The 263,354-nt window shown below is 53.2% G+C and overlaps 5 protein-coding genes across 8 annotated transcripts; 1 reads left to right on the forward strand and 4 right to left on the reverse strand.

Moving 5' to 3' along the window:
* Nucleotides 1–7,441: 7,441 nt before the first annotated feature.
* LOC127587517 (C2 calcium-dependent domain-containing protein 4C-like) lies at nt 7,442–12,523 on the reverse strand. Of its 2 annotated transcripts, none has more exons than XM_052045909.1 (2): nt 12,435–12,523; nt 7,442–8,545 (listed from the first exon to the last, which is right to left on the reverse strand). In XM_052045909.1, the coding sequence occupies exon 2, from the start codon at nt 8,489–8,491 to the stop codon at nt 7,538–7,540; it is 954 nt and encodes a 317-aa protein (XP_051901869.1). In that variant the 5' UTR covers nt 8,492–8,545; nt 12,435–12,523; the 3' UTR covers nt 7,442–7,537. The 2 variants fall into 2 exon arrangements, with proteins under 2 accessions (XP_051901869.1, XP_051901868.1); XM_052045908.1 differs by lacking the exon at nt 12,435–12,523 and adding an exon at nt 10,770–11,149.
* Nucleotides 12,524–30,282: 17,759 nt separating this feature from the next.
* On the reverse strand, nt 30,283–51,450 carry LOC127587526 (AN1-type zinc finger protein 6-like). 3 transcript variants are annotated; one of them, XM_052045923.1, is made up of 6 exons: nt 51,121–51,450; nt 41,802–41,964; nt 36,994–37,120; nt 35,199–35,260; nt 33,288–33,404; nt 30,283–31,244 (listed from the first exon to the last, which is right to left on the reverse strand). In XM_052045923.1, the coding sequence occupies exons 2-6, from the start codon at nt 41,950–41,952 to the stop codon at nt 31,096–31,098; spliced, it is 606 nt and encodes a 201-aa protein (XP_051901883.1). In that variant the 5' UTR covers nt 41,953–41,964; nt 51,121–51,450; the 3' UTR covers nt 30,283–31,095. The 3 variants fall into 3 exon arrangements, with proteins under 3 accessions (XP_051901883.1, XP_051901885.1, XP_051901884.1); XM_052045925.1 differs by having other exon boundaries at nt 41,802–41,903; nt 51,121–51,446; XM_052045924.1 differs by lacking the exon at nt 51,121–51,450 and adding an exon at nt 50,350–50,411.
* Nucleotides 51,451–73,750: 22,300 nt separating this feature from the next.
* setdb1b (SET domain bifurcated histone lysine methyltransferase 1b) lies at nt 73,751–182,541 on the forward strand. The gene is made up of 22 exons (XM_052045939.1): nt 73,751–75,068; nt 92,344–92,561; nt 100,554–100,726; nt 104,094–104,176; nt 106,804–106,927; nt 108,300–108,566; nt 110,772–110,973; nt 121,006–121,078; nt 121,986–122,177; nt 127,586–127,712; nt 131,696–131,831; nt 135,854–136,015; nt 141,156–141,770; nt 144,176–144,292; nt 147,530–147,699; nt 154,038–154,738; nt 162,816–162,850; nt 166,584–166,719; nt 174,816–175,002; nt 178,896–179,101; nt 180,941–181,029; nt 181,522–182,541. Exons 2-22 carry the CDS (start codon nt 92,359–92,361, stop codon nt 181,637–181,639), a joined length of 4,116 nt encoding a protein of 1,371 aa, XP_051901899.1. The 5' UTR covers nt 73,751–75,068; nt 92,344–92,358; the 3' UTR covers nt 181,640–182,541.
* A 3,533-nt stretch (nt 182,542–186,074) lies between these two features.
* On the reverse strand, nt 186,075–229,822 carry LOC127587513 (ceramide synthase 2-like). Its single transcript, XM_052045904.1, has 11 exons — nt 229,669–229,822; nt 208,126–208,299; nt 206,728–206,845; nt 204,855–204,973; nt 200,444–200,501; nt 197,560–197,610; nt 196,866–196,958; nt 195,302–195,430; nt 193,691–193,797; nt 192,433–192,586; nt 186,075–187,502 (listed from the first exon to the last, which is right to left on the reverse strand). Exons 2-11 carry the CDS (start codon nt 208,296–208,298, stop codon nt 187,377–187,379), a joined length of 1,128 nt encoding a protein of 375 aa, XP_051901864.1. The 5' UTR covers nt 208,299; nt 229,669–229,822; the 3' UTR covers nt 186,075–187,376.
* An 18,438-nt stretch (nt 229,823–248,260) lies between these two features.
* LOC127587506 (interleukin-6 receptor subunit alpha-like) lies at nt 248,261–263,131 on the reverse strand. The gene is made up of 9 exons (XM_052045893.1): nt 262,696–263,131; nt 260,684–260,804; nt 258,795–258,970; nt 257,748–257,908; nt 253,595–253,736; nt 252,106–252,143; nt 251,049–251,109; nt 250,515–250,617; nt 248,261–249,477 (listed from the first exon to the last, which is right to left on the reverse strand). Exons 1-9 carry the CDS (start codon nt 262,916–262,918, stop codon nt 249,225–249,227), a joined length of 1,278 nt encoding a protein of 425 aa, XP_051901853.1. The 5' UTR covers nt 262,919–263,131; the 3' UTR covers nt 248,261–249,224.
* Nucleotides 263,132–263,354: the final 223 nt, after the last annotated feature.

The following is a 263,354-nucleotide window of genomic DNA, read 5'->3' on the forward strand; positions in this document are numbered from 1 at the left end:
GGTCACAACAAGGTAGATCGTGAGGTCAGAGTCCATCTCATTGTATAAGGGAACCGTTCAATAGTCTTATCACAGTGGGATAGAAGATGTCCTTAAGTCTGGTGGTAGGTGCCCTCAGGCTCCTGTATCTTCTGCCTGATGGGGGGGGGGGGAGGAGAAGAGAGAAAGTCCAGGGTGGGTGGGGGTCTTTGATTATGCTGACTGCTTTACCGAGGCAGCGGGAAGTGTAGACAGAGTCCGCAGAGGGGAGGCTGGTGTCCGTGATGCGCTGGGCTGTGTCCACAACTCTCTGCGGTTTCTTGCGGTCCCGGGCAGAGCAGTTGCCGTCCCAAGCCGGGATACACCCAGATAGGATGCTTTCAACGGTGCATCTGTAAAAATCGGTGAGGGTCAACAGGGACACTACGCACTCTTTGTGAACGGAGGAAGCAGTGTTAATCATGCTTACAGCCGGGAAAGATTCCCAACAGCAGCGACTTCTCCCGGGATCTCTCACTCACCCATTCACGCCCCGATACATGGAAGGGAAGAGGGAATCGGACTTTGCAATGGGAGGTGTCGATACAAAGGGTGGTTCTGGATCCCACCTCATCCCCAGACCGTCCCGCAGGCGAGTGTCAGGACAGGGAGGTGTCTGTGGGAACGTTGGACCCCAGCGGGAGTCCGGGAATTGCCTGTGGATTGAACCGCCAGTAATTTCAACAAACACAACGCGTAACTGAACAGGTGACACTGTGGGGGGGGGGGTTACACCCGGCGGGAGGGGTTCACTGTGCGTGAAAGGTGTTTGACGGAGAGACTAAAGACCGCCATCCCCCCTCCTCTCTCCCCCTCCTCTCTCCCCCTCCTCTCTCCCCCTTTCCATGTCATCCCTTCCTCCCCCTTCCCAATCGCTTTGCTATCGCTCTGCACCCCCAACTCGACCCCCTCCCCGCCCCCACCCTTCCCCCTCCCCGCCCCCACCCTGCCCCCTCCCCGCCCCCACCCTTCCCCCCTCCCCGCCTCCCCCCGCCCCCACCCTGCACCCTCCCCGCCCCCACCCTTCCCCCCTCCCCCTCCCCGCCCCCACCCTCCCCGCCTCCACCCTCCCCCCGCCCCCACCCTGCCCCCTCCCCACCCTCCCCGCCCCCACCCTTCCCCCCTCCCCCCCGCCTCCACCCTCCCCCCGCCCCCTCCCTGCCCCCACCCTCCCCCCGCCCCCACCCTTCCCACCTGCCCCCTCCCCACCCCCACCCTCCCCGCCTCCACCCTTCCCCCCTGCCATCTTCACGCCACCCACACCCAATGACACCCCCTCCCACCTCACCCCTTCTCCCTCCTCCCCATTCTCCCATCCTTTCTCACCTCCCCCCTCAGCTCCCCCTCCCCTCGCCCCTCAGCTCCCCCTCCCCTCGCCCCTCAGCTCCCCCTCACCTTCCCCCCTCACTTCCCCCCTCAGCTCCCCCTCACCTCCCCCCTCACCTCACCCTCCCCCTCACCTCCTCCCCCTCCCTCTTCCCCCTTCCCCCCTCCTCCCCCTCCCTCTTCCCCCTCACCTCCTCCCCCTCCCTCTTCCCCCTTCCCCCCTCCCCCCCTCCCTCTTCCCCTTCCCCCCTCCCTCTTCCCCCTTCCCCCCTCCTCCCCCTCCCTCGTCCCCCTTCCCCCCTCCCTCTTCCCCTCCCCCCTCTTCCCCCTTCCCCCCTCCCCCTCCCCTCTCTCCCCCCTCCCTCCTCCCCCTCACCTCCTCCCCCTCCCTCTTCCCCCTTCCTCCCCTCCCTCTTCCCCCTTCCTCCCCCTCCCTCTTCCCCCCTCCCCCCCCTCTTCCCCCTTCCCCCCTCCTCCCCCTCCCTCTTCCCCCTTCCCCTCCTCCCTCTTCCCCTCCTCCCTCTTCCCCCTTCCCCTCCTCCCTCTTCCCCCTTCCCTCTTCCCCCTTCCCCCCTCCCCCTCCTCTCCCCCTCCCTCCTCCCCACCCCCCTCCCTCTTCCCCCTTCCTCCCTCTTCCCCCTTCCTCCCCCTCCCTCTTCCCCCTTCCTCCCCCTCCCTCTTCCCCCCTCCTCCCCCTCCCTCTTCCCCCGTCCCCCCTCCCTCTTCCCCCTTCCCCCCTCCCTCTTCTTCTTCCCCTCCCTCTTCCCCCCTCCCCCCTCTTCCCCCTCCCCTCCCTCTTCCCCCTTCCCCCCTCCCTTCTCTCCCCCCCTCCCTCCTCCCCGTCTCTCCTCACTTCTGGAACAGCCAGATGTTGACCCCACCGTGTTTCCAAGCAACTGGGATGTCTCCCAGCAACCGGCAGGAAGCCGGCGCTCTTTGCAATCTGGCAGTGAACATCCTGGGCGGACGGGGAACCTCTCAGCAAACCCTCTGAGTCATTGCTCCCATTGTCCGGCTGAGGGAACAGAACCGCTCGTAAACACCTCCCCGGCTCCTGGCTCCCTGCCCACGTCAGGGACACTGTCGCTCCAGCAGCGACCAGCTGTCCCCGTCCTGACGCCTCGTTCCATGGCATTGGCACACGGGAGGACGATTGCGGGAAAGGTTCTCAAAACAATGTCAAAAACATTGGACAAAAGCAGGGATTTCTGCAAACAGTCTGCAAGCCGGGCAGCGTTTGTGGGGAAGGGACCCTTTCTGGGTTGATGAACCTTCATCAGGAGTGGGGAATTGTTGTCGCATTAGGGGTGGTAACAGGAGCCCATCTGTGAAGGGTTTCCGACCTTATAAATCCATGGGTGGGAAGTGTAGACAGAGTCCACGGAGGGGAGGCTGGTTTCTGTGATGTGCTGGGCTGTGTCCGCAACCCTCTGGGGTTTCTTGCGGTCCCGGGCAGAGCAGTTGCCGTACCAAGCCGTGATAGGATGCTTTCTGTGGTCGATTGGTAAAAATTGGTGGGGGTCAAAGGGGACATACCGAATTTCTTTAGCCTCCTGAGGAAGTAGAGGAGCTGGTGAGCTTTCTTGGCCGTGGCGTCTACATGGTTGGACCAGGACAGGCCGTTGGTGATGGTCACTCCCAGGAAATGCTGAAGGATGTGATTGGTAGATCAGGGTGAACCAGTAGATGTGGTATACAGTAGATTCTGGTCCCTAACGGGAGGTTGGTCAACATGGAATTGGGGGCAATGTACTGACATGGATTGAGAACCTACCATAAGAATTAGGCCATTTGGCCCATTGAGTCTGCGCCACCATTCAATCATGGCTGATTTTTTTTCAACCCCATTCCCCTCCCTTCTCCCCGTGACCCTTAACCCCCTAACCAATCAAGAACCTGTCAATCTCGGTCTTAAATACACCGAATGACACGGCCTCCACCACCCTCCGTGGCAACGAATTCCACATATTCGCCACCCTCTGGCTGAAGAAATTCCTCCTCATCTCAGTCCTAAAAGGACGTCCCTTTATTCTGAGGCTGTGCCCTCGGATCCCGGACTCTCCCACTGATGCAAACGTCCTCTCCACGTCCGCTCTATCCAGGCCTTTCAGTATCCAGTAGGTGTCAATGAGATCCCCCCCCCCCCTCATCCTTCTGAACTTCATCAAGAACAGGCTCAGAGACATCAAACACTCAGGGGGGATGTGCAAATCTTTAGTGACTTCTCAAACTCCTAATGACGTAGAGCTGCTGGCGTGCCTTCTTCATGATTGCATCTGTATGTTGGGCCTGGGATAGACCCTCCGAGATGTTGACGCCCAGGAACTTGAAGCTGCTCACTCTTCCCAAAGCTGACCTCTCAATGAGGACTGGTGTGCGTTCTCCAGACTTCCCCTTCCCGAAGTCCGCAATCAGTTCCTTGGTCTTGGAATCCAATGTGGAAAAGTGCGAGGTCACCCGAGGAACAGAAAAAGCAGAGGGTTTGTGAAGTGGCGCGAGATCGGGTAGTGTTGACGTTCAAAGGGAGCAAGTCACTGAAGACAACCATACAGGGGCAGCAGGTGATTTGGAGAGCAAATGGTGTGTCGGCCGTTATTACGAGAGGGTTTGAGTACGGGAGTGAAGATGTCTCACTGTCCTGGTGAGACCGTACCGGGAGTGTAGTCCCCTGACCCAGGAAAGGATGTCCTTGTCACAGAGGGAGGGCGGTGGAGATTCACCAGACGGGACGGGGGGAGGGGGGGGGGGGTGCATCCAGAGACGGCTGATTTGAGGAGGGATCCGGGCAATTGGGGTTTGGAAGAACGAGAGGGAATCTCGTTGAAACTCGACAGGCTGGTTGCAGGGACGTTTCCCTGGGCTGGGGAATCTAGGACCGGGGGTCACCATCTCAGAATGAGGGGGGGTTGGTCGTTCGGGACGGAGGTGGGGAGGGGGGTCCCTTCACCCGGAGGCTGGGTAATCGTTGGAAAACTCTCCCACGGAGGCTCCGTCACTGAGAGGGACCCGTCTCTGCGCTGTATCGACGGGGTTCCTTGAGCAAGCAAGAGAGGATCTAGTTCTGTGAGTGGCTAAAATGATTCACAGCTGATGCGTCAGGACAGGGGACGAAAGCCTTCCTTTGATGTCTTCTTCACAAGATGTGACACATAAGATAGGATTTCTTTATTAGTCACGGGTACATCGAAACACAGTGAAGTGCATCTTTTGCGTAGAGTGCTCTGGGGGGCAGCCCGCAATTGTCGCCACGCTTCCGGCGCCAACATAGCACGCCCGCAACTTCCTAACCCGCACATCTTTGGAACGTGGGAGGAAACCGGAGCACCCGGAGGAAACCCACGCAGACACGGGGAGAACATACAAACTCCTTACAGGCAGCGGCCGGAATTGAACCCGGGTCGCTGGCGCTGTAATAGCGTCACACTAACCGCTACACTGCCGTGCCTGCCCATCGGGACCCGCGTCGGCGGAGATCTTCCCCGGCGACGCTTCCTGACCTTCCGGTGCTCGGAACGTCAGGACCGATCAGACCATTCCCCCTCCCTCCACGCACACCCCCATCCCCTACTGGGGTTGGGAATCCTCCATCACCCCAACCCCCTAATCTGGGCGCTGCTTGTTTCTTGCTCTCCTGGGTTCATCACCCAGTGGCTCCCTCCCTACTGAAGGAGCCCTGAATATTTCATCAAGATAGATGTGGCAAGGCACTGGGTGCTTCCACAAATGCCCACCTCAGTCGCAGGACCAAGTCCTTTTACGGACACCGTCTCCCCTCTCCTTTTCTCACTTTGCTTCTCTTTATCTCCCCCCCACTCTCTCTCTCTCTCACTCTCCCCAGTCTGTTTCCCCCTCTCTCTCTCTCTGTCTAAGTACAGCACAGGAACAAGCCCTTCAGCCCACAATGTTGTGCCAATGTTATTGGGCAGGCACGGTAGTGTAGCAGTTAGCGTAACGCTATTACAGCGCCAGCGACCCGGGTTCAATTCCGGCCGCTGTCTGTGAGGAGTTTGTACGTTCTCCCCGTGTCTGCGTGGGTTTCCTCCAGGTGCTCCGGTTTCCTCCCACATTCCAAACACGTATGGGTTAGGAAGTTGCGGGCGTGCTATGTTGGCGCCGGAAGCATGGCGACAATTGCGGGCTGCCCCCCAGAGCACTCTACGCAAAAGATGCACTTCACTGTGGGTTTCGATGTACATGTGACTAATAAAGAAATCTTAAAGTTGTCCAAATTAATCTCTCTCCCCTGAACATTGACCATCTCCCTCCATTCTCTGCACATTCATGTGTCTGTCTCTTAAACCCCTCTATCGTATCTGCCTCCACCCCCACCCCTGGCAGCACATTCCAGGCACCCACCGCTCTCTGTGTAAAAAACCTGCCCCACACATCTCCTTTGAACTTTCCCCCCTCTCACCTTAAATGCACACCCTCTGGTATTAGACATTTCAATCCTGGGGAGAAAAGATACCAGCTGTCTACTCTATCTGTGCCTCTCATAATCTTATAAACCTCTATCAGGTTTCCCCTCAGCCTCCGCCATTCCAGAGAAAACAACCCAAGTCTGTCCAACCTCCCTGAAAGTGGCCACACAAATTGATAGCGTGGTAAAGAATGTATGATAGAGAAATGGCTATGTGGGAGGGAAGGGTTGGATTAGATCTCAGAGCAGGATAAAATGTCGGCACAACATCGTGGGCCGAAGGGCCTGTACTGTGCTGTAATGTTCTGTGTTCTCTCCTTATAGCACACGCCCTCTAATCCAGGCAGCGTCCTGGTGAACCTCTCCTGCACCCTCTCCAAAGCCCCCACACCCTCCCTGTAACGGGGGCGACCAGAGTTTTAGAAAGCTGCAACATAACTTCCTGACTCTTGAGCCCAGCGCCTCGACTGATAAAGGCAAGCGTGCCGTACGCCCTCCTCACCGCCCCGTCGACCTGTGCGGCCACTTTCAGGGGGCTGCGGGCTTGGACCCCAGGATCCCCCTGTACATCAACGTTGTTGAGGGTCCTGCCATTAACTGGGTCCTGTCCCTTTATGTTGGATCTTCCAAACACCTCAAACGTCTTCTCTCCATTTTCTCCCTCTTTCTTTGACTATCATCTCTCTCTCTCTCTCCGTCTTGCTTTCCTCGTTTCTTCTCTTCCTAAATCTGTCTCTCCTTATCCCCCACTGAATCTCAATCACCCTCTATGCCTCTTTCCTTCTACATCTCTCCCTCTCTCTAGTCTTCTGTTGTGTGCATAGTTCTATCTCTCCCCCCTCACTTTCTCTCTTTCCAGGAGTCTCTCTCTCTCTCTCTCTCTCTCCCTCCACCATCTCTCAATCACACTACGTGACTGTGTTTGGCTCTCTCCTTGCTCTCCTCAAGGAAACAGGCCCCTCAGCGCACACAGTCCGTGCTAGCCATTAACACTGATCCCCATTTTATTATCCCCACCAACTCACCCCATCCCCAGATTCTACCCTTCTCCTACACACGAGGGGGACAACTTACAGATTAACCCACCGAACCCGCACGTTGTTGGGATGTGGGAGGGGGAATCGGAGCACCCCGGGGGAAACCCACGCAGTCACAGAGAGAGCGTGCAAACTCCACGCACACACAGCGCCAGAGGTCGGGATCGAACCTGGGTCTCCGGGGCCATGAGGCAGCAGCTCTACCCGCTGCGCCACTGGGTCAACCCCCCAGCTCTGGGGAGAGGAAGACGTCTCAGAAAGTCTCAACAGAACCACAAGACAAGAACCACAACAACAGACCAACAGGACAGACGCAGTGCAGGTGGAGAGTTCGTGTCCTTGCAGGATGAGGAGCTGTAGTCTCCTTCACCTTCTGCCCGGAGTGGCTACAGTTGTTGGGCTTCAAGATGGAAGTCAACCACTTCAGATAACCCGCCAGTCCTGTTCGTGACAGAACTGGCCAGCTCTGACGAAGTGCGGAAACCATCTTCTTGCCCCGTCTCCGCTCCCCCCTCCCCACCCTCCCTCCCTCACCTACTGGACTGCCTGGGACACCTCCCCCATCCTGTTTCCGAACCTACCCTAAGCCCCTGGGGCCATTCGGCCCATGGCTCACGTGCCGGTGAAGCAGCCACAAGAGTCAGACAGGCTGGAATTTTATTGCGAGACAAGATAAATATTCGCAGGAAATCACAGGCAGTGCAGATGCCGGAATTCGGCCCCTCCTCCCTCGCTGCTAGCCCCTGCTCAGGGCGTGGGCCGCAGGGAGGACGGAGAACAGTTCCAGGCAGCACTGCCCCATCACGCAGTCCCTCCTGACCCCCGAGGCCCGGTTCAGGACTTTGAACCTCAAGGCCCGGCGGCTCAGCTCATCCTGGGACAGTCCCTCGAAGAAGAAGTCCTCGTTGAAGACGGGTTCCCGGCTCCTCCTGACGATGGCACTCCGCTGTTTCTGGGCCTTGCCGGGCAGGAGGCAGAGAGACACGCAGCAGCCCACATCCCGGGCCTGGAAGGACGCCGGGTACAGGTCCTGGCCCGTCAACAGCCTGAGGCGAAGCCTCCCGTCCTCCGGCCTGTACTCGGCCTCCACCCTTAGCGTCCCGCCCCTGTCCAGGGCCAGCGCGGTCTCCTTGGCCGGGACGCTGAGGGGAGGCTCCGATGGACGGAACCCCCGCTGCCCGCAGGCCCGGGGGGGCAATGGGGAGCTGAAAGGCGAGGAGTCGGCCGAGGAGGCGGTGTCGCTGTCCAAGGCCCAAGGCCCATGAAGGCCCGGGTGGGCCCAAGGGCCCGGATTAACCCCCTGCGGGCCCAAGTAGGCCCCAGGCCAGGCCTCGGGGCTGTGGAAGAGGGACTCTTTCCTGCGGGTGTGGGGGCTCTTGGGCAGGTAGATGATCTCGGACGGGTTGGCGTGCAGCGGGACCAGTCCAGGCCCTGACATCGGGACCTCCTGCCCCTCCATCTCCCCCGGGCCGGGGCCTGCGCTCTCCACCTGGATGTGGTGACGGCGAGCGGCCTGGAGGGCCCCGGGCCTCCGCCCGGGGGACGCGGCCCTGCGGGGAGGGATGCAGAACTCAGGAATGTTGTCGGGTGTCAGCACGTTGAGGTGGGAGTCGGCGCTCCGGCCCCTGGATCCGGCCGACCTGCCAGGGCCGAGGATCTGCAGGAACCACATGCGGACGTCCCGGGACATGGTGAGGGTCTGGGTGTCCGGATCCTGGATCAGTCACCCTCCTCCTGGGGAGGCCTGCAAAACACCGGCGAGGAGACTGCCTCAGGTCCTGCTTCACAATGGGGCTCCCTCCTCCAAACCCCACACCCTCCCCCTAATCCCCCACCGCTCCCCTTCCCCCAACAAACCCCACACCCCTACTCCCCAAACCGCCACCCCTCCCTCCCCCTCCAAACCCCATAACCCCTACTCCCCAAACCCCCCCACCGCACCCCTTCCCCCAAACCCCACACCCCTCCCCTTCTCCCCAAACCCCCCACCCCTCCCTCCAAACCCCTACCCCCAAAACCCCCACCACACCCCTTCCCCCCAAACCCCACACCCCTCCCCTACTCCCCAAACCCCCCACCCCTCCCTCCGCCTCCAAACCCCATAACCCCTACTCACCAAACCTCCCCACCGCACCCCTTCCCCCCAAACCCCACACCCCTCCCCACCAAACCCCCCACCCCTCCCCCTCCAAACCCCACACCCCTCCCCTACTCCCCAAACCCCCCTCCCCCCTCCAAACCCCATAACCCCTACTCACCAAACCCCCCCACCGCACCCCTTCCCCCAAACCCCACACCCCTCCCCCCAAACCCCCCACCCCTCCCTCCCCCTCCAAACCCCACACCCCTCCCCTACTCCCCAAACCCCCCACCCCTCCCCCCTCCAAACACCATAACCCCTACTCACCAAACCCCCCCACTGCACCCCTTCCCCCAAACCCCACACCCCTCCCCCCAAACCCCCCACCCCTCCCTCCCCCTCCAAACCCCACACCCCTCCCTCCCCTCCAAACCCCATACCCCTCCCCTACTCCCCAAACCCCCCACCCGTCCCTCCCCCTCCAAACCCCATACCCCCTACTCCCCCAAACCTCCACCGCACCCCTTCCCCCCAAGCCCCACACCCCTCCCTCCCCCTCCAAAACCCCCCACCGTCCCTCCCCCTCCAAACCCCCAGCTGTCCCTCCCCTTCCCTCCCCCTCCAAACCCGCAACCCTCCCTCCCCCTCCCAACCCCACACCCCTCCCCCCAACCCCTACACCCTCCCTCCCCCACCCAACCCCACACCCCTCCTACCCCTGCAAACCCTCACCACTCCCTCCAAATTCCACACACCCTCCGTCCTCCTCCAAACCCCCACCTCCCCTCCCTCTAAACCCCCCACACCTCTCCCCCTCCAAACCCTCACTCCCCAAAGCCTCAGCCCTCAGCTTCTCCCCTTCCGAACTCACCACCCATCCCTCCCCCTGCTCGCCCTCCAAACACCTCCAGTCCTCCTCCCCTCCTCCAAATCTCACACCCCCTCCCCCTCTTACCTCTCCTCCCCTCCTCCCCCTCCCTCAATCCTCTCTGCCCATTCCCCCCCCTCCTTTCCTGCCTCGGTCCCTCCTCTCCCCTCGCTCCCACCGGTCTCCCCTCCTTCCTCTTCCCCACTCTCCCTCCCCCCTCTCCCTCCTCCCCCTCTCCCACTCCCTCCTCCTCTCCCCCCTCCCTCCCTCCTCCTCTCCCCCTTCCCTCCTCTCCCACTCCCCCTCTCTCCTCCTCTCCCCTTCCTCTCCCTCCTCTCCCCCTCCCTCCCCTCCCCCTCCCTCTCCCCCCTCCCTCTCCCTCCTCTCCCCCTTCCTTCTCCCTCCCCCTCCTCTCCCCCCTCCCTCTCCCTCCCCCTCTCCCTCCCCCTCCCTCCCTCCTCTCTCTCCCTCCCCCTCCTCTCCCCCCTCTCCCTCCCCCACCGCTCCTCTCCCCCTCCCTCCCTCCTCTCCCCCTCTCCCCTTCCTCCCCCTCCTCTCCCCTTCCCTCCTCTCCCACTCCCCCTCTCTCCTCCTCTCCCCTCCCTCTCCCTCCCCCTCTCCCTCCCCCTCCCTCCCTCCTCTCTCTCCCTCCCCCTCCTCTCCCCCTCCCTCTTCCTCCCCCTCTCCCTCCCTCCCCCTCCTCTCCCCCCTCTCCCTCCCTCCCCCTCCTCTCCCCCCTCTCCCTCCCTCCCCCTCCTCTCCCCCTCTCCCTCCCTCCCTCTCCCTCCTCTCCCCCTCCCTCCCTCTCCCCTCCACCCTCCTTTTCCCTCCCCCTCCTCTCCCCCCTCCCTCTCCCTCCCCCTCCTCTCCCCACTCCCCCCTCCCTCCCCCTCCTCTCCCCCTCCTCTCCCCACTCCCCCCTCCCTCCCCCTCCTCTCCCCTCCCTCCTCTCCCCCCCTCTCCCCCCCTCTCCCCCGTCTCCCCCGTCTCCCCCCCCCCCCACCGGTGCCCGGTAATTACCGAGTTAGACTCCCCCTGACCAGCGGTCGGTGTGAAGACCCGGTCCCGGTCCGTGCCCCTCCGCCGGCGGCTCCCTCCCAGCACCGGCCGCTGCGCTCGATACCCCGCCCGGCGCCGGAGCTTTGTACCGAGGGGGGAGAGAGCTGGGCGGGACTGTCCGGCCCCCAACACTCACACCCTCCACCCCTGGCCCAGCAGCGTCTGACGGGGGGGGGGGGGGGGAGAAGGGGCGAGGACGAAGCGGGACACTGGGCAGAGAGACTGGGGGGAGAGGGAAAGGAGAGAGAGAGAGAAGCAGGAAGAGATAAAGAGAGTGCAGAGAAAGAGAGAGAGAGGCAGAGAAAGAGAGAGAGAGAAAGAGAGAGAGGCAGAGAAAGAGAGAGAAAGAGAGAGAGGCAGAGAAAGAGAGAGAGAGAAAGAGAGAGAGGCAGAGAAAGAGAGAGAGAGAAAGAGAGAGAGAGACAGAGAAAGAGAGAGAGGCAGAGAAGAGAGGCAGAGAAAGAGAGAGAGAGAGAAAGAGAGAGAGAGGCAGAGAAAGAGAGAGAGAGAAAGAGAGAGGCAGAGAAAGACAGAGGCAGAGAAAGAGAGAGAGAGAAAGAGAGAAAGGCAGAGAAAGAGAGAGAGAGGCAGAGAAAGAGAGAGAGAGACAGAGGCAGAGAAAGAGAGAGAGGCAGAGAAAGAGAGAGAGAGAGAGGCAGAGAAAGAGAGAGAGAAAGAGAGAGAGGCAGAGAAAGAGAGAGAGAGAGAAAGAGAGAGAGAGGCAGAGAAAGAGAGAGAGGCAGAGAAAGAGAGAGAGAGAGAGAGAGAGACAGACGGGGGTACAGAAATCTTGGATCAATTTGGACAGTCCCTCCTGCGAATTAGGTGTGTTCTGTGAAGCCCCGTGTAAGATGTCGAGTTGTTTGAGACTTGTGTGTTGGAGGCAGTTCCTCTCACACTCCTATACACTGTGCTCTCTAGTCCTTGTTCACTGGGCACTCTCCTGTGTTATTAACTGCTCACTTAATCCTCAAGGGCAGCTCCTTTGGGACTATTCCTTTAACAATTTTCATTTGCCGGGGGGAGCAGAAGTTGTGTTAGCCCCTCAATCTCTGCTTTGCCTTTCAATAAAATCAGAGCCTTGATCAGGCTCACCAATTTTTACAGAGGCACCATAGAAAGCATCCTACCCGGGTGCGTCACGGCTCAGGACGGCGACTGCTCTGCCCGGGACCGCAAGAAACCGCAGAGAGTTATGGACACAGCCCAGCGCGTCACGGACACCAGCCTCCCCTCCGCGGACTCTGTCGACACTTCCCGCTGCCTCGGGAAAGCAGCCGACATAATCAAAGACCCCCTCCCACCCCGGACATTCTCTCTTTTCCCCTCCTCCCGTCGGGCAGAAGATACAAGAGCCTGGAAGCACGTACCACCAGGCTCAAGGACGGCTTCTATCCCGCTGTTGAACGATAAGATGGACTCTTGACCTCACGATCTACCTCGTCGTAGCCCTTGCACCTTATTGTCTGCCTGCACTGCACTTTCTCTGTAACTGTGACACTTTATTCTGCATTCTGTTCTCCTTCTGTGCTCCCTCGATGTACTGATGTACGGAATGATCTGTCTGGATGGCTCGCAGACAAAAGCTTCTCGGTACGTGTGACAATAGTAAACCAATCCCAATACCTGCCGATCTTCTTGCCAAATCCCTTGACTCTTCTGTAACTCAAAGCCGCATGAATGATTCTTTTAACAGTGAATTGCGATGGTTTATCCCCTAACGCTGTGCACTGCCCCTTTAAGATTCGTGCTGTGGGGACTGTGCCTTCAACAGCTGATCCGGTGACGATATCCTGTGTGTCGGTTCTCTGCTCGGCTCCCAAACGATTCCCAGGACCCTACTTCCCGCTGGACCCCACCCTCTGCCTCGTGGTCACACCGCGCAGTCCGTGACAACACTTGCCTGACTCGGGAACTGTGGTGGGTCAGGAGAGAGGGGACTCCCCCACCACTCCCCCCACAGTACTGACACAGCCCACCCCTCACTGTGTCCGATTCCGGGAAACTCCGGCACCTCACACACCCACACCCTCACCCCTCACCTCACCCAATGCCCCCTCACCCTTCATCTCCAACCCCTCACCAACCCCCCACCTCCAACCCCTCACCCCCAAGCCCCCTCACCTGTTCTTCACACCGCCCCCACCACCCAGTGTCCCGGGTCACTCTTTATTTCCCACCCGTGACCTCTTGACGCCATTTCCCCCCCCCCGCCAAAACCACCCACAGGACCCCCCTCCCACTACACCCTGCTGAGACCCCTCATCACTTTATACCTCCCCCCGCCTTCTCTGAGGAAGACAGTACCGACCTCTCCAATCTCTCCTCGTCAACTGCCGTTCCCACTGCAGGAACCCCTCCCACAAACCTTCTCCTGGGCCCTCTCTAAGGCTTTCACATCCTTCCCATAATGAAGCGACCACCACACTCCAGTTGAAGACCCGCCAGTGTTTTGGAAAGGGGTGAGCATCCATGGTGTACACCCCTGTTGATGGAGGCCCGTCTCCAACCCGACGATGTGAACGACAGGGTTGAGAGCTTCAAGTTCCTGGGAGTGAACATCACCAACAGCCTTTCCTGGTCCAACCGTGTGGACGCCACGGCCAAGAAAGCTCACCAGCGCCTCTACTTCCTCAGGAGGCTAAAGAAATTCAGTATGTCCCCTTTGACACTCAGCAACTTTTATCATTGCACCATAGAAAGCATCCTATCCGGATGCATCGCGGCTTGGTACGGCAACTGCTCTGCCCGGGACCGCAAGAAACCGCAGAGATTTGTGGACATAGCCCAGTGCGTCACGGACACCAGCCTCCCCTCCTTGGACTCTTGTCTTTACCTCTCACTGTCTTGGTGAAGCAGCCGGCAGAATCAAAGACCCCACCCACCCGGGTCATTCTCTCTTCCCTCCTCTTCCATCGGGTAGAAGATACAGGAGCCTGACGGCACGTACCACCAGGCTTAAGGACAGCTTCTACCCCACTGTGATAAGACTATTGAACAGTTCCCTTATACGATGAGATGGACTCTGACCTCACGATCTACCTTGTTGTGACCTTGCACCTTATTGCACTGCACTTTCTCTGTAGCTGTGACACTTTACTCTGTACTGTTATTGTTTTTACCTGTACTACCTCAATGCATTCTGTACTAACTCAATATAACTGCACTGTGTAATGAACTGACCTGTACGATCGGTGTGCAAGACAAGTTTTTCACTGGACCTCGGTACAAGTGACAATAATAAACCAATACCAATACCAGATGACCCACGCCCCCAGGTTCCTCTCCCTCTCCCACCGGCCCACCCGGGATCTATGTTCACCTTTCCCATCCCTCTCCCCCCTCCCCGGACACACCCCCACCCCATCCGGCTCCATCCGTCCAACATCTGCTCCCTCGCCTGCGCTCCCCAGCCCCTACCCCGCCCCTCCCTCTCCGCGCCCCCCCCTTCTTTACAAGCGTCCATCTCCCCTTCCGCACACTCCGGGTCTCAACTGGAACGTGGGACGCGGACGCGGAGTTCCTCAGGCGGTTTGTTTGCTGCTCCGGATTCCAGCGCCCTGGGTCTCTCGTGTCCGTGGGACTGTGCGCGCCCTGATCGTGCGCGCGCTCTCTTAGCCTGTCCTCCAGCAGATTCTGTGTTGACGCAGAGGAGATTTACCAGGATGCTGCCTGGATTAGGGAATATGCATTATATGAGGAGAGACTTAGGGCTTTACTCATTGGAGAGGAGGAGGATGAGGGGAGACATGATAGAGGTGTACAAAATATCAAGAGGAATAGATAGAGTGGACAGCCAGCACCTCTTTCCCAGGGCACCAATGCTCAATACAAGAGGGCATAGCTTTAAGGTAATGGGTGGGAAGTTCAAGGGAGATATCAGAGGGAGGTTTTTCACCCGGAGAGTGGTTGGGGCATGGAATGCGCTGCCTGGGGCTGTGGTGGAGGCTGATACGTTGGTCAAGTTCAAGAGATTGTTAGATAAGCATATGGAGAAATTTAAGATAGAGGGATATGTGGGAGGAAGGGGTTAGATAGTCTTAGGTGTGGTTTAAAGGTCGGCACAACATGGTGGGCCGAAGGGCCTGTATTGTGCTGTATTGTTCTATGGTAAACCGTCTATCTGCCCGTATCTCCCAGTCCCATGCCTCGATGCACTTGTTTCCACGAGCACCAGAACTTGTGCTTTGGGAAAATGAGATCCTCGGTGATAAAACAACTTAAGCCTCCTGCAGCGGTCACAAGGTCACAAGACAAGGGAGCAGAGGTAGGCCGTTCGGCCCATCGTGTCTGCTCCATGAGCTAAACTATTCTCCCATCTAGCCCCAATTCCCGGCCTTTTCCCCATATCCCTTGATACCCTGACTAATTAGATACCTATCAATCTCCTCCTTAAACACCCCCAATGATCGGGCCTCCACAACTGTACGTGGCAACGAATTCCATAAATCCATGACCCCCTGGCTAAAGAAATTTCCTCTCATCTCTGTTCTAAACCGGTACCCTCTAATTCTAAGACTGTGCCCTCTAGTCCTGGACTCACCCACCAAGGGAAACAGCTGAGCCACATCTACTCTGTCCAGTCCTTTCAACATTCGAAATGTTTCTAGGAGGTCCCCTCTCATTCTTCTGTACTCCGGTGAGTACAGTCCAAGAGCCCACAAACGCAGTCTTCAGAACACCGTATTGGATAGCAGTGGGGTGTGTCCTTACAAATCTGGCTGGACTTTATAAATTGTTAAATTGGTTTATTATTGTCACATGTCCAGTAAAAGTCTTGCATACTGTTCGTACAGATCAATTCATTGTACGGTGCGTTGACAAAACAATAACAGAATGCAGAATAAAGTGTTACAGTGACAGAGAAAGTGCAGTGCAGGCAGACAATAAGGTGCAAGGGCCACGACAGGGTAGATTGTGAGGTCAAGAGTCCATCTTATCGTTCAATAGTCTTATAACAGCGGGATAGAAGCCGTCCTTGAGCCTGGTGGTACGTGCTTTCAGGCTCTTGTATCTCCTGCCCGATGGGAGGGGGGAGAAGAGAGAATTCTTACAGTACTTTGTCATTACTTTGCCTCCATAAAACAGAAAAAATGATGACAGTGTATCTAAGGGAAGGAAAACCATCACACTAGAAGTTAAAATGGATATAACTGTTTCTCGCTTGCAACACAAGTACGTCCAGGCTTACGTTTCCAATATAATCCACTCACATCCACGTTGAACACGATAAACCTCCTCCCTTCCTACCTGACCCTGGACAGTGCCCGGTCTTTAGTTATGTAAATTAACCCTTGTTTCAATTCTGTTAAACAGCCCTCTGCTTGCAAAATATTCTTCGCTTCATTACCCGGCTTTTTCTACACGTCTTTGAACCGGCTCTTTGCTCTTTCTTTGAATAATCATCAGGCTAATGGGTGTTCGGCATGGATTTTGATCTGCAAATTACCGGCAGTTTTTCCAGCTCAATTATTGAAACACTTCGCTGCTTTGTAATGAGGGTCGGCTGCGTCGTGGTCTCTCCTGTAACCTGCTCGAGAACACGGACTTTCTCCTTTACCACTGAACAACCGAAACCCAATGTTTTGCCAAGTTCTGCTGGTGCTTTTCCTTTCCTGATTGGGAATTGTCACATGTACCGAGACACAGTGTTTGCGAGCCATCCAGAAAGATAATTCCGTACGTAAGTACATCGAGGGAGTATAAGAGGAAAACAGAATGCGGAATATAGTGTTACAGTTACAGAGAAAGTGCAGTGCAGGCAGACAATAAGGTGCAAGGGCCACGATGAGGTAGATTGATCAGATAAGATTTCTTCATTAGTCACAGTGAAGTGCATCTTTTTGCGTCGAGTGCTCTGGGGGCAGCCCGCAAGTGTTGCCATGCTTCCGGTGCCAACATAGCACGCCCACAACTTCCTAACCTGTACGTCTTTGGAACGTGGGAGGAAACCGGAGCGCCCGGAGGAAACCCACGCAGACACGGGGAGAATGCGCAAACTCCTTACAGACGGCGGCCGAAGTTGAACCCGGGTTGCTATCGCTGTAATAGCGTTATGCTAACCGCTACACTACCGTGCCTACGATAAAGATTGAGACATCTTTATTGTGTGAGAGGTCCGTTCAAGAGTCTGATAACAGTGGGATAGAAGCTGTCCTTGAGCCTGGTGGTACGTGCCCTCAGGCTTTTGTATCTTCTGCCCAATGGGAGTGGGGAGAAGAGAGAATGTCTGGGGTGGGTGGGGTCTTTGATTATGTCGGCTGCTTTCCCGAGGCAGCGGGAAGTGTAGACAGAGTCCGTGGAGGGGAGGCTGGTTTCCGTGATGCGCTGGGCTGTGTCCACAACTCTCTGCGGTTTCTTGTGGTCCCGGGCAGAGCAGTTGCCGTCCCAAGCCGGGATGCACCCGGATAGGATGCTTTCTGTGGTGCATCTGTAAAAATTGGTGAGGGTCATCAAACAACCAAAACCCAACGCTTTACCAATTTTTGATGGCACTTGTCCCTTAACCGAGAGAGATTGACCCCGTTGAGTCAGAGTCACACAGCACGGAAACAGGCCCAACTGGTCCGTGCCGACCAAGGTTCCCATCCAAGCCAGTCCTATTTGCCGGTGTTTGGCCCCTAACTCTCTAAACCTTTCCCATCCGTGTACCTGTCCAAGTGTCTTTTAAATGCTGTTAATGTACGATAAAGACGGACTCTTGACCTCTCAATCTACCTCGTCGTGGCCCTTGCACCTTATTGTCTGCCTGCACTGCACTTTCTCTGTAACTGTAACACTTTATTCTGCATTCTGTTATTGTTTTCCCTTGTACTACCTCAATGTACCGTTGCAATGAAATGATCTGTATGGATGGCATGCAAAACAAAGTTTTTCACTGGACCTCGGTACATGTGACAATAATAAACCAATTTATCAATTGTCCACCTCTACCACTTCCTCTGGCAGCTCGTTCCATACACGGACCACCCTCTGGGTGAAGAAGTTGCCCTTCAGGTCCCCTTTAAATCTCTCCCCTCTCACCTTAAACCTTTAGTTTTAGACTTCCCTCCCCTGGGGGAAAAGACGGTGACCGTCCACCTAACCTACACCCCTCATGACTTTATAAACCTCCACGAGGTCACCCCTCAGCCCCCTTCGCTCCAGGGAAAACAGTCCCGGCCCATCCAGCCTCTCCTTATAATTCCAGCCCTCCAGTCCCGGGAACGTCCCCGTGAATCTTTCCTGCCCCCTCTCCAGCTCAGTGACGTCCTTCCTATAGCTGCGCGACCAGAACTGCACGGAGTACTCCAAGTGCGGTCTCACTGACGTCCTGCAGAGAGGAGAGTATCGACAAGTTACCACAGCAGGCTGATTGGGCAGGTGTGTGGCGGATGAAGTTTAAGTAAGGTTTCGGTATTCCTATGTAATCCAGTCGCATCCACATGGAGCTGTTGTTAATTTTGGGAGGTCAAACCAGGACTTCCACAGTGAACAATCGGGCACTGGGGAGTGTTGTAGAACAGGGAGACCGGGGGGGGGGGGGGGGGTGGTAACAGGTACATGGTTCCCTGAAAGTGGAGACACCAGTAGACAGGGTGGTGAGACATTTGGCACGCTGGCCTTCATCGGTCACAGCATTGAGTACAAGACACAGGAGATGCTGAAATCCGGAGCAATGCACACAAAATGCCAGAGGAACTCAGCAGGCCGAAACGTCGACTGTTGATTTCCCTCCACAGATGCTGCCTGACCCGCTGAGTTCCTCCAGCACTTTGTGTGTGTTGCATTGAGTACAAGAGTTGGGACGTCCCGTTACAGCTGTACAAGACGTCGGTGTGGCCACACTCGGGAGTACTGCGTGCAGTTCTGGTCGCCCAGGACATCATTGAGCTGGAGAGGGGGCAGGAAAGATTCATGGGGACGTTACTGGGGACTGGAGGGCTCGAATTATAAGGAGAGGCTGGACAGGCCGGGACTGTTTTCCCTGGAGCGACGGAGACTGAGGGGTGACCTTATGGAGGTTTATAAAGTCACGACGGGCACAGATAAGGTGGACGATCGCAGTCTGTTTTCCCCAGGGTTGGGGAATCGAGAACTAGCGGTCGCAGGTTTAAGGTGAGAGGGGAGAGATTTAAAGGGGACCTGAGGGGCACCTTTCTCACCCAGAGGGTGGTCCGTATGTGGAACGAGCTGCCAGAGGGAGTGGGTGAGGCAGGTACATTAACAACACTTGGACAGGTGCACGGATGGGAGGGAGACAGGCCAAACGCGGGCAAATGGGACTACCTTGGGTGGGCACCTTGGTCGGCACGGACCGGTTGGGCCGGAGGGCCTGTTTCTGTGCCGTGAGTCATTGGGAGGAACTGTTCTGAATGGGGTCCTCCAGAACAGGGGCAGCATCTGTGGGGAGAGGGTGGGGGTGGGGTGGAATTAGAGTCGCAGAGTCACACAGCAGGGAAACTTCTCTCCCTCGCACCCCTTCCCCTCATCATCATCTCCACCTCCTCGGGAACAGGCCCTTTGGCCCAACCGGTCCGTGCCGACCCAGATTCCCATCTAAGCCGGTCCCACGTGCCCACGTTTGGCCCGTATCCCTCTAAACCTCTCTCATCCGTGTACCTGTCCGAGTGTCTTTTAGATGTTAACGTACCTGCCTCACCCACTCCCTCTGGCAGCTCGTCCCACACACGGACCACCCTCTGGGTGAAGAAGTTGCCCCTCAGGTTCCTATTAAATGTCTCCCCCTCTCACTTTAAACCTGTGCCCTTTAGTTCGAGGAACTGTCAACATTTCGGGTGGAGACCCTGCCTCGGGACTGAGAGTGGGGAGGGGAGGGGGAAGGGGCGAGACAGGGGCCCGAGGTGATTGGTGGACTGGGAAGGGGTGAAAGGTTGTGCTGGGTAGGGGAGGGGTGCAGTTAAGAGACGGGGCGGGCGGGTGGTCGATGGAGGCAGAAACAAAGTGGGGGGGGGTAGATGGAGCGATGTGGGAGGGGAGGGTTGAGGATGGAGGCGGCTGCTGGGGAAAGGAACATAAAGGCCCCCCCCCCCCAAATGCTGGACTCTGGTAAGTACAGGAGGTGAGAGTGGGGACCATCGGGGGAAAGGTGTTTGGCACGTGGCACCAGGACCAGACAGGGGAGGGGGGATCCAGTGGGTGTGCATTGGGTTCATGGCACCAGGAGGGGGACGGGGACAAATATGGGTGAAGGGGGGCTGGAGGTGGTCACAGAGATGGGGAGGGGTGTAGGAGCCAGAGAGGGTCACAGAGACAGGGAGGGTATGGGGGCTGGAGGGGGTCGTAGAGATAGGGAGGGGTGTGGGACTAGAGGGGGTCACAGAGATGTGGAGGGGTGTAGGGGCCGGAGGGGGTCAGAGGCGGGGAGGGGTGTAGGGGCCGGAGGGGGTCACAGAGACGTGGAGGGGTGTAGGGGCCGGAGGGGGTCACAGAGGCGGGGAGGGGTGTAGGTTCCACGTCAGGACGCTCCTGTAACCTACACCCCGGACACGGATGGTGAGACACGGCCTGGTTACACGATCTCCCTGAAACCTGATCCCTCCCGGCTCCTGCGCACTCGAGGGGACCCTCCTCCCTGTGCCCAGGCAACAACAGCTCAATGCCCATCACCTGCACCCACCGGGGCGAGGGGGCAGGTCAGTGCCAGGGACCAGCGGGGAGGGTAGGAGAGGGCACAGGACAGAGAGCCAGGACTGTGAAGCCCGGATCTCCCCTGGGAGTACACACTGACCTTGAAGCGTGATTGAGCCGGGCTCAGAAGGTTCCAGCAGTGGTTTTGACGCTTGCATTTGGATCCGGTGACTCCAGCGAGGTGAGCGAGGGGTTAAACAGACCCTGCCACTGCGCAGCCCGTACGTGGGAGCGCGGAGCAGTTGGTGCGCCGGGTCCGGTCTGGTGCTGGGACTTCTTGTGTTGCTTCATGTCCTTCGACGCCCCCTCCCCTCCCCCCGTCGCTGTGACCCCCTCCCTCCCCTACACACCTCCCCATCTCTGTGACCCCTCCCTCCTCTACACCCCTCCCCATCTTCGTGACCCCCTCCCCAGCTCCTACACCCCTCCCCGTCTCTGTGACCCCCTCCCTCCCCTACACCCCTCCCCGTCTCTGAGACCCCCTCCCTCCCCTACACCCTTCCCCATCTCTGTGACCCCTCCCTCCTCTACACCCCTCCCCATCTTCGTGACCCCCTCCCCAGCTCCTACACCCCTCCCCGTGACCCCCTCCCTCCCCTACACCCCTCCCCGTCTCTGTGACCCCCTCCCCTACACTCCTCCCCATCTCTGACCCCCTCCCTCCCCTACACCCTTCCCCATCTCTGTGACCCCTCCCTCCTCTACACCCCTCCCCATCTTCGTGACCCCCTCCCCAGCTCCTACACCCCTCCCCGTGACCCCCTCCCTCCCCTACACCCCTCCCCGTCTCTGTGACCCCCTCCCCTACACCCCTCCCCATCTCTGACCCCCTCCCTCCCCTACACCCCTCCCCGTCTCTGACCCCCTCCCTCCCCTACACCCCTCCCCGTCTCTGATCCTCTCCCTCCCCTACACCCCTCTGACCCCCTCTACACCCTCCCCGTCTCTGTGACCCCCTCCCTCCCCTACACCCCTCTTTCTGACCCCCTCCCTCCCCTACATCCCTCCCCGTCTCTGTGACCCCCTCTGGCCCCTACACCCCTCCCCGTCTTCATGACCCCCTCCGGCCCCGGCACCCCTCTGCGTCTCTGTGACCCCCTTCACGCTGACATGGAGATGGATCGCTCCGGTCTCCAGTGCAGCCAAGCGTCAATGAAGTGTGTGCTTGTGTGTGTGTGTGTGTGTGTGTGTGTGTGTGTGTGTGTGTGTGTGTGTGTGTAGGTTTAAGGTGAGAGGGGGAAGATGTAAAGGGGACCTGAGGGGCAACTTCTTCACCCAGAGGGTGGTCCGTATGTGGAACGAGCTGCCAGAGGGAGTGGGTGAGGCAGGTACATTAACAACATTTAAAAGACATTTGGACAGGTGCACGGATGGGAAAGGTTTAGAGGGATACAGGCCAAATGCGGGCAAATGGGACTGGCTAGGATGGACGCGTTGGGCCGAAGGGCCTGTTTCTGTTGGCTGACCTGGTGTCCTTTCTCCCGCAGGTGGTGCCGGGGAGGGGGGAACAGAAGGAGAGGTGGGGGATGCGCGTGGTGCAGGGCCTCCTGAGCGGCTACATCGACCTGGACGAGGGATTGGCCCTCGCCTTCATCGTCCTGCTCTGTCTGCTGCTCCTGGCCATGATCGTACGCTGCGCCCGGATGGTTGTCGACCCCTACAGCGCCGTCCCCACCTCCACCTGGCAGGAGGAGCAGATCAGCAACTGACCGGTCGCTGGGGGTGGGGGTGGAGGGGGCCGATTCCCAAGCCTCCGGCCCGTACCTCTCCCCTCCCTCTCCCCCCCGCGTCTGACAGGGGCGGGAGCAGCGGGCGGGAGCATCTCCCGGCGGCTTACAACGTGCCCGCTGGCCGCCTGTAAACTCCTCTCCCTCGCACCCCTTCCCCTCACCATCGGCTCCACCTCCTCGGGAACAGGCCCCCTCGGATTCCTGTCCAAGTCAGTCCCATTCGCCCGCATTTGGTCCATATCCCGCGGAACCTTTCCCTATCCGTGGACCCGTCCGAGTGTTGTTAATGTACCTGTCTCAACCACTTCCTCGTTCCCTATACGGACCACCCTCTGGGTGAAGAAATTGCCCCTCATGTCCCCTTTAAATCTCTTTCCCCTCTTGCCTTAAACTTGCGCCCTCTAGTTTTAGGCTCCCCTCCCCTGGGGGAAAAGACTGCGACCGTCCACCTTATCCACGCCCCTCACGATTTTATAAACCTCCATAAGGTCAGCCTCCTTTGCTCCAGGGTAAACAGTCCTGGCCTGTCCAGTCTCTCCTTATAACTCGAGCCCTCCAGTCCCAGGAACATAGAACATTGTGGCCATTCGGCCCACAATGTTGTGCCGACATTTTATCCTGCTCTAAGATCTATCTAACCCTTCCCTCCCACATAGCCCCCCATTTCTCTATCATTCATGTGTCTAAGAGTCTCTTAAACATCCCTAATGTATCTGCCCCCACAACCTCTGCCGGCAGTGTGTTCCACACACCCACCACTCTCTGTGTAAAAAACTTACCCCCTGACACCCCCCTTATACCTTCCTCCAATCACCTTCAAATTATGCCCCCTCGTGTTAGCCACTGTTGCCCTGGGAAAAAGTCTCTGACTGTCCACTCGATCTATGCCTCTTGTACACCTCTATCAAGTCACCTTCTCGCCAAAGAGAAAAGCCCGAGCTCGCTCAACCTATCCTCATAAGACGTGCTCTCCAATCCAGGCAGCATCCTGGTAAATCTCCTCTGCACCCTCTCTAAAGCTCCCACATCCTTCCTATAATGAGGCGACCAGAACTGAACACAATACTCCAAGTGCGGTCTGACCAGAGTTCTATAGAGCTGCAACATCACCTCACGGCTCTTGAACTCAGTACCCCGACTAATGAACATCCCCGTGAAACCCCGTCCACCTCCTCTCGCTGGGTTGTGGGGTCAGAACCGCACGCAGTACTCCAAGTGCTGTCTCGCCAAAGCCAACTGTAACGTGACGTCCCAACTCCTGTCTGCGATGCCTGGGTCCCAAGCTCCGGAATATATATCTTCCGGACACTTCCCTGGCTCCCTGCGCCCCTGTCCGACAAAGAAGCCCACCTTCCCGCCCCCCCAGCCCCTGACTCCCGGTAACCTTTCACTCCCCCACCTCGCTGATCGAGAATTGACCTCCCTCTGCCTCAAAAACGTCCGAAGACTCTGCCTCAAAAACGTCCAAAGATTCTGCCTCAGAAACGTCCGAAGATTCTGCTTCAGAAACGTCCGAAGATTCTGCCTCAGAAACGTCTGAAGACTCTGCCTCAGAAACGTCCGAAGATTCTGCCTCCACCTCCCTTTGAGGGAGAGAGTTCCTCATGAGAATAAACGTCGCCTCCTCTCCCTCTTAAAGGAACCACACCCCATTATTTTCAAACAGATGCTCCCTCAGGAAGGAACACCCACCCCCTCAGAATCTTCTACGTCCCCTCTTACTCTTTGAAAACACGTATTAAAGTTCTGTATTTTTAAGTAAAATGTGTACGTCAACCAGATGCGCGTCAAGATTTAATTGGATGGTGACTTTTTGGTGATGTATTCATTTTCTCGGGATCCTTGTAAGACCAGCATTTACCGCGTGTCCCTCAGTGCCCCTCTCCACCAGCCCCCCCCGAACCGCTGCGGTCCGTGTGGAGGGAGGGGAGGCGCTCCTGCGTTGCTGTCGGGGGAGGGAGTTCCGGGATTTAGACCCGGCGACGGTGAAGGAACGGCCGATATATTCCCAATTCCTGGCACTTGCCAGCGTCTGGTCTGGGCCTTGCTTGGCAGATCTGAGATTTCTAAGAAGCTGGCATTTCCAAAGCAAAATGTCCGGTAACTGGAATGTGGATGTTAAAAGGAGAACTTTAATTAATTTATAACTTTAAAAATTCTTTTCCTTTATTTTCAATGCTTTTAATTTTGCCTTTCAGTTCATAATTTAAAAATTAAATAGCTTAATTTTTAATGAATGTCAGAAACATTCAACATTTCTCCACTTCTTTGACAGTTGGCTAAGCTTGTGGCTTTTTCTTTGGGGGTTTAGTGGGAGGGCTTGTGTGCACCCCCCCCTAATTATCTCTTTCCGACACCGACACGAAGGGGTGTATCAGCGCTCTCCAATCACCCCTTGAGAAAGTGGGAGGGGCTCCCTACATTTATACAGAGATTGGATGTGGGAAATGCTCCCTCATCGCCGCCCCTCCCTCAGCGCTCCCTCCTGAGCATCCCCCCCCATGGCGCTCCCTCCTCACCGCCCCTCCCGCGGCGCTCTGTCCTCACCGCCCCTCCTACAGCGCGATGCTCCCTCCTCGTCCCTTCCACGGTGCTCCTGCCTGACCGCCCCTCCCGCGGTTCTCCCTCCTCACCGCCCCTCCTACAGCGCGATGCTCCCTCCTCAGCGCCCTTCCCGAGCGGCACTCCCTCCTCGCTGCCCCTCCCTCACTGCTCCCTCCTCGCCGCCCCCTCCCACTGCACTCTCTCCGGGAGCCCAGCCTGAATTATAGCCGTCTGATAGTTTCCGCAGTGGGACTCGAACTCCCGAGCTACGGCCTCGAGGCCCGAGCACTGACCCCGCTGAGCCACCAGCCAACGCCGGCCGGAGAGCGAGGGTCAGCGATGTGCTGGCTGCTCGTTCTGTGGGACACCGGGTGTCAGTCCTGGGGTGTCGGCTTTGACTTGGAGCCCGTCCACTGCAGTACTGCAGCCCGCCACCAGAGGACCTCACCGCCCCCACTGTGAAGCTGGTCTGCAGGATGGCGCAACACTGACATCTGGTGCCTGCCCCTCGTCACTGCGCAGGGTCCTCCAACCAGTCAACCCCGGACCATTTGTCCCATCTAGCCCATGCTAGCCCCACCCCCCACCCAGCAATCCCTTCTCCTTCCTCAGAGCCCCCGCAGAACTAATCTCCCTCATGAAACGCGATCGCAGGTGCTGTAAACCTGAGATAAAGACAGAAAGTGCTGGAAATACTCAGTGGGTCAGGCAGCGCCCGTGGAGAAAGGAGAGGTGAATGTTTCCGACAAAGGATCTGGGATCTGGAGAGTTAACTGTGTTAACTGCCTCCCTATTGGTTGCCCACAGTGAGAGGATTCCTCCTGGCATTTCCGTTTTAGTTTGAGCCCAGAGCTTGCAACCTGTTCCGACATAAAGATTTAGGAAAGGGCGCTTTGGTTATTAAAGCGATCTTATTAACGGGAACTGACCCCGCACACAGCTCCAGAGACTCGGGTTCAATCCCGACCTCCGGCGCTGTGTGTGTGTGTGTGTGTGTGTGTGTGTGTGTGGAGTTTGCACGCTCTCCCTGTGACCGCGTGGGCTCCCCCCCCCCCCAAGGGCTCCGGTTCCCTCCCGCGTCCCGACGACGTGCGGGGGTCGGTGGGTTAATCGGCCGCTGTGAACCGCCTCCTTAGGGCGATGGTGAGGTGTAGAACCTCGGGGGTGGGGGTGCGTTTGATGGGAATCTGGGGACAATGAAATGGGGGGTCGGTGTAAAATGGTCGGCACGGACTGAGTGGGACTGTTTCCATGGTGGATGACTCCATGACTCTTGTTTATTTATGATAAAATACACTGGGTGTCTTAGACAGAAACTGCTCCCAGACTGAAATGCCTCAAACACCGAACCCTTGGAGTACATCCCTCCCACACCCTATTCCACATCCCGCTCACACACTGACCTGTCTGTCCACGGCCTCCTCTACGGCCACGTTGACGCCAGGCGCAGGTTGGAGGAACAAGACCTCAAATTCCGCCCTGGGAGTCTCCAACCTGACAGCCTCAGCATCGATTCCTCTAACTTCTGGTAACCCTACCCCTTCTTTTTCATCCGTTCGTGCCCCCCCCCCCGACAACTCCTTTGTCTTCCCTTATTCCCGTGGCTCCCTTCCCCTGCCTTGATGACCTGCCCACCTCCTCTCCTCCCCTCCCCCATCCTTTATTCTATGGTCGGTTTGTCCCCTTTGACTCTCACCAACTTTTACCGATGCACCACAGAAAGCATCCTATCCGGATGCATCATGGCTTGGTACGGCAACTGCTCTGCCCAGGACCGCAAGAAACCGCAGAGAGTTGTGGACGCAGCCCAGCGTGTCATAGAAACCAGCCTCCCCTCCGTGGACTCTGTCTTTACCTCTCGCTGTCTTGGTGAAGCAGCCAGCATAATCAAAGACCCCACCCACCCGGGTCATTCTCTCTTCTCCCCTCTCCCATCAGGCAGAAGATACCGGAGCCTGATGGCACGTACCACCACGCTCAAGGACAGCTTCTACCCCACTGTGATAAGACTATTGAATGGTTCCCTTATACAATGAGATGGACTCTGACCTCACGATCTACCTTGTTGTGACCTTGTACCTTATTGCGCTGCACTTTCTCTGTAGCTGTGACACTTTACTCTGTACTGTTATTGTTTTTACCTGTACTACCTCAATGCACCCTGTACTAACTCAGTGTAACTGCACTGTGTAATGAATTGACCTGTACGATCAGTTTGCAGGACAAGTTTTTCACTGGACCTCGGTACAAGTGACAATAATAAACCAAAACCAGTATCAATACTGGATTCCTCCTCCTTCAACCCTTTTCCTCTTCTACCTATCACCTCTCAGCTTATTACATATTCTCCCCCTCCCTCCCCCCCACCTCACCGGACTCACCTATCCCCTGCCTGAGTGTGCTCCTCCCCCTCCCTTCCAGCCTTCTTATTCTGCCCTCTTCCTTTCCGGTCCTGATGAAGGGTCTCGGTCCGAAACGCCGGCTGTTTATTTCCCTCCACGGATGCTGCCCGACCTGCTCCAGATTCCAGCGTCCGCTGGATGTGTCACACCCTGGATCTCCCTCCTAATGTAAAGCCAGTGAAATCCTCCTGGTGGGACCTCCCCTGGGGCGGTCCCTCCAGATCGAACCTGCTCGGCCATCGAGAGGACACAGGGCAAAGATCCTCGAGCAAACTGCCCCCGGTAATAGCTCACTGCCGTTCCGCACCGGGTGCCCGCCGAGGTCAGGAGCATGGGTATTGGTATTGGTTTATTATTGTCACTTGTACCGAGGTCCAGCAAAAAACTTGTCTTACAAACCAATCATACAGGTCAATTCATTACACAGTGCAGTTACATTGAGTTAGTACAGAGTGCACTGAGGTAGTACAGGTAAAAACAATAACAGTACAGAGTAAAGTGTCACAGCTACAGAGAAAGTGCAGTGCAATAAGGTGCAAGGTCACAACAAGGTAGATCGTGAGGTCAGAGTCCATCTCATCGTATAAGGGAACCGTTCAATCGTCTTATCACCATGGGGTAGAAGCTGTCCTTGATCCTGGTTGTACGTGCCCTCAGGCTCCTGTATCTTCTACCTGATGGGAGAGGGGAGAAGAGAGAATGTCCCGGGTGGGTGGGGTCTTTGATTATGCTGGCTGCTTCGCCAAGGCAGCGAGAGGTAAAGACAGAGTCCAAGGAGGGGAGGCTGGTTTTCGTGACACACTGGGCTGTGTCCACAACTCTGTGCAGTTTCTTGTGGTCCTGGGCAGAGCAGTTGCCATACCAAACCGTGATACATCCAGATAGGATGCTTTCAACGGTGCATCAATAAAAGTTGGAGAGAGTCAAAGGAGACAAACCGAATTGCTTTAGCCTCCTGAGGAAGTAGAGGTGAGCTTTCTTGGCCATGGCGTCTACGTGATTTGACCAGGACAGGCTGTTGGTGATGTTCACTCCCAGGAACTTGAGGCTCTCAACCCTCTTGACCTCATCACTTTTGATGTAGACGGGTGCATGTACACTGCCCCCTTTCCTGAAGTCAGTGATCAGCTCTGTTGTTTTGTTGACATCGAGGGAAAGGTTGTTGTTATGACACCATGCCACTAAGCTCTCTACCTCCTTCCTGTACTCTGAAGGGCTGAACTTTGAGGAGCAGCCCCCTTCAGATACTCGGGACAGGGGGCTGCAACGAGGAACAAGGCCGCAGGAGAGGCAGGTGGCTGGGGAGCCCGTGGTCCGTGGTGTCTGGAGGTCAGACGGGGGCGAGGAAGTGAGGGGTGTGCATTGACGCCCCCCCCAGAACGAGGGACAGGAGCAGGATTTGACCATCTGGTCTGTCGAGCCTGCTCCGTCATTGAATAAGATCACGGCTGATCTGGCAGTGGACTCAGCTCCTCCTACCTGCCTTTTCCCCATAACCCTTAATTCCCCTTCTAGGCAAAAATCTAACTGTCTTAAATATATTTTGTGAGGTAGCCTCCACTGTTTCCCTGGGCAGAGAATGCCACGGATTCACTACTGTCTGGGAAAAGCAGTTTCTCCTCATCTCCGTCCTAAATCTATTCCCCCGAATTCTGTATCACTGCTCATGTCTAATAACTTTCATTCGGAGAGAGACAGATAGAGAGAGACAGAGTCAACAGTTTCAGGCTAACGACCTATCGTCGGAACTGGGAGGGACAGGAATTAGATTTCAGAGGGTGTGGGATGGGACAATCTCCGTGGGTTTGAGGCCAACGCTGAGTTGATTCAGATGTTTACGGAGCTGTCCGGGAGAATTGGTGAGAGAGAGGTAAAAACTGTGAAATGCAGGTCAGAGGCAATGCTGAAAACCGAACGCAGAGTTATGTTGGAAATACCTACCAGGTCAGGCAGCGTCAGCGGGAGGGAGAAAACCCGAGTTAACATCCCTAACCTAAAGGAGAACCTGCCAGCTCGGACACGAACAGGAATGACAGGTTATCTGAAACCGTTGGGACTCCACGTAAAGTCCTGGAGGCCAGAAAGCGAGACGGAATGTGCGTTGGCATTCCCCAAGCTTAACAAAGGGTGGCACTCGGGGGGGAAACGGCAGCGAGCGCAGCGGCTGAGAAGCACACAGCAAGATCCCACAGGCAATAATGTGTTGATGATGCAGACCAACTATTAGCCCAGCCCCAGGGAGAACACCGCACCCCTACCCACTGGATCTTCCACAAGCGTTCCCGTGATTAACGGCACATCCAGAAAACAGCACTCTCTCTCACAGGATTTGAACGGGCAACCTCCTGCCAGGAATTGGTTTATTACTGAGGTGCAGTGAAAAGCTTTTGGTTCTGCGTACTCTCCGGACACATCATTCCATCCCCACCCCGGCGGACACTCCTGGAACACTTCCCAATGTTAAGGGGCACCTTGGACACACAGAGGCGGCTCCGGAATGAGTTGCTCAGGACTGATTGAAAGTGTCCCGACCAGTTGCATCATGGTCTGGGACGGCAATTCGAACGCGCAGGAATGTAAGAAGCTGCAGGGAGTCGTGGACTCAGCCCAATACATCACGGGCACATCCCTCCCCACCGTTGGGAGTATCTACAGGAGACGCTGCCTCAAGAAGGTAACGTCCGTCGTCAAAGATCCCCCATCTGGGCCGTGCCGTCTTCTCACAGCTCCCATCGGGCAGGAGGTACAGAAGCCTGAAGTCCCCATACCACCAGGTTCAGGAAAAGCGACTTCCCTTCAACCATTCGGTTCTTGAACCGACCGGCACAACCCGAATCACTGCCTCAGTACAGCAACACTGGGACCACTTTGCACTACAAATGGACTTTTGTTTTGGTCTAATCGTGTTCTTTCTTGTAAAAAAAAATTGTGTATAATGTGTGCTTAATTTATGTTTTTCTTGTGAACGTTGTGTATCTGATGCTCTGAGCCTGTGACGCTGCTGCAAGGAAGTTTTTCATTGCACCCGTGCACACACGGACTTGTGCAGATGATGATAAACCCGACTCTGACCTTCATCCCACTCCCTAGCCCCAGCAACCCCGTCACTCAGAGACACCACCACCCCCCACCACCCCCAGAAACAAAACTCCTCTCAAAAGGAAAAAATAAATCGATCGCAGCTTTATTTTGCTTTACTATCGCTGTGCCAAAGTCTCTCTGCGAAGTAGCATCGCTATAGCGACGGAACCCCAGCAGAAAACCAGTTCAACAAAACACGAGAGGTGTGGTTTGGTTATATATAGATATATATATATTTCTTTTTAAAAAAAAATCCTATTTTGGGTGACTACGATTCCAGGCTGCATTGGGGCGGGTGCCAGTTCGTTCCCTCCCCACTCCCTCACTTGGGACAGGGGCAGGGCGACGGGTTCCGGGAGTCAGATCTGCCATTGGCGGTCAGCGAGGTGCCCGGCGTGGTGAACGATGGTGGGGAGGGGTGTGCGGGGGGGTGTGTGTGTGTGTGTGGGGGGGGGGGGGTGGGCGTTGCTTCGGGAGGGCAGAGGGGAGGGGCTGGAGGGGGTCCAGAAGGGTGTGAACGAGGGGTGAGAGAGACGGAGGGACTGGAGGGGAGGGGAGCGAGGGATGGGGGGGGGGGAAAGAGGGAGTCGCAGAGAACAAGCTCCTGCTGTCCTGGAGTGAGTTCCCACACTCACTGCGGGAAACAGAGGGAACGGTTCCTCACCCCCTCCTCCCTCCCGTTGATCCAAATCAGACCCCGATTCCAACCCCTCCCGACTGAGACTGCGGGAAGTGGGGCTCGCCACCCCCCCCCCCCACACAGCGCCGCCCCCACCCCCAAAGCATAGAAAGATTCCATCCATAAACTAGGAAAAAACATCTGAATCAAACAAAAAGGAAACCAGGAGATGTGATGGGGTTGGTTGGACATGCAGACCCAGGGTTTATTCCGAGGCCTTTTTAGATCTTCTGCAGCTTCTCGCCGACCACCATGGGATTTTCCTTCCGGATCTTTTCTGCTGCATCTGCTTTGTAGTCGAAGTGACAGTCGTGCATGTCAGAGTACCGGTGGACAGAGCAGTACAGGTTCCCACACCGGCACTCGAAGCCTGCAATCCGAGCGCGAAGGTGAGACTGGGGCCGGCTGTCATACCTTCTCCTCGCAACTACCCCCCCCCCCCCACCCCCCGATCCCATCCCCCACTCCCCCAACACCCCCCACCCTGATCCCACCCCCCCCAACACGGCCCAGCCCGATCCCACCCCACCAATCCCATCCCCACCCCCCCAACACACCACACCCCTGCCCCCTCCACCCCCCGATCCCATCCCCAACTCCCCCAACCCCGATCCCACCCCACCGATGCCATCCCCACCCCCATCCCATCCCCACCCCCCCAACACACCCCGATCCCACCCCCCCCATTCCATCCCCACCCCAACATGGCCCACCCCGATCCCATCCCACCCCCTTGGCCCACCCCGATCCCATCCCCACCCCCCATCAAACACGGCCAATCCTGATCCCACCCTCCTGATCCCATCCCCACCCCTCCAACACAGCCCATCCTGATCCCACCCTACCCCCCCAACACGGCCCCCCACCAATCCCACCCCGACCACCCCAACACGGCCCCCACCCCCGATCCCCAGCTGTCACTCCCACACGTCCCATCCCAACCAAACCCAACCTGCCTCGGCCCACCCCTAACCTCTCCCCAACACCCCACCCCCTCCCACACCCATCCTATAAACCCAACTCCTAACCCACCCCCAACACCCCACAACACACCCAACCCCTCCCAAATCGAGGACCAGCCAAGTCACCGCCACCCGTCCTTCCTCAATCCCTCCCTTCCTAGACCCAACGTGTCTCACCCCACCTCTACTCCCTCCCAACCCGTCCTCAACACATCCCAAACACCCCACCCTATTCCACCCCACCACCCCCTCCCAAGCCATCCCTCCCCAATCAAGGACCAAGGTCACCCCAAACCAACACTGCCCAAACCCAACCCATCCCATCCCACCCCTAACCCCTCCCCAATCAGGGAAAGTCACTCCCACCCGTCCTTCCCCAACCCATCCCACCACTAAACCCTCCGCAAAATCTCACCCTCCAAAACAGCTACCCCCACTGCCCCAACACAACCTACCCCAACCTAGACAGGGTAGAGAGTCAGGGTCTTTCTCCCTAGAAATGGCACATACTAGAGGGCGTGCATTTACGGTGAGAGGGGGAAGTTCAAAGGAGATGTGCGGGGCAGGTTTTTTCTTTACACACAGAGAGCGGTGGGTGCCTGGAATGTGCTGCCAGGGGTGGGGGTGGAGGCAGATGGTCTGACGATGGACAGACAGACATGTGAGCATGCAGGGAATGGAGGAAAATGGACCACGTGCAGGCAGAAGGGATTTAGTTTAATTTGGCATCGTGGTCAGCACAGACATAGTGGGCCGAAGGGCCTGTTCCCGTGCTGTGCTTTGCTCAATCCCACCTGTAACCCATCCTAACCTCTCCCCAGACATTCCCACCCCAACTCCTCCCCATCACATCCCAAACACCCTCCCCAACCCACCCCATCCCAGACCCAACCTAACCCTTCCCCATCACATCCCAAACACCCTCCCCAACCCACACCCAACCTAACCCCCACCTCATCCCATCCCAAACACGCTCCCCTCCCCCAACCCCTCCCGAATCAAGGTTCATCCAAGTCAATCCCACCATCCCAAACCCAACCCCTCCCTAATCAAGGATCATCCAAATCAATCCCACCCCTCCCCAACACATTCCAAACGCCCTTGATTTGGGACAGGTTGGGGACGGAAGGATCATCCAAGTCAATCCCATCCAATTCCAGACCCAACCCTTCCCCATCCCAAACACCCTCCCCAACCCACCTAATCCTAAACCCAACCTAACCCCTCCCCAACCCACCCAATCCCAACCTAACCCCTCCCCATCGCATCCCAAACACCCTCCCCAACCCACCCCATCCCAGACCCAACCTAACCCCTCCCCATCGCATCCCAATCGACACTCCCTCTCCTCCCCAGAGTTGGGGGGGGGGGTCGGGATGGGATCAGAGCTCAGCCCGGATCAGCGAGGACCCCCCCCACCAGGCCAGGCGGTCATTGCTCCCCCCGCTCACCCGTTAGTCCGACTTTCTTCTTGCAAAGGAAGCAACGATTCCGCTTCTTGTTCTTTTCCGGAGACTTTTCCGGGTCTTCCTGGGACCCCCGCGGATCGTCGGCCGCCGACGAGGAGGCTGCAACGGGAGGTGGGGAGACGGCCTCAGCGGGGGCCAATGGGAGGTGGGGAGACGGCCCCCGGTGGTGGGAGGGCCAATGGGAGGCAGCCTCGGTGGGAGGGCCAATGGGAGGTCTGATAGTGCTGGACACTCCTCCCTGCCACAGGGGGCGCTGCTGCCAGCATTTAGCAGCCGCCGATTCTGCCGCCGGCCTCTGGGGTCGCGGGTTCGAATCCAGCCACCGCCTCTCGGCAGGATTGGAGGGAGGGGACCGGGAAATGTTGCCCTTACCCCATCAGGGACTGGGTGGGACTCCATTTGCCCCCCCAACCCTCCCTCAATCCAAGACCAGGACGGCGACCCCCATCCAGGTGTGTGGCCGTGGGAAGGGGTGGAGGTGCTCCATCTCCACACGGGATGGGGCACCTGCTGGAGACACGGGCTTCGATCAGACTCCCCACCTCCCCAATCCCACTCCCCACCCCACCTCCCCCCATCCTACCCCTATCTCCCCACCCCAGTGTGCCCAACCCCAGACCACTGGGCCGATGGAACCCCTCTACCCACCCGACCCCACACCCGGAGACAGGCCATTCAGCCCATCTACGCCACACATTCTGCTTCCCCTTGAACCCAAACTTGCCCCCAACGCCACCATCTGGGACCAGCTGTGGACCACCCAGATTGGATGAGGTGGTGTCGTGTGACCCTCTTTTCCAGCATCTAAAAGCCTCTGCTTCTCCCCCCAACCATCCGATCGCACCCTCTCCTGTCCCACTCAACATCGACCAATCCCCAAGCCTCTCACATCCAACTGCTCCGTCCCACTCAATGTCAACCAATCCCCAAGCCTCTCACATCCAACTGCTCCGTCCCACTCAATGTCAACCAATCCCCAAGCCTCTCACATCCAACTGCTCCGTCCCACTCAATGTCAACCAATCCCCAAGCCTCTCACATCCAACTGCTCCGTCCCACTCAATGTCAACCAATCCCCAAGCCTCTCACATCCAACTGCTCCGTCCCACTCAATGTCAACCAATCCCCAAGCCTCTCACATCCAACTGCTCCGTCCCACTCAATGTCGACCAATCCCCAAGCCTCTCACATCCAACTGCTCCGTCCCACTCAATGTCGACCAATCCCCAAGCCTCTCACATCCAACTGCTCCGTCCCACTCAATGTCGACCAATCCCCAAGCCTCTCACATCCAACTGCTCTGTCCTAATAAGCATCAACCAATCCCCAAGCTTCTCACATCCAACTGCTCCGTCCCCATCAGCGTCGACCAATCCCCAAGCCGCTCAGTGCACCTGATCTGCTCCCTCATTATCGTACAATTTACATACAAACTAAATGGGAGGAGACCATTCAGCCCCTCTGACCTGTTCCACCGTTCAATAAGATCATGGCTGCTCTGATTATAACTACATTCCCGCCGACCCCCGGTAACCTTCCACCCCCTCACTTATTGCGAACCGATCTCCTCCCGTTTCCACCTCCCTTTGAGGAACAGAGTTCCAAGACTCGTCTCCATCTTAATGGGACAACCCCTTGTTTTTAAACGTTGACCCCCACCCCCAAGTTTGAGATCCATGCCAAAAATCAACCAATCACCAAGCCACTCACTCACCTGTCCCAACTCTCACTCGACGTCAACCAATCGCCAAGGCTCTCTGTCACCTGCCTTGACCTTCGCTCAATGTCAACCAATCAGCAAACCTCGCCTGCCCTACAACCCTCCAGCCAATGTCAATTAGTCCCCCTAGCCTGTCTCCCCCCCCCCATCTGCCACCCCAACACCTCCCTTACCCTCAAACTTCTGTTCCATCGCCGTCTCTTTTGTTTCCGAAGTGGCCATCGGCAATGTTGGGCTGAGGAGGGAAGCAGGAACACAAGGGGTTAACTCCGCCCGGGAGGGAGAACGTCCAGCCGAGTCAGGGAGAACGCCCCAGGCACACCCCTGGTAGCCCACAGATGCGAAGACCCCCAAGAGCAACCCTGTGCTACAGCCGCCCATTTGGTTTGGTTGCCAAGGATACAATGAGTAGAGTTTAATCGGGGCAAATGTGAGGTGGTACGTTTTGGGAGACCAAATGTAAAGGGTCAGTACACAGTTAATGGCAGGACCCTTAACAACATTGACGTACAGAGGGATCTTGGGGTCCAAGTCCACAGCTCCCTGAAAGTGGCCACACAGGTCGACGGGGCGGTAAAGAAGGCGTACGACACGCTTGCCTTTGTCAGTCGAGGCGCTGAGTTCAAGAGTCGGGAAGTCACGTTGCAGCTTTCTAAAACTCTGGTTCAGCCGCATCTGGAGTATTGCATTCAGTTCTGGTCGCCCCCGTTACAGGAAGGGTGTGGGGGCTTTGGAAAGGGTGCAGGGGAGGTTCGCCAGGACGCTGCCTGGATTAGAGGGCATGAGCCATAAGGAGAGGTTGGACAAACTTGTGTTGTTTTCTGTGGAACGGCAGAGGCTGAGGGGAGACCTCATAGAAGTTTATAAGATCATGAGAGGCATAGACAGAGTAGACAGCCGGTATCTTTTTCCCCAGGGTCAAAATATCTAATACTAGAGGGTGTGCATTTAAGATGAGAGGGGGAAAAGTTTAAGGGAGATGTGCAGGGCAAAGTTTTTTTTTACACAGAGAGCGGTGGGTGCCTGGAATGTGCTGCCAGGGGTGGGGGTGGAGGCAGATACGATAGAGGGGTTTAAGAGGCTGTTAGATAGGCCCATGGATGTGCAGGGAATGGAGGGAGATGGGCATTGTGTAGAGTAGACGTGGAGAGGACGTTCCCATCAGTGGGAGAGTCTGGGATCCAAGGGCACAGGCTCAGAACAAAGGGACGTCCCTTTAGAACTGGGATGAGGAGGAATTTCTCCAGCCAGAGGGTGGTGAATCTGTGGAATCCGTTGCCACAGAGGGCGGTGGAGGCCAAGTCATTGGGTGTGTTTAAGGCCAAGATTGATGGGTTCTCGATTGGTGAGGGGGTTATGGGGAGAAGACGGGAGAATGGGGTTGAGAAAGAAATCAGCCACGATCAAATGGCGGGGTAGGCTCGATGGGCTGAATGGCCTCATTCTGCTCCTGTATCTTGTGGGTCTGGAGAAGGGCGACGGAGGTGTTCGACTGAAGATGGGGTGAAGTTCCTCGAATCTGTGTTGTAACAATGCGGAAGGAGTCAGAGTGGGCGGGAGGCAGGAGTGTGAGCCACAGAATTAAGGGGGTGGGGCGGAGCGGGAGATTCACGGGGGTGGGGGGGGGGGTCACCCGATCTGCATTTGGTTCATCCCACGTAGAGCAGGCCGCTTTTGCGAGCTCTGGACGCTGCCCCACTTCTAGCGTTACTCCTCCCCCCCCCCCCCCCCCCCCACACGGGACGGTTGCCGGGAGGAAGGTTCTCGGGACCGGTGGGAGTGGGACTTCGACCGCTCTCCTCGGAGCCCGGGGTCCGAGGCGGGAGGGGGAGATCGGGTCATGGGGAAAAGGAGAGGCCAATAGTCCTTGTTCCCGGGGGACCTGGGGAGAAAACCGTTCCCCACCCTCTCCAATGCCACCGCACCCCCCCCCCCCCAACCCCACCACCGCCTTTCCTCAACACCCACCTGATGCTGTCCGTGGCCGCTGATCCTAGTGGAGAGGTGGAAGAGACAGCTGTAGGCAGGGAACCTTGCTGGGACACTTCTGTACTGTGTGCTGGGTCTGGGTCTGAAGGTGGGTTACTTGCTGTGCCTGTTGATAGCAGGATGTGAAGGGTTAAAAGAAGCCCCAATCCCACCTCCGCGCAAACCATTTCCCCGCGCCGACAAACACAGGCCGGTGGGGCTCGCGTTTGGATCTCCGCCTGTTTTCTATGTCAACAGTCACGCTGCAGTGGCACCCTCTGGCCACCCTAGCGGCGCTGTGGAGCAGGCTGCGCCCCCCCCCCCCCCCCCCAATGGATTCATCGCACCTGTGTTTATCTTTCTTCAGTGGGAAAAAAAAGGGAGGGGGGAATAAATGGATAAATACTCGGGAGGTGGGAAAGAGATCTGCGGATTTGAGGAGGTGGGGAGCGGCAGCGGTCGCAAAGTTCCCTCGAAGACCCAGCACAGGCTCGTAGGGAACGTCTTGTACCACAACCCTCACGTCGCCCACCCCCTCCCCTTCCCCTTCTCCCCCCGCTCAATTTTCCAACAAGATTCCTCGCGCCGCCCAACTGATTACCATTCAGGTGGCGGTTTTGGGAGCCGGTCGGCCCCACCATTTGACGATCGCAACCTCAACTCCCTTGCAGCCACCAGTCCCTCTCCCCCCTCACCCACCCATTCCGACAACCTTTCACTCCTCACTGCTCTCCCTCTGCCTCAAAGACTCTGCCTCCACCGGCCTTTGAGGAAGAGTCCCAAAGACTCCAGTAATAATTAGAACCATAGAAAACTACAGCACAGAAAACAGGCCATTCGGCCCTTCTGCTAGTCCCATTTACTTGCCCCCAGCCCATACCCCTCCAGACCTCTCCTGTCCATGTATCTATCCAATTTACTCTTAAAAGTTAAGAGCGAGCCCGCATTTACCACATCAGATGGCAGCCCGATCCACACTCCCACCACTCTCTGAGTGAAGAAGTTCCTCCTAAACCCTTCCCCTTTCACCCTAAAGCCACGTCCTCTCGCAATCTAGGTGGAAAGAGCCTACTCGCATTTTGTAATTGTGCCCTGTTACCTCTCTAATGGGTCACCCCCCTTATTTTTAAAGCGACCCCCTCCTGGTTCTACATTGTCCCACAGGAGGGAAGCACCTTCTCCCACAGGAGGGAAGCACCTTCTCCACACCGACTCTTCAGGATCTTTGATGTCTTGATCCAGTCCCCCCCCCTCACTCCTCTGAACTCTAGCAGGTACAAGCTTTCCTCATGGGACAATCCATCCCATTCAAGGGCTTTATTGCAGTTCATGTCATTAGCCGCATGACACCCACACCCGCCCCCCACCCCCAATCCAAAATCCCCAACCCGCAAAAACTTCCCCCGCACATCCGGTGCCCACCTGCCCCTCTCTCTAGCCCGGAGTCCAGGCACAGCAAGAGGTCATTAATTCAACTCCTCTCCGGATGGGGAGGGGCTGCGATACGGGGCAGGTATAACCATGGTTCAGTGCAGCTCAATATGGGTGCAGGGAGGGTTATATCACCACAGGGAGGGCAACGGTTTGCTCTGATGGCAGTCACCAGAACGCTGCCTGGATTAGAGGGCATGAGCTACAAGGAGAGGTCAGATAAACTTGGGTTGTTTTCCCTGGAGCAGCGGAGGCTGAGGGGAGACCTGATAGAGGTTTATATGAGAGGCACAGATAGAGTAGACAGCCGGTATCTTTATCGCCCAGGGTCGAAATGTCTAATACTAGAGGACATGCATTTAAGATGAGAGGGGCAAAGTTCAAAGGAGATGTGCAGGGCAAGTTTTTTTTTAAAACACAGAGAGTGGTGGGTGCCTGGAATGTGCTGCCACAGATACGAGTGGAGGCAGATACGATCGAGGCGTTAAGGAGGCTCTTAGATGTGCGGAGAATGGAGGGAGATGGGCATCTGTAGGCAGATGTCCATCTGCCTGTAGGCGGAAGGGATTGGTTTAGTTAGGTGTTTAATTGGCTAGGCACAGCATTGTGGGCCGAAGGGCCTGTTCCTGTGCTGTAATTGCTTGAGGTTCTAGCACCAGATCTCACAGGGGGAGATGAGGGGGGGTTTCTAACTGCACTCCCCACAGTAAAGACCAAGCAATTGATTCTTTAAGAGCGTGAGGTTATCACACGAGGAAGATCTGAAGTGGGAGCAGAAGCCTTCGAGCCTGTTGACCCACTCAATAAGGTCCTGGCTGATCCAATCTCGGCCTCCGTTCTCCCCTCCTCTCCTGGTCTCCGTAACCTCCAGATCCCCTGCAGATCAGAAACCTCTCCCCGTCTCGGGAATGTTCAATCACTCCGTGCTCCCGGTCCCTTGGCGTTGGAGAAATCCAAAATACCCCGACCATCCGCTGAGAGAACAGAGCCATCCTCATCTCCAGCATGGGAACAGGCCCTTTGGCCCAACTGGTCCGTGCTGGCCAAAATTCCCATCTAAGCTCGTCCCATTTGCCCGCGTTTGCCCCATATCCCTCTAAACCTTGTGCCTCCTAAGTGTTGTTAATGTACCTACCTCACCCACTTCCTCTGGCAGCTCGTTCCACATACGGACCACCCTCTGGGTGAAGAAGTTGCCTCTCAGGTTCCAATTAAGTCTCTCGGAGTTCAGCTATGAGGTCCCTCTGCTCTACAACATTCCCCTCTCACCTTAAACCTGTGCCCTCTAGTTCTTGATTCCCCAACCCTGGGAAAAAGTGAGTGCAATCGCCCTGTGCCCCTCATGATTTTATATACCTCTACACGATCACCTCCCCACCCCCAAGTCTCCTACATCCCACAGAATAAAGTCCCAGCCTGCCCGACCTCTCCCTAAAACAGCCCTTCGAGTCCCGGCAACATCCTTGTAATCTCCCTCTGCACTCTTTCCAGTTTAATAGCATCTTTCCTACAGCAGGGTGACCAAAACTGAACGCAATATCCCAAATGTGGCCTCCCCAGCGTCCTATACAACTGCACCACAACCTCCCCAACTTCTGTACTCAGTGCCCTGACCGATGAAGGCCAGCGTGCCAAACGCCTTCTTCACCACCCTGTCTACCTGTGACTCCACTTTCAGGGAACCATGTAGCTGAACTCCGAGGTCCCTCTGCTCTACAACATTCCCCAGGGCCCTGCCGTTCACTCTGAAAGTCCTACCTTGATTTGACTTTCCAAAGTGTAACACTTTGCACTTATCCGAATTAAACTCCATTTGCCATTCCTTGGCCCACTGACCCAGCTGATCAAGATAGAAACACAGAAAACCTACAGCGCAATTCAGGCCCTTTGGCCCACAGAGCTGTGCCGAACATGTCCCTACCTTAGAAATTACTAGGCTTACCCATAGCTCTCTATTTTTCTCAGCTCCATGTACCTGTCCAACAGTCTCTTAAAAGACCCTATCGTATCCGCCTCCACCACCGTTGTCAGCAGCCCGTTCCACACACTCACCACTCTCTGAGTAAAAAACTTACCCCTGACATCTCCTCTGTACCTACTCCCCAGCACCTTAAACCGGTGTCCTCTTGTGGCCACCATTTCAGCCCCGGGGAAAAGCCTCTGACTATCCACACGATCAATACCTCTCATCATCTTATACACCTCTATCAGGTCCCCCCTCATCCTCCGTCGCTCCAAGGAGAAAAGGCCGAGTTCCCTCAACCTGCTTTAATAAGGCATGCTCCGCATTCCAGGCAGCATCCTTGTAAATCTCCTCTGCACCCACTCTATGGCTTCCACATCCTTCCTGTAGTGAGGCGACCAGAACTGAGCACAGTGCTCCAAGTGGGGTCTGAGTAAGATCCCCCTGTAAATCCTGATAAGTCTTCCCTGTCTACACCACCTATTTGTAGTGTCATTTGCAAACTTGCTAACCATGCCTTGTACGTCCCTGTCCAAATTATTGATATAGATGACAAATAGCACTGGGCCCAGCACCGAGCCCTGGAGAACACCACTAGTCACGGGTCTCCAGTCCGAGAAACAACCTTCTACCATCACCCTCTGCTTCCTGCCACCAAGCCAATTGTGTGTCCAGATAGCCAGCTCTCCCTGGATCCCATGTGATCTCACCTTCCAGAGCAGCCCACCACGCGGAACCTTATCAAAGGCCTTATAGACCACGTCTACTGCCCTGACTTCTTGGTCACATCCTCAATTCCCCCTCAGAATCTTAGGGTTTCAATATGTCCGCCTCGCGTTTTATAACCCAATCTGCTCAACTCTACATCAACCCAGCAATCCTCTTGAATTTTACAGTCTGAAGTCTCTTCCAGGCCCAGCCTGTCCGACCTTCCCTCATGGGACAACCTGCCCGTTCCGGGCATCGATCCAGTGACCCTTCTCTTTCCTCAAGCAAGGAGACGGATACTGTACACAGGACACATTATCTACGCCCCTCATGATTTTATAAACCTCTATAAGTTTCACCCCTCAGCCTCCTTTGCTCCGGGGTCAACGGTCCCGGCCTGTCCTTATAACTCAAGCCCTCTAGTCCCGGTAACAACCTGGTGAAATTTTGTTTATCACCAACTCCAGCTTAATTACACCCTTCCTATAGCTGGGGGACCCGAACTGCACACAGTACTCCAAGTGTGGTCTCACCAACGTCTTGTAACGTGACGTCCCAACTCCTGTAGTCAGTGTGCCAAGCGCCTTCTTCACTGCCCTATGTCTTTCAGGGAACCATGGACCTGTACCCCCCTGGGGTCCTTCTGTTCTGCAACACTCCCCAGGGCCCTACCACCTACTGGAGAAAGGGAGGGAAAACTCCATACCCGATGGACTGATTCGATCACTGTTGTTCTGTTTCTGCAGGAACTCTTTGTAGCAGACGGAGCACATCCCACTGGTCCGGGGGTTTCCGTAGAAACCGCAGCCTGTCGGACATAACATAGGCACTTGGGTCTGATTAGTTTCTTGAGCCATTGCTCAATGGTCCTGGAGAGAGAGAGAGAGAGAGAGAGAGAAGGGCAGGGGGAATGAGACAGAGGCATCGGGTGCAGACGGTAGGACTGGGCTCTTGCGTCACCTCCACAAGCAACCGGGGAGCCAACCGTCCTGCCTTGCAGGACGTGCCGAATTCCATCGCAGGCGGTGGTCTTGAAGCATCGAGCCCCATTGTACAGTGGGAAAGGCGGTCTCGCCAACAACCCCGCCACCAACCCCACCCCACCCCCCCCCACGCGATGCACAGCAAGATTCCGCGTGATAACGAGCGGCTCGGTGGCTCGGCACTCCCTCCCTCACCGGACACTTGCCTCGGTTCTTCCCCACAAGGCAATTGGTTTATTACCAAGATACGGTGAAAAACGTTTGCCTGCCGGCCATCCAGACAGATCATTCCGTACATCAGTACATTGAGGGAGTACAAAAGGAGAACAGAACGCAGAATAAAGTGTCACAGTTACAGAGAAAGTGCAATGCAGGCAGACAATAAGGTGCAAGGGCCACGATGAGGAAGATTCGGAGATCAAGAGGCTGTCTTTTAGCGTGCGAGAGGTCCGTTCAAGAGTCTTATAACAGCGGGATAGAAGCTGTCCTTGAGCCTGGTGGTACGTGCTTTCAGGCTCTTGTATCTTCTGCCCGATGGGAGCGGGGAGAAGAGAGAATGTCCGGGGTGGGTGGGGTCTTTGATTATGTCGGCTGCTTTCCCCGAGGCAGCGGGAAGTGTAGACGGAGGGGAGGCTGGTTTGCGTGATGTGCTGGGCTGTGTCCGTAACTCTCTGCGGTTCCGGGCTGGGGCTGCAACGGTTACCGGGGGTGGGAGCGCTCAGCTTCTCCCCTCGCGACGGACTGAATGGGGCGCACGCGAATCCCAGCCCCTTTCACCCCCCCCCCCCGCCAAGAATCTGATCATTGCCCGCATCGAAGCCCAACTGTTCAACTAGTTTCTTGGGGTTGCAGCTTCACTGGTAACGCCATGCATCTATCGCCTATCCCCCTTGGGGGAGGGAGTTCCGGGATTCGGACCCGGCAACGGTGAAGGAACGGCCAATGTGTTTCCGAGTGGGGACGGCAGAGGGGGGAACCTGCGGGTGGTGGTGTCCCCCCCCCCCCCGCTTAATCTGGGATACGGACAATAATGACTCCGTATCATTGCCCACAAAAGCTAAATCCTTGCGTAATAAAAATCTAATACCCTTCAGGAGAGGAAATCTGGGCCTCTACATGACTCCACTGTCTGATACCAGAGGGCATGCATTTAAGGTGAGAGGAGGAAAGTTCAAAGGAGATGTGCAGGGCAAGTTTTTTTTACACGGAGAGCGGCGGGTGCCTGGAATGTGCTGCCAGTGGTGGGGGTGGAGGCAGATACGATAGAGGGGTTTAAGAGGCTCTTAGATAGACACGTAGATGTGCGGGGAGTGGAGGGAGACGGACACTGTGCAGGCAGAAGGGATTAGTTTAGTGAGGCGTTTAATTATGTTTAGTTAGTTCAGCACAACACTGTGGGCCGAAGGGCCTGTTTCTGTGCTGTACTGTTCCATGTTCCAGACCTGTCATGCTGTTGGCAAGTACATAAATCGCGGTGTGTTTTGTAGATGGTACACAATGTAGCCACTGTGCGCTGGTGATGGAGGGAGGGAGTGTTTGGCGGGGGGGGGGGGGGTTTGGAAGGGCTGCCGATTGAGCAGGCTGCTTTGTCATCGCGATACAGCAAACAGGCCCTTCGGCCCATCAAGTCCGTGCCGACCACCCATTTGCACCCATCCCCATTTTAATAATTCCCTCCCCCCCCACACACCCGGGGGGGGGGGGATTTACAACAGCCGATTAACCCACTGACCCCCGCACGTCGTTGGGATGTGGGAGGGAAACCGGACCCCCCGTGGTCACAGGGAAAGCGTGCAAACTCCACGCACACACGCAGTGACATGAAGGATGTGAGAATGCTGGGACGGGAACAGAGATTTTTCTCCCCCTGTACCTCTGCCCTCTATGTTTAGAGGCACTTGCTTTGGGGAAAACCTTTTCACTGTTGACCCCATCTATGTCCCTAATAATTTTATGCAGCTCAATCAGATCCCTTCTTAACCAAGAATACAAAGTTAATGGCAGGACTCTTAGCACCGTGGAGGAACAGAGGGATCTTGGGGTCCATGTCCATAGATCCCTCAAGGTTGCCGCGCAGGTCGATAGGGTTGTTAAGAAGGCGTATGGAGTGCTGGCCTTCATTAGTCCGGGTATTGAGTTCAAGAGCCGCGAGGTGATGTCGCAGCTCTATAGAACTCTGGTCAGACCACACTTGGAGTATTGTGTTCAGTTCTGGTCGCCTCATTATAGGATGTGGAAGCTTCAGAGAGGGTGCAGAGGAGATTTACCAGGATGCTGCCTGGATTGGAGAGCATGTCTTATGAGGACAGGTTGAGCAAGCTAGGGCTTTTCTCTTTGGAGAGGAGGAGGCGAGGTGACTTGATAGAGGTGTACAAGAGGCATAGATCTGAGTGGACAGTCAGAGACTTTTTCCCAGGGCGACAATGGCTAACAAGAGGGGGCATAATTTTAAGGTGATTGGAGGAAGGTATAAGGAGGATGTCAGGGGGTAAGTTTTTTGTTTACACAGAGAGTGGTGGGTGCGTGGAACGCACTGTCAGCCCAGGTTGGTGGGGGCAGATACATTAGGGATGCTTAAGAGACTCTTAGACACATGAATGATAGAGAAATGGGGGGCTATGTGGGAGGGAAGGGTTAGATAGATCCTAGAGCAGGATAAAATGTCGGCACAACATTGTGGGCCAAAGGGCCTGTACTGTGCTGTAGTGTTCTATGTTCTAATGTTAACCCCCTCCGCCCCAGGGAGAACAGACCCGGCCTCTCCTGTCCCAGGCACCGTCCCGGGGAACCTCCCCTGCAGTACAGTCACAGCGGGATGACCAAAACTGCACACAATTCCACCGCTCCACAAAGGTGCGTTGAGGATGGGAACGCCACCGCGCAGGAGCGCACAAGGCTACAGCGAGCAGTGGGACTTGAAATGTAGAAAACCTACAGCACAATGCAGGCCCTTCAGCCCATAAAGCTGTGCCGAACATGTCCCTACCCCAGAAACTACTAGGCTTACCCACAGCCCTCTATTTTTCTCAGCTCCGTGTACCTATCCAACAGTCTCTTAAAAGACCCTATCGTATCCGCCTCCACCACCGTTGCCGTCAGCCCATTCCACACACTCACCACTCTCTGAGTAAAAAACTTACCCCTGACATCTCCTCTGTACCTACTCCCCAGCACCTTAAACCTGTGTCCTCTTGTGGCAACCATTTCAGCCCTGGGAAAAATCCTCTGACTACCCACACGATCAATGCCTCTCATCATCTTATACACCTCTATCAGGTCTCCCCTCATCCTCCGTTGCCGCAAGCAGAAAAGGCCGAGTTCACTCAACCTGTTTTCATAAGGCATGCTCCCCAATCCAGGCAGCATCCTTGTAAATCTCCTCTGCACCCTTTCTAATGGCTTCCACATCCTTCCTGTAGTGAGGCGACCAGAACTGAGCACAATACTCCGTGGGGTCTGACCAGGGACCTATGTAGCTGCAACAATACCTCTCGGCTCCTAAATTCTTTTGTAGCCGAATAGTCATTTGACACGGCCAACAAGAGCCTTAAGAAGCCTGGAGACATTCACACCTCCTGGGATGGTACACAGTGGTGAGGGAGGGACGGTGGGGTTGGGGGTGTGGGGAGGGGAGGGAAGGCTGGAGCCTGTTCCAATCAGAGCACTGTACAGATTTCCCCAGTCGATCAGCTGGCAGCGGTAGCCAATACCTACAAGGTCACAGCCAGAGGTAGATACGCTCCAGGGCGCAAGTTGGGAGGAAGACGGGGCCCTCGACTTGGGCAGCCCACGACGGGCGCATTCGGGCAACCAATCACCCGCAGCTCCCATGGCAGGCAGGGATATGATAGGAGGGAGAAAACATTTCCCGAGGGAAGATATTCTCAGTCGTAAGGTGCAACCAGGAATGGAGCCCCAGAGGGAAGCGGTTTCAGAGGGGCGCGAATTTGGTTCCGTGTGGATGAACGTTCTCTGAGCGGGAGAACTCTCCGGGTCGGATAGAGCCCGTGATGGGATTCCCATCCTTCCTCTTCGTGGACACCCCCTCCCCATCTCTGTAATTCAGCCCCTGGGGGAGGGACGGCGGGAAGAATCTGTTGGGGAAATCAGGAATGTCGGGAATTCCAGGGGGACGTAGCAAGAAGGGGATCGCAGTTGGGAGGTGGTGCTGGGTGGGGAGGGTCTGTGATCCGTATAATAATTCAGATGTTTTAGTGGGAAAGTTGGGGGGGGGGGGGGGGAAGAGGAGCTCCGTCTGCTTCCCCCATTGAGAAGGGGCCAAATTAGGCAGGAAGCCAAGGGGGAAAAAAAAATTTATTCATGGATGCTGGGAGTTGTTGGGAAGATATCCCAATGGTGTTCTGGGAGAGGGATTCCAGAAGGGGAAAGGAGAGAGGGGATAATGGAGTGTGTAGAGTGTTCATGATCAAAAGGGGGTGGGGAAGGAAAAACATTCGGTGATCCGGCTGGGATCGGGAGAGGTTGGCGAGAGACGGGGGAGGGCAAATGACTCGGGGCTTCCGGAGTGGGAATCGGCTGGGATCCTCCTATCACCCCATCTCCCATCACACCCCAGCGCTCTGTGGTGTCGGTGGGGATGGGGGGGGGTGTTTGGGGGTCTCAGGGGTAAAAGGTCAGCCGTCGCCCCAGACAGGTGCGCCCACGCCAGCCCTTCCGAGACGAGCCCACGTCGAGAGGCGGACTTTCCGCCCGTCAGCACCGTACTAACCCTTCTGCCCCCCGTGGGCAACGGCTCCTGCGTCACCGACAAACCTCGTTCACACTGGCGCCCGACGGCGAGGCGGCCCGTCCCAGGCAGTAGAGCCAACGCTTTTCGGGCATCGCAAGCTGAGCTCCGATTTGTTGGTTCGGTGGGGGGGTTGGGGGGGGGAGGCTACAGGTGGAGGGGCGGGGCACTAGGACCCAGGGGAGGTCCGAGAGCTCTTGCGTGCCTCTACGCTGGGCGGCCAACCAAGAGGGAATCGTATTGCAAAGAGCTTCCGGGACGTGCATTCATTGGTGCACAGAGGGTGGGGGGCGGGGTGGGGAGTGTGTGCAGAGGGAGGAGGGGGGTAGGGGATGGTCTCACACCCCACCCCCTAGTGACAAGTGGTGATCAGCCACTGACTTCACAAAACCAGGGTGGGGCTGGTCACAATCCAAGGGGGTGGGCGTTTGGGGAGGGATGGGGGAGAAAGAGAGACCCCTCACCTTGCATCCTGACACTTAATAAGGTTTTTAATTAGTTTAGTTAATCAGTTCAGTAATAAACAATGTTTAATAATTAAACTAGAAATATAGTTGCAGAACAGATTTCCCAGGACGTTGCCTGGACTTGGGGGCCTGAGTTACTAGGAGAGGTTGTGTAGACCAGGACTTTACTCCCTGGAATATGGAAGATTGAGGGGTGACCTGATAGAGGTGTATAAGATCATGAGGGGCATAGATGGTGAAAAAAAAGTCTTTTTCTCAGGGAAGGGGTGCTAAAAACAAGAGGGCATAGGTTTAAAATTGAAAGGGGACATCAGGTGGTTGATTTAAGGGGGACCAGGGGCACAGAGGGTGGTGCGTATTTGGAATGAGCTGCTACAAACAGTGGTTGAGGCGGGCACATTAGCAACGTTTAAAAGCCCTCTAGATAAGTCCATGGATAGGAGAGGTTTAGGCTGTGGGCCAAACGCGGGCAGATGGGACCAGCTCGCTGGGAAACCTGAGAGTTTAAGAGCCGCGAGGTAATGATGCAGCTCTACAAAACTCTGGTTAGACCACACTTGGAGTACTGTGTCCAGTTCTGGTGGCCTCATTATAGGAAGGATGTGGAGGCATTGGAAAGGGTGCAGAGGAGATTTACCAGGATGCTGCCTGGTTTAGAGAGTATGCATTACGAGGAGAGACTGAGGGAGCTCGGGCTTTACTCTTTGGAGAGGAGGAGGATGAGACGAGACATGATAGAGGTGTACAAAATATTAATAGAGTGGACAGCCAGCGCCTCTTTCCCAGGGCACCAATGCTCAATACAAGAGGGCATGGCTTTAAAGTAATGGGTGGGAAGTTCAAGGGAGATATCAGAGGGAGGTTTTTTACCCAGAGAGTGGTTGAGGCATGGAATGCGCTGCCTGGGGCAGTGGTAGAGGCAGGTACATTGGTCAAATTCAAGAGATTGCTAGAATTTAAAATAGGGGGATATGTGGGGGTGGGGGGGGGAAGGGGTTAGATAGTCTTAGGCGAGGTTTAAAGGTCAGCACAACATCGTGGGCTGAAGGGCCTATATTGTGCTGTACTGTTCTATGATTCTATGAACACAGTCGGCATGGACCAGTTGGGCCGAAGGGCCTTATCCAATTACTCCATAACCTCCAGCACCCGTGGGTGGGGAAGGGGTTACCAGCTTCCGATGAGACATTAGATCCAGGCCCCCACAAAGGATCCCACGGCTCTGCTTTTGGATTTCTCTTACCCACACCCCCCGCCCCACCAAGAGAAACCTTCACCCAAAGCAGGAGGTGGTTTTGTTGGATTCCCCCACTCTGCCACCCCCCCATTCCTCGAGCTTCCGGTGGGATCTTGCTGTGCAAGCCTCCGCAGCACAACGGCAGCCACGTTTTGGAGGGGAGGGTACTGGTGGTGGGGGGTTGCTCTGTTGGCTGTGGTCGTGGATGGAAGGAGGGGTGGGGGTAAAAAATGCCACCCACCCACCATCCGAGCTGGGGGCTGTGTTGATTGGGTGTGACTTGACCAGGGAGGGAGGAATGGCGGGGTGGGGGGGAGAGGGAGGGAGGGGGGGGACGCAGGGAGGGTGGAGGGAGGGAGGGAGCGAGGGAGGGGGGGACGGAGGGAGGGAGGGAGCGAGGGAGGGGGGGAGCGAGGGAGGGGGGGAGCGAGGGAGGGGGGGAGCGAGGGAGGGGGGGGACGGAGGGAGGGGGGGACGGAGGGAGGGGGGGGAGCGAGGGAGGGGGGGACGGAGGGAGGGAGGGAGCGAGGGAGGGGGGGACGGAGGGAGGGAGCGAGGGAGGGGGGGGACGGACGGAGGGAGCGAGGGAGGGGGGGGGACGGACGGAGGGAGCGAGGGAGGGGGGGACGGACGGAGGGAGCGAGGGAGGGGGGGGACGGACGGAGGGAGCGAGGGAGGGGGGGACGGACGGAGGGAGCGAGGGAGGGGGGGACGGACGGAGGGAGCGAGGGAGAGGGGGGGACGGAGGGAGCGAGGGGGAAGGAACGGAGGGAGGGAGGGTGAGAGAGGGGGGAACGGAGGGAGGGAGGGTGAGAGAGGGGGGAACGGAGGGAGGGAGGGTGAGAGAGGGGGGGACGGAGGGAGGGAGGGTGAGAGAGGGGGGAACGGAGGGAGGGAGGGTGAGAGAGGGGGGAACGGAGGGAGGGAGGGTGAGAGAGGGGGGAACGGAGAGAGGGAGGGTGAGAGAGGGGGGAACGGAGAGAGGGAGGGTGAGAGAGGGGGGAACGGAGGGAAGGAGGGAGAGAGAGAGAGGGGGAACGGAGGGAGGGAGGGTGAGAGAGAGAGGGGGGAACGGAGGGAGGGAGGGTGAGAGAGAGAGGGGGGAACGGAGGGAGGGAGGGTGAGAGAGGGGGGGGAACGGAGGGAGGGAGGGTGAGAGAGAGAGGGGGGAACGGAGGGAGGGAGGGTGAGAGAGAGAGGGGGGAACGGAGGGAGGGAGGGTGAGAGAGTGAGGGGGGAACGGAGGGAGGGAGGGTGAGAGAGAGAGGGGGGAACGGAGGGAGGGAGGGTGAGAGAGGGGGGAACGGAGGGAGGGAGGGTGAGAGAGGGGGAACGGAGGGAGGGAGGGTGAGAGAGGGGGGAACGGAGGGAGGGAGGGTGAGAGGGGGGAACGGAGGGAGGGAGGGTGAGAGAGAGAGGGGGGAACGGAGGGAACCGGGGAGGGAGGGAAGGGAGAGAGAGGGAGGAGGGCAAGTGGGGGAGGGGAGAACAAAGAGGGGGGGGTTAGGTGGGGGCGGCAGCGTCAGGGTCCCCAATAACAGCCCCCTCCCTCCCTGCAGGGCGAGCGGGGGAGGGGGAGCGGCCAGACCCAGGGACAACCAAACCCTGTCCCTCTTTAAACGTTCTCTTCCGGTTGAACCAGGAGCAAGTGAACACCCGAGGCAGCGCTGGCACACAAGTGCGGCCTTAAAATAGACCCAGGGTGCCAGTGGCAGGCCCGGGAGAAGCCGGGCGTTTGTCCAGCCCGGCCCGGCCCCCACCGAGCGCTGCGACCCAGCTCTGTCCCACCACTGACACCGATGAATACAGCCCTCCATTACCGTGCAGGGGACGGGGTAAAACATTCTGACTCAGCACATCACCAAAGCAGGAAGCCTGTTTATAAAAAAAACTCTGTGCTTCAGAAAGACCAGTGTGAAAGAAGAGGGGAGGGGAGGGGAGGGGAGGGGGGGGGGTGCTGGATGTAGAAAAGGATTCCCATCCCCTTAATTTGGGAGAGAGAGGAGGGGAGGGGGTTGGAATTGACAGCCAGGAACCTGACGCGAAACTGACACGTAATTAAATCTCTAAATAAAACCAGGCAAACGCACCTTATTCCACCCCCCCCCCCCCCCGACCTCCCTCCCTCCCCCGTTAAACAAAGTCCTCGCCTGGCGAAAATCCACGTGTTTGCAACAAAAAAAACTTTCCACCATTCATTTAAAATAATCATTCTTTTTTTAAAAAAAACAGAAGCGTCTCCGAGCGGCCAGAAGGCGAGACGACCTTGTGTTTTATGATTTTAAAAAATATATATCGATTAAATTTAGATTTGGGACTTTTTGTTACAAAAGGAGTGTTGTTTAGAAGCAGGATTTTGGATACACTTGGTGGTAACAAAAGTAACGCGTTTTGTATCAAACAGCGAAATGGATACAGTGTCCCTCAAATCCAGGGCATTTCCTGGCAGTTTCTGCCCGGCTTGGGAGCTCCTCTATATCCCACACTCAGCCTGGGCCGCTAGCTTGAAGCAGATAGAATGTGTCTGTGTGTGTGAGAGAGAGAGAGGAGGGGAGATAGAGAGGGGTATGTTAGACAGCAAATCACCTTACCTTTCTCCTTTGAGCTCGGAAGAGGTCCTGGTATTCACAAAGGTCTTCTCCCAACAACACAAGACAAAAAGAGAGAGGGGGGGGGGTGGTGAGGGGGGGTGGCAGAGAAAAGAAATGAAAGACAGAGAGGGAGAGAGGGAGAGAGGGGGGAGGGAGGGAGGGAAGCCTCGATCCGCCGGTAGTGCACAAACCAACGCCTGCCTTGGGTCGTTCACGGCAGCGCCTCTCCGCTTATTGCCGACTGAAGCCTCCCTGTTTTTCTCGGTGAAAAGGATTGAAGTGTCGGTACTGAGGGCTGCGAGTCCAGCGCCGCCCGGAGACCCAGCCAGTCACTGCAGGGAGGGAGGGAGAGCCCGCACCGGGCGAGCGGGGGCAGGGGACCGCCTCCAGGGGCGGGGGAAGGGGGCTCCCAAAGCGGCATCCTCATCTCACCACCACACACCTTCGCCCACTATCCCCAACCCCTCCTTGCTCCAACACCCCTCGACCCATCACCACACCCCCTCGCCCCCCCTCACCCCAACATCCCCACCCCCTGCCCCACCACCATCACCCCTCCCCCACCATTACCCCCACCCCCACCACCTCCCCCTCACCCCAACATCCCCACCCCCTGCCCCACCACCATCACCCCTCCCCCACCATTACCCCCACCCCCACCACCTCCCCCTCACCCCAACATCCCCACCCCCTGCCCCACCACCATCACCCCTCCCCCACCATTACCCCCCTCACCCCACCACCCTCGCCCACCACCCCCTCTCGCCCCACCATCCCCACCCATCGACCCACCACCCGCGTGGGAGGGGTGGCAAGGAGGAAGCACTGTGGGAGGGGCGATGAGGAGGGAGCGCCGCGTTGTGGGAGGGGCGGTGAGGAGGGAGCACCGTGGGAGGGGTGGTGCAAGAACTGGTTCTGACAATGGGCTCTAACCATGAAATGATCACCCTGTTTCTCTCTCCACGGACGCTGCCTGACCTGCTGAGTGTTCCGGGCATTTTCTGGTTTTATTTCAGGTTTCCAGGATCTGCAGTACATTTTGGTTTTGCACCTTCAATATATTCATCCAGCTGGTAGAATCACACAGCGCAGGAACAGGCCGTTCGGCCCACCCAGTCCGTGCCAAACCATCAACCACCCATTTACACCCATCCCCACTTTATCCTCCCCACATTTCCCACCAACTCCCCCCGGATTCTACCCCTCACCCACACACCAGGGGGGCAATTTACTGTGGCCGATTAAACTGAGCTGCACGTCTTTGGGATGTAATTGGTTTATTCTTGCCACGGGTACTGAGACACAGTGAGAAGCTTTTGTCTGCGAGCCATCCAGACCGATCATTCCGTACGTAAGTACATCGAGGGAGCACAGAAGGAAAACAATGCAGAATAAAGTGTTACAGTTACAGAGAAAGTGCAGTGCAGGCAGACAATAAGGTGCAAGGCCACGACGAGGTAGATCGTGAGGTCAAGAGTCCATCTTATCGTTCAATAGTCATAACAGCGGGGTAGAAGCCGTCCTTGAGCCTGGTGGTACGTGCTTTCAGGCTTTTGTATCTTCTGCCCGACGGCAGTGGGGAGAAGAGAGAATGTCCGGGGTGGGTGGGGGTCTTTGATTATGCCGGCTGCTTTCCCCAAGGCAGTGGGAAGTGTAGACGGAGTCTGCGGATGGGAGGCTGGTTTCCGGTTTCCTTGACGGACTGGGCCGCATCCACAACTCTCTGCAATCGAGTTAACCTGCCGACCCAGGGCGTTGTTGGGATGTGGGAGGGAAACCGGGGAACACCTGGGGGGGGGGGGGGGGTGATGGGGGGTGGGGGTGGGGGGGATCCCACGCGGAGTATGTGCAGACTCCACACACACACACACACACACACCCCTCACACAGACACACACACATGTACACACAGTGCCGGAGATTGGGATCGAACCTGGGTCTCTCTCTGTTGTAGAGAATTGCAAAGATCCACCTCCTCCCCTCTGTCTGAAATGGGGAGCCCCTTATACTGAAACTATGCCCCTTGGTCCTGGAGACACTGGGAGCTTTCCGCACATCAGGAGATAACACCCAGCAGAATCTCTGCAGCTCAGTCACCCGCAAATTATTTGCTGTAACTTCAGTTCCTGTTACTGACCTGCAGTGGGTTGTAGGGTGGACAGAGGGGAGAGAGGCAGAGACACACGAGGGACTGCAGACTCTGGAACCTGGAGCAACAGACTGCTGAAGAAAATCATCGGGATCTGTGGGGGAGTCTACATTTCGGGTGGAGACCCTTCCTCTGGGATTGAAAGATAGAGGGGACGGTCAGTATAAAGAGGCGAGGGGTGGGAACTGATGGGTGGATCCGGGTGAGGAGGGGCGAGAGGAGGGGGGAGGGGTGGGGTAAGAGATGGTAAGTAGAGGGGGAGGGGCGGGCAGGGGGTACTTACCTCTGCCACAGTTGGAGGTGTACCCCCTGCCCCTGTCCCCTCCTCCCTGCACCACCACCCAGCCCCTTCCAGGCGAGGCGGACATTCACCCGCACCTCCTCCAACCCTCGCCGGCCGCATCCGGTGCCCTCGGCGTGGCCTCCCCTCCCCTCCCCGCGGCGGGACCGGAACGCAGGCCGGGAGACAGCTCCGCCGAGCACCTTCCCTCTGTCTGTCCGAGGCCGTCCGGAGCTCCCCGTCGTGACTCCCCTCCCCGTTCCCCCACCCGAGCTGTCTGTCCTCGGCCTCCTCCACTGCCAGGGTGAGGCCACACACAGAGGAACAGCCCCTCGTATTCCCCTCCCCCACTTTTCTCTCTCCTGTCTGACCCAGTCCTTTCTACACCCACCCCAGACCCCCCATCACCTTGTTCTTACCCCCCCCTCCATCCCAGTCCATCTGCCCCTCACCCACACACTACCCCCCTCCCCCCCCCCCCCCCCACTGTTCCCATGTGTCCTCCCCACCTCCCCCCATATTTGGGTCCATGCTCCACCTTCCTCTCCCGTCAGACCCCACCGTCTACAGCCCTCGGTCACCTCCACCTCCTGGCCTCTGTCGCTCTCTCACCCCTCCTCACCCGGATCCACCCCTCACCTCCCAGCCTCTGTTGCTATCTCACCCTCCCCCTCCTCCATCTAAGATAAGATAAGGTATCTTTATTAGTCACACGTACGTCAAAATACACAGTGAAATGCGTCTCGTTGTCTTGACGAAGCAGCCAGCATAATCAAAGACCCCACCCACCCGGGACATTCTCTCTTCCCTCCTCTTCCATCGGGAAGAAGATACAGGAGGCTGACGGCACGTACCACCAGGCTCAAGGACAGCTTCTACCCCACTGTGATAAGACTATTGAACGGTTCCCTTATACGATGAGATGGACTCTGACCTCACGATCTACCTTGTTGTGACCTTGTACCTTATTGCACTGCACTTTCTCTGTAGCTGTGACACTTTAATCTGTACTGTTACTGTTTTTACCTGTACTACCTCAATGCACTCTGTACTAACCCAATGTAACTGCACTGTGTAATGAATTGACCTGTATGATCGGTATGCAAGACAAGTTTTTCACTGTACCTCGGTACAAGTGACAATATTAAACCAATACCAATCCTTTGCATAGAGTGTTCTGGGGGCAGCCCGCAAGTGTCACCACGCTTCCGGCGCCAACATAGCACGCCCGCAACTTCCTAACCTGTACATCGTTGGAATGTGGGAGGAAACCGGAGCACCTGGAGGAAACCCACGCAGACATGGGGAGAACGTACAAACTCCTTACAGACAGCGGCGGGAATTGAACCCAGGTCGCTGGCGCTGTAAGGTGTTACACTAACCGCTACATTACCATGCCTGCCTCTCGCCCCTCCTCACCCGGATCCAGCCCTCACCTCCCACACCGCTTTATACTGACTATCTCCCCTCTACTCTCTCCAGTCCTGATGAAGGGTCTCGACCCGAAACGTCGACTGTCCATCTCCCTCCACAGATGCTGCCTGACCCGCTGAGTTCCTCCAGCGGCTTGTATTTTCAACAGAACAGGCGGGAAAATGGATCTGAGGCCAAGATCAGGACTGCTCAGCTGCGGACTTGCAGATGGCCTCCCTCCCCCCCCGCTCCCATTAACCTTGAAGCTCTTCCCGAGACATATCCCTTTTTACATTTAATTTACTCTTTTTTCCAGATTTGGCTGTCTCTGGCAAGGCCGCCCCATCCCGAACCGCCCCCACAACCCCCCCCCCCCCGAGAGGGCAGGGGGAGGGGGGAGCTGAGCTGCCATCTTGAGCCACCACAGTCAGTGTGGGGGAGGCGCTGTTGCAGGGGTAGGGAGTCCCCGGGATTTAGGCGGTGGGGGGGGGGGGGTGGGCGGTGGTGTATTGTGGAGGGTCGTGGCTGTCACGTGACAGCACTGCCCACTACCTGGTCGGAAGACACACCACTGCCGATCAAGGTTTGGCCCCGCACCCCCCATCAGCGCACAGCTGACCATTGGCCCCTTGAAGTACCTTTGTATTTGGCCTTGGGCCATTGGCCTTTGTGATCGATTAGTCCTTGCTGGCACCGAGCCATTGGCCCCCTGTAAATTACCTGGGCTGGACCCCCCCTGCCAGCCCTCCAGCACTATAAAGGGCGCCACGTGTGCTCGGCTCGCTCTCTTTGCCGTCTTCGAGGGATCACCCTGCTTCACTCCAGGCCGAGGACCGTGGAACGGCGCTGGAGAGATCGTTGGTGAGGTGTGCACTGTTAAAGGGTTGGGAGCATTTTAGTAGCATGGAGCCATGCCTGCACTGAGTCAAGGGGTGGCGGGTATCGTATATCGTATTGTTTATCCCTGACTGTCTGTACCTAGTTCGTTGTGTGTGTGTGTGTGTATATTTTATCCCCGGTGTGATTTTCCCACGCTCACTATAAACTGCGGTGTGTGTGTGTTATTCTCGTTACCATCTTCCCCGCTCGTCTTTTGTAAATAAAATCATTTACTGCCGGACTGTGTTCAGAGTCCTTGCTTTTGAGACCCATCCAATCTGTTTTCTCACTCACAACGGTGGGGGGGGGGGGAACCTGTGGGTGGTGGTGTTCCCCTCGGGCGGGGCAAGGCGGCGGATTTGCGAGGTGGTGTTGGAGTCGCCCAGGGCGAGGGACCGCGGTCCAATCAGTGGAGGCAATCCCGGGCCCGCTGCCTTGGGAAAGCGTGCCCTTCCCAAGGAAGTTCCCAGGAACGAGGGACTTCAGTCCTATTCGATGCAGAGGCATTTGAAGTGAGGAGCCTTTTGATGGAATGAATCAGGAGATACTGACTCGGGTGACAAGAGGTGAAATTGGGCAGGGGAGAGAGTGGAGGAAAATGTTTCTCTGTCACGTGTCACTGGGATCTGGGACACAATCCCGGAATGGAAGGTGGGAGAGGATTTAATGAGATCGCTAGCAAATCTGAGTGCAGCACACTTAGTCCCCTTATAGAGTCATAAAGTTACATGGCAAGGAAACAGGCCCTTCTGTTATCCCGATTTTAAGTTCCCACTCCTGCCTGCTGCAAAGTTACACAGTGCCACCAGGTTGATCCAGTAAAACTGTGTTTTACTGAAGTCTTGTCAACATCTGTTGAGAGTCGTTACCTGAGGTCTCCACAATACAAGGGAGCAGACAGTAATTTATACAGACATTGTCACGCACACTTAATGAATGCCACAAGTTTCGGCCAGACCCCAGAGATCCAAAGACAGACATTGTACTTATTGTTCAGTATAATTGATTTACAATCAAGAGATTCAAAGACAGGTATCACCCTCATTGCTTGGGGCAAACTTCCCACTTACCATTTAATACACAACCATCATCCTTATTGTCTATTATAAATGGCTTGCAACCAAGTTCCGGACACAGTAATTACCACCTAGTCCTGAGTCAGTGGCTTGCTTGCGAGGTATTTTTTCCTCAGTTATATGTACAGTCATAACCCTTTACTTCCTCACTTCGGCCCAACTTGTCCATACTGACCAAGGTGCTTTCCTGAGCCAGTCCCATTTGCCTGCGTTTGGCCCCTATCCTTCTAAACCTTTCCTATCGATGTACCTGTCCAAGTGTCCTTTAAACATTATAAATGTACCTGCCTCGACCACTTCCTCTGGCAGCTCATTCCTTGTACCCACCACCCTCTGTGTGGAAAGAATTGCCCCTCAGATCTTTTAAACTTTTCCCCCTCACCATAAATCTACTCTAGTTTTGGACTCCCTTCCCCTGGGGGAAAGACTGCGACCGTCCACCTTATCCATGCCCCTCATGATTCTATAAACCTCCAATAAGGTCACCCCTCTGTCTCCTTCGCTCCAAGGGAAAAACAGTCCCGGCCTGTCCAGACTCTCCTTAGAACTTCAGCCCTCCAGTCCTGGTAACATCCTCGTGAAAGATGTTATCTAAGATATTAATGTAGATTGCAAATAGAGCAAAATTCTTATGATCCAGTACAATCAGGACTTGGGTGGTACTGTTCTGGGGAATTCCCAAACTGTTGGGTGTTATTCATATTAGTTCCCCAACACCCTTTTAATTGTAAATTGGTTTGTTATTGTCGCATGTACCGAGGTACAGTGAAAAACTTCATTGTGTGTGCCATCCATACAGATCATTTCATCCCATCAGTACATTGAGGTAGTACAGGGAAAAGCAATAACAGAATGCAGAATAAAGTGTTACAGTTACAGAGAAAGTGCAGTGCAAGCAGACAATAAGGTGCAAGGGCCACGACGAGGTAGATTGTGAGGTCAAGAGTCCATCTTATTGTACAAGAGGTCCGTTCAATAGTCTTATAACAGCGGGATAGAAGCTGTCCTTGAGCCTGGTGGTACGTGCTTTCAGGCTTTTGTATCTTCTGCCCGACGGGAGGGAAGGAGAAGGGAGAATACCCGGGGTGGGTGGGGGTCTTTGATTATGTTCGCTACTTTCCCAAGGCTGCGGGAAGTGTAGACAGAGTCCAGGGAGGGGAGGCTGGTTTCCGTGATGCGCTGAGCTGTGTCCACAACTCTCTGCAGTTTCATGCGGTCTTGGGCCTTTTGTTTCCGAAATGATGTTATACTATATTATAATAGATTCTCCAGTGAGCTCCCTGAGCTTTGGGGAAGGGTGAGGTGTCCCTGAGGTGTCAGGGGGAAGCACAGGCCCTGGTCAGTCATGGGATGGAGGCTCAGGATCTGGGGCCCCCGGTGTGTCACAGGGGAGCGCAGGGACCAGCGAGTTTTGGGGGAGTGTGGGAGACATGATCTGATGATCCAGATGCCAAAACATCGGGATTTCTGAATGGATGGATAGTAGATTATCGGAGACTGACTGAAGCAGTCGTCCCAGAATGGCTCCCCGTCTCAGACAACCAGTTCCATCTTACCAACCTGAAGATAACCCCTTTATCCTGACTCTTTGTTTTCTCTGAAGCGGCGGAGGCTGAGGGGAGACCTGATAGAAGTTTATAAAATTATGAGAGGCATAGATACAGTTAGAATCTTTTTCCCAGGATCGAAATATCTAATACCAGAGGGCGTGCATTTTAAGGTGAGAGGGGAAAGTTTACAGGAGATGTGTGGGGCAAGTTTTTTTACACAAAGAGTGGTGGGTGCCTGGAATGTGCTGCCAGGGGTGGGGGTGGAGGCAGATATGATAGTGGGGTTTAATAGGCTCTTAGATAGACACATGAATATGCAGGGAATGGAGGGAGATAGACCATGTGCAGGCAGAAGGGATTAGTTTAATTAGTTTGGCACAGACATTGTGGGCCAAACGGCCTGTTCCTGTGCTGTGTGTTGTTACCTGGTTCACTGGAAAATTTATCATCACAAAGCACAACATCTTAAAAAAAAAGTGAATTTAAAAATGTGTTGAGATATTATCATCAAAGATCCCCACTACGCCACCTTCTCACTGCTCCCATCGGGCAGGAGGTACAGAAGCCTGAAGTCCCCACACCACCGGGTTCAGGAACAGCTACTTCCCTTCAACCATTCGGTTCTTGAACCAACCGGCACAACCCTAATCACTGCCTCAGTACAGCAACACTGGGACCACTTTACGTTACAATGGACAATTTTGTTCTGATTGTGTTCTTTCTTGTATAACTGATGTTTCCCTTGTGAATGTTGCGTCTCTGATACTCTGAGCCTGTGATGCTGCTGCAAGTAAGTTTCTCATTGCACCCGTGTACAGATGACAATAAACTTAACTTTGACTTTATTTTTTAAAAAACTTTGATAGCTCAAATGATCTTAAACTACTGGCCTGCTGTCGTGGTGGAAACAGAGTCAATCTTGGCTTTCAAAAGGGAATTGGATAGACTTGAAAACAGTCCTAGCCTATATGGTAGTGTAGCAGTTAGTGTAACACTATTACAGCGCCAGCGACCCAGGTTCAATTCCAGCCGCTGTCTGTAAGGAGTTTGTATGTTCTCCCCGAGCCTGCATGGGTTTCCTCTGGGTGCTCTGGTTTCCTCCCACATGCCAAAGACGTACGGGTTAGGAAGTTGCGGGCATGCTATGTTGGCACCAGAAGCATGGCGACACTTGTGGGCTGCTCCCAGAACACTCTACGCAAAAGGTGTATTTCACTGTGTGTTTTGATGTACATGTGACTAATAAAGATATCTTGTCTTGTCTTATCCAGCCTCTCCTTATAACTCAAGCCCTCCAGTCCCAGCAACATCCCTGTGAACCTTTAACTCAATCGCTTCCTTCCTGTAGCTGGGTGACCAAAACCGCACATGGTACTCCAAGTGCGGTCTCACCAACGTCTTGTACAGCAGTAACACGACATCCGTACTCTTGCACTCAGTGCCCTGTTCTGACGAGGGCGAGCGTGCCAAACACCTTCCTCACCGCTCTTGTCGGTGGAAATAGGAGCAGGATAGGTCACTCGGGCCCTCTAGCCTGCCCTGCTATCTGATATGATCATGGCTGATCTACCGCAGGCCCTCATCTCCTCTTCGGTGCCAGTTCCCCAACGACCTCAATCCCCTGATCTTTCAGATATTTATCTGCATCCTCTTTAAATGCCCCCAATGATTCAGTCTCCACAACCAAGTGGAGGAGAAAATTCCAGAGATTCACCGTTCACTGGGAGAAGTTCCCACATGCCTCAGTGTTAAATGACCGCCCCCACTAATCTTGTAGCGATGTCCCCTCATTCAGGACCCTCCCATCTGTGGAAAAATCTTCACATCTCCCCCATCGTGTCCCCTCAGTATTTTGTACGTTTCAAACAGATCACCCCTCGTTCTTCAAAACCCTAAAGAATATAGCCGTGATTTATTGAAAGGCCTGGACAGAGCGGACATGGAGAGGATGTTTCCATCTGTGGGAGAGTCTAGGACCAGAGGGCACAGCCTCAGAATAAAGGGACGTGCCTTCAGGACAGAGATGAGGAGGAATTTCTTCAGCCAGAGAGCGGTGAATCTGTGGAATCCGTTGCCACAGAGGGCTGTGGAGGCCAAGTCATTGGGTGTATTTAAGGCTGAGATGGATAGGTTCTTGATTGGGGCGTGACAAAGGTTACGGGGAGAAGGCAGGAGAATGGGGTTGAGAGGGAAAAATCAATCAGCCATTATCAAATGGCAGAGCACTTGATGGGCCGAATGGCCTAATTCTGCTCCTGTGTCTTAATGTCTATTTCTTTATGTTTGGGGTAGGACAGGAATTCACCGAGTGAATCTTTTTTGGATGCTTTCAATGCCAGTAGGTCTTTTCTGAAATAAGGGGCAAAACTGCATCCAGTACTCAGCGTGCGGCTTCACCAACACCCCGTACTATTGAAACAATACTTCCCTGTTTCTAACCTCCAACCCTTTGAAATATGCCACTGCCTTCCCAGCAGAGAACTGCAACTTTCTAAAACTCTGGTCAGGCCACACTGGAGGATCGCACTCAATTCTGGTTGCCCCGTTTACAGGGAGGGTGTGGAGGCTTTGGAGAGGGTGCAGAAGAGGTTCACCAGGATGCTGCCTGCTTCTACCCCACTGTGATAGACTATTGAACGGTTCCCTTATACGATGAGATGGACTCTGGCCTCACAAGCTACCTTGTTGTGACCTTGCACCTTATTGCACTGCACTGCCTCTGTAGCTGTGACACTTACTCTGTACTGTTATTGTTTTTACCTGTACTACCTCAATGCACTCTGTACTAACTCAATGTATCTGCACTGTGTAATGAATTGACCTGTACGATCGGTATGCAAGACAAGTTTTTCACTGTACCTTGGTACAAGTGACAATAATAAACCAATACCAATATGCTATAAGGAGAGGTTGGACAAACTTGGGTGGTTTTCTCTGGAGCATTGGAGGCTGAGGGGAGACCTGATAGAGGTTTATAAGATTATGAGAAGCACAGATAGAGTAGACAGCCAGTATCTCTCCCCCCCCCCCCCCCCCGCCCCCGCCCCCCCAGGGTTGAAATGTCTGACACCGGAGGGCATGCATTTAAGGAGAGTGGATAAATTCAAAGGAGATGTGCGGGGTAAGTTTTTTTACACAGAGAGTGGTGGGTGCCTGGAATGTGCACCCAGGGGTGGGGGTGGAGGCAGGTATGATGGAGGGGTTTAAGGGGCTGTTAGATAGGCACATGAATATGCAGAGAATGGAGGGAGATAGATGTTGTGTGGGCAGAAAGAATTGGTTTAATTAGTTCAGCACATCGTGTGCCGAAGGGCCTGTTCCTGTTCTGTACTGTTCTAGGTTCTACTTTGCAGAGCTACTGGGAAAAAGGGGATTGGGACAGTTGGGATCTCCTTGCAAAGAGCTAGCACAGACCCATTGGACCAAATGGCCTGCTTCTGCAGTCCTGGATGATGGGAAGGACGGGGGGGTGGGGAGGGGGGAAGGGAAAGGTGTTGCATCACCTGTGGAGGTCCCAAGGGAAGGGCAGTAGGGTAAGGAACCTGCGGGGACACTGGATGAGAGATGGTGGAGGGGGTGGTGATTCATTCCAACTGGAGGACAGCAGGCAAGGTGGGGAGGTCAAGGTGAACCCTATCACGGTTGAGGTAGGCAGGGGGGTCGGGTCAGACGTTATGGAAAGACCTGCCTTTAACAGGAGCGGCGGGGGACCGTGAGACATAACAACGAGAGCAGATGAGGCCATTTGTCAAAGATACACAGCTGCGCAGGTTGACTCTGTGGTTAAGAAGGCACACGGTGTATTGTCCTTCATCTATCGTGGAATTGAATTTAGGAGCCGAGAGGTAATGCTGCAGCTATATAGGGCCCCGGTCAGACCCCACGGAGCACTGCGCTCAGTTCTGGTCGCCTCACTACAGGGAGGATGTGGAAGCCATAGAGAGGTGCAGAGGAGATTTACAAGGATGCTGCCTGGTTGGGGAGCATGCCTTATGGAAGCAGGTTGAGGGAACTCGGCTTGGAGCGACGGAGGATGAGGGGGGACCTGATAGAGGTGTATAAGATGATGAGAGGCATTGATCGTGTGGATAGTCAGAGGCTTTTCCCCAGGGCCTGAAATGTTTGCCACAAGAGGACACAGGTTTAAGGTGCTGGGGAGGAGGTTACAGAGATGTCAGGGGTAAGTTTTTTACTCAGAGAGTGGTGAGTGCGTGGAACGGGCTGCCGGCAACGGTGGTGGAGGCGGATATGATAGGTCCTTTAAGAGACTTTTGGATAGGTACATGGAGCTTAGAAAAATAGAGGGCTATGGGTAAGCCTAGTAATTTCTAAGGTAGGGACATGTTCAGCCACAGCTTTGTAGGCCGAAGGGCCTGTATGTGCTGTAGGTTTTTCTATGTTTCTATGATACAGCTCGCCTCCTACCTCGCACCATTTTCTGCTCTTTCCCCATATCCCTCGATTCCCCCACAAGAAAATCAGAGCAGCAGTAAGCCCTCAGCCCCTCAAACCTGCCCTACCATTCAATATGGGGGGCAGGGGACAAGAGAACTCGGCGAGTAGGATTAAGGAAAACCCCAAGGCGTTCAACTCGTATGCGAAGAACAGGAGGATGACTAGAGGGAGGGTAGGACCGATCAGGGACGGAGGAGGAAAAATGTGCCTGGAGTCGGACGAGGGAGGGGAGGTCCTTAATGAATACTTTGCTTCAGTGTTCACCTGTGAGAGAGACTTCGACATCGGTGATAAAGCTAGAACATGTCGATGTTAAAAAGGAGGACGTGCTGGAACTTTTGAAAAAACATTAGGATAGATGAGTCCTTGGGGCTGGTCGGGATATATCCCAGGATTTATCCCAGGGTTTTACGGGATTTCTGAGCCCTTGGCGAAGATCTTTGCATCCTCACTGGCCACAGGAGTAGTACCAGATGATTGAAGGGTGGAAAATGTTGTTCATTTGTTCAAGAAAGGGAGCAGGGATAACCCCAGGAATTATAGACCAGTAAGTCTTACTTCAGTGGCGGGCAAATTATTGGAAGAGATTCTTTGGGACAGGATTTATGAGTATTTGGAGAAGCATAGTCTGATTAGGGATGGTCAGCATGGCTTTGTGAGGGGCAGGTTGTGCCTCACAAACTTGATTGAATTCCTTTGAGGTGACCAAAACACATAGATGAGGGTAGAGCAGTGGATGTGGTGTATATGGACTTCAGTAAGGTGTTTGATAAGGTTCCCCATGATAGGCTCATTCAGAAGGTTGGGAGGCAGGGATCCAGGGAAACTTGGCTGTGTGGATTCGGAATTGGCTTGCCCATAGAAGGCAGAGGGTGGTTGTAGATGGAGTGTATTCTGCCTGGAGGTCAGTGACCAGTGATGTTCCGCAGGGATCTTGTTCTGGGAACCCTGCTCTTCGTGATTTTTATAAATGACTTGGATGAGGAAATGGAAGAGTGGGTTAGTAAGTTTGCAGATGACACAAAGGTTGGTGGTGTTGTGGATAGTGTAGAAGGTTGTCGAGGGTTACAACAGGACATTGATAGAATGCAAAGCTGGGCTGAGAAGTGGCAGATGGAGTTCAATCCGGAAAAGTGTGAAGTGATTTACTTTGGAAGATTGAATTTGAAGGCAGAGTACAGGGTTAATGGCAGGATTTCTTAGCAGTGTGGAGGAACAGAGGGATCTTGGGGTCCAAGTCCATAGATCCCTCAAAGTTGCCGCATAAGTTGATAGGGTTGTTAAGAAGGCGTATGGTATGTTGGCCTTCATTAGTTGGGGATTGAGTTCAAGAGCCGCGAGGTAATGTTGCGATCTATAAAACCCTGGTTAGACCACACTTAGAATATTGTGTTTAGCTCTGGTCGCCTCACTATAGGAAGGATGTGGAAGCTTTAGAGAGGGTGCAGAGGAGATTTACCAGGATACTGCTGGATTGGAGAGCATGTCTTATGAGGATAGGTTGAGTGAGCTGGGGCTTTTCTCTTTGGAGCAAAGGAGGATGAGAGGGTGACTTGATAGAGGTGTACAGAGGCATAGATCGAGTGGACAGCTAGAGACCTTTCCTCAGGGCGGAAATGGCTAACGTAAAGGGGGCATAATTTTAAGGTGATTGGAGGAAGGTACAAGAGAGATATCAGAGGTAATTTTTTTTTATACAGAGAATGGTGGGTGTGTGAATGCACTTCCAGGGGTGCTGGTAGAGGCAGTACATTAGGGACATTTAAGAGACTCTTAGATAGACACATGGATAGAAAAATGGAGGGGTATGTGGGAGGGAAGGGTTAGATTGATCTTAGAGTAGATTAAAATGTCGGCACAACATCCTGGTCTGAAGGGCCTGTACTGTGCTGCAATGTTCTAGGTCCTAATATGATGGACAGCTGATCTACACTGGCCTCAAACTCCTCTTCTGCGCCAGTTCCCCATCTCCCTCAATTCCTCGATCTTGCAAAATATTTATCTATCTCCACCTTAAATACATCTAATGATCCTCTCTCCATCACTCTCGGCAGGGAGTCCCAGAGATTCACCTAGCCTCCGAAGTGAAGAAATTTCAATGCACCTCACCTTTTATCTCCCAACTACAAGTGGTCCCTGGGCTATGGCAGGGTTCCGTTCCCAAGGGACTGTCCTCAAATTAGAAAAATATCCTCCCCTCAACCTCTACCCTATAGTTTTAGACACTTCTGCCATTTCCTATCTGTCCTACCTCATAATTCCATCCACATCTATCAGGTCCCCCCTCAGCCCCAGGGAGAACAGACCCAGCCTCTCCTCGTAACTGAAGACGCTCCGTCCCAGGCACCATCCGGGGAACCTCCTCTGCACCCTCTCCAGTGCAGTCACCTCCTCCTGTAGTGTGGTGACCAGAACTGCACAGTGCTCCAGCTGTGATCTGACGATGGTTTATAAAGTTGGACCAGATCCTCCCGGCTCTTGTATTCACTGCCCCGGCTAATGAAGGCCAGCAGGACTCTTTGACCTCACAATCTACCTCGTTATGACCTTGAACCTTACTGTCTGCCTGCAATGCACTTTCTCTGTAGCTGTGACACTTTACTCTGAATTCTGCATTATTTTAACGTGTACTATCTCAGTGCACTGTGTAATGAAATGATCTGTATGAACGGTATGCAAGACAAGTTTTTCGCTGTACCATGATACATGTGACAAGCACAGCAGTGTAGCGGTTACTGTAACGCTTTACAGCGCCAGCGACTCGGGTTCAATTCTGGCCACTGTAAGGAGTTTGTACGTTCTCCCCGTGTGTCTGCGTGCGTTTCCTCCGGGTGCTCCGGTTTCCTCCCACATTCCAAAGACGTACGGGTTAGGAAGTTGCGGGCGTGCTATGTTGGCGCCAGAAGAGTGGCGACACTTGCGGGCTGCCCCCCAGAACACTCGACGCAAAAAGATGCATTTCACTGTGTGTTTCGATGTACACATGACTAATAAAGAGATCTTATCAATAATAAACCAATTCCAATCCCATATGCCTTCTTCACCACCTTATTTACCTTCAGAGATCCACGGACTTGTAAACTGAGGTCCCTCTGCTGCTCAATATTCCCTATGGCACTACATTCATTGCATAGGTCTACACTTATTAAACTTCCCAAAGTGCATCACATCGTACTTGTCAGGATTAAACTCCGTTTGGAATTGTTATCACCAACCTGGGGAAAAGCCACGGGTGCCGATATTTTGTTCCCCACGTGAGGGAGAGGGGTTCAGTGGAAGGAAGGGAATGTGTTCAGGCAAAATTTGACACTGGAGGGGGCGAGGGACCAGTTGTCCGTGGTGGAAGGGAACGGGTGGGGCTGGGAAAGCTGTTAGTTCAGGAAGGGGGTGGGGAAGGGGTGGCGGAGCACACGTCCGTCTGCATCAATGGTGCTGAGATCGAGAGGACTGAGAGCCTGTGGTGGTCCAACTATTGCAGATGCTACGGCCAAGGTAGCTCACCAGCGCCTCTATTTTCTCAGAGGGCTAAGGAAATGTTGGCACGTCCCCGTTGACCCTCACCATTTGTATTGATGCACCACAGAAAGCATCCTACCCGGATGTATCACGGCTTGGTACGGCAATTGCTCTGTCTGGGACTGTAAGAAACTTCAGAGAGTTGTGGACACAAGCCTAGTACGTCATGGAACCAGCGTCACCTCCGTGGACTCTGTCTACACTTCTCGCTGCCTCGGTAAAGCAGACAGCAAGACCCCCCTTCCCACCCTGGACATTCTCTCTTCTCCCCCCTCCCGTCAGGCAGAAGATACAAAAGCTTGAACCACCAGGGTCAGGGACAGTTTCTATCCTGCTATTATCAGACTCTTGAACGGACTTCTTCTATGATAAAGATGTCTCAATTCCACCTCGTCGTGGCCCTTGCACCTTATTGTCTGCCTGCACTGCACTTTCTCTGTAACTGTGACACTATATTCTGCATTCTGTTATATGCTTTTCCTTTCTACTATCTCAATGCACTGATGTTTTGAAATGATCTGTATGGATAGCATGCAAAATTACGTTTTTTTACTGTATCTTGGTACATGTGACAATAATAATTTAATTCTAATTTCAATTAAAATAGCACCTCACATGGGAGATTTCACATATATAAGTTGGAAGAACACTGAAGTACATGGAGAGGTTCCAAGGGATATGGGCCAAATGGGACTAGCTTGGTGGGCACTATGGACGAGATGGGCCAAAGGGCCTGTTTCTGTGCTGTGTGACTCCAACCTGGAAGAGGCCATTCAGCCCCTTCAGCCTGCTACCCCATTCATCAAGATCACGGCTGATTTTCTACCCGTGCATTTTCTTGCACTGTCCTCACATACCTTGACCCCCCCCCTCCCCAATATTTGGAAACAATATCAATCTCATTCACCTCACCTCAATCGGCCGACCCCTTATTCTGAGGACTGTGACCCCAGGGTTGTAGGGGGAATATCCTCCCCTCATTAAGCCTGTTGAGACATAGAACATAGAAACCCTGCAGCACACTTTAGCTCTTCGGCCCACAAAGCTGTGCCGAATATGTCCCTACCTCAGAAATTACTAGGCTTACCCATAGCCCTCTATTTCTCTAAGCTTCATGTACCTATCCAAAAGTCTCTTAAAAGACCTTATCGATTCCGCCTCCACCACCGTTGCCGGCAGGCCCATTCCATGCACTCGCCACTCTCTGAGTAAAAAACTTACCCCTGACATCTCTGTACCTACTCCCCAGCACCTTAAAACCTGGGTCCTCTCGTGGCCACCATTTCAGCCCTGGGAAAAAGCCTCTGACTATCCACACGATCAATGCTTCTCATCATCTTATGCACCTCTATCAGGTCCCCCCTCATCCTCCGTCACTCCAAGTAGAAAAGGCCGAGTTCCCTCAACCTGCTTTCATAAGGCATGCTCCCAAATCCTGGCAGCATCCTTGTAAATCTCCTCTGCACCCACTCTATGCTTCCACATCCTTCCTGTCGTGAAGCGACCAGAACTCAGCACAGTGCTCCAAGTGGGGTCTGACAGGGTCCTTCCATTCTTCTGATCTCTGGAGAATACAGTTCCAGTCTAGTCAACCTGTCCTAATTCCCGCTACCCCTGAACCAAGTTTGTGTTCCACACTGTGCTCCATCTTGGTTGGCACATCTTTCCACAGGTAAGGAGACCAAAAACTGTACGTGACTCCCGTCACCGCGCCCTGTGAAGGAAGTCCTGGAGAAGGCACACAAGACAATTCCCAGAAGAGTTTCTGGAATGAAAAACCGGGGCAGGACTTGCACAGTAAAATGGTAGGGCTTTAAAATGCACAGTAAATGTTGTCTTCAGGATGGGGATGGAAGGCGAACAGGCGCCAGTCTACATTGGGGGGAAATCAGCGATGGAGAGGGTCAGCAGCTTTAAATCCCTGGGCGTTTAACATCTCGGACGACCTGTCCTGGGCCCAGCGCACAGATGCAATCACAAGGAAGGCGTGCCAACGTCTTTATTTCCTTAGGAGGCTAAGGAAGTTCTGCTTATCACCGAACACTCTAACAAACTTCTTCAGATGTACTGTTGAAAGTATCCTGACTGGTTGCATCAGGGTCTGGGACGGCAATTCAAATGCACAGGAACGTAAGAAGCTGCAGAGAGTAGTGGACTCTGCCCAACACATCACGGGCACATCCCTCCCCACCATCGGGAGTATCTACAGGAGGCGCTCCCTCAAGAAGGCAACGTCCGTCGTCAAAGATCCCCCCACCATCTGGGCCGTGTTGTCTTCTCGCAGCTCCCAATGGGCAGGAGGTACAGAAGCCTGAAGTCCCCACACCACCAGGTTCAGGAACAGCTACTTCCCTTCAACCATTCGGTTCTTGAACCAACCGGCACAACCCTAATCACTGCCTCAGTACAGCAACAACTGGGAGCACTTTGATCACTTTGCACTACAATGAACTTTGTATTTTTGTTCTAATTGTGTTCTTTCTTGTAAAAATTGTGTATAATTTATGTTTTTTCTTGTGAATGCTGCTGAATCTGATGCTCTGTGCCTGTGATGCTGCTGCAAGTAAGTTTTTCATTGCACCTGTGCACACATGGACTTGTGCAGATGACAGTAACTTGACTTTGGTAGGGCCCTGGGGGAGTGTTGTAGAACAGAGAGACCCAGGGGTGCAGGTACATGGTTCCCTGAAAGCGGCAACCATTTTGGTACGCTGGCCTTCATCGGTCAGGACACGGAGTACAGGAGTCAGGACGTCATGTTACAGCTGTACAAGACCTTGGTAAGCCACATTTAGAGTACTATGTACAGTTTTGGTTGTCTTGCTATAGAAAAGATGTCATTAAACTGGAAGGAGTGCAAAAAAGATTCAGAAGGATGTTACCAGGACTGGAGGGCTGAGTCACAGGGAGAGACTGGATAGGCCGGGACTGTTTTCCCTGGAGCGAAGGAGGCTGAGGGGTGACCTGATAGAGGTTTATGTTCTCATCTCAGATGGCAACGAGGTGTACAGGAGTGAGATGGATCGGCTGGTTGAGTGGTGTCGCACCGACAACCTCGCGCTCAGCATCAGCGAGAACAAGGAACTGATTGCCGACTTCAGGAAGGGGAAGTCGGGGAGAACACACACACCAGTCCTCACTGAGGGGTCAACGGTGGAAAGGGCGAGCAGCTTCAAGTTCCTGGGCGCCAACATCTCGGAGGATCTACCCTGGGCCCAACACATTGATGCAATCACGAGGAAGGCATGCCAGCGGCTCTACTTCATTAGGAGTTTGAGGAGATTTGGTATATCACTAAAGTCTGTTGCAAATTTCTACAGATGTACGGCAGAGAGCATTCTGCCTGGTTGCATCACCGCCTGGTACGGAAGCTCCAATGCACAGGATCGCAAGAGGCCGCAGAGGGTTGTAGACTCAGTCAGCTCCATCACGGGCACAACCCTCCCCGCCATCGAGGACATCTTCAAGAGGCGGTTCCTTAAGAAGGCAGTGTCTGTCACTGAGGACCCTCACCACCCGGGACGTGCCCTCTTCTCATTACTACCACCGGGGAGGAGGTACGGGAGCCTGAAGACCCACACTCAACGATTCAGGAACAGCTTTCTTCCCCTCTGTCATCAGATATCTGAACGGTCCATGAACCCCATGATCACTACCTCATTATTCCTAATTTTTTGCACTATTTATTTTGTAATTTATAGTAATTTTATGTCTTTGCACTGTACTGCTGCTGCAAAACAACACATTTCATGTCATTTAAGTCAGTGATAATAAATCTGATTCTGACGTGAGGGGCGTACATAAGGCGGACGGGCACAGTCTTTTCCCCAGGGTCGGGGAGTCTAAATCGAGAGGGTATAGGTTTAAGGTGAGGGGGAGGGATTTAAAAGGGACCTGAGAGACAACTTTATCACACAGAGGGTGGTGTGTGTATGGAACGAGCTGCCAGCGGAAGTGGTAGATACAATTACGACATTTGGATAGGTACATGGATATGAAGGGTTTAGAGGGACATGGGCCAAATGCAGGTAACCGGGACTATCTCAGGTTAGGCAGTGTGGTCGGCGTGGACGAGTTTAGCCGAAGGGCCTGTTTCCGTGCTGTATATGTCTATGACTCTGTCATGGTATTCAGCACCAAGGTTTGCGATGAGTGGCTGGGGTTGTTCTCCTTGGAACAGAGAAGGTGGAGAGGGGATTTCACCGAGCTGCGCGGAGCCATGACGGGTAGATGCTGCCATTATTGGACCGTTCAGTGGCGATGATTTAAAATTTGAAATTTAAACAAAATGATGTTGGAAAAACTCAGCAAGTCAGGCTGCCTCTGCGGAAAGAGGAACAGTAGTGCACTGAGTAGTGGACTCAGCCCAGTACATCACGGGCACATCCCTCCCCACCATCGGGAGTATCTACAAGAAGGCAACGTCTGTGATCAAAGATCCCCCACCATCCGGGCCATGCCATCTTCTTGCAGCTCCCATCAGGCAGGAGGTACAGAAGCCTGAAGTCCCACACCACCAGGTTGAGGAACATTCGGTTCTTGAACCAACCTGCAGAAGCCTAATCACTACAGTTTAGCAACACTATGACCACTTTGCATGAAAATGAACTTTTGTTTTGTTCTAATTGTGTCCCTTATAAAAATTGTTTACAACTTACATTTATGTTTTTTCTTGTGTATGTTCATTCTCTAATGCTCTGTGCCTGTGACGCTGCTGCAAGTAAGTTTTTCATTGCACCCGTGCACACACGGACTTGTGCATCTGACAATAAACTCGACTTCAATTTTACGTTTCAGGTCTGGGACTGGTAATGAGAACTACTGAAGAGAGAGATAGGTTACTCAGATAGCAGAGACAGTGGGAGAGGAAAGGTGAGAACAAAAGAAATATCTCTGATAAGGCAAGACCAGATAATGTAATGTGGCAATTAAAATCAGATTAAGCTTCTTTCTCTGTGTAATGCATTGCTAATATTGCATTGTCTGTCCTACTGGGACCTGCCCAGCACAATAGACTATATAATAAAAAGCAAAAGGAGCGGGCAGGCAATTGTTCTCACACAAACAGAAAGTAAGAGTTGTCTTTGACATTCAGTCTTGGAAGGGCAGTCCTGTTTCAATTCAGAGTGCAACTGTTGGAATTCTTTGAGGAGGTAACAAGCAGGTCGGACAAAGGAGATTCAGTGGACGTTATCTGCTTGGGTTTTCAGAAGGCCTTTGGCAAGGTGCCGCACACGAGGCTGCTAAACAAGATAAGAGCCCACTGTGTTAAAGGCAAAGTACTAGCATGGATAGATTGGCTCAACAAACAATCTGCTGATAGACGGCAGCGGGTCGAGAGCAGCATCGGTGGGAGGACAGGAATTGCCGATGTTTTGGGTTGAAACCCTGCACCCTTTCCTGCCACAGAGGCAGCTCCACCCACTGAGTTCTTGTTTGTTGAGCCAATCTCCTATCCATGCTAGTACCTTGCCTTTAAACACATCATTTGCATCTGCAGTCTCTTGTGTCTCCATAGAAGATTGGCAGACTGGCAGAAGGCAGCGAATTGGGATCACAGGACAAAGGAGCAGAAGTAGGCCATTCAGCCCATCAAGTCTGCTCCACCATTTCACCGTGAGCTAAACTATTCTCCCATCTAGCCCCAACTCCCGGCTTTTCCCCAAATCCCTTGATACTCTGACTAATTAGATACCTATCAATCTCCTCCCAAAACACCCCCAATGATCGGGCCTCCACCGCTGTATGTGGCAACAAATTCCATAAATCCACGACCCTCTGGCTAAAGAAATTTCTCTGCATCTCTGTTGTAAATGGGTACCCTCTAATCTAAGACTGTGCCCTCCTTGTCCTGGACTCACCCACCAAGGAAAACAACTTAGCCACATCTACTCTGTCCAGTCCTTTCAACATATGAAATGTTGAATGGTGTCCTTTTCAGGATGGCTGCCTAGTGGAGATCTGTTGGGAACAGTGCTGGGACTGCAACCCTTCACTTCATACGTTAATGATCTGGATGAAGGAACTGACGGCATTGTGGCCAAGTTCGCAGATGATGCCAAGATAGGTGAAGGGACGGGTCGCGTTGCGGAGGCAGGGAGTCTGCAGAAGGACTTCGACAGGTCGGGAGAGTGGGCAAAGAAGTGGAAGATGGAATACAGCGTAGGAAGTGTGGGGTTCACGCACTTTGGTAGAAGGAATAAAGGCGTAGACTTGTTTCTAAACGGGGAGGAGAATTCAGAAATTGGAAGTGCAAAGGGATTTGGGTCCTAGTGCAGCATTCCCTTCAGGTTAACTTGCAGGTTGAGTCGGTAGTAAGGAAGGCAGATGCAATGTTAGCATTCATTTCCAGAGGACCAGAATATAAAAGCAAGGATGTACCGCTGAGCAGCATCTGTGGAGAAAAGCAGGTGGTCAACGTTTTGGGTCAGGACCCTTCTTCAGGACTGAAGATAGGAAAAGGGGAAGCCCGATATATAGGGGGAGCGGTGATAGGTGGACAAAAGAGGGGAGGTGGGGTGGGCACAGGGTGGGTGATAGGTAGATGCAGGTAAGAGATGCTGATGGGCTGGTGAGGAGGGAGGAGGGGAGAGCAGATCCACTGGGGGATGGGTCAAAGGTAAGGAGAGAGAGGGGAAAAGGCTGGGAAAGGAGAGATGAGAAGCACGGTGTGGGGGGGGTTGTTGTGGGGGTTACTTAAAGTGGAAGAATTCAATGTCATGCCATCAGGCTGCAAGGTCCCAAGACGGAAAATGAGGTGCTGCTCCTCAGTTTGCGCTTGGAATTCTCCCGGCAGTGGAGGAGGCCGAGGATTGACGTATCAGTGATGGAGTGGGAGGGGAAGTTGAGGTGATTGGCGACGGGGGGAGGTGCAAATTGCGGTTATGGATGGAGCGCAGGTGTTCTACGAAACCCCCCCTGCTCCCCCGCATCTGCCTGTCACTATCTCTTACCTGCATCTACCCATCGCCACCCTGTGCCCCACCCCGCCTCCCCTCTTTTGTCCACCTATCAATGCTCTGTTTCTCCCCTCTATATATTGGTCTTCCCCTTATCCTATCTTCAGTCCCGAAGAAGGGTCCTGACCTGAAACGTTGACTGTCTGCTTTTCTCCACGGATGCTGCCTGGCCTGCTGAGTTCCTCCAGCATCTTGCTGTTTTTTTCATCTAGATTCCAGCATCTGCAGTCCTTTGTTTCTCTGATGTACTGCTGAGGCTTTATAAGGCGTTGGTCAGACTGCATTTGGAACATTGTGTCTAAGGAAAGATCCGTTGGCCCTGGAGAGGGTCCAGAGAAGGTTCACAAGAATGATCCCAGGAATGAAAGGCTTAACATATGAAAGCGTTTGATGTCTCTTTGGCCTGTACTCAAGAGTTCAGAAGGATGAGGGGGGCGGATCTTATTGAAACCTACTGGATACTGAAAGGCCTGGATAGAGTCGACGTGGAGTTGATTCCATTAGTAGGAAAGTCTGGGATCCGAGGGCACAATCTCAGAATAAAGGGCAGTCTCTTTAGAACTGAGATGAGAAGGAATTTCTTCAGCCGGAGGGCGGTAAATCTGTGGAATTTGTTGCCGCAGAGGGCAGTGGGAGGCCAAGTCGTTGGGTGCAGTTAAGGCAGAGATTGATAGGTTCTTGATGGTTAGGGGGGTTAAGGGTTACTGGCAAAGGGCAGGAGAATGGGGTTGAAAAAATAAGCAGTCATGATTGAATGGCGGAGGAGACTCAATGGGCCGAATGGCCTAGTTCTGCTCCTAATGGTCTTATGGTTGTGGAAACAGAACCATTCAGGATGGTCACAGAGGAATTGGAGAGAGGGGTACTGGATCTGCTGGGATTATTCTATGAGCTAGTACAGACTCGATGGGCTGAACACACTCTCTCTCTCTGAGCTGCTCAATGTTCTCCAATTCCAGGATCTGCCTTCAGAGGAGATCTCCTGGCCAAAGAACTGGCCTCAGGAATGAAGGTGAGATGACCCCATGCCAAAACCCTAAATTTACCCCATTACAGGTGATCAACCATGTGGGTAGAGGCCGCTCCTGTGCAATGATTGGCGGAGACCACCATCAATCAAAAAAGAGGCAGTACCAATGGGCAGCTCCACATCCCATTGGTAGCAGCGGCTGTCCATCAGCTGGGCGGACGGCGGTAAATCAGAGGGGAGGGATGACGTTCCTCGCAGCTCATTGGTTAGTCCGTATGTCGGTCAGCCAAAACCGCGACGCTCCCTCCCACAACGCTGCGCATCGCCGTCGAGCGCAGGACGCCGGCCCATTGGCGGAAAGCAAAGTCAATCAGTAGAGCGCTCTCAATTGATTGGCTGGCACAGACGTCTGTCAGAAAATCCTCCGTGCAATTGGTCCTTGCGGTGGAGGCGGCCCGCGCGGTGGGCTCTGAGGTAAAAACCGCCGTCTTCACCGCCGGGGGGGGAGGGGGAGCGAGTTGTTCTTTTAATATATAAAAAGAAAAGGAAAATGGTCCTGGTTCTCACCGTGAATGGAAGTTGGGCCTCGTCGTGTGGCGCCGGTCCGTAGCCGGGGGAGGCGGTAGACAATAGCCGGCGCGGGAATACACCGCCGGGGCCTTGCGATCGGCGGGCGGCTGAAGCCTGGCTCGAGTGACGAGGTGGGTGGCCCCGTTCAACATGGGGAGCCGTGGGGAGGAATAAAACCCCCAGCTCCCCCCCTCCCCCGGCGACCGACAGACCGACCGGCCGCCGCCGCCGCCTCGCCCCGGTTTACGCTTCGCCCGACCGCGCGTTTTTTCAAAATTCCCCACAGCATCACCGTGCCGCCGAGCACGCTGGGAGCTGTAGTCCAGCGCCGCTGCCCTGGTAACACTGCAGCGGGAATTCTGGGAGCTGTAGTCCCAGCGCCGCTGCCCTGGTAACACTGCAGCGGGAATTCTGGGAGCTGTAGTCCCAGCGCCGCTTGCCCTGGTAACACTGCAGCGGGAATTCCTGGGAGCTGTAGTCCCAGCGCCGCTGCCCTGGTAACGCTGCAGCGGGAATTCTGGGAGCTGTAGTTTTACTAGGGTGGAAATGGAGGCGAAGGGAGAAATTCTGGGAGTTGTAGTCCAATGATGCTGCAAGGGGTGTGCCGCACTGTTGCAGCCCCATGCTGCGGCTGCGAGGGGTGTGCCCCATGCTGCGGCTGCGAGGGGTGTGCCCCATGCTGCGGCTGCGAGGGGTGTGCCGCAGTGTTTGCAGCCCCGCGCTTTTCACTGTACCTCAGTACAAGTGACATTAATAAACTGATATTTTAAATGCATGCCCTTGAGTATTAGCCATTTCAACCCTGGAAATGTTACCAGCTGTCTACCCTATAATCTTATAAACTTCTATCAGGTCTCCCCTTGACCTCTAATGCTCCAGGTAAAATAACCCATGTCTGTCCAACCTCTCCTTATAGCACATACCCTCTGAACAAGGTAGCATCCTGGTAAACCTCGTCTGCACCTTCTCCAAAGCTTCCACATCCTTCCTGTAAATGTAGCTTAAAAAACATGCTGCAGTCTGATGCAGGGTTTTGACCCGAAACATCGACATTTCCTTTCTCTCCACAGATGCTGCTCGACCCGCTGAGTTCCTCCAGCGGATTGTCTGTTGCTCCAGATTCCAGCATCTGCAGTCTCTGTGTCTCTAAAACAATCTGTAAATGCTGGATATCTGAAATAAAAAGTGTTTGGAAAAAACCCAGCAGTTCAGGCAGCACCTGCGGATGAAAGAAGCAGAGTTATTATTTCAGATCAAGACTGGGGGCCATGGAAACGTTAGCTCTCTTTTATTCTCTCGATGTTTCGGGTTGAGACACTGCATCTTGGACTATCCTTTCACCTCCACAGATACTGCTTGATCCACTGAGTTCCTCCAGCAGTTTGCTTGTTTCCATCTGCAACCTCTTTGTCACCATCTTTTTTTTTTTGCTCTCTCTGCATGGAGGTTGTCTATTTGGTAAATTTCATAAATTGCAGAAACAAAGGACTGCAGATGCTAGAATCTAGATGAGAAAAACAAGATGGTGCAGGAGGAACTCAGCAGTTCTGTGTTTGGACTTCTGGCAGTGGAGGAGGCTGAGGGCTGACGTTATCAGTGATGGAGGGGGAGTTGAAGTGACTGGCAACAGGGAGATGTAGATCGCGGTTATGGATGGAGCGCAGGTGTTCTGCGAAACAGTCACCTTGTCTGCTTTGGTCTCGCCAATGTAGAGGAGGCCACACTTGCCCCACTTACTGCCACTAATTAGACTGCTGAGTTCCTCCAGCATCTTGTTGAAATTTCATAAATTGGTTTATTATTGTCATGTGTACCGAGGTACAGTGGAAAACTTTGTTTTGCATGCCATTCCATACAGGTCACTTCATCACATCAGTACATCGAGGTAGTACAAGGGAAAAGCAATAACAGAATGCAGAATAAACTGTCACAGTTACAGAGAAAGTGCAGTGCAGGCAGACAATAAGGTGCAAGGGCCACGACGAGGTAGATTGTGAGGTCAGAGTCCATCATATCGAACTAGGGGACTGTTCAATAGTTTATAATTAAAAATTATAATTAAAAAAAATCTATCAGGTCTCCCCTCAGCCTCCACCGCTCCAGAGAAAACAATCCTAGTTTGTACAACCTTTCCTACCATGAAACCTGTCCAAATGTCTTTTAAAATTGTACCCGCCTCTACAGCTTCTTCCACACAGAAGGTGGTGGATATGTGGAATAAGTTGCCCCACGGGTCCCTTTAAATCTCTCCCCTCACCTTAAACCCACGCCCTCTAGTTTTAGCCTCCCCTCCTCTGGGGGAAAAAGACTGCGACCGTCCACCTTATCCATGCCCCTCATGATTTTATAAACCTCTATAAGGTCACCCTCAACCTCCTACACTCCAAGGAGAAAAGTCCCAGCCCATCCAACCTCTGCTTATAACTCAAACCCTCACCTGCAACTATCTCTCAACTCCAACCCTCCTCCTTTGCTGTACTTGGCACAACCTCATGACCTCTTTCACCCATCCTCAGTCCACCAATCACCTCGGGGGGGGGGGCCTGTTTCACCACTGCCCCCCTCCTCTCTACACTGGCCATCTCCCCTCTCCACTCTCAGTCCTGATGCAGGTCTTTGACCTGAAACGCCAACAATTCCTTTCCCCCTCCTCCCCACCACCCCTCCCCCCACCCCGCCACACAGATGTTGCTCGACCTGCTGAGTTCCTCCAGCAGATTGTTTGTTGCTCCCACGGTGCTGTCGGGAGGAAGTTCCAGGATTTAGACCCAATGATGGTGAAGAAACGGCTGATATGTTTCCAAGTTGGGATGGTGGAGGGGAACTTGCAGGTGGTAGTGTTCCCCTGCACCCGCTGCCCTTGATGGTAGAGGTGACTGGTTTGGGAGGTGCTGTCAGAGTAGCCGCAGTGCGTTCTCTAGACGGTGCACACTGCAACCACTGTGCACTGGTGGTGGAGGGAGGGAGGGAGAAGGGGGTAGGTGGGGTGCTGATCGAGCGGGCTGCTTTGTCCTGGGTGGTGTTGAGCTCTCTGAGATTTGTTGGAGCCGCCCTCACTTAGGCCAGTGGAGAGTCTTCTGTCACACTCCTGACCTGTGCCTTGTAGATGGGGGGGAAGGTAATGTGGCGGATGTGGAGTGCATGGACTAACTCCACCCAGGGAAGTGGGGAGTGTCCCGTCACACTCCTGACCTGTGCCCTGTAGATGGGGGGGAAGGTAATGTGGCGGATGTGGAGTGCATGGACTAACTCCACCCAGGGAAGTGGGGAGTGTTCTATCACACTCCTGACCTGTAGATGGGGGAAAGGTGATGTGGAGTGCATGGACTAACTCTACCCAGGCAAGTGGGGAGTGTCCTGTCACACTCCTGACCTGTGCCTTGTGGATGGGGGAAAGACCTTTGGGTGTCAGGAGGTGAGTCACTCACTGCAAGCTCCCCAGCCTCTGACCTGTTCTTGTAGCCAGGGGTATTCTGTGGCTGGTCCGGTTAAGTTTCTGGTCAATAGTGACACCCCCACCCACACCCCCCCATACTTGAGAGAGTTGGCGCTGGTAATTCTCTTGAATGTCAGGGATAAATGGTTACACTCTCTCTTGTTGGAGATGATTAATGCAGAAAATAGAAGCTCATAGATCAGATAGAAGATTGGCTTGCTGTGGAAAACAGAACGTAGGCATAACTGCGCTTTTTACCAGTTGGCAAGTGGTGTGCCTTAGGGATTGGTGCTGGGGCTTCAACTTTCACAATTTACCTGAATGACTTGGATGAAGGTATGGTTTTTAAATTTGCTAATGCTGCAAAGATAGAAAAAAGGTAACGGTACATACTGTACAAGTTAAGTGATGGGGATTGATATGAAATGTGGACATTAGTTTGGGGAAAATGTGGCAGGAAGAATAAAAAGAAAACGTATATAAATGGTGAGAGTTTACACAGCTCAGAATAAGAGGGATTTGGATGGTTTTCAAAAGGCTATAATGCAAGTACAGTAATTGGGATAGCTGGCAATGTTGTTATCTATTGCCAAAGGCATTGAATAAATAGGGCATTGGTGAGGTCACATTTTGGAATACCGTGCACAGTATTGGTCTCTTTATTTTAAGGGAAGATGTAAATGAGTTGGAAGCAGTTCAGAGAAAGCCAGAGAGTCACGGAGTATTACAGCACAGAAACAGGCCCTTTGACCCAGCTCGTCCATGCCGATCAGTTGTCACGCTGAGCTAGTCCCATTTCCCGCGTATGGTCCATATCCCTCTAAACCTTTCCTATCCATGTACCTGTCTGAATGTCTTTTAAATGTTGTTATTGTACCTGCTTCTACCATTTCCTCTGACCACTCATTCCATACACCCACCACCCTCTGTTGGGCATAACGTTGCCCCTCAGATCCCTTTTTAAATCTTTCCCCTCTCACCTTAAACGGATGTCCTAAAAGATTTCCCTACCCTGGGAAACCTTTGACCTTATCTACACCATTCATGATTTTATAAACCTCTATAAGGTCACCCCTCAGCCTCCTGTGCTCCAGGGAAAACAGTCCCAGCCTATCCAGTCTCTGCTTGTAACTCAAGCCCTCCAGTCCCAGCAACGTCCTTGTCAATTTTTTTTTGCACCCTTTCCAGTTTAATGACATCCTTCCAGAACTGCACACAGTACTCCAAATCTGGCCTTGTCACTTGGCAGGGCTGCAGAGCTTTGATCTGATATGTTGGTTGAAGGATCACTTGTCTCTGCCCATTGCATGCTGCTTTGACTCCGTAGCACTGCATGTAGTCCTGCATTGCAGTCTTGGGTCAACAGGCCTTTGACTCTGAAGCAAGGCAAGGAACCGAAAAGACATTTAGCATATAGACGATCATTTTTCATCGGCTTGAGCAAAGGTTTACTAGTGTAAGCTTAACCAAAGCTAAAATTCTTCCTGTTGTCGGGGCCAGATACACACTGTACTCTTGCTTTTGAAATTCAAGGTCAAAGTTGTGTTATTAAAGCGCCCATTTTAATGCTGGAAATCTGAAATAAAAAAAATAGTTGGAAACACTCAGCAGGTCGGGCAGCATCTGTGGGAAGAGAAAGAGTGCTGGTGTCCAAGCTGGTTCTGACGAGGGTTCTCTGACTGGAAGCACTAACTGTTCCCCGTTCCACAAATGCTACACAGTGGTGCAGCTAGTAGGGCCACTGTCTCCATACCAGCGAACCAGGTTCAATGCTGATCCAAGGCGCTGTCTGTGTGGAGATTGCACATTCTCCCTGTGACTTTATGGGTTTCCCCCCTGGGTGTTCCGAGTCCTCCCATATTTCAACGACGTGTGGGTCAAGTGGTTAATTGGCTGCTGCATATTGCCCCCGTCCCCAATGTGTGGGTGAAGGGTAGAATCTGGAGGGAATTGATGGAAAAGTGGGGAGAATTTTAAAAAAAAAAAGGATTAATGTACAATCCCTGAAAATGGGCAGTTGAGTGGTGAGTGTGAACTCGATGGGCTGATGGGCCTGTTTCCATGCGGTATCTCTCTTTGACTCATTTTAGAAAGTCAAATTAGTGTAGGACTTTCACAGTGAACGGTAGGGCCCTGAGGAGCATTGAAGAACAGAGGGACCTTGCAGTACAACTTCATGGTTCCCTGAAGGAGGAGTCCCAGGTAGAAAGGGCGGTGAAGAAGGTGCTTGGCCTGCTGGCCTTCGTTGGTGGGCATTGAGTAGAGAGGTTGGGGAGATCACGGTGCGGTTGTACAGGACACTGGTGAGGCTGCACTTGGAGTATTGTGCTCAGTTTTGGTCACCCTGCTATAGGAGAGACATTATTAAACTGGAAACGGTGCAGAAAAGATTTACAGGATGTTACCAGGACTGAGTTATAGGGAGAGCTTGGGCAGGTGAGGACTTTATTCCTTGGAGCGTAGGAGACTGAGGGGCGATATGACAGAGGTGTATAAAACCGTGAGGGGCATAGACAGGGTGAATGCGCACAATTTTTTCCCCAGGGTTGGGGAATCAAGAACTAGAGGGCACAGGTTTAAGGTGGGAGGGGAAAGAGATTTAATAGGAATCTGAGGGGCAACTTTTGTTTTACACGAAGGATGGTGTCTATGTGGCGTGAGCTGCCAGAGGAAGTGGGTGAGGCAGGTACAACAACATTTAAAAGGTACTTGGACAGGTACGGGTTGGAAAGGTTTAGAGTGATATGGGACAAACGGGACTGGCTTGGATGGGAATCTTGATCAGCATGGACCAGTTGGGCCGAAGAGCCTGTCTCCGTGCCGTGTGACTCTGAGATGTGCCTGATTTGCTGAATGTTTCTACAGTCTTTAACATGTGTGACGTGATGAATCCAGACCCCCAATGGCTGCCGTGTTGCCTTGTCACCGATTATCTCGAGGGCACACCTGCACATTTTGAGAAAAGTTTACAGCCTTGCACGAGGCTCTGACCAGCTGTTGGAAACGTGCCTGTAACTGTTCTGCCTGGTTTGAAGTGTGACACAGCCAGTGTGTGTGGATGAGCTGGAAAATGTGCACAGGTCAGGAAGGCAGATATGCGCTGTTGTTATGTGTTGTGCGAGTGTTTAAGATAGCTCTGACCGTGGTTCTCAAAAGAGTGCTTTGTGGTTGGATGTGGTCCTGCTTCCTTGAGTACTCGAAGTGCAGTCTGGCCTTGTAGATTGTCGCAACTTGTAAGAAATATCAAGAGAATTTAAATTGCCCAAGGCACAGAAGGTCATGAGCCGAGTGTTCGTAAATGGGATTAGTGTAGCCAGTTGGTCAATGTGGACTTGTGACCCTGACAATAGGAAGCCAGTAAGTGGAAAATAAAACAAGAAACTGCAGATGCTGGAAGTCTGAAATAGAAAAATGTTGGACAAACTCAACAGATCAGGCAGCGTCCATGGAAAGTAATTAATTACACTGCTGTAGCAGCTCATTCTGATCTCATCTGCCGAATGACTTCACCCCCATTGGTTCCACCCATTCCCCTCCCCCCACCTTTGCTGCTACCAGGACCAACTTGTTTCTCAGGTCTGACAAAGGTCTTCTGTTTCTCTTCTCCACAGATGCTGCATGACTTGTTGAGCGTTTCCAGCAGTTTTCTTTCTGTTTTATTTTAATCTATAAGACATTGATGAGGGTGCATTTGCAATATTGTGTTTAGTTTTGGTTACCCTGCCACAGGAAAGATGCCATTAAGCTGGAAAGAGTGCAGAGGGGGATTTACAAGGATGTTGCCAGGACTCGAGGGCCTGAGTTATAGAGAGAGGTTGAGCAGGTTGGGACTTTATTCACTGAAGCATAGGAGGCTGAGGGGTGATAGTAGTGTAGAAAATTATGAGGGGCATCGATAGGGTGAATGCACATACTCTTTTTCCTGGGGTTGGGGAATCAAGAACTAGAGGGCATAGGTTTAAGGTGAGAGGGGAGAGATTTAGTACAAGATTTCTTTATTAGTCACATGTACATCGAAACACACAGTGAAATGCATCTTTTGCATAGAGTGTTCTGGGGGCAGCCCGCAAGTGTCGCCACACTTCCGGCACCAACATAGCATACCCACAACTACCTAACCCGTACGTCTTTGGAATATGGGAGGAAACCGGAGTACCCGGAGGAAACCCACGCAGACATGGGGAGAACTTTCAAACTTCTTACAGACAGCGGCCGGAATGAACCCGGATTGCTGGCACTGTAATAGCGTCACGCTAACCGCTACACTACTGCATCTGCCCTATAAGGAGTGGTTGGACAAACTTGGGTTGTTTTCTCTGGAGCGGCAGAGGCTGAGGGGAGACCTGATAGAGGTTTATAAATTTATGAGGTGTAGATAGTCCTTTTTCTCAGGGTACAAATGCTGGGTAGGAACCCGAGGGGCAACTTTTTCACCCCAGGGGGTTGTCCGTATATGGAATGAGCTGCCAGAGGAGGTGGTTGAAGCAGGTACAGTAACAAAGGTACATGGATAGGAAAGGTTTAGAGGGATATGGGCCACATGTGGGCAAATGGGACTAGCTTAGGTGGAAATCTTGGTTGACATGGACCTGAAGGGCCTGTTTCCTTGCTCTCTGACTCTGTATCGTATTGGCACAGTTCTTCTTATCTTTCTCGTACGTCTGGCATGCTGGGTATGTCCCACCACCTTGCCATTATCAACACATTACACAGACCAAGAAATTGAATGTGCTGGTGACTGGCCCTGTCACAGACACTCCCTTTGTTCTACACATCCCTCCCCACCTTCTCTCCTACTGAAAACTAACTGGCTTCCTCTCTTTCCCAGCTCTGACGAAGGGTCATAGATCTGAAACGTTGACTGCTTTTCTCTCTCCACAGTTGCTGCCTGACCTGCAGAGTATTTCCAGCAACTTTCTGTTTTAATACCCAAGGAAGCCTAAACGAAAGTTTCATATCCATGTTGCAGCTGTATAAAACTTTGGTTAGGCTGCACTTCGTGTGCAGTTCTAGTTGCCCCATTACAGGGAGGATGTGGAGGCTTTGGAGAGGGTCCAGAAGAGGTTCACCAGGATGCTGCCTGGATTAGAGGGCACGAGCTATAAGGAGAGGTTGGACAAACTTTGATTGTTTTCTCTGGAGTGTCGGCAGCTGAGGGGAGACCTGATAGAGAAGTTTATAAAATTATGAGGTGTAGATAGTCCTTTTTCTCAGGGTACAAATAAGATAAGATCTTTATTAGTCACATGTACATTGAAACATAGAGTGCAATGCATCTTTTGCGTGGAGTGTTCTGGGGGCAGCCCGCAAGTGTCGCCACGCTTCCGGCGCCAACGTAGCACCCACAACTTCGTAACCCGTACGCCTTTGGAATGTGGAGGAAACCAGAGCACCCGGAGGAAACCCACGCCGACACGGGGAGAAGGTACAAACTCCTTACGGACAGTGGCAGGAATTGAACTCGGGTCACTGGTGCTGTAATAGCATTACACTAACTGCTGCACGACCGTGCCCACCCTACCAGAGGGTATAGCTTTAAGGTGGGGGCTGGGGGGGGGGGGGGAGAAGAAAGGGGATGTATAGGCAAGTCTTTTGCACAGTGGTATGTACCTGGTTTGCACTGTCAGGGTTGGTGGTGGAAGCAGATATGATAGTGGCTTTCAAGCTTTTAGACAGGCACATGAACATGCAGGAAATGGAGGGAGATGGATTATGTGCAGGCAGAAGGGATTAGTTTATTTTGGCATCCTGCTCAGCACAGACATCGTGGGCTGAAGGGCCTATTCCTGTGCTGTGCTGTACTTTGCCCCATGAAGCCATCGGGCTCAATTAGCCAGAGCCAGCACTTCCTCTAATGGAAAGGGAGAAGTAGTTGAGTAGATTATTTACTATTTAAAATAGGCCCATTGCAGTGAGTCATGGCTCCAGGTCACGCCAAAAGACACTCTGCCCGCTGGCAAAGGAAGTTCAGGTTTCCCATGCTGTAATTACAACCTCTAGCCACTGTGGGACCCTTCTCTCTCCCTCACTCTCAACACACAATCTGCTGGAGGAACTCAGCGGGTCGAGCAGCACCCGTGGGGGAGAAAGGGATTGTCGAGCCGAAACGTCGACAATTCCTTTTACCACCCCCCACCCCCCCCCCCACCCCCCCCCACACCACCACCACCACCACCACCACCACCACAGATGCTGCTCGACCCGCTGAGCTTCTCCAACAGATTGTGATGCTCCAGATTCCAGCACCTGCAGTCCCCTGTGTCTCCCTCGTGTTCCTGTTCTAAGTGTGGGTTTCAGAGGTGACATTGGTAAAAGTTGGCACTATCTCCTCAAATCTCAGAAGTATCTATCAGTGCAACCTTGCATTGCTGAAATAATCAGTGAATATAAGAGGAAACAAAGGACCGCAGATGCTGGAATCTAGCTGAAAAACACTCTGATGCTGGAGGAACTCAGCAGGCCAGGCAGCATCTGTGGAGAAAAGCAGGCGGTCAATGTTTCTAGTCAGGACCCTTCTTCAGGGTAAGAGATGGGGATAGGAAGGGCCTTGCCTGCATCTACCTATCACCAGCTTGTGCCCACCCCGCTTCCCCTCTTGTCCACCTATCACTGCTCTGCTTTTCCCTCCTATATATCGGGCTTCCCCTTTTCTCTATCTTCAGTCCTGAAGAAGGGTCCTGACTCAAAACGTTGACCGCCTGCTTTTCTCCACGGATGCTGCCTGGCCTGCTGAGTTCCTCCAGCATCAGAGTGTTTTTAATCAGTGAATGTATTTGGGAGTTCAGATACATAATTCCCTGAAAGTGGCGTCACATACAGGGTTGTAAAGAAGGCTTTTGGCATCCTGGCATTCATAAATGAAAGTATTGAGTATAGGAGTTGGGATGTTATGGTGAGGTTGTATAAGACATTGGTGCGGCCAGATTTGGAGTATTGTGCGCAGTTCTGGTCGCCTAACTATAGGAAGGATATCAGTGAGATTGAAAGAGTACAGAGGAGATTTACTAGAATGTTGCCGGGTCTTCAGGAGTTGAGTTACAGGGAAGGATTGAACAGGTTAGGACTTTATTCCTTGGAACAGAGGTTTACAAAATTATGAGGGGTGTAGACAGAGTAAATCTTTCCACCTAGATTAGGAGTGATCAGTACGAGAGGACATGGCTTTAGGGTGAAAGGGGAAAGGTTTAGGAGGAATATTAGGGGGAACTTCTTCACTCAGAGTGGTGGGAGTGTGGAACAGGCTGCCATCTGACGTAAATGCGGGCTCACTCTTAAGTTTTAAGAATAAGTTGGATAGGTACATGGACGGGAGAGATCTGGAGGGTCATGGACGGTGCAGGTCAATGGGACTCGCGGAATAAAGTTTCGGCACAGACTATAAGGGCTGAATGGCCTGTTTTCTGTGCTGTAGTGTTCTATGGTTCTACCGTTTAGTTGCAAAGCCAATTCTTCTAATTGGAAAATCAAAAATAAAACTGCAGATGTTGGCAATCTAAAATAAAACACTAGAAATATTCAGCCTCCGATGAAGGGTCTTCTCCTTGAAACATTGACTCTGTTTCTCTACCTGCAGATACAGCCTGACCTGCTGAGTATTTATAAGATTTCTTTATAAGTCACATGTACATTGAAACGCACAGTGAAATGCATCTTCGCGTAGAATGTTCTGGGGGCAGCTTCCGGCGCCAACGTAGCACGCCCACAACTTCCTAACCTGTACGTCTTTGGAATGTGGGAGGAAACCGGAGCACCCGGAGGAAACCCACGCAGACACGGGGAGAATGTACAACCTCCTTACAGACAGCGGCCGGAATTGAACCTGGGTCGCTGGCGGTGTAATAGTGTCGCGCTAACCGCTGCACTACTGTGCCTGCCCTTCTTTCCTTCTTTCCAGCTCTTTCTGCTTTTATTTTCCTTTTTTTTCCCTCTCATTCGCTCTTTTCATTCCCATTCTGACTTTAATTTAAACCGAAGATTTACTGTGGCGAGATTTTTTTTTTGCTGGGTTGTTAATCTATCTAGCTCAAGATTTTGTTACTATGGAGAATGTTCCACAGCCTCTGTGCCTGTGTTTTATTTTTAAACAATAAACTGCTAATATGGGCGGGCACAGCCAACAGAACTGCTGCGTTGCAGCGCCATTGACCTGGGTTTGTACCTGACTCCAGCACTGTCTGTGTGGATTTTGCATGTTCTAGAGTCATACACCACAGAAACTGATCCTTTGGCCCAACATGTTCACGCTGACCTTTTTGCCCACTGAACTAACCCTGTTTGCCTGCACTAGGTCCGTAGCCTTCTATGGCTTGCACGTGTAAGTACAAGTCCAAATATCTCAAGTATAGTGATTGTATCTCCCTGCACCACCTCCCCTGGCAATGTAGTCTAGGCGTGTGTGTGTGTGTGTGCATCCCTTCAAATCTGCTTCTCCTTACCCCACTTACTTCCTCTTAAATTTGTGCATTACCATGTGAAGGCTTGGGATTGCTCTGGTTTTCTCCCACATCCCAAAGATGTGCAGATTGGAAGGTTCATTGGCTGTGTAGATTGTTCCCAGTGTGTACATGAGTGGTAGGCAGGCACGGTAGTGTAGCAGTTAGCGTAATGCTTTACAGCACCAGCGACCCGGGTTCAAATCCAGCGAGTTTGTACATTCTCCCCATGTCCGTGTGGGTTTCCTCCGGGTGCTCTGGTTTCCTCGCACATTCCAAAAGATGTACGGGTTAGGAAGTTGTGGGCATGCTATGTTGGTGCTGGAAGCGTGGCGACGCTTGTGGGCTGCCTCCAGAACACTACACAAAAAGATGTATTTCACTGTGTGTTTTGATGTACATGTGACTAATAAAGAAATCTTAGAATGTGAGTGGGATTTGCAGAGACTGTGGGGATGTTATAAAATGGGATTAATGTAGAATCAGTGTAAATGAGTGGTTAATGGTTGGCACAGACTCAGTGAGCCAACAGGCCTGTAGATTTCAATGAAATTTTCATCCTGTTGTTGTGCTTTAGAAAGGCTTTGGTAACACAATGAAAGCAGCCTTTTCCAAATCGCCGGACGCAACTCAGATCAAGCCGCAAGTGCAAAGTATAACAGTGAACGGAGCTGTGTTGTGTGAGAGGTCGGTTGATAGATATCTGGCCAAGTAGGATTTTACCAGACCAAAAACTCTTCTCTTTTTTTAATCCCTTCTTTCCTTCTCCCCCATCCCTCAGGAAAGCCTGACTTTGTATGTGGCTTATCCTGGTATGGGATCAGGGGACAGTCAGTACCTGTGAAGCTGCAGCCCTTCCAGATGACCTGTTGGGGCCAGCAGCCGATTGCGATCCTCGCATGGATGTATAAATTGGAGGCAGCAGGAGTCCACTCGGCCCCTCGAGCCTGCTCTGCCATTTTGTAAGGTCATTTGGCTGGTCTCAGCCTCTCTTTCCCACCTGCCCCTGCTGTTCCCCTGCAGCAACACAAAATGCTGGAAGAACTCAGCAGGGTCAGGCAGCATCCAAGGAGGGAAATGGACTGTCAAAGCTTCGTACCTGAAACGTTGACTGTCCATTTCTCTCCACGGATGCTGCCTGACCTGCTGAGTTTCTCCAGCAATTTTTTTTCATGCTCCGGATTCCATCATCTGCAGTCTCTTGTGTTTCCATCCTGTTTACTATTGGTATTGGTTTATTATTGTCACTTGTACCGAGGTACAGTGAAAAACCTGTCTTGCACACCGATCGTACAGGTCAATTCATTGCACAGTGCAGTTACATTGAGTTAGTACAGAGTGCATTGAGGTAGTACAGGTTGGTCACCTCCTCACTAATCAATGATCGTTCGACCTTTAGAGTTTTAAAATATTCCAGGATTCTGCTTCCACCTGCCCTGTGAGGAAAAGCATTCCAAAGACTCGGAAGGGCTGTGAGAGGGAAATAAGCAGTTGCTGCCTCTTTGCTGTAAATGGGAGATCTCTTATTATTGACCAGTTCAAGATTCTCCCACAAGAGGAAGCATCCTCTCCACATCTCGCTCTTCTAAATTCCAACAATTACAAGCCTGGCCTTGTAATACAATGGATTTCAATACAGAGAAATGTGGGTGATGCATTTTGGAAAGTCAAACCAGAAATAGGACTTGTACTATGAATGGTGGGGCACTAGGGAGTGTAATGGAACAGAGGGACCCAGGAGTGCAAGTGCAGAGTTCGTTGAAAGCAGCGTCACAGGTGGACAGGATGGTGAAAAAGGCGTTTAGCATGCTGGCCTCCATCAGTCAGGGCACTGTGTATAGGAGTTGGGACATTATGTTGCAGTTGTATAAGTCATTGGTGAGGCCGCACTTGGAGTGCTGTGTACAGTTTTGGTCGCCCTGTCATAGGAAAGATGTGGTTAAACTGGAAAGAGTGCAAAGAAGATTTACAATGATGTTGCCAGGACTCGAGAGCCTGAGGTATAGGGAGAGGCTGGCCAGGCGAGGTCTTTGGAGAATGAGGGGTGACCTTGTAGAGGTGTTTAAAATTATGAGGTATGGATAAGATGAATGGTAAGTCTTTTCCCCAGGGTAAGGGAGCCCTAAACTAGGGGGCATAGATATAGGGCAAAAGGGGAAAGATTTAAAAGGGACTGAGGGGGCAACTTTTTCACACAGAGGGTGGTGAGTATATGGACCGAGCTGCCAGAGGAAGTGAGTGAGGCAGGTACAACATTATCATTTAAGCAAGGAAGCCAAACAAGGAAATTGGGACTAGCTAGGTGGACAAAGTGGTCGGCATGGACTCGTCAGGCCGAAGGGCCTGTATCCGAGCTGTATTGCTCTGTGACTTTCTTTTTGTCTGCCTCCATCTCTCATCCACCTGCCTGTCTCCCAACTCCACCCCTCCCTGGGTCAATCTACCTTTCACAATACAGCAACCAGAACGGCACGCTGTATTCCAGGTGTGGTGTGACCAGCATCCTATACAGCTGTAACATGACGTCCCAACTCTTGCACTCAGTGCCCTGTCCAATGAAAGCAATACCCTTTATCCTTCACCCCTCCTCGGTCCACTGATCACCCACTGGCCCCTGTCTCACCACTCACCCTCTCCTCTTCATACTGGCTGTCTATCCTCTCCACTCATAATCACGATGCAGGGTTTTGACTGAAACCTAAGCCCTCTAATTTTAGACTCCCTGCCAGGGGGAAATAAAACCATTCACTTTATCCATGCCCCTCATGATTTTCTAAACCTCTATAAGGTCACCCCTCAGCCTCCTTTGCTCCAGGGAAAACAGTCCCAGCCTGTTCAGTCTCTCATAGAACATAGAACAGTACAGCACAATAAGGCCCTTCAGCCCACAATGTTGTGCCGACCTTTAAACCTTGCTTAAGACTATCTAACCCCTTCTTCCCACATATCCTTCTATTTTAAATTCCTCCATATGCTTATCTAGCAATCTCTTGAATTTGACCAATGTACCTGCCTCCACCACCGCCCCAGGCAGCGCATTCCATGCCCCAACCACTCTCTGGGTAAAAAAAATCTTCCTTGAACTTCCCACCCATTACTTTAAAGCCATGCCCTCTTGTATTGAGCATTGGTGCCCTGGGAAAGAGGCGCTGGCTGTCCACTCTATCTATTCCTCTTAATATTTTGTACACCTCTATCATGTCTCCCCTCATCCTCCTTCTCTCCAAAGAGTAAAGCCCTAGCTCTCTTCATAATGCATGTGAGGAGTCTCTCCTCATAATGCATACTCTCCAATTTAGGCAGCATCCTGGTAAGACTCCTCTGCACCTTTTCCAACTCGAGTCCTCCTCATAACTCAAGCCCTCCAGTCCTGGAAACAATCTCGTGAATCTTCTCAGTGCCCTCTCCAGCTTAATCACATCCTTCCTGCAGTAAGGCGACCAGAACAGCACACAATATTCCAGGTGTGGTCTCCTATACAGCTGTAACATGACGTCCCAACTCCTGTACCCGATGCCCCAGCCAATGAAGACAAGCATGCCAATCTGCCTTCCTCACCATTTAAGATAGGAGCAGGAGTGGGTCACTTGGCCCACAAGCCTGCCCCACCATTCTATATGATCACGGCTGATCTGTCCCAGGTCTCGTCTCCTCTTTTGTGCCAGGTCCTCATAGCCATCAGTCCCCCGATCTTTTATCCACCTCCTCTTTAAATCCCTCCAGTGATCCAGGGCAGAGAATTGGAGAGATTCACCACCCTCTTGTGGAAAGGTAACTAAACCATTCCTGCATTCAGCACCATACCAGGCTCTCCATAGTTGGGCTAGTACCTGCTGTGTCTAATAGAGTCATAGAGAAGTGCACGGAAACTGGTCCTTCTGCCCACCGAGTCTGTGCCGACCTCTTTTTGCACTAATCCTACCCTAACCCATTTTATTCTCAGAACTGCCCTCAGATTCTGTCCCTTGGGGCAATTCCCACTTCCTTGGGGAAAGCAGCCAACATAATCAAGGATCCCTCCCAGCCCAGTCATTTTCCTGTCTCCCCCCCCCCCCCCCCCCCCCCCCCCCCCCCCCCCCACCCTCCATCAGGCAAAAGATGCAAAAGCTTGAGAGTACGTACCACCAGGCTCAAGGACAGCTTCTATCCCGCTGTTAGAAGACTCTTGAACTGCTCTCTCATACGCTTAAAAGATAAACTCTCAATCTCCCAATCTACCTCGTCGTGGTCCTTGCACTTTATTGTCTGCCTGCACTGCACTTTCTCTGTAACTGTAACACTATTCTGCATCCTTTTGTACTCCCTCGATGTACATATGTATGGAATGATATGTCTGGATGGCACGCAAACAAAATTTGTTGCCACATACAGCTGTGGAGGCCCGATCATTGGGGGTGTTTAAGGAGGAGATTGATAGGTATCTAATTAGTCAAGGTATCAAGGGATATGGGGAAAAGGCTGGGAATTGGGGCTAGATGGGAGAATAGTTTAGTTCATGGTGAGGTAGCGGAGCAGACTTGATGGGCCAAATGGCCTACTTCTGCTCCTTTGTCTTGTGATCTTGTGAAAAGTTTTACACTGTATCTTGATACACTTGAGAAGCCAATTCCAATTTACAGTGGCCAATTAACCTACCGACCCACATGGCTTTGGGACGAGGGTGGAAACGAGTGCATTCTGAGGATACCTTCGCAGTCATGGGTGAGTGCCAACTCCACACACCGACAGCGCTGGAGGTTGGGATCAAACTGGAGTCTCTGGAGCTGTGAGGCAGCGGTCTGCCAGTGATGACTCTGCAGTGGGTTTCCAACCCAGGCAGTTGAGGGGTTCGGGCAAGGGAAGGGTGTTGTAAGACAAGTTCGTAAGGACTCTGGACACAGTCTTTGGAGTTAAAAATAGCTTATTTACAAAGACGAACACGGGACAGGATGAACGGGAACAGATGTGATGATCGCGAATGTGGGGGGATCACGACAAGGGTCACACACACACACACACACACACACACACACACACACACACACACACACACACACACACACACACACACACACACACACACACACACACACACACACCAAACTGGTTACAAATGATCAAGGAAGAAACAATACGATGCCTGACCCCTCGATTCAGTGCAAGCATCAGCTCTACGCTACCGGGAATCTGGTTAGGATGCTCCTAACCCCTATGGAAGTGCACACTCTTACCAATGGTCTCTACAGCGTTATTTCACGATTCCGGAGCAGCCGAGAGAGAGAGAGAGCCACACACATGTGGCATTCTTTATAGTGCTGGAGGGCTGGGTCGAGCCAGCCCAGGTAATTCAAATGAGCCAATGGCTCAGGGTCAGGTACAAGGGTGTTTACAAAGGCCAATGGTCAAGTGTGTGTGCGCTAATGGATGGGTGGAGCCAGACCTTGATTGACAGTGGTGTGGCTTTCGACCATGTGGTCAATGGTGTCACGTGACAGCCGTGACCCTTCACAATACAAAGGGCAGCCCAGATCTCACCACATCATGCACTTGTGCTTGCAGAAGGAGCAGGCGGCGATGGCGTCCACGGACACCATGGACCTTGCAGTGGAGGACCTGGGCATCTCGATGGAGGAGATCCGGGAGTGGATCGACAAGGAGCTGGAGAAGGTGGACTTCCTCAAGCAGCGCAAGGCCGCCCTCCTGGAGCTAGAGAGCTGGGTGGAGAAGAAGGAAGCCGAGGTGGCCCGTGTGGATGGGCTGTTCGAGGATGCGTCCAGGTAACGCACCCTCGCCCGAGTTCATTATCCTCGCTGATACTTAGTCATTGGGTGGGTCCTATGGCCCACCTCGTTCGTGCTGACCGCGATGCCTATTTGCCCTCATTGTACCCATATCCCTCTACTTTCCCATCCAAGTACCTGTCCAAATGCCTTTCTGAACGTCATATCTGCCTCTACCACTTCCTTTGGCAGCTCATTCCGTTTACCCACCACCCTCTGTGTGCCCCTCAGATCTCGAAATTTCTCCCCTCCCACCTTAAACCCATGCCCTCCATCGCCCTAGGTAAAAAAAAGTCTGACCATCCACCTGATCTATGCCCCTCGTGATTTTATAATCCCCTAGGAGGTCACTCTTTGGCCTCCTACACTCCATTGAGGGTCCAGTTTTTCCACACAGAGGGTGGTGGGTGTGTGGAACGAGCTTCCAGAGGACGTGGCAGAGGCAGGTACAATAGCAACGTTTAAGAAGCATTGAGACAGACACACGGAGGGATGTAGATCATGTCCAGGCAGCTGTATAGTTTAAATTGGCATCATGTTCAGCACAGATATCGTGGGTCGAAGGGCTGTGCTGTTCTGTGTTCCAGGTCCCCTCTCCTTCTTTCAAACTCCTGACCAAATGACCTTGCTTAGAAAGTTTAAAGGAGATGTGTGGGGCAAGTTTTTTTTCCCCACACACAGAGTCATAGAGTAATACAGCATGGAATCAGTCCCTTTGGCCCATCTCATCCATGCTGACCGTGGTGCCCACCAAGCTAGTCCTATTTGCCTGTGTTTGACCCACATCTCCACAGTCCAAAGACGTATGGGTTAGGAAGTTGTGGGCGTGCTATGTTGGTGCCATAAGTGTGGCGACACTTGCGGGCTGACCCCAGAACACTCTACACAAAAGATGCATTTCACTGTGTGTTTCAATGTACATGTGACGATAAAAATACCTTACCTTACATTCCTATCCTGTACTTGTCCAAATGACTTTTAAATGTTGTTAATGTACCTGCCTCAACCACTTCCTCTGGCAGCTCGTTCCATATACTGACCGCCCTCTGGGTGGAAAAAGTTGCCCCTCAGGTTCCTATTAAATCTCTCCCATCTCACCTTCAACATATTCCCTCTAGTTTTTAGTTTCCCTTCCCTGGAGAAAAAGACTGCATTCACCCTATCCATGCCCCTCATGATTTTATACACCTCTATATGGTCACAACTGTTTCCTGTGTTCCAAGGAATAAAGTCCTACCCTGCCCAACCTCTCTCTATAACTCAGGTCCTCGAGTCTTGGCAGCAGCCTCGTAAATCTTCTTTGCACTCTTTCCAGCTTGTCTTTCCCATGACAGAGTGACCAGAACTGTACACAATACTCCCCTGTGCAGTAGTAAGTGCTTGGAATGGGCTAGCAAGAAAGGCAGTGGAAGCAAATACTATAGAAACATTTAAGAAGCGTTTAGACAGATACACACACTGGCAGGGAATGGAGGGATGTTGAACAGGTGGATGTGTAGTTTAAATTGCCATCATGTTGTGGCACAGATTAGGGGGTCTTGTTGACAGTGAAGCAGGTTACAATGAATTGTAAAGAGATCTTGGTCAGTTAGGGAGATGGGCTGAGGATTGGCAAATGGATTTTGACTTAGATAAGTGTAAGGTGATGCATTTTGGACATTCAGACCAGGGTAGGACTTGTGCAGTGAATGGCAGGGCACTGCCGAGTGTTGTGGAACAGAGGGACCTGGGAGTACAAGTACACGGTTCACTGAAAGTGGCTGCATAAGTAAACAGGGTGGTGAAGAAGGTGTTTGGCACGCTGGCTTTCATCAGTCAGGGCAGCGAGTTTAAGAGCAGGGACATAATGTTGCAGTTACATAAGTCGTTGGTGAAGCCACACTTGGAGGAGAACATAGAACATTACAGCACAGTACGGGCCCTTCGGCCCACGATGTTGTGTTGACCTATATGAACACCTCCTCCATGATCAATCTAACCCTTCCCTCCTGCACAGCCCATAAGCCTCCATTTTTCTTTCTTCCGTGCCTATCTAAGAGCCTTTTAAATGTCCCTGTTGTATCAGCCTCTACCACCACCCCCGGCAGTGTGTTCCAGGCACCCACCACTGTGTGAGGAACCTACCTCTGACATGTCCCATGAACATTCCTCCTCTGACCTCAAACAGAGATCCTCTGGTATTGGCTATTACCACCTTGGGGAAAAGGTGCTGGCTGTCCACTGTCTATACCCCTCATAATCTTATACACGTCTGTCAAGATGCCTCTCATCCTGTGTTGCTCCAAAGAGAAAAGCCCTAGCTCGCTCGACCTTTCCTCATAAAACATGTCCTCTAATCTAGGCAGCATCCTGGTAAATCTCCTCTGCAGCCTCTCTGAAGCTTCCACATCCTTCCTATAATGAGGTGACCAGAGCTGAACACAATATTCTAAGTGTGGTCTAACCAGAGTCTTGTAGAGCTGCAACATTACCTCGTGGCTCTTGAACTCAATCCCCCGACTGATGAAAGCCAACACACCATTACCTTCTTAACCACCATATCAACTTGAGCAGCAACTTCAATCTATGGACTTGGATCCCAAGATCCTTCTGTTCTTGCACACTGCTCAGAATCCTGCCATTAACCTTGTACTCTGCCTTCATGTTCGTTCTTCCAAAGTGCATCACTTCACACTTTTCTGGATTGAATTTGATCTGCTGCTTCTCTGCCCAACTCTGCATCCTGTCGTACCCTACGATAACCTTCTACACTATCCACAACCCTCCAACCTTCGTGTCATCTGCAAACTTACTAACCCATCCCTCCACTTCCTCATCCAAATCATTTATGAAAATCACAAAGAGTGGGGTCCCAGAACAGATCCCTGTGGAACACCACTAGTCACTGACCTCCAGGCAGAATATTCTCCATCTACTACCACCCTCTGTCTTCTGTGGGCAAGCCAATTCTGAATCCACGCAGCCAAGTCTCCATGGATCCCATGCCTCATGACTTTCTGGATGAGCCTACCATGGGGAACCTTGTCAAATGCTTTACTAAAGTCCATACACACCACATCCACCGCTCTACCATGTGTCACCTTCTCGAAAAACTCAATTAGGCTCATGAGGCACAACCTGCCCCTCACAAAGCCATGCTGACTATCCCTAATAAGACCATGCTTCTCCAAATGCTTGTAAATCCTGGCCTTAAGAATCCTCTCCAATAGCTTGCCCACCACTGACGTAAGACTCACTGGACTATAATTCCCAGGATTATCCCTATTACCTTTCTTGAACAAGGCAACAACGTTAGCCATCCTCCAATCCTCTGGTACCACTCCTGTGGCCAGGGAGGATGCAAACACCATTGTCAATGCCCCAGAAATCTCTTCCCTCACCTTCCATGGTAACCTGGGGTATATCCCCTCCGGTCCTAGGGACTTATCTATCCTAATGTCTTTCAGAAGCTCCAACACTACCTCTTTCTTAAACTCAACGTGCTCCAGCACATTAGCCTGTTCTACACTGAGCTCACATTCGTCAAAGTCCCTCTCCCTAGTGAGCACTGAAGCAAAGTATTCATTCAGGACCTCCCCTCCCTCCTCCACCTCCATGCACGTTTTCCCCCTTTATCCCTGAGCGGTCCTACCCTCACCCTAATCATCCTCCTGTTCCTCACTTACATGCAGAATGCCTTGGGATTTACCTTAATTCTGCTCGCCAAGGCCTTCTCATGTCCCCTTCTAGCCCTCCTAAGACCCTTCTTAAGCTCCTTCCTGGCTACCTTATAATTCTCAAGAGCCCTGCTTGATTTTTGCTTCCTAAAGCTTAAGTATGCTTCCTCCTTCCTCTTGACTAAATATTTCACCTCTGTTGTCATGGTTCCTTTGCCCTACCATCCTTTCCCTGTGTCAGTGGGACTAACCTATCCAGAGCCCCGTGCAAGTGTTACCTAAACAGCCTCCACATTTCTTCTGTGCATTTCCCTGAGAATGTCTGTTCCCAACTTACGGTCCCAAGATCCTGCTTAATACTGTCATAATTAGCCCTCCCCCAGTTAAAAACTTTCCCATATCGTCTGCTCCTATCCCTGTCCATGGCTATGCAAAAGGTCAGGGAGTTGTGATGACTATCTCCGAAATGCTTGCCCACCGAGAGGCCTGTCACGTGACCAGGTCCATTGCCTAGTACTAGATCCAGTATGGCCTCTGCTCTAGTCGGCCTGTCCATGTACTGTGTCAGGAATCCTTCCTGGACACACCTAACAAACTCTGCTCCATCTAAACCTTTCGCACCAATGAGGTGCGAATCAACATTAGAGAAGTTGAAGTCTCCCATGGCAACAACCCTGTTATTTTTGCACCTTTCCAAAATCTGCCTACTTATCGGCTCCTCGGTGTCCCGATGGCTGTTGTGAGGCCTATAGTATACTCCCAATAGAGTGATCGCTCCCTTCCCGTTTCTGACTTCCACCCACACTGACTCAGTAGACGATCTTTCCATGATGTCCTCCCTTTCTGCAGCTGTGATACTGTCCCTGGTTTGCAATGCCACAACACCCCCCCCCACCCCTCTTTTTACCTCCTTCCCTGTCCCTTTTGAAACATCTAAACCCCGGAACATCAAGCAGCCAATCCTGCTCTTGCGACAGCCAAGTCTCTGTGATGGCCACAACATCGTAATTCTATGTACTGATCCATGCTCTGAGTTACTACTTTTTGCATTAAAGACATTTCAACCCATCCAACTGACTGCGTTTCTGACCTATTCGCTGTCTACCCTTCCTCACAGTCTCTCCACATAATGCATCTATCTTGTGTACAGTTTTGGCCACCCTGTTATAGGAAAGTTGTTGTCAAGCTGGAGAGGGTATAGAAGAGATTTACGAGGATGCTGCCTGGACTAGAGGGCCTGAGTTATAGGGAGAGGTTGGCCACGCTGGATCTTTATTCTTTGAGGCATGGGAGAATGAGGGGTGACCTCCTAGAACTTCATAAAATCGTGAGGGGTATGGATAAGGTGGACAGTCATAGTCTTTTCCCCAGGGCTGAGGAGTCCAAAACTAGAGGGCACAGATACAAGATTTTTAAGAGACCTGAGAGGTAACTTCTTTACACAGAGGGTGGTGAGTACCTGGAACGAGCTGCCAGAGGAAGTGGTCGAGGCAGGTACATGCAGCATTTAAGAGGCACTTGGGTTGGTGCTTGGAGGGCTATGGGCTGAACATGAGCAACTGGGACTAGCAGGGAGGATGCCGTGGTTGGCATGGACCAGTTGGGCTGAAGGGCCTGTTTCTGTGCTGTATTACTCTGACGGTGCCATCAGCTCTAGTGTTCTATGTTCTAGTTTTCGCCACCTCCCCCCCCATTCTTCCTGACCAAATTGGAAGAGGGTGCAGAGGAGATTTACCAGGATGCTGCCTGGATTGGAGAGCATGTCTTATGAGAATAGTTTGAGCGAGCTCGGGCTTTTCTCTTTGGAGAGAAGGAGGATGAGAGGTGACTTGATAGAGGTGTACAAGATGATAAGAGGCATCGATCAAATGGAAAGTCAGAGACTTTTTCCCAGGGTGACAATGGCTAACACGAGGGGACATCATTTTAAGGTGATTGGAGGAAGATATAATGGGGATGTCGGGTGTAAGTTTGTTACACAGAGAGTGGTGGGTGCGTGGAACGTACTGCCAGCAGAGGTTGTGGGGGCAGATACATTAGGGACATTTAAGAGACTCTTAGATAGACACATGAATGATAGAGAAATGGGGGGCTATGTGGGAGGAAAGGGTTAGATAGATCTTAGAGCAGGATAAAATGTCGGCACAACATTGTGGGCTGAAGGGCCTGTACTGTGCTGTTCTGTGTTCTAAATTAGAATTGGTTTATTATTGTCATTTGTACTAATGTACAGTGACAAACTTCTCTTGCATACAGATCAATTCATTACACAGTGTATTGAGGTAGTACAAGGTAAAACAATACAGAATGCAGAGTAAAGTGTCACAGCTACAGAGAAAGTGAGAAAATGTAATGCAGGTAGACAATAAGGTGCAAGGTCAGAACAGGTAGATTGTGAGGTCAAGAGTCCATGTTATCGTGCTAGGGAACAGCGGGGTAGAAGCTGTCCTTGAGCCTGGTGGTACATGCTTTCAGGCTTTTGTATCTTCTGCCTGATGGGAGAGGGGAGAAGAGAGGATATCCAGGGTGGGTGGGGGTCTTTGATTATGTTGGCTGCTTTACTGAGGCAGCGAGAAGTGTAGACAGAGTCCATGGTGGGGAGGCTGGTTTCTGTGATGCGCTGGGCTGTGTCCACAACTCTCTGCGGTTTCTTGTGGTCCTGGGTAGAGCAGTTACCGTACCAAGCCGCGATGCATCCGGATAGGATGCTTTCTATGGTGCATCGACAAAAATCAGTGAGGGTCAATGGGGACGTGCCGAATTCTTTAGCCTCCTGAGGAAGTAGAGGCGCTGGTGAGCTTTACTGGCTGTGGCGTCTACATGGTTGGACCAGGACAGGCTATTGGTGATGTTTACTCCTAGGAACCTGAAGCTCTCAACCCTCTCGACCTCAGCACCGTTGATGTAGACAGGAGCGTGTGCACCGCACCACCCACCAGCCCCACCCCCACCCCACCAGATGGGCAGAGCTGTGACTGAATGCGTGTAGCCCCTGGTAGGGTTGTGTTTGAAGGGGAAAGCTTGCATTGGTTGGGAGGGCTGGAACTTGCTCCTCCTCCACGGAGCCATGTGCTCTGGCAGCACTGCAGATGGGGTTGGTGGTGGGCACGCTGTGCCAGGTGCATAACCCAAGCCCCTGGTGCTGACGCCCGTTCCGTGTACACCACCCTTCGAGCAGGTCTTGACCAGCTGCATCTCTGCCTGGTATGGTAACTGCAACACCTCAGAGTGCAAGACTGCAGAGAATTGCGAGCACAGCTGGAGAGATCATTGGAGTACCTCCTCCCTCCATCTTGGACACATGCAACACACGATGCACCCGCAAGGCCTGCCGAATCATAGATGACCCCTCTCATCCCTCCCACGACCTATTTGTCCCACTATCGTCTGGCAAGCGGTACTGGCGCATCCAGGCCAGAACTACTAGACTGTACAACAGATTTTTTTTGTTCCCCCCAGGCTGTCAGGCTTCTGAATACCCTCGAGGCCGTCTCAGACAAATGCCGCGTCAAAAGTCCTGGTTTGCACAACGGCGCATAAGAACTTTGGCTGGTGCTGAACATGTTTATACACTCAGTGCAATACACTGAGTTCTGTATTTTCTTTGTCCAACTCGGTTTTGCACTAACTTTGCACTAATTTTGTATCCTGTATATTCCATTTTTTGCACTTTGTGCTTGCACAATTTATCTTGGTTTTGGTATTGGTTTATTATTGTCACTTGTACCGAGGTCTTTTACAAATTCAAATATATTACATCTACCGGTTCCCCTTTATCCACCCTCAGTTATAACAAAGAGATCAAAAATCTTGTATTACTATTGGACTTCGTTTATTATTGTCACTTGTACCGAGGTACAGTGGAAAAACTTGTCTTGCATACCGATCGTACAGGTCAATTCATTAAACAGTGCAGTTACATTGGGTTAGTACAGAGTGCATTGAGGTAGTACAGGTAAAAACAATAACAGTACAGAGTAAAGTGTCACAGCTACAGAGAAAGTGCAGTGCAATAAGGCGCAAGGTCACAACGAGGTAGATCGTGAGGTCAGAGTCCATCTCATCGTACAAGGGAACCGTTCAATAGTCTTATCACAGTGGGGTAGAAGCTGTCCTTGAGCCTGGTGGTACGTGCCCTCAGACTCCTGTATCTTCTGCCTGATGGAAGAGGAGAGAAGAGAGAATGTCCTGGGTGGGTGGGGTCTTTGACTACATCTGTGTGTGTTTATTGTATGTCCTCTGTTGTGTGAGTCTGGGGGAAATGACATTTCGTTCCTCCATGTGTTTTACAGCCTATGGGTGAATGCCAATAAAGTATAACTTGAACTTGCAGGTCGGTGGAGGTGTGCGAGTCGATGGTGAAGGACCTATACAGCGACCTGGGGCTGAAGTACGAGGAGGCCGAGCAGGAGGAGGCAGCCCCGAAGAGCGCTGCCAAGTCGTCGGAAGTGATCGAGATCCTGGACGACGACGACGATGATGACGACGTGATGGCCGTGGAGACTGGTGAGAGACCCGGCGCGCTCTACCTGGTCCATCGGCTGGCTGATCCGCTGCCCTGCCCGATTTCTCTCTCCACCCCCCCCGCCCCACCATCACCACTTAACACCCAAGGCCATTGCATCCCGGGCTCCCATGCACCCGACACCTGCAGCCCTCTAAAACTTCTCAACTGCCAAGCAGCACGGAAAGCTGGCCCTTCGGCCTACCGGGTCCCTGCTGCTCCAGTTGCCCCATTGAGGAAGTTGGGGGGTGGTGGTGGGGAGTCAGTTAGGGGGTGTCCTGGTCAGTCCGCTCCTGGGCCTGGCCAAGGTGGCCTTTCATGGGTCCAGGTGGCGGGCAGTCCAGTGTTCCGCCCGGGCTGATTTGAAGGACGGACTGGATGGGCTGAATGGCCTACTTCTGCTCCTTTGCCTTGTCTTATGATCTTTTACCCACATATCCATTCCTCCCTCCAGTTTCCCTCCTTGCCTCCTTCCCTTTTTTTTATTCCATGGTTCACCATCCTCTCCAATCAGATTCCGCCTCCTTCAGCCCTTCCACCTATCATCTCTCAGCCTCATTCCTGCTCTTCCCCCCCCCTCACCTGTCTATCACCACCCCATCCCCTCACCTGTCATCTGCCAGCTCTTGCTCCACCCCCCCCCCCCCCACCTTTTTATACCGGCTATCTGGCCATCTCCCCTCTTTCCAGTCCCCGATGAAGGGTCTTGACCCGAAACGTCAACTGTCCATTTCCCTCCACGGACGCTGCCCGACCCGCCGAGCTCCTCCAGCATTTTGTGTTCGTTGCTCCAGATTTCCAGCATCTGCAGCATCTCGCGTGTCTGCCTGCCCCTCTTCCGGGGTTAAATCTGTGCCCTTGTGTCCCTGGAGAAGGAGCACGCAGTGTCCACAGGTACATTACGTGGCCTTCTGGGACAGGTGGGTGCCACTGGGGCTCGAGTGCGTTCTGGATAAAGATGACGGTGTTAATTTGAAGCTGTTGACTGTAAGTTTTGTGAATTGTGATTGAAGTCTTGTAACAATGTGATGCTGTAATGACTGAATAAATCTCCTTTGAAAAAGGAGAGAACAAACAGTCTCTGCTGACCATCGAGCACCTGCTTATATTAGCTACTCCAGTGCAAAATCTCTTCAAGGTATGCCCGCTTTGAAGAAGTTATCCTTCTAGAACATAGAACACTACGGCACAGTACAGGCCCTTCAGCCCACAATGATGTGCTGACATTTTATCCTGCTCTAAGATCTATCTAACCCTTCCCTCCCACATACCCCTCCATTTCTCTATCATTCATGTGTCTATCTAAGAGTCTCTTAAATATCCCTAATGTATCTGCCCCCACACCTTTGCAGGCAGTGCGTTCCACGCACCCACCACTCTGTGTAAAACAACAACAACAACTTACCCCTGACATCCCATTCTCTCTCCAGGAGTTGTGTGAGACCCTCTCTCACTGGCTCCCATCTTGTTATTTCTGCTGCTCTTCGACCGCACTCTCACCCGGACTCGCTTCCGCAGTCGCATGTCCTCCCTCGGCACCCGTCTCCTCTGCCATCTTGTCCCGCCTGGCTTCTGGCTCCATTTCCGGGCCTCCCGATTTGGCCCCAGCCAGAGTGTCGGGTTTGTCACTAATTCCCACTCTCCCCTTCTCACCTGGGTCCACCTATCGCCCGCCAGCTCTTGCTTCACCCCTGCCCCTCACTGGCTATACCCCCCCTCTACCTTACAGTCCAGACGAAGGGCCTTGACCTGAAACGTTGACTGTCCATTTCCCTCCAGCATTTTGTTTGTTGCTCTAGCTTCCAGCATTTGCAGTCTCTTGTACTAATCTTATTCTGTTCTCTGCACCTTGCTGTCAACTGCCCCCAGATTTTACCCCTCACCAGGGGCAATTTGATTAACCTACCTTTTGGGATCTAGGAAGAAGCCCACGTGTGCAAACTCCACACACCAACAGCGGCGGAGGTCGGGATTGAACCCGGGTCTCTGGAGCCGGGAGGTGGCGGCTCTACCTGCTGTGCCGCATGAGCTAAGCCACTTCTCATCTCCGTCCTAAGTGGCTGGCCCCTTATCCCAACCCCACTGTCCTGGGCTCTCCAGTCTGAAGAGGGAGCCTCTTTGCATCTACTCTTGCCAACCCTTCCGGAATCTTGCATCTCACTGAGACCATAACTCACTCTTCTAAACCCCAGTCAGCACAGACCAAGCTTACTCAGTCTCTTTGCAACCCTGACGCCCCACTTTCGAGGAGAAGGCATGCAAGCTATAAATGGTATGCTTTGCAGAGCTAACACGCCTCGTTCAGTTGTTTACTCTGAATTCCTGTCCCTTGTAAAATCCTCTAGATATTACTTTTGCTTCTGTAATCATTGCTGCTCTGTGCTCTGGGACGTGACAAGGTAGATGTTTCCACTAGTGGGAGAGTCATGAACAGGGGGACATAGCTACAAAATAAGGGGCCAGTCATTTAAAGGCTCATTAGATGTATTTAGACCTAAGACCCTAAGGTATATGAGTAGAATTAGGCCATTTGGCCCATCAAGTCTGCTCTGCTACTCAATCTTTTTTTCTCTCCTGCCTTCTCCCCATAACCCTTAACCCCCCACCCCCAATCAATCTCGGCCTTAAATCCACCCAATGATTTTGCCTCCGCCGTCCTCTGTGGCAACGATTCCACAGATTCACCGCCCTCTGGCTGGGGAAATTCCTCCTCATCTCAGTTCTAAAGGGACGTCCCTTTATTCTGAGGCTTTCCTCGGATCCTGGACTCTCCCACTGATGGAAACGTCCTCTCTGCGTCCACTCTATCCAGGCCTTTCAGTATCCGGTAGGTTTCAATGAGATCCCCCCTCATCCTTCTGAACTCCAGGCCCAGAGACGTCAAGCGCTCCTCGTACGTTAACCCTTTCATTCCCGGGATCATTCTTGTGAACCTCCTCTGGACCCTCTCCAGGGCCAGCACATCCTTCCTTAGATACGGGGCCCAAAACTGCTGGTAATACTCCAAATGTGGTCTGACCAACGCCTTATAAAGCCTCAGCAGTACATCCTTGCTTTCATATTCTAGTCCTCCTGAAACGAATGCTAACATTGCATCTACAAAGAAGAGAGAATTCCTTGATCTTTCAATAGTTATTTGAGTGGTTTACTCCTCCTCTTTCTCTGGCAAAGGCCCAATCCTGCACCCTCTTCCTCCCCTTGGCCCATGGACGCTGCTGGCTGGTTTGCCATAGTATTCGAGACTGTGATTGCTCCAGGAAGTCCGTTCCCTGCAGTCAAGAGTTCACAAATTGGCGGGGAGGAGCTGGGCGAAGCATCGGCAGAGTAAATGGTTGGTTTTTACTAATCGAGCGCATTCTCTTCCAACAGTTGAAACGGGGAAAGTTGCGCCCTCTTCATCGAACTCATCGTCGGTGGCGGCGCTGAGCAAGATTACCAGAGAGCCATCCTTGGTAAGACCGCTGGCCGACTGTGTTGCGAGGGTGTTGTCTACGTGTAGCCCCATGTGTACAGGATGCAGTGTGCCCTACTTTTCCCACTAACCAAGGGAACAAGGGACATTGGATGCAGTTAACCTAAGCCTATCAGGTAGACAGTCACACAGAAATTGAGTATCTGCTTTAAGAGGGCCATGGAATGAACAGGAACAACTAGGTTGGCTCCTTCAGGAGGGTCAACGCAATAAAGAGGATCTCATAGTCCTCATCTGCACTGCAGGATTCTACGGCATAGATAAGATGGATGGTCACCGTCTGTGTCCCAGGATAGAGGAGTCTAAACTTAGAAGGCACAGGTTTAAGGTGAGAGGGAAACTGACCGCACCTGGAATATTGTGTGTGGTTCCAGTCACCACACTTTTTGTTTTACAGACATTTATTCCCTAAAAGCAAAGGGACATCCAATGTCAAAACTACAACATCTAATACACAAAAGAAAACTATGCAGACAGATCCTAATTACGGCAATAACGCTAACTAGCAACTGCAAAACGGACACGAACCACCTCGGATGAGAATCTCGTTCACACCGTCCATGACGCACTCGATTCCCCTGAGGGCCCCACCCATTGCGGAAGTCAACCAGGGTGCCCGCGGATACCGTGCGCGCTCTCTCTCTCCAAGGACACCCATGTGCAGACGTGAGCCAGGAAGACAGGCAGGCAGGCAACCGGCCGGAACCCTCGGCCGCCCGCCGCCCTGACCCGTGGATGGTCAGCTTGGCCAGGCCCAGGAGAAGAACCCGCCCCCGCCCCGCCACACCGGGTGACTGTAGATCAGCAGCGTCGGGCTAAAGTGCAGCCAGAGCTTGAGCAGTAGCCCCTTCAGATACGTGAAGAGGGGCCGCAACCTTCGCGCGCTCCACGTACACGTGGTACACTGTCTCCTCCCGGCCGCAGAAGTGACAGGCGGCCGGGGTGTCGGTGAACTGGCTCAGGAAACTGTTGCACGACACCACCCAGTGCAGCACCCTCCACCCCAGGTCCCTGATGTAAAGGGGGAGGACTCCCGCGTGGACAGACCTCCACCGGGGTGTTCTGGTCACCACGCTGTAGGAAGGATGTGTTTAAGCTAGAGAGCGTGCAGAAAAGGTTCACGGGGATGTTGCCGGGACTGGAGGGCTCGAGTTATGAAGTGTGACGACCTTTTTCCCTGGAGCGAAGGAGGCTGAGGGGTGACGTTGCAGAGGTTTATAAAATCACGAGGGGTGTAGATGAGGTGGACGGTCACAGCCTTTTTCCCCCAGGGTAGGGCACAGGTTTGTGAGAGGGGAGAGATTTAATAGGAACCCAAGAGGCACCCTTTCACCCAGGGGTTGGAATGAGCTGCCAGAGGAAGTGGTAGAGGCAGATACAATTACAACGTCTAAAAGGCATTTGGGCAGGTCAGTGGATGGGAAAGATTTAGAGGGATATGGCAAATGGGACTGGCTCAGGAATAGTCGGTATGAATTAGACTGAAGAGCCCGTATCCATGGCTGTTTCACACAGAGTCGATGAGCAAGTACAGTTCCTGCTACTTCTGAACTCTCCTTAAACCTAGGAGTTGCCAAACAAGCATACTTGTAATTATTTGGTTCATTGCTTCGTCCAAGATACAAGCAATATCTTTTATTAAAAATTTTTTAAAATTTTATTTACAGCATGGTAACAGGCCCTTCTGGCCCAACAAGTCCACGCCACCCATTTCAAACCCATATTAACTTACCCGTACGTCTTGTACGTACCTGTGCACCTGGAGGAAACCCACGCAGACGCGGGAGAACGTACAAACTCCTTATAGACAGCGACGGGAATCGAACCCCGATCGCTGGCGCTGTAATAAGGTCGCGCTAACCGCTACACTACCGTGCCGCCCTTTTCCCATTATAGAGCGATCCGATACCAGAGGGCATGCATTTAAGATGAGAGGGGGGAGGTTCAGAGCAGACGTGAGGGGTCCGATTTTTTTTACTCAGAGTGGTGGATGCCTGGAATGCGTTGCCTGATAGGGTGGTGGAGGCAAATTCATTGGGGGCTTTTAAGACGGGCTTGGATGGGCACATGAATGAGAGGAAAATGGAGGGATATGGGCATTCTGTGGGTAGGAAGGATTAACTATGTCGGCACAACGTTGTGGCCTGAAGGGCCTGTTCTGTGCTGTACTGTTTTATGTTCTATGTTCTCTGATCCCACCAACTTGGCCGTCCCTTTGGGCTTGGCATGGGGTGCACTTGGTTGGCATCAGTGTGGGCGTGTCCTGGGGCAGGATGGACCAGTACTCCAAGAAGTGTTTGGTAGTTTAGACCTACGCAGATATATCGTTGGCTTTGGGGCTGTACACAGCAATACAACTCTGACCACTTTCAAAGGGGGCATTCCTAAACTCTCAGGTTACGTGAGAGGCAGGTGAACTGGTGTTCCTAATGAGCATCTGGTCACATGGGGAGGCAGGGGTTGGGGAAGCTCTATCCAATACAGCCTCGTGTGGATTCACCTGTGTTGTGTTCATCACCTGCTCTCCTTCTCTTGTTTTCCTCTCTTTCATTGCCCTCTCTTTCCCTTCTCTCTCCCCCCTCACTCACCTACCCACCTCCTCACCAGCTGCGGGACGCTATGGCCGCAATGCGGAAGTCCGCCCGGGATGTGCAGAAGTTTGTGGAGGCCGTCTCCAGGAAGCCGACGGCAACCCCTTCAGGACTGCTACGAGCCGTGACCACGCAACCGGGTCGGTCTAAGTGATCAGCGTGTCAAAGTCGAGTTTATTGCCACACGCACAAATACATGTGTGCACAGGTGCAATGAAAAGCTTACTTGCAGCAGCATCACAGGCACAGAGTGCCAGATAAGCAGCATTCAAAAGAAAAAAAAGTAAATTATACATGATTTTTACAAGAAAGAACACAATTAGAACAAAAGTCCATTGTAATGCAAAGTAGTCATAGTCTGAGGTAGTGATTAGGGGTGTGCAGGTCGGTTCAAGAACCTGATGGTTGTAGCTGTTCCTGAACCTGGTGGTGTGGGGACTTCAGGCTTCTGTACCTCCTGCCTGACGGGAGCTGTGAGAAGATGACACGGCCTGGGTGATGGGTGATCTTTTGACGACAGATGTTGCCTTCTTGAGGCAGTGCCTCCTGTAGACACTACCGATGGTGGGGAGGGATGTCCCCGTGATGTATTGGGCTGAGTCCACGACTCTCTGCATGGACCTGCGTCTCTATAGCCCATGTAGTCCTTCTCTTTATGATATTTTTATTGATTCCACATAAAGATTACAGTGTACACGAATCAGAGAAAAGATAAGGTACTAAATCCGTTGCCTTGAATCATACTTAAAATCACAATACCCCATAATGGTAACCAAAAATGATAATTAATTAATAGCAGTTAAATTGGAGTAATGTTGTTATTAAAAAAAATCTAAACCTGCTACCAAGACGGAAGCTGTTTGCTTAAAAAAAAGAGCAAAGAAAGACCCTTACCACATAATGATACCAGCCAATATCTGTACTTTAGCCACCAATAGTTCAAAAATAGTTCAAAAGAGGTCCCCACAAAATTTGAAAGACTAGGTTAGATTCAGAAATTGAACAGCGGATCTTCTCTAAATTTAGATCTGGCATAACATCACGTAACCATTGAACATGAGCAGGCAGAGTAACTTCCTTCCATTTAAGCAACAAAGCCCTCCTGGCTATAAGCGAAATAAAGGCCAATAAATGTAGTCCTTCTGATCTATGGTTATCGTTGTAATGTAAGAGATACAGTAGCACATGTGCAAAAGGCAAAGCTGTAGTAAGTCAACGATCTGTTTTGGTGATATGCCTGCCTTGGTACAACGAGCAGAAATCTAGCTTGGGGTCAGTCAGCCAGTCCACGGGAGGGTCCAGCGTTGGGCAGTGTGGGCCATCCCCACGGAGGCCTGATGTTGCAGAATCTGCAGCTGTTGCAACAGTGTCTTAATCTTACCCGTGAAAGAGTATTGCCAGCAGTGCATCACCTCCTCATTCCAGACTACCTCTGCAGTGCTCCTTTCTTGTGTTCAACTCCATGGGAGTTGGGATTGAGTTGAATAATCTGACCCCTCACTTGCCCCGCAGAGCCCGACAAGAGCAGGCAGCCCAGCGCCACCTTCTCCATGCCCTCTTCGCCCACCAGCACCCTCTCCTCCACCTGCAGCACCCACCCCCGGCCGGCAGCCCCGCCCGGAACGCAGGCACCCCCAGGAAACAGCCAGCAAGCCGTCACAGTGGTGGAGGACGGCGAGGTGGTGAAGGACGGCGACCTGTTCAAGGGCATGCGGATCCTGGGCAAGAAACGGACCAAGACATGGCACAAAGGGGCACTCATCGCCATCGTGATGGCAGGTAAGGGCGCTTCAAAACCGGGCAGGATAATACAGTGGTGATACAAGAGACTGCAGATGCTGGAAATCTGGAGCAACGAACACAAGATGCTGGAGGAACTCGGCGGGTCAGGCAGCGTCCGTGGAGGGAAATGGACAATTGATGTTTTGAGTCGAGACCCTTCATCAGGACTGGAAAGAAAGAGGGAAGATCGCCAGTATGAAAAGTGAGGGGGGGGGGGGGGGGGAAGAGGTGGAGCAAGTTGTGCAGAGCAGATCCAGATGGCGACAGGAGACATGAGAGACTTCAGATGCTCGAATCTGGAGCGACAAGCAATCCGTTGGAGGAATTCGGCAAGTTGAGCAGCATCTATGGGGAGGGAGGGGGAAGGAATGGTCGATGTTTCACTAGGACTGAGAGTGGGGAGGGGAGATGACTGGGACAAAGTAGAAGGGTGGTACTGAGACAGAAGCCCGAGGTGATTGTTGGACTGAGGAGGGATGAAAGATCACAGGCAGGTAGTGCCAGGTATTGGTTTATTATTGTCACTGGTACCGAGGTACAGTGAAAAACCTGTCTTGCATACCGATCGTACAGGTCAATTCATTACACAGTGCAGTTACATAGAGTTAGTACAGGGTGCATTGAGGTAGTACAGGTAAAAACAATAACAGTACAGAGTAAAGTGTCACAGCTACAGAGAAAGTGCAGTGCAATAAGGTGCAAGGTCACAACAAGGTAGATCGTGAGGTCAGAGTCCATCTCATCGTATAAGGGAACTGTTCAATAGTCTTATCACGGTGGGGTAGAAGCTGTCCTTGAGCCTGGTGGTACATGCCCTCAGGCTCCTGTATCTCCTACCCGAAGGGAAGAGGGGTGAAGTTGGGAGATAGTGGTGGCTGGATGATAGATGGGTGGCAGAGAAAGAGGGGAAAATAAAGAGATGGAGCGAGCTGGGAGGAGAGGAGGGTGAAGGAGAGGGCTGCCAGTGCTGGAATCTGATAAGTAAAGAATGTGAGAATGGGGACCATTAGGGGAGAGGTGTACGGCAGGTGGAACCAGCACTAGATGGGAGAGTGGGGGGGGAACCTGTGGGTGAACTGTACAACACAGGAACAGGCCCTTCAGCCCACTGTGACTTTGCTGACCATGACACCACTCTAACTAATCCCATCTGCCTGCAGGTGGCCCATAGCCAGTCCTTTTGTGCTTCTTGTTTGGGGTGGAATTCGGACATTTTAGGTTGGACAAACTAAGGACTGTCTCTCCCTGGAGCTTCGGAGGCTGAGGGGAGACCTGATAGAAGTTTATAAGATTATGAGAGGCACAGATAGAGCAGACAGCTGGTAGCTTTCACCCCCAGGGTCGAAATGCCTAATACGAGGGCACACATTTAAGGTGAGAGGGGGAAAGTTTAAAGGAGATGTGTGGGGCAAGTTTTTTTTACACAGAGAGCGGAGGGTGCCTGGAATGTGCTGCCAGGGGTGGGGGTGAGGCAGGTACGATAGAGGGGTTTAAGAGGCTCTTAGATAAGCACGTGGATTGCAGAGAATGGAAGGAGATGGACATTGTGCAGCAGAAGATAAGATTTCTTTATTGTACATCGAAAACACACAGTGAAATGCATCTTTTGCGTAGAGTGTTCTGGGGGCAGCCCACATGTGTTGCCACGCTTCCAGCGCTGACATAGCACGCCCGCAACCTCCTAACCCATACGTCTTTGGAATGTGGAGGAAACTGGAGCACCGGAGGGAAAACCCACGCAGACACGGGGAGAACGTAGGAGCTCCTTACAGATGGCGGCGGGAATTGAACCCGGGTTGCTGGCGCTGTAATAGCGTTACACTAACCGCTACACTCCCGTGCAAGTATAATTAACTTAATTAGTTTGGGTGACAGATGGAGGCAGACAAATGAGAGGCAGATGGAGTGAGGTGGCGGGTGAAGGTTGGAGACGGCTGCTGGAGGGAGATAAGCAGGAACACCGAGGGCTACCAATGCTGATGATTTAGAAGGGCCTGTTCCTGCGCTATTCTGTTGTTAAAGAGCGGTCATGGGTCTAAGGAGAAGCAATGGCGGTGGGGAAGCAGAAAGGTCTGTTTCCATGACGTTAATTCCGAGCATACTTGGAAAGGAAAAATTCAGAACAAAGTTGTGAAGATTCTTTTTGAAGAAAAAAGTTTTGGTGAAGTCTCGGTTGACGGTCCATTTCTGTCTCCCGGCCAGGCAGCACCAATAAGTACAAGGTGAAGTTTGACAACAAGGGGAAGAGCCTGCTGTCAGGTAACCACATCGCCTACGACTACCACCCACAGGCCGACCGCCTGATGGTGGGCAGCAGAGTGGTCGCCAAGTACAAGGACGGCAACTCGGTCTGGCTGTACGCTGGCATCGTGGCAGAGACACCGAACAGCAAGAACAAGACGCGGTGAGTGGCTCCTGAGGCCGGTGGATGGCCGTGCGCGGACGGGGTGTTGGGGGGGTGCGGGGGGGTGCTGTGTTCCCCAAGCCCAGCCGCGCGCTTCAGGAGAGCTGGCGCTTGCCCAACAAGCAGCCTGCGTTTGTAGTGCACCGTAACAGAGGTTCCACACAGCGTCGTCAGATACCTGACTGCTAACGCAGATCTGTGCCAGGATGCATTGGGACAGTCTGATGTTTCCAAAATAATTCAGGTCACAGGCCAGCATTTATCACCCATCCCTAACTGCCCCTCGAAGGTGGGGGTGGTGGGGAGTGAGCCGCCGTCTCAACCCGCCACGGTCCATGTGGGGGGAGGCGCTCCTGCGGTGCAGTCGGGGGGAGATTTAGACCCAGCGAAGGTGAAGGAACAGCCGACGTGTTTCCAAGTCGGGATGGCGGAAGGGGTGGGGAGAACCTGCCGGTGGTGGTGTTCCCCTGCGCCCGCTATTCTTGGTGGTGGAGGTCATGGGTTTAGGAGGTGCAGTCAGAGTAGCCTGGGCAAGTTACTGTGAGAACATGGCTTGTTGTGACCTTGCACCTTATTGCACTGCACTTCCTCTGTAGCTGTGACACTTTGCTCTGTACTGTTATTGTTTTACCTGTACTACATCAATGCACTCTGTAGTAACCCAATGTAACTGCACTGTGTAATGAACTGACCTGTATGAACAGTGTGCAAGACAAGTTTTTCTCTGTACCTTGGTACAAGTGACAATAATAAACCAATACATGAGACATAGCGGCAGAATTGGGCCATTCGGCCCACCGTCTGCTCCGCCGTTCGATCGTGGCTGTTTGTTTTTCTTATTCAACCCCATTCTCCCGCCTGCTCCAGTAACCCTTACCCCCCCCCTTACCAATGAAGAACCCATGAATCTCGGCCTTAAACACACCCAATGACTCGACCTCCACTGCCCTCTGTGGCAACGGATTCCACAGAATTCACCGCCCTCTGGCTGAAGAAATTTCCTCCTCATCTCAGTTCTAAAGGGACCTCCCTCTATTCTGAGGCTGTGCCCTCGGATCCCAGACTCCCCCACTGATGGAAACATCCTCTCCACGTCCGCTGTACCCAGGCCTTTCAGTATCTGGGAGGTTTCAATGAGATTTCCTCCGCCCCCTGCATCATCCTTCTGAACTCCCAGCAAGTACAGGCCCAAAGACATCAAACGCTGCTCGTATGTCAACCCTTTTGTTCCTGGGATCGTTCTTGTGAACCTCCTCTGGACCCTCTCCAGGGCCAGCACATCCTTCCTTAGATACCGGGCCCAAATCCGCCCACAATTTTGTTTGCCAGTGTTTAGGGTGGTATATGACTGCCAGTCAAGTGGGCTGCTTTATTCTGGATGGCCTGCTCCATGTAGCTGCAGTATTTATGCAGCTGATCTGTAGACAGGCCCTTCGGCCCAACTGGTCCATGCTGACCAAGTTTCTCGTCCCATTTGCTTTCGTTTGGCCCATATTCCTCTGAACCTTTCCCATCCGTGTACCTGTCCAAACACCTTTTATATGTTGTTAATGTACCTGCCTCAACCCCTTCCTCTGGCAGCTTGTTCCATATACGGACCACCCTCTGGGTGAAGAAGTTGCCCCTCGGGTTCCTATTAAATCTTTCCCCTCTCATCTTAAACCTCTGCCCTCTTGTTCTTGATTCCCCAACTCTATCGATGCCCCTCATGGTTTTATACACCTCTAAGGTCACCCCTCAGTTCCTCTAAGCTCCAAAGGGGGGAAAGAAAAAGTCCCAATCTGCCCGACCTCTCTCCATAACTCAGTCCCTCGAGTCCTGGCAACATCCTCATAAATCTCCTCTGCACTCTTTCCAGCTTAATGGCATCTTTCCTTCAGCAGGGTGACCAGAACCGAACATAATATTCCAATGCGGCCTCACCAATGTCTTGTACAACTTCAACATAACATCCCAACTTCTCAGTGCCCTGACTGATGAAGACCAGCGTGCCAAACGCCGCCTTCACCACCCTGTCTACCTGCGACGCCACTCTCGGGAAGCATGTACCTGTACTCCTGGGTCCCTCTCTACAACACTCCCCAGGGCCCCACTGTTCACTGTGAAAGTCCAACCCTCGTTTGTCTTTCCAAAAAATGCAACTCCTCGCACTTATCTGAATTAAACTCCATTTGCCATTCCTTGGCCCGCTTACCCAGCTGATCAAGATCCCTCTGCCCAGGCCTGGGATGTTGATGGTGCGAGATGCAACGGGGATCCCATAAAATGTCAAGCATTGGTGGCAGAAGTCGCCTTTGTAAGGGGAAGTAGAGGTGGGAGAAAGCGACGGAGAGAATGGTGCAGTGAATGAATTGCAGGTTGGAGCTCAGGACCTCACTCGGGTCGTGTCGGCAGGGCGCAGCGTACACTGCCGGACACCAGGGTGCAGCACTCTCCCTTTTGCTGGCGGCTTACAATGACAGATGCATGAGGAATTCATCCAGCTGCCTCCTCCGCTGTCTTGGGACCCACCCGTTAGTATGGGTGCGGCAAAGCATGGGACCCTGGTAAACTCCTGGGATCCTAGCAACCTCCCCATGAGAAAAAGAGGCTTGCATTTTTACAATGCCTTTCTTAACTCTAAGTGTCACAAGATGCCTCCAACAGCCAATGAAGCGCCTTTCTCAGAAGCTGTAGTCACTGTAACGTCGGAAGCGCGCCCGCCTGTTTGTGCACACTGACCTCCCGTGGGCTGTCGAGATCACCAGATCGCCGTCCTGTTTTATTCTCAGGCTGCTGAAGGGGTAAATGTTGGCTCCTACCCTGGTGAGAACTCCCTGTCTTCTCCCATCTGAGAGGGTGCAAATTCCCATCTGTTGAGAGCCCAGGGCTCCCCCCATCCCTCCCCCGGATTTTGGGCTGCCATCTCTGCTCCGTGGCTCAGTCCTAAGGGATCTGAGGCGGAATTATTTCCCCCCCGCCCCCGAGGCAGGTTGGAATCTGGAACACACTGCCTGCGGGGGGGGGGGGCGGTGGCGGAAGCAGAGACTCTCTCAAAACTTAAGTAGTACCTAGACAACACCTTGAATCGCAGTGGGGACACTGTAAAGGTGTTATCAGCGAATTTTTGGGCTCACATGGAGACACAGGGGACTGCAGATGCCAGAATCCGGAGCGGGAAACAACCTGCTGGAAGAACTCAGCCGGGTCGAGGCAGCATCTGTGGAGAGGAGAGGAATTGTTGACGTTTTGGGTCGAGACCTGAGCTTGTGCATTTTAACCCCCCCCCCCCCCCCCCCCCCCCCATACCCCCTGGTCTTGTGAAGTGATTGGGGAAATCGTATCCCTGCTGAAAGTATAATTACAACATTCTGGGGATTTGAGCTGGGAATCCCCAAAAATCCCAGTCCAGATGGAGAGCTGGACCAGAAACTTCGACTGTCCATCTCCCCACCCCACAGATACTCCCTGACCCGCTGAATCCCTCCAGCATCTCGCCTGTCGCTCCAGATTCCAGCATCTGTAGTCTCTTGTGTAGCCCCAGAAGATCTACCCCCACCACCTCTGCTGCTCACACTGGCTCCGTTACAAAGTACATACTGGTCTGAGCTGCGGGATGGGGGGAAGGAGAGGGGTCAAGGGTCCCAGACGGGAAGTATTCCATTGCTTCTGCCTGCAAGGTGTCGTCTCTCTGCCGGGTTTGCCCTCAATCGAGCCGCACGCTGACATTCACTGCCCGGTAAGCTGGGTACAGAGAGCCAATTAACCCCCCTGGGCCGTGGTTCCCAGTGAATACCTCAAGCTGAAGAAGGGGTGGAGGGTTCTCCTGGGTATGGTGGTGCCGTCTAAATATAAAATGGACACCCCCCTTTCCTCTGAACAACATGTTTGCCATCTCCCTCGTGGAGGACACAGCATAACAATAATCCAAACATTGTTCAGACACAGCCCAGCGGCCTGACCCAAGCTTATTTTTCCACAGCCGCCAGTCCCCTTGTGCTTCTTGTTTACACCTCGGGTGGATTGGCTGGCACCTCCTCCACAACCGAGATGTCGAAGGCAGGGAGCTGTGACAGAAGCGCGGGGAGAGTGAAGCGGGGTGGGTGTGAGCGGGGTTGGTCGGTGGTCGGCACGGACTGGGTGGGTTGAAGGGCCTGCACGACTCCTCGCGACCGGCGATCCCGCGATCCATCAGCGAGAGAGGGGCGGGCCGATGGCCTGTGCCCGAGCGCTCGATGGGGCCATGATCGGAGCTCAGTTGTACACAGGACGCAGAACTGTACAGCACGGGAACAGGCCCTTCGGCCCACTGTGACTGTGCCGACCATGACGCCAAATTAAACTAAATCATCCTCCTCCTCCTTTACATTGTGGCCTCCGCATCGGTCAGACCGAGCGCGGAGTAGGTGACCGTTTCGCGGAGCACCTGCGCTCTGTCCGTAACCACGATCTGCGTCTCCCCATTGCCAGTCACCTCAACTCCCCCTCCCACACCATCACTGATATGTCAGTCCTCGGCCTCCTCCACTGCAGGAGAATTCCAAGCACAAACTGGAGGAACAGCACCTCATCTTCCATCTTGGAACCTTTCAGCCTAATGACATGAACATTGAATTCTCCCACTTAAGTAACCCCCACCTCTTCCCCACAACCACTCCCCCTCCCCCCACCGTGCTTCTTCCCTTTCCCAGCCTTTTCCCCTCTCTCTCCTTACCTTTGACCCACCCCCCGGTGGATCTGCCCTCCCCTCCTCCCTCCACACCAGCCCATCACCATCTCTTACCTGCCTCTACCTATCACCCACCCTGTGCCCACCCCGCCTCCCCTCTTTTGTCCACCTATCACTGCTCTGCTTTTCCCTCCTCTATATTAGGCTTCCCCTTTTCCTATCTTCAGTCCTGAAGAAGGGTCCTGACTCAAAACGTTGACCGCCTGCTTTTCTCCACAGATGCTGCCTGGCCTGCTGAGTTCCTCCAGCATCATCGTGTTTTTCATCTGGATTCTGGCATCTGCAGTCCTTGTTTCTCCTAAACTAAATCCAGCTGCCTGCACACCCTCGACATCCCTCCATTCCCTACCTGTTCATGTGTCTGTCTAAATGCCTCTTAAACGTTGCTATTGTATCTGCTTCCCCTGGCAGCCTGTTCCAGGAACCTACCACTCTGTGTGTATATATAAAAATATCTTGCCTCCTAAATCTCCTTTTAAACTTTCCCCCTCCCACCTTAAACCTCCCTGTAGTGTTAGACATTTCCACCCTGGGGAAAAGATTCTGACTGTCTACCCTATCTGTGTCTCCCATAAACTTGTAAACCTCTATCAGGTCTCCCCTCAGCCTCCAGCGCTCCAGAGAAAACAACCCAGTTTGTCCGACCTCTCCTTATAGCTCATGCCCACTAATCCAGGCAGCATCCTGGTGAACCTTTTCTGCACCCTCTCCAAAGCCCCCACATCCTTCCTGTAATGGTGCGACCAGAACTGCACACAATACTCAATTTTCTTTCCCTTTTAAACTCCCTAATCTTGGGAAAGGAAATGTATAATTTTAAGCTTTGTTCTAAATTTAAACTGCATAGTGGTGCAGCTAATAGAGAGAACAGTTTGATCCCGACTTCCGGCGCTCTGTGTGGTGTGTGTGTGTGTGTGTGTGTGTGTGAGAGTGTGTGGAGTTTGCACGTTCTCCCTGTGACAGTGTGGGTTTCCCCCAGGTGCTCCAGTTTCCTCCCACATCCCAAGACGTGCAGGTTGGTAGGTCAATTGGCTGCTGTAAATTGTCCCCAGAGTGTGTGGGTGAAGGGTACAATCTGGGGGAGAATGTGGGAAGAATTTTAAAAAAAGGGCTGGCATGGACTTGGTGGGCCAAAGGGCCTGTTCCTGTGCTGCCTCTTTGATGACTCTAATAGAGCCAATTCCTTGAAGCTCTGGCTCCCATCCCACTGCCACTGTCTTGCCAAGGATTCCAGCCAAAATGGTGCTATTTTAAACAAAAAATGTTTATCGGCACTGCACAGTTCCTCCTGAGCACATCAGCCTTGCTGTTCTAGCCTCCTCAGCCCCCTGAAGCCACACTACTTCGCCAATAAACGAGGGCAAAAGGCCAGAGTATTTTTACACTCCCACCATTGGTCCTTTGAAATTAAAGGCAATGTGCCTATTGTTGGTGAATTAAAGGCAAAGTGCTTTTCATTATGTAACCATGTGATTAATGAGTGATTTTAATTTTTTTCCTAAGAGACACAAGAGACTGCAGACTCTGGAATCTGGAACGACAAACAATCTGCTGGAGGAACTTGGCAGGTCGAATTGTCAATAGTTCCTTTCCTCCTACAGATGTTGCTCGACCCGCCAAGTGCCAAGTTCCTCCAGAAGGTTTCTTTGTAATCTTCTTTTTAAAATAGCCTCTGCTGCAGGCTGTCAACGAGTAGGGAAAAGTCCTGCTTTGTTTTCCACCCTCCTTTTTTTATTCCCGCCCCCCCCAACCCACTTCCCTAAACACTCCCTCCCTCCGCCTCAGTGGCCGCACTGTCTACAAAAAGCGCCGCAGTCCCTCGCCCAGGGCTACTCCCCCAGCACCTCCCAGACCCGCCACCTCTCCCTGCTGAGGGGGACACCACCACCCACAGGTTCCCCTCCACCATCCCCACTCGGAAACACGTCAGCAGTTCCTTCACCGTCGCCGGGTCCGAATCCCTGGAACTCCTTCCTCCGACAGCACCTCCCCCACGCGGACTGCGGCGGTTCGAGATGGCGGCTCACCCCCACCCTCTCGGGGCAGTTAGGGATGGGCGATAAACACTGGTGTTAAATTCCAGAAATAAATATTAAAAAACATTTGAAGCCTTGGCCATTACCTACAGGCCCACCAACTCAGTGGGATTGGTCTAAAGTGGTGCATTTGGCCAGCTTGAGTAGAATAGGATGAAGTGAGCTCTTGCTGTACCTTCAACAATTCTATCCCTGCAGTCGCCGTGTGTGGGAGCAGCTCTTGCCAGCCCTCATTTCCTTCCTTCAATGGACAAGCCAACACTCTTTGCCCAAACCCCCAACTCTTGCCCGTTACCGCTCTCCATCCGCCGATCTTCACCGGCTCCCAATACATGACTCTATCGCAGAATTAACGCTGGCTCTCGACCCGAAAGCATTGACCATCTCTCTGCCACCACAGATGCAGCCTGACCTTCTGAGAACATAGAATATTACAGCACAGTACAGGCCCTTCGGCCCACAATGTTGTGCTGACATTTTATCCTCCTCTATCTAACCCTTCCCTCCCACATAGCCCCTTATTTTTCTATCATTCATGTGTCTATCTAAGAGTCTCTTAAATGTCCCTAATGTGTCAGCCCCTGCAACTTCTGGCAGTACGTTCCACGCACCCACCACTCTCTGTGTGGAAAAAAAAACTTACCCCTGACATCCCCCTTATACCTTCCTTCAGTCACCTTAAAATTATGTCCCCTCGTGTTAGTCATTGTCACAGCTCCTCCAACAGTTTGTTCTCTTTTTTTAAAACAAAAAAAATGGGATGGGTGGTTGATAGTGCAAACTCAATGGGCTGAAGGGCCTGTTTGAGCCTGACTTTGTGAAGCAGTCTGTGGGAGGGTGGAGAGCGGTTTGGCCAGGTCTAGTATCCCTGTGGTGCGGAAGGAAACAAAGAACGTTGAGCTATTACAACGCCCAGAAAGCGCTGGAGGAGTAGCCACAGGCGAGGGAAATGGACAGTCGATGTCTCAACCCGAAATGTCGACTGTCCATTCCTCCACCCCCCCCCCCACCCCCTTACAGGTGTTGCCTGACCCGCTGAGTCCTTCCAGCGCTTTGTGTGTTGGTCCAGATTCCCGCATCTGTAGTGTCTTTTCTGAGTTCATCCAACAGCAAAGGAATAAATTACTGAGGTCCCAACCGTGCTGGGCTGGGTTTACGTGGGGGTACTTTTGGCAGAGTAAAGAACGGCTGCTGGGATCTTCCTTCCAGATGATCGTCAAAAAAAGACTCTGGCAGGTGAGAGAAAATGCTCTCTGAGGTGATTTTTCGTGATCCGAGGGCACAGCCTCAGAATAAAGGGATATCCCTTTAGAACTGAGAGTCCTTCTAGAACTTAGAACTGAGGGGAGATCTCATTGAAACCTACCGGACTCTGAGAGGCCTGGATAGAGTGGACATGGAGAGGATGTTCCCATCAGTGGGAGAGTCCGGGATCTGAGGACACAGCTTCACAATAAAGGGATGTCCCTTTAGAACTGAGATGAGGAGGGATTTCTTCAGCCAGAGGGCAGTGAATCTGTGGAATTTGTTGCAGCAGAGGGCTGTGGAGGCCAAGTCGTTGGGTGTGTTTAAGGCAGAGATTGATAGGTTCGTGATTGATGAGGGGGTTAAGGGTGACTGGGAGAATGGGGTTGAGAAGAAAGAAAATCAGCCATGATTGAATGGTGGAACAGACTCGATGGTCTGAATGGCCTAATTCTCCTGAGGGATCTGGATAAACACTGGGGAGGAGCAGAGCTATCTCAGAGCTGTCAAGGTCAAGGTTATTGTCATCTGCGCAAGTCCATGTGTGCACAGGTGCAATGAAAAACTTACTTGCAGCAGCATCACAGGCACAGAGCATCAGATAAGCAGCAGTCACAAGAAAAATATAAATTAATCATAAATTATACACAGTTTTTACAAGAAAGAACTCAATTAGAACAAAAAAACAAAGTCCATTGCAGTGCAAAGTGGTCCTAGTGTTGCTGTACTGAGGCAGTGATTAGGGTTGTGCCGGTTGGTTCAAGAACCGAATGGTTGAAGGGAAGTAGCTGTTCCTGAACCTGGTGGTGTGGGGACTTCAGGCTTCTGTACCTCCTGCCCGATGGGAGCTGCGAGAAGATGGCACAGCCCGGATGGTGGGGAGGGATGTGCCATGATGTATTGGGCTGAGTCCACTACTCTGCAGCAGCTTGTGTTCCTGCACAGTTGAATTGCCGCGCCAGACCGGGCCTTGTCACAGGCTGTGGGAGGGGCTGGGACCTCCTTATAACAAGGACATACCCAAGAAGAGAAACGTTTGCCTGGTCCTGAGACCTGATGCAGGGTCTCGACCCGAAATGTTGACAATTCCTCCCCCCTCCCACACCACCACAGATACTGCTCGACCCAATGAGTTACTCAACAGATTGTTTGTTGGAATTGTTTATTATTGTCACTCGTACCGAGGTGCAGTGAAAAACTTGTCTTGCGTACGGATCGTACAGGTCAATTCATTACACAGTGCATTGAGGTAGTACAGAGTAAAAACAATAACAGAATACAGAGTAAAGTGTCACAGCTACAGGGAAGTGCATTGCAGGTAGACAATAAGGTGCAAGGTCATAACAAGGTAGATTGTGAGATCAAGAGTCCATCTCATCGTATAAGATATTTATTTATTAGTCACAAGTACATCGAAACACACAGTGAAATGCGTCTTTTTGCGTTACTGGGAATGTGCTGGGGGCAGCCCGCAAGTGTCGCCACATTTCCGGCGCCGACATAGCATGCCCACAACTTCCATAGAAGCTGCCCTTGAGTCTGGTGGTACGTGCTTTCAGGCTTTTGTACCCTCTACCTGATGGAAGAGGAGAGAAGAGAGAATGACCCTGGTGGGTGGAGTCTTTGATTATGCTGGCTGCTTTGCCAAGGCAGCAAGAGGTATAGACGGAGCCTTTGGAGGGGAGGCTGGCGTCTGTGATGTGCTGGGCTGTGTCCCACAACTGCAGTCCTCTTGTGTCTCCAAAGGTTTGCCTGTGTTTTGTCCCTCTTTTCTTTGTCCCATTTTACTATTGCCTTTGATTAGGTTTCCAAAGTTAAGAACGGTCAATTTACCCGGTTGATTCTCTTTTTATTTATAAACAGGGGCTTTGGTTTTAAAATGCGACCTTTCCTTCCACCTTTGTAGAAGTTAAGAGGGGCTCGTGTCTGTGGCTTGTATTCGCTTCATGCATCTTACTGGCCTTTGTTATACCTTCCTAATTTGGTTGAGTTTGAAAATGACCAGGCTGCGCTGTTAAATCTCCGCTTTCCCTCCCTTCACAGCTTCCTCATTTTCTTCGACGATGGCTACGCCTCCTACGTTGGCCTGTCAGAGCTGTACCCCATCTGCAGACCCGCGTAAGTCCCTCGCCTGATCGTAACGGAAGCACGCGGGTTAACTAGCCACTGCAGATCGCACCCTAGTGTTGAGTTTATTGTCACGCGCACAAGTACGGGGAGGTACGGGTGTCTGTGTGTGTGGAGTTTTGCGCACACTCCCTGTGACCACCGTGGGTTTTCCCCGCCCCCAGGGGCCTCCGGTTCCCTCCCACGTCCCAACGAACGTGCTGGGTCGGTGGGGTTAATCGGCTGCTGTAAATTCGCACCCCCCCGGTGGTGTGTGGGTGAGGTGTAGAATCTTGGGGGAGTTGATGGGGATGTGGGGAGAACAGGTTACAGGGAAAATCAGTGGGGAATGGGATTGCTCTGTGAGCTGGCAGACCCTCGGAAGGGCAGAATGGCCTCCCTTGCCATATGGGAACATTAGCTTGGGCAAGTCTCAAAGCCTGACTCTGGGACACAGGAATACTCCTGGCACTTGGAATGGCCTAGGCTCAAAGAGAACTACTTGAAGGGATGGGGTTTGGGTGCAAAGTCATAGTTAAAGGAAATTAGATGGGTGTCTTGGTCAGCACAGACGAGTTGGGCTGAAGGGCCTGTTCCGTGCTGTATTACTCCATGACTCTCGGGGGTGGGGGAGGGCAGATTAGAAACCAGCCGTACTCGTGTGCTGGACCAGCATGGATTCGATGGGCTGAACAACCTCCTCCCATACCCGCAACGTTGGGAGATTTTCGTACCTGGAGGCAAGTCGCGGTGACATCAGGAGCAGGCCATTCGCCCCCTTCGAGCCTGCTTCCCCACTCAGCAAGCTGGCGGTGAGCCGGGAGGGCGGAGGTGGCCCTGGTTCACCTCCAGGGGCCGCCGTGCGGACGTGCCCCTGCTAATGGCTTCCTTTTTTCCTCCTTACCCCTGCTCCAAAGTGGCCAAAGACCTGGGAGGACATCGAGGATGTCTCATGCCGGGACTTCATCGAGGAGTACATCACGGCCTACCCCAACAGGCCCATGGTGCTGCTGAAGAACGGGCAGCAGATCAAGACGGAGTGGGAGGGGACCTGGTGGAAGTCTCGGGTGGAAGAGGTCGACGGGAGCCTGGTCAAAATCCTCTTCCTGGTAAGCTGCTCGTTGCTGGGGGCGTCCCTCGCCGCTGGGGGCGTCCCTCGCCACTGGGACTTTGAGGGACACCAGATATCACTGCCAATCCGTGTCGTTGGAGTAGGACGAGGCCAGTCAGCCTGCTCACCCAGCAGTCACACCATGGCTGAGCTGTTCCTCAGCATCTCCCAACCTTGATTCCGTAACCCTTGAAATGCCCCCTTCCCGCAAACGGCTCCAATAGCTGCAACATCATCACTGCAGCAGGTACAGGTTTACCCTACCCCACTGGACTCTGTGGACAAGGTTTCCTGACATAAGCCCTAACCAGCCTGCCTCTGTCTTTAAGGCCAGATTCCCCTTGTTCTGGACTAAGCACCACCATCAGAGGAATCTGTCTGTCTCTCTGTCTCTCTCGCTCTGTCTCTGTCTTCACTTGCCCCTGGACCCTGTGCACTTGAAGGATGACTGTTCCTCAGGATTCCACTCTTTAGCCCAGTGGGATCTGGGGAACCGACAGTTCGTGCCCTGAGGCTAATCCCACTCCACCTCCCCTCTGATGGAGCCGACGCCTCACTTCACTCGGGTTGTGGACAGAGTCATCAAAAATGTAAGGACGCGCATTTAGAACAGATTTCACATCCTCAGGAAGTTGGTCAATAGTGTTACGGTTGAACTGTGGTGACTGCAATGCAGGAATTGCGACAGCCAAATTTCTGCACGGCAAGATCCCACGAAGTGGTTGCGAATGTGACTGTTGTCACCTGTCATTGGTGGATTAGATATTAGCTGCCAGGTAGGGCAAACCCTCCTCCTGGGACTGACGAGGTCCCAGTTTGTATCTCCGGCAGTCCCCAGTTGCTCCCTCCCCACTAGGTTGAGGGGGTGTTTTCCTTCCTTCCCCCCCACCGCCGATCACAGGCTCGAGTCCCCAACAATGGCTCTCTGGCTCCGTGTTGAGGGGGTCACAACTCGCTGAACCCTGCTTCAATCCCGTGTGACCTGGCAGGTCTTAGAGTCTTGCTGCTCCTTACTCTTGTACTCAGCACCCCAACCAATGAAGGCAAGCATGGCGTACACCTTCTTTACCACCCTATATACATGCGTGGCCACTTTAAGTAAACTATGGACTTGGACCCCAAGATCCCTCTGCACCTCCATTCTGTACAATGCATTTCTTAGTTTTCGAAACCTACTTACAGCACATACAGGCCCTTCGGCCCTCAAAGTTACTAGAAATTACTAGGCTTACCCATAGCCCTCTATTTTTCTCAGCTCCGTGTACCTATCCAAAAGTGTCTTGAAAGACCCTATCGTATCCGCCTCCACCACCGTTGCTGCAGCCCATTCCACACACTCACCACTCTGAGTGAAAAAAAACTTACCCCTGACATCTCCTCTGTACCTGCTCCCCAGCACCTTAAACCTGTGTCCTCTTGTGGCCACCATTTCAGCCCTGGGAGAAAGCCTCTGACTATCCACACGATCAATGCCTCTCAACATCTTATACACCTCTGTCAGGTCACCCCTCATCCTCTGTCCCTCCAAGGAGAAAAGGCCGAGTTCCCTCAACCTGCTTTCATAAGGCATGCTCCCCAATCCAGGCAGCATCCTTGTAAATCTCCTCTGTACCCTCTCTATGGCTTCCACATCCTTCCTGTAGTGAGGCGACCAGAACTGAGCACAGCACTCCAAGTGGGGTCTGACCAGGGTCCTATATAGCTGCAACAATACCTCTCGGCTCCTAAATTCAAATTTTGTTCAATATTTCAGGGAGCTATTCAGTCGACCGGTACAGTTCACGGAGGGGGGCACTGGTCCGTGCCTCTCCTCAAAGGTAGGAGTTACTCCCTCAGTACTGCCATTGGGAACTGCAGTGAAGAGCCGCAGCTGAGAGTGAGAAAGTTGATGCACTGGTTTTAGTTTTCCAGAATTCCTGCGACCCAGGGAAGCTTCCATTAGATTGGTAAATGCAGCTCCTTTATTCAAAAGAGGAGGAGGGGGAAAAAGGAGGAAACTACAGGCCAGTAGTCTTAACATGTACCCCATGACTCGCAGAGTTGTACAGCCGTGCTCAGCACGTCCATGTGAAACAGTGGGCACCTATCCACATTAACCCGTCTTCCAGCTCTTCATGCCTGGGTGATTCAAGAGCTGGTCCGGTGACTCTGCTTCGACCAGTCTCTCAGGCAGTGTGTTCCAGGTACTTGCCACTCTCTGGGTGAAGAAGGTCCCCTTCAGATCCCCTCTTATCCCTGAGTTCCCTGCCGTCTACCCTACCCCATCTATAATCCCTCATGATTTCAGAGATGCAAGAAATTCTGCAGATGCTGGATGTATCTGGAGACAAGTATCTCATAATTTCAGGTCCCTCAATCTCGTGTCCCCTCTTAACGTCCTCGGCTCCAGGGAGAACAAGCCCAGTCTCTCCTCGTGACTGAAACACTCCGTTCCAGCCCCAATCTCCTCTGCACTCTCTCCAGTGCTATCACCTCCTTCCCATAGCTCGGTGACCAGAACTATACGCAGAACTCCCAGCTGTGGTCTGACCAACATTTTATGTAGTTGGAGCGTAACCTCCCTGCTCCTGTATTCAATGCCTGGACTAACATATCCCGCCTTATCCACATTATCTACCTGGTGAGACTCTCTGCCTCCACCACCCCCTCGGGCAGTGCATTCCAGATTCCAACACCCCCTTCTGGGTGGGAAAAACTCCTCCCCTGATCCCCTCTCAACCTCTTACCCCCTCACCCTAAACACTTGCCCTCCAAGTTATGGGGGTGTGGGGAGGGGGGGAGAAAGTTTCCTACAATCCACCCTATCTGCGCCCTCGTAATTCTGTACACCTCTATCAGCTTCCCCCTCAGTCTCCTCCGCCCCAGGGGGAACGGACCCGGCCTCTCCGGTCTCTCCTCGTAACTGAGACGCTCCGTCCCGGGCACCGTCCTGGGGAATCTCCTCTACACCCTCTCCAGTGCAGTCACCTCCTTCCTGTGGAAACACAATAGACTGCAGATAGGACATAGGACATAGAACAGTACAGCACAGGAACAGACCCTTCAGCCCACGATGTCTGTGCCGAGCACGATGCCAAATTAAACTAATCCCTCCTGCCAGCACATGATCCGTCTCCCTCTGTTCCCTGCATTCCATGGTCTCTATCCCTTCTATTCATGTGCTTGTCTAAAAGCCTCTTAAATGCCACTGTGGTATCTGCCTCCACCACCACCCCTGTCAGTGCATTCCAGGCACCCACCACTGGGTATGTGTGTGTATATATATAAAAAAAGAAAATCTTGCCCCACACATCCCCTTTTAAGCTTTCCCCCTCTTGCCCTCTAGGATTCAGCATTTCTACCTTGGGGAAAAGATTCTGGCTGTCTACCCTATCTGCGCTTCTCATCCCCTCAGCCTCTGACACTCCAGAGGAAACAACCCAAGTTTGTTCAACTTCTCCTCTATAGCATATGCCCTCTAATCCAGGCAGCATCCTGGTGGACCTCTTCTGCACCCTCTCCAAATACCTTCCTATAACTGCACACAATACTCCCAAGTGCAGCCTAACCAAAGTTTTATACAGCTGTAACATGACTTCCTTAACTCTTAGACTCTTTGCCCCTAGCGATGAAGGCAAGTGTGCCAGACGCCCTCTTTGCCACCTTATCTACTCATGTTGCCTCTGTCAGGGAGCTGTGGATTTGGACCACAAGATCACCTCTGTACACCAGTGCGGTTAAGGATTCTGCCATTAACTGTGTCCTGTAATCTGGAACAAAAGAAAAACCAACTTGCTGGAGGAACAGTGGGTCGAGCAGCGTCTGTGGAGGCGTAAGGAATTGTCACCGATTTAGGTCAAGACTGTGCACCAGGACCTCGACCCTAATCCTTCCCCACCCACCGCCCCACCTCCCTCGCGCCCCACAGATGCTGCCCGACCCGCTGAGTTCCTCCAGCAGTTCGGTTTTTTTTAAACCTCCTTCCTATAGTGTTGTAACCAGAACTGCCAACAGTACTCCAACTGTGGCCTAACCAGTGTTTTGCAAAGTTGGACAATAACCTTCCAGCTCTTTTGTTCCATGCCCTGGCTAATGGTAATTGGTTTATTATTGTCACATGTACTGAGATACAGTGGAAAACCTGTTTTGCATGCCATCCATGCAGATCGTTCCAAAACATAAGTACATTGAGGTCGTACAAGGGAGAAGCAATAACAATTCAGAATATAGTGTCACAGTTACAGAGAAAGTGCAGTGCAGGCAGACAATAAGGTGCAAGGGCCATGACGAGGTAAATTTCAAAATCAGATTTATTATCACTGTAATATAAGATATCTTTATTAGTCACAGGTACATTGAAACACACAGTGAAATGCATCTTTTGCGTAGAGTGTTCTGGGGGCAGCCTGCAAGTGTCGCCATGCTTCCGGCGCCAACATAGCACGCCCACAACTTCCTAACCCGTACGTCTTTGGAATGTGGGAGGAAACCGGAGCACCCGGAGGAAACCCACACAGACACGGGGAGAACGTACTAACTCCTTACAGACAGCGGCCGGAATTGAATCAGGGTCCCTGGTGCTGTAATAGTGTTATGCTAACCGCTGTATGTCATGGAATTTGTTGTTTTGTGGCAGCAGTACAGTGCAAAGACATAAGACTTACTGTAAGTTACAAAAATAAATAAATAGTGCAAAAGAGGAATAATGAGGTAGTGTTCATGGACCATTCAGGAATCTGATGGCGGAGGGGAAGAAGCTGTTCCTGAATCATTGAGTGTGGGTCTTCAGGCTCCTGTACCTCCTCCCTGGTGGTAGTAATGTGAAGAGGGCATGTCCCAGGTGGGGAGGGTCCTCAGTGACTGATGCTGCCGCCTTGTGGCATCGCCTCTTGAAGATGTTGTCGGTGGCGGGTAGGGTTGTGCCCGTGATGGAGCTGGCTGAGTCTACAACCCTCTGCAGCCTCTTACCACCCTGCGCGTTGGAGCCTCCGTACCAGACGGTGATGCAACCAGTCAGAACGCTCTCTACCGTACATCTGTAGAAATTTGTAAGAGTCTCTGGTGACATACCAAATCTCATAGAACCTAGAACACTACAGCACAGTACAGGCCCTTTGGCCCACGATGTTGTGCCGACATTTTATCCTGCTGTAAGATCGATCTAACCCTTCCTCCCACATAGCCCCCTGCTCCTCAAACAAAGTAGAGCTGTTGGCGTGCCGCCTTTGTGATTGCACCAATGGGCCCAGGATAGAGCCTCCGAGATGTTGAGAGATCAAGAGTTCATCGTTATAATCTTTCAATAGCTGTGATCACTGCCGTGTCTCCCTGTGCTCCCCACCGCCAGCGAGCTTGCTCTCCGTGTGTGAGTGTGTGTCCTCTTTCTGTTTTCTCACCCCCTCTTTTCCTCCCTTCTGCTCACCAAAGGACGACAAGCGCTGCGAGTGGATCTACCGCGGCTCCACCCGCCTGGAGCCCATGTTCAACCTGAAGATGACCACCGCCTTCCGCCAGGGGGGACAGAGCGGCCAGCAGCGGACCCGGCCCAACGTCGGTGAGTTGGGAGCCGCTCCCCAGGGAGGGGGCGGGGCGAGGGTGGGATTCCCAGCTCTGCCACCCCCCCCCCCCCCCCGGGGCTGAGCAGGCAGGAGGCAGTCTGACCGAACGCCAGTTGGGGGGAGAAGCTGACCCACACGCAGCAAGTTCCCACAGTCCACCTGCTGCTGGAGAGTGCGCTTCACTACTCACACTGAATATCTGCTTGTATAGAAGTAGGCCACTCGGCCCTCAAGCCTGCTCTGCCATTTGTTATGACATGGCCGACCTTCCCCAGGCCCCATAGAGTCGCATGGCACGGAAGCAGGCCCTTCGGCCCAACCGGTCTGTGCCGACCAAGATTCCCATCTAAACCAGACCCATTTGCCCATATTTGGCCCATATCCCTCTAAACCTTTCCTATCCTTATACCTGTTCAATGTCTTTACTTTTTCAATCTTTTTATTAGTTTTCGAATTAATACAGTTGATATATAGCATCAATATTTATACATGTAAAACAAAGAGATCAGGATAACAATCATAGCATATATAATCATAAAGAACAATAAAATATAAAAAAAATCTGTAGATCCAACGATCTCTTAGTAAATGAATGTAATATAAAAGAAAGGAAAATAAAAGATTTATTATATAAATTTAAAAAAAACCAAATCAATAAAAAAAAATTATAAACAATGTAAACTAAACAAAAAAAAAACTTTTCAAAAGAAAAACAAACAACAAAAAAAAGGGGAAAAAAAAAACTGGGCTAAAATTTCTCAGTAGAAACAGAGCAATATTATGTCGTCAAGTCCGTTCCTCCGAGTTGGAAAGTTATTGAAAGGGGATCTACATCATGTGAAAATACTGAATAAATGGACTCCAAATATCTTCAAATTTAAGCGAAGGGTCGACAGTACCACTCCTAATTTTTTCCAAGTTTAAACATGATATAGTTTGAGAAAACCATTGAAAAGTAGTTGGGGGTATTGGATCCTTCCATTTAAGCAAAATGGATCGTTTGGCCATTAATGTAACAAAGGCAATCATACGGCTAGCGGAAGGAGATAAATGGCCAGACTCTATCCTTGTTAATCCGAAAATGGCAGTGATAGGGTGAGGTTGTAAATCAATCTTCAATACATTTGAAATAATGTTAAAAATGTCTTTCCAATATTTTTCCAGAAGAGGACAGGACCAAAACATATGTGTCAAAGAAGCCACATTCGATTTACATCTATCACATATAGGATTTATATGGTTATAGAAACGAGCTAACTTATCTTTGGACATATGGGTCCTGTGGACTACCTTAAACTGTATCAACGAGTGTCTGGCACACATTGAAGATGTATTGACTAAATGAAGGATTTTCCTCCAAGTCTCTATGGGTGTAGATGTCTGGAGTTCACTTTCCCATTCATTCTTAATTTTGTCTGCTGATTCTAGATGTATTTTCATAATTAAATCATAAATTATCGCTATCAAGCCCTTCTGATAAGGATTAAGACCTAAAATTTTTTCCGTAGTTTCAATTTTGTAAGGTGTCGGAAAAGAGGGTATAGTAGTTTTTAAAAAATTTCTAATCTGCAAACATCGAAAAAAGTGTGATCTAGGCAAATTATATTTATTAGACAATTGTTCAAAAGATGAAAAACAGTTATCACTAAATAGATCCCGAAAACAAGTTCAATGTCTATTGTACCTGCCTCAACCAATTCCTCTGGCAGCTCGTTCCATGTACGGACCACCCTCTGCGAGAAGAAGTTGCCCCTCTTCCCTTTAAGTTGTGAAAGTCGACCCACGCTCTGTAATAAAGCAGACAACAGCAGAACCAAGGAGCGTACAAAAGATTCTTTATTGTTCAACACTAGCGGGAGTGGGGGTACACGGAGGAGCAAACAGTCAGTGCTGCTCTTCCCTGCACATGGCCCGACTCAAGGAATACAGGGTACTAACAAACTTAAATACATTGTTCTCCAGTGGGTGTCCACCTACTGCGCAGGCATGCCCATATTTGGGTGTGCTTGACCAGCTCACGCTACCATTGGTCAAGCTGAGGCTGCTGTGTACAGACAGGTTAACATATCATTCACAGTTAGTCACAATCCAGTTTCCTAGTGGTCTTGAAGTTTTGCAGCTCAGTAACTTCTTATCACGCCACAAGCAGGTGACTCAAGCTATTTACCAGTAGTGAGAGAGAGAGAGTAACCCTTTGTTCACCAGAGCTCCCTTCCCATTGTCTTCTACAAAGTATTTCCCCTCTCACCTTAAATATGTGCCCTCTAGTTTTTGAATCCCTTTCCCTGGGGTAAAAGACTGTGTGTACACATTCACCCCTCATGATTTTATAAGATCACCAGTCTCCTACGCTCCGAAGTCTTTGCCTGCCCAACCTCTTCCCTATAACCTAGTCCCTCGAGTCCCGGCATGTCACTCTCCGAGATTACTCTCCAGTTTGAGGTTCACACTTAAACAGTTTCTCCGGGAAGTTGTGAGGGAACACGGTTCTCCGATCTTCTCTGCCACTTTTCCTCCCTTATGCGATCTTTCCCAAAATTTATCCACCTCCTCTTTAAATCCCTCCAGTGATCCGGCCTCTGCAACCCTCCGGGATAGAGAATTCCAGAGGGCTTGCCACACCCTCTGCGAGATGTTCCTGGTTTTAGATGACCAGTACTGGGGCCGTGTCCCCATCCCTTGCGTTACTTTCTCAAAGGACTGCATCCCCCGGGTCGCTGCCCAACCCAGTAGCTCGTGTGCGGTGCTCGATGCAGCTCAGAGCCGCCGGCCATCGCGGGCCCATTGATGCCGACCTCCATTTAATTAGAACCATAGAACACTACAGCACAGAAAACAGGCCATTCGGCCCTTCTAGTCTGAGCTGAAACTTTACTCCGCTAGTCCCATTTACCTGCACCCAGTCAATAACCCTCCAGACCTCTCCCGTCCATGTATCTATCCAACTTATTCTTAAAACCGCATTTGAGCCCGCATTTACCACGTCAGTTGGCAGCCTGTTCCACACTCCCACCGCTCTGAGTGAAGAAGTTCCCCCTAATGTTCTCCCTCAACCTTTCCCCTTTCACCCTAAAGCCATGTCCTCTCGTACTTCTCTCTCCCAATCTAGGTGGAAAGAGCCTACTAATCATTTACTCTGTCTATACCCCTCATCATTTTGTAAACCTCTATCAAATCTCCCCTCATTCTTCTACACTCCAAGGAATAAAGTCCTAACCTGTTCAGTCTTTCCCTGTAACTCAACTCCTGAAGACCCGGCAACATTCTAGTAAATCTCCTCTGCACTCTTTCAATCTTACTGATATCCTTCCTATAGTTAGGCGACCAGAACTGCACACAATACTCCAAATCTGGCCTCACCAATGTCTTATACAACCTCACCATAACATCCCAACTCCTATACTCAATACTTTGATTTATGAATGCCAGGATGCCAAAAGCCACATTTACAACCCTGTCTCCCTGTGATGCCACAATTCTCGCCACATTCCCATCAACTCTGCTCCAGATTCTATCCCTCACCCGCACACTGCGGGCGATTTACATCCCTACCCACCACCCCCCCCACTTCTCCAACCGCACATGTCATTGGGATGTGGGAGGAAACCGGAGCACCAGGAGTTGGGGAAACCCACACGGTCACAAGGGGAGCACACACACACACACACACACACACACACACACACACACACACACACACACACACACACACACACACACACACCCCCCCCCCCCCCCCCGCTGAGCCACTCTGCTGGCTGCTGTGCTCCTTGTGCAGACGGCCCTCCTCTTCCTCTCTGCCAGGGAGGCAGCAGTCAGGAATGTAGAAGGCCCTTCCGGCTGGGATGAGAGGTGGCTGGGATTTCAGAGCATATGTGGGGGCGGTGGGGTGGGGGAAACGAATAGAGTCAGAAGACAAAAGAGAGGAACCAACTCGGCCCGCAAAGCCGTCCTCAACCCTGTGCTCTTTCGCTCGCAGGCGCAGTGCGGACGAAGGGCCCTGTGGTGCAGTACACGCAGGATCTGATGGCGAGCACCACCCAGACCCCTCAGCAGCAGCCTCTGCCTCCGTCCACACGCACCGCCCAGCCTCACTCGCCGCCGGACAAGATGGAGTAAGTTGGTCGGTGGGGGCGGGGCACGGTGGAACTCTGGCCGGGACGATCCTTCACCGTGGAGGTTAAAAGCAAATGCTCGGAACCCAGTGGGGGTGGTGAAGCCAGGTCCCATTGCAGCCTTCGAGAGGGAATCGGTTAAATATAGTCAAGGGCCTCGGGGTGAATCTACAGTAAAATTCTGATAATCCGGCACCATCTGGACTTTGATGCCAGATTATTGGATGTTACTCTTACCCAGTTTTTTTAACATTGTTTTACATGGAGGTATAATACATTTTCTGGCGAATTTAAAGGGACGGAAAATATACAAGCACTCCAGCTGCTAACCTACTGGTGTCCCAGACTTTGGACTCCTCCCCCTCCTTTTGTCTGGCTTGCATTCCAAACTGATGCCAGACCGTCAGTATTCCCAAACAATTGGATGCTGGATGGTCGGGCCTTTGCTGTAGTGAGTTGCTCTGGTTGAGGTAGCAAAAAACACTCGGGAAAATACTCAGCAGTTTGGGCAGCAGCTGGGGAGAGAGAGAGTCGGAGACGGGGAGACAGAGAGTGAGAGAGTCGGAGGCGGGGGAGAGAGAGAGAGAGAGGGTTGGGGACAGAGGGCCGGAGATGGGGGGGGGGGGGGGGAGAGGGAGAGAGGGTCGGAGACGGGGGGGGGGGGGGTCGGAGAGGGGGAGAGAAAGAGAGAGAGGGTCGGAGACGGGGAGAGAGAGAGTGTCACAGAGAGGGAGAGTCAGAGATGGGGAGAGGTAGAGTCAGAGGGGGCGAGAGAGTTGGGGAGAGAGAGAGGGAGGGCCGGAGATGAGGGGGTGGTCGGAGACTGGGGGGGGGGGTCACAGACGAGGGGGGAGAGGGGGGTTCGGAGATGGGGGGAGAGAGAGAGGGGGTCAGAGATGGGGAGAGAGAGGGGGGTCGGAGACGGAGAGGGAGAGAGGGTCGGAGAGAGGGAGTCAGAGACTGGGGGGGAGAGATGGGGAGAGAGTCGGTCAGTTAGATCAGTCAGTGTTTTAAGTCGACCACTTCACCAGAATTGTTTTGATCCATGGGACGGCAGGTTAGTTGTATGAGGAGAGGTTAAACACACAGAATCGATGCTCCTCTCCAGAAGAATGAGAGGGAATCTCGATGGAAGGTAAAATTCTTAAGGGGCTTGATCGGGTGGGTGTTTCCCCTGCTTCACTTCACACTCACCTGGTTCACTGGGAAACTTATTATAATACCGTGTGACGTCTATAAATGAACTAAAAATCATTTTGGGGTGTTGATAACGTTCAATAGTCCACAAGGTCTGGCATGACCCAAGTGCTGAGCCGGCCGGATTATTGTAACCTTGCTGTACATTCCCAGCTCCAGCCCTTTCTGGGATGAGCTTCCATGGCTTTGCCCGAGCCAAAGTTTCCCGCCTGTTGGTCGATTACTCTGTAGCTGGGCCGATCTGTCCCTTTTCGGCTGTGACCTTTTCCTCTCTGACCCAGGTCAACATCGCTGAAAGCACCATTGTCTTAATTAATCTCCATGTGTGGGTGTCGCTGAGCTGTGGGGCGGGTGGTGAGGCTTCGATGGTCTTGGCGTGCTTTACCCATTGAATTGCCACTTTATTTAACAGCTGAATTTAGTTAATGGCAGTTGAATCAAACATTGCAACTTCATGTTACAAACACCAAATTAGGCGAGTTTAACAATGTAGGTAACTTCTTAAAAATTTTTTTAAAATTGTATTTACAGTGTGGTAACAGGCCCTTCCGGCCCAACGAGTCCGCGCCGCCCATTTTAAACCACAAATTAACCTACCCGTATGTCTTTGGAATGTGGGAGGAAACCGGAGCACCCGGCGGAAACCCACGCAGACACAGGAGAACGTACAAACTCCTTACAGACAGTGTCGGGAATCGAACCCCGATCGCTGGGGCTGTAATAGCGTCGCACTAACCGCTACGCTACCGTGCCACCACAGTACCGTGTACTGTGATACAGTTGCATCTAACTAAACAAGGTTAAGTGCTACAATGAAATAACCATTTCCAAGCGATTTCAAATAGTCTACATAAAATGGTTTACCACCATTTATTTAATAGTTGGATTTGCTTAATGGTAGCTAACTACATCCCCCTCATTCAAGACTCCCACTAGTGGAAACGTCTCAACATCTACCCTGTCACGTCCCCTCAGGATCTTGTATTGATACATAAGAACGCCCCACATTCTTAACTCCAAAGAAAACAGACCCCACTTCTTTTGGAGGAGTGGTTAATTCAACTAGACTTCGGCAGCTGCATTGGTGAGAGATGGTAGAATACATCTTACCCCATAGCAAAGGTGTCGAGAACGAGAGGGGGTAGGTTTAGGGTAAGGGAGGGGGATTTCTTTCCCCCGGAGTGGGGGGGTGTTGTTGGAATCTGGAACGCACTGCCTGAGGGGGTAGTGGAGGCAGAAACTTGCACAAAGTATTTAGACAAGCCCTCGAATTGCCAAGGCATGGAAGACTATAGATAAGATATCTTTTATTAATCACATGTACATCGAAACACACAGTGAAATGCATCTTTTTGTGTAGAGTGTTCTGGGGGCAGCCCGCAAGTGTCGCCACGCTTCCAGCACCAACATAGCACGCCCGCAACTTCCTAACCCGTACGTCTTTGGAATGTGGGAGGAAACCAGAGCACCCGGAGGAAACCCACGCAGACACGGGGAGGACGTACAAACTCCTTACGGACAGTGGCCGGAATCGAACCCGGGTCGCTGGCGCTGTAATAGCGTCACACTAACTGCTATTCATCCTCCACAACCCTCTGGGGAAGAGAATGCCAGAGATTTCCCACCCTCTTTGAGAAGAAGCCCTCACACACCTCAGTGTTAAATAACCCCTCCTCCCAATCTTGTAACTACGTCCCCTCATCCGAGACTCTCCCACTGGTGGAAACGTCTCCACGTCTACCCTGTCGCGTTCCCTCGGTATCTTGTATGTTTGAATGAAGTCACCTCTCATCCTTAACTGCAAACAAAACAGGCCCAACTTCTTTTGTTTTTCGGGATAGGATGACCCACTGTGCAGGCCAGCTGGAAGGAAGAATAAAGGCGTAGACTATTTCCTAACTGGGGAGAGAATTCGGAACTCGGAGGTGCAAAGGGAGTCCGAGTTCAGGATTCCCTGAAGGTTAACTTGCAGGTTGAGTCAGTATTAAGGAAGGCAAATGCAATGTTAGCATTCATTTCGAGAGGACTAGAATATAAAAGCAAGGATGTACTGCGGAGGGTTTATAAGGCATTGGTCAGACTGCATTTGGAACATTGTGAGTAGTTTTGGCCCGGTATTTAAGGAAGGATGTGCTGGCCCTGGAGAGGGTCCAGAGGAGGTTCACAAGAACGATCCTGAGAATGGAAGGGTTAATGTACAAGGAGGGTTTGATGTCTCTGGGCCTGGAGTTCAGAAGGATGAGGGGAGATCTTATTGAAACCTACCGGATACTGAGAGGCCTGGATAGAGCAGACGTGGATAAGATGTTTCCATCAGTGGGAGAGTCTGGGATCTGAGGGCACAGCCTCAGAATAAAGGGACGTCTCTTTAGAACTGAGATGAGGAGGAATTTCTCCAGCCAGAGGGCGGTGAATCTGTGGAATCCATTGCCACAGAGGACAGTGGAGGCCAAGTCATTGGGTATGTTTAAGGCAGGGATTGATAGGTTCTTGATCGGTGAGGGGGTTAAGGGTTACGTGGAGAAGGGGGTTGAGGGAAAACAGAATCAGCCGTGATTGAATGGCGGAGCAAACTCGATGGGCTGAATGGCCTAATTCTGCTCCTATATCTTGCGGTCTTGTGTCCCTGGGCCAGGACTGGAATCCCTGACCAGTTGCCCGCCGACCTGTGGCCATCTGCACCTTACACTCCCACTGACTGGCCCAGGGGGATGAGTGGTGCTCCTTCTACCCCCTTGCTGAAGGTTTGGTGTAACCCTGATGGAATTGGTCCTTACTGACTGCCTCTCCTTACCTTCCCCACCTCACCACCCCACCCCCCGCAGCACCCTTGGCAGCCTAGCACAGGCCAGGAAGCAGGTGGCAAAAAAAAGCACCTCCATTCGGCAGACAGGACCCCCAGCTCGAGGGACGGAAGCGGCTGGGACCCCTGAATCGCCGTCTGCCAGCGATCTGGCCAGCAAACCGGCGGCAAACCAGCCATTCAGGTACTGGGTCAGAGGGGAGGCTGGGGTGATGACCTTGCATGAGGAGGGGTGTGGGGGTGAGCTTTGAGGGAGGGGAGGGAGGGGCTTGGACAAGGGATGTTGTTGGGGGTGGAGGAGAGATCTTGGGGGTAATCAGTTTATTATTGTCACATGTACCGAGATACAGTGAAAAGCTTTTGTCTGCGTGCCATCCAGACAGATCATTTCCATACATAAGTACATCAAGGGAGTACAAAAGGAGAACAGAATGCAGAATATAGTGTCACAGTTACAGAGAAAGTGCAGTGCAGGCAGACAATAAGGTGCAAGGGCCACGACAAGGTAGATTGTGAGTTCAAGAGTCCATCTTATGGGACAAGGGAACAGGTTAATAGTCTTACAACAGCGGGCTTGAAGCTGTCCTTGAGCCTGGTGGTACGTGCTTTCAGGCTTTTGTATCTTCTGCCTGACGGGAGGGGGGAGAAGAGAGAATGTCCCAGGTAGGTGGGGTCTTTGGCTGCTTTCCCGAGGTGGCAAGAAGTATAGACAGAGTCCACAGAGGGGAGGCTGGTTTCCATGATGCACTGGGCTGTGTCTGCAACTCTCTGCAGTTTCTTGCGGTCCTGGGCAGAGCAGTTGCCGTACCAAACTGTGATGCATCCAGATAGGATGCTTTCTATGGTGCATCGATTAAAAATTGGTGAGGGTCAACGGGGACATGCTGAATTTCTTTAGCCTCCTGAGGAAGTAGAGGCGCTGGTGAACTTCCTTGGCCGTGGTGTCTACATGGTCGGACTAGGACAGGGTATTGGTGATGTTCCCTTCTAGGAACCTGAAGCTCTCGGCCCTCTCGACCTCAGCACCGTTGATGTAGATAAGAGAATGTGCACGTGCACCCCACCACCACCACCCCCCCCCCCCCGCCCCGAAGTCAATGACCAGCTCCGTGGAGGGGAGGCTGGTTGGCGTGATGGACTGGGCTGCGTCCACAACTCACTGCTCTTCGGGGTTTGGTGATGGGAGGGAAGTTGGGGTTACAAGCAAGATGTGGCATGGTGGTAGGTTGAGAGGGATTGGAGCAGGTGAGTTGGAGGTCAGATGTTGGAGAGGGGCCAAGAACTGGAGGAAGTGGGAAGGGTGGTCAGCCAGAGGAGAGGGGGACAGAGTGGAGTGGGCAGCAGATAAGGCTGGCCTGGTCTTGGGAAGGGATGTTAGTTAATTGGGCTTTCCACCGAGGTTAACGTCTGAACACACTTCAAGTAGACCAACGCCTCTTCCTCAGGAATTTGGCATATCCCTGATGACCCTCACCAATTTTTACAGATGTACCACAGAAAGCAACCTATCCAGATGCATCACGGTTTGGTACGGCAACTGCACTGCCCGAGGCCACAAGGAATTGCAGGGAGTTGTGAACATAAGCCAGTCCATCACGCAAACCAGCCTCCCTTTCATTGACTCCATCTACATTGAGAGCACGTACCACCAGGCTCAAGGACAACTTCTATCCTCTTGTTATCATGGAAATTGGTGAGAGTCATTGGGGATATGCCGAATTTCCTTAGCCTTCTGAGGAACCAGAGGTACTGTTGTGCTTTCTTGGCCATAGCCTCCACGTGGTTGGACGAGGACAGATTGTTGGTGACATTTGTACCTGGGAACTTGAAGCTCTCAACTATCTCCACCTCAGCACCGTTGATATAGACAGGAGCATTTACTCTGCCCTGCTTCCTGAAGTCAATGACCAGCTCCTTTGTTTTGCTGACATTGAGGGAATGACACCATGCCACTAAGCTCTCTATCTCCTTCCTGTACTCCGACATTGTTTGAGATCTGACCCACCGTGGTGGTGTCATCCACGAACCTGCTGTTATGAGACTCTTGAACAGACTTCTCGTACAGTAAAGATGAACTCTTGAAGGGTCTCGACCTGAAACGTTGACTGTCCATTTCCCTCCGTAGATACTGCCTGACCCGCTGAGTTCCTCCAGCTTTTGAGCCGCGGCTCTTGCACTTTGTCTACCTGTGCTGCACTTTCTCTCTCACTCTCACTCTATATTCTGCATTCTGTTTTTTCCTTTTGTACTTGCCGTAATGTATGGAATGATCTCTCCGGATGGTACGCAGAGTGAAAAGCTTTTGTCTATCTCAGTACATGTGACAATAAAAAAACAATTACCAATTAACTTCTAAATGGAGTTAGAACAGAATTTGGCCACCCGGTCGTGAGTGAAAGCATTCTCACTGGCTGCGTCATGGCTTGGTATGGGAACTCCAAACGCGCAGGAACGCAAGAGCGGTGTGACTCAGCCAGTTCCACCACGGGTACAGCTCCCCCCCTCCCACCGTCGAGGAACGTCTACGAGGGGCGACGTCTCAGGAAGTCGACATCTGTCACTGGTGACCCCCACCGTCCGGGCCGTGCCCTCTTCTTGATGCTGCCATCAGGCAGGAGGCCCAGGAGCCCGAAGACCCCACACCTCAAGGTTCAACAACAGCTTCTTCCCCACTGCCGTCAGGGTCTTGAACCCACCTGAAAAACCCCAACACTACCTCAGAATATATTTCCCTTGACTTACACTAAAGATGTTATGTTTATATTGTTGTGTAAGTTATGTAAAATATATGTTAATTAAGTTTACGTTATCTTTGTCATCATGTACGTAAATGTACTTGGGCATACGACAGTAAACTCGACTTTGAGTTTATTGTCTTTTTTTTCTTTTTCAATCTTATTAGTTTTCAAATTAATACAGATTAATATATCAATGTCTATACAGTCATGACATGGATAATCATAAAGAACAATAGAGTACAAAAAAAATCTGTAGATCCAATGATCTGTTAGTGAATGAATATAATATAAAAGAAAAAGATTTATTATAAAATATAAAAAAAAGAAAAAAAAACAAAACAATAAGAAAAATTATAAACAGTATATCAAACCAAACTAAGCTAAAGAAAAAAAAATTCAAAAAAAGGACTAAAATTTCTCAATAGAAACAGAGCAATATTATGTCATCAACTCCGTTCCTCTAAATTGAAAGGTTATTATAAGGGGATCTATATCATGTGAAAATATTGAATAAATGGACTCCAAACTTCCTCAAATTTAAGCAAAGGATCAACAGTACCACTCCTGATTTTTTCCAAGTTGAGTTTATTGTCATATGCCCAAATACATTTACATGCAGGTACAATGAAAAACTTAATTGCAGCAGCATCACAGGTACGTAGCATCAGATAAGCAGCATTCACAAGAAAATCATAAATCATACAAGAAAGAACACAATTAGAACAAAAAAATTCCATTGGACAGTGTTGCTGTACTGAGGTAATGAGTAGTGTTGTGCCGGTTGGTTCAAGAACTGAATGGTTGAAGGGAAGCTGGTGGTGTGGAGACTCCAGGCTTCTGTACCTCCTGCCCGATGGGAGCTGCGAGAAGATGGCACAGCCCGGATGGTGGGGGATCTTTGTACTGAGGTGCTGCTACAAAAAGCTAATTTTCATGGCATATATATCCTGGCTATGTGTGTTCCTGACAATGCAATTTGTGTACAGGGAATAATGTAGTGGGTATGCAGAGCAAGCGTCCAGAGGCGGATACGATAGCAACGTTTGAGAAGCTTTTAGGCAGAAACATGGAGGGATGTAGATAGATAGATTTCTTTACTAGTCACATGTACATCGAAACACACAGTGAGATGCATCTTTTGCGTAGAGTGTTCTGGGGGGCCGCCCACAAGTGTCGCCACGCTTCCGGCACCAACATAGCACATCTGCAACTTCCTAACCCGTACGTCTTTGGAATGTGGGAGGAAACCGGAGCACCCGGAGGAAACCCACGCAGACACTGGGAGAATGTACAAACTCCTTACAGACAGCGGCGGGAATTGAATCTGGGTTGCTGGCGCTGTAATAGCGTCACGCTAACCCATCACGTCCAGGCAGCTGTGTAGTTTAAATTGGCGGCATATTCAGAACAGACATCGTGGGCTGAAGGACCTGTTCCTCTACTATACTGTTTTGTCTTCTAGATCCCCTCTCACCCTTCCAAACCCCTGACCAAATGACCTCCCTTAGAGATGCGTGGGGCAGATGGTTCAACCCGGATAAGTGTGAAGTGATACACTTTAGGAGATCAAATTCAAAGGCAGAATACAGGATAAATGGCAGGACTGTTAGCAGTGTGGAGGAACAGAGGATCTTGGGGTCCACTTCCATAGATCCCTCAAGGTTGCCACACAGGTCAACAGGATTGTTAAGAAGGCGTATGGAGTGTTGGCCTTCATTAGTCAGGGGATTGAGTTCAAGAGCCGCGAGGTGATGTTGCAGCTCTATAGAACTCTGGTCAGACCACACTTGGGGTATTGTGTTCAGTTCTGGTCACCTCATTATAGGAAGGATGTGGAAGCTTTAGAGAGGGTGCAGAGGAGATTTACCAGGATGTTGCCTGGATTGGAGAGCACGTCTTATGAGGATGGTTTGAGCAAGCGAGGGCTTTTCTCTTTGGAGAGAAGGATGAGAGGTGACTTGATAGAGGTGTACAAGACGATAAGAGGCATAGATCGAGTGGACAGTCAGAGACTTTTTCCCAGGGCGACAATGGCTAACACGAGGGGACATAATTTTAAGGTGAAAGTATAAGGGGGATGTCAGGGGTAAGTTTTTTTTTACACAGAGTGGTGGGTGTGTGGAACGCACTGCCTGCGGAGGTTGTGGGGGCAGATACATTAGGGACATTTAAGAGACTCTTAGATGGACACTTGAATGATAGAAAAATAGGGGGCTATGTGGGAGGGAAGGGTTAGATAGATCTTAGAGCAGGATCAAATGTCGGCACAACGTCATGGGCTGAAGGGCCTGTACTATGCTGTAATGTTCTAAGTATTTTATACACAGAGAGTGGTGGGTGCTTGGAACGGGCTGCCAGGGGAGGCAGATATGATTAGGGGCGTTTAAGAAGCATTTAGACAAAGACACGAATGAAGACGTACAGTTTCATCTGACTGTGCTTGGCACAGACACTGCGGGCCGAAGGGCCTGTTCCTGTGCTGTACCATTCTGTTCTGTGTTTCAGTAAGGGCGCAGCCTGGGGGGTGGGGGGCGCTGGTGTAAGAGGCGCTTTCGTGTAACGGCCTGTACGTCCTACCTCCCACAGATTGGGCGCGCCGAGCCCGGAGAAGGCGGAGTCTGCCGGCGGCCTGGCCCAGTACAAGCAGCTGGACGAGCGGATGCCAGCCGAGGCACCCTACAGAGCACCGACCGAGAAGCTCTACTATGTCTCGCACAAGTGCAGCCCCAGCTGCCTGTCCCGGGCAATGCCTGCCTACAGGGGCCAGCACCGGGGCAGGAACCCCATGCTGGTGCCCCTCCTGTATGACTTCCGCCGCATGACGGCCCGCCGCAAGATCAACCGCAAGATGTCCTTCCACGTGGTGTACAAGGGCCCCTGCGGCCTCAGCCTGCGCAACATGGAGGAGGTGGAGCGCTACCTGGCCGAGACCAACACGGACTTCCTCTACCTGGAGATGTTCTGCTTCGACCCCTACGTGCTGGTGGACCGCAAGTTCCAGCCGCAGAAGCCCTTCTACTACATTCGGGATATCACCAATGGCAAGGAGGATGTGCCGCTCTCCTGCGTCAACGAGATCGACACCACGCCGCCGCCCCAGGTGGCATACAGCAAGGAGCGCATCCCTGGCGAGGGCGTCTACATCAACACCAACCCCGACTACCTTGTGGGCTGTGACTGTACTGACGGCTGCAAGGACAGGTAACAGCGCTCTTTTATTTCCCCATGCACCTTCCCCTCTCGCTGCTGCAGGCTTGTCCCCGTGCTGGAGAGGGTCATCGAGTTGTACAGCACAGAAACCGTCCCTTGGGTCCAACCGTCCATGGTGACCAAGTCCAAGCTAGTCCCATTTGGTATTGGTTTATTATTGTCACTTGTACCAAGGTACAGTGAAAAACTTGTCTTGCATACTGATTGTACAGGTCAATTCATTACACAGTGCAGTTACAATGAGTTAGTACAGAGTGCATTGAGGTAGTACAGGTAAAGACAATAACAGTACAGAGTAAAGTGTCACAGCTACAGGGAAAGTGCAGTGCAATAAGGTGCAAGGTCACAACAAGGTAGATTGTGAGGTCAGAGTGTATCTCGTCGTATAAGGGAACCATTCGATAGTCTTATCACAGTGGGGTAGAAGCTGTCGGTAAGTCTGGAGGTACGTGCCCTCAGGCTCCTGTATCTTCTACCTGATGGAAGAGAAGAGGAGAGGAGAGAGAATGACCCGGGTGGGTGGGGTCTTTGATTATGCTGGCTGCTTCACCAAGACAGCGAGAGGTAAAGACAGAGTCCAAGGAGGGGAGGCTGGTGTCCGTGATGCGCTGGGCTGTGTCCACAACTCTCTGCAGTTTCTTGCGGCCCACGTTCAGCCCATATCCCTCTAAACCTTCCTGGCCATGTACCTGTCCAAATACCTTATCAATATTGTTAATGTACCTGCCCTCACCACTTCCTCTGGCAGCTTGTTCCATATACACACACACCACCCTTTTGTGTTTCTTTTAAAAAAAAAACTTTGCCCCTCAAGTTCCTATTAAATCTCTCCCTTCTCACCTTAAACCTGTGCCCTCTAGTTCTTGATTCCCCAACCCTGCAGGGAAAAGGACTGAGTGCATTCTATGCCCCTCATGATTTCATACACCTCTATAAGATCGCCTCTCAGTCTCCTACGCTCCAAGGCATAAAGTCCGAGCTTGTCCAACCTCTCCCTATGACTCAGTCCCTCTAGTCCTGGCAGCATCCTTGCAAATATTTTCTGCACTCTTTCCTGTTTAATGTTTTCTTTCCTGTAGCCTGACGACCAAAACTGAACACAATACTCCACGTTCGGCCTCACCAGCGTCCTGTACAACTGCATCATGACCTCCCGACTTCCATACTCAGTGCCCTGACTGATGAAGGCCAGCGTGCCAAACACCTCCTTCACCACCCTGTCTACCTGCGACGCCACTTCCAGGGAACCATGTACTTGTACTCCTAGGTCCTCTGTCCTACAACACTCCCCAGGTCCGGGTGACGGGGAGGGGGTGGGTGGGTGTGGCTCTCTGCTGCCCATGACCTGGGCAGTCCCTATGTCACCCAGAACAGGAACGGGCTCGGCAGCCCACTGACACCGATCCCATTTTATTTGCTTCAACTCCCCCCTGAAGATTCTACCACTAGCCCGCACACTAGCGTGCAATTTACAGCGGGGCGATTAACCCACCGACTCCGCACGTCGTTGGGACGTGGGAGAGAACCGGGGGAAGCCCACGCGGTCGCTCTCTCACTCACGCACACAGCGGCAGAGGTAGGGTCTCTAGAGCGGAGAGGCAGCCTCTCTGCTCGCTGTGCTGCCGAATGGCCTCAGGCCTCTGTGTGGGTGGGTTCACAATGCTGTCCGATCCAGCAGCTTTCTGCTCCCTGACTTATGTTCTGTTCTGGGTACATTAGTGTGTGTATGCTCTATGCTCCTGTCCACCTGTGTGTAAGGGTAATCTGGGTGGATTGCCCTTTGCATACATGTGTTTGGGCACATTTATTTGAATGTGTACAGTAAAACTCTGATTATCTGCTATCTGACTTCAGAAATCCCAACGGTTTGGCATCTAGATCACTAGGTGCCTTTAAACCCACTGGGGCCCCATTCCCCACACTCCCTTTAAACTGACGGGGACCCCATTCCCCACGATTCCTTTAAACTCACTGAGGCCCCATTCCCCACACTCCTTTCAAACACACTGGGGCCCCCGTTTCCCGCTCCCTTTAAAATTTGCAAGGGACCCAGTTCCCTGCTCCCTTTAAACCCACTGGGACCCTGTTTCCCGCTGCCTTTAAACTCACCTGGGCCCCATTTCCCACACTCCCTTTAAACTCACTGGGCTTTGCTGTAAACCTCTACTACTGTGCAACGTCATTTTAAAAGAAATTGAATTAAAAGCATGGAGAATTAATTAGAATAACATCCAGTAGCCTGGAAAATCTGCCAGTCCATCACCACTAACTTCTGGACAATGCCGAATTATCGGAGTTTTGCTGTACTGTGTGCATCAGATACCAGTTTTCAGAGATTATCCTCACCCCCATCCTGCTCCAGTGGTCCCCAAAGTGTTACTGCCATGTCTCCACAGGTCAAAGTGTGCATGCCTGCAGCTGACCATGCAGGCGACTGCCTGTAACCCGGGGGGCCAACTCAACTCCAGCGCTGGCTACCAGAACAAACGGCTGGACGAGTGCTTGCCCACAGGGTAAGTGTCTGGGATGGTTCTGTCTCCTCCTGTGGAAAGGGATGGGGGAAGGGGGAGAGGAACGGAGTCGTTCCCATTAGCAACCCAGCGCGGGTATGGACGGGTCAGTTGCCCGTGGGGGGGGGCGGGGGGTGTGGGGAGGCGGGGTGGTGGTTTCTGTAGCTAATTTAAATTTCTTTCTTTACTATAGCTTTTATTAATTGCAGGTAGAAAATACAAAGTACATGAAACCAAAGAAAAGACAAAATGTTACAAAATACATTGTATTGAATCACACTTGAAATCACAATACCTCCTATTGATAAACAAATGATAACTAATTAATATTAATAAATTGGAATAATTTTATTATATATAAAAAAATCTAAACCCACTACCAAGACCGAAGCTGTTTGGTTTAAAAAAAGACAAAAAAAGAGCCCTAAAGACAATAGTATAAGCCAGTATCTGTACTTTAAGCACCAAATCAGTGGTTTTGAAAGTAGTTCAAAAAAGGTCCCCACAATATTTGGAAGTCCAGATTAGATCCAGAAGTTGAACAACGGATCTTCTGGAACCTAATTTAAATTTGAAGCAAATTTAACTTCAAATAACAAGGCTGGAATAAGAAGTTAGTATTTAAGAGCAACTATCTGATGCACTAACACAATCAGGGAAGAATACTAGGCAGAGTGAGGCTCTTCGGCCCACCGAGTCCGTGCCGACCATCAACCAGCCATTTACACCCATCCCCGTTCCATTCTCCCTACATTCCCACCAACTCCTCCCCATTTTCTACTACACACACACACACACACACACACACACACACACACACACACACACAGGGATCGAACCCAGGTCTCTGGAGCTGTGAGGCAGCAGCTCTACCCGCTGCGCCACTGTGCCGTCCCTATCTGTTGTCCTCGCCTATTCTGGCCTATATATGACACCAAACCCCGCTCCCCACACCCCCCCACCCCCATCCAGCAATATAATTGACTCTTAGCTATCTTGATTCAAGGGTGTTGGGTGTTCATCAATAGTTAATAAATGCAAGCCTTGGTGACGTCTACATCCAGTGAACAGATAAATACAAAGAGAATTTGCCCATTTAATTCCTGTAGGATTCCAAAGGACCATTCTGAACAATGTGGCAGAATTAAATATCCCATCAGCAGTGCACATAATGTTCAACAGACTGTGTAGTAGGTCAGGTGAGAAATGATTTATTCTTCTTGTGAACCCTGCTCCCCACCACCACCCCCCCCCCCCACATCAACACACAAACCTATCTGTTCCTCATCACTTTGCTGTGCTCAAGTTAGCTGACAGATTTCTTTTACCACAACAGTGCGTCATAGACTGATACAGCATGGAGACAGGCCCTTCAGCCCAACTCATCCATGCCAACCCCGGTGCCCACCAAGTTAGTCCCATTTTCCCGTGTTTGGCTCCTACCCCTCGTATCCGTGTACCTGTACCCCTTAAGTGTTGTTACTGTGCCTGCCTCATCCACTTCCTCTGGCAGCTTGTTCCACATACCGACCACCCTCTGTGAAGAAGTTGCTCCTTAACTTGTTGGGTCCCTATTAAATCCCTCCCCCTCTTCACCTTAAACCAATGCCCTCCAGTGTTTAGTTCCCTTTCCCTGGGAAAAAGACTGTGCATTCACCCTATCTATGCCCCCTCATGACATTATACACCTCTATAAAGGTCACCCCTCATTCTCCTACCCTCCAAGGAATAAAGACCTGGCCTGCCCAACCTCTCCCTATAGCTCAGACCCTCGAGTCCCAGCAGCATCCTTGTAAATCTCTGCACTCTTTCCAGTTTAATTACATCTTTCCCATAAATAGGAAGTTGCGGGTGTGCTATGTTGGCGCCAGAAGCGTGGCAACACTTGTGGGCTGCCGCCAGAACACCCTACGCAAAAAATGCATTTCACCATGTGTTTCGATATACATGTGACTAATAAATATATCTTATCTTAATACTCCAAGTGCGGTCTCACCAACGCCTTGCACAACTGCAACATAACGTCCCAACTCCTGTACTCAGTGCCCTGACTGATGAAAAGACCAGTCAGTTTTTAAAATAATTCTCGACTCCCTCTTTTGGGATGTCCTGGAATTGAGAGACTGGGGTCGTTGCTTTACGAGGCGCAGACCAAGGTATTGGTATTGGTTTATTATTGTCACTTGTACCGAGGTACAGTGAAAAACCTGTCTTGCATACCGATCGTACAGGTCAATTCATTACACAGTGCAGTTACATTGGGTTAGTACAGAGTGCATTGAGGTAGTACAGGTAAAAACACTAACACTACTGAGTAAAGTGTCACAGCTACAGAGAAAGTGCAGTGCAATAAGGTGCAAGGTCACAACAAGGTAGATCATGAGGTCAGAGTTCATCTCATTGTATAAGGGAACCGTTAAATAGTCTTATCACAGTGGGGTAGAAGCTGTCCTTAAGTCTGGTGGTACATGCCCTCAGGCTCCTGTATCTTCTACCTGATGGGAGAGGAGAGAAGAGAGATTGACCTGGGTGGGTGGGGGTCTTTGATTATGCTGGCTGCTTCACCAAGGCAGTAAGAGGTAAAGACAGAGTCCAAGAAGGGGGGGGCTGGTGTCCGTGATGTGCTGAGCTGTGTCCACAACTCCCTGCAGTTTCTTGCGGTCCTGGGCAGAGCAGTTGCCGTACCAAGCCATGATGCATCCAGATAGGATGCTTTCTATGTTGCATCGGTAAAAGTTGGTGAGTGTCAAAAGGGACGTGCCAAATTTCTTTAGCCTCCTGAGGAAGTAGAGGAGCTGGTGAGCTTTCTTGGCCGTGGCGTCTACGTGGTTGGACCAGGACAGGCTGTTGGTGATGTTCACTCCCAGGAACTTGAAGCTCTCAACCCTCTTGACCTCAGCACCATTGATGTAGACAGGTGCAGGGCGGTTCATCGGATGCGTTTGGGGGGGGGGGGCGGGGTTTGACAGAGTAAATTGTGACAAGTGGTGAGCAGGACAAGGAGGGGAGACGGGGCAAGGAAACCAGAGGGTGGGGGAGAATGTTCCTCCTCAGCAAGTTGCTGGCATCTAGGAAGCACCCCACCTGAGTGGGCAAAGGGAGCTGGGTAATGCACTGGGAGAGAATAGGACTGGAAGGGCAGAGCGGCCTGTGTCAGCCCTCCACCGCGAAATGCCGCACTAACGAGGTTAAACTTGCGTCTCGGTCTCTTTCCCGTCACCCCTACCCTCCTCGGCACAGCATCTACGAGTGCAACAAGAGGTGCAAGTGCAACGTGGGGCTGTGCACCAACCGGCTGGTCCAGCACGGGCTCCAAGTGCGGCTGCAGCTCTTCAAGACCCAGAACAAGGGCTGGGGCATCCGCTGCCTGGACGACATCGCCAAGGGCTCCTTTGTGTGCATTTACGCAGGTAGGGGACGTGTTCCTGCCCCACCCCCCTGATGAATTTGGGCCACCATACCCAACCAACTGACACTCACCATAGTCACACAGCATGAAAACAGGCCCTTCGGCCCAACTCAGCTGTGCTGACCCCAAGACTCCCCCCCAAGATCGTCCCATTTGCCCGCGTTTGGCCCATATCCCTCTAAACCTTTCCCATCCATGTACCTGTCCAAGTGTTTTAAAAGTTGCCCCTCAGGTCCCTATCAAATCTCTCCCCTCTCAACCTTTCCTATCTAGGTACCTGTCTCAGTCCTAGAGAAATACAGCATGGAAACAGGCCCTTCGGCCCAACTGGTCCATGCCAACCAAGACTCCCCTCTAAGCTAGTCCCATTTGCCTGCTTTTGACCCATATCCCTTTAATCCTTTTGTTCCATCCATGTACCTGTCTAAATATCTTAAAGTTGCTATTGTACCTGCCTCACCTACTTCCTCTGGCAGCTCGTTCCAGATACGGACCACCCTCTGGGTGAAGAAGTTGCCCCTCAGGTTCCTATTAAATCTCTCCCCCTCACCTTAAACCTGTGCCCTCTGGTTGTAGACTCCCCAACCCTGGGGAAAGACTGAGTGCATTCACCCTATTGATGCCCCTCATGATTTTATACACCTCTATATGGTCACCCCTCATTCCCTTACGCTCCAAGGAATAAAGTCCCAGCCTGCCCGACCTCTCCCTATAACTCAGGCCCGCCAGTCCCGGCAACGTCTTGGTAAATCCCCTTTAATCACATCCTTCCTATAACAGGGCGACCAAGGGAGTGCAACATTTCCAGCGGTGCCCCTTTTGGGGTGAGGACTTAACTGAATAATTCCAGATGGGTTATAGAGAAATGCAGCACAGAAACGGGCCCTTCAGCCCATCAAATCCGTGCCGAGCATCAGCCACCGCATCCTATGTTAATCCCATTTTATTCTCCCCATGTTCCCAAAAATTGCCCCCAGATTCTACTCCTCACTCACACACTGGTGGGCAATTTACAGTGACCAATTAATTCTCTGATCTAGAGGTCGTACAGCACAGAAACAGGCCTTTCGGTGCACCGAGTCCCTGCCAACCACCGACCACCCATTTACACCAATCCCCATTTTATTCTCCCCACATTCCCCATCAACCCCTCTCCCAAATTCTACCCCTCATCCACACAGCGGCGGGCGGAGGGTGGCAATTCACAGGGATAGAGAACACGCGCGCGCTTCAGGATCGAACCCAGAGTGGCTCTACCTGCTGCGCCACTGGCCAGTATGGGGACAGAACATAGAACACTATGGCACAGTACAGGCCCTTCAACCCACAATGTTGTGCCAACATTTTATCCTGCTCCATCTAACCCTTCCCTCCCACATAGCCCTCCATTTCTCTATCATTCACATGTCTATCTAAGAGTCTCTTAAATGTCCCTAATGTATCTGCCCCCACAACCTCTGCCGGCAGTGTGTTCCACGCACCCACCACTCTCTGTGTAAAAAAACAAAACTACTTACCCCGACATTCCCCTTGTATCTTTCTCCAGTCACCTTAAAATTATGTCCCCTCATGTTAGCCATTGTCACCCTGGGAAAAAGTCTCTGACTGTCCACTCGATATATGCCTCTTATCATCTTGTACACCTCTATCAAGTCACCCATCCTCCTCTCCAAAGAGAAAACCCCAGCTCACTCAACCTATCCTCATAAGACATGCTCTCCAATCCAGGCAGCATCCTGGTAAATCTCCTCTGCACCCTCTCGAAAGCTTCCACATCCTTCCTATAACGAGGCAACCAGAACTGAACACAATACTCCAAGTGTGGTCTGACCAGAGTTCCATAGAACTGCAATATCTTGAACTCAATACCCCGACTACTGCAGGCCAACACACCATATGCCTTCTTAACAACCCTATTGACCTGCGTGGCAACCTTGAGGGATCAGTGGACATGGGCTGCAAGATCCCTCAAGGTGAAACCAGCAACCTTGGCACTATTAGTACTGCTGTCCAACCAGCTGAGCTAACTGGCCTCTAGGGAGACTGGATGCAAGCTTCTGGTTGGGAAGTGGGGAACAGCGGGCGAGCAGAGGGAAGGAGTGGACAGTTACGTTTCCACCTGCCATGCTGGCTGTTTGTTGAACCATTGCACTCCCCACCGTCTCTGGAGCATTGGCAGGGCTCGACTGTTGTGCTGTTTGCAGCAGCCCTGTGTCTTGTGACTGCTGTATTGATGGAAGCTTTGTATTGGAACTGGAGTGGAAAAATAAACGCAGGAAGGCTGCAGGCAGACTGGAAGGAAGGAGGCAGCAGAGTGGTCACGGAGACCGAAAGGTGGATTCCTCACGGCAACCAGCCCATTAAAACCAGACTGTGTTGGGGCAGCAGTGGTCGTGGAGGAACTCGGCAGGTGTTGAGGGCAGTCAGTCACAGAACATAGACATTGTGGGCTGAAGGGCCTGTTCCTGTGCTGCACTGTTCTGTGTTCAACTTGACACCGAATTAAACTAATCCCTGTTGCCTGCATGTGATCCCTACCCCTCCATTCCCTACATAGTCATGTGTCTATCTAACAGCCTCTTAAACGCCTCTGTCGTATCTGCCTCCACCACCACCCCTGGCAGCACATTCCAGGCACCCACCACTCTCTGTGTAAAAACAAAACTTGCCCTGCACATCTCCTTTAAACTTTCCCCTCTCACCTTAAACCTATGTCCTTTAGTATTTGACATTTCTACCCTGGGGGAGAGGAGGAAATTCTGACTGTCTGCCTCTGTTATGAGAAAGGTTCTTTTGGTATCTTAAAGGTATCTGGACACACTGTACTTTAAAAGGAGGATTTTATTCACAAAGACCGACACGGGAACAGAATGTGAAGGAACAAATGCACACTCGCACTAGGGTGATCGCGAAAAGTGGGGGGGGGAGTTGCAATGGGTGAAGTGCGCGCGCACACACACACACACACACACACACACACACACACACACACACACACACAATGAACTAGTACAAACGATCAGGGAACAAACAAATACGTTGTCTGGACCCCCTGAATTGGGACAAACAACGGCTCTACGCTACTGGGAATCTACTCAGGACGTTCCTAGACCCCTGTGGAAGTGCACCCTCTCACCTGTGGTCTCGACCCCAGCAGCAATCAGAAAAGAGAGAGAGCCCACGTGCACCACCTTTTATAGGGCTGTAGCGGGTGGAGCCGCTCAGGTGAAACAAGCCAATGATTCAGGGTCAAGAACAAAGGTGGGTTACGAGCCAATCCTCAGGTGTGCTCTTTAATGGGTGGGGCGGAGCCGGACCCTTGATTGACAGTGCTGTAGCTTCCGACCTGATAGGCAATGCTATCATCTGACCATGGGCGTCAGTAGTATTGTCACGGTCATCTGACCCCTGGCCTTTCATACTACAGCCTCATAACTTTATAAACTTCTATCAGGTCTCCCCTCAGCCTCCGATGCTCCAGAGAAAACAACCCAAGTCTGTCCGACCTCTCCTTATAGCTCATGCCCTCTAATCCAGGCGGCATCCTGGTGAACCTCTTCTGCACCCTCTCCAAAGCCTCCACAGCCTTCCTGTAATGGAGCAACCAGAAATGTGCACAATACTCCAAGTGCGACCTGACCAAAGTTTTATACAGCTGCAACGTGGCTTCCTGACTCTTGTACTCCGTGCCCCGACTGATGAAGGCAAGCGTGCCATACGCCTTCTTTACCACCCTATCAACCTGCGCAGCCGCTTTCAGGGAGCTATGGACTTGGACCCCAAGATCTCCCTGTACACCAATGCTCTACCATTTACTGTGTACTTTCCCCCTGAATTTGACCTCCCAAAGTGCCACACCGCATACTTGCCCGGATTAAACTCCATCTGCCATCTTTCCGCCCATGTCTCCAACTGATCTCTCTCCCTTTGACAACCCGTTTCACTGTCCACAGCTCTGCCAATTTTTAGTGGATTTGCGTGAGGTCAGTGCATGAGGTTTGTCATCTGCACAGACGACCATGGGAGGTGAACCGGTTAAGGTGCAGTTTGTAACTCCAATAAATTGGACCGTGACGGTGATGAGAAGTGAGGATACTAATTTAACGAATGTTTGCTGGTCACATTTCACCCCCCCGGGTAATACCACTCTCACCTCCCCAGTTCAAACGAATGTGGCTTTGAATCCAACTTGAGCATTATCCAGGCCAGGACAGAGGAAAGGTTTAGAGGGATACGGACCAAACGCAGGCAGAATGGGACTAGCTTAGATGGGAATCTTGGTCGGCACGGACCAGTGGGGCTGAAGGGCCTGTTTCCGTGCTGTGTGACTCTGAGAGGGTGCAACTATAAACTAGAGGGCACTGGTTTAAGGTGAGAGGGGGGAAAGATTTAAAAGGGACCCTCAAGAACTTCTTCACCCAGAGAGTGGTCAGTATATGGAACGAGCTGCCAGAGGATGTGGTAGAGGCAGGCACGTTAACAGTATTTAAAAGATATTTGTACAGGAGGGGCCAGTTAACTCACTTGGTTAGGGTCGCTGGTTTGATCCCCATGCCTCCTGGCTCCAGAGATCCGGGTTCAATCCTGACCTCCGGCACTGTCTGTGTGTGTTGTCTGTGTGTGTGTCTGTGAGTGTGAGTGTGTGTTGTTGTCTGTGAGTGTGTGTGTGTTGTTGACTGTGTGTGTGTGTGTGTGTATTTCTGTGTGTGGGGTTTGCACCTTCTCCCTGTGACCGCATGGGTTTCCCTCAGGGTGCTCTGGTCCCCTCCCGCGTCCCAACGACATGTGGGGTTGGTGGGTTAATTGGCAGCTGTAAATTCCGCCCCCCCCCGCCCCCGGTGTGTGGGTGAGGGGTAGAGGCTGGGGGGAGTTGATGGGGAATGTGGGGAGAATAAAATGGGGATGAGCGTAAATGCGTGGTTGGTGGTCGGCACAGACTTGTTGGGTCGAAGGGCCTGTTTCTGCACTGTGTGACCTATTGGATCAGAGAATTATCCTGGGCCAATATCCCGTCCTCCGCATCTCCAGAGTGGAACTGTGAATGAGGAATAAGGGCAGGAGTGGTCCATTCACCCCCTCCTGCCCATTCCAGTGCTCAGTAAGGCCATGATCTTTGGCCTCAGTTCCCTCTCCCACTGCAGTCCAGAAATCCATCTGTCTCCAGGTGAAGGGTCTCGACCCGAAATGTCGACTGTCCCGTTCTCCCCCCAACAGATGCTGCCTGACCAGCTGAGTTCCCCCAGCGATTTGTGTGTGGCTCCAGCTTCCAGTATCTGCACCCTCCACCTTGAATCTGCTCAATGACGCCTTGTCCCACTCTCCTCCATTCTCAGGAGGTCCCAGGGCACTGTGAATGACTCTTGAGCTGTAGCCTGTGTTGTCATTTGAGAAAGGTGCAGCCAGTTGTCATGCAGTATCTTGGCAGGAGCCCAGCTAATCTCGTCCAGTGGTCAGTGTGGAATCAGTATTGACCAGAACTGTTCCACATTCCCTGACAACAGAGGAGGCCACTCCACCTCCCAGTCTGTGCCAGCTCAAGGGGCAATCCCAGTATTTTCTCTCCCTGTGACCCATTCTCCCCACATTCCCCATCAACTCCCTCCAGATTCTGCCCCTCACCGCACCCCACCCCCACCCCCCGATTTATAGCAGCTGATTAACCCACCGACCCTGCACGTCATTGGGATGTGGGAGGGAACCGGAGCACCCAGGGGAGACCCACGCGGTCACAGGGAGAAGGTGCAAACTCCACGCCCACACACACACCCCTGATATCTTGCGTCCCCTCGAGTGGTCAGCCAAGGGTTACCACCTCGTCCTGACGGCAGAGCAGCAGTCCCTCCACTGCGCTATGCGTCAGCCTGAGTCTGGCCTGCTATGGAGTGGGACCAGGACTCGGCACCTTCTGATGTGACAGTGCGGGTGTGAACCACGGAACCCTGTGCACGGACGCAATGACGCAGACACTCTGACATAGACGAGGGGGCGGACACGCTGACACAGTCACACTGACACAGACGAGGGGTCGGACACATTGACGTGCTGACAGTCGCTCTGACAGACGAGGTGGTGGACACACTGACACAGTTGCTTTGACTCAGTCGCTCTGACGCAGCCGAGGACACTGACGTGCTGACACAGGCGCAGATGCTCTGACAACTGTAGACACACTGACGCGGACAGATACCAAATGGCACGGACTCACTGACGCAGACCCAGTGCGACACTGGGACAGACAGACAGACTCTTCCCCCTAACACCCCCCGCCCACCCCACCCCCACCCAAAAACAACCCCTGCCCGGCCCTAATTCCTCTCTCCACCCACTTCTGCACGCCAGGCAAGATCCTGACAGACGACTTCGCCGACAAGGAAGGCCTGGAGATGGGCGACGAGTACTTTGCCAACCTGGACCACATCGAGAGTGTGGAGAAGTACAAGGAAGGCTACGAGAGCGACGCCAAGTGCTCATCCGACAGCAGTGGGGTGGATCTGAAGGAGGAGCACGAGCACTCGGGCAGTGAGGCAGAGGACTCCAGCTCAGACAGCTCTGACCAGAACTTCGGGGGCGCAGACGACTCCTACGTCCCCGGCTCGGTCTGGCGCAGCTACGTGACCCGCACCAAGAGCCGGGAGCAGAAGGAGAATGGCTCGGAGGTGGGACTGGCCCGTCAGACCAGCCAGGAGGACGGTGGGGGCTCCTGCAAGCTCCCCTTCACCGAGGAGACAGCCAAGAACAAGGTGGCCTCCTGGCTCAGCGCCCTGCGGGTCGAGGACCCCACCGCCGACTCCGATAGCCGCTCGTCCTTCAAGGCGGTGGAGGGCGGTGGCCCGGAGGCCAAGCCCTCCAAGGAGGAGCCCCCCAAGGAGGAGGGCAAGAAGCCGGCTGTCCCGGCCCTCAAGAGCGAGCTGCCCCTGCTGCCCAAGGCTGAGGGAGAGCCCGGTCCTGGTGAGACCACGATGGACGTCAAACCGGCCGGCAAGCAGGAGGCGGAGAAGAAGGAGACCAAGGCGGAGAGTCCAGATGCCATTGGCGTCAAGGTGGGCCGCCGGGGAGGGGAGCGGGTGGGGGCGGTGCTTCTGGGGAGGGGGAGGTGAGACGAATGGGGAGAAGGCTGTCGGGGAAAGGGGACACAAGGGCACTGTTGGGAGAAGGAGGGGGGCTGTCTGGGGAGGGAACAGGGCAGGGGGGGCTGTCGGGGACGGAAATAGGGCAGGAGGGGGCTGTTGAGAGAGGGAATGGGGCAAGAGGGGGCTGTTGAGGGAGGGAATGGGGCTGTCGAGGGAGGGAATGGGGCAGGAGGGGGCTGTCGAGGGAGGGAATGGGGCAGGAGGGGTGTGTCGGCAGAGAGAGAGAGGGTGCTGTCGAGGTAGAGGGATTGGAATTGGCAGGCACGGTAGTGCAGCAGTTAGAGTAACGCTATTACAGCACCAGCGACCCGGGTTCGATTCCCGCCGCTGTCTGTGAGGAGTTTATACGTTCTCCCCGTGTGTCTCCGTGGGTTTCCTCTGGGTGCTCCAGTTTCCTCCCACATTCTAAAGCCATACGGGTTAGGAAGTTGTGGGCATGCTATATTGGCACTGGAAGCGTGGCGACGCTTACGGGCTGTCCCCCAGAACACTCGACGCAAAAGATGCATTTCACTGTGTGTTTCGATGTACATGTGACTAATAAAGAGATCTTATTGTCACATGTACCGAGGTACAGTGAAAAACATGTCTTGCATAGCGTTCATACAGATCAATTCATTACACAGTGCATCGAGGTAGTACAGGGTAAAACAATATCAGATTGTGGAGTAAGGTGTCACAGCTACAGAGGAAGTGCAGCGCAGGCAGACAATAAGGTGCAAGGCCATAACAAGATGGATTGTGAAGTCAAGAGTCCATCTTATCATACTAGGGGACCCTTCAATACAGGGGGATAGAAGCCATCCTCGAGCCTGGTGGTACGTGCTTTCTGGGAGGGGGGAGAAGAGAGAATGTCCGGGGCGGGAGGGGTCTTTGATAATGTTGGCTGCTTTACCGAGGCAGCAAGAAGTGTAGACGAGACTCCATGGAGGGGAGGGAGCTGTCAGGGCAGGAGGGTGCCTGTCGAGGGAGGGAATGAGGCAGCAGGGAGCTGTGAGGGAGGGAGGGAGCTGTCAGGGTAGGGGATGGGCGAGGGCTTGTCGGGGAAGGAGGGGCGGCTGTCAGTGAAGCAGGGGAGGAAGAAGCTTTCAGGGAGGGAGAGGGGTCTGTCGGGGGAGGGAGAGGGCTGTCTGTTGTTGGGGGAGGCTAGGAGGAAGCTGTCGGGAAAGGGGATGTGAGGGAGAGGAGGCTTCACAGGGAGGATTGCAGTCAACGAGTGATCTGCCGGAAGGGAGACACAACCGCATGCTCCAGATGCCAACATCTGCCCTCTCGTGTCTCTCCACAGCATCACAGTAATTGAGTCAGTGAGCCATGCAGCATGGAAGCAGGCCATTTGGCCCACCATCTGCGCCCTGACCAGCGGCACCCAATATTGATCCCATCGCCCAGCATTTGAGCTGCCTATTCACGGGACAGTAAGCCCCACGCGTCTGCTGTTAAAAACAAGTGTCCCAGAAGGAGACAGGGTGGAGTTCTTCCCCCTCTCCCTGGGCTCGTAATCAGTAGATGAAGATGGGAGTTTGTCATCCCTAAGTCAGCTTCCGCGCCCCTTCTGTTAAAGCTGCACTTCAGCTCTGGACGGCTTCGGGACACCCCACTTGTGGTTGATCTCCACAGTAGGTCGAGCCGCTGTCTCAGAGCTCCAGAGACCCGGGTTCGATCCCAACCTCTAGCTCTGTGTGTGTGTGTGTGTGTGTGTGTGTGTGTGTGTGTGTGTGTGTGTGTGTGTGTGGTTTGCACCTTCTCCCTGTGACTGTCATAGAAACGAAGTCCACCGGTCCAACTCACTTATGCCAACCAAGATGCCCGTCTACACGAATCCCACTTTCCTGCATTTGCCTAGTATCCCTTCCTTCCTTTTCCTATCCATGCACCTGTTCAAATGTCTCTTGAACATTGTAACTGTCCCCACCTCTACCACTTCCTCTGGCAGCTCGTTCCATATCCCCACCACCCTCTGTGTGGAAAAACTTGCCCCTCGGGTCCCCTTTAAATCTCTCCCCTCTCACCTTAAACCTACGCCCTCTAGTTTTGACCTCCCCTACCCTGGGGAAAAGTCTGTGACCGTCCGCCTTATCCACGCCCCTCATGATTTTATAAACCTCTATCAGGTCAACTCCTGCGCTCCAGTGAGAACAAACCCAGCCTGTCCTGTCTCTCCTTGTACCTAGAGCCCTCCATTCCAGGCAACCTCCCAGTGAGTCCCTTCTGCTCTCTGTCTAGTGCTACCACATCCATTCTGCAGTGTGGTGACGGGACCTATGCACACATTATTCCAGGTGTGGCCAAACTGATGTCTTGTACAGCTGCGACGTGATGTCCCACTCTTGTGCTCAGTGCCGCTGCCTGTGAAGATGAGCAAGCTAAGTGCCTTCTTCGCTACCCTATCCATTTTCAGGGAGCCACGAACTTGCCCCCAAGGTCCCTCCGTGCATCAAGGTTTCTGTGTTCCCTGCCATTTACTGTGTATGTTCTACCAGTATTGAATGACCCAAAATGCATTACCTCCGGATTAAATTCCATCTGCCACCGCTCTGCCCAACTTTCCCGCTGACCTATGTCCCTCTGTATCCTTCAGCAATCGTCCTCGCTATCTAGAACTCTGCCCATCTCTGTGTCATCAGCAGACTTACTTATGGGAATACAGATGATCTCATACGACAAACAACAGAGGTCTGAGCACCATTCCCTGTGGTACACCACTGGTTACAGTCTCCCCATCAGATAAATGACCCTTTGCCACCCTATCACCAAGCCAATTTTCTATCTAGTTTGCCAACACACCATGGATCCCATGTGCCATAACTTTCTGGACCAGCCTACCGTGTAAACCACGTCTACTGCCCTGCCTTCATCGGTCTTCTGAGTAACCTCAAAAAAAAATTCAGATTTGAGAGGCAGGACTTTCCCTGCACTCAACCATACTGCCTTTCCTTAATCAGTCCCTGTCTTTCCAAGTGATCATAAATCCTATCCCTAAGAATTCCCTACTACTCACGCAAGGCCTGTAGTTTCTAGCTTTCTTGCTGCCTTGCTACCCTCCAGTCTTCTGGTAGCACGCTTGTGGCTAAAGATGATGCAAAAATCTCCCTAAGAGCCCCAGCAATCTCCTCCCTTAACACACTGGGGCAGATTTCATCAGGCCCTGGGGATTTCTCCACCTCAACGTGCATCCCACCCTTCTCCCTGTTGAATACTGACGCTAAGTATTCATTCAGGGCCGCACACGTCTCCTGACACCACACAAAGACATCCCTGAGGGACCCTACTCTTTCCGTAGCTACCCTCTTGCTTCTAATAAAAGGTTTTGGAATTCTCTTTAATTCCGTCGGTCAGGAATTCTCTTTAATTTCACGTCTGCTGGTTCCCCTCTGAACTGCTTTCTTAAGATCTTCCCTATATAAACCTCAAAGGACTTGCTCGGTAACACATTTCCCATGCCTGACAAGCGCTTCCTTCTTTTTCCTGATCAAACCCTCAAATTCCCTTGTTAATCAAGCTTCCCTAATCTCGCCACCTTTTGCTTCTTGCCCTTATGGGGACGTGCCGACTCTAAACTCTCACTATTTTGCTTTTAAACACCTCCTGCATTGGATGTTGTTTTTCCCTCTTAGCAGCTGCTCCCAATCCACTTCCTTGTAGAGAATCAGCAACCTGAAATAGGCCGTTCGGCGCACTGAGCCCATGTTGACCATCAACCATCGCGCAAATCCTACCTTGTTTTGTCTTCCTGCATTAGAACCACAGAACACTACAGCACAGAAAACAGGCCATCCGGCCCTTCTGGTCTGTGCCAAAACTTAATTCCGCTCGTCCCATTGACCTGCACCCAGTCCATAACCCTCCAGACCTCTCCCGTCCATGTATCCATCCAAACTTAAGAGTGAGCCCGCATTTACCACGTCAGATGGCAGCTCGTTCCACACTCCCACCACTCTCTGAGTGAAGGAGTTCCCCCTAAACCTTTCCCCTTTCACCCTAAAGCCACGTCCTCTTGTACTTGTCTCTCCTAATCTAGGTGGAAAGAGCCTACTCGCGTTTACTCTGTCTACACCCCTCATAATTTTGTAAACCTCCATCAAATCTCCCTCATTTTTCTGCGCTCCAAGGAATGAAGTCCTAATATGTTCAATCTTGCTCTGTAACTCAACTCCTGAAGACCCAGCAACATTCTAGTAAATCTCCTCTGCACTCTTTCAATCTCACTGATATCCTTCCTATAGTTAGGTGACCAGAACTGCACACAATACTCCAAATTTGGCCGCACCAATGTCTTATACAACCTCACCATAACATCCCAACTCCTATACTCAATACTTTGATTTATGAATGCCAGGATGCCAAAAGCCTTCTTTACAACCCTGTGACGCCACTTTCAGGGAATTATGTATCTGAACTCCCAGATCCCTTTGTTCCTCTGCTCTCCTCAGTGCCCTACCATTTACTGTGTATGTCCTACCTTGATTTGTCCCTCCAAAATGCAACACCTCACACTTGTCTGCATTTGAATTCCATCTGTCATTTTCTGGCCCATTTTTCCAGTTGGTCCAGATCCCTCTGCAAGCTTTGAAAGCCTTCCTCGCTGTCCACAACACCTCCAATCTTAGCGTCATCAGCTGAACTGCCCAGCGACGCTACCACTCACCGACACACTAGGGGCAATTTACAGTGGCCAATTCACCAGTTTTATTTCTCCGCAGGTGCTGTCTGATCTGCTATTTCCTGGTTTATTCCAACAAGTTGCGTTTTTACATTGCCACATGATCCCACTAGCTACAGCCATGTACTACTGAAGTCAGCCCTCCCCCAGTTTAAAGCCTTAACCCCAACCTCGTCCTTTTCCATGACTACCTGTCGGATCCGGCTATTTTCGAATCTGCAGGTTCTTTCAGGAGTCCAAGAATGAGTTTGAAACAACTTAGTGCTTCACAAAGTTTTATTGGAAAAGTTTGTCACGGAGCACATGGCACTAGCTTTACTACTAGGAGATGAGGAGAGACAAAAGGACTAAAGATGAGCTTGGGGGGGGGGGGTGTTGGGGGCCTGGGGGGGTGGGCCAGGTTGGGGGGGAAGAGAGCAAGAGAGAGATTAATAAAAAAAACGACACCTTTTACACCTGAGCTAACTCCTTAGTAACAATAGTCCGATCAGAAAACCAGCCAATGGGAAAACGCGTATTCACCTGATGGACAAACCAATAAGCTAGGAAGCGGGCATTCCTTGTGCAGCCACTTGAAGTGTATTAGACACTTTGCATGTTAAGAAAACTACTTAAAACAGTCAAATCCAGCATACCTTAAACCTTACCAAATTGTGGGCACTGATTGCAAAGGGTTCCTCCACAGAGACTTCCACCACGTGCCCATCCTCATTCCCCAAAATAAGCTCGAGTACAGCTCTCTCTCCAGTAGGACTCTTGACATCCCGATGGGCAGGCACGGTAGTGTAGCGGTTAACGTAACGCTTTACAGCGCCAGCGACCCGGGTTCAATTCCGGCCGCTGTCTGTAAGGAGTTTGTACGTTGTCCCCGTGTCTGCGTGGGTTTCCTCCGGGTGCTCCGGTTTCCTCCCACTTTCCAAAGACATACGGGTTAGGAAGTTGCGGGCGTGCTATGTTGTTCGCCGGAAGCGTGGCGACGCTTGTGGGCTGCCCCCCAGAACACTTTACACAAAAGATGCATTTCGCTGTGTGTTTCAATGTACATGAGGCTAATAATCTGTAAAAAAAAAACAACAACCCCTCCTGGATGCATTTAATAAATTCCACTCCATCTAGACAGACTCCTTACTCTAAGGCACTCCCAGTCGATATTGGGGAAAGCTAAAATCGCCCACTACAACAACTATTCGGAGGTCTATAGTATAATCCCATCAAAGTGATTGCCCCTTTTGTATTTCTAAATCCTACTGGATAGTTTAATTGGCCGATCTCTGCATGAGATTTTTTTTCCTCCCACATTCCAAAGACGTGCGGGTCGGTGGGTTAAATGGAAAACACTCTGATGCTGGAGGAACTCAGCAGGCCAGGCAGCATCCGTGGAGAAAAGCAGGTGGTCAACGTTTCGGGTCAGGACCCTTCCTGGCCTGCTGAGCTCCCCCAGCATCATGGTGTTTTTCATCTAGATTCCAGCATCTGCAGTCCTTTGTTTCTCTGGTGGCCCCTGTAAGTTACCCCCGAGTGTGTGGGTGAATCTGGCAGGAACGTAGGGAGAAAGTAGGATTGGTGTAAATGGGCACAATGGTCGGCACAGACCCGGTGGGCTGAAGGGCCTGTTTGTGTGCTGTATGATTCCGACTGCAAGTTATCTTTTTAAAAACTGAGGGTCTGTGTACCCTGTCAATATGTGTCCACGTGGTATCCTCCCCTTCCATCTATCACGAGGAACCTGTTGCTTCCTCTTGCAATGCCTTTTGAGCTGTGGTGGAGTTTAACTCGTACAGCACAGTACAGGCCCTTCGGCCCACAATGTTGTGCCGACATTTTATCCTGCTCTAAGATCTATCTAACCCTTCCCTCCCACATAGCTCCCCATTTCTCTATCATTCATGTGTCTAAGAGTCTCTTAAATGTCCCAAATGTATCTGCCCCCACAACCTCTGCCGGCAGTGTGTTCCACACACCCACCACTCTCTGTGTAAAAAAAAAACTTACCCCCGACATCCACCTTATACCTTCCTCCAATCACCTTAAAGTTATGCCCCCTCGCATTAGCCATTGTCGCCCTGGGAAAAAGTCTCTGACTGTCCACTGGATCTAAGCCTCTTATCATCTTGTACACCTCTATCAAGTCACCTCTCATCCTCCTTTTCTCCAAAGAGAAAAGCCCTAGCTCGCTCAACCTATCCTCATAAGACGTGCTCTCCAATCCAGGCAACATCCTGGTAAATCTCCTCTGCACCCTCTCTAAAGCTTCCACATCCTTCCTATAATGAGGCGACCAGAACTGAACACAAAACTCCAAGTGTGGTCTGACCAGAGTTCTATAGAGCTGCAACGTCACCTTGTGGCTCTTGAACTCAATACCCCGACTAATGAAGGCCAACGCTCCATACGCCTGTCACTATACGATGACACCAAAGTCAGTGGTGTAGTAGACAGTGAAGAAAATCATCAGAGATGACAACAGGATCTCGATCAACTGGGAAAGTAGCCCAAGGAATGGCTGATGGGATTTAACTTGGACAAGTGTGAAGTGGTCCATTTTGGCCAGTGAGTGGTAGAGCCCTGGATGGTGCTGTAGAGCAGACAGACCTAGGGCTACAGGTACACAGTTCCCTGAAAGGGTGGTGAAGAAGACGTATGGCATGCTTGCCTTCATCTGTCAGGACACAAACTAGAAACGTTGGGACATCTTGCGTCAGCTGTACAAGATGTTGGTGAGGCTGCAATTGGACTACTGTCTGCAGTTCCGGTCACCTATAGGAAAGATGATATTAAGCTGGAAAGGATACAGAAAAGGTTCACAAGGATGTTGCTTGAACTGGAGGGCTTAAGGATAGGCTGGGGCTTTTTTTTTTCTCTGGAGCATAGGAGGCTGAGGTATGGGATGATCACAAGGGGCATAGATATGGTTAATGGTCTTCCTCTCTGGGTAGGGGAGTCGAAAACTGGAGAATGTAGGCTTAAGGTGAGAGGGAAAAGAGGGGATCTGAGGGGCCAGCTTTTTTCACACAGAAGGTGTTGGGTACATGGAACGAGCTGCCAGAGATGGGCACAATTGTGCCATTTAAAAGGCATTTGGAGGGGTATATGGATAGGAAAGGTTTGGAGGGATACGGGACGCACCTTGGTCAGCATGGACGAGTTGGGCTGAAGGGCCTGCTTCTGTGCTGTATAGGACCTGACCTTGTCCAATTTGGAGATTCCAGCCTTTATTTGCAGCCTGGGTTACTGGAGAGAGTGGCGGGTTATGTGGTGTTTGAATTGTGGATGATGATAGGGGTAGAGTGAGTGACTAACTTCTCTTTTGTCCTCTTTCTCCAGAACCAGGATGCAGCAATTCACCTCAAGATATCGTTGTAAGTAACACTGTGTTCCTCCTCTTCCTTGTCTGGGCTGTCAGCTGTGACTTCTTTGCTTCAAACACTTCCCTCATCCCCTCCCTTCCAAAGTCAAAGTCAGAGTTTATTGTCACGTGCACGGGTGCAGTGAAAAACTTACCTGCAGCAGCATCACAGGCACATAGCATCAGATACGCAGCATGCACAAGAAAAAACATCAATTATACACAATTTTCTACAAGAAAGAACACAATTAGAACAAAAAAAAGTCCATTTTAGTACAAAGTGATCAAAGCGGTCCCGGTGTTGCTGTACTGAGGCAGTGATTAGGGTTGTGCCAGTGGGTTCAAGATCCGAATGGTTGAAGGGAAGTAGCTGTTCCTGAACCTGGTGGTGTGGGACTTCAAGCTCCTGTACCTCCTGCCCGATGGGAGCTGTGAGAAGATGGCATGGCCTGGATGGTGAGGGGATCTTTGATGATGGACGTTGCCTTCTCGAGGCAGCGCCTCCTGTAGATACTCCCGATGGTGGGGAGGGATGTCCCCGTGATGTGTTGGCCTGAGTCCACTACCCTCTGCAGCTTCTTGCGTTCCTGTGCATTCGAATTGCCGTCCCAGACCCTGATGCAACCAATCAGGACACTTTCAACAGTACGTCTGTAGAAGTTTGTTGGAGTGTTCGGTGACAAGCCCAACCTCCTTAACCTCCGGAGAAAGTAAAGACGCTGGCACGCCTTCCTTGTGATTGCATCTATGTGCTGGGCCCAGGACAGGCCGTCCGAGATGTTAACGCCCACAGATTTAAAGCAGCTGCTGACCCTCTCCACCACCGATTTTTTTAAAAAATTTTTCTTCCCCACCCCAAATGTAGACCGGCGCCTGTTCGCCCTCCTTCCCCATCCTGAAGTCAACGATCAGCTCTTTAGTTTTACTGACGCTGAGCGAAAGGTTGTTGCGGCTCTGCTCGGCGGGGTGTCTGATCTCGCTGGGGTACGCCGACTCCTCCCCGCCTGAGGGTTGTCGCAGGCCGTGCGGTCATCCATTGCAGTGAAGCAATGGTGCTATCCCTCAGCATCGAGGTGTGAACCGACTTGCAGCTCGCAGCACAGGGAGGCCATTCGCACCATCGTGCCCATGCTGGCCCACTCTGAGCCCGTTATTTTCTTGGCCCGTGTCCCCCCTCAACTAAATCATGAAGGAGTTGGAAAGGCATTTTTATTCAGTCATTTGCAGGTGCACTGTTGGCAAGGCCAGCTGTTATTGCCCATCCTTAATTGCCCTTGACGAGATGCCTACTGAGTCGCCACGGTCTGTCCGGTCCCCCTGCAGCGCTGCCAGGGAGAGAGTGCGCAGCGACAGTGAAGGGACGGCCGATCGTATTTCCAAGTCGGGATGGCGGAGGGGAACCTGCCGGGTGGTGGTGCTCCCCCTGCGCCCACTGCCCTTTGGCGCCGGGGAGAGGTGGCGTGTCCGGGAGGCGCCGTCGTAGTAGCCCCGGGTGAGGGACCACGGTATGTGCTGCAGACGGTGCGGCCACTGTGCTGGAGGCTGGGAGTGTTTATTGGTGGGGGGGGGAGGGTGGGTGGGGGGAAGCGGGCTGCTCTGTCCCGGGTGGTGTCGGGCTCCCCAAGAGCTGTTGGAGCCGCACTCACCCAGGGAGGTTGGGGGTGACCGTAGACTAAAGGCTGGTAATTAGCCGGATTGGATTTCCCCTGCTTTTTGTGATTGGGATCTGCCTGGGCAATATTTTCCCCCTTGTCCGGTAGATGCCAGTGTTCCACCTGTACCAGAACAGCTTGGTTAGATGCACTGCTAGTTCTGGAGTGGAATTGCAATTGGGTTTATTATTGTCACTATATGAGATGAGATCTCTTTATTAGTCACGTGTACATCGAAACACTCAGTGAAATGCATCTTTTGCGTAGTGTGTTCTGGGGGCAGCCCGCAAGTGTCGCCACGCTTCCAGCGCCAACATAGCACGCCCGCAACTTCCTAACCCGTACATCTTTGGAACGTGGGAGGAAACCGGAGCACCCGGAGGAAACCCACGCAGACACGGGGAGAACATACAAACTCCTTACAGACGGCAGCCGGAATTGAACCCTGGTCTCTGGCACTGTAATAGTGTCATGCTAACCACTACAGTACAGTTTAAAAAAAACTTTTGTCTGCGTGCCATCCAGACAGATCATTCCACACAGGAACACTGAGGTAGTAAAAATGAAAGCAGAATGCAGAACGTAGTTGCAGAGGAAGTGCAGTGCGGGTAGACAAACAAAGTGGAAGACAGGGCCGCAAGAGACTGCAGGTGCTGGAATCTGGAGCAGCACACACAAAACTCAGCGGGTCGGGCAGCATCTGTGGAGGCAGATGGACGGTGGGAGTGCAGGGGCCACGGCGAGGTAGATTGGCAGATCGAGACTCCTCAGTACGACAGCGGGGATCTGGTCTGGTCCCGTATCCCGCGCTCCCAAGCCATCAAGGTTCAACAGTCTTAACGTCACCTCAGCGTCCGGTCTCGCTGGACGCCGCACTGGTGATGAGGTTCAAGTGTTGGCGCCCAAGCCTCCTAACATAGAACAGTACAGCGCAATACAGGCCCTTCAGCCCACAATGTTGTGCCGAGCTTTGAACCTCGCCTAAGACTATCTAAACCCTTCCTCCCACATATCCCTCTATTTTAAATTCCTCCATATGCTTATCCAGTAATCTCTTGAATTTGACCAATGTACCTGCCTCCACCACCGCCCCAGGCAGCACATTCCATGCCCCAACCACTCTCTGGGTAAAAAAATCTCCCTCTGATAACTCCCTTGAACTTCCCACCCATTAATTTAAAGCCATGCCCTCTTGTATTGAGCATTGGTGCCCTGGGAAAGAGGCGCTGGCTGTCCACTCTATCTATTCCTCTCAATATTTTGTACACCTCTATCATGTCTCCTCTCATCCTCCTTCTCTCCAAAGAGTAAAGCCCTAGCTCCCTCAGTCTCTCCTCATATAATGCATACTCTCTAAACCAGGCAGTATCCTGGTAAGTCTCCTCTGCACCCTTTCCAACGCTTCCACATCCTTCCTATAATGAGGCGACCAGAACTGGACACAGTACTCCGTGTGGTGTAACCAGAGTTACCTCGCGGCTCTTAAACTCAATCCCACAATTTATGAAAGCTAACATCCCATAAGCTTTCTTAACTACCCTATCCACCTGTGAGGCAACTTTCAGGGATATGTAGATATGAACCCCCAGATCCCTCTGCTCTTCCACACTGCCCAGAATCCTGTCATTAACTTTGTACTCCGCCTTGAAGTTTGTCCTTCCAAAGTGTACCACCTCACACTTCTCTGGATTGAACTCCATCTGCCACTTCTCAGCCCAGCTCTGCATCCTATCAATGTTCCTCTGCAATCTTCGACAGTCATCCACACTATCCACCACACCACCAACCTTTGTGTCGTCTGCAAACTTGCCAACCACCCCCTCATCCAAGGCATTAATAAAAATCAGGAAAAGTAGAGGTCCCAGAACCGATCCTTGTGGGACACAGCTAGTCACAGCCCTCCAATCTGAGTGCATTCCCTCCACCGCAACCCCCAATGAGGTGACCAGAACTGGACACAGTACTCTAAGTGTGGTCTAACACCTTGCGTAACCCTGGTCCACACCGCCTCCCCCCCACCCCAAAAGACATGACACCCCGAGCCACTTTGCCTGCCCTCTCCCCGGGACCGACTCTCACTCTTGTGCCCTCCAGGCCGTTCGACAACGCCTCCAGGAACTTCGGCTACAACCCTAGGCCAGCGAGGAGCGAGGGCATCCGCAGGCCGGTGAGCAAGACCACGCTGCTGCAGGCGCGGCGGAACTCGGCGCCTCCGCCAGCATCGAAAGACGTGAGTGTACCCCGTGAAGGCCGCTGCGGGGGCAGTGAGGCGGGATGCATGCTGGGAGGTCCGATTGTGTGGGTGGGTCAGTGTTTGGACCAGATAACCTTATGACTAATGGAAACGGGACATCACAAGACAAGGTAGGCCATTCGGCCCATCGAGTCTGCTCCGGCTATTCTCCCATCTAGCCCCAATTCCCGGCCTTTTCGTCATATCCCTCGATACCCTGACTAATTAGATACCTATCAATCTCCTCCTTAAAACCCCCCAGTGATTGGGCCTCCACAGCTGTATGTGGCAACGAATTCCATAAATCCACAACCCTCTGGCTGAAGAAACTTCTCTGCATCTCTGTTTTAAATGGGAACCCTCTAATTCTAAGACATGGCTTAGAATTCATGGCTCTAATTCATGGCTCAGTCTGTGCCCTCTTGTCCTGGACTCACCCACCAAGGGAAACAACTTAGCCACATCTCCTCTGTCCAATCCTTTCAACATTCGAAATGTTTCTATGAGGTCCCCTCTCATTCTTCTATACTCCAATGAATACAGTCCAAGATCCGACAAACGCTCCTTGTATGTAAGCCCTTTCATTCCTGGAATCATCCTCATAAATTTTCTCTGAATCCTCTCCAACATCAGCACATCCTTGCTAAGATAAGGGGCTCAAAACTGCACACAGTATTCCTGCAGACATTCACACAGTAGAATCAGACAGCGCAATCTTTGACAAAGTCCTGCATGGGAGGCTAGTCCAGAAGGTTAAGTCGCTTGGCATTCAGGATGAAATAGCCAATTGGATTGGACTTTGACTTAGCGGGAGAAGCCAGGGGGTGGTAGTAGATGGTTGCCTCTCTGATTGGAGGCCTGTGACCGTGGTGTGCTGCAGGGATTGGTGCTGGGCCAGTTGTTGCTTATCATATATATTAATGATTTAGATGATAGTATGGTAAACTGGATCAGCAACTTTGCAGATGACACCAAGATTGGGGGCGTAGTGGACGGCGAGGAAGGCTATCAAAGCTTGCAAAGTGATCTGGACCAGCTGGGAAAATGGGCTGAGAAACAGCAGATGGAATTTAATGCAGACACGTGTGAGGTGATGCACCTTGGGAGGACAAACCAGGGTAGGACTTACACAGTGAATGGTAGGGCACTGAGGTGTGCTGTAGAACAAAGGGACCTGGGAATACTGATCCATAATTCCTCGAAAGTGGCATCACAGGTAGATAGGGTCGTAAAGAGAGCTTTTGGCTCATTGGCCTTCATAAATCAGGGCACTGTGTACAGGAGTTGGGATGTTTTGTTGAAGTTGTATAAGATGTTGGTGAGGCCAAACTTAAGAATATTGTGTGCAGTTCTGGTCACCTACCTACAGGAAAGATATCAATAAGCTTGAAAGAGTGCAGAGAAAATTTACACGGATGTTGCCTGATCTTGAGGACCTGAGTTATAGGGAAAGTTTAGGACTTTATTCCCTGGAGTGCAGGAGAATGAGGGGAAATCTTATAGAAGTGTACAAAATTATGAGGTGTATAGATAGGGTGAATGCATGCAGGCTTTGTGAGACTAGAACTAGAGGGTGAAAGATGATATATTTGTGGAATCTGAGGGAGAACCACCTCACTCAGAGGGTGGTGCGAGGGTGGAACGAGCTGCCAGCGGAAGCGGTAGATGTGGTTTCAATTGTAAAACATTTAAGAGAAGTTTGGATAGGTACATGGACGGGAGAGGTATGGAGGGACATGGTCTGGGTGCAGGTAGATGGGACTAGGCAGAAAACCAGGCCGGCATGGACTAGATGGGCCGAAGGGCCTGTTTCTTTGCTGTAGTGCTCTATGACTCACTTCTGCCCACCCCGTCCATTCCGACCACGACGCTTATCTCCACTAATCCCATTTGCCTGCATTAGGCCCATATTAGGCTAATATTAGGCTACACCTTCCCCACCCACTGTCCTTTTAAAGATAATTTCATCTGCCTCCACCACCTCCTTCGACAGCTCTTTCCAGATATTCACCGCTTTCTGTGCGTGGGAGAAACCTGCCCCTCGGGTCTCCTTTAAATGTCTCCCCTCTTACCTTAAACCTGTGCCCTCTGGTTCTAGACTTCCCTGCCCTGGGGAAGAAGACACTTATTTATCCCACTTATGCACCATTCAGCAGGTCAGGCAGCTTCTGTGGAGATGGGGAGAAGCTGAGTTGACGTTTCAAGTTGAAGACCCCCCCTCGTTAGAACTTAAAACTCTTCCCAAGAAATAATGGGGGTCTCCTATCCGAAGAGTTAACCGTTTCTCTCTCTGCAGACTTCCCAAGATCTGCAAGCTTTTCTTTTTCGTATTTTTAGTTCCTGGAGTGGGTTGAGGTTAGTTAATATAAACCTTGATATCAACGCTGAAACAGTATTAGGCCGTGCCACCGAAGTGGAGAGAGAAACTGTTGACGTTTTGTGTCAAGAACCTTTCCTGAGAACTGGGAACTCTGCCCATTTCTAATGAAGGGTCTCACACCTGAAGCATTCCCCCTGCTTCTTGTTCCGCAGATGCTGCCTGACCTGCTGAGTGTTTCCAGCATTTTCTGTATTAGAACATAGAACACTACGGCACAGTACAGGCCCTTCGGCCCATGATGTTGTGCCGACATTTTATCCTGCTTTAAGATCTATCTAACCCTTCCCTCCCACATAGTTCTCCATTTCTCTATCATTCATGTGTCTAAGAGTCCCTTAAATGTCCCTAATGTATCTGGCCCCACAGCCTCTGCAGGCAGTGCGTTCCACGCACCCACCACTCTCTGTGTAAAAGAAAAACGTACCCTTGACATCCCCCTCCAACCACCTTAGATTTATGCCCCTCGTGTTAGCCATAAACGGAGAAGAAAAGATGAGAAAATGTAACAATTTATTTTTATTTAATCAGCACTGCTAATGAGTGACCACCTGCAGGAAGGGACGCCACAGTTTTGGTTGTTCCCTTTCCGGACATTGCAGGAATATCAATGTCCTCCCATTCAGTGAGATCATGGCTGATACGTGACCTAACTCCAAATACCTGCATTTTTCCTTAATACCTTTGATTAACATAATTATGTCAATCTCAGATTTAAAAGGAACATCTGACCGAGCACCAATTGCCGTATAAAGAAGGGAGTTCCAAGCTTTTACTGCCTTCATAGCTGCCTTTAACTATAGGACTGTTTCGCCCTAGTCCTGGACTCCCCCAGTCATAACTTGCTCCAAGCACAAATACATCCTCCTGCCCACAATCTGTATTATAGATATAACTATATATGTTAAAGTTATTAGATGTAATGGATAAATTAGGTGGCCTAGGAGTTCACTAGGAAAGGGCAATAGAGAAGTTTATTACCTGAGGTTAGGGTAGAAGCCAAGCTTGGTCAAGGTGATGATCAAGTGCTAGAAAATGGGAGTGGTATAAGGTACTTGATGGCACGTTTGGACGTGGTGGGCGGAAGTGCCTGCTCCTTGCTTTAAGACTCTCTGACTCTGTATGCAGTAAGGACAGACTCATGTTACACTGAATCGAGACCATTGTGCATCCACGTACAGAGTTTGCTGAGTACACGATAGAAAGCAATGATGGTATTTATTTTTTTTCCTTTGGTAGTATTTCTTTTTATTTCCCAGGGCCCATTTTTTCTTTGCATTTACCAGAATGATTAGAACATGGAACGCAGAACAGTACAGCACAGGAACAGGCCCTTCGGCCCACTGTGTCTGTGCCGACCATGATGCCAATCCAAACTAATCCCACCTGCCTGCACGTGGTCCGTATCCCTCCATTCCCTGCCTGTTCATGTGCCTTCTAAGTGCTTTCTAAACGTTGCTATCGTAACTGCTTCCCTTCCCCAGCAGTGCATTATATCACTCTCTGTGTATAAAAGAAAATTTGCTTTGCAAATCTCCTGTTAACATAGAACAGAATAGCACAGGAACAGGCCCTTCAACCCACAACGTGATGCCAAATTAAACCAATCCCTTCTGCCTGTATGTAACCAAATCCATCCATTCCCTGCGTCTACCCAAAGCCTCTTAAACGTCTCTATCTGCTTTCACCACCACCCTTGGCAGCCCGTTCCAGGCACCCACCACTCTGTTTTGGAAAAAAAAATGTGTCCGACTCTCCAGAGAAAACAACCCAACCTCTCCTGATAGCTGATACTCTCTAATCCAGGCAGCGTCCTGGTAAGTCTACTCTGCACCCTCTCCACACCCTTCCTATAATGGGGCGACCAGAACTGCACACAATAAAGGCGAATTGCCCCACAAAGTCAACGCACGCCTCGGGCATTAGTCACCGTCACTAAAACTTAACCTACTTCAGTGATAAAGAGAAAAAGGGGAGCAGCAAATACTCGCCAGGTCAGGCAGCATCTGAGGGGAGGGAGAGAGAAGCGATTGCCGTTTTGGAAGTGAGAATTAGACCATCAGACACGAGCAGAACCGGGCCGTTCGGCCCGTCGAGTCTGCTCCGCCATTCAATCCCAGCTGATCTGTTATTCTCCCGCCTTCTCCTTGTAACCTTCAACGCCCTGTCTAATCAAGAGCCCACCAACCTCTGCTTTCCATTGGCTGTCTGTGGCAATTCCAGCCAATCTAAGTCGCAGAGAGGCAAGGGGGAGGGGGCCACTCCTCTCTTTTCCCCCCTCCCCATGTGACCAGAGAGGGAGACGTACTCCAGCCTTAGTGTTGCCTAGTCTTTGACATGCCACTAAAACTTCTCCCTGAGCAATCGGGGAGAAGTTGAGGACCTGTTGCTAAATTGTGGCGAGAGGGACAAGAGTCGTAGAGGACGGATTCAGGCCCTTCGGCCCGACTGGTCCATGCCGACCCACCTGAGGCAGTCCCATTTGCCAGTGTTTGGCCCGTGTCCCCCTAAACCTTTCCTCTCCTTGTACCCGTCCAACGCACAAAGGAGCTGGAGGAATCGGCGGGTCAGGCAGCTTCTGAGGAGGGAAGCGGACAGTCGGGGCCCAAAATGTTGACTCGCTATCTCCCTCCACGGATGCTGCCTGACCTGCTGAGTTCCTCCAGCTCCTTTTGTGTGTCGCTCCAGATCCCAGCATCTCTTGTGCCTCCGTGTAACCGTCCAAGCGTCTTTTAAACGGGAGATCTTTTATTGCACCTCCCTCCTGCCTTGTAATGGTTGGATGAGTTGGTATAGAGTACTGGTATTGGTTTATTATTGTCACTTGTACCGAGGTACAGTGAAAAACTTGTCTTGCAGATTGATTGTACAGGTCAATTCATTACACAGTGCAGTTATATTGGGTTAGTACAGAGTGCATTGATGTAGTACAAGTAAAAACAATAACAGTACAGAGTAAAGTGTCACAGCTACAGAGAAATTGCAGTGCAATAAGGTGCAAGGTCACAACAAGGTAGATCGTGAGGTCAGAGTCCATCTCATCGTGTAAGGGAACCGTTCAATAGTCTTATCACAGTGGGGTAGAAGCTGTCCTTGAGCCTGGTGGTACGTGCCCTCAGGCTCCTGTATCTTCTGCCTGATGGGAGAGGGGAGAAGAGAGAATGACCCAGGTGGGCGGGGTCTTTGATTATGCTGGCTGCTTTGCCAAGGCAGCGAGAGGTAAAGACAGAGTCCAATGAGGGGAGGCTGGTGTCCGTGATGCACTGGGCTGTGTCCACAACTCTCTGCGGTTTCTTGCGGTCCTGGGCAGAGCAGTTGCCGTACCAAGCTGCGGTACATCCAGATAGGATGCTTTCTATGGTGCATTGATAAAAATTGGTGAGAGTCAACGGGGTCATGCCAAATTTCTTTAGCCTCCTGAGGAAGTAGAGGCACTGGTGAGCATTGTATCTCCGACCTACAGCCCACCAGCAGTGGATTGCGTGTGTCTTGGATGGTGTGAACGAGATTCGTTCTTTTTCAATCTTTTTATTGAATTTCAAATTAATTAAAATTAATATACAAAACAATGATTATACACGGTGCGGAGAGATCGGGATAACAGTCATAACAGCTATTATATACACGCACAGGGAGTAAAAAAATATAATCTGAATCTCCCAATCTCTTGCTAAGTGAGCGTGATACAAAAAAAATTGAAAGATTTAATTATATGAAAAGAGTATCAAAAAAAATAATAGCCAAAGCAAACCAAAAAACTTCCAAACAAAAAACTGTCCTGCTATTTCTTCGGTTTAGAAAAAAACATTATTATGTCGTTAGCTCCGCTCCTCTGTACTCAAAGGTTATTGAAAGGGATTTGAAAAAGTTCAGCTTATATCATATGGAAATAGAGATTCTTATCTGAAGTAGTGCGATTTGCAGTTGTTGGTTAGTGTTTTCTGCTGTAGTTGTGTAGGTAAAATATCTCTGCGTAGTTTTTTCTTTCTTGTGTCAGTTGTTGTAGTTTTGACACTGGATGTCAGTTTTGTAGTGCTTTTAGAGAATAAACCAGTGTATTCCAACAAAAAAAAGCAGAGAAGACCCCCCCCCCCCCCCCAACCAAAGCAGGGACCTCTCCCACTACTGTTCGGGAGGTCCCGCAATGGTGAGGGGAAGGCTGCTAAACAAACTTTCGCGTATAAAAGTTGGGACGTTACGTTGCAACTTTACAAAGCACCGGTCAGACTGCACTTGGAGCACTGTGTGCACACTACAGTGAGGATGTGGTTGCGCTGGAGGGAGTGCAGAGGAGATTCCCCCAGGTAACAGTGCCTGGATTGGAGGACTTCACTTACGGGAGACAGATCAGAACAGGGTGGGACTGTTTTCCCTGGAGCGAAGGAGGGGAAAGGGGCTTGGGGAACCTGATGGAGGTGCGTACAACTTAACAAGAGGTGTGGACGAGGTGGACTACCCTCTTGTTTTTGATACCCCTGCTGTGGGGAAAAAGACTGACAAGAGGTTTAAGGTGAGAGGAAGGAGTCTTAAAAGGGGATGTGAGAGGAGTGAGTGGTACAAAACTACACAGAGAGGGTGATATCTGGAATGTGCTGTCAGAGGAGGTGGTTGAATCAGATCCAGTCACTGCGTTTAAGGGGCATTCAGACAGACAGTTAAATAGAACAGTATTCGGCCCATGATACCTGTGCTGGGCTTGATGCCGAATAGGCAAGGCACAGATGGTATTGGTTTATTATTGTCACTTGTACCGAGGTCCAGTGAAAAACTTGCCTTGCGTACCGATCGTACAGGTCAATTCATTACACAGTGCAGTTACATTGGGTTAGTACAGAGTGCATTGAGGTAGTACAGGTAAAAACAATAACAGTACAGAGTAAAGTGTCACAGCTGCAGAGAAAGTGCAGTACAATAAGGTGCAAGGTCACAACAAGGTAGATCGTGAGGTCAGAGCCCATCTCATTGTGTAAGGGAACCGTTCATGGATGTGGGTATACTCAAAATATTGAGTATAGGAGTTGGGATGTTATGGTGAGGTTGTATAAGACATTGGTGAGGCCAGATTTGGAGTATTGTGCGCAGTTCTGGTCACCTAACTATAGGAAGGATATCAGTGAGATTGAAAGAGTGCAGAGGAGATTTACTAGAATGTTGCCGGGTCTTCAGGAGTTGAGTTACAGGGAAAGATTGAATAGCTTAGGACTTGATCAAATCTCCCCTCATTCTTCTGCGCTCCAAGGAATAGAGGTTTACAAAATTGAGGGGTATAGACAGAGTTAATGCGAGTAGGCTCTCTCCACCTAGATTAGGAGAGAGAAGTACGAGAGGACATGGCCTTAGGGTGAAAGGGGAAAGGTTTAGGGGGAACTTCTTCACTCAGAGAATGGTGGGAATGTGGAACGAGCTGCCATCTGATGTGGTAAATGCGGGCTCACTCTTGAGTTTTAAGAATAAATTGGATAGATACATGGACAGAAGAGGTCTGGAGGGTTATGGACTGGGTGCAGGTCGATGGGACTAGGGGAACAAAATTTCAGCACAGACTAGAAGGGCCAAATGGCTTATTTTCTGTGCTGTAGTGTTCTATGGTTCTATGGACCTGATGAGGGCAAATGAGATTAGTGTAGGTGGTGGTGGTGAGGGTGAGCATGAATGCGGTGGGCTGAAGGGCCTGTTGCCACGCCTCTAAGCTCCTCCCCTTCGCCGTCCCGCACAGGAGGTGATGACGTTGTCGAGCAGCTCGGACAGCGAGATGGACACAGGCACCCAGACCAGCGGCAGCCGGCGGCAGGGCGCGGCTCAGGCCCCGGCCGCCTGTAACGACAGCGATGACGTCCAGACCATCTCCTCCGGCTCCGAGGACAGCGGGGGCAAGAAGGATGAGGGGGACCCAAAGAACGCAGGTGAGGGTGCGCCCACCCCGCCCGCCCGCGTTAGCGCCGGTGGCTCGTGCGGGACGGCCTGTCGGACGCAGTAGGGCACTGTCCTGCATGGGGGAGATGGGACGAGTGGTTGGAGCTGAGGGGCACGTACCTGAGGTGTATGGGATCATCGGAGGCATAGATGGGGTAGATAGTGGGGAGACCTCCCTCCCTCGCCCCCTCCCACATCCCAGAGGGCGTAGGTCTAGGGTACAAGGGTTATACTGCACAGAAACGGGCCTTCGGCCCACCAAGTCTGTGCTAACCATCAACCATGCGGTTTTTACACCGATTTTACTCTCCCCATATTTCTGTCAACTTCCCACCCGCCCCCCACCCAACCGGATTCTACCCCTCACCCACACACACTGGGGGGCAGTTCACAGTGGCTGATTAACCCACCAATCCCGCACGTCATTGGGACATGCAAGGGAACGTGCAAACTCCACAAACAGGGAGAACGTGCAAACTATACACACAGACTCTCTCTTGCTCTCGCTCTCGCTCTCGCTCTCTCACACACACACTCTCCGCACGTGCGCGCGCACACACAGCTGAAGGCCAGGATCAAATCCGGATCTCTGGAGCCATGAGGCACTGACTGTACCCGTTGCGCCATTCCCATCCACAGTAGGTAATTGGTCTATTATTGTCGCATGAGATCTCTTTATTAGTCACATGTACATCGAAACACACAGTGAAGTGCGGCTTTTGCATAGTTGGAATCAGGAACGCACTGCCTGAGAGGTGGAGGAGGCAGAGACCCTCACCACATCCGGACGAGCACTTGAATCATCAAGGCAGAGACCAAGTGCTGCTAAATGAGATTAGTGTGGATGGGTACTTGATGGTCAGCATGGACAAGTTGGGCCGAAGAGCCTGTTCCCATGACTCCATTCAGCACACTGGCTGATGTTATCAGGATTGGAGAAGAGCTTGATTGAACGAGCCAGCTTCATAGTCTGCCTTCAGAGGAGAGGTTGAGGGAGGGAATTCTGGAGCTCGGGGCCCAGGCAGCTGCAGACACGAGACTGGAATCAGAGGAGCACAGGGAAGGCGAGCTCAGAGACTGCAGCAGGTTACTGAGGTGGGAAGGAAGGGAGACCACAAGGGGTTGCCAGCTGAGGGTGAACATTTAGAATGAAGGCAAGCCTGCTTGGAACAGAGACCCAAGAGAGACTGCAGATGTGATGGAGGGCCTCAAAACGTCGACTTTTCATTTCCCCGGATAGATGCTGCCTGACCTGCTGAGTTCCTCCAGCGTTTTGTATGCATTGAAAGCCAGCGCGGGACCTGTGTAAGTCAGTGAGCACGGGGGTGATGCCACACTGAAGGACTAGACAGCAAGGTATCACAGTTCGGCTGCTTCCTCCCTCCTCTGTGCCTGTCCGTCTATTTGAAAATGCTGGGGACACCTAGCAGCATCTAAGGAGAGGGTAACAAGAGACTGCCGATGCTGGAATCTAGAGCAACACACAAAAAGCTAGAGGAACTCAGCGGGTCGGGCAGCGTCCGTGGAGGGAAGAGGACGGTCGACGTTTCGGCTCGAGACCCTTCATCTGGACTGAAGGAGTAGAGGGGAGACAGCTGGTATAAAGAGGGGAAGGGGGCGGCAGGTGATGGGTGGATCCAGGCGAGGAAGGGCGACGGGCAGATGGAGGAGGGGAGAGTGGAGAGAGCGACGGAGGCTGGGAGGTGACAGAGGGCTGCAGTCAGAGGAGGGAAGGGTGGCGATAACGACAGAGGCTGTTAGACACGCGAATACGGAGGGATGTGGACCATGTGCAGGCAAAAGAGAGTTTAATCTGGCATGGTGGTCGGCACAGACATCGTGGGCCGAAGGGCCTGTTCCTCTGCTGTACAGAAAAACACAGTGATGCTGGAGGAACTCAGCAGTCCTTTTGTTTCTCTGCTGTGCTGTTCTGTGTCCTGAGGGTGGCAGGTGGAGGCAACAAAGGGCTGCAGACGACGGGATCTGACGGGTAAGGAAGGTGGAACATGGTTTGAATCTGAGGGTGGGGTGGAAGTTAGCAGTGAACATAGAACGTAGAACACCACAGCACAGTACAGGCCCTTCGGCCCACAATGTTGTGCCGACCTATATAAACCTACCCCACGATCAATCTAACCTTTCCCTCCCACACAGCCCAGGACCCTCCATTTTTCTTACATCCATGTGCCTATCCCGGAGTCTTTTAAATGTCCCTATTGCTCTTAAATGTCCCTATTCTATCAGCCTCTGCCACCAACCCTGGCAGTGCATTCCAGGCACCCACCACTGTGTTTCTTAAAAAAAAAACCTACCTTTGACATCCCCCCCTGAACTTTCCTCCACTCATCTTAAACAGATGGTATTAGCTATTGCCACTCTGGGTGGAAAAAGGGTGCTGGCTGTCCACTCTATGCCTCTCATAATCTTATACCCCTCTGTCAAGTTGACAAAATTAAGATTTCTTTATTGGTCACATGTACATCGAAACACACAGAGAAGTGCATCTTTTGCGTAGAGTGTTCTGGGGGCAGCCCGCAAGTGTCGCCACACTTCCAGTGCCAACATAGCATGCCCACGACTTCCTAACCCGTACACCTTTGGAATTTGGGAGGAAACCAGAGCACCCGGAGGAAACCCACGCAGACACAGGGGTAGAACATACAAACTCCTTACAGGCAGCGGCCGGAATTGAACCTGGGTCGCTGGCACTGTAATAGCGTTATGCTAACCACAAGTTCCTCACGGGTGCGGGAGTCCGCACCAATGCAGTTGTTGATGTCGCAGAGAAAGTTCAAGTTTATTGTCATGGCCGCACACACCCAGGGTATAAACGCCATGAAAATTAGCTTTTGGCAGCAGCAGCTCAGTTCATTACAAACATAAGTTAATGTGAACTGAAATAAGTTTGCATAACTTACGCGACAAACATTGGTGCAAGTTGAAGGAGATATTGACCAAGGTAGTGGGGAAGAAGCTGTTGTTGAATCTTGAGGTATTGGTTTATGATTGTCACTTGTACCGAGCTACAGTGAAAAACTTGTCTTACATACCGATCGTACAGGTCAATTCATTACACAGTGCAGTTACATTGGCGTAGTACAGAGTGCATTGAGGTAGTACAGGTAAAAACAATAACAGTACAGAGTAAAGTGTCACAGCTACAGGGAAAGTGCAGTGCAAATAAGGTGCAAGGTCACAACAAGGTAGATCGTGAGGTCAGAGTCCATCTCATCGTATAAGGGAACCGTTCAATAGTCTTATCACGGTGGGGTAGAAGCTGTCCTTAAGTCTGGTGGTACGTGCCCTCAGGCTCCTGTATCTTCTAGCCGATGGAAGAGGAGAGAAGAGAGAATGACCCGGGTGGGTGGGGTCTTTGATTATGCTGGCTGCTTCACCAAGACAACGAGAGATAGAGAGTCCAATGAGGGGAGGCTGGTGTCCGTGATGTGCTGGGCAGTGTCCACAACTCTCTGCAGTTTCTTGCGGTCCTGGGCAGAGCAGTTGCCGTACCAAGCAATGAAAGATCCAGATAGGATGCTTTCTATGGTGCATTGATAAAAGTTGGTGAGTGTCAAAGGGGACATACTGAATTTCTTTGTGGGTCTTCAGGCTCCTGTACCTCCTGCTTGATGGCAGCATCAAGCAGAGTTGGACTGGGTGGTGCCAGAGCAGGTTTGGAACACAGACCAAAAGGCAGGCCTAGGTAGCGCCTCGGAGTTGAGGGCAGGATGGAAGCTAGCAGCGAAGCTGAGGAAAGAAATCCTCAGCTGTTTGGGGCCGTAGCCCCTTCACCCAAGTCGGGGGCACCTCGGTCATTCCCCTGCAGTGAGAGACGCTGCCCTAACCCACGTCTGCACCTCCCCCCCCCCCCTCCCCCCCGCAGATGGTGCCAACAAGCGGCAAGTGGCAGTCAAGTCAACCCGGGGCTTCGCCCTCAAGTCGACGCACGGGATCGCGGTGAAGGCGTCGAACATGGAGAAGGGAGAAGGGGGTGCCGGCCGCAAGAGCACCAGGCAGTTCTACGACGGCGAGGAGTCTTGCTACATCATCGACGCGAAGCTGGAGGGGAACCTGGGCCGCTACCTCAACGTAAGTCCGCAGGGCCGGTGGTGAGGGAGGGGGGCAGCTACAAGGGGAGGGTGTGCAATGACCACCACGCACCAGAACATCCCTTTTCTTTAACAAGTTTATTATAAGTACTGCAACACTACAACAAGTCACCACAAACTACAACAGTAACTAGACTTGGTACATTGGTTTATTATTGTCACTTGTACCGAGGTACGGTGATGGAAGCTGTCCTTAAGCCTGGTGATACGTGCTTTCAGGCTTTTGTATCTTCTGCCTGATCGGAGGGGGGAGAAGAGAGAATGTCCAGGGTGGGAGGGGTCTTTGATTATGTCGGCTGCTTTACCGAGGCAGCGGGAAGTATAGACAGAGTCCACGGAGGGGAGGCTGGTTTCCGTGACGCGCTGGGCTGTGTCCACAACTCTCTGCGGTTTCTTGCAGTCACAGGCAAAGCAGTTGTCGTATCAAGCTGTGATGCATCCGGATAGGATGCTTTCTATGGTGCATCGATAAAAATCGGTGAGGGTCAACGGGGTCATGCCGAATCTCTTTAGCCTCCTGAGGAAGTAGAGGCGCTGGTGAGGTACAGCTTGGGCAGAGCCCTCGGCTGCCCGCCTCCGTAACCCACAGACAGCTACTCCACCCCAGGAGCAAGGCAACCAGGGTGTCCCCCTCCCAATCCACCTCCCCGCACTGGATGACCACATTATCAAGAGGGTGGGGCTAAAATGCCTCCAGAAGGGAAGGAGCAGCCCCTTCAGATACCAGAGCAGCCCTGGGATTCAGTTGTTCAGAGGTGTCTGATGTCAAACCCCAGGGTGTAGTAGGGTGTGCGTGATGAATTGAGGCTCAGAAACCAGCAGCTCCTTATAAATTCCCAGGGGAAGGAGTCTGGACAGAGGTAAATTGGTTTATTATTGTCACATGTACCAAACTACAGTGGAAAAACTGCCATCCATACAGATCATTTCATCACATCAGTACATCGAGGTAGTACAAGGGAAAAGCAATAACAGAATACAGAATAAAGTGTTACACTTACCGAGAAAGTGCAGTGCAGGCAGACAATAAGGTGCAAGGGCCACGACGAGGTAGATTGTGAGGTCAAGAGTCCATCTTATCATTCAATAGTCTTATAACAGCGGGCTAGAAGCTGTCCTTGAGCCTGGTGCTTCAGGCTTTTGTATCTTCTGCCCGATGGGGGAGGGTTGAAGAGAGGATGCCAGGGATGGGAGGGGTCTTTGATTAGGTTGGCTGCTTTACTGAGGCAGTGGGAAGTGTAGACAGAGGTAGTAAATTGGTAAACTGCCATCAGTGCTCAAAGGAAGAGGTGGGTGAACTTTTCCTTGCAGCAGACATGTGCGGCATGGTGGTGCAGCGGGTAGAGCCGCTGCCTCACAGTCCCGGAGACCCGGGTTCGATCCCAACTTCCGGTGCTGTGTGTGTGTGGGGTTTGCATGCTCTCCCCCTGACCATGTGGGTTTCCCCTGAGGGCTCCAGTTCCCTCCCACATCGTGTGGGGTGTGGGTTAATCAGCTGCTGTAAATCGCCCTCCCCTGGCGCGTGGGTGAGGGAGAAATTGGTGGGTAGAATAAAATGGGATCAATGTAAATGGGTGGTTGGTGGTTAGCACAGACTCAATAGGCGGAAGGGCCTGCGTTTCTTTGCCTTGGTGACCCTGTCCAACCAGAAGTGGTGTGACATCCCGGTTTAAAGTCGCTCCCACTACCCCAGGGGAGTGGGACAGAGCCGGCCCAGGGTGGCGGTGTGATTGGGGGGAAGGGGGTGGCGGGGGGGGGGGGGGTGTGGGGGTAAGCTCCTGTTCTCTGACCCTGAACCCTACCCTCTCTGACCTTACAGCACAGCTGCAGCCCCAACCTCTTCGTGCAGAATGTGTTCGTGGACACGCATGACCTCCGCTTCCCCTGGGTGGCGTTCTTCGCCAGCAAGTAAGTCCCGCACGGGGACCCGGTTGACCGCTGGGGCAGGCGCCGTCTGCCTCAGAGAGCGCTGGGAGGGAGGGGGATGGTCCTCGGAGCCACGCCGAACTTTACCCCACAGTGAGACTGGGGTTGAAAGGGTTAAATGCGGATGGGGTTGGTTATACAGCAGGGAGGAGTGGATGGGGGAGGATACGGGGGTGGTGGGGGGAAGCCCCACTTTAAAATTTAGGAGGGGGGGCTGGTGTGAAGAGACTCATCTGCACACCAAGATGGGGGTGGGGGGTGGAATTGGGTACGTGCATGGTTTTACACCTGTGCCTGCACCTCGCGGGCTCCTGAGGTTTCGCTCGGGGATCTGAGACGGGTGGGATGGAATGGGTCGGAAGGGCCAAGTGGCCTGGGGTTGGGATGCCAGGAGCGAGCCACTGCCAGCGGCGGGGTGAGCGCGGGGGAGACCCCTTGGAAGGCAGGATGGCTGAGTGTCCCCTTCTTCCGCAGGAGGATCCGCGCTGGGACGGAGCTGACCTGGGACTACAACTACGAGGTGGGCAGCGTGGAGGGCAAGCAGCTGCTCTGCTGCTGTGGCTCTACAGAATGCAGGGGGCGGCTGCTGTAGGCACCCCCGCCCCACCTCCTGCCAACAAGCGAGGTGCCCCCTTACCCCAGCCAAACACACCCCCCTCTCTCCCACCCACCGCCACCTCACCTCCCCACCAGGCTGTGGAGTGACCCGCCGCACCCCTCCCCCCAATACTCCCGCGTTCCCTGTCGGGATCCTCAGATGCTCTGGAGAGGCCCCCCCCCCCCAGGTGAACAATGGGGAGTGCGCGGGGAAAGCCCGAGCAGCCCTGGAGGTCCCCTTCCTCCCACCCCGATCTTGAGGGTTCCAAGGAAGGAACAAGCTGCCTCCTGGGGATCAGCGATCTGCCCCACCCACACAGCTGTGACACGCACACACACACACCCAGCCCTAAAACAAGAGCCGGGGGTGTCTCCCCGCAGTCCTGGCTTTTGGGGGGGGGGTACACCTGCCCTTCTGAAGGGGTCTCTGTTACTCCTTCCTCCCCACACCCGGTGTCGGCTGGGCCACCTAAAGCCCTCATACTCCCCTTCCTCCCCCACCCCCCACCCACAGGACTCTGGAGCGGCCTGTCCCACTGTTGCCACCTCCCTCCGAGGAACAAAGGCAACGGCCTCTGTTTAACATGTGAGTGTGTGTCATCCATCCCCAGGCCCCTGTGATCGGTCGTGGGAGGTGCCTGCTGCCACCTCATCAACACCTTCTGCCGCCACCCTGTCCCCTCGACCCGAACCTCGTCCCGGGAGCGACTGACTCCCGGCACGTCCTCCCCACTCCCGGCTCGAAGCCGAGCGCCTCCAGGGAGACTGCCCGCGCCGTATCGCAAATCTGCTGAGGTTCACAGCTCTCCACAGCAGGCTTGCCCCCGCCCCCAAACCCCACCCCTCCCCCACCACCTCGTGTACATGTCACTGAATAAAACCACACAATCCATTCTCTTTTTTATTTAAAACCACTCGTCTTTGTGCCTTCATACCTGAGCACACTGCCATACGATCCTTGTGCAGACTTTTATTTATTTTATTTCAAAAGTAGACTGTATTCATGATAAAAGGAAGAAACAGTGAAAAACAAAACCTTAACATTCATGGTTGTTACAGTCGGTAGTGTAAACGTCAAAGAAAAAAGACAAGCATAGCACTATTGCCCCTGAGGTGATTTCCCCCTTTCATTGTTCGAGGGGTTTCCTCAGCCCCTCAACGTGCAGTAACAGAAGGACCCTAGACTGTGATCCGTCCCCACATAACCTTAGCATTGGCTGCACCCAGCTTCAGTGCGTCCCTCAGCACAGACCCCTGTGCCAGTCAGCAGTGTTCCCTCATTGGATATCTTGCTGTGCTGGGAGACCAACAAGTTTTGGGTGGACCAAAGGGCATCCTTCACCGAGTTGATGATCTTCCAGCAGCAGTTGATGTCTGTCTCGGTGTGTGTGTCCCCGGGAACAGCCCAGAGATGAGAGAGTCCTCTGGCACGCAGCTGTTGGGGATGAACTGGGACACGGACCCTCGCATCCGTCTCCGCACAGTCTGCAAAGAGGTGGGCAGCACGCGTTGGGAGTGACGTGTCGTCTGTAGAGGAAAGCTCTGACTAGGAGGGCACCTCTCACCGCCAGCCAAGTGAGGTCTTGGTGCTTGTTGGTCAGATCTGGCGATAGGCATTCTGCCTTGTGGTTTGGACCATTTGCTCCAGGAACAACCCCACAGAATCCAGTGTCCCTGTCCTGCAGTACGTTCTGCGCTGACCACTGCCTGATGGACTTGTGGTCAAAGGTGTTTGCTCGGAAGAACTCTTCCACAAAGGACGGGTAGTGCAGCAACGTCCAGCTGACTGGGGCGTTGGGCGGTAGAGGGGCTGGGCCCATCCTCCACAACACAAGGGACAGGTGGAACCTCAGCACGTGGTGACACTTGGTGCCCACCTACTTGGGGTCCACACACCCACTGATACGGCCACACATGAAGGTGGGCAACGTCAGGTACACTCTTGCCCCCATTCTCAGGGCACTTGTGCAGCGTGACCCATCGGACCCCCCCCCCACCCCCGGGGATGACATCCCTGGTGATTGCTGAGGCAGGGGAGTGAGGAACAGGCCCCACCTCCACCAAGTACAGCAGCCCTGAGAGCACATCGCACCTGATGACCGAGTTCTTCCCAGTTATTGACAGAGAGCACCGTTTCCACAGACCCAATTTTTGTTTGACCTTCCCAATAGACTCCGGCCTATCCTTGTTACGCACCTCAGCCCCTCCGAACCAGATTCCCTGGTGCCTTCGGGTAGTCGGACCTGACGGTGAAGGGGATGTTGGATCGGCCAGGTCAGTTACCGAAGAGCACGGCCTCGCTCTTCCTGTGGTTGCCTCTGGCCCCCCCCCCGGTGCCAACTCGATGCTGAGCGATCTGCAAACTGACCATGGATCCGAGCAGAAGACGGCGCCATCATCCGTGTACAGGGAGGTTTAGCTTTGTGTGCCCCCACTGTCTGGCAAAGGCAACCCTCTTATGCTCTCGTCGTTGCTGATGGATTCGGCCAAGGGTTCTCTGCAGCACACAGATGAGGCAGACTCGGTGTTTAACACTGCAGTAAGCCAGTAGCGTGGTCCTACAGTTGCTCACTTGTTGGAGATCAGGTGAGCTGTTCTACATTTCGATGAGGGCGCATTCCAGCAGGAAGCACGAGCCAATAGGAGCAGCCGTACACCATTCGGACCCTCGCAGCCCACCCTGCCGTTCAGTATGACCACGGTCAAAGACTGGAGCAGGATTCGCCCCCCTCAACGCCTCAGCAGGGGAGGCTTTCACCCAATACAGGAGGTGCTGTCGGAGTAACCCGAGCGAGGGACCGCGGTGCGTTTTGTTGACGGTGTGCACTGTGGCAGGGGGTGCCGATCGAGCGGGCTGCTTTGTCCCGGGTGGTGTCGAGCTTCCCAACAGTCGTCGGAGCTGCCCTCACCCAGGGAAGTGGGGAGCGTCCCATCACGCAGTCTGTAATTAAACCGGTGCCTTGTCTCTGCGGCGGAGGAAGAGGAACTTGACTGGCTGATGAATCACGGGCTTTATTCCTGGGTCTTGGGGCATCCTGACTGCAGGATGATCAAGTCGTTGTCATACAGCATGGAAACAGGCCCAACGGGTCCACGCTGACCAAGAATCACATCTCAGCCAGTCCCATTTGCCCATGTTCGGCCCGTATCCCTCTAAACCTTTCCCATCCGTGTACCTGCCTCATCCACTCCCTCTGGCAGCTCGTTCCATATACAGACTGCCCTGTGGGGGGAGAAGTTGCCCCTCAAGTTCCTATTACATCTCTCCCCTCTCACCTTAAACCTGTGCCCTCTAGTTCTCGATTCCCCAACCCTGGGGAAGAGACTGTGCACATTCACCCTATCGATGCCCCTTATGATCTTAGACACCTCTATAAGGTTACCCCTCAGTCTCCCACGCTCCGAGGAATAAATCCCAACCTGCTCAACCTCTCTCCGTAACGTCTTGTACAAGTGGACTAGTCCTGCTGCTGGTTTTCTGTTCTTTCCCAGTGAAGGGTGGGGGTGGGGAAACACAAGTCAGTTTGCACACAGCAAGATCCCACAAGCAGCACCTGTGAAGAGCCAGACTGATAACTTGAGAAAAATAACTGGTCTGTAATTAAACCGGTGCCTCATCACTGCAGCGGCGGAAGGACTTGACTGGCTGATGAATCACGGGCTTTATTCCTGGGTCTCAGGGCATCCTGACACAGGATGATGTTTACAGTTGTACAAGACTGCACCTAGAGCACTCTGTACAGTTTTGTTCTCTGTTATTAGGGAAGATGCCATTAAGCTGGAAAGAGTGCAGAGTAGATTTACGAGGATGTTGCCAGTTCTCAAGGGACTGGAGAGAGGTTGAGCAGGTTGGGATTTATTCTTTGGACCGTAGGCGACTGAGGGGTGACCTTATGGAGGTGTATAAACTCATGAGGGGGCATCGATAGGGTGAATGTACACTGTCTTTTCCCCCAGGGGTGGGGAATCAAGAACTAGAGGGCACAGGTTTAAGGTGAGAGGGGGAGAGATTTAATAGGAACCAGAGGAGCAACTTCTTCACCCAGAGGGTGGTCCTAATGTGGAACGAGCTGCCAGAGGAAGTGGGTGAGGTAGGAACATTAAAAGACACAGGTACACGGATAGGAAAGGTCAGGTGGGAGCATTTGGGGATATCTCCACCAGCACCAGTCATCAGACACACTCAAGAAAGGGGTGGGGGGGGAGGGGAGACGGAAATGAGGGAAACATGGGGGGGGGGGGAAACAGAAACAAGGGAAATGGATACAGGGAGATGGGAAACATGAGGGAGAAATGCAGGGAACGGGGAAAACACAGAAATGAGGGAATGGGGAATACAGATACAAGGGTACAGGGGAACAAATGGGGAGGGTCTATTGCCAGTCCCGGTGAAGGAGCAGTGGTGTCTCACACACACAGCTACACCTCAGTCTTTTAAAACGGATTTTTAATCAAAAAAATTAATTGCAAATGGTTTTAGGCATGCCGACATCTAATTTCGTCTCCATATTTACAACATGTATCTCAGTGTCCCGAGGGTGACATCAAACCCACCCCCTCCCGTCCCAGGGGACTGCGCTCTGCTCCCCCTCCCCTCTGTATGGAGTGTGACAAACGGACCAGAGGAGTGGACCCTGGGGGTTTGAGCTCCCGGGTACATTTTGACCTATTTAACTCTGGGGGAGGGGGGGGGTGGGCAGTGAAAATAAAATTTAATTGAGTGTTTCAGACAATCTTCACACCCTTCCCCCCCCCTCCCCCCAACCTAGCGCCTACCTCTTCCCCGGGCAACTCCTGCGAGTGCTGTAAACTGATGCACGAAATAGTTGACTAGAAGATCCCCCCCCCCCAACTTTATTGCAAAACCCACCTCCCCCCCTAATCAGGGAGGGGGCCAGTGGGACAACCCAGACCTAACCAATCCCTCCCATCCACCTGCATCCCTTCTACACCCCCCCCTTCCTCTGGGAGCCAAGCAACCCCTCAGGGATGGGGGTAGGGCACAGTGCGAGGGGCAGGGAGGGCGTAATTGCCCCCTCGGCAACTATCCAGGCTGTCCACTGCTTTTTTTCCCCCCAGAGTCACACTTCCAAGTGATTCTTTTTAGAAAGAAAACACCCAAAACATTGCCCATTACAAGGTGCGATCCCACCATGGTGACCCCCACCACCCACCCCCCCCCCCCCCCATCCCAGCTGGGTCCAGGAGGGAGGGAAGGGGGAGTGTGGGGGAGAGGGTGGTGGGAGAGATGGGGAATTTAAGCAAACTAACGAGAGAATACTGCTTCAAGAGGCATCGAGACCTGCTAATCAAGAGCTTTGGGGTATCCGTTCTGCAACCCTCCCTCTTCTGCCCCTCCCGCGGGCAACTGCGTGTCATTTCCCCACCCTCCCCCCTCTCCCCACCCTGTTAGAAATTCAGAGAGGGAGGGGAGGGAGCAAGTTAAGGCATTCATTTCTCTACCTGGGTCTTTTAATATATTAAAGCTGTAATTTTTTTTTTCTCTTCTTCCCCCCCCCAACCTCCCCAATTGTTAAAAAAAGTTATCCTTGCCCCCCACCCACCCACCCCAACGCTCCCCACCACCACATTGGTGTGCAGTTGTTACCAGGAGAGAGGGAGGGAGGGGATGAAGAGGGGGGAGGGAGGAGGGGATGAAGAGGGAGCATTGTCTCTCTCTCTCTCTCTCTCTCCTTCCCTCCCCCCACTTGCTCCCCAGGAAACAGTAGGCACTAATCGGTTTTCCTGCGATTGTTGTTCAGTGCTGCGTGCCCGTTGGACACAGGACCGTTCTTCACCGACTCCTCGTCCTCAGAGTTGTCTGTCTCTTCCCGGTCACTGCGTTCATCCTCCACGATCTGCAGCGGACGGGGGAGAGAGAGAGAGAGAGAGAGAGAGAGAGAGAGAGAGAGAGACAGGGGCGGCTAAATCTCAGGTCAAGTTCCCCCAGTAGCCCAAACGTTTCCCCTCGTACAGCACAAGGCCACAAACACCAAACCGCGTCAAAAGGCAGGAATCGGAGACCCCCAACCCACCCCCCCCCCCCGCCCCCATCTTGTGGGGCGGGGGCGGTCAAAGAAGGTTGTTGCCTGCCGCCATTTCCAACAGCAATGGCAGGGGCTGACAGGCAGGTTCCCATTGTGATTAGCAGGGGCAAGCCCCCTTTGATGGTGAAGAGGGTAGAACGAAGGGTTGGACCCCCAGCTAACAAAGGGGGCAGGAGGCCGTCAGTCAGATTCCCCTGGAAAATGTAACCAGAGGGGTCCGGAGGGGAGGGAGGGGCGGTCATTTTAATAGAGGCTTCGAGTGGGCCTCCCTCAAGATCAATTCTTATAGTCACACAACGCAGAACCAGGCCCTTTGGTCCAACTAGTCCATGCTGACCAAGATTCCCATCTAAGCCGGTCCCATTCGCCCGCGTTTGGCCCGTATCCCTCTGAACCTTTCCTTACGGAAACGCAAGAGGCTGCAGGGAGTGGGATCTGGGGCCACAGACGATCTGCTGGAGGAACTCAGCAGGTCGGGCAGCATCCGTGGTGGGGCGGGGGGGGGGGGGGGGAGGAACTGTCGGAAGTTTGGGGTCGAAACCTTGCAGCTGAACTGAGAGGGGAGATGGCCAGTATAGAGAGAGGGGAGTGGGGGACTGTGGAGGGGTGTAAGGTGACAGGCAGGTTGTACAAGGGAGGGGTGGAGTTGGGAGACAGTGGCAGGGAGGGGATAAATATATAGAGGCAGATGGAGCGAGGTGAACTGCGTGTGTGCAGTGGGTGAAGGGGGGCAGGGTGGGAGAGGGAGGGAAACGGGACGGAGTGGAAGGAGAGGAAGAGAGACGGAGAGGGCAAGATACAGAAGGAAAGAGAGAGACAGAGGGGGAGAGAGAGAGAGACGGACGGGGAGAGACAGGGAGAGAGGGGGGAGAAACAGACAGAGATGGGGGAGACAGAGACACGGGGGGGTGGGTGGGGGAGGAGAGAAACCACCTACCAGAGGGGAGGGTTACCTAAAATTAGAAAATGACGTTTGTACCATCGGGTGGTAGGTGACCCAGGCAGAATATGAGGCATCGTTCCTCTGGTTTACACCGAGCCACACTCCAACAGCGGAGGAGGCCGGGGATGGACAGGTCCGTGCGGGAATGGGGAGTTGAAAACGGAACCGGGAGCTCGGGATGGCCCCGGCGGACGTCTTTCCTTGTGCCGTTTTGGCTCATTGAGTCCACACCAGCTCTCCATTCCCCCCACTCAATGCCCTGCAACCGATTTCCCCCCACATTCCCCAGCGACTCCCCCGACCCCTCACTCACACACCGGGGCCCGATTAACCCACCAACCCCCGCACGTCATCGGGACGTGGGAGGGAACTGGAGGCCCCGGGGGATACCCACGTGGTCACGGGGAGAGCGTGCAAACTCCACAAACACACACAGCGCCAGAGGTCAGGATCGAACCCGGGTCTCTGGAGCCATGAGGCAGCGGCTCAACCCACTGCGCCACCCATCTCCATGGGTGGCACAAGAGGCGATATTGGTGGCAAATCGTTGATGGTCGCTGATGGACCGACACTCAAAGGGTCTTTCACTTGAAGCAAATTCAAACCGCGGGTCTCGGTCCCCAGTGTCCCCTGCCCTCCTGCACGCATCTGGGAGGCCCTTGGGCCCATCTCGTCCACACTGACCTCTCCCCCCCCCCCCCCCCCCCCGTCTACACTAATCATAAGGTCACAAGACAAAGGAGCAGAAGTAGGCCATTCGGCCCATTGAGTCTGCTCCATGAGCTACATTAAAACTATTCCTATCTAGCCCCAGTTTCTGGCCCTTTCCCCATATCACTTGATACCTTGACTAATTAGATACCTATCTATGTCCTCCTTAAACACCCCCAATGATCGGGCCTCCACAGCTGTACGTGGCAACAAATTCCATAAATCCATGACCCTCTGGCTAACGAAATTTCTCCTCATCTCTGTTTTAAACCTGTACCCTCTAATTCTAAGACTGTGCCCTCTGGTCCTGGACTCACCCACCAAGGGAAACAGCTTAGCCACATCTACTCTGTCCAGTCCTTTCAACATTCGAAATGTTTCTATGAGGTCCCCTCTCATTCTTCTGTACTCCAGTGAGTACAGTCCAAGAGCCAACAAACGCTCATCGTATGTCAGCCCTTTCATTCCGGGAATCATCCTCGTAAATCTCCTCTGAACCCTCTCCAACATCAGCACATCCTTCCTAAGATGTGGGGCCCAAAACTGCGCACAGTGTTCCAAATGAGGCCTCACCAGTGTTCCAGAGAGCCTCATCAACACTTCCCTACTTTTATACACTATACCTCTCGAAATGAATGCCAACATAGCATTTGCCTGCTTTAGGAGTGTATCCCCCAACAATTCAAAGTACGCCTTAAACATCGTGACCATATCTGATTCCACTCCTTCCCCGGGCAACCCACTGCAGATATCGCCCACGATATCTGTAATGAGCTGCCCGAGGAAGGAGTGAAGTCAGATACATAGAACATAGAAAGCCTACAGCACAATTCAGGCCCTTTGGCCCACAAAGCTGTGCCGAACATGTCCCCGCCTTAGACATTACTAGGCTTATCCATAGCCCTCTATTTTTCTCAGCTCCATGTACCCGTCCAACAGTCTCTTAAAAGACCCTATCGTATCCGCCTCCACCACCGTTGCCGGCAGCCCAGTCCATGCGCTCACCACTCTCTGAGTAAAAAACTTACCCCTGACATCTCCTCTGTACCTACTCCCCAGCACCTTAAACCTGTGTCCTCTTATGGCCACCATTTCAGCCCTGGGGAAAAGCCTCTGACTATCCACACGATCAATGCCTCTCATCATCTTATACACCTCTATCAGGTCCCCCCTCATCCTCCGTCGCTCCAAGGAGAAAAGCCCAAGTTCCCTCAATCTGTTCTCACAAGGCATGCTCCCCAATCCAGGCAGCATCCTTGTAAATCTCCTCTGCACCCTCTCTATGGCTTCCACATCCTCCCTGTAGTGAGGCGACCAGAACTGAGCACAGTGCTCCAAGTGGGGTCTGACCAGGGTCCTATATAGCTGCAGCATTACCTCTCGGCTCCTAAATTCAATTCCCCGATTGAAGGACAATACACCACATGCCTTCCTAACCACAGAGTCAACCTGTGCAGCTGCTTTGAGCGTCCTATGGACTCGGACCCCAATCTTCCTCTGATCCTCCACACTGCCAAGAGTCCTGCCGTTAATACTATATTCTGCCATCATATTTGACCGACCAAAATGAACCACTTTGGAACCACACAAATGAATATGGTCACGATGTTTAGGTGGTACTTAGATCCCCCTTTAAAACTCCTTCCTCTGCCCTTTATCAAGATTCAGACTTTCTACCCGTTCTCTGCCTCTCACACCTCCATTGGGTCCCCCCCTTCAGCCTCCTTCGCTCCGGGGAAAACAGTCCCGGCCTCTCCGACCTCTCCCCGTAACCAAAGTCCTCTGATCCAGGCGACACCCTGGGGAATCTCCTCTGCACCCTCCCCAGTGCAGTCACCTCCTGTGGTGACCAGAACTGCACGCAGTGCTCCAAGTGCGGTCCGATCACTTTCTAAAGTTGCAACATAACGTCCCGACTCTGATGTTCTCTGCCCCGACCGGCGAAGGCAAGCACGCCGTACGCCTTCTTCACCGCCCTATCCACCGGTGTTGCCACTTTGGGAACGATGGACTTGAACCCCAAGGTCCTCAACATTCCTTACCACCCCAGTGTTTGCTGTACACGTCCTTCCCCGGTCTGACTCCCCTCACACTCGTCGGGGTTAAATTCCACCTGCCAACGCTCCCCCAACCCCACCAACTTTCCATCTGACCTATCTCTCGCTGTAGCCTCGGACAACCTTCCTCGCTATCCACAGCACCAACTTTCGTATCATCTGCAAACTATACTCATTGCCCCGTTACAGGAAGGATGTGGGGGCTTTGGAGAGGGTGCAGAAGAGGTTCACCAGGACGCTGCCTGGATTAGAGAGCGTGAGCTATAAGGAGAGGTCGGACAGACTTGGGTTGTTTTCTCTGGAGCGGCAGAGGCTGAGGGGAGACCTGATAGAGGTTTATGAGATTATGAGAGGCACAGATAGAGTAGACAGCCGGTGTCTTTTACCCTCCAGGGTCGAAATATCTAATACTAGAGGGCTCGCATTTAAGGCGAGAGGGAGTAAGTTCAAAGGAGATGTGCGGGGCTAGTTTTTTTTTACACAGAGAGCGGTGGGTGCCTGGAATGTGCTGCCAGGGGTGGGGGTGGAGGCAGATACGATAGAGGGGTTTAAGAGACTCAGAGATAGGCCCATCGATGCGCAGGGAATGGAGGGAGGTGGACATTTTGCAGGCAGAAGGGATTAGTTTAGTTAGGTGTTTAATTACTAGTTTAATTAGTTCAGCACAGCACTGTGGGCCGAAGGACCTGTTCTTGTACTGTTCTACGTTCTATACCTCCGATACTGACATCCAAGTTAACATACAATCACGAAAGCAAAGGTCCCAGCATCGATCCCTGCAGCACACCACTGGTCACAGGCTCCCAGTCAGACAAGCATCCTCCCCTCTGCCTCGGAGAACAAATTTTGGATCCAATTAGCCGGGTCCCCTTGGATCGCCTGTGTCTTAACCTTCTGGACCAGCCCACCACATGGGACCTTGTTAAGTGCCTTTTACTGAAGTCCCTATAGTGTGCCGCGCCGCCTCCATAATCTCCTGCGCTACGTCCCGGCGACAACGAGGGGAGGGGCGGGGCGACCCGACACTTACGTTTCCAGTTATGAACTTGAGAGCCATTCGGAGAATGAGTGCGGCCCAGAAGATGTGCAGCAGCTGGAGAATGACCAAGATTCCGTTAAAGAAGTAATATCCGAAGAAGGCAGGGTAAAGCTCGAGGGGGTAGATCACCGTACAGTGGATGATCCTGGCAGAGAGAGAGAGAGGGCAGTTCACATCAGACACAGGGTGAGGCTCCCTCCGCACCGTCCCGTCACACGCTCCCGGGGTCAGACACAGGGTGAGGCTCCCTCCGCACCGTCCCGTCACACACTCCCGGGGTCAGACACAGGGTGAGGCTCCCTCCGCACCGTCCCGTCACACACTCCCGGGGTCAGACACAGGGTGAGGCTCCCTCCGCACCGTCCCGTCACACACTCCCGGGGTCAGACACAGGGTGAGGCTCCCTCCGCACCGTCCCGTCACACACTCCCGGGGTCAGACACAGGGTGAGGCTCCCTCCGCACCGTCCCGTCACACACTCCCGGGGTCAGACACAGGGTGAGGCTCCCTCCGCACCGTCCCGTCACACACTCCCGGGGTCAGACACAGGGTGAGGCTCCCTCCGCACCGTCCCGTCACACACTCCCGGGGTCAGACACAGGGTGAGGCTCCCTCCGCACCGTCCCGTCACACACTCCCGGGGTCAGACACAGGGTGAGGCTCCCTCCGCACCGTCCCGTCACACACTCCCGGGGTCAGACACAGGGTGAGGCTCCCTCCGCACCGTCCCGTCACACACTCCCGGGGACAGACACAGGGTGAGGCTCCCTCCGCACCGTCCCGTCACACACTCCCGGGGTCAGACACAGGGTGAGGCTCCCTCCGCACCGTCCCGTCACACACTCCCGGGGTCAGACACAGGGTGAGGCTCCCTCCGCACCGTCCCGTCACACACTCCCGGGGTCAGACACAGAGTGAAGCTCCCTCCGCACCGTCCCGTCACACACTCCAGGAATCAGGCACACAAGGTGAAGCTCCCTCTGCACCGTCCAGTGACTGTAACTGTTCCAAAATCTGTCCCAAGCAGTGAACAGGAGTCACGCAGGCAAAGCCTCAACCACATAGGCATAGCAAGATCCCAGCACCCAATCGCAGGGGGGAACGTGAAAGGCACTGGCCGACCCTCGTCCCTCGACCCAGCACATGGGATCCTGTCGTGCACACGCCCCGGGACCGGGGAAGGGGTTGCGTGGCCGCCACGAGGCAGGGGATGAACAGGGCGCTGCGGGAATGCGGAGCGGGCCCGTACCAGAAGGGGAAGATGACGAGCCTGGTGATGAAGAAGGCCACGGCAAAGAGGATGAAGAGGCAGTTGCAGGTCGCCTTCCACCCGGCGTAGTTGAACATCTTGGCCGACTGCGGGGAGAGGAAGGCGTGGGAGCCGGTTACAGAACGTTCCGGATTGCCGAGGACCCTTCCCTCCCTCCCAAACGCAGCCCCGACCACCTTCACTGCGCCTTCTAAACCCCAAGTACAGTTGGGCAGCCCGGTGGCACAGCAGGTCGAGCTGCTGCCTCACGGCTCCAGGGACCCGGGTTCGATCCCAACCTCCGGCGCTCTGTGTGTGTGTGCATTTGTGTGTGTGTGTGTGTGTGTGTGTGTGTGTGTGTGTGCGCGTGCGCATGTGTGTGTGCATCTGTGTGTGTGTGTGTCTGTGCATCAGTGTGTCTGTCTCTGTGTGAGTGTGTGTGTTGTTGGCTCTGTGTGTGTGTCTGTCTGTGTGTGTGTGTGTGTGTCTGTGTGTTGTTGGCTGTGTGTCTGTGAGAGAGTCTGTGTGTTGTCTGTGTGTGTCTCTGTGTGAGTGTGTGTGTTGTTGGCTCTGTGTGTGTGTGTGTGTCTGTCTGTGTGTGTGTGTGTAGTTTGCACACTCTCCCTGTGACTGCGTGGGTCTCCCCTGGTTCCCTCCCACATCCCAACGACGTGCTGGGTCGGTGGGTTAATCGGCCGCTGTGAATCGCCCCCCTGGTGCGTGTGTGGTGGGGGGTTGTGGGGGGGGGGGGGGGGGGTGGAATCCGGGGGAGGAGGGAGTAAAATGGGAATCGGTGTAAGATGGGCGGTTGGTGGTCGGCACGGACTGGATGGGCTGAAGGGCCTGTTCCTGTGCTTTTTGTCTCCGTGGTGCCAATCTCCAGCTCAGGTCATGATGGGGGGGGGGGGGGTGGGGTAGATGGGGGGGGGGAGGGCGGAGATGGGGGGGGGGGGGAGGGGAGATGAGGCGAGGGGGAGGAAGCCAGAAAGCTTGGGGTCAGCGGAGATGCTCAAGGGGCAAGGTCACAGGTCAAGAGGGCAACAGGAGGGTCGCTGGTCAGGCAGAGGGAAGTGGACAGGGGTAAAGGTCAAAGTTTGGGGTGCCCAATACCAAGGGTGACAGGTCAGGCCAATGGTGGGGGGGGGGGATGGGGAGGTCATAGATGGGAGCGGCATCACCAGTTTGGGGTGAAGGGTCACAGGTCAGGAGGGCATGAAGAAGGTGAGGGTTGGAGGTGAGAGGTCGAGGCAGCAACAGGGATGAGGGCGAGAGATTGGGAGGGTGATACAGGAGGGTAAGGGGGTGAGAGGTCAGGGGGCAAGGATTGGGGTGAGAGGTCAGGATGACACTGCGAGGATTGGGGTGAGAGGTCAGGGGGCAAAGGATTGGGGTGAGGGGTCAGGATGATGACACTGTGAGGGTTGGGGTGAGAGGTCGGGGGCAAGGGATGGGGGTGAGAGATCAGGATGATAACACTGCGAGGGGTGGGGTCAGGGGTTGGGGGTGAGAGATCAGGAGAGCCACACAACCACAGCGGGGGGTGAGGGGTCAGGAGGGTAACCTTCCCAGGGTTGGAGGTCAGAGGTCGGGGGCACAAGGTGAGTGCTGTACCTCGAGGAAGTAGTCGGAGGCGTCGTGCACGGCCATGACCAGGGTGCCGGCCCGGATGTAGTTGGTGCACCAGGAGAAGCTGATGAGAATGATGGTGGCCACGTGGTGGATGATCTGCTCCTTGAAGTCCTGTCGGCCAGAGGGAGAGGGGTGGGGTGAGACCCCGGCCACGACCTCCGACCCCCACGGATGCCACCCCACCCAAACCCCTCCCTCTGCCACCCAGCCCCACCCCGAGGACTCCAGCGCCGCCCGTCCCACGGGGGTGGGGGTGGGGTGGGGTGGGGTCCATTGGGAACCCACCTTCCATCCATCACCACCCACCGCAAGGGCAAGGGTCCCAGGGTCGGACCCCTCCCTCCATGGGTCACTGCTCACTGTCCCATCCGACCCCGGCCTGGGAGGGGGAGACCACCCCCCCCCCCCCTCCACCTCATGGTTGGGGAGCAGTGCTGGTTCCACAGGGTCACATCCTGAGGGCCAGGATCGATGGGGGTGGGTCTGAGAATTAGAGTACGTTCGGGAGAGGGAGAGAGAGAGACAGAGAGAGAGAGACAGAGGGGGAGGGGGGGAGAGAGAGAGAGAGAGAGAGAGAGACAAGAGGGGGAGAAAGAGAGACAGAGGGGGAGGGGGGGGGGAGAGAGGGGGGGGAGAGAGGGGGGGGAGAGAGGGGGGGGAGAGAGGGGGGGGAGAGAGGGGGGGGAGAGGGGGGGGGAGAGGGGGGGGGAGAGGGGGGGGGAGAGGGGGGGGGAGAGGGGGGGGGAGAGGGGGGGGGGAGAGGGGGGGGGAGAGGGGGGGGAGAGGGGGGGGGAGAGGGGGGGAGAGGGAGAGGGGGAGAGAGGGGGGGAGAGGGAGAGGGGGGAGAGGGAGAGAGGGGTGGAGAGACGGGGAGAGAGAGAGAGACCAGAGACAGAGACAGGGAGAGAGAGGGGGAGGGAGAGAGAGAGGGGGGGGGAGGGAGAGGGGGGGAGGGAGAGACGGGGGGGGGGGGAAGCATCCCCTCCATGAGGTGATGCTCTCACACACCTCACTGTTAAAGGACGACCCCCCCCCCCAACCCTGTAACTACATCCCCCCCATCCGAGACTCTCCCAATGCTGGGAACGTCTCCACACCTCCCGTCGTGTCCCCTCAGGAGCTCCGATGTTTCAGTGAGACTCCCACCACCCCCCCCCACCATTCTTCTAAAGCCCACAGAAGACCAACCCAAGCAGTCCAGCCTCCCGAGGTAGGACATCCCCCCCCCCCCCCCACCAGGACTCCCCACCTCCCCATGTCAACGACATCCCTTCTGGGGTAAGGGGCCCAGGAGTGTGCTCAGTGCTCTGGGTGTGGCGTCTCCAGCGCCCCGTACCCCTGGAGCAGTCGGTGGGAGGGTGGGGATTGGATGGGCCCCCCCCTCCCCTCCCACCCACCCTCTCCATTTCCCCCTTCCCCCTCCCCCCTCCTCCTCCTCCCCCCTCACCCCCTCCTCCTTTCCCCTCCCTCCTCCCCCAACTTCCCTCCCTCCATCCTTCCCCCCTCCCTCCTCCCCCTCCCCTCTATACCTCCTCCGCCCCCTCACCTTTCTCTTGACGTCGGAGGCCACGGTGAAGAGCAGCGACCAGTAGAAGCCGAGTTCGATCATGTAGTACCAGTACTGGGAGGGCAGCATCGTCTGGGGGGGGGGGGAAGCAAGGACGCACCGACGGTGGGTACGGAGACCACCAGACAAGGACCGCCCACCCCTCCGAGCACAGGAAGATCCAACCCGCAGGGCGAGAAACAAACCGGAGCCGAGGATTGGCTGAGAGGTATGGGCCGTGGCCGGCTGCTGCACCGGGTTCCATGTCAGCCTCGGGACATTGGCAGAATTCCCGGGATGGGTCCGGGAAACCCCCTTCCCCCTCCCCCCCCCCCCCAAAAAGCAACAAAACACCCCGAGGGGGGGCTGGGATCTAGTGCGGGGTGGGGGGAGGCGAGAGGAGGGGGTCGAGCGTGGGGTGGGGGGGGGGGGGGGGCCGTCGCTGGTCAAACACCCCCACCCCCCAAGTCTAGTTACTCGCGCATTACTCTGTGGGATCTTGCTTTGCACAGGTTACAGCAGCAACCGACCACGGGCGCTATCGCAAGGCAGCCCTCCCGCCCCCGTCGCCAGAAGCTGCCTCTATTAAATCTCCCCTTAACCTTCCCGGCCCCCGGGGAAGTTACCAGAACCCGGCCCCTCAGTCGGGACGCGCCCGTCGACAGGCAGGTCCCGGAGCGGATCGTTCACCTACCTGGATAGGGAATCCTTTCCACGTTTCCCGCAGGTCGTAGAACCAAGGTTTCTACAAACACAAACACCAGACCACATTAAATCGGAGACCCTCACCACCACCACCCCCCCATCCTGTGGGGCAACGGTCAAAGAAAGCTGGTGCTTGCCGCCATCTCCATGGCAGGGGTCTACCGGCAAGGCTCCCGCCGGGATTAGCGAGAGCAGGCCCCGTGTGATGGTGAAGGGCATAGAACGTCGCTTAGGTCCCCCCCCTGGTCCAGAGGGGAGGGAGGGGCGGTCATTTCAATAGAGGCTTCGAGTGGGCCTCCTTCAGATCGGTTCGTAGAGTCACGCAGCGCAGAACCAGGCCCTTCGGCCCAACCGGTCCGTGCCGACCAAGATTCCCATCTAAGCTGGCCACATTTGGCCCGTATCCCTCTAAACCTTTCCCATCCGTGGACCGGTCTAAGACTCTTTTAAATCTTAATGTACCTGCCTCAGCCACTCCCTCTGGCAGCTCGTTCCAGATACGGACCACCCTCTGGGTGAAGAAGTTGCCTCTCAGGTTCCTATTAAATCTCTCCCCCTCTCACCTTAAACCTGTGCCCTTGATTCCCCAACCCTGGGGAAAAATGACTGTGTATGTGTCTATGCCCATCATGATTATAAGATCACCCCTCTGTCTCCTACACTCCCAAGGACTAAAGTCCCAGCCTGCCCAACCTCTCCCCATGACTCAGTCCTGGTAACATCCTCGTAGATCTTTTCTGCACTGTTTCCAGTTTCATAACGTCCTTCTTATAACGAGGTGACCAAAAGTGAACTCAGTGCTCCAAGTGCGGCCTCACTAACATCTTTGTACAACTGCAATATAACCTCCCAACTCCTGTACTCAGTGCCCTGACCGACGAAGGCCAACGTGCCAAACGCCTTCTTCATCGCCCTGTCTACCTGTGAGGCCACTCCCAGGGAACCACGTACCCGAACTCCAAGCCCCCTCTGTTCTACAACACTCCCCAGAGCCCCGCCGTTCACTGTGGAAATCCTGCCCTGGTTTAACCTCCCAAAGTGCAACACCTCGTTTCACTCACCTTGCACCTCAATCTTTAACCGTTTACGATGCAGGATTATTGCCTCCATCGTCTTAACTCCCTTCCCATCGAAGAGAGAAGACAAAGGAGTCTCAAGATAGAACAGTCCAGCACAGGAACAGGCCCTTCGGCCCACCGTGTCTGTGCCGGACACGATGCCAAATTAAACTACATTCCTTCTGCCTGCACGTGGTCTATCCCCCTCCATTTCCTGCACATCCATGGGCCTATCCAAGAACCTCTTAAACCCCTCCATCGTATCTGCCTCCACCCCCACCCCTGGCAGCACGTTCCAGGCACCCACCGCTCTCTGTGTAAGAAAACTTGCCCCGCACATCCCCTGTAAACTTTCCCCCTCTCACCTTAAATGCACGCCCTCTGGTATTAGATATTTCTACCCTGGGAGAAGGATTCTGACTTTATCTGTGCCTCTCATAATTTTATAAACCTCTATCAGGTCTCCCCTCAGCCTCCGACACGCCAGAGTAAACAATCCAAGTTTGTCCGACCTCTCCTTATAGCTCGTGCCCTCTAATCCAGGCAGCGTCCTGGTGAACCTCTTCTGCGCCCTCTCCAAAGCCCCCACATCCTTCCTGTAACGGGGGTGACCAGAACTGCGCGCAATACCCCAAGTGCGGCCTGTTTTATACAACTGCAACATGACCTCCTGACTCTCATACTCAACACCCCGACCGATGAAGGCGAGCGTGCCGGACGCCTTCTTCACCGCCCTATCGACTTGTGCGGCCACTTTCAGGGAGCTGTTGACTTGGACCCTAAGATCCTACTGTGTACTGTATACCTTTCCCTTTGACAATCCTCTACGCTGTCCACAGTTCCATCTTTGTCTGTAAACTTACTAACCCACCCAGCTACACCTTCATCCAAGTCATTTCCATACATCACAAACAGCAGAGGTCCCAGTACGGATCCCTACAGCACACCACTAGTCACAGACCTCCAGCTAGAATACGTCCCATCCACCACTACTCTGTCTTCTACAGGCAAGCCAGTTCTGAATCCAAACGGCCAAGTCTCTGTAGATCCCATGCATCTTAATGTTCTGGATGAGCCTCCCAGCTTGTCGAACGCCTGACTAAAGTCCACGTAGACAACATCCACAGCTCTACTTCCATCAATCACCCTCGTCACCTCCTCGAAAAACTCAATCAAGTTAGTAAGACATTACCTGCCCCGCACAAAGCCATGCTGACTCTCCCTAACTAGGCCAAGTTTTTCCAAATGCGCGTAAATCCTATCCCTAAGAATTCCTCTCCAATAGCTTCCCTACCGCTGACGTGAGGTTCACTGGCCTATAATTCCTAGGATTATCCCTACTTGAACAACACTGGCTACTCTCCAGTCCTCTGGGCTAGAGAGGACACAAAGATCTTGGTCAAGGCCCCAGCGATCTCCTCTCTTGCCTCTGTCAAGAACCTGGGGTATATACCATCTGGCCCTGGGGACTTATCCACCTTTATACCAACACCACCTCCTTCTTGATCGCAAAGCGCCCCAGCACATTCGCTGTTCCCTGTCCAAACTCCCCCACCCGATAGGACAGTCGAGGATCCGAGGGCTCTGCCTGGGGAATAAAGGGACATCCCTTCAGGACGTATCTCTTTAGCCAGAGGGGTGGTGAATCTGTGGAATTCATTGCTGCAGCGGGCTGTGGAGGCCAGCCCCAAAGGGGATTTGTGGCGCCAGTTGCTTGGGGGCGGGGAAGATAGCCCTCTCGCTCCCCCTCCCCCCACCCCCTAGCCAAAACGCGTGCACAGAAGGATCCCAGGTGGAAGCGGGCTGGGTACTCACGTCCACTATGACCGCCATGCCGGCAACGAAGGCGATCAGGTAGAAGGTAAACCGCCAACTGCAAGGGAGAGCAAAGGTGTTCAACACGGACAAGAGGGAGATGACTCAGAGGCAGCCTCCACCTCACCCCACCTCCCCTCCAGGATCATTGCTCAACCCAACTTGGTCCCGTCGTCCAGGGAGAGAGGGACCCAGATTGGTGTGTAGGGGTCAGGGAAGGTGGACAGGCCCACAGGGAGCCCAGTGACATGGTGTCATGACAACAACCTTTCCCTCAATGTCAGCAAAACAAAAGAGCTGGTCATTGACTTCAGGAAAGGGGGCGGCGTACACGCTTCTGTCTACCTCAATGGTGCTGAGGTCGAGAGGGCTGAAAGCTTCGAGTTCCCAGGAGTGAACATCACCAATCGCCTGTCCTGGTCCAACCGTGTAGACGCCATGGCCAAGAAAGCTCACCAGCGCTTCCACTTCCTCAGGAGGCTAAAGAAATTCGGCACGTCCCCGTTGACCCTCACCAAGTTTTATCGATGCACCATAGAAAGCATCCTATCTGGATGCATCCCGGCTTGGGACGGCAACTGCTCTGCCCAGGACCACAAGAAACTGCAGAGAGTTGTGGACACAGCCCAGCGCGTCACTGACACCAGCCTCCCCTCCGCGGACTCTGTCTACACTTCTCACTGCCTCGGGAAAGCAGCCGACATAATCAAAGACCCCACCCGCCCCAGACATTCTCTCTTCTCCCCCCCTCCCATCGGGCAGAAGATACAAAAGCCTGAGGGCACGTACCACCAGGCTCAAGGACAGCTTCTAGCCCACTGTTATAAGACTATTGAACGGTTCCCCAGTCCGATAAGGTGGACTCTCGACCTCACAATCTACCTCGTCGTGGCCCTTGCACCTTATTGTCTGCCTGCACTGCACTTTGACGTACATGTGACTAATAAAGAGATCTTTTCCCTTGTACGCCCTCGATGTACTGATGTGATGAAGTGATCTGTACGGATAGCATGCAAAACAAAGTTTTTCACTGGGCCTCGGTACAATAATAAACCAATTTACCTCTTGGGGTGGGGTTGGAGTGGGGGTCGGGGAGGGGGAAGAGATGGGAGAGTGTCCCAAGGGCCCCCAACGCCGAGATTCACCCCTCCAGAGGAACGTGGGTCATTGTCATGGTGCTACTCCTGGGATCTTGCTGTGCCCACGTTACCACAGTCCGGGGGGGGTGGGGGGGGGGGGGGGGGGAGAGAAAAGTCCCCCGATGGAGCATTCCTGACTTCCTGACCAATCAGCCACATCCGTGCCTCCTCCACATAATCCCAGAGAGGTCACCTGCCCCAGGGTCCACCCTACCAGACACGAGACAACACTCCGAGGTTTGTAGGATCAGGGGAATCCGTCCGCTTTCCCTCCGACGTGCCTGGAGTTTGGAAGTGCCGATACAGGCACCATCAGGATTCTGGACCCGCAACATTTTCAGGTGTAAATGAATTTTAGCAAATTTAACAGGAGCGGGGGACGGGGTCCGCCGGTGGGTCTAACGGGAGCGGGAGACGGGAGTCCCCCAGTGGCTCTAACGGGAGCGGGAGACGGGGCCCCAGTGAGTTCAAAGGGATAGAGGGGAACATCGTCCGTGAATCGGAAACACCGAGATTCCAAATGATCGGATGATTTGGACTACTGGAGTTTTACCGATACCCTGAATAGGCGGGTTGTCCCATGGGGGAAGGCCGGAAAGGCTGGGCTTGTATCCGCTGGGACCCGGAGGGCTGAGGGGGGACTGAATTAAAAGGTAAGAGGATCCAGAGGGGTGTGGAGGGTGTTCCCTCCTGCGGGAGACTTATCGAACAGAGGGGTGGGGGGGGAGGGGGGGTCACTGTTTGTAAATAAGGGGGTGGTCCCTTTAAGAGGGGGAGGAGGCCATGTTCATTCTCCTGCGGGACTCTCTCCCCTCGAAGGCCGGTGGAGGTGGACTCTCCGGAGGTCTGAGAGGCCGATTCTCAATCGGGGAGGGGGGGGGGGTGGGGTACGAGGTCACCGGGAACACGGAGCTGAGGTGACAGCGGGATTAACCCTGATCTTGTGGTATTGGTATTGGTTTATTATTGTCACTTGTACCGAGCTACAATGAAAAATTTGTCTTGCATACCGATTGTACAGGTCAATTCATTACACAGTGCAGTTACATTGAGTTAGTACAGAGTGCATTGAGGTAGTACAGGTAAAAACAATAACAGTACAGAGTAAAGTGTCACAGCTACAGGGAAAGTGCAGCGCAATAAGGTGCAAGGTCACAACAAGGTAGATCGTGAGGTCAGAGTCCATCTCATTGTATAAGGGAACCGTTCAATAGTCTTATCACAGTGGGGTAGAAGCTGTCCTTGAGTCTGGTGGTACGTGCCCTCAGGCTCCTGTATCTTCTGCCTGATGGAAGAGGGGAGAAGAGAGAATGACCCGGGTGGGTGGGGTCTTTGATTATGCTGGCTGCTTCACCAAGGCAGCGAGAGGTAAAGACAGAGTCCAAGGAGGGGAGGCTGGTTTCCGTGACGCGCTGGGCTGTGTCCACAACTCTCTGCAGCTTCTTGTGGTCCCGGGCAGAACAGTTGCCGTCCCAAGCCGTGATACATCCAGATAGGATGCTTTCTGTGGTGCATCGGTACAAGTTGGTGAGAGTCAAAGGGGACAAACTAAATTTCTTTAGCTCCTGAGGAAGTAGAGGCGCTGGTGAGCTTTCTTGGTGGGGGAGGTGGAGCAGGGCAGAAGGGCCAAGGGGTACAATCGTGAGGGCCCTCTTTCACCTCTCTGCTGCTCTCTGCCTACGCTAGAGGCTGCCCTGGGTGGAGGGGAGAGAGGGATGGAGAGTAAAAACAGATCGCCAATAGATTCCCAGTCCGAGAGGGCAGAAGAACAATCCCACCGTGGCTGGAGAGGGAAGCGTCAACCACTTTGGGAGTGTGTGTTGGGCGGCCCTGTAGTTGCGATGGGTAGGGCCCCCACACGGACAGGAACGTTTGTCCATTGTGGACCCTGAGGGGCGGGAAGTAGCATATTAATTACGGCAAAGTAGTAAGTGGTTTAGTATTGTCACACGTACCGAGGTACAGTGAAAAGCTTGCCGTCCAGACAGATCATTCCGTACGTCAGTACATTGAGGGAGTACAGAAGGAGAACAGAACGCAGAATAAAGTGTCCCAGTTACAGAGAAAGTGCAGTGCAGGCAGACAATAAGGTGCAAGGGCCACGACGAAGTAGATTGGGAGATCAAGAGTCCGTCTTTCAGTGTAGGAGAGGTCCGTTCAAGAGTCTGATAACAGCGGGATAGAAGCCGTCCTCGAGCCTGGTGGTACGTGGGTACGTGCTCTCAGGCTTTTGTATCTTCTGCCCGATGGGAGGGGGGAGAAGAGAGAATGTCCGGGTTGGGTGGGGGTTTTTGATTATGTTGGCTGCTTTACCAAGGCAGCGGGAAGTGCAGACAGAGTCCACGGAGGGGAGGCTGGTTTCCGTGACGTGTCCACAACTCTCTGCGGTTCCTTGCGGTCCCGGGCAGAGCAGTTACGGTACCAAGCCGGGATGCATCCGGATAGGATGCTTTCCACGGTGCATCTGTAAAAATCGGTGAGGGTCGACGGGGACGTGCCGAATTTCTTTAGCCTCCTGAGGAAGTAGAGGCGCTGGTGAGCTTTCTTGGCCGTGGCGTCTACGTGGTTGGACCAGGACAGGCTATTGGTGATGTTGACTACTGGGAACTTGAAGCTTTCAATAATCTTGACCTCAGCACCGCTGATGTAAACAGGAGCGTGTGAACCACCCCCCCCCACCAACACCCCCCCCCCCCGCCCCCCGATGTCAATGATGTTTAACTGTGATGATACAGTAGACCATTGATCTGATGGTACGAAGCAGCCATCTTTAATTAAGGCGATACCATGGTGGGCCGCCATGGTGAGGCCATCTTTATTTAGGGCAACAGTGGGACACCACCCCCCCCCCCCCCACCACCCCATTGGCAATTGGAGGCAGTCATCTTTATTTAGGGCAGCGGCGAGCCTCGGTGGTGACAGTAGGTGGCAGCCATCTTGGTTTATGGCAGCAGTGTGATGTCACCACCGATGGTAGGATGCAGCCATCTTTAATAATGGCAATTATCGCGGGTGATAGTGGGAGGAGGCCATCAGTATTTAGGGCATTAGGAGGAACCACACACCCCCTTCTGAAAATTAGAGGCAGCCATCTTTGTTTAGGGCAACAATAAGCCACCATGTTGATGGTGGGAGGCAGCCATCTTTAATTTGGGCAATTCCGTCGTTGGAGTAGTCATTGTACAACCAAAGCCCCGTGAAAACTGAGGGAAGAAGGGAAATGACACGTAGATTTGGAAATTTAAAAAAGGTTCGAGAGACCAAAATCCTACCAGGCTTCCCGGAACTTCTTCAGCACGCTTGGCCGGGCCTGGTTCCTGCGGCGTCGGAACCACCGTTCCACCTGGCGTGGGGTGAGGTGGCTCTTCTTGGCGAGGCTCTCGATCTCGCTCTGCGACAGGAGAGAGAGGGCGTCAACCCCGTAGCGGGGGCTGGGGAGGAGCGATCTCCAATCGTTTGCGCACCCCACCCCCCCCCCCCCCGCCCCCCGGCCTATTTCCTCCCCTCCTCCAGCTGTGGAAGGGGCCAAATCTCCGCTCTCAGCGCCCCCCCTCCCCTCCGGGCAACACTACCGCCAAACGTCTCCATTGAATTTCCTCTTAACCTGCCCTGCTCGGGGGCAGGGGAACAGCCCCCCCCAACTGCCCCGAGGGACTGAAGCCCCTCTCCCCTGGGAGATTCCCACCACCCAATCCAGAATTGGCCTCAGAACCCTCGATCCCGACCCGTAAACGCATCCAATTCCAAGACACCATCTCCCCGTCACTTTCTACCTGCCCCCCCCACCAACCCCCACCAGCAAATGCCTTTCAATTCCACACCGGGACAATATGATGGCAGAATATAATACTAGTGGTAGGACTCTTGGCAGTGTGGAGGATCAGAGGGAGATTGGGGTCCGAGTCCATAGGACACTCAAAGCAGCTGCACAGGTTGACTCTGTGGTTAAGAAGGTGTACGGAGTATTGTCCTTCATCAATCGGGGAATCGAATTTAGGAGCCGAGAGGTAATGCTGCAGCTATATAGGACCCTGGTCAGACCCCACTTGGAGCACTGTGCTCAGTTCTGGTCGCCTCACTACAGGAAGGATGTGGAAGCCATAGAGAGGGTGCAGAGGAGATTTACAAGGATGCTGCCTGGATTGGGGAGCATGCCTTATGAAAGCAGGTTGAGGGAACTCAACCTTTTCTCCTTGGAGCGACGGAGGATGAGGGGGGACCTGATAGAGGTGTATAAGATGATGAGAGGCATTGATCGTGTGGATAGTCAGAGGTTTTTCCCCAGGGCTGAAATGGTGGCCACAAGAGGACACAGGTTTAAGGTGCTGGGGAGTAGGTACAGAGGAGATGTCAGGGGTAAGTTTTTTACTCAGAGAGTGGTGAGTGCGTGGAATGGGTTGCCGGCAACGGTGGTGGAGGCGGATACGATAGGGTCTTTTAAGAGACTGTTGGATAGGTACATGGGGCTGAGAATAGAGGGCTGTGGGTAAGCCTAGTAATTTCTAAGGTAGGGACATGTTCAGCACAGCTTTGTGGGCCGAAGGGCCTGAACTGCGTTGTAGGTTTTCTATGTTTCTAAGCCAGTCTACCGATCCCGGTTGTGGAATTCCGATCGCCCTCCGCTCCCAGGCTCCGTCCCGGACCATTCACCCCTCCCGGAGAAAAGGCCGGTCCCGAAGGTTTCCGGCAGGGGTGTCGGACCGAGGGACCTCCGACCTCCCTGGGTGTCACACCCGCGGAGATACATCCGGAGTGGCAGAGGGGGTCAGTTCACCGAGGGTCCAAGGCCGACCCAGGATCGGCTCTCTCCCCATTTCTCCCCACACCCACCCCCCCCCCCCCCAATTCCATCGCCATCCCCGGGGTCGAGGTCCAGCACCCACCAGATTGTTGTCCTTGAGCCAGCCTCCCAACACACCGCCACCTGCCGCCCGTTTCCCCGTCGCGAGAGCCTGCGGGATCCTGCTGTGCGCAGCAGAGTTGGTTCGGTATTGGAGGAAGTCGTGGGGGGGGGGGGGGGGGGAGGTGGTGGTGGATCGGCGGGGGCGAGACGCGAGAGGTGGCGGTGACGGCGACGCGATTCCACCCCCCCACCGACGGCCTCGACCGGGATTGGGGAACCGGGAAGGCCACCAAGGCACCTACCTGTTTGGGATGTTTGGACGAGAAAGTGAAAGACTTTTCCAAGATGGGGTTAGGTTTCACCTTTAACCGGACCTTCTCTTTAATGCCCAGTAAGTGTGCAAAGTAAGTGGCTACGGTTCTAAGGTTGGGGAGGGGTGGGGGGGGAAGAGAGAGAGAGAGAGAGACGGTCGGTAAGCAGTGGTCCAACGGGCAATGGATCAACACCACCCCAAGGTAGAGACAGGGCCTGGTCACCAAGATCAAGGGTCAACAAGGGTCACCAAGATCAAAGGTTAACAGGGTTAATATGGCTCTCTGGTCAAGGGTCAACAGGGTCACCAAGATCAAAGGTTAACAGGCTCACCATGGTGCTCTGGTCGAGGGTCAGTAGGGTCACCAAAATCAAGGGTCAATAGGGTCACCATGGCATCCCAAGGCTAGGGCCAACAGGGTCGCCAAGGGTCTCTGGCCATAGGTCAACAGGGTCAAGACCAGAGGTCAACAGGGTTACCATGGCGATCCAAGGCAAGGGTCAACAGGGTTACCATGGTGGCCCAAGGCAAGGGTCAACAGGGTTACCATGGTGGCCCAAGGCAAGGGTCAACAGGGTTACCATGGTGGCCCAAGGCAAGGGTCAACAGGGTTACCATGATGGCCCAAGGCAAGGGTCAACAGGGTTACCATGATGGCCCAAGGCAAGGGTCAACAGGGTTACCATGGTGGCCCAAGGCAAGGGTCAACAGGGTTACCATGATGGCCCAAGGCAAGGGTCAACAGGGTTACCATGGTGGCCCAAGGCAAGGGTCAACAGGGTTACCATGATGGCCCAAGGCAAGGGTCAACAGGGTTACCATGGTGGCCCAAGGCAAGGGTCAACAGGAACACCCAAGATCACGGGGTCATCAAGGTGCTCTGGTCAAGGGTCAAGAGTCACCAAGATCAAAGGTCAACAGGGTTAACATGGTACTCTGGTCAAGGGTCAACAGGGTCACCAAGGCTCTCCGGCCGGAGGTCAACAGGGTTACCATGGCGATCTAAGACAAGGGTCAACAGGGTTACCATGGCGACCCAAGGCAAGGGTCAACATTTACCATGGTGCTGCAGCCAAGGACGGCTACAGATCCCCTACCTACCAACAGTCAATCGGGTCAGCGTGGAGATCAACAGGGATCACCTGGGCAAAAAGGCCAAGGGTCAACGGGGCCGTCACAACCGAGGGTCAACTGAGCCAAGATGGCTTCCAGAATACCAGGAGAACCTCAGCGACAAGCCTCCAGTGGCGTCCTGGGCAGCTCCAGCATTCACCCCCTCCTTCCGCGTCCGCGTCCCCTCCCCTCCTGCTGAGTCACTCTCACTCCCTCTCTTTGCTGCTCGCCGAACCCTTTCTGCTGGCTCCCGCCAGGAAGGAACGGGCCTTACCTCTCGAAAACATAACGGACAAACATTAAGGCGAAGGCACAAGGTATGGTGACGTAGAGGTCACTGGCTTTGGCGTAGACACGGCCATCCCGGTCTTGCAGGTCCGCCCAGGTCAGGTTATAAGGGAGCCAGAGGCGGTCCCACCAGAACCACTCGTAAATCGTCTGAAGCATCCTGCGAGCAAGGAGAACGGCAAGTGGGCAACGAATCCCATTAGATCCAGGGGCAAAATTAGGCCATTTGGCCCATCATGGATGTTTTGTCCCCAACCCCATTCTCCTGCCTTCTCCCCGTAACCCCCTCACCGACCAAGAACCTACCAATCTCGGCCTTAACTACACCCAGTGACTCGGCCTCCACCGCCCTCTGTGGCAACGGATTCCACAGATTCACCGCCCTCTGGCTGAAGAAATTCCTCCTCATCTCAGTTCTAAAGGGACGTCCCTTTATTCCGAGGCTGTGCCCTCGGATCCCGGACTCTCCCGCTGACGGGAACGTCCTCTCCACGTCCGCTCTATCCAGGCCTTTCAGTATCCGGGAGGTTTCAATGAGATCCCCCCCCCCCCCATCTGAACTCCAGGCCCAGAGACATCAAACGTTCCTCGTACGTTAACCTTTTCGTTCCCGGGATCGTTCTTGTGAACCTCCTCTGGACCCTGTCCAGGGCCAGCACATCCTTCCTTAGATACGGGGGACCAAAACTGCTCACAATGTTCCAAATGCGGTCTGACCAACGCCTTATAAAGCCTCTGTGGTACGTCCTCTCGAAATGAATGCTAATAACCCAGTTCAATGTCCCCACTTTTCTTTTTAAATACAAATGTTTATTAGCTAAAAGCACAAAAGGGACAACCAGTTGCAAAACACTACAACTAATAGAGGAAGACAAGATACACCAAGCATCTACGTAACTACAGCAAAATAACACAAACTAAACACCCACTGAACGCACCGCGCAACACTTCAGAGAAGAAACGCATTCTCACCGTCCGCGACACACGCGATCCCGAGGGGCCCACCGAGCGCCGAACTCAACCAGGGTGCCCGCAGAGACCGCGTGCTCCCTCTCCAGGGGCACCCGCGCGCGGGCGTGAGCCCGGAAGACGGGCAGGCAGGCGGACCGGCCAGAACCCTCGGCCGCCGGGACCCGTGGATGGCCAGTTTGGCCGGGCCCAGGAGAAGACCCGCCAGGAGATCCCCCGCACGACCCGCGCCCCACTGCGCCGGGTGACCATGGATCAGCAGCGTCGGGACTCGACGTTCCCGCTCGTTGGGGGAAACAGGACTCAAACCCCCTTCCCCCACCCTCTCCCACACGGAAAGGTGAGGGCAGTGGGGACAGGGGAACAGCGACCCTGGGGAGCTTCTCCCTCTTCCTTCCCTCCCTCAATCACCCCCCCCATCCAATACCCCACCTCAGCACAACTCAGTGACTCAATAGCAAGCAATTTCAGATAACCTGCCGTTCCTGTTTGTGAAAGGACTGACTGGTTCCGATGCCCATCACGTTCCATGCTGCCCATGGGTAGCCAATAGTATTCGGCGCATGGGTCGATCCAAAAAAAAATCGGTAGAGTGATTGGGAGTGTCAACGACTCTCCGGACGGGCAGATGCAAAGAAGAGCAAGGTGAGGCTATTCGGCCCTTCCAGTCCTGCTGTCCTTATCAGATCTCGACTGTAATCCCAACACTTCCGTCCTCACCCCCCAACCACCTTTCACCCCCTCGCTGACCGGGAATTGGCCTTAAAAACCTCTGGAGGTTGCGCTTCCACAGCCCTTATCGAGAATAAACATCGCCTCGTCGCTCTCTTAAACAAGCAACTCCCTTTATGTTTAAAGCAGTGGCCTCGGGTTCAAGATTCTCTCACGGGTGGAAACACCCTCTCCACACCCACCCCTCAGGACCTCTCAACCCCATCCCCTCTCGGTCCTCGAAGCTCCGGCGGACACAAGCCCAGCCTGTCCGACATTTCCTCATGGGACAACCTGCTCATTCCGGGGATCGCTCGAATGAACCTTCTCTGAATGGCTCCCGACGTATTAACGCCCTTCCTTAAACAGGGAGACCAGTACAGTACACAGTATCCAGGTGATCTCCCAATCTCCCTCGTCGTGGCCCTTGCACCTTATTGTCTGCCTGCACTGCACTTTCCCTGTAACTGGGACACTTTATTCCGCATTCTGTTTTCCCTTTGTACTACCTCGATGCACTGATGTACGGAATGATCCGTCTGGATGGCTCGCAGACAAAAGCTTCTCACCGTATCTCGGTACGTGTGACAATAATGAACCAATTCCAATATAGTCTCACCAACACTTTGTACGACTGAAACACATCCTCCCGACTCCTGTATCCGATTCCCCCACAGCAAGTGTGACATTATGTTTAGATCGGCAGGTAGAACAGTCAGTACGAGGAACAGGCCCTTCGGCCCACAATGGCAGTGCCAAATTAAACTAACCCCTTCTGCCTGCACAATGTCCATCCCCCTCCACTCCCTGCACGTCCACCGGCCTATCTAAGAGCCTCTTAAACCCCTCTATCATATCTGCCTCCACCCCCACCACTGGCAGCACATTCCAGGCACCCACCGCTCTCTGTGTAAAAAAAAATCCCGCCCCGCACCTCTCCTTTGAATTTTCCCCCCTCTCACCTTAAATGCACACCTAGTATTAGATATTTCGACCCTGGAGGGTAAAAGATACCGGCTGTCTACTCTATCTGTGCCTCCCGTAATCTCACAAACCTCTAACAGGTCTCCCCTCAGCCTCCGCCGCTCCAGAGAAAACAACCCAAGTCTGTCCGACCTCTCCTCATGGCTCGTGCCCTCTAATCCAGGCAGCGTCCTGGTGAACCTCTTCTGCACTTCTCCAAAGCCCCCACATCCTTCCCGTAACGGGGGCGACCAGAACCGCACACGGTACTCCAAGTGCGGCTCGACCAGGGTTTTATACAGCTGCAACGCGACTTCCTGACTCAGTACCCCAACCGATGAAGGCAAGCATGCCATATGCCTTCTTCACCACCCTGTCTACTTGTCGGCCACTTTCAGGGAGCCGTGGACTTGGAGCCCGAGATCCCGCTGTACGCCAACGCTTGAATGGTCCTGCCATTGTGCACGCTTGTTCGGGAATGACACAGAGAGGCAGGATGACGACGTCCACCGGGAACTTCCCCGGGGTCATTATAAAGAACCTCATCCCAAGGGCGCAGGGGGAAACCGCCACCTGCAGGATCCCCCCCTCCCCTCTGCCATCCCGACCGGGAAACACATCGGCCGTTCCTTCACCGCTGCCGGGTCCGAATCCCCGGAACTCCCTCCCCCACACGGACAGCAGTTGGGGACGGGTCTGCGATACAAATCCAACTGGGAATAGGAAAGGGGGAGAGGGGAGGGGGGGAGAGGGGGAGAGAGGGGGGGGGAGAGTGGGCAATGACCTGTGGGGTGGGCGGACGGAGGGGGCTGGGATTTTAAATGAGCCGTCGGACGTGGCCCCGGGGAAAGTATCCGGCATATGATTACAGCAGGAGTCGCCGGAGCGGGTAGGGGGTGGGGTGGTCGCCAGAGCAAGGAGGGTGGGGGAATCCACCTCCCCCCCCACCCCGGGTCTGGGAGAGCTCGGCAGCCCGGACACTCCTCAGGTCTGGGGCATAGATCAGCAGCTGGTCCCAACACTCAGTCAGCAGAGACACTGACCCGTGCTCCGAAACCGGAGCTCCTGGCAGGAATCCCGACACAAGGCATCGGAATCTACCTCAGATGACCCCAGGGAGCCCAGGCCTAAGCTGAAAGGTCGGGCCTCAGGTGCAAATCTCCAGCCCTTACACTGTGACCCACTCCCCTCCGGCCCCCACACCCCTCCCCGTCTCTGACCCCCTCCGGCCCCCACACCCCTCTCCATCTCTGTGACCCCCTCCGGCCCCCACACCCCTCTCCATCTCTGTGATCCCCTCTGGCCCCCACACCCCTCCCCGTCTCTGTGACCCCCTCCGGCCCCTACACCCCTCCCTGTCTCTGTGACCCCCTCCGGCCCCCACACCCCTCCCCGTCTCTGTGACCCCCTCCGGCCCCCACACTCCTCCCCGTCTCTGTGACCCCCTCTGGCCCCTGCACCCCTCCCCGTCTCTGTGACCCCCTCCGGCCCCCGGAGCACTCTCTTTTGTCCCTCAGCCCTTCCCCAGTGTGGGATCAGGACTGTCCACAGCTCCTCTCCCCTCGAACTGTGCAGAGTCAGGGACAGCCCAATTGTACAACTTGACCCCTTCGATGGGAACTGACTGTGGCCACGGTTGACCCCGAGATCCCAGTTGCCCAGGCCCCTGATTTCCCCACCCCTATCCCTCTCCGAACTCTGCCCGTCTCGAAGCAAAGCTCAACATCAGCACCCTACCTTCTGACCGGATACATCGCGGCCTTCCAGACTCAACGTAACAACTGTAGAAAACCAACCATCCCGATGTCCCAGAACTTTGACCCCTTCATTGCTGGTAAATTTCAGACACTGGACCACCTTCTGCTGAAGCTACTCTGGTTATTCGCGAATCTTCAGTTCCCTCTTTGAGTAGGCTGGGACTTTATTCCTTGTAGCCTAGGAGACTATGAGGGGTGACCTTATAAAGGTGCATAATATCACAAAGAGCACAGATACACAAGGTATAGGAGCAGAATTAGGCCATTCAGCCCATCGAGTCCGCTCCGCCATTCAATCATGGCTGATTTCTTTTCCTTCAGCCCCATTCTGCTGCCTTCTCCCCCTCACCAATCGAGAGCCTATCAATCGCGGCCTTAAACACACCCAATGACTTGGCCTCCACTGCCCTCTGTGGCAACGGATTCCACAGATTCACCGCCCTCTGGCTGAAGAAATTCCTCCCTCGTCTCAGTTCTAAAGGGACGTCCCTTTAGTCGGAGGCTGTGCCCTCGGATCCCGGACTCTCCCGCTGATGGGAACGCCCTCTCCACGTCCACTCTATCCAGGCCTTTCAGTATCTGGGAGGTTTTAATGGGATCCTCCCCCCCTCATCCTCCTGAACTCCAGGCCCAGAGACGTCAAACTCTCCTCGTACATTAACCCTTTCATCCCTGGGATCGTGAACCTCCTCTGGACCCTCTCCAGGGCCAGCACATCCTTCCTTAGATACGGGGCCCAAAACTGCTCACAATGTTCCAACTGCAGCCTGACCAACGCCTCAGCGGTACATCCTTGCTTTTATATTCTGGTCCTCTCGAAATGAACGCTAACATTGCATTTGCCTTCCTGATTGCTGACTCAACCTGCAAGTTAACCTTCAGGGAATCCTGCACTCAGAATCCTTAATTCGAGAGGGTAACACACTCAATTTTTTCCCCCCAAGGATTGAAAAATTTAAGAAGAAAATAAATCAAGAACTAGAGGGCACAGGTTTAAGGTGAGAGGGGAAAGAGATTTAATAGGGACCTGAGGAGCAAATTTTTCACCCAGAGGGTGGTCCGTATATGGAACGAGCTGCCAGAGGGAGTGGGTGAGGCAGGTACATTAACGACATTTAAAAGACACTGGGACAGGTACACGGTTAGGAAAGGTTTAGAGGGATACGGGCCAAACACAGACAAATGGGACAGGCTTAGACAGGAATCTTGGCTGGCGTGGACCAGTTGGGCCGAAGGGCCTGTTCTGTGCTGTATGACTCCCTGCCACAGGAGTTAAACTCCCTCCAGTTAAGCTTACTATTTGCAAGATGCTCCCTTCACTGCTGTATGAGTCCATGACTCCCTGTCACAGGAGTCAAATTCCCTTCAGTTAAGCTTACTATTTGCAAGATGCTCCCTTCACTGCTGTATGAGTCCATGACTCCCTGTCACAGGAGTTAAACTCCCTCCAGTTAAGCTTACTATTTGCAAGATGCTCCCTTCACTGCTGTATGAGTCCATGACTCCCTGTCACAGGAGTCAAATTCCCTTCAGTTAAGCTTACTATTTGCAAGATGCTCCCTTCACTGCTGTATGAGTCCATGACTCCCTGTCACAGGAGTTAAATTCCCTTCAGTTAAGCTTACTATTTGCAAGATGCTCCCTTCACTGCTGTATGAGTCCATGACTCCCTGTCACAGGAGTCAAATTCCCTTCAGTTAAGCTTACTATTTGCAAGATGCTCCCTTCACTGCTGTATGAGTCTATGCCTCTCCTGGCAGGCACCACCTCTGCTCGTGTCATTCTGATCCCCTCTGTCCTCCACCCGTGTTTCCGCACTCTGTGCCCCTCCCCAGTGCTACTGAGAAGCAGAAGGTTCTACCTCCAAATGACCCCTGGACTCAAAAGAGGGGTTCGGAACCGAAACCAGACCGCTGCCCGACCTGCTTGGGGTGGGGGGGGGGGGGGGGCGCTGGTGAAGACCCTCAGGATTGTCTCAGAGTCGGGGAATGTTGGAGTCGGTAGGAGGGGGTCGGAGTGAGAGACACACCCTCCTCCTTGCTCCCTGCTCTAGCACGGGGGGGGGGGTGGTGTGTGGAGTGTTCATTCATGGAACAAATAGAGGGGGCAGACACTGCACAGCACGATCCCAGAATCAAAAGCACTTCAGAAAGGCAGGGACGGAGAGGACCTCGATCTGCTCCCCTCTACTCATCTCTCTCCCCCCCCCCCCCCCCGGTATCTCTGTATCCCTCTCTCACTCTCCCTCCCTCCGTCTCTCTCTCTCTCTCCCCCCCGACTCTCTTTCCCTCTGCAGCCCGTCTCTCTCTCTCTCTCTCTCTCTCTCTCCCCCCCTCTCTCCCTCCCCCATCTCTCTCTCCTTATCACCGACAGCTCAGAGAGTTGTGTAAACACAGATTGCCACCGGCAAACTTCTCTGGGTTGCCAACACTTAGCAACCAGGGGAAGGACAAACTTCAGGCGAGAGAGGGACGTTAACAGAGGCAGGTTCTGGGGCCTAGCCAAGGTTAGCCTCGCAGCGCGCCCTTCCTACGCGGAAGGGTAGGCCCCGCTAGAGACCCGTCCTGTACCCAGGGCCCTCAGTCAGCCGGAAGGACCCCTGGATTGGTTCAACAAGTGGGGGGGGTCAGAAACCACCGGTCAGTCCGAGTCAAACCAGGGGAGGTTCGGGGGCAAGATAGGGGAGGGGAGGAGGGGTCTCTCTCTTTCTTGACCATCCTAGAGGTCAACTGGATGGCTCCGGGCTGGAGTCACACGTACAGCACGGAAACAGGCCCTTCGGCCCGACTCGTCCATGCCGACCCATCTCAGCCAGTCCCATTTGCCCACATTTGGCCCGTATCCCTCTAAACCTTTCCTACCCACGTACCTGTCTTTTAAACGTTGTTAATGTACCTGCCTCACCCGCTCCCTCTGGCAGCTCATTCCATATATGGACCACCGTCTGGGTGAAGAAGTTGCCCCTCAGGTTCCTATTAAATCTCTCCCCCTCTCACCTTAAACCTGCGCGCTCTAGTCCTCGATTCCCCAACCCTGGGGAAAGACTGTGCGCATTCACCCTATCGATGCCCCTCATGGTTTTATAAACCTCTATAAGGTCACCCCTCAGTCTCCTACACTCCAATGAAAAATATCCCAACCCACCCAACCTCTCTCCATAACTCAGTCCCTCGAGTCCCAGCAATATCCTTGTAAATCTCCCTCTGCGCTCTTTCCAGCTTAATGGCATCTTTCCTACAGCAGGGTGTCCAAAACCGAACACAGTGCTCCAAGTGCGGCCTCACCAGCGCCTTGTACAACTGCAACATAACGTCCCAACTTCTATACTCAGTGCCCTGACCGATGAAGGCCAGCGTGCCGAACGCCTTCCTCACCACCCTGTCTACCTGCGACGCCACTTTCGGGGATATAGGCAGGTGAGCAATGGATGTCTTTTCTCCCCGTTAAGAACGACAATCTCGGTGTTTTGTGTCCGCAACTGAGAATGTTTTTTTTTTAAAAATGCTCGAATTCTGAACAGGAGAAGGCCATGCAAACCCTCCAGTCCATGCCACCCTTTCACAAAATCACCGCTTATCCGACTGTGACCTCAACTCTCCATCCCGGTCCCCCCCAGCCTTAAAGACTCTGTTTCCACTCCCCTTCTGAGGAAGTGTTCCTCATGAGAACCCACATCCCCTTGTCCTTCTCTTAAATGGGTGACCCCCTTGACTTTAACCTCCGAGGTGTAAACATCACCAACAATTTGTCCTGGTCCAACCACGTAGACGCCATGGCCAGGAAAGCTCACCAGCGCCTCTACCTCCTCAGGAGGCGAAGGAAATTCGGCACGTCCCTGTCGACCTTCACCGATTTTTACAGATGCTCCACAGAAAGCATCCTATCTGGATGTATCCCGGCTTGGGACGGCAACTGCTCTGCCCGGGACCGCAAGAAACTGCAGAGAGTTGTGGACACAGCCCAGTGCATCACAGACACCAGCCTCCCCTCCGTGGACTCTGTCTACACTTCCCGCTGCCTCGGGAAAGCAGCCGACATAATCAAGCATCCCCACCCACCCTGGACATTCTCTCTTCTCCCCGTCACGCAGGAGATACAAAAGCCTGAGAGCACGTACCACCAGGCTCAAGGACAGCTTCTATCCCACTGTTATCAGGCTCTTGAACGGACCTCTTGTACATCTGACCAGTGGGAGAGTCTCAAACGAGGAGACGTAGTTACAAGACCGGGGCAAGGGGTTATCTAACACCGAGGTGCGTGAGGTCTTCTTCTCACAAGAAGGTGGGGAATCTCTGGAATCCTCTGTCCCAGAGGGTTGCCAAGGCTAGGTTACTGGAGGGATTTAAAGGGCAGAGAGAGAGAGAGAGAGACAGACAGAGAGAGGGAACTGGGGAGGCGAGGACTGGGCCAGATTAGCTGTGATGGTATTAAATGGCAGAGTAGGCTGGAGGGCCAAGTAACCAACTCCTGATCCTCTTGTCTCGTGTTCCTGAGGAACAGTAGCGATCACTGACTTTGGGCATCGCGAAACGGGAGTCCAAGCTTCCTCAGCCCAATGAGCAAAGCCGAGGTTCTCTCTCCAGTAGGAATATCCTGTCCGACAGCATCCCCCGAACCTTCAGGCAGTGCCCCGAGAGGCGAGGGAAGTGGCGGGAGACAATCCCAGCTCTTCGAGTCCAGGACTCTAACTGTGTGTGTGTGTGTGTGTGTGTGTGTGTGTGTGTGTGTTGGGGGGGGGATGTACAGCACGGAAACAGGCCCTTCAGCCCAACTCGTCCATGCCGACCAAGATTCCCATCTAAGCCAGTCCCACTTGCCTGCGTTTGGCCCGTATCCCTCTGAACCCTTCCCATCCATTGACCTATCCAAGTATTTAGTTGCACCTGCCTCAACCACTCCCTCTGGCAGCTCGTTCCACATACGGACCACCCTCTGGGTGAAGAAGTTGCCCCTCAGGTTCCCTTTAAATCTTTCCCCTCTCACCTTAAACCTGTGCCCTCTATTTTTAGGCTCCCCTCCCCTGGGGGAAAGGACTGCGACCGTCCACCTTATCCATGCCCCTCGTGATTTTATAAACCTCCAGGTCACCCCTCAGCCTCCTTCGCTCCAGGGAAAACAGTCCCGGCCTGTCCAGCCTCTCCTTATAACTCGAGCCTAATGACACCCTCCCCATAGCTGGGTGAACAGAGCTGTGCGCAGTGCTCCGGGGGTGGTCTCACCGACGGGTCTGCCTCTCCCACCCTGTTAGAGAGCGGGTTCCAGACTCGGAACTACCCTCGGCGAGGGTGGGGAAACATTGTCCCTCTGCCGTCTCCAATCCCATCGTGTCTGGTTTTACTTAGCCGGTGGTGGTGGTGGTCGTGGGATTCAGCTCCTTTGCTTACGAGAGGATTAAGTTGAGGGGGGTGAAGTTCAAAGGAGATGTGTGGGGCAGGCACGGGATTGTAGTGGTTAGCGTAGCGCTATTACAGCGCCAGCGACCCGGGTTCAATTCCCGCCGCTGTCTGTAAGGAGCTCGTATGTTCTCCCCGTGTCTGCATGGGTTTCCTCCGGGTGCTCCGGTTTCCTCCCACATTCTAAAAGATGTACGGGTTAGGAAGCTGAGGGCGTGCGATGTTGGCACCGGAAGCGTGGCGACACTTGCGGGCTGCCCCCGAGAACGCTCCATGCAAAAAAGATGCATCTCACTGTGTGTTTCGATGTACATGTGACTAATAAAGAAATCTCATCTTATCTGGGGCAAGTTTTCTTACACAGAGAGCGGTGGGTGCCTGGAATGTGCTGCCAGCGGTGGGGGTGGAGGCAGATACGATAGAGGGGTTTAAGGGGCTCTTAGATAGGCCCACGGTTGCGCAGGGAGTGGAGGGAGATGGATTACGTGCAGGCAGAAGGGATTTAGTGTTCAGCACAGACATTGTGGGCCGAAGGGCCTGTTCCCGTGCTGTCTTCTGTGCTCCCACAGATGCTGCCCACCTGCTAGTGTTTCGAGCATTTGCTGTATTTATTATTGAGAAAGGAACGTTAGTTAATCCAATTCCGTGTGGGACAGATCGCGACGGAGAGGGGAGTGTAAAACGTGATCGAGATTATAATGAGGGACAAAGGCGGCCAAAGATTGGCAGAACAAGTAACGTGACACGGGGACTGAAGGGCGCCTTTGTCAAGCCAGGGTGTCGAAGGACAATTGGCCATTGTGACCCCGAGGCACAGGTTGTGGGTGGGCTCCAATACAGGGTGGTACGGTACGCCGGGGGGGGGGGGGCGGCGCGGGGGGAAGCCCAGAGCACCAGGAGGATGCTGGGAAATCACTGTCCCCCCCCCCCCGCCCCCCCCAGTACAAGGGGGCTCCTCTGCCACCCCCCTCCCTCCCTCCCCGTCCACAACCCGGCCGACTCATGGAGGGGTTCCCAGATGTAACCCCCCCCCCCACCCCCCGCTGAGGAATGTGCTGTGCACAGCAAGCTCCCACGGCTGGTGGTGAGACAAATGGGCAGCTCACTGGTTGGCTGAGGGGGTCAAGAACACTCTTGGTGGGGGGGGGGGGGAAGAGGGAGAGAGAGAGAAGACAGAGAGAGGACAGAGAGAGAGACTCAGAGAGAGAGAGAGAGACACACACACACAGAGGCACAGAAAGAGAGAGACAGAGACACAGAGAGAGAGACAGAGAGAGGCACACACAGAAAGAGAGAGAGACTCACAGAGGGAGAGAGAGAGGGACTCACAGAGAGAGAGAGAGAGAGACTCACACACACAGAGAGACACAGAGAGACACAGAGAGAGAGAGACTCACAGAGAGAGAGAGAGACTCACAGAGAGAGAGAGAGACTCACAGAGAGAGAGAGAGAGAGAGAGAGAGAGACTCACAGAGAGAGAGAGAGAGAGAGAGAGAGAGACTCACAGAGAGAGAGAGAGAGACTCACAGAGAGAGAGAGAGAGAGAGAGAGAGAGAGAGAGAGAGAGAGAGAGAGAGAGACTCACAGAGAGAGAGAGAGAGAGAGAGAGAGAGAGTGATCGAGCAGCTCCCTCCCCACCCCCTCTCTCCAGCTGGGAATGTGTCCACCTCTGCTGGCACTGTCCCCAGCACAGCTCGTCCTGTGACCAGCAGCCAGCTGGTGTCTGAAGGCCTGACCTTCACAACCTTGGCAGGCCCACGGACTCCGGGAACGCTCCGTGCTGCTGGGACCGAGGGAGTGGGATCAAAGCCCACACACACCATTCCGCGATTCCCCCCCTGCCCGATGCCTCATCAACGAAAATCATTGATGCCTCATCAATCAAAACCACAAGCGATCACGCACAGCAAGATCCCACTGACGACACCCGGCGATTCTGCTTTTTGACGTCGACATTGGGATAAACATCTGTGAAAAAGGCCCCTCCCCTATCTAAACGGACAGGCGGCTGTGGGATACTTTAGGAAGGGGGGGGTGGGTGGAGAAGGGGTGGGTGAAGGTCCCGGGCGGGAGACGGGTCTGCCTCACCCGAAAGCGTCAGGGGCAGTCCCAATTTCTGGAGGCAGATGCGAATTAGAGGGGTGTCACAGTGAGCATCCTGCCGTCTTGTCCTGATGTGTCACGGCCTAATGTTAGACTGTACGTCAACTTAACCACAGGCATTCAGTTGAACTCTGTCTGCCTACAGTGGCCACGGGCTGTCGTTTTATTGTAGCTGAGAAACAGGCCCTTTGGCCCATCGAGTCTGTGCTAACCCATTTGCACCAATCCCCACGGTGTTGCTCCCCACGTTCCCCTCAACTACACACATTAGTGGGGTGATTGTCAGCGGTCGATTAGTGTGTTTGGGACGTGGGGGGGGTGGGGGGGGGAACCGGAGCACCCAGGGGAAACCCATGCGGTCACAGGGAGAGCGTGCAGACTCCACACAGGCACAGACACACACACACACACACACACACACACACACACACACACACAGAGCACCCCTGGGTCTCTGCACCTCCAACTCAGAATGACGGGACGGTGCGGAGGGAGCTTCACCCTGTGTCTGACCCCGGGAGTGTGTGATGGGACAGTGCGGAGGGAGCTTCACCCTGTGTCTGACCCCAGGAGTGTGTGACGGGACAGTGTGGAGGGAGCTTCACCATGTGTCTGACCCCGGGAGTGTGTGATGGGACGGTGTAGAAGGAGCTTCACCCTGTGTCTGACCCCGGGAGTGTGCGACGGGACGGTGTAGAAGGAGCTTCACCCTGTGTCTGACCCCGGGAGTGTGTGATGGGACGGTGTGGAGGGAGCTTCACCCTGTGTCTGACCCCGGGAGTGTGCGACGGGACGGTGTAGAAGGAGCTTCACCCTGTGTCTGACCCCGGGAGTGTGCGACGGGACGGTGTAGAAGGAGCTTCACCCTGTGTCTGACCCCGGGAGTGTGTGATGGGACGGTGCAGAGGGAGCCTCACCCTGTGTCTGACCCCGGGAGTGTGTGATGGGACAGTGCAGAGGGAGCTTCACCCTGTGTCTGGCCCCGGGAGTGTGTGATGGGACGGTGCAGAGGGAGCTTCGCTCTGTGTCTGGCACAGAGTGTGAGAATGTGTCTCTCACACACACACACACACACACACACACACACACAGCAGCAGAGGTCGGGATCGAACCCGGGTCTCCGGAGCCACGAGGCAGCAGCTCTACCCGCTGCGCCAGTGATGCCCCACCAAGGCCAAACTTCCAAGACTACTTCCAAACCCTCCGAAGAGGCGACGGGCTGGGGGAAAAGGCACCCCAGTGGGCAGACACAAAACGTCCCACAACTGCTGTTGGAACAAGAGCCCCCCCCCCCATCCAATCTCCAAACCCCTTCCGTCCCGCAGCCAACACAAATTAGCCGGTGAACCTCAAAGCGTTGGATCTTACTGTGCACACAATGGACACATTTTCTGCCTATTGAACGGCCAGAATATCAGATAAATCTCAATGGTCAGAAACTGCATTGGGATGTTGTGGAAGGGGCTATAAAAATTCCCCTCACACCCTCCTCCACAGCCCAGTTAACCCAACCCCACCGTCTAATAGACCTTATAGAAGGTTACAAAATCACGAGGCACATGGATAAGGTGCATGGTCACAGTTCCCTCCCCAGGGCAGGGGTGTCTAAATTGGTTTATTATTGTCACATGTACCGAGGTCCAGTGAAAAACATTGTTCTGCATGCCATCCATACAGATCATTTCATCACATCAGTACATCAAGGTAGTACAAGGGAAAACAATAACAGAATGCAGAATAAAGTGTCACAGTTACAGAGAAAGTGCAGTGCAGGCAGACAATAAGGTGCAAGGGCCACGACGAGGTAGATTGGGAGGTCAAGAGTCCATCTTATCGTTCAATAGTCTTATAACAGCGGGATAGAAGCCGTCCTTGAGCCTGGTGGTACGTGCCTTCAGACTCTATAACTTCTATAGCTCACTGGACACTCCACCTGAAGCTGAATTCATTGGGTACCTGATGCCCTAACGGCTTCTGCACCCTCGGGTCACAGAGTCACACAGCGCGGAAACAGGCCCTTCGGCCCAACTGGTCCATACCGACAAAGATTCCCACCCAAGCCGGTCCCATTTGCCCGCGTTTGGGCCGTATCCCTCTAAACCTTTCCCCATCCGTGGACCTGTCCGAGTGTCTTTTAAACATTGTTAATGTACCTGCCTCAACCACTCCCTCTGGCAGCTCGTTCCACATACGGAGCACCATCTGGGTGAAGAAGTTGCCCCTCAGGTCCCCTTTAAATCTCTCCCCTCTCCCCTCTGGTTCTTGATTCCCCAACCCTGGGGAAAAGACTGTGCGCATTCACCCTAGTGATGCCCCTCACGGTTTTATACACCTCTATAAGGTCACCCCTCATTCTCCTACGCTCCAAGGAATAAAGTCCCAACCTGCTCTCTCCATAACTCAGTGCCTCGAGTCCCGGCAACGTCCTCGAAAATCTCCCTCTGCACTCTTTCCAGCTTAATGGCATCGTTCCTACAGCAGGGCGACCAAAACCGAACACAGTGCCCCAAGTGCGGCCTCACCCACGCCTTGTACAACTGCAACATAACATCCCAACTCCTGTACTCAGTGCCCTGACCGATGAAGGCCAGCGTGCCGAACGCCTTCTTCACTGCCCTGTCTACAGATGACGCCACTTCAGGGAACCATGTACTTGTACCCCTGGGTCCCCCTGTTCTACAACACTCCCCGGGGCCCACCGTTCACAGTGAAAGTCCGACCCCCATTTGTCTTCCCGAAACGTAGCACCTCGTACCGATCCAAATTAAACTCCGGAGAGAAACGGTCCCAAAGATCTTCCGTGGTGCAAGAACCCAGGGGGATCAGGGGCAGGAAACGACCATTCAGCCTCTCCAGTCTGCTACCCCCCCCAATTCAATAAAATCACAAACAATCCCAACACATTCCCGTTGACCCCCGGTGACCTGTCGTCCCTCGCCGATCGAGGACCGGCCTCCCTCTACCTCGAAGACTCTGCCCCCGCCGCCCCCCAAGGAAGACTCATGGGAGGGGAGGGGGTGGCGAAAAATCGCCTCATCTCTGTCTTAAAGGGGCGACACCCCCCCCCACCCCCTTTACAACAGCGACCACTAGCTCTAGGACATGGAACATAGAACACTACAGCGCAGTACAGGCCCTTTGGCCCACGATGTTGTGCAGACCTACACGACCACCTCCCCCACGATCAATCTAACCCTTCCCTCCTACGCAGCCCGTATCTGTGTTATTATGTAGTTATAATAGAGAACTACAGTTCCCAGTAGGCAATGCAAGGGGTCACATGGGGGAACAGGACGTGGCTGTAAAAGGGGAGGGAAAGCCAGCCAGTCGGGTGTTGGTTAATAAAATGTTCAGATGTTAAACCCACACGAAGTTTGTCTCTTGATGAAGAGCAAACATAACAGGAACCCTCCATTTTTCTTACATTATTGTAACTTTTAACTGACCCTGTTGTATCAGCCTCCACAGCTCACTCTAGGCACCCACCCTCCACTCTCTGCGTGAAGAACCTACCTCTGACACCTCCCCTGAACATTTCTCTTCTGAGCTACAATGGCTGTCCTCTGGTACTGGCTGTTGCCGCCTTGGAGTCTCCCACAGGAGGAAACAGCGTCAAAGATCCCCCCACCGTCCGGGCCGTGCCGTCTTCTCGCAGCTCCCGTCGGGCAGGAGGTACAGAAGCCTGAAGTCCCCACACCACCAGGTTCAGGAACAGCGACTTCCCTTCAACCATTCGGTTCCTGAACACAACCCTAGTCACTACCTCAGTACAGCAACACTGCGACCACTTTGCACTACAATGGCCTGTCTTTTTTGCTCTAATTCTGTTCTTTCTTGTAAAAATTGTGGATAATTTATGGTTAATTGATGCTTTTTCTTGTGAATGCTGCTTATCTGATGCTCTGTGCCTGTGATGTTGCTGCAAGTTTTTCATTGCACCCGTGCACACATGGACGTGCAGGTGACGATAACCCCGACTTTGACATCCTCTCTGCACCTGCCTCTCAAGACCTTCTACGTTTCGATTCCGTCCCCTCCCACCCCCCTGAACCCCAGCCTGTCCGTCCGCCCGTTCCTCATCGGACAACCCGCCCGTTCCAGGACACACTCGGAGCGGGAGTGGGCCGCTCGGGTGTCCTCGGAGAGGGAGCGGGCCACTCGGGTGTCCTCGGAGAGGGAGCGAGCGGCCTACGCGGGCACCCTGGCTGAGTTCCGCGCTCGGTGGGGCGCCTCAGGGGATCGTGCGTGTCGCGGACGGTGAGGATGCCATTCCTCTCTGCCGTGTTGCGTGTGCGTTCAGCGGGTGTTAGTTAGCTTTATTGCTGTAGTTATGTAGATGCTTAGTTAGTTTTCTTCCCTTTTCTGTATTAGTTGCAGTGTTTTGACACTGGTTGAACTTTTGTAGTGCTTTTAAGCTAATAAACTTTTTAAAAAAAAGGAGGCCACTCGGTCCATCGATTCAATACACCCCAGGCTTCATCGCCAGATCCCCACAGCCCTCAATAATGTCTCTCCCTCCTCTTTAAATTCCACCCCCCCTGCCCTCCCCCACCAAAATTCCAGCTTCCAAAACCTTCCAGGGAATCTCCCAGAGGTTCCGCACCTTCTGGGAGAGGTTCATCAGTTCTAAACTACCACCCCCCCCTCTCCAACCTCGGAACTACACCCCCTCATCTGAGGCGTCCACTGGTCGAGTTTACTGTTAGACGTCCTCACGAGTCCAATGAAAAACTTACTTGCAGCAGCATCGCAGGTACAGAACATCAGAGAAACTCCCCTGTCACGTCCCTTCAGGATCTGAGATGTTTCAGTAAGTTCGTTCCTTGTTCTTTACAACGTGGGCAGTGACAACCCTGGCCTGTCCAACCTCCTCTGGGAATACAACAGGGCCACCCCCCCTCCCTGGGTATCCGTCGAGCTCAGAGACGCAGAGCCCCGACTTACGATTCGACTGCAAAGAGTGCAGCCGCTACGCAAGTGGATAAGGTGGTAGAGGAGGCGTACGGCACGCTTGCCTTCATCGGTCGGGGCGTTTACAAGAGTCGGCAAGTCACGTTGCAGCTGTATAAAATTGTGGTCAGGCCGCACTTGTGTGTGGTTCTGGTCACCCCCCCCCCCCCCCCCCCCCAATTACAGGAAGGATGTGGGGGCTTTGGAGAGGGTGCAGAAGAGGTTCACCAGGATGCTGCCTGGATTAGAGGGCATGAGCTATAAGGAGAGGTCAGACAGACTTGGGTTGTTTTCTCTGGAGCGCTGGAGGCTGAGGGGAGACCTGATAGAGGTTTCTAAGATTATGAGAGGCATGGATAGCGTAGCCAGTTAGAATCTTTTCCCCAGGGTTGAAATGTCCAATACTGGAGGGCATGCATTTAGAGGGGGGTAAGTTGTGCGGGGCAAGTTTTTTTTTACATACAGAGAGTGGTGGGTGCCTGGAACGTGCTGCTGGGGGTAGTAATGGAAGAAGGCAGTTTGGTGGAGATTAAGAGGCTTTTAGTTAGACACACATGCAATGGAGGGACTTGGATCGGAAATTGTGGAGGGGGACATTTAGTATAAAAGGTCGGTACATCATCAATGGGCCAAATGGCCTGTCCAGGGCTGGAGTGTAACGCCAGCCAACCTTCGCCTTGAGAGAGGGATCTCGGACAAGTGCTGGAGGAGACACCAGCTCTCCAAACCACACCCAGACCCTTCTGGAAGAATTCCTCGCCCGAGGGAGGGGTCCACAGTGCCCGGCGGGGGTGGTGTGGGTTAAACCTCTGACCTCTGACGCCCCCCCACCACCCCCCGAGCTCAGCGAGAGACATGGCCCAAAAGGTGAACAGGGCAAGGGTCAAGGTTCAAGCAACAGACCCCTGCCTACTGTCGCGAGGATAGACTCAGGGTCAAGCAACAGGCCCTTCGGCCCATCCAGTCCGTGCTGACCACCGGTCACCATTTTATTCTCCCCACATTCCCAACAACTCCCCTCCCCCCGGATTCTACCCCTCACCTACACACTGGGGTGGGGGGGGTAGGGGGGCGAGACTTACAGTGGCCAATTAACCCACCGACCCCGCACGTCGTTGGGACGTGGGAGGGAACCCGGAGCACCCAGGGGAAACTCACGAGGTCACAGGGAGAAGGTGCAAAATCCACACAGAGACACACACACACAGAGGTCAGGATCGAACCCAGGTCTCTGGAGCCTTGAGGCACTGGCTCAAACTGAAAATGATGGGACGGTGTGGAGGGAGCTTCACCCTGTGTCTGACCCCGGGAGTGTGTGACGGGACGGTGCGGAGGGAGCTTCACCCTGTGTCTGACCCTGGGAGTGTGTGACAGGACGGTGCGGAGGGAGCTTCACCCTGTGTCTGACCCCGGGAGTGTGTGACGGGACGGTGCGGAGGGAGCTTCACCCTGTGTCTGACCCCGGGATTGTGTGACGGGATGGTGCAGAGGGAGCTTCACCCTGTGTCTGTCCCGTGCTGTCCTGTTGAACACATGGTGTGATTCGACAGTAACTCAAGCAAAGGGTGAAAACACAGATGGCACGGTGTCACAACACAGATAGCAGCTGATGTAACGGTGTAGCCCCAGTATCTGCTGATCCCAGCTCCTGCTGTCTGACACTACAGTTGTCTGTGGTAACCTTGCCTGGTCTTCAGATCAACTTGTACTGAGGACACAGGGGTTTGAGAGGAATGTATCCTGTCAGATCGATACCCATGGATACAACGATGCTGCTTCACTTCAGTACTTTGTGTCAATCCTACCTTCAATTGTGTTTATCTACTGATTCCCAGCTGGGACACGGTGAAGTTCCCTCCGCACCGTCCCATCACACACTCCCGGGGTCAGACACAGGGTGAAGCTCCCTCTACACTGTCCCATCACACACTCCCAAGGTCAGACACAGAATGAGGCTCCCTCTACACCGTCCCATCGCACACTGCTAGGGTCAGACACAGGGTGAAGCTCCCTCCGCACCGTCCCGTCACACACCCCTGGAGCTTTGAAAAGTCCACAGTTTTTCAGTAAACATTTACAGTCAACACATTCCCTTTGATCTGTGCAAGGGATGCTGGAAGGGAGGGCAGGGTTAAATAGGTGAGGGAGGAGGGAGAGGAGATGAGGAGTCAAGTGTCTGGGTGTCTGAGAGACACAGCTTCCCAGATTCCTGTTGTGGGAATCAAGGGGCGTGGGTTTGCGTAGGAAAGTGTGGGAGAAATGTAGCTTAGAGGTGCATCAGGGATGAGGAGGAGACAGCTTCTATTTCTCACGTTAGCGGTAGACGGGGCGGTGAAGAAGGCGTTCGGCACGCTGGCCTTCAGCGGTCAGGGCACTGAGCGCAGGAGATGGGACGTTATGTTGTTTGGGGATATGGGTCTAACACAGGCAAATGGGCTGGCATGAACCAGTTGGGCCGAGTGGCCGGTTTCCATGCTGTACGACTGTAATTGGCTGTGCTTTCAGCTGCTTGGGCCTGGAATTCCCTCCCTACACATCCAATTCTCTCCTCCAAGACCTGTTTTCATGTGTCTCACAGTTAAGTTTCAGGCTGAAGTTCGGCTTGTCACCGAACCCTCCAACAAACTTCTGCAGACATTACTGTTGAAAGTGTCCTGACTGGTTGCACCAGGGTCTGGGACGGCAATTCGAACGTGCAGGAAGCTGCAGAGAGTCGTGGACTCAGCCCCAATACATCACGGGCACATCCCTCCCCACCATCGGGAGTATCTACAGGAGACGCCGCCTCAAGAAGGCAACGTCTGTCGTCAAAGATCCCCCCACCATCTGGGCCGTGCCGTCTTCTCCCAGCTCCCATCGGGCAGGAGGTACAGAAGCCTGAAGTCCCCACACCACCAGGTTCAGGAACAGCTACTTCCCTTCAACCATTCGGTTCTTGAACTGACCGGCACAACCCTAATCACTGCCTCAGTACAGCAACACTGGGACCACTTTGCACTACAATGGTCTATAATTTATGTTTTTCTTGTGAATGCTGCTTCTCTGATGCTATGTGCCTGTGATGCTGCTGTAAGTTTTTCATTGTACCTGTGCACACATGGCCTTGTGCATGTGACAATAAACTCAACTTTGACTTTAGACTTTGACAGTAATACTGCTCTGTAATACCTAGGGATGCATGTATACACTAAGTATGCAGTGTTACTCGAAGACGTTAAGGCATGACACAGAGAGGCAGAAAGAGTTGCATACAAACGCACACAGACAAGAGACAGGCAGACAGATAGGGAGAGAGAGAGGCAGACACACACACACACACACACACACACACACACACACACACAGAGGGGCAGACAGAGAGAGAGAGAGGGGGGCAGACAGAGAGAGAGAGAGAGGGGGGCAGACAGAGAGAGAGAGAGAGGGGGGCAGACACAGAGAGAGAGAGAGGGGGGGCAGACACAGAGAGAGAGAGAGGGGGGGCAGACAGAGAGAGAGAGGGGGGGCAGACACAGAGAGAGAGAGAGGGGCAGACAGAGAGAAAGAGAGAGAGGGGGAGACACAGAGAGAGAGAGAGGGGGGCAGACAGAGAGAGAGAGAGAGAGAGAGAGGCAGACAGAGAGAGAGAGAGAGAGAGGCAGACAGAGAGAGAGAGAGAGAGAGGCAGACAGAGAGAGAGAGAGAGAGAGAGGCAGACAGAGAGAGAGAGAGAGAGAGAGGCAGACAGAGAGAGAGAGAGAGGCAGACACAGAGAGAGAGAGAGAGGCAGACACAGAGAGAGAGAGAGAGAGAGAGGCAGACACAGAGAGAGAGAGAGAGAGAAAGAGAGGCAGACACACACACAGGCAGACAGGGAGAGAGACAGGCGCACACACACACACACACAGACAGGCAGAAAGAGACACACACAGACGCACAGACGCAAACACACAATATTTTCCAAAGAGGATCCAAAAACAGCCGGAGCTCAACACGCCCTGTCGAGGACTAACGGCAGTGTGTGTGTGTGTGGGAAGTACTGACTCACTGGTGAAACACAAAGTCAGGGATTCCTCGGCCGTTAGCAACACACACCGACCCTCCCCGACCCCAGCGGTGAGGGGGGGGGGCAAGAAAGAGCCCTCCTCTCCCTCCAACACTACAGATCCTTCCCCACCCCCACCCCCCACCCCAAAAACCAGCGGAAAATCGGCCTTGCAAATGGCTTTTCTTTGGAAAAAAAAACAAGCCCCGGGTGAACTGCAAAGTCCGTGTTGTGTGTTGTTTTAAACTGGAAATAATTCAGTCCACAAACCCCCGCCTCCCTGCGTCTCTCCCTCAGTAACAGGGCGGAACCTGCTCCGGGAGCTTGTTCATTTCATCGGCGCTTGAAATTGACAAGGTAATTCCCCAACCCCCACTCCCCCCCCCCCCACACACACACACACACACACACACACACACAACCCCCCCCCCCACACACACACACACACACACACAACCACCCCCCCCCCCCACACACACACACACACACAACCACCTCCCAAAAATAATATCCAGGGCAAATGTTGGCGGTGTTGGGAAGGGAGGGGGTTGGAGAGGAACAAACAGACACGTGTGCAGCCAAAAATTAATCCGCTACCAAAGTTTGCCCGAAAAATCCAGTTAAAAGCGACGGACGAGAAGAAGAAAAGCAAAGCGACTTACTTGTTGGAATCGTCTGGCCGGGACACTCTCCCCTACACAACCCAGCTCTTGTAGATGTTTTACAACAGCTCCAGACTTGGACCAGAAAGAGTGTATAAAATGTAATGACGTTTCAAATCAACGTCAACTCTGGAGAGGCAGAGAGAGAGAGAGAGAGAGAGAGAGAGAGTGGGGGAGGGAGGGAGGGAGAAGGAGGGGAGGGGAGTTTAGTAACCGGAAGATGATTTGAAATCATTTCCATTCCGCTGCCTTTGAGTAAGCTGAGAGATTCTGTTGAAAGCTGCCTTCACTCTGAGTGGCTCGGGTGTTTAATGTTATGTGTGTCCGTATATGTGTGTGTGTGTGCGAGCGTATGTGTCTGTGTCCATGTGTGTGTGCATGTGTCTGTCTGTGTCTATGTGTCTGTATATGTGTGTATGAGTCTGTGTTATGTGTGTGTGTATGAGTCTGTGTATGTGTGTGTGTATGAGTCTGTGTATGTATGTGTGTCCATGTATGTGTCAGTATGTGTGCATATGTCCGTCTGTGTGTGTCTGTGTGTATGCGTATGTGTGTGTTCGTATGTCCGTGTCTGTGTATTTATGTGTCTGTGTGTGTTCATGTGTACGTATTTCCGTGTCTGTGTATGTATGTCTGTGTGTGTCCATGTATGTGTCAGTCTGTGTACGTATGTCTGTGTGTATGCATCTGTGTGTGTACATATGTCCATGTCTGCGTATTTATGTGTCTGTCTGTGTGTTTCCATGTGTACATACTTCCGTGTCTGTGTATGTATGTGTGTCTGTGTGTATGTGTCCGTGTGTATGTGTCCATGTATGTGTCAGTCTGTGTACGTATATCTGTGTCTGTGTGTGTACGTATGTCCGTGTCTGTGTATTTATATCTGTGTCTGCATGTGTCCATGTGTGTGTCTGTGTGTCTATGTGAACGTATTTCCGTTTCTGTGTCTGTATGTGTATGTGTCTGTATGTGTGTGTGTGTCCTGTGTGTGTGTGAGAATGTAATCCCACTGTTTAACAGTCCAAGACAGGCAAGGAGATTTATTAATAAGCCCCCACCCCCGTTCAAATTTACAACAATCCTCCACATTTGTGGCCCTGGTTGTTGATAAACTGCTAGAGGGAGAGGGAGAGAGGGGGAGGGGGGGAGGGGGGGAGGGAGGGAGGGAGGGAGAGAGAGAGAGTGTGTGTGATGGGCAGAAACAGACAAGACAGAACCAACTTTAAGCCTCTTTCTGCCTCTGATGGAGGGCGCTCGATGTGAAACGTGGACTGTTTTTCTCTCTGCAGATGCTGCTTGACCTGCATCAGAGGCTGAGGGGAGACCTGATGGAGGTTTATAACATGAGAGGCATAGATAGGGTAGACAGCCGGTATCTTTTTCCCCAGGGTCGAAATGTCTAATACCAGAGGGCATGCACTTAAGGCGAGAGGGGGGAAAGTTCAAAGGAGATGTGCGGGGCAAGTTGTTTTACACGGAGAGCGGTGGGTGCCTGGAATGTGCTGCCAGGGGTGCGGGTGGAGGCAGATACGATAGAGGGGTTTCAGATGCTCGTAGATGGATGTGCAGAGAATGGAGGGAGATGGGCACTGTGCAGGCAGAAGGGATTTAGTTTAATTCGGCATTGTTTCCAGCACATTGTGGGCCGAAGGGCCTGTTTCTGTACTGTTCTGTGTTCTATATTATAGAGTCACACAGCACAGCACAGGCCCTTCGGCCCAACTCGTCCATGCTGACCGTGTTGCCCAACGAGCCAGTCCCATCTGCCTGCGTTTGGCCCATAGCCCTCGAAACCCTTCCTATGCATGTACTTATCTAGATGGCTTTTAAACGTTGCTGATGTGCCCGCCAAGCTCATTCCAAATACGCACCACCCTCTGTGTGAAGAAGCTTCCCGTGATGTCCCTTTTAAACCTCTCACCTCTGATCTTAAACCTCTGCCCTCTTGTTTTTAGCACCCCCACCCTGGGGGTGAAGGACTGCGCGCTTTCACCCTGTCCATGCCCCTTATCTATCAGGTCACCCCCTCAATCTCCTACGCTCCAGGGAATAAAGTCCCGAGTCTACACAACCTCTCCTTGTAACTCAGGCCCCCAAGTCCAGGCAACGTCCTGGTAAATCTGTTCTGCACTCTTTCGAGTTTAATACCCACTATATGAAATCTATATCACCATGGTGGGATATATTTGTCTGGGGTTAAAGGGGGGTAGTTTTATAATGGTTTTATGTGATGTTGGTGTTTTGGGGCATTTAAGTCTTCAGGCGCTCCCTCATTACAGACCAGGTAACTCACAGAGTTTACAAACCACTCCGCCAGACTTCTGAGATGTGGAATAAAAGACCCTCTCGCGGAATTCGCCTGTCGCTTTTATGATTTCACTTTCAGCTTGTGTTTGGCGTACACGCCGGTGAGGTGGCTTTCTGTCATAGAAGGTTGTGTTCAAAGTCGGAGTCGGGTGTATCGTCATCTGCACGAGTCCACGTGTGCATGGGTGCGGTGAAAAACTTCCTTGCGGCAGCATCGCCGGCACAGAGCATCAGAGACACAGCATGCTCAAGGAATACAGAAATTTAAACAAAAATTACAGACAATTTTTACAAGAAAGAACACAACTAGAACCAAAAAAACACAAGGTCCATTATAGTACAAAGTGGTCCCAGTGTTGCTGTCCTGAGGTGGTGATTAGGGTTGCGCCGGTTGGTTCAAGAACTTATGGAATGCTTGCATTCATTCATCGAGGTATTGAGTACAGGAGTCGAGAAGTTAAGATGTATCTCCATAGAACTCTGGTTAGGCCGCATTTAGAGTATAAGCTGCAATTCTGGTCACCTCACTACAGGAAGGATGTCGAGGCTTTAGAGGCTGCAGAGGAGGTTTACTAGCATGCTGCCTGGATTAGAGGGTTTGTGCTATCAGGAGAGAGGCTGGACAAACTTGGGCTCTTTTCTCAGAGGAGGCTGAGGGGTGATCTGTTGGAGTTGTATAAAATGATGAGGGGCATAGATAGGGTGGACGAGCAATATCTTTTCCCCATTATAGAGCGATCCAGTACCAGAGGGCGTGCATTGAAGGTGAGAGGGGGTAGGTTCAGAACAGACATGAGGGGTAGGTTTTTTACTGAGAGAGTGGTGGATGCCTGGAATGTGTTACCTGATAGGGTGGTGGGAGGCAAATTCATTGGGGGCTTTTAAGAGGGGCTTGGATGGGCACATGAATGAGACGAAAATGGAGGGATGTGGGCATTCTGTAGGTAGGAGGGATTAGCTATGTCAGCACAACATTGTGGGCCGAAGGGCCTGTTCTGTGCTGTACTGTTCTATGTTCTAGGTATACTGAGGCCGTGATTAGGGTTGTTCCTGAACCTGGTGGTGTGGGGACTTCAGGCTTCTGTACCTCCTGCCCGACAGGAGCCACGAGAAGACGGCACGGCCCGGATGGCGGGGGGATCTTTGACGATGGACGTTGCCTTCTTGAGGCAGCGTCTCCTGTAGACGGTCCCGATGGTGGGGAGGGATGTGCCCGTGATGTGTCACCACTCTCTGCAGCAACACTTGCGGGGATGCCCCCCCCCCCAGAACACTCGACGCAAAAGATGCATTTCACGGCGTGTCTCTATGTACATGTGACAGATAAAGAAATCTTATCTTATGTTCCTGCCCGTTCGAATTGCTGCACCAGACCCTGATGGAACCAGTCAGGATACTTTCAACAGTCTGTAGACGTTCATTAACGTTTTCGGTGACAAGCCGAACCTCCCTAACCTCTTGAGAAAGTAAAGACGCTGGGGGCGCCTTCCTTGTGATTGAATCTGTGCGCTGGGCCCAGGACAGGTCGCCCGAGATGTTAACACCAGGCTTCTGGGGAGCATGCACAGATTTCTGGCAATGGTCCTCCTGCCCCCTGCTTTTGACACGGGGTGGGGGGGGGGTGCGGCCTGTATACTTAAGAAGTACACTGTATTATAGTCAAAATTAGCACCTGCGATATGTGGGTTGATATTGAGCTGTGGTGTATACAAACAGAAGTTATGAGCGGGAATAAGATATTCCTACTTCTAAGAACCTCCTCCGACATTCATCAGAACCTTAGCCATCCTTTTATCAGAATACAATATTTCCGCTCCCTCTGTCCACCCCCTGATGCCTTGCTGTACAGAAATCTATCCACCCCCTTCTTTAATACATACCATGCTGTGGCCTCCTTCGCCCTATGGGGTCCAGTATTTCACAAGTTCGCGGCCCCCCCCTCCCCCGGGGGAAGAAATCTCTCCCCGCCTCCGCCCCGAACGGCCGACCCCTCATTCCGAGACGGTGACGGCTGGTCCCACACTCCCCAGCCAGGGGGGAGCACCCTCCCCTTTGAGCCCCGTCAACGAGATCACCTCTCTTTCTTCCAAACCCCAGAGGGACACGGTCCCAGTCGCCCGGATCTCTCCTCAAACCCGCCGTCTCTGGACCCCCCCGCCCCGTCTGGAGAATCTTCACCGCTCTTCCTCTGTGGCAAGGAGGGTCAGGGGACCACACTCCAAGTACGGTCTCTCCGGGGCAGTGAGATGTCTTCACTCTCGTACTCAAACCGTCTCGTAATAACCACCAACACTTCATTTACCCTCCGAGTCACCTGCTGCCCCTGTATGGTGGCCTTCAGTGACTTGTGTACAAGGACACCCAGGGTCCCCGTGAACATCAACACTACCCGATCTCGCACCATTTTAATAACAAGAATCACAGAGTCAATACAGGACAGAAACAGGCCCTTTGGCCCAACAAATCCCTGCCGGCCATCAACCACCCACTTATTCTCCCCACATTCCTCATCAACTCCCCCCCCCCCCCCCCGCCGGGATTCTACCCCCCACCCAAACACACCAGAGGGCGATTCACAGCGGCCGATTAACCCGCCGACCCCCGCACGTCATTGGGACATGGGAGGGGAACCTGAGCACCCGGGGGAAACCCATGCAGTCACAGGGAGAGCGTGTGAACTCCACACACACACACACACACACACACACACACACACACACACACACACACACACACACACACACACACACACACACACACACACACACACACACAGCCGGAGGCCGGGATCGAACCCTGGTCTCTGGAACCCACGAGGCAGCAGCTCTACCCGCTGCCCCACTGTGTGGGCCCCACTCTTCCTCTCTGATTTGCTGACCATACCTGTGGTTCAACCTGTTAAGATACACTTGTGTAAAATATACAAACATTCAGATGCTGGAGATCTGAAATAAAGTCAGAAGACCCTGGAAACACTCAGGAGGTCGGGCAGCATCTGTGGAGGAAGGGAAACAGTCGACATTTCAGGTCCGGGATCCTGCACACACGATGGTAGGATGTGCAGTTAAATGTATAGCAAGCAGCCTTACAGAACCTCTATCAACAGCTTAAAACGGTTCCCAGTAAGCGAGCTGATTCCGGGATAGACTGTGAGAGAATGGGGTGGGAATCTAGTTTAATGCAGGCAAGGATAGTCGGATTGGGGCATGGTAGCCACGGGAAGAGGGTATGGAAGTGATAAGGGTTAGCAGCCATTGATACAAGCTAGAACCAGCCTTCAAACTGCTTCCAAATGTACCCTACAAGCAGTCAATTGGTCTGAAATTGCAGCCTCACTAACAAATATCACTGTCAGTAAAGGGAAAAGTCTCCGGGCTCAGGAGAGGCTTTGGAATCAATAAGGCAGTACTCGGAGGGGGTTGTATCCAGAGATCCAACCCTTAAAAATACATCAATAAAAGAAAGATATTTCTGGTGTCCGGAATTTTGCCCTCATCGGCTTTTCCAACATTGACCGTCCCACCAAAGGTGTCCGAATATTTGGAGACAGAAACGGCAACGTTCAAGTCAAGCGGCATCTGTGGGTGGTGGGAGAGAAACCGGTCAATGTTTCGGGCGAACCAGGGCGAGACAGGAGGTGAGTCAATGGGAAGGATGTGACTGCGCTGGAGAGGGAGCAGGGGAGATTCACCGGGATGTTGCCCGGACTGGAGGGCTTTAGTTACGGGGAGAGATTGGAGAGGCTGGGCTTGTTTTCCCTGGAGCAAAGGAGGCTGAGGGGTGACTACAAGAGACATGGGTAGGGAAGACAGTGAGAATCTTTTTCCCATGATAGGGGTGGGAAAAACCACGAGGATATAAGTCTAAAGAGAAAAGAAGGAGTTTTAAAGGGGTAGGTTCTTTACACAGAGACTGATTGATATCCAGAATGTGCTGCTAATGGTGGAAGCATTTATGACCTTGTAGGTTTGTATAAACTCAGTTTTACAGATGTCCGGCGGAGGGCGTTTTGACTGGTTGCATCACCGCCTGGTACGGAGGCTCCGACGCGCAGGATCGTAAGAGGCCGCAGAGGGTTGTAGGCTCAGCCAGCTCCATCACGGGCACAACCCTCCCCACCGTCGAGGACATCTTCAAGAGGCGGTGCCTCAAGGAGGCGGCGTCCATCACTCGGGACCCTCGCCACCCGGGACATGCCCTCGTCTCGTTACTACCATCAGGGAGGAGGTACAGGAGCCTGAAGACCCGCACTCAACGATTCAGGAACAGCTTCTTCCCCTCCGCCATCAGATTCCTGAACGGTCCACGAACCCAGGAACACTGCCTCATTATTCCTCTTTTGCACTATTTACTTATTTTTGTAAGTTGTAGTAATTTTTATGTCTTGCACTGTACTGCAGCCACAAAACAACACATTTCATGTCATATGTCAGTGATAATAAACCTGATTCTGATTCTGAGAGGCATCGATAGGGTGAATGCGCACACGGTCTTTTTCCCAGGGCTGGGGAAATCAAGAACTAGAGGGCACAGGTTTAAGGTGAGAGGGGAGAGATTTAATAGGAACCTGAGGGGCAACTTCTTCACCCAGAGGGTGGTTCGTATGTGGAATGAGCTGCCAGATGCAGGTACAAAAGACACTTGGACGGGTACGCAGATGGGAAAGGTTTAGCAGGATATGGGCCAAACACAGGCAACTGGGACTGGCTTAGATGGGAATCATGGTCGGCATGGACCAGTTGGGCCGAAGGGCCTGTTTCCGTGCTGTGTGACTCTGTGACTTTATGACACCACGTTTAAGAGCTATTTTAGCAAGGGTATATATTAAAAAAATCTATGCATCTTGAGTTCAGAGAGACTTTTCCAACAGATCGCTGGCAAATCTTCCATTGACAGCTCGGGTCAGGAGTGGTCTCGGAGACCAGATCTGGTCTCTGTTTGTGGCCGGCTTCAAGTGCCAATGTAATGCGTCAAGTTATAGAAAGATGTGTTAGGCAGTGAGCACTGGCAGGACGCAAATTAATTCCGATTCCCCTTTGTGTAGGACTGATACACGTTTTGCAAGCTTGTCAGGTCCTGGCTTGTTCTTATCGGACACTGTGTTTACTCAATATATTCAGATAAACGGCTTACACCAGAGCAAGGAGGGTGCTTTGTTCTTGCTTCAGAGACATGGTTCAAGGTAGAGGGCGGGAGGAACACTCAGCGGGTCAGGCAGCGTCTGGGGAGGGAGGGACAGAGGTGGGCAAGCTCTCGGCGGGAAGGACGAAAGCTCGAAGGTGCAGAGAAGGAGGGTAGGATGGGCGGGGAGAGGGAAGAGAACAAAGGGGAAGCCATGATACCGACACACACAGCGCGGAAACAGGCCATTCGGCCCAACTGGTCCGTGCCGACCAAGATTCCCATCTAAGCCAGTCCCAGCACGTTAGTGTAGTGGTTAGCGTAACGCTTTACCGGCCGCTGTCTGTAAGGAGTTTGTACGTTCTCCCCGTGTCTGCGTGGGTTTCCTCCGGGTGCTCCGGTTTCCTCCCACATTCCAAAGACGTACGGGTTAGGAAGTTGCGGGCGTGCTATGTTGGTGCCGGAAGCGTGGCGACACTTGCGGGCTGCCCCCAGAACACTACACAGAAGATGCATTTCACTGTGGGTTTCGATGTTCGTGTGACTAATAAAGATATCTTATCTTATTTGCCTGCGCTTGGCCCGTATCCCTCTAAACCTTTCCCATCCGTGGACCTGTCCGAGTGTCTTTTAAATGCTGTTAATGTACCCGCCTCACCCTCTGGCAGCTCGTTCCACATGTGGACCACCCTCTGGGTGAAGAAGTTGCCCCTCAGGTTCCCTTTAAATCTCTCCCCTCTCACCTTAAGCCCACGCCCTCTAGTTTTAGAATCTCCTCCCCTGGGGGGAGAGGACTGTGACCGTCAGCCTTATCCACGCCCCTCGTGATTTTATAAACCTCCATAAGGTCACCCCTCAGCCCCCTTCGCTCCAAGGAGAACAGTCCCGGCCTGTCCAGTCTCTCCTTATAACTCCAGCCCTCCAGTCCCGGGAAACTCTTCTGCACCATTTCTGGTTTAACCCTACGGTAGGGCAACCGGAACTGCACGCAATGTTCCAAGTGCAGCCTCACCAGCGTCTTATACAGCTGTAACAGGACATCCCAACTCCTGTACTCAGTGCCCTGACTGACGAAATCAAGCGTGCCAAATGCCTTCTTCGCCGCCCTGCCTAATGCGTCACCACTTTCAGGGAACCATGTGCTTATACCTCCAGGTCTCTCTGCTCTACGACGCTCCCCAGGGCCCGACGATTCACTGTGTAAGTCCTGCCCTGGTTAAGCTTCCCCAAGTTCATCACTTTGCCCTTGTCCGACTACCCCCATCCGCCATCCCTTGGCCCACTTTCCCCAGTTGACCGAGATGACCTTCCTCCCTGTCCGCCACGCCACCGATTTCGGTGTCGTCCGAGGACTTACTAACCACACCACCTCATCCAAATCGTTAATCTGTATGACAACAGAGGAGCCAGCGTCAGTCCCTGCGGCACACCACTGGTCAGAGGTCTCCACTCTGAGAAACAAACACCAACTTTTATCGATGCACCACAGAAAGCATCCTATCCGGATGCATCACGGCTTGGGACGGCAACTGTTCTGCCCGGGACCGCAAGAAACTGCAGAGAGTTGTGGACACAGACCAGCGCATCACGGACACCAGCCTCCCCTCCTTGGACTCTGTCTTTACCTCTCGCTTCCTTGGTGAAGCAGCCAGCATAATCAAAGACCCCACCCACCCCAGACATTCTCTCTTCTCCCCTCTCCCATCAGGCAGAAGATACAGGAGCCTGAGGGCATGTACCACCAGGCTCAGGGACAGCTTCTACCCCACTGTGATAAGACTATTGAACGGTTCCCTTATACAATGAGATGGACTCTGACCTCATGATCTACCTTGTTGTGACCTTGCACCTTATTGCACTGCACTTTCTCTGTAGCTGTGACACTTTACTCTGTACTGTTATTGTTTTTACCTGTACTACCTCAATGCACTCTGTACTAACTCAATGTAACTGCACTGTGTAATGAATTGACCTGTACGATCAGTATGCAGGACAAGTTTTTCACTGTACCTCGGTACAAGTGACAATAATAAACCAATACCAATATCACTAACTGCCCCCCCCCCGACTCTCCAAACAAACCAACTTTGGATCCAATTGGCCAGCTCACCCATGTGATCTAACCTTCCGAACTGGCCTACCGTGTGGCTAAAGCCCATGTAGATAACATCTAATAACCCATCCTTGTTGATCCTCGTGGTCACATCTTCAAGAAACTCAATTAAACCTTTTGAGGTACAATTTCCTACGCACAAAGCCACCCTAATCATTCTTTGCTTTTCCAAACGCTGGTAGATCCTGTCTCTCAGAATCCTTTCCAGTAATGTTCCCACCACTGACATTAGGATCACTGGCCTGTGACTCCCTGGCTTTTCCCAGCAGAATTCCTTAAATAACCATACAACATTAGCCACCTTCCAGTCTCCCGGAACCTTATCTGTGGCTAAATGAGATAGAGAGATCTTTGCCAGGGCACCAGCTGTTTCAACCCGACCTTCCCACAATGTCCGAGGATATACCTGGTCAGGTTCCGGGAATTTATCCCACTCTTATGTGGCTGAACCAGCCAGCAATTCCTCTGTTGTAATCTTGTTATGTTTCAAACATGAGGGTTCCCTCAGTCTCTCTATCTCTCTCTCTCAGGGGGAGATCTGTACACTGACTGGTGTGTCTCAGTCCCTCTCTCTCAGGGGGAGATCTGTACACTGATCAGTGCCTTTCAGTCCCTCTCTCTCAGGGTAATATCTGTACACTGACCAGTGTCTCTCAGTCCCTCTCGTCAAGAGGAGATCTGTACACTGACCAGTGTCTCTCAGTCCCTCTGTCTCAGGGAGAGATCTGTACACTGACCGGTGTCCCTCAGTCCCTCTCGTCAGGGGAAGATCTGTACACTGACCAGTGTCTCTCAGTCCCTCTCGTCAGGGGAAGATCTGTACACTGACTGGTGTCTCTCACTCCCTCTCGTCAGGGGGAGATCTGTGCACTGACCAGTGTCTCTCACTCCCTCTCTCTCAGGGGAAGATCTGTACACTGACCGGTGTCCTTCAGTACCCCTCTCTCGTCAGGGGTAGATCTGTACACTGACTGGTGTCTCTCACTCCCTCTCGTCAAGGGGGAGATCTGTACACTGACCGGTGTCCTTGTACTCCTCTCTCATCAGGGGTAGATCTGTACACTGACTGGTGTCTCTCACTCCCTCTCGTCAGGGGTAGATCTGTACACTGACTGGTGTCTCTCACTCCCTCTCGTCAGGGGTAGATCTGTACACTGACCAGTATCTCTCAGTCCCTCTCCCTCTCAGGATCCTGTTACTCACCACAGGACCCCTGGCCCCTGACCTACTCTTAGTAGCCGCACTGTGGATCTGGCTACTCCACTCCATCTACCTGGGACTGGAGTCACAATCCTAACTGGAGTTTCCAGGACCTTTGTACATGACGCTGGTGAGGCCACACCTGGAATATCGTCTACAGTTTTGGTCGCCCTGCTGTAGGAAAGATGCCATTAAGCTGGAAAGAGCGCAGAGGGAGATTTACGAGGATGTTGCCGGGACTCGAGGGCCTGAGTTATGGAGAGAGGTTGGACAGGCTGGGACTTTATTCCTCAGAGCGTAGGGGTGACCTTATAGAGGTGTATAAAACCATGAGGGGCATCGATAGGGTGAATGCGCTCAGTCTTTTCCCCACTCGGACAGGTCCACGGATGGGAAAGGTTTAGAGGGATATGGGCCAAATGCGGGCAAATGGGACTGGCTTAGATGGGTCAGAATGGACCAGTTGGGCCGAAGAGCCTGTTTCTGTGCTGTGTGACTCTACATCCCTCTAAACCTTTCCCATCCGTGGACCTGTCCAAGTGTCTTTTAAATGTCGTCAATGTTCCTGCCTCACCCACTCCCTCTGGCAGCTCGTCCCACATACGGACCACCCTCTGGGTGAAGAAGTTGCCCCTCAGGTCCCTATTAAATCTCTCCCCCTCTCACCTTAAACCTGTGCCCTCTAGTTCTTGATTTCCCCACCCCTGGGGAAAAGACTGTGCGCATTCACCCTATCGATGCCCCTCACGGTTTTACACACCTCCGTAAGATCACCCCTCATTCTCCTACGCTCCGAGGAATAAAGTCCCAACCTGCTCAACCTCTCTCCATGACTCAGTCCCTCAAGTCCCGGCAACATCCTCGTAAATCTCCCTCTGCGGTCTTTCCAGCTTAATGGCACCTTGCCAACGGCAGGGCGACCAAAACGGAACACAATATTCCAAGTGCGGCCTCACCAATCTCTTGTCCAACTGCCACATAACGTCCCAACTTCTATACTCAGTGTCCTGCCCGATGAAGGCCAGCGTGCCGAACGCCTTCTTCACCGCCCTGTCTACTTGCGACGCCACTTTCAGGGGACCATGTACCTGTACCCCTGGGTCCCTCTGTTCTACAACGCTCCCTGGGGCCCCACCGCTCACTGTGAAAGTCCTGCCAAAAGGCAACACCTTGCAACTACTTATCACTGAATTGGCGGATATTTAAGGACAAAAGAAATAAATGGATATTGCTGGTTCTTGTATAAATCTTGGAGATTGGAATAGCCATTAGGAATTCACGTGTGCCTTCTGATTGGCTGCAGGGGGAGGAGATTCTCTGCAGGGATTGGCTGGGATGCTTTGCAGGAGGCTTCTTGACAGTAAACCCCCAAGAACGCGGGATCAAGGTCAAGGCTGGGGCTACCACAGGACAGGGGAATGGGCTTGGGGGAGAGCGTTCATCCCAGAGGTTTAACCTCTCGTGACTCTCGTTCCCAGCCGAGCCTCTCCATCTAGGCCTCAGTGAGGCCTGTGGGTTTCACTTTGTGATCAGCGCTGCCACCTCGTGGCAGGGCAGCCGACGTTCGGCGACAGGACGGGACGTCCGACTGGATTTTGCCTCCAACGTTTCGGAGTGTGAAGAAACTCCAAGTCAAAGTCGAGTTTATTGTCATCTGCACAAGTCCGTGTGCGGACGGGTGCAATGTAAAACTTACCTGCAGCAGCATCACAGCCACAGAGCATCAGATAAGCAGCATTCACAAGAAAAGCATCAACTATATACAATTTTTACAAGAAGGAACACGATTAGAACAAAAAAAAGCAAAGTCCATTGTGGCGCAAAGTGGTCCCAGTGTTGCTGTGCTGAGCCAGTGATTCGGGTTGTGCCGGTTGGTTCAAGAACCGAATGGTTGAAGGGAAGTCGCTGTTCCTGAACCTGGTGGTGTGGGGACTTCAGGCTCCTGTACCTACTGCCCGACGGGAGCTGTGAGAAGACGGCACGGCCCGGATGGTGGGGGATCTTTGACGACGGACGTTGCCTTCTTGAGGCAGCGTCTCCTGTAGACACTCCCGATGGTGGGGAGGGGATGTGCCCGTGATGTGTTGGGCTGAGTCCACGACTCTCCGCAGCTTCCTGCGCGTTTGAATTGCCGTCCCAGACCCTGGTGCAACCAGTCAGGACACTTCCAACAGCGGAAGTTTGTCAGCGTGTTCGGTGACAAGCCGAACCTCCTAAGAAAGTAAAGACGCCGGCACGCCTTCCTTGTGATTGCGTCTGTGCGCTGGGCCCAGGACAGACCGAGATGTTAACACCCAGGGATATAAAGCTGCTGACCCCCTCCACCGCCGACTCCCCCCCACCCCAGTGTAGACCGGCGCCTGTTCGCCCTCCTTCCCCGTCCCGAAGTCAACGATCGGCTCTTTAGTTTGGCTGACGTGGAGCGAGAGGCTGTTGTTGTGGCTCCGCTCGACCGGGTGTCCGATCTCGCTCGGGTGCGCCGACTCCTCCCCGCCTGCGATCCGTCCGACAACGGCGGTGGCGTCGGCGAGTTTGTGGGTGGCGTTGGACCTGTGCTTGGTCACAGAGTGGGTGGGGGGGTAGAGCAGGGGGCGAGGCACGCAGCCTTGAGGTGCACGTCTGTCGATGGTCGTCGAGGAGGAGATGTCGTCGCTGATCCTCACTGACTGAGGTTGGCCGATGAGGAAGTCAAGGATACAGAAGGGCAGTCACAGTTGTGGTGGCACAGAAAGATCCCACAAACTTGGATAAAGAGGCCCCTTTGCTGAATTATTCTTGAGGTTCTGGCTATGACATCCACCAGGGATTTGTGCATCATCACTGGGACGGTGCGGAGGGAGCTTCGCTCCGTGTCTGACCACGGGAGTGTGTGATGAGACGGTGCGGGGGGAGCTTCACCCTGTGTCTGACCCCGGGAGTGTGTGATGGGACGGTGCGGAGGGAGCTTCACCCTGTGTCTGACCCCGGGAGTGTGTGATGGGACAGTGCGGAGGGAGCTTCACTGTGTGTCTGACCCCGGGAGTGTGTGACGGGACGGTGCGGACGGAGCTTCACCCTGTGTCTGACCCCGGGAGTGTGTGACGGGACGGTGCGGAGGGAGCTTCACTTTGTGTCTGACCCCGGGAGTGTGTGATGGGACGGTGCGGCGGGAGCTTCACCCTGTGCCTGACCCGTATGACCCCATTTCACCAAGAACCACTGCTTTGTGGATTGACTACAGTGGTGTGTCTGGGGGAGGGGTCTCTGATGGGGTGAGGTGGCTGTTGAGAAGCCTGTGTCCCGGGGGAAACTTCAACCAGACGGAACCTGATGCAATCCTTGCGGTCAGGAAACTGTCAGTCACCCAGTTCCACATTTCACTGAAATTCCGCTGTCATCAGCTCTTAGGGACGTTGAGAGTCTCAACACAGAACGGGGAGCTGTTCTGAACTCTTTCTTCATGGTGTCCTGAAATATTCTTCAGGATAATCCAGCTCCCCAGCTCCTGGTCCGTCTTTCTGCAGCTGATGGCTCCTTTAGATATCATCCAGGGTCATCCACTCCCTCGTCAGACACAGGAACGTAGGAAGCTGCAGAGAGTCGTGGACATCAGGGGCACATCCGTCCCCACCATCGGGAGTACCTACAGGAGGGGCTGCCTCAAGAAGGCAACGTCCGTTGTCAAAGATCCCCCCACCATCCGGGCCGTGCCGTCTTCTCACAGCTCCCGTCGGGCAGGAGGTACTGGAGCCTGAAGTCCCCACACCACCAGGTTCAGGAACAGCGACTTCCCTTCAACCATTCGGTTCTTGAGCCGACCATAGAACAGTACAGCACAGAACAGGCCCTTCGGCCTACAATGTTGTGCCAACATCGCTAATCCCTCCTACCTACAGAATGCCCACATCCCTCCATTTTCCTCTCATTCATGTGCCCATCCAAGCTCCATCTTAAAAGCCCCCAAAGAATTTGCCTCCAGCACCCTCTCAGGCAATGCGTTCCAGGCACCCACCACCCTCTGAGTAAAAAACTTACCCCTCACGTCTGTTCTGAACCTACCCCCTCTCACCTTCAATGCATGCCCTCCGGTATTGGATCGCTCAATAATGGGAAAAAGCTATTGCTCGTCCACCCTATCTATACCCCTCATCATTTTATACACCTCCAACAGATCACCCCTCAGCCTCCGTCGCTCCAGAGGAAAGAGCCCAAGTTTGTCCGGCCTCTCCTGATAGCACATGCCCTCTAAGCCAGGCAGCGTCCTGGTTAGCCTCCTCTGAACCCTCCCTAAAGCCTCGACATCCTTCCTATAGCGAGGTGACCAGAATTGCACGCAATACTCTAAATGCGGCCTAACCAGAGTTCTATGGAGATGCATCTTAACTTCTCGACTCCTGTACTCAATACCTCGATGAATGAATGCAAGCATTCCATAAGTTCTTGAACCGACCGGCACAACCCTAATCACCACCTCAGGACAGCAACACTGGGACCACTTTGCACTACAATGGACTTTGTTTAATGTATGTTTTTCTTGTGAGTGTTGTGCCCTCTGAAGCTAAGTGCCTGGGATGCTGCTGCCAGGAAGTGCCTTGAGTATGAGTCTGTACAAGGATTTTCATTAGCTTCTATTTTAGGAGCCTCGTTCCCTTTTGCACTTACTAAATTGAGTAAACCAATGACTAACCCAATAATTAAACATACAATACGGATATGGTTTCAGTTTCGTAAATTTTTTGGATTGAATAAATTCATTTTATCAAGTCCTATCCAATCCAATTTTTTCTTTCAACCGTCCAGAACCGATTTAGCTTTTTCTTTCTGGAAAATGAAGGGAATAAACACGCTTTCTATGGTTCTATATAAGTACGAGAGGACGTGGCTTTAGGGTGAAAGGGGGAAAGGTTTAGGGGGAACTTCTTCACTCAGAGAGTGGTGGGAGTGTGGAACGGGCTGCCGTCTGAGGTGGTAAATGCGGGCTCACTCTTAACTTTTAAGATTTAAGTTGGATAGATACACGGACGGCAGAGGTCTGGAGGGGTATGGGCTGGGGGCAGGTCAATGGGGCTAGCAGAATAATGTTTCGGCACAGACTAGAAGGGCCAAGTGGCCTGTTTTCTGTGCTGTAGTTTTCTATGGTTCTATAAACAGTTTGCAATAAATACTATTTGCCTAGATCGCAGTTTTTTTTCGATATTTACAGATTAGAAATTTTTTTAAACGTTACTTTACCTACTTTTCCGATACCGCATAAAACTGAAATTACGGAAACATTTTTTAGGTTTTAATCCTTGTCAGAAGGGCTTGATACCAATAGTTTTAGATCTGATTATGAAAATACGTCTAGAGACGCTTGATAAAATTAAGAATGAACAGGAAAGAGAACTCCAGATACTTTTACCTGTAGACACATGGAAGAAACTTCTCCAGTTCGTTAAATACGTCTTCAATGTGTGTTAGACACTCTTTGGACCCATATGTCCAGTTAAAGACAAGTCAGCCCATATAAATATCACCATATAAATCCCATGTGTGACGGATGTAATTCGGAGGTGGCTTCCCTGACACACATGTTTTGGTCCTGCCCAGCTTTGGAAAAATATTGGAAAGACATTTTTAATATGTGTTGAATATTGATTTACAACCACATCCCGTTACTGCAATTTTCGGGTTACCAGTGATGGATTCTGGCCACTTACCCGCTTCTGCTTGTCGTATGATTGCTTTTCTTACATTAATGGCCAAGAGGTCCATTCTATTGAAATTCGAGGACCCTATACCCCCTACCACATTTCAATGGTTTTCTCAAACGACAGCGTTTAAACTTAGGAAAAATTAAGAGAGGCCCTGTTGATCCTTCGCGGAAATTTGGAGTCCATTTATTCAGCATTTCCATACGATGTAAGCGGACCCTTTTCGGATCTTCAATAACCTTTTATTTGAATATAGAGGAGCAGAGCTAACGACATAATAAAGGGGTTTTTTTTTAACCGAAGAAATAACAGTCCAGCTTTTGTTTTTGAAGTTCTTGGTTTGCTTTTGTTTCAAATTAATTTGAAATTTGAAAAAAAATAGATTGGAAAAGGAAGGAAGCTGCGGGCGTGCTACGTTGGCGCCGGAAGCGTGGCGACACTTGCGGGCTGCCCCCTGAACACGCGACGCAAAAACGACGCGTTTCGCTGTGTGTTTCGACGTACGTGTGACTAAAGATCTTAATATTTAACGCAGGAACCGCGATCTGCGTCTCCCCGTTGACGGTCACTTCAACTCCCCCCCCCCCACCCCCCCCACCTCCCCGCGCCGTCGCTGATACGTCAGTCCTCGGCCTCCTCCGCTGCCGGGAGAATTCCAAGCGCGAACCGGAGGAACAGCGCCCCGTTTTCCGTCTTGGGACCTTGCAGCCTGACGGCATGAACGTTGAATTCTCCCACTTCAGGTAATCCCCACCCCCCCCTTCCCCACAACACCCCCCCCCCCCACCGGCACCTGCCCATCACTAACTCCCTGCGTCTACCTATCGCCCACCCTGCGCCCACCCCGCCTCCCCTCTTCTGCCCACCTATCCCTGCTCTGCTTTTCCCTCCTATATATCGGGCTTCCCCCTTGTCCCTATCCTCAGTCCTGAAGAAGGGTCCCCGACCCAAAACGTTGACCGCCTGCTTTTCTCCGCGGCCGCTGCCTGGCCCGCCGAGTTCCTCCAGCGTCATGGTGTTTCTCAGCTCGGTTCCGGCATCTGCAGTCCCTTGTTTCTCACAGGAAACATTAACTTCACCAAGGATCAAACTATTTCTGACTGCTGTTTACGAGAGGCAGTTGATTCGCAAGTCGGAAAGACGTGGCTGTTTAAACCAACACATCCCTGGTACGAGAAACGAGCCGTTTGAACGCGGTGGGGAGCCACTGGACATAAGTGGTTCGGAAACAGTTAAGACAGTGATTGCTTCCTCAATGTTTGCAGTTATATAGATATAGTTAGAACACAGAACAGTACAACACTGGACAGGCCATTTAGCCCATTGATGTTGTGCCAATCTCGATGCCGATTTGTACTAAATGTCCTCCTCTCGTGTACCATCCATATTCCTCCCTTCCCTTCCTATTCATGTCTATCCAAAAGCCTCTTAAACTCCACCAAACTGCCTGCTTCCACTACTACCCCCAGCAACCCATTCCAGGCATCCACCACTCTCTGCGTTAAAATACTTGCCCCTCACGTCGCCTTGAAACTTCTCCCCTCCTCTAACCTTAAAAGCAGGTCCCCTGGTGTTTGACATTTCTACCCTGGGGAGCAGATTCTGACAGTCTACCCCATCTGTGCCCCTCGTAATTTTATAAACCTCCATCAGGTCTCCCCTCAGCCTCCGCCGCTCCAGAGAAAACAACCCGAGTTTGTCCGACCTCTCCTCGTAGCTCGTGCCCTCTAGTCCTGGTGAACCTCTTCTGCACCCTCTCCAAAGCCTCCACATCCTTCCTGTAACGGGGCGAACAGAACTGCAGACACTACTCCGAGTGCGGTCTGACTGAAGTTTTATACAGCTGCAACGTGACCTCCTGACTCTTATACTCGACGTCCTGAACGATGAAGGCAAGTGTGCCGTACACTTGGGTAGCCACTTTCAGTGAACTATGGACCTGCACCCCAAGATCCCTCTGTACCTCAATGCTATTAAGGGGTCTACCATTAACTGTGTACTTTCTCCTTTCCCGTGACCTCCCGAAGTGCATCACCTCACACTTGCCCGGATTAAACTCCATCTGCCACCTCTCTGCCCACATCTGTAACTGAACTAATTAGTCGAATATTGGTACAAATCTCAGATCCAAAGGATTGTTAGAGGTTGTAGAGACAGACAAACTGAGAATTTCACACTTTATTTCCAGAGATTTTACTTTGGATTGTCCAAAAATATCGTACTTAATTGTTATTTAACTGTAACTAAAATTACAATCAACTAGCCCTCGTTTCTCAATCACTCTATAACCAAGACAAACTCCGCGGATTTCAACAATAAGCTGGTCAAAGTTCCTCAATTTAATCCCTGGACAGATTTTTGTATGGATTTGGGAATGATTATGAGGGCAGAGGAAGTTGAAAATCAGAGGTCAGCCATTTTATTGAATCTAGGAGCAAGACTGAGGGGCCGAGTGGCCTCAGGGCCGAATGGTCAGGGCCCAGGCTCCTCCGCCAACCAAAACGGGACAACTGGCCGCCGTCCCCGGAAGAGGAGGCATCCCGTAACAACAGCTCCCAAGCCTCCGGTTACCGGGGTAATGGGGAGCGGGCCTGTAGATCGACAGAGAAAGAGAGTTCCAGAAAGTCCACCGGTCGCCATCTTCCGTTTTGAGATGTGGCGTCCATCGTGAAGGTCATCCGGTTGCCAGGTCGGCATGGTTTCCTGGCTATCCCCCCTCCTCCGCCCCGGGATACGGTCCTCGTCGCCACCGCTGACAGGAAGATGCTGCCCTGGGTTTGGGTCCGGCCCCGTCGTGCGTCCGTCCCGCCCCACGGCGAGGGAGCGCCCATCCAGCGCCCTGGGACCTTACAAGATGGCCGCCGGCAGCCGCCCCCAGCCGAGAGGGGAGGAGGGTGGGGGGGGGAGGGGCGGGGAGGGGCTGAGTCCCGAGAAAGGCCACAAGGAGCGAGACAAGCAAGCCACACAGAGAGTGGGGCTCGAGGAGGGAGGCCTCTCCGCTTCGATAGGCTCCGCGGATCCGAGAAAAACCCACCCCCCCCGGCCAAGTCCAGCCTCTTCCCCGCCACCCAGTCCAACGGGAGAGGCCTTGCCGTCTCTTGGGACACCCAGGTCCCAATTCCCAAGTGAGATCCCATTACAGTTCACTGGGGGATGTAATAATAACCAGGGTTGGTGACGTCAAACTGAGAGGCCTCCTCTTGGGAGTGATCGTCCCCCTCCTCCTCCGAGGGCAGGGCGCCGGGCTCTCCTTGGAACGGAGTCTCGGCCGAGGCCTCACGGTCCTTGGGATCCTGCTGCGCCTGAGGCCTCCTGATCAAGCTGATGCCCAGGCTTTCTGGTTGGGCCTCTTCTTGGCCTTTCCCCTTGACTTGGGTCCGCCATTTCTTCCTGTATCTTTGGACGACAAGGTGGAGCGGTTATTTTCGGAAGTGGGTGGGATGGGGCGGGGGGGGGGCGTGGGGAGGGTGTTGGTTGGGGGATGGGGGGTGCGTGGAGTGAGAGACAACCACTCGGCCCGTCCATGTTGATACGCCATCCAATGGGATGGCGGCCAACGCAAGTCTCCCATGATCCCTGTTTCTGACTCGGCGTTGACCGCCAATCACGGAAGATCCCCCGCGCCCTCTGGAAATCCGTGCTGGAATCTTTTGATACTCCCCACCCCCACCGTCCTCCAAGGTTCCCAGTCCAATAGGAATATTGCCTCCCCATCGGGGGGTGGGCGGGGGGGTTCCTCAGAGAATCTGATTCAACCTCCCATTGACCTTCCAAATTCCAGGCAGGTTTGTGTGGGATCTTTCCATGCATTTAACCCTCGGGTGTCGCTGCGGGGGGTCTTTGCTGCCCTCCAACAGAGGCCATTCCCTCATCTCGGAGTCACGGGGTGCTCCCAGTGTAGTCCAGCCATGGCGTGATGGGGGCTGGTGTGAGGGACCTGGCAGAGAAAGATCCCAGAGGAAGGATGGAGGTCAATTAGCGCCTGACCCCACCCCCTCCAAACCTGCCCCCAGCCCCCCCCCCCCCAGCACAATCCACCGTCTCTACCACCCTAGAAGGCTATTCCGAAGCTACATGGGTCCATGTGGAGGAGAGAGTTCAGGATGTTCCCACGATATTCCCAGTGACGAAATAGGCCGGGCAACTTTTCCATAATTTATGGAACATCTCAGTCACTGAGGAACACACTGTGTTGGGATTCTCCAAAAGTACCAACTCCCAGAGTCCTGTGTTCACTTGAGGTGGAGTTCGAGGGAAGAACTATTTTCCTGAGATCTTTCCCAACTCCAGGGAGGTCCCACACTCCCAACGGACCCCACCCCTTCCCGTTCAGTCTCAGCGTCCGCACTCCCAATGGGACCCCCATCCCTTCCAATTGACTCCCACTGCACAGGAAGAGCCCGCGGTGTGAACCTGCCGTTTCCCCCACGCACCTGACCAGCATGATGACGAAGAGGATGGTCACGCCAGCCAAACACGTTACCACAAGACACAGCACGTAATCCGGGAAGACGTTCCGCTCCGGATGATGGGACTCTTCAATGGAAACAGGAAGCAGGGTGGTATCAGGCGCCAGCTGTCCTGAAGCTCGCTCCCCGTCTGCCTCACCCTAACCCTAGAAATGTGACCCCAAACCTAAACCTGAACCCTAACCCCTCAGACCGTCCCCCCCCCCACCCCTGCCCCTGCCCCTGCCTGACAGCACCCTTGTGGCCCTCAGCCCCCACAAGCACTCACCACCCCCGACCCTCAAGAGACCCCGAACCCCAGATTCCTGAACTTAAGAAGAAGATTAACTGTGAAAGACATTTGACCGTAACTCTGAAGCCTAAAAGGCTCCCAACCCAAAGGACTCAGGACCCTAAATAAAGGCCGAACCCGAAACAGACACCTCATCCCAAAAAGACCAGTAACACAAAAACACACTTGAATCTGAACACACACACACACACTCAGTTGGCACCCACCTTGAGGTGTCTTCTCCTCGAGGGAACATGCCTCGCACTCGATATCCGTGGACGGGTACCCCTGCATCGGGATGGGAGCTGTTAGAAGGACCTCGCGATGAATACTGACAGGAGGCGCCGTCCTTCCCGTAACCAGCGGGAGAGGCGAGCTCAGGAATCGCACAGATCGAGGCCGATCAGCCCATCGAGTGAGAGTCTGCCCTCAGTCCCCATCCCCCTGTAACCTTCCCCCCACCTCCTGCATTCTACCCCTCACCCACACGCCAGTGGGGCGATTTACAGCGGCCGATTAACCCACCGACCCCGCACGTCGCTGGGACGTGGGAGGGAACCGGAGCACCCGGGGGTAACCCACGCGGTCACAGGGAGAGCGTGCAAACTCCACACAGACAGCGCTGGAGGTTGGGATCGTACCCGGGTCTCTGGAGCTGTGAGGCAGCGGTTCTACCCGCTGGGCTGGCAGAGAGAGATCTGGCCGAGCGACGGAATCCGGAACAGAAACCAGGTGATAAGCCCTGCCTCTACATGTGACTCAGGACTCAAGTGAGGTGGTTGAGTTCTTAGCTGAGGGTAACTGGGGATGGTCAATAAATGCTGGCACATTCCATGATATCAGCACCCAGCTGATAAACCAATCGAACACCCCGGGGCTTCGCGGGAGGGTCCCCAGACAATCTCTGACCCTGAGGGTCACAGAGACGGGGAGGGGTGTAGGGGCCAGAGGGGGGGGAATTACAGAGACGGGGAGGGGTGTAGGGGATGGGGGGGTCACAGAGATCGGGAGGGGTGTAGGGGCCGGAGGGGGTCACAGAGACGGGGAGGGGTGACGGGGCCGGAGGGGCTCACAGATGGGGAGGGGCGTAGCGGCCGGAGATGGGGGTCACAGAGACTGGGAGGGGTCACAAAGATAATTCTCCAACATTGCGGACACTCGACCCCTTCACAGCCCGGCCTCTCCCAAGCGGAGACGTGCCTTCGGATCGCCGGGCGCCGGGAACCACGTGACCCACACAATCAAAATGGCCGCCGGCGGGCGAGGGCTGTCCGTTGGCCTTACCTCAACGTCCTCCTGCGGCACCATGTTCCTCCGAGGATCTGTGGCGAACAAGTCGCAGATCAGAACCCATTTTCCAAATTCCTTCCTCTTCTGTCTGCTGACCCTCGTTATCTCCCCCCCACCCCCGCCGCCGCTCCCTGACCCAAATTATTGACCCCTCAATCCCTCCCCCTCCCTTACTCTCTCCCCTCCCTTCCCTCCGTCTCTCTCCCCCTCCTTCCCCTCCCATTCCTGCCCCCCAAACCCTCCGCCAACACAACGTTCCTACCTGTCCCAACACCGGGTACCTCTCCTTCCCTCAGCCATTCCTCCCTCCTCCTCGTTCCCAGCTGACTGGCACTCGTTGGGTTTGGAAGTGAGCAGGGAGGGGAGAGGTAGGGAGAGGGAGAGAGGGAGGGGGGGAGGGAGAGGGGGAGAGGGGGGAGGGAGGGGGGGGAAGAGAGAGAGATGGAGGGAAGGGGGGAGGGAAAGGGAGGGACGAGGGGGGAGAGCAAAATATGGGAGGGAGAGGGGAGGAGAGAGGGTAAGTGAGAACGAGGGGGGGAAGGTGAGGGAGAGAGAGAGAGGGAGGGGGAGGGGGAGAGGGAGAGGGGAGGGGGAGGGGGAGAGGGGAGGGGGAGGGGAAAGGGGGAGGGGGAGGGGGAGAGGGGGAGAGGGGAGGGGGAGGGGAGAGGGGGAGGGGGAGAGGGGGGAGGGGAGAGGGAGAGGGGGAGGGGGAGGGGAGAGGGGGGGAGGGGAGAGGGGGAGGGGGAGAGGGGGGAGGGGAGAGGGAGAGGGGGAGGGGGAGAGGGGGAGAGGGGAGGGGGAGGGGCCGAGGGGAGGGGGGGAGGGGGAGGGGAGGGGGAGAGAGGGAGGGGGAGAGAGAGAGGGAGGGGGAGGGGGAGAGGGGGAGAGGGGAAGGGGAGGGGGGAGGGGGAGAGGGAGAGGGGGGAGGGGAAGGGGAGGGGAGAGGGGGAGGGGGAGGGGCCGAGGGGAGGGAGAGAGGGAGGGGGAGGGAGGGAGGGGGAGGGGAGGGGGAGGGGGAGGGGGGAGAGGGGAGGGAGAGAGGGAGGGGGAGAGAGGGAGGGGAGGGAGGGGGGAGGGAGAGAGGGAGGGGGAGGGGAGGGGGAGGGGAGGGGGAGGGGAGAGGGGGAGGGGAGAAGGAGAGGGGAGGGGGAGAGAGGGAGAGAGGGAGAGAGGAAGGGAGGGACGAGGGGGGTGAGCAAAATATGGGAGGGAGAGTGAGGAGAGGGTGGGGGGAAGGTGAGGAAGGAGGGAGAGAGGGAGGGGAGAGTGGGTGGAAGGGGTGAGTGTGGACAGTGGGAGGGAGAGGTGTGGGAGGAGGGAGATCTGGCGAGGGAGAGAGGAGGCAGAGACGGTGGGGCGAGGGTGAGGGGAGAGGGGTAGGGAGTGGGGAGGGTGTGGGGGGGAGGGGGAAGGAGCAGGGGGAGGGGAGGGAGTTGGAGGGATGGGGGACGGAGGGAGTGGGGGGGCTCCTGGCCTCCCGTACCTGCCCAGGGAACGCCGAATGCCTCCGGGCTCCACTCACTCCAGGAGCCGTGGCTGAACTCTTCCTGTGCACGGACCAGCACCGTGTAGTTCTTGTCGGGCAGGGCGTCGGCGATCAGGAAGGCCGTGTCCTTAACGACAACCTGGGGGAAGACAGAGGGAGGGCTCAGTAACTCACCCCCTCCCACCTCGGGTCACCGCCCCCACCCCCGACGGCGCTCGGTGTCCTCATGCCCACCCCCGTCAGTCCAGAGCGAGGAGTCAGAGCCAGTCCTTGTCCTGGAGCGTGGACAGGAGGTTGGGGAGAGGTGACGGGAGAGACAGAGGGGGAGAGGCAGAGAGGGAGGGAGAGAGGGAGAGGAGAACACAGAACAGTCCAGCACAGGAGCAGGCCCTTCGGCCCACGATGTCTGTGCCGACCACCACGCCTAATTAAACTACATTTCTTCTGCCTGCACGTGGTCTATCCCCCTCCATTCCCTGCACATCCATGGGCCTACCTAAGACCCCTCTATCGTACCTGCCTCCACCCCCACCCCTGGCAGCACATTCCAGGCACCCACCGCTCTCTGTGTAAGAAAACTTGCCCCGCACATCCCCTGTAAACTTTCCCCCTCTCACCTTAAATGAATGCCCCCTGGTATTAGATATTTTGACCATGGGGTAAAGACACCGGCTGTCTACTCTATCTGTGCCTCTCATAATCTTATAAACCTCTATCAGGTCTCCCCTCCGCCGGTCCAGAGAAAGCAACCCAAGTTTGTCCAACATTATGAGGGGCAGAGCTAGGGGAGATATTTCTCTGCAGCAGAGGTGTCTACACCGACAGGTTTAGGGTGAAGGGGTTGTTTTGGTAATTGGTTTATTCCTGTTACAGATGTCACCGGGACTGGAGGGCCTGAATTATAGAGAAAGGTTGAACAGGTTTGGACTTTATTCTTTGGAGCATTGGAGAATGAGGGGTGACTTTCTGGAGGTGTATAAAACCATGAGGGGCATCGATAGGGTGAATGCACACAGACTTTTCCCCCAGGGTTGGGGAATCAAGAACTAGAGGGCACAGGTTTAAGGTGAGAGGGGAGAGATTTAATAGGAACCTGAGGGGCAACTTCTTCACCCAGAGGGTGGTCCGTATATGGAACGAGCTGCCAGAGGAAGTGGCTGAAATTTAAGGAGATTCAGCATCGAAGACTGACAAACTTCTACAGACGTAGATTCTGACTGGTTGTATCATGAACTCCCAACGCAAGAGCAGCGGGACTCAGCCAGTTCCACCGTGGGTTACAGCTCCCCCCACCGCCGAGGAACGTCTACAAAGGGGCGACATCTCGGGAAGGCGACCTCCCATCACCGGGGACTCCCCACCATCCCTCTTCTCGAGGCTGCCGTCGGGCAGGAGGTCCAGGAGCCTGAAGACCCCACACCTCACAGTTCAACAACAAGCTTCTTCCCCGCTGCCGTCAGGGTCTCGAACCCACCTGAGAAACCCCGACACTGCCTCGGACTGGACTTCCCTCAACTAACGTTGGTAGTCAGCCAAGTTTATTGTCATCTGCACAAGTCCATGTGTGGACGGGTGCAATGCAAAACTTACTTGCAGCCGCATCACGGGCACAGAGCATCAGATAAACAGCATTCACAAGAAAAACATGAATTAACAACATAAATTATACTAAATGATACGACAAAATTGGAACAAAAAAAAGTCAGCTGTAGTGCAAATTGCCCCCAGTGTTGCTGTACTGAGGCAGAGATTAGGGTTGTGCCGGTGGGTTCAAGAACCGAGTGGTTGAAGGGAAGTCGCTGTTCCTGAACCTGGCTGAAAAAACACTCTGACGCTGGAGGGACTCAGCGGGCCGGGCAGCACCCGCGGAGAAAAGCAGGCGGTCAACGTTTCGGGTCGGGGACCCTTCTTCAGGACTGAGGATCGGGAAAAGGGGGAAGCCCGACATATCGGAGGGAAAAGCAGGGCGGTGATAGGTGGACAGAAGAGGGGAGGCGGGGTGGGCGCAGGGTGGGTGATAGGTAGACGCAGGTAAGAGATGGTGAAGGGCAGATCCACCGGGGGGATGCGTCAAAGGTAAGGAGAGAGAGGGGGGAAAGGCTGGGAAAGGGGAGGAGCACGGTGTGGGGGGGGGGTTGTTCTGGGGATTACTTAAAGTGGGAGAATTCAACGTTCCTGCCGTCAGGCTGCAAGGTTCCAAGACGGAAAACGAGGCACTGTTCCTCCGGTTCGCGCTTGGAATTGTCCCGGCAGCGGAGGAGGCCGAGGACTGACGTATCAGTGACGGCGCGGGAGGGGGAGTTGAGGTGACCGGCAACGGGGAGACGCAGATCGCGGTTCCTGTGTTAAATATGAACCTGTTGGCTCTGGTTTGCTCCCCACCTCCATGCCCCGACAACCACTATACTCCCAATTCAGCTCCACTTGTCCGCACTGACCCCCCCCCCCCCCACACACACCCCGTTCATAGACTCCCTCAATATCCCAAATCCAAAGACATTTGCCAAACTTCCTGCGGGATTGGAGAAGCAAAATTCCGAAATATTCTACGGGAAAAAAATCTGCAGGAAATAGAGGGGAATCCCTGGCGGATTTTATGGGACCGATGGGAGCTGGGAGAAGACGGCACGGCCCGGATGGTGGGGGGATCGTTGACGATGGACGTTGCCTTCTTAAGGCAGCGCCTCCTGTAGATACTCCCGATGGTGGGGAGGGATGTGCCCGTGATGTATTGGGCAGAGTGGACTACTCTCTGCAGCTTCTTGTTAGTTGTTTCACGTAAATTATAGAACATAGAACAGTACAGCACAATACAGGCCCTTCGGCCCACAGTGTTGTGCTGACCTTTCAACCTCGCCTAAGACCATCTAACCCCTTCCTCACACATATCCCTCTATTTTAAATTCCTCCATATTCTTATCTAACAATCTCTTGAATTTGACCAATGTACCTGCCTCCACCACCACCCCAGGCAGCGCATTCCGTGCCCCAACCACTCTCTGGGTAAAAAACCTCCCTCTGATATCTCCCTTGAACTTCCCACCCATTACTTTAAAGCCATGCCCTCTTGTATTGACCATTGGTGCCCTGGGAAAGAGGCGCTGGCTGTCTACTCTATCTATTCCTCTTAATATTTTGTATCATGTCTCCTCTCATCCTCCTCCTCTCCAAAGAGTAAAGCCCGAGCTCCCTCAGTCTCTCCCCATAATGCATACTCTCCAAACCAGGCAGCATCCTGGTAAATCTCCTCTGCACCCTTTCCAACGCCTCCACATCCTTCCTATAATGAGGCCACCAGAACTGGACATGTACAATTTATGTTAAGTTTGTGATGTATCGAGCTGCCACTGCAGAAAGCGAATTCTCATGGCGTTTATACCCCGGGTGTGTGCGCCCGTGGCGATCCACTTGAACTTGGGTAGCAGCCAAGTGTTGGGGAGATGGATCAGGATGGCTGGCCTATGGGGGAGGTGGGTGGGGGGGGGGTTGTACACGACCTTGACCGCCATGTTCCCCTGGTTAATACAGTGCCACTGGGCAGTGGGCAGCAGACAGATGGTGTATTGTCCCTCATCAATCGTGGAATTGAATTTAGGAGCCGAGAGGTAATGCTGCAGCTATATAGGACCCTGGTCAGACCCCACTTGGAGTGCTGTGCTCAGTTCTGGTCACCTCACTACAGGAAGGATGTGGAAGCCATAGAGAGGGTACAGAGGAGATTTACAAGGATGCTGCCTGGAATGCGGAGCATGCCTTATGAAAGCAGGTTGAGGGAACTCGGCCTTTTCTCCTTGGAGCGACAGAGGATGAGGGGGGACCTGATAGAGGTGTATAAGGTGATGAGAGGCATTGATCGTGTGGATAGTCAGAGGCTTTCCCCCAGGGCTGAAATGGTGGCCACGAGAGGACATAGGTTTAAGGTGCTGGGGAGTAGGTACAGAGGGGATGTCAGGGGTAAGTTTTTTACTCAGAGAGTGGTGAGTGCGGGGAATGGGCTGACGGCAACGGTGGTGGAGGCGGATACGATAGGGTCTTTTAAGAGACTTTTGGACAGGTACATGGGTAAGCCTAGTAATTTCTAAGGTAGAAATTTTGTGGGCCGAAGGGCCTGTATTGTGCTGTAGGTTTTCTACGTTTCTATGTTTCTCACCGACTTGAAGAACAGCTCCCCTTGGACGCCGTAGGTGACTTCGAACTTGAGGGCGTAGAAGCCCCGCTGCCAACTTTGCGGGTAGACCCAGGTCACGTTCAGCTTGTGGGGGGCCTTACGCACAGGCCTCACCCTGACCATTTCTGGAGGGTCCGACCTCACTGCGGTGGAGGGGGGGGAGGGGGGTGGGGGAGAGAGACAGAACAGGTTCACAGATATCACCACGGGCTGCGGTCGGGAAAGTCCGAGGGTCGACGGGCGGAGTGGGGTCGCGGTGATGGTTCGTGGGTGCAGCAGAGAGAGGGAGAGAGGGAGGGGGAGGGAGGAGAGGGAGAAGGAGGGGGAGGGAGGGGGGAGGGAGGGGGGAGAGGGAGGGGGAGGGAGAGGGGGGAGGGGGAGGAGAGTGGGAGGGGGAGGGGGATGGAGGGGAAGGGAGGGGGAGAGTGGGGAGAGGAGTGGTTGGGAGGAGTTGGGGGGGTCAGAGGGATGAGGGAGGTGGGGTGAGGGAGGAGGGGAGAGGGAGGAGGGGAGGGAGGGGGGATGAGGGAGGGGGGATGAGGGGTTAGGGAGGAGGGGTGAGGGAGAGGGGGAGAGGGGTGAAGGGTGAGGGAGGAGGGGAGAGGGAGGAGGGGAGAGGGAGGGGGGAGAGGGAGGAGGGGAGGGGGGGATGAGGGAGGAGGGGAAGGGGAGGAGGGGAGGGGGAGGAGGGGAGAGGGAGGGGGAGGGGGGGATGAGGGAGGAGGGGAAGGGGAGGAGGGGAGGGGGAGGAGGGGAGAGGAAGGGGAGAGGGAGGAGGGGAGAGGGGTGAGGGGAGAGGGGTGAGGGGTTAGGGAGGAGGGGAGAGGGGTGAGGGGTTAGGGAGGAGGGGTGAGGGGTGAGGGGTTAGGGAGGAGGGGAGAGGGGTGAGGGGTTAGGGAGGAGGGGTGAGGGGTGAGGGGTTAGGGAGGAGGGGAGAGGGGTGAGGGGTTAGGGAGGAGGGGAGAGGGGTGAGGGGTTAGGGAGGAGGGGAGAGGGGTGAGGGAGGAGGGGTGAGGGAGAGATCCTCACACAGGCTGTCGAAGGTGAACATCCTCTCCTTGCTGCGGGAGCAGCTGATGCCGTTGGAAACAGCCAGCGCGATGAAGTAGTGTTCGTACTCGCCCTCGGTGTGGGGAACCATGCACACGCAGACCTGACGGCTCGTGTAGAACTTGCACGGCTTCAGCGTGACGTTCTGCTGGAGGCTGGAAGGGCAACACAGACCGTGACCTCAGAGACCCCCTGAACCCCCACCCGTGACCTGAGACCCCCTGAACCCCCACCTGTGACCTCAGAGACCCCCTGAACCTCCACCTGTGACCTCAGAGACCCCCTGAACCCCCACCCGTGACCTCAGAGACTCCCTGAACCCCCACCTGTGACCTCAGAGACCCCCTGAACATCCACCTGTGACCTCAGAGACCCCCTGAACCCCAACCTGTGACCTCAGATACTGCCTGAACCCCCACCTGTGACCTCAGATATCCCCTGATCCCCCACCTGTGACCTCAGATACCCTCTGGACCCTGGCTGACCTCAGATACACCTTGAACCCCAACGTGTGACCTCAGGTAACCCCTGAACCCCCAGTGGGATGACCTCAGATACCCCCTGAACCCCAGCCTGTGACCTCAGATATTCTCTGAACCACAGACTTAACCCTGTTACCCCTGATACGCGACCTGCAGGCTGATACCCCTTGAACCCTGACATGTGACCACAGATACCCCTAGATCTCCAAGATGACACCCTCCCACTGACCCCAATTGAGCCCCTGCCCTGGGTACCCACAACTCCCCCTCCCCCAAATGACAACTGCCCACCCCCACCCCTCCTCCCTGTGACAACCACACTGGGACCCTGCCCCTCCCCTTCCCCCTCCCAACACCACCCCGCCCTGCACTGCCTGCCCACACACTCTCCCCACCCGTCCCCAGCACCCCTCAACCAACCCCCCACCCCTCTGTGTCCCAACACTCACCCATGACAATCACCGCACCCCACCCCCCACACCCACCCTCACTGCACCCACACCAACCGGACAGACAAAGCACACAGCTCACTCCCACCCTGGTCCACACCGTTCAACCCCTCGGGTCCCTACACCCCTCCCCGTATCTGTGACCCCCTCCCTCCCCTACACCCCTCCCCGTATCTGTGACCCCCTCTGGCCCCAACACCCCTCCCCATCTCTGTAACCAGTGAGGGGTGCGGGGTGTGTCAGTGTTACAGTGAGGGGTGCGGGGTGTGTTGATGTTACAGTGAGGGGTGTGTCAGTGTTACAGTGAGGGGTGCGGGGTGTGTTGATGTTACAGTGAGGGGTGTGTCAGTGTTACAGTGAGGGGTGCGGGGTGTGTCAGTGTTACAGTGAGGGGTGTGTCGGTGTTACAGTGAGGGGTGCGGGGTGTGTCGGTGTTACAGTGAGGGGTGTGTCGGTGTTACAGTGAGGGGTGCGGGGTGTGTCAGTGTTACAGCGAAGGGTGCGGGGCGTGTCGGTGTTACAGTGAGGGGTGCGGGGTGTGTCAGTGTTACAGTGAGGGGTGTGTCGGTGTTACAGTGAGGGGTGCGGGGTGTGTCGGTGTTACAGTGAGGGGTGTGTCGGTGTTACAGTGAGGGGTGCGGGGTGTGTCGGTGTTACAGTGTGGGGTGTGTCAGTGTTACAGTGAGGGGTGCGGGGTGTGCCGGTGTTACAGTGAGGGGTGTGCCGGTGTTACAGTGAGGGGTGTGCGGGGTGTTACAGTGAGGGGTGCGGGGTGTAGAACAGAAACATCCTCCCTCCCTTTACCCCACCCACACCCCTCCCGTCACCTGTCCCAGATCCCCCTCTCCCCTCTCAGTCTCAGTGTCTCCGTCCCAGCCTTGGATCCCCGACACCCCCCCACACCCCACACCCCCTTCAACCACCCCAAAAGGTGTACCTGGTCCTGTAGGAGAGAATGCACTTGGTCAACCTCTTGAGCTCCCTGGAGTGCCACTGACATGTAATTGGTCTCAGGTACGACTTCAACAGGCAAGAGAGGTTCGGTGTCTTTGGTGGCTCTACATTTAAAGAGGACAATTTAATTGTTTGCTGTTTGAGATCTGACCATGTTTTACCTTCTGCTGATAGAATGGCACCAACCTTGCCTGCCTCCTCGAGTACAGAGGTATAGCTGTGCATTTACCCTCTCTCAAGACTCTGTAAACTGCACCTTCCAAACCCACCAACTCTCCCAGCTGGAAGTACACACAACTTGGGGCATGCTAAGGTGCTCTGGAAGGGGGTGGACGTTGGATCTCTTGAAGGGTATCAAGGTGGATAAATCCCCAGGGCCAGATGAAAGATATCCCGGGTTATTGACAGAGGCAAGAGATGAGATCGCTAGGGCCTTGACCAGGATCTTCGCATCCTCCCTAACCTCAGGCAAGGTCCCGGAGGACTGGAGAGTAGCCAATGTTGTGTTTCAAGAAGGGAAATAGGGATAATTTAGGAGATTATGAGCCAGTGAGCCTCACGTCATAGGTAAGGAAATAATTGGAGAGGATTCTTAGGGATGGGATTTACGTGGATTTGGAGAAACTTGGCCTAATTAGGGAGAGTCAGCATGGCTTTGTGCTTTTTGTATTACGAAGTTGACTGAGTTTTCTGAGGGTGATTGATGAAGGCAGAGCCGTAGATGTTGTGAGGCGTTTGACAAGGTCACGGGAGGCTCATCCAGAAGATTAAAATGCATGGGATCTACGGCGACTTGGCCGTTTGGATTCAGAACTGGCTTGCCCGTAGAAGACAGAGGGTAGTGGTGGATGGGACTTATTCTGGCTGGAGGTCTGTGACTAGTGGTGTGCCGCAGGGATCCGTACTGGGACCTCTGCTGTTTGTGATGTATGGAAATGACTTGGATGAAAATGTACGTGGGGAGGGGGGGTTAGTAAGCTTACAGACAACACAAAGATTAGTGGAACTGTGGACAGCGTAGAGGGCTGTCAAAGGATATAGCAGGATATGGACCAGTTACAGATATGGTTACAGTTACAGATACAGTTACGGATATGAGCTGGGGCTTTCCTCTTTGGAGAGATGGAGGATGAGAGGTGACTTGATAGAGGTGTACAAGAGGCACAGATCGAGTGGACAGTCAGAGACCTTTTCCCAGGGCGACAATGGCTAACACGAGGGGGCATAATTTTAAGGTGATTGGAGGAAGGTATAAGGGGGATGTCAGGGGGTAAGTTTTTTTACACAGAGAGTGGTGGGTGTGTGGAACGCACTGCCGGAAGAGGTTGTGGGGGCAGATACATTCGGGACATTTAAGAGACTCTTAGATACATGAATGATAGAGAAATGGAGGGCTATGTGGGAGGGAAGGGTTAGATAGATCTAAGAGCAGGATAAAATGTCGGCACAACATTGTGGGCCGAAGGGCCTGTTCTGTGCTGTACTGTTCTATGTTCTCATAGCACAATACAGGCCCTTCGGCCCACAATGTTGTGCCGACCTTTAAACCTCACCTAAGACTATCTCACCCCTTCCTCCCACATATCCCTCTATTTTAAATTCCTCCATATGCTCATCTAGCAATCTCTTGAACTTGACCAATGTACCTGCCCCCACCACCGCCCCAGGCAGCGCATTCCATGCCCCAACCACTCTCTGGGTAAAAAACCTCTCTCTGATATCTCCCTTGAACTTCCCACCCATTACTTTAAAGCCATGCCCTCTTGTATTGAGCATTGGTGCCCTGGGAAAGAGGCGTTGGCTGTCCACTCTATCTATTCCTCTATATATTTTGTATCATGTCTCCTCTCATCCTCCTCCTCTCCAAAGAGTAAAGCCTCAGCTCCCTTAGTCTCTGCAGACTCCCTTCCTCCGCGACACTCCCCCGATCCTGGTATTGTCCTCAACCTCGGCCGCAAAGCCTGTCCGCTCCGTTGCGGGCGATGGGACCTTTACCTCCAACGAGCAGCCGGACGCCCTTGACCTTGGTGCCGTTCCTGAGGCAGGTGTAGGTGCCCGTGTCCTTCACCCGGACGTCCTCCAGGGTCAGCCGGCTGCCGTTGACGCCGGAGAGGTGCCTGGCACCCAGCACCCTGTTGTTGAACCTCCATTCCGTCCCCTCCTGGTCCCCAGCGCCACAGCTGATGTCAACCTGGCCTCCGATCTGCGACGTCATCATGCCAGGCGGAAGGGCTGCGGGGAGAAATCGGTCAATCGGTGAAGGGGGCGGGGGGTCTACTACAACAACAACAACCCCCAGCGAGTCTCACTCCGGGGCGAGCCGTCCCACTCTCAGCACCAACAGGGACCTCGAGGATCGGTGGGAGAGGGAGGGCTAACGGAGAGAGGGTTCAGGGTTTAGGGAGGGAGTTCCGGAGCTCGGGACCCCCACCCCCCGGGAGAGCTGAAGCGTCGGTAGAACAACGGGATTCGGAATCGGAAGAGACACGGAGATCTAAGTTCGGCGTCGACGGTCAGCGTGGGCTCAATGGGCTGAAGGGCCTCTTCCCGCGCCCTGTGACTCTTCACTATCGGCAGTTGGCCGGCCGTTTGGTTTGGGACCTGCGCCAGCATTTATTGCCTGTCCCTTAACCTGCCCTCGACGAGGAACGGGT

This window comes from Pristis pectinata, chromosome 40, assembly GCF_009764475.1.
Source record: "Pristis pectinata isolate sPriPec2 chromosome 40, sPriPec2.1.pri, whole genome shotgun sequence".
NCBI lineage: Eukaryota > Metazoa > Chordata > Chondrichthyes > Rhinopristiformes > Pristidae > Pristis > Pristis pectinata.

Bases quoted from the DNA above. Each gene is read 5' to 3' on its own strand.
- LOC127587517 (XM_052045909.1), bottom strand. From the start codon at position 8,491: ATGTCCCGGGACGTCCGCATGTGGTTCCTGCAGATCCTCGGCCCTGGC.
- LOC127587526 (XM_052045923.1), bottom strand. From the start codon at position 41,952: ATGGCTCAAGAAACTAATCAGACCCAAGTGCCTATGTTATGTCCGACA. The intron at 35,261-36,993 runs GTGGGTGTTGAG...TTCCCTCCTCAG, and splicing joins GCGGCCACGGACAGCATCAG to CCCAACATTGCCGATGGCCA. The intron at 33,405-35,198 runs GTAAGGGAGGTG...CTCCCGTTGCAG, and splicing joins GATGGAACAGAAGTTTGAGG to CCTCCTCGTCGGCGGCCGAC.
- setdb1b (XM_052045939.1), top strand. From the start codon at position 92,359: ATGGCGTCCACGGACACCATGGACCTTGCAGTGGAGGACCTGGGCATC. The intron at 108,567-110,771 runs GTAAGGGCGCTT...TCTCCCGGCCAG, and splicing joins CATCGCCATCGTGATGGCAG to GCAGCACCAATAAGTACAAG. The intron at 121,079-121,985 runs GCGTAAGTCCCT...CCTGCTCCAAAG, and splicing joins TGTACCCCATCTGCAGACCC to TGGCCAAAGACCTGGGAGGA.
- LOC127587513 (XM_052045904.1), bottom strand. From the start codon at position 208,298: ATGCTTCAGACGATTTACGAGTGGTTCTGGTGGGACCGCCTCTGGCTC. The intron at 206,846-208,125 runs GTAAGGCCCGTT...CCCCAACCTTAG, and splicing joins GTCCGTTATGTTTTCGAGAG to AACCGTAGCCACTTACTTTG. The intron at 204,974-206,727 runs GTAGGTGCCTTG...CTCCTGTCGCAG, and splicing joins CGTCCAAACATCCCAAACAG to AGCGAGATCGAGAGCCTCGC.
- LOC127587506 (XM_052045893.1), bottom strand. From the start codon at position 262,918: ATGATGACGTCGCAGATCGGAGGCCAGGTTGACATCAGCTGTGGCGCT. The intron at 260,805-262,695 runs GTAAAGGTCCCA...CTTTAAATGTAG, and splicing joins CGTCCGGCTGCTCGTTGGAG to AGCCACCAAAGACACCGAAC. The intron at 252,144-253,594 runs GTACGGGAGGCC...TGTTCGCCACAG, and splicing joins ATTCGGCGTTCCCTGGGCAG to ATCCTCGGAGGAACATGGTG.